The following is a 253671-nucleotide window of genomic DNA, read 5'->3' as shown; positions in this document are numbered from 1 at the left end:
CCATTTTCTGCTGCTTGTGATTCTCTGTGCCGCTCACCATTTGCAGTGTTTTCCCCAGAGACGTTTCCTCTGCTGGCATCACTGTTGTGCATCTTTTCAGTTAATAAAGTATATGAATCAACTCAGCATTGCCTACTGATTTTGGCAATGTGTTGCTTTCCCACCTTTTTTTTTTTTTTCAGGGAGGCAGCTTTGAAGTTATGAAGGGTGCCTCCCTGAAAACAAACAAAAAAACAAACGAGAAAGCGACATGTTGCCAAAATCAGCAGGCAACATTGAGATGATTCATGTACTTTATTCACTGAAAGGGCACCCAGCAGTGATGCCAGCAGAAGAAACATCCCTGGGGAAAACGCTGCAAATGGTGGCGGTACGGAGAATCACAAGCAGCAGAAAATAACAGGCGCAACAAAAACTAAAGTGAGAGCTCTCAGTTGGGCGGCAGGTAGGAAAAAAGAACTGTTTTCACCTGAAACGCTTTATTTTCCCACACTGTGCAGGAGGGAAAAAAAGCCAAAATGGTTCTTTTAAAAACATTTCCCAAATGTTTTCAGAACTTTGTGCAAAAATCATCTGTGACTGTTTCTTCATATGCAGATACACATTTCACCTCCTCCAGGCCTGACTTTGTTCTTGGACAGAGCCATTTCTTAACTATTAAGACCCACTACTGTAATATCTACAATTATTATGAAACATTATTGTTCCTTTTGTCATAGGTTTTGGTTCCCCCAGGCATGCCACTTCAGAACAACCCAGTGAGGATAAATTATCTTACAGTAGCCTGTAACTCCAAGCTGTCGCACAATATATTATGAGCAATATGCAGCACATATGGATTACCCTTCCTTCAGTTCCTGAAGCTAGGATTTACAGACACAGACATCACATAGTAGGGACAGGGGGCTAGAGTGAGGGATACATTAGACAAGAGAGAAGCAGCTGCTTATAATGTTGTAGAGGATCCTCAAGTCTCTTGTCTGGAATGAAGCCGGTGGAGGTGCATTTGGGCTTGCCCAGGCATAAGCCATAAGCTGGTATTTCCCAAATGATGTCTCAGAGCAGCCACAAGCAAGAATGGTGTTTTGACATGCAATCCTTTTTCCTCCTGCTCCAACATTTTAGTCTACCTCTTCTTCACCTCAGGGGATGAACACAAAACTATGCTGTGAATTGTTCATAGAATCATGCCATTTACTTCAATGTAGAAAGAACAGACAAACTTTTTTTAGCCTTGCCTTCCAATTTCCCCCAAGATGTCACAGAATATCAGAACTCTGCATATGTGTCATGGAAAAGAATGGGATAATTCAAGAATGAATGGCTCATAGAGGGATGACTAACACTTGTGAGGCCTAAGGGGAGTGGAGAGTTCCTATAGAGTTTACAGTTTAGGCTGCCTATAGGGAAAGGCCAAGAAGGATTCAGAAGTTATCAGATTGAAACCCTGGCCCTTTCCGCACAGGCCAAAAGCAACGATTTTTTGGGTTGCAGTAAAACACCGGGCTTTGTGGGGACTCTTTCGCGACAGGCGCTTTCACTGCCAAATCGGCTGCAGCGTGCTCTGTCTCACCGCCTTCAAACGGTAGCCAAACCTCGCCAGAGCCTGAGGTTTTTAGCAAACACCAGCTTCCATTTGCTGCCATGTGAACGGCACCTGGTGGAAGCCGGAGTTTCTCCCCTGGCCCTCCCAAATTTTGCTTACCTCTGGTCTCTTTTCGTCGTGTTGTGGAGGTCAGGAGACATGCCTCCTGGCCTCCGACTTGAGGGTTCTCGCTCTGGCCAGCGGAGCGTGTCCCCTGGCCTCCACAACACAACGGAAGGAGACGGAAGGTAAGCAACGTTTGGGAGCAGCGCAGCCTGTGCGAAGACTGTGCCGCAGGCGGTGCGCCCAGCGGGACCGTCCGTGTGAACGGTCCCACAGGGGTGCATCAGCATACTATGCCGATGCTCCCCCGCAAGCTGGCCTTGCGGAAAGGACCCCTGTGTTGACCAGTTGGAGCCTGGTAGTTTGTCCCCTATGTTCATTAGCTCTCACATGAGTGACTGGAGTGATCTGGGAGGCTTTGGTTAATCAATGGGGCTACTTGAGGGTGCATCTGATCAATGGAGAGTGGAAACAAGGAATGCATGCAGGGTTGGCTAATGCTTGGCTGCCTTTTGATCAGAATTGCCATTGCAACACTAGCTTCATTCCTGAGCAAGACTTAGAAACCAAACTTCCCATTAGGTTTCCCACATAGAGTTAGCCAATATACCAAACTAATTCAAGTGCTGCTTGGTGTGACTACTCCTCTGCCATCTCTCTGATGTTGCTATCGTGCTCATTATTGGAATTATACAATTATTCAGGAGCAGAAGGGATGACACAGCTTGTTAAATATGGAAATCTTGCTACAGATGTGTGTATGTTCAGGTGCCTTGACAAGCAGGAGCCAATGTTTGCCTAACTCCAGGAGGCATTGCATCTCATTGCATGGAAAAAGACTTTGAAGCAACATGCCTATTAAAGCTTGCATCAAACATGTGAAGCAAGATTCTTAAAAGAACAAGTGCTCCAGAACAAGTGCTTAGTTTCCAACAGCTCCCAAAGTAACACTTGCAGAATTTTTAACACCAATGAGCTATGCTCTTTTGAATCACCAGATTCAGATTGCCATAACACTTTTCTCCAATCCAATGTAAGCATTACAATTCAAGATTTCTTCTTTGGCTCAGATTATATTCTTCCGTTAGACCTACTCCACCATGTATTTTCCTAGCTGCTGCTGCAGGAGGCAGCCATTGACATGGTGGAAGAAAGGAGGTCTTCCTTTTCTATAGATGTACTTTTGGACATCTGTGTGGGCCCTTGCATATCATGGGCAATACAGTCAGATGACAAATCGTCGTTTAAGCCACAGTAACAGATTGCTGTGATGTGGAGATAGTGAATATATCACTAACTCGGGGGAGGGGGGAGATGGAAATATCCCAGTGTTGCTTTTTAAATTCAGAATAACTGCTGCTTTAAATATTTGCTATTACTCTGGCATGTGGTGACAACTTCTGACTAAACTGATTATGCAGCTACAAGTTCTGACAGTATTTCACGCGTGGAATGAGTGCTTATCTTTGCATATGTGAACAAGCATTTTGACATCCAGAATTTGAAAGGCTAGTCCCTGTGCGTTGTTGTTCATTGCTAACTCTACCCACCCTCTTTGTAGAGCTTTGAATCCCACTGTTGATTGTTTTTATCTTGTTTGTGCGTACCACTGCATCTATTAAATGACTGATGGATGCAAAGAAATATGGTGGTTTTGAATCACAAAGATGTCAGTAGTGTTGGAAGTAAAGGACTTTATGCTGTTTCGTGCCTCAGGGACAGAGGAGCACTTATCAGTGAGTCAGCTAGAGGGGGTCAAGACTCTGGATACCTTTCTCTATCACGCTGACACTATCCCTTGATGTGTAGATTGCTGCTCTCAGGGAACTTCCTTCCTTCCTGCTTCTCACACACCTAACATCTTGAACCATGTGTGCAGAGAGATGCAGACAGCCTCTCTCACCATCCAGCTAGATAAATTAGAATAGAGAACCTGTCTCTTCACTTTTCTATCGAGAATAGAGTGCTCTAATAAAGACTCCTCTTATTAGTTAGAAACTACGAATTGACCCTCACCGCTACAATTCCATCCCATACATACAAGCTCATGAGTCATGAAAGAAAAAAAACAAACCACTATTTTTATTTCTGAAATGACAGACCATATCAGAGCAGTAGGCTTGCAGCTTGCTTCCCCCCAAGTTTGAGTGCTGTTCTCCCACTGATGTTTGACAGGCTCTGGAGGCCTAATTGCCTCTTTTTAACCAATGCACTTCTCAGTATATCGACCTCCAGCTACAAAATCCTTGCTTTATAACTTTGATACATATTTTAATAAGCCTATTGCTTAAAAGCTTCCCTGTGCAGTGAAGTGCACTGACTCCTCAGCAGATAAAATATGGGCCTTTACAACAAAAACAGTGTCGTGTGGGAGTCATTAATAATCTTTTCCTCCATGATCTCATGAGTGCTAACCATCTACTCTTTTCATTACAGAGCCATGTGCATTTCCATGCATGGGTTTAATTATAATTTTTTTTTAATGACCACGGCATTGAAAGAAAGTTTTTAAACATGGCAAACCAGTTTGAGGCAGGAACCTAAACAGTCATCTGACTTGCTTATACTTACTTAATTGCACCTTGCTATGTCTTTCTGCTGGAGGAACTTTACATTGCAAAAGGCTGAATGCTCCTATACTCTGTTCCACAGAAAGGTGATAGTAGGGTTGTGGATTCCTCCGTCACAGAACAATGCATGCTGGGCCTTCTTTGTTGTAGAATGCTCCACCTGGGTTCTAGTGCCTACCTAGCTCTGCTCCCTCCATCTGTTCAAAGTTGTTCAATGAACTAGAAATGCTCTTGTATCAAAGTACCACATTCAGAAATGCACAAAATAATGGTTTTGACAAAGGCAGCGTGTAAAAATGAATGATAATACCCATATTAGTTTGGGACTATATTCTAATGTGGAAGCATACAATTTTCTTCACTTCTGCACCTCAACTGTCCATATTGTTATCTTTTTGTGGAACAGAGTATAGAACAGGCATTGTAATATCAGAATAATCACAAGTGCTATGATCAGCAATTTCATTTTATGGGAGGTGCCCCATTCAACTTAGCTCAGGTGCTTGAAGTAATGTACAGTCCTACAGTGCAATAGAACTATATGATTAAGATGCTTATTAGTGAAGTAAACCAAAGGCAAAGGGGCTGGAGGCAAGAGAGATGTTGCAGGAGGGAATTCTTCAGTAGCCTCCAGTGAAGGGGCTGGAGCATCCCCTGGAGAGACTTTACATGTGCAGATATTTTGTGCTGGGTGGAACCTGCTCTTCAGGAGGTGCTGCTTAGCTTGGAGGGTTTTCCCATGCTTCATGTGCTTCATTTGGAGCCAAAGCATCCACAGCAAAGATGCCAGCAGGCATATTCTGTTGTGGAGGGGATGCTATCTTCCACTTGTCTTCTAATCCAGGACTTTTTTTCCAAGGCTGGAGATGACTGGCAAGAAGTGGTAGGACCAAACAGCTGTTTTAATGGGATAGTGAATTAGAGGGAAAATTGGCTAGGGGAAAATGAGCCTTGAGATCCTGGACTAATTTTTCATATGTAACAACAACCCTAGTAAAGCTGATTTGTGCCCTCCAGGTTTTTTTCTAAGGTGGAATAATTGCTTGGCTCACTTTGGCTGGAAGCAAATAACTTCCTGTCCACACTGTTACTACACCCTTACAATACATTTTAAAGCAGCCACCATGTGGTTACTGGTTGTCTGTTTTCACACACACCCCTTCTGAAGTTCATTAGAAGTACGGTAGCTATGACTACTGAAGCCAAAGTTTTGAATTTGTAGGGCCAGAATTCTCAAACCTTCATATCTTAGGTGCCTGCAAATGTAATTAAGGGACTTATTCTGACATTAATGGGGAATGATGGACAGTGGGATGAGAGCTTCCTATATATTGTGTTCAATGTGATTTCAATTACCCAAACATAACTAGAGCCCAAAGGGATCCATTTATGTGGGGAGGGGAACAGAGGCTAGACCATTCTGATAACTTAAGAATGGACCAGATGTTCAGAAAGGCTGCGAAAGAGTAATCAAGCTTCTCATTAATGTACAAAGAGTTGAAGAAGAGGATTTATAGTTAAATGTGCGGTTTCCCCACATACATAGGTGAGTACATCCAGTGGTGGGATCCAAAATTTTAATAACAGGTTCTGATGGTGGTGGGATTCAAACAGTGGCACCGCCGCACACACGCACCTCCGGTCCCTATTGGGCAGGGAGGTTGTTTTAGTAACCCCTTCTCAGCACTCAGAAAAAATTAGTAACCACTTCTAGAGAAGTGGTGAGAACTGGTTGGATCCCACCTCTGAGTACATCCCATGAAGACCCCAGTACAGCACTATCCATGACCTAAGCACTGGAATGTTTGCATGCAGCCCATACGAGAGTAGATGTGTGTATAATGTTGTTCTGTCAGGCCCTTTCTGCGCATGCAGAATAATGCACTTTCAATCCACTTTCACAATTGTTTGCAAGTGGATTTTGCTATTTCGCACAGTAAAATCCAGCTGCAAAGTGCATTGAAAGTGGATTGAAAGTGCATTGTTCTGTATGTGTGGAAGGGGCCTCAGTGCAATCATAGATTCTTTTTCAAAATTCCCAGTGATGCATAGAGACTCTTACCAACATACATTTTTCCTTGTCTTTTGGGGATGCCCAACTTTCCCCTTGTAAAATAGATTAGGAAAAATTATATGGTATTTCTGTTGCTGATAGCAACTTTTATCCATACAATGGTCTGTTTTTTAAAAGGTTGTTTTTGTAATTAAAGAGCAGCACGGATTGGGGGGGGGGCATACACACCACTCTGAAGCTGTTTGTCATACCCCAGCTTATAATCTGAAACATGGAGAAGAGAGCTTTGCTTAACAATGATTCTCAAATGCTAATATGGCACACCACTAAGATTTGCTCCACATCTGAATAATGTTATAGCTGACTAGTATCAGTAGGTTCATCTGATGCTCTTGCATCAGTGTATAGAACATGTATACACTATGCTCAGTGGTTCAGGAGTGGTTTGCAAGGAATTTGTTTCTCTTATAAGGAATGGCATGGGCTTATGTTTGCAGCAAAACAACTGGTGATGAATTTCTTGATAGCAACCAGAAATTTTCTTACAGAACTAAGATACAATGGTGTTTGGTGCCATTATTGATACATCTTGGATCATATTAATTTTTCTTATAATTATGTTATTTTTGGGTTGTAACCGTTGTTATAGATTTCAGGTTGAGACAATTAAAACATATTCTGGTAAAAAGTTTTTTCTGGTTGTTTAGTACAACCCTGCAAATGTTTTAGATAAATTCATAGCCTGCTTCCGTGAAAACGAAGTAATTCTCACTGGCCACCTTTTTCCTGTTATAAAGCTATCCACAGGAATATCCTTCAAGGCTAGAAACTGGAAAGCATATTTGTTGAGAAATGTCTTATTATGGACAGAGAAAGCAGAATGTGGGGAAAAGGCCTGCCGGTATATCACAAGAGGTTAAAATCCAAACAGAAAGGTGATCCTTATCAACTTGAGACCAAATAGAATTTTATTTCTAAACAGTAGAGTACAGAATCAAAGATAACCCAGTTTCTTACAATCCTTTCATTAGAAGACTGTCTCTCATGCTGGGTGGAGAGCCATTAACAAAGCATTATGGGAAGGAAACAAGTGGACTTTTTTCCTGTATTTTTTAGCAGCTGAATCAAGAGTCCTTTATCCTCAGGGAGATCAGCCTGATACCTGTTGCTCATGTTAGTTTAATGAGAGAAAAAAAAAGAAAGTCACTACAGATAATGCACTTGTACAGTAAATGTACTTTTATTTTCTATGTCAATAATCTGTCCCTCTAAGCTGAAGCATATCTGGAAAATGGCCAGCTCTGAATCAAATGCTTAAACATTTTATAATCTATTTATCACAAACCTGTGAAATGGTGAGCTGGGAACCAAGAGGGCGCTGTTGAAGGGATCAAGCACAGCATCCTTACCTGTGTGTATCATGAGGTGAAGGCTTGACAGCTGGTCAGTGTTTCACAGAAATAATGCTGCTGACTGATCAATATGGCCACTGCTGACCTAGCAGCCCATATGCACCAACACTTCCTTGCCATGACTGTGGGTGAGTTTTTAGTCCCTCCTTTCTTTCAGTTGCTACTCACTGTTACCTCTGATTTCCTAAGGCAGTTTCCTAAGTGGGGAGCCGTGAGAATGGCAGCTTGTGGACCACAGGAGAGAAGGACCATGTGATGAACCAGCACATGCTTTGTTTTCTTTCCATTCAGTTGCAGGTTGATGAACCATCCAGCCAGACAGTGAGGGCAGCTGACAGTAGAGGTGAAGGCCCTTTCTGCTAGCAACAGGCCTGGGGAATATAAGGGGAACTGTGCAGCGCCCACCAGCCAGTTGTCTTCCTGGTTGAGCCTCTGATTTCCATTGAACCTATTCAACTGCAGGATCATGTCTTATAGACCTGGGACTTCTCTTTTTAGCTGCTAAAGCAGAAAATGTTCTCTGAAATTTGCCTGAGGGAAGCCTTCTCAGTTTCAGTTATTTGGAAACTAGTGATGTGGTCAGGGTGTCTGTCATTTCTGCTGCAAGATGCTGTGGATCTCACTTGTGGTCTTAGCTACTGAGCAAGCAGGACAGATGTTCCAGACTCCATGTTGGGGTGCCCAACCACCATGCAGCTGCCTTGGTTGCTGCTGCTTTCTCTGCTGCTGCTACAACCAACTCAGAAGGGAAAGAATTTGGTGCCCTCTCCCCCGCAACTACAGTGCAACTACGGTGCCCCTGCCCCTGGAGCATGGTGTCTCTGAGTCAAGGAGAATGGCAGAGGGAAATAGGGCACTGTATTGTGTGGTATTCTCCTGCTTGCTGGCTCACCAGTGGTACCAGTCCACCTCAACCAGGAAGATGACTGGCTGGTGGGCGCTGCACAGTTCCCCGTATATTCCCCAGGCCTGTTGCTAGCAGAAAGGGCCTTCACCTCTGCTGTCAGCTGCCCTCACTGTCTGGCTGGATGGTTCATCAGCCTGCAACTGAATGGAAAGAAAACAAAATATGTGCTGGTTCATCACATGGTCCTTCTCTCCTGTGGCCCACAAGCTGCCATCCTCACGGCTCCCCACTTAGGAAACTGCCTTAGGAAACAACTCACAGGTGACTGACACATGCAATGGTGTGAATAAGTGTGTGTGTGTGTGGGGGGGGGCAACCTTGCCTTCTGCCCAGGGTCTCAGAATCACTAAAACTGCCTCTCCTTGACCATGGCACAGTTTTGAATGCAGGGGGTGTTTGTTTTCAGACAGACAAGAATTCTCATAGTATATTCAAAAATCAAGAGCTACCATTTAAGGGACAAGATCCTTGTGCTCAAGATTTCTCAGTACAACACTGATATTGGCACTACAACAGCAATCCCTACTTTATTCATAAAGTCTCTGGTATGAGCATAAGTGGGAGAATGTGTGTTGACTTTGAAGAGAGGGCAGGTTTCCTCTGCCACATGTCATCTGCTGTTGTGCTCCAATGGAGAGAGGAGCTGCTTTGCAAAAGAAAGTTCTGGATGTATATCCCTTTCCCCTTTCAGCAGCAACATGAGGGAGGAGGCTTTTTCTATCTTCTCAGATGGGATTGCATACCGCTTCTCCCCTCTGGCTGTGCCACTGGGAAGTCAGATGAAAGAGCCAGAGGTATACAGTTCTCTTTATTGCAAGAAAGGAGGTGTGAAAAAAGAGAGCAAAGGAGAATTTAAAATGAGCCGCTGGCAAGTAATGTTGGGACAGGCTATTGCAGGGAAGGTAATTGCAAAGGTGCAGACAGATAACTCAAGACAGATGCAGAAAGGAGTGGAAACAGGCATAGTGACCAGCTGCCTCATTTCACAAATTACTCACAGTAGAAAGCAGAATTCTAATATTAAACTGGTCTATACATGCAGTACTTGTGTTGCAGTTCTGTCTGAAGCAAGTCACCACAAACAAGCATTTTTAATGGGGAAAACATGGAAGTGCAAAATGTTTTAGAGAGGCTTCAGCTCAGATTAAACATAATGCAAAGTCATGGTTTATTATTCATTTGCAAAACCAGGATTCAGGTCACTAAAATCCCAGTTTTTCTTGACAAATCCTGGGTTTTTCTTCATTCTTTGCCCTGACACTGCAGAGACCTACCATTGGTACCCCGCCCTGCAATGAAAGCAGTGCTTGGGAGGATTGTTATTTTATTACTTCCAGGTATTTGCATTTGTGAGTCAAATGAAACTGTTGACTAGTTGTGTTGATAAACCAACTTCAAAACATCAGTTTAGATCCTGGGTCGAAATATTCTTAACTAGTGACAGTTAGTGGAGTGCCCCTCATTTGGATGGTCATAGTTAAATTAAACCATTGTTCAACAGGCATTTTGAACCAAACCATCATGATGGGGGATGGGGTTGCCAGATTCAGATTGGGAAACTCCAGGAGATCTGAGGAAGTGAGCATGGATTTGTCTGGAACAGGGCCTGACACACAAACATCACTTCTTTCTTTGGTTGAATGACAAGGTTACTGGATTGTGGGGATGCCATCAATGTTTACCTGGATTTTAGTAAAGATCTTGGCAGGATTCCCCATCATGATGGGTAAACTGGAAAACTGCAGGACTGAGGACTGGACTCTAAGTTAGTAAGGGAGATAGGGAACTGGTTGGAGAACTGCATCTAAAGAATAGTTGTAAATGGCATTTCATCTGGTTGGAGGTAAGTGTCCAACTGGGTGTCACATGGCTTGGTACTTTTCAATATTTTTATACATGATCTGGATGAGGGAGTGGAGAAGCTACTCATTAAATCTGCAGATGACACCTGCATCTGCAAACTGGGAGGGGTAGCAAACCCGCTGAAAAGTAGAGATAGAATACAGTGAGAGCTGAACACGCTGGAAAGATATATGCATATGAACAAGATGCGTTCAACAAGGCTAAATGCAGACACCTACATGTGGGTAACCAAAATGAGACAAACGCATACTGAATAGGGGATACACTTCTGAGTAGCTGTGAACAAGATCTAGGGATATGAGTGAACCACAAGTTAAATATGAGCCACCAATGTGATGCAGTGGCAAAAAATCCTTATATAGTCTTGGGGTGTATGACCAGATGCATAATATCCAAATCGTAAGATGTCACAGTCCCGCTGTATACTGCATTGGTCAAGCTGCACTTGGAGTATTGTGTGTAGATCTAGAGACCTCACTTCAAACAGGATGTGGGCAGAATGGAGTGGGAGCAGAGAATAGCAATGAGGATGATCAAGGGCCTTTTAAAGTATTTGAAAGGCTGTCTCTAGTGGAGAGAGATAATGGGCTTATCATGTATGGAAAAGTACCAAGTATTAGGATTTTTTTTACAGTAAGAGTAGTTCAGCAGTGGAATCAGTTGTGCAGGAAGGTGATGAGCTCCCACTCCCCGCCCTGGTCTTGGAGAGCGGCAGGGGCTGCCAGGGAAGCTGAATGAAGGCACTGGCGCGCTGACATCTCCACTCAGCATTCTCCCCCCCCCCCCCACCTTAAATTTTTAATAAACATTTCATACCTGAATGTCTGCTTGTGCACATGCCTGTCTCTGGCCCTGCTGCCACACTTTGCTAGGGGGCCCTAAGCACTTCCAGTTCCTATTCCCATCCTTACGCTGTTTGCCTTCCCTTCTGGCCTCCCTGTACTCCCTGTACTCATGGCATTGTGGCCAGAGGTAAGGATGCACAGAATGAGAGAGGTGGAAATGCACACCACCTTGGGCATCCTCGACCATGAGCCACACAATATGCAGCAGCTAGCCACATGTGGCTCACAAGAAGCAGTTTGGCCACTCCTGCTTTAGGTTGATCCTGCTTTGTCGGGGAGTCGGATAAGATACCCTTCCAACTCTGTGATTCTATAAATCATTTTCAAAATTCCTCTAATTCAAACATTCCAATTTTCCACTGGAAAAATTGAAAAAAGGCCTTGGGAGAAAATATTTTTAAAGGTTTTTCTTGAATTTTCCTGCCCCCCCCCCCCGATGCTCACATCTCCATATGTATGACTGTATCATGTGCACATGTTCACTTGAATATTGGTAGAACACTATGTGAAAATAACTGTGCTAAAATCTGATCACAAAAATTTGCTTTTTGCAATGTTTTGTCAGTGTGCATTTGCCCAAGGGATGGGGGAAGATGACCTGAAGGAACTGAAAGGTGCAACAAAATTGTCCATGTCTCATACAGAATCCAGAAATAGCAACAATAATGGAAAGAACATTGATAGTTTTGGAAGCTTTCCTAAATTAATCTTTTAGATGTCACCAATTTTTGTAAATAATGGGCTCAAGCATTTAATGTCCTGTTTGTTCATTTTTCTCCTGAGTCACTCCCCCATAACGTTAATAACTGGCCATCTAAAATGGCATTATTTTGAGCTGATGTGCTGCTTCTGTCTCTCTGCAACTGGCAGCATCCTCTCACAGCCAGCTGGTAGATGCTGTTGGTGCATGTGCAGAACTTACTGGATTGTTGGCAGACACATGCACCCTGGGGGCAGGGCATGCTTCATTTGAACATACATATTTGTTGTTTATGTGCTGCTTTTGCATGTACACAGATGTCAGCATTTATCACTCATCATCAAACCGATAGCTGCTGCAGGCTCATGTTCAGAATTTATGAGATTGCAGGCAAAGTCATTCATGCCCCAAGGTTAGGGGTAGGACATGCTTTATTTAAACGTTTCCTAAGAATATGATGCCTGCAAAACATCAAATGTAATAATAATATGTGTTAATAAATATTAGCTTGTTCCACCTACCAGTCATGAGTCAAGCCACTACGCATCTGAAACAGAGCAAGTAGTGAGTGCACAATTGCTTAGGCGTTGCCATTTCTCCCCCACTATACAGCCACAGTTCACAAGTAGTGACACAAGAATGCACAGGCACAAAATATCTGTGATCAAGTTGAGAAAAGAAACTGCTCCACCATGCCAGTGGCAGCTCTGTGGACATTGTATGTATTTTACTGTTGTTTTTATGCTGGTATTTTGAACTGTTTTATTGCTCTAATTATCTATCTGTTGCCCCCCTCAGCTGCTTTTAATGGGAAGACGGAAATTGTTAAAATTGAGAAAGAGAATGTGCACCATAGTAGCTCCTACATTTTGAAATGTTTTGGCTATTGAGCCAAGCTCTTCAGTTTTATCGAGTTTTTTCAGACAGTTCAAAACTTTTTAAAAAAATTACTTGCTTTTGGTTGGTTCTGTGGTCCCATTAAACTTTAGCAAACATGCTGACACAGCTGTGACCTCAATGCGCACACTAGTATCCTTGCTGAAATTAAGCATTTCTGGACTTGGTCTGGATGCGATGGGAGACCTCCTGGGAATCCTAAACCAGCTGTCTTGAGCTTCATAACAGAAAAAAGGTAAGGTGAAAAATGTAAATCAAGAACACTAAATTAAGAGAGGGCAAGAGGTCATTACACATGTTGAGAGGATAAAAGTTCTAAGACTGAACCTTGACTTTGAAAATAGATTCTAGGCTTTGCACTGTTATAATTTGACTCCAATTAAGTTCAGCTAATAAGGTGGCTTGCCTGCATTGTTGCGAGTACTTTTATAACTATTTTTAATTTGTTAGTTCTGGTGCAAATGCAAGAAGGGACCAAGAAGGCTTTGTACCAGAATGGATCTGGAACATCAACTGCAGCTTTTCCTGTAGTTCCTGTAGTTAGTGATGTTAGAGCTTCTATTTATGCCTTGGTAAACTTATAGATAGGTAACTGAAATTTGCTCAATTGCAAACTTCCTAGAAGTCTCAAATAATATAGAATGGCTGAGTGGAGGAAATGTATAACATTGAGTTTGCTTGCTCACTTGAATTGATTCTTTCTGTGCTTCAACCAGATGGATGTGGACCTTTAAAAGCCACAGATACATCTGGCTTGATGTCCTGGAAGCAATACATGAAATTCCCCTTTCTAATTTGAGTTCATTTTATGTGGCACTGTAATCCATTCTCTTTCTGTGCTAGGTAGAATCCCTCCATGATTTTTTGGAGTGTGGAAAACTGGTGTTTATTTTGTCAATTTTTTTTTGCTACCCGGATGTCCTGCCTTATGGCTCAAACAACCTCCAAGATTGCTAACAATATAAACTCAATTAACAACTACAATTAAAGTAGCAAAATAGACAAAAATAGTAATTCAGTCCCCAAAACAATAATTAAACAGATGTTTTATTGGTGTAAGAATTTGTACTGGCTGCTGTTTCTCTCTGCTGTTTTACTGTAAATTAGAGGGTTTTGTAGTTTTAAACTGTTAGTTTTGATGCTTTAGTATGCAATCATTGTGAATGTAGGCTGCTTTTATTGAAAGGCAGGGTGCATATTTTAGAATGAATGATCGCAGGGATATTGACCTAAAGTTAAAAAAAACACTATTGCAGGCAGCATTTGGGAGATGGGAATTTTTAAAAAGAAACATTTCTTTTCTCTTGAAATGTACGCTAAGGAACCACTCCCTTTGTGCAGGTCTGGCTGTGATTCAATGTTCTTTTTCAAAGCAGTCATTGGATGGTTTGCAAGTCTCTTAGGTGTTGCTGGGGATCTAACTTGCCTTGGGAAGATGTTCTTGATTTTGAAACTGCTGGCTGGATGCCCAGGATATCAGTTGGGTGTGGCTGACTGGGTGGTGCTCATTGCCTCAGGGAGACTCTCTCATTCTTCCTGTCAAGCCAGGACCTGTGTCTTTTCTGCTTAGCAAAGGTAAAAATGTTTTTGCCTCTTCACTCTGGTTCCTCTAGATAAAAGCAGAGAAGTGTAGGCTGGATGTGTTTGTGTGTGCGTGTTTTTTTACACGCACACACCCCCGCCAGTCGGTTCTGTCCCCATACTGCTTTGATTTATTATTTGAGCCTCAAATCAAGAGCAGACAGGGAAAATTAAATCACCTGGGAACAGGCCAAGGCCTGGGGCCCCTGCAATGCTGGTTTCTAGCATTGCAGAATGACAGCCACTCAGCTCAGACCAGGTCAGCAGAGCTGATGATGGGTTTTGGCTCATTCATTGCCTCCAGAAGAGGTGTGGGAGGAGACAGCTGATGATCTGACACCAATTACTGGGTGGATCCAACTATCCTCTGAGGCTTCCTCCAACTTGTGGTTCTTCTTCCAATAAAAGAGCCATTTAAGCTGGTAGAAGGTTGCTCAGAGGATGGTTGGATCCTCCCACGTAATTGGTGTCAGGTCATCACTAGAGGAAAACCCTCTTAGACTGGAGAAAAGCTTCCAATGTGAGCTGAAGAAAAGATGGAGAACAAGTATTTATATAAACAAACTTTGCTCAGTGATGGCGTAAGATAAGGGTAGGATCCACCCCATTGTCACTGCTGAAGGGCCGGAAATGAACAACTCCTGCAGTACTGCTGGAGCAGATGTGGCTAGTGTCTGCTTTTTCCTGGATGCCCATGGCCCTGCATGTGTGGCTTTTCCAGTAAGTTAAATGGACAGTCTGCTTCTGCAGCAAATAAAATCCTACTGAATGATCATTAGCCATTTATCCCTAATGTGCTACAGGGCTTAAATACATGCTATATGATCCCTTTTCATCTGTATTCTGTGCTCCAATACAAGTGTCAGCTTCTCACAACCAGTGGCTGCCTTCAGAATGACTGCCTTCTGAAAAATAGTCCTTATGCTATCTTTATGAACTCCTGCACAATTATGTCTTTAAAAGTCCTATCCTTTCTTCAATGAGTTTAGGATGGTGTACAAGGTTCTCTCTTCCTCTATTTAATCTTCACAATACCCCCGTGAAGTAGGTTAGGCTGAGAAACAGTGACTAGTCCAAGGTAAGAGAGCTTTGCAAATGGGTAGGGATTTTCTGGCCTTACACTGGCTGTCTGACAAAGAGATAAATCAGGAAATGGTAGCATGAGTACTGTTTCATCTGAGCCATATAGTGCTGTCAGCAATTGCAAGAGAAAAATGGTACATGTATCACCAGTGGGAGAAGCAATCTAGATGGGATGCTGGGCTTTCATAAAGTAAGAATTCACTCTAAGAATTCCATGCTTCTCTCCCTCCCATAATTATAGAACTTGGGAGCATCTAATTAAATTGTTGGGAAACCGGTACACAACAAGCAAAGGGAAATACTTATTTAATTAATTTATTTAATAATTAAACTGTGGAATGTACTGCTAGGGGAGGCAGTGATTGCCATGGTGTCAAAGACCCATCCACCGAGCCTTTGGGGTGGTAGCAATGCAAAGCCCTGGTTTCTGAACAATAAAAAATGCAAAATTTTAACATGTTTTATTTAAAAGAAAGGTTGCAAAATAACAGCTTTTGAAAAATCGGCAATGAATATAAAGTCAAAGGTGCATAAACAGACACACAATAAAAAAATAAACTGCTGCAAAATTATAGACACTTCTGTGTCAGACTGAGAATCAGTATCTGTTTCAGATTGAGATTCAATGGTTGCTTCCTCATTAAGCTGTTTCATTATTATGCCCCCTTCAGGTTCAGTGTGATTACTTGAAGCCTGCTACTGTTGAGAGTGCATCTTTACAGCATTGACTTGCCCATGTTTAAACACAAGGTCACAACCAATAAAAAAACTCGTAGTCACAGTGATCATGTACCAGAATAGAAAGTTGACCCTCAAACTCATTGTGCTGCACATTAATCTGGAGAAGATCCATGAAAATATATTTGGCTTCAAAAGGTTGAATTTTCATCCTTCCCTTAGGAGCAAAAGATTAACTCAGCCAATGAATCTCTCCTAATGGAACTCAAATCCACCCCCACATCTTTGACACCCCAAATAGTTATCATCCTGTCAACAATCATGGGCTCATGGTGTAGCTTGTCGACTCAGAATCTTTGTTGTGTAGGAATTACATCGCTAATGTCAACAATATATTGCTGGTGGACTGCGGCTACTGTGCTGACTCTGGCTGGTCTCTCTCTGGTCTGGTTGTTTCCACTGTCTGCCAGCTGCCTCCTAGCCACCACATGCACTGGGTCTGCCATGGCTGATTGGCAGATTTATGCACAATGTTTACTGGGGAAACATCTGAAGAGGAGCTCTTGGCTTTCCAGTCCTCTGTCTACTGCTGCAAAATGCTATCTCTGGCAAAAAGCTGAATTTTGGCAGTGACTTTAGCTTGAAGCTTCATACAGTCCTTCTTAAGGCATCCTGGTTCTTTGCTATAGAAGCAGGCTGGCATAGGGGTTGAGCTGGCTGAAGGCTTTTCATCTCTGTAGGGCAGTTCCTTGTGCTGACTTGAATGGGTGGTCTCTTTAGGTGATTTTCCAGACCTCCTCTGTGGTCTGGTGCCCATAAATCTGCTCCCAGAAGATTTACTGAAGACCACCTTTTCTTAACTCTCAGGGTCATCACTTAATCTGTGAAAATAGTCATTTCATCCACATCCCTCAGATTCTTTGCTTGGACCAATTCACCAGTTCCGTCTGGCAGAGCTTGGTAAAACTGCTCTCTGGCTATTAAATCATATGAAGCTTCCAACATGTCAACTCTGGCCACTCTGGCCCATAAATCGGTTGTTCTTCTAACTCTGGACATGAAGGCAGTCAGGGTTTCTTTTGGTTTGAGAGATACTCTGCACAATCCTTGGTGCAGCTGATCTTCAGTTTTCCCAAAATGTCTCAAAGCAAGCCTTCTAAGAGTCCTATAATCTCTGTCTCTCCTTTGAGCAAGCTCACTTAACAAACTGGCTAATTCTCCAGACACTTGTGCCCACAGAATATGAATTTATGGAGAGTATGGAACATTATAGCTTTCACAGGCAATCTCAAACAAAGTTAGAAAAATGGGAACATTATCCCCTAAGGAATAATGAGGAAACTTTTTCTTTTCCCAAGACTTTTCCCAAGTTATTCTCCTGGAGCAGCAGTGGCGTAGGAGGTTAAGAGCTCGTGTATCTAATCTGGAGAAACTGGGTTTGATTCCCAACTCTGCTGCCTGAGCTGTGGAGGCTTATCTGGGGAATTCAGATTAGCCTGTACACTCCCACACATGCCAGCTGGGTGATCTTGGGCTAGTCACAGCTTCTCGGAGCTCTCTCAGCCCCACCTACCTCACAGGGTGTTTGTTTTGAGGGGGAAAGGCAAGGAGATTGTAAGCCCCTTTGAGTATCCTGCAGGAGAGAAAGGGGGGATATAAATCCAAACTCTTCTTCTTCTCTTGACACATGAGTGCAGACAGCTTTAAAAGGAGTTTAGATTCATGGAGGAGAAGTTTGTCAATGGCTACTAGCTATGATGACTAAAGAAAGCCTCTATATCCAAAGACATCAGACTTCCAACTACCTGTGCTGGAAGGCAGCTTGACCTCTATGCCCTGTTTATCTTTCCCACACCTTGGATGGCCACTGTGTGAAACAGGATTCTAAACTAGGAGGACCACTGGCTTTTCTTATGATCTTATGTTCTGACATTTTAAAGTATCTTTGATGTTCTGCTTACTGTTGCCCTTCCGTGAAAGGGTTTATCCTCTGTGCTTCTGCTATTTTTTGTAAACAAAATATACAATAAACAAACAAAACATAAAATATAAACATGGTAAAAGTAGGGGTTTTGTTTCTATCATAGTAGGAGCCTGGTTCTTTGATGCAGTGATTAGTGGGATGGTAGACATGAATAGTTGAGAAACATGGTCTAGAAGACTGTTGGAGAGATAGGTCCAGGTGCATTCCCCACTGCCATGTATTTTCTTGAAAGCAAGCTTTTGAATTTCCAAAATTCTTCATCAGGCTGGATGTTCAGTGCAAAAAAATAAAAGGTAAGAAAAGAGAAAAGTATTATTTCAGAGCATAATGAAGAAGCCCCTAGTCTGCAGTTTGTGGAGTCTTGGAATACAGGTGGATCATCCATCCTGATGAGAGCGCATTTTTGTTGACACAGACACCATTTGTGGAAACAGCCTGTCAAAACTATGATAAATGCATGAAAAATGCATTATGTGACTGGGTGTGTTAAGTGCATTTCAGTAGTTTGCTGGTTTTAAACAAAGCAATGCTTTGACTTTCTGGACTGTTTGATGTTTGGCAATAAACTCCTTTAAATTCCACCTACTCTTATGTACTGTTGAACTCTGAACACTATTATCTTTTTAGGGTAAGTTTCCATGAATATGGTCACTTGTATATTGTATATTGGGGCCAATGTGAACTACTGTGTACAAATATCTAACATGTGGTAGTGGTTTCTGATGCCATATTACAACTTATTTTTCAGGTATTTTTCCCATCTCCCAGTTTTGATATTAAAATGTCTTGTTTTGTTGCTGCTAAGGAATTATTCTTCCATAGTTAACTAGAAGTGGAACTGAGACTGTGATTGCACATGGCTGAATACAGCTAATATTCCTCATAAAAATCCATCACCATAAGCACACCCTAATATATTGCTGCCTTATTCAACAAACACCTCACTTCTCCCAGCCATTGTCCTTTAGTTCCCTTGTTTTCAACCGAATTAATTGCTGCCTGATAATTATCAGTTTTTGTTCCTTAGGGTGGAAATTGGGGAAGTATTGTTTTTCGCTTTGTGGTCATTTAAAGTCAATGTTCATAATTTATTTTATGTTTATGATAGTAATAGAATGAATATTTAAAAAGCTAATGAAATAAAATTAAGCAGTGGTTTTGGTTGGTTACAAAATGAAAACACTGCTTCACCTCCAACTACCTGAAAAGCAATTGATAATTTACAATTAATTAATTATTAGTCCAACATGAAAGAACAGGAAGTAATTAAGCTTGGAAGATAGAAAAATGTACAAGAATCAGAAGCCCTGAGAAATCCTTATAGTTCTTTGACTGTCCATACATTTCCTTCCTTGCATTTTTATGGGTGTTTCTGTGCCTCAGTTCATGCGCTCCCTTCCCCTATTAACTAAATGTCTGTTTGCTGGTCCTCATTTTTTTGAACACACACAAGAGCCTTCCACATTTTGCTCCCTTTTGCTTCGCCATTGCTTTCCCCCCATAAAGTATTGCTTGCTTTTAATAGCCAGGGAGTGGGCGCACTAAATTCCACGGATAGATATAGTCTCATATGTGACAGCAAGCTTGCAATGCTATCTTCTTAGCGTCATTCCCTACAGTGTCATTCATCCGTTGCAACTGAACTAAGGTGGAAAGATGCCTCTGCTGAAATTGAGGCTCCAAAAAATATGTCCGTACAAGAAATCCTGCTGTGGAGAAGACTGGCATCCACGACGCAGCAAAGATTTTGTGTGTAATTGGCCCACGAAAATCATAGTGTATCTCTGCTGGAGTCCCTGCTGGCTCAAGGCGGCTGATTGGGCTCCAGAGGCCAACTAAGAAGGGGTGCGCCAGCTCCAGAGGGGGATTCACACCCCCTGGATTGTGCTGCCCATATGACTCCTAGCCCCACAAGGACTGTTGTGGTAGCTGAAGTACAATTAAATATGATATTGAAATAGAACCAAATTAAAACAACGTAATTTAAGAACGCTAAAGTAGTCAAACTGCAGAAATAGAGGAGGAAGTAGTGACAGGTAATCACAGTCATTGACACTGTGTATGAAAGATGCCAAGTGAGTGGATCCAGTACGTTCCCTCTGTTTCACCAGAGAAGATCCTGGACCTTGAAGTCACTCACCTAACTTTGTTGGAGGAGGGTGTCATTCCGTGGAAGACCTTCCCTGACAATCTCTAGTAGGCCTAACTACACATTACACCAGAGGTCCCCAAACTTTTTGAGGTTGCGGTATTTCTAGAATTCTGATGTGCAGTGGTGGGATTCAGCCGGTTCACACTGGTTCATCCAAACTGGTAGCTAATTTTTCTTTAGTTCGCAGAACCAGCTGAATCCCACCACCCCAGGGTAGGGCGAACGAGAGGACTTTTAGAGCCCCAGAGCAGCCTGGCGCCTTGCCGCCAAGCTGCTCCAGAGCTCTAAAAGCCCCATTACTTTTCCTCCCTTGGAAGGGCGAGCGAGGTGGCGTTCTGCACTCTGGGGCTTTAAAAGCCCCGTTGCTCTCCCTCCCTTGGAAGCTTTCCGAGCTCTGGAGCGGCCTGGCGCTTTGCTGCTAGGCTGCTCCAGTGCTCTAAAAGCCCAGTCGCTTGCCCTCTGCACTGCTGGCCCAGAGGTGCGCAGCTCGCTTGTCGGCTGGATAGACCCCCATAGGGGCCTCCTGGCTAATGCCAGAAAAAGACCCCCTGGGCTTTTCAGCTGGCCCCCAGGCGTGCGGCCCATTCCAAGGCTGGCTGCCTCCCACAGCCGGCTGGTAAAAGGAGCCTGGCCCCTAGCGTGGTCGGGCTGCTGGCTTGGCAGCACACAGTCCAAGTTGCCGCTGCTGCCTTCCCTTAACTTCCTCCCACCCGGTGGCCCAACAATTGAAAAGGTGGGGAGGTGGAGGAAAAGACCCCGGCTGGGCCAGCCACATTTATCCGCAGCAGCCGGGTAAGTGGGTGGCAGAGGGGGGGCATGGCAAGGAGGAGAACCATTAGATAAATTAATAGAATCCCATTACTTCTGATATAGTATGATGGGTGCAGCCACAGAATGTTCGCAACAAAATGGCTGCTACAGGAGGTATAGCCAGCCACAGAATGGCTGCCACAGCTTTCTTTCAGTCACCCAGGAAAGATATCTGTGTTGTGGAGGCAGCTGTTGCCAAAGCAACATTTTAAAAAATCTGCACTATCAATCAAATCTCCAAAGGACAATCAGCCTCACCTGATTTCTGAAAACACTTGTTGGGCTCCAGGAAAAGTGTCAGTGGCCACCATGACACCCAGTGGAACTACACTGGAGACCCCTGCGTTAAACTCTCCTTGTGAATGTCCTTGAGTCAGCTCAAGCCACATGTTTTTGAGTCTCTTGCTTCTTGCCCAATTTGGATCAGGATGATAGCATGCAAGTCACAAAAACAGCGTAGAGGCAAGATCTGTTACTTAGATCTTGCCTCCACACAGTTTTTGTGACTTGAAATGGCCTCAGGGAGTTGCTCTCTGTGCTGTTGGGGAAATGTATTATTTCTTTATTCAGAGATTTTTTGATGTCACCTCTCTAGGAACCTGATTTGTGTCCATTTTGGATTTTATTATAGGGCAGCCAGTAATTTATGGATGAAACTTCTGCACAACGTACCTTTTCTTTGGGGAGATAAATTCTATATGGGGAGTTGCAGTCCAAACAAGAAGTCTCTTGTGGCATTCAAGATTAACCTTTAAACTGTGGCATTTCATAAACCAGAGCCTATTTTGTCAGATTCGTCCTGCTCATGTATGTTTATATCAGAGTAAATTCTCAAGTTTTCAGTCTGCCACAAGACTGTTAGTTCTGAATAAACAATTCACTGTCCCTTCAATTGGGTTATGAGTAAATCTGAAAATATAGGTGTTTGCCAGCCTTCTAAAGCTAGAGTACCTACACTTGGGTAAATTTATTTGTGAGATTATCTACACAGGTAATTCAAAGTGCCCTCTTGTGTCACCCATGTCACGAATCACGTACTGTTTCTTCAGAGAGCTGAGCTGAACTTGTACTCCCCAGCAAACCCTCACATGGGGTTCCCAACCTTTTTGGGGTTGGGGTTCCCAACCTTTTTGGGGTTGGGGGCAACTTTGGAATTCTGACACAGCTTGGTGGGCACAGCCGCAAAATGGCTGCTATAAAATGACTGGCACAGAAGGACAGCCAGCTGTAAAATGGCTGCTGCAGCTTACCTTGTCACACAGTGAAGATCTTTGTGCTGTGGTGTGAGCTGGTCCAAAGCACAGCCAATCAAACCTCCAATGGTCAATGAGAATCCATGCTGGGCAAGAGCCCAACATAACCATGTCCACTTTCTAAAAACCCTTGATGGGCACCTGGAAAAGTGGGGGACCCTCTCTGAGTCTCTTCCATTCACTGCTCTTGAAAGAGGTGGTTGCATAACCAATAAGGCATCCCTAGATGCCACTAGCCTAAACAATTACTGCTTGCTGCCAATATGTTTGGGCAAGGTACTAGGCCAGATTTTAGCCACATAGCTTTATGTGGTCTTGGAGGAGATGATTCTAGACCTGTTTCAATCTGAGTGACAGGAGGCATAATTCATTCATTCGATTTTTAACTTGCCCTTTTATGACTAGGTCTGACTTATTTTAAACTGCCTGGAATCTATTTTTATTGGGGGGTTGGGGGTGTGTGTTCACAATGCTGGATTTTAATTAATATCTCATAACATTTTGTTTTTATTATTTTTATTTTGTAAGCTATTATGGGAGGAGTAAACGCAACCTTTTACTAGTTTGTTCTTTTGATGTAATGCTGCTTATGCAAGTAGGCCATTTGCTTGAGCAGTTAAAGACTTAACAAGCTGAAGTCACTTTTACATGGACCGTGAATCAGTGTGCTTGATGACGGGGAAGACACCGTTTGGAAACAACCTGTCCTTAGGGCTCCAGAGACAGTAAGAAACAACATTGTCTTTTGATAGAATTAAATAAATTGAGTTCCCGTGGAAGGGTTTATTTTTAACCCAAAACATGTTGGGCTACAGCATTTCTTCATATTACTGTGTTTCCAGCACTTGCTGAGATCTTTCCTTTCCTCTTCCTAAAGGCAGCACCCTCAATTTTTATCCATCTTGAGCTCTAAATATAACGTTGAAAGCATAGTAGCATCTTGCTGCAGCCACACCCAGCCTTGGCAGGCAGGAAGAAACCTGTGCAGCAGGATTGAAATTGGGACACAAGTGGTCTATTTCCTAACAGCTATTTTTATTCAGAAAGTCATTTTCCTCTTATAGTTACTGTATGATTACAGCCAAAGGGAATGCTGTGTTTTGCCCTAGTTTAATACCGTTGGCTACTCGGCATAGGGGCTGCTGTTTTCTTCATTGGGGAACAGTTCTGTTTCTTTTTGGAAAAAAATTCTCTCTCCCTCTCTCATTTTAGGTGTTTACTTCCACATTTTGTTGTTTCCCCCTGCTTGGATTGTTATGCTGAACTATAGCTTACACAAATTGACTGGCTTATTTTTGTTTTATTAACAAGATTTTTTTAAAAAAAATATGTATGTCAAGCTGCTTTTGTTCATATTGTTCACAAACGAGACCAAAGAAGCTACAGGTGCAGGGTTTTGAAAATAATTCCTTGCTTCCTTTCAAAACACACAGAAATTTCAGGACAGGCTCTGGGAGGAGGGTCACGTCTCTGTCCAACTGCACAGATGGCCTGCACCAGCAAAGGAGTAAATGATGTCAAAAAAAAAAGGTGTACAAAGAATCTTCACATTTATAAACAATAGTTATTTGATGATGCCGACATGTTTAGCATCAAAATGTCTCGCATTAAGGGTTTGATCCTCAAGGGATTTGATTGTGAAAAACTGGCTGCTATTTGAGATACTTTTTGAGCTGTTGTTGAAAGCAAGGTTCGATTCCCTGAGGAGGTGTTTTGACACAAAAAGCGTCAGAGTTATCGACTAAATATTGTTTACATATTCGAAGTGTCTCTACACACACGCATCCAGAAAGTGGAACAGAACTCTGTGTTTAATAGCTTGTATAGATTCTTATCCAAAAAAGGTAAGTATGAAGTACTCTTTCATCCAGATGCATATTGAGAAGCACATCTTCACAATCTTATTCAACTCTTATGCAACTGATCATTTTTTTAATCTTCTGATGCAAATTTTACATCCAGGTTTGGAATTATGAATTGTTGTGTAGATCTGGAGTTGGACTGGAGACATATTGTATGAATGTGGATGTTTTCACCTGAAGCTGATGGCTAATTGTAATTTGGTCTACAACTCACAGGTGCTGACTTGCATTGTGATGACATACCCTCCTGGCAGCATGCTTGGGGGAAAGTTTAGGGGCAGACATAGTCCCCACACAACATTCTTATAATGCATGCCTGGCTAAGAAGGGATATTTGCAGGAGGTGCAAGTACTACTAAGTTTGCAAAGCACTGGAACTGAAACCTGGGAAAATCAGAACCAAGACATTTATTTTTTAATAACAATATCAATAAAAATAAAAAACCCAATACCAGACATAACGTTCTGAAAACAGCTTTCTACCTCATAATTTCACAGAAATTAGCTTGGAAATATTGTTTTGCCCTCCTCTCCTCTGATTCCTGCATCTTTTGTTTCTGATACACTAACCATAGCAGGTAGAAGATGAAAACAGAGGAAAATGAAACCTTGTCTACTTTCCAAGAATAGGAATTGGGTCAGAAGCAAGGGCTCAGCAGAAACAATAATGGAATTGGGGCTGGAGGGGAGAGGGCATGCCCTCCTAGCCATTCAGAAAGGCCTGATTTACATGTGAGGCTGACAAGGCAAGAGCTTGAGCATGTGACTCTGCTTGGGCTCAGCATCTCCTTTGAACTGTGGTGCAACTGGTGCAAAGCAGCCACACTTGCTTCATTAGCACTCCAGCATTGGTTCTGCAAGGGCTTCAGAACTCTTGCATCCAGACAGAGCACGCAGACTTTGCATGACGTTACAGCAAAGTTTACACAAAATTCTGAACCTCTGCAAAGTTACATGGGGAAACCACTTTGTCAGACTCATGCTTTAATCATTCCTACAACGGGCATGGGTGGGGACACAGCCTAAACATGTGCCTACCTTCTCCCATTTTCTCAGCTGAGTGAGTGGTAAGGAGCAGGCAGTAATAACTAGCTTCTGGTCCCCCAGTAACACTGTATTCATCAGAGGTTTTTTAATTCTTACTTTGCCCTTGCTGATGGTTAAGCTGAAACTCATCCTCTCTCCAGGGAGAACAGATCTCCTGATAGTCTTCCTCATTCTCTGATGCCACTTGATGTGGGGAGGAGATGTGCTGGGGATTCAGCCTAATGTGTTATTTCTGAAGCAAAACTTGGAGTGCTGCTATCACATTGTTGCAGTTTTGGGTAAATCCTACATCATTGCCCTGAGGTGATGACATCACTTCTTATTTCATACTGGAAGTGATGTTGCTTGTGAACACAATGCTAAACCTCTTCTCTCCCCCGTCCCTCCCACCCGGGTGCCAGCTGGCATCTCTTAACTCTCTCATTTTGTGACCATCTACCCATTCTTGTGCTACAGCTGAAATGAAGACTGTGGAATCCTGGGGCACTAGAGTTTCTTGACTCCTATATTCCTCTGAGAACAGCTGGGGCCACTCTCTCCCTTTTCAAGGGACTATACCTTTTATATCTATTCCTATCTTTGAACTCATTAAAGCAAAATGCTTTTCCAGTTATCTATTAGCCACATAAACAAGTAAGTATGGGTTGAGACTGTCTCTACCTAGGTGAGCCGTCACTGCATCAAACATAAAATCCAAAACTGGATTTGATGGATTGAAACCACTGTCTGATAATGCATCTTCTCAATTACTCTCAATTACTATTACTCTTCCTGAAAAATGCCCCCCTTAACATGTGAAGGTGCTGAAGCCCAGGCACCTAAGCAGTGAACATTAGTTCTCCTCTCACCTCAGGGCCAAAACCTAGAGATCATGGTATGCTCAGTTCAGACATAATGCAAAACAATTATTCAATTAAACTAGGTTAGTGAACACAGCCACTCCACTAACTACAGTTAGTTATTAGGATCTGTCAAAGCAGGATGTAAAACCACAGTTTGAAGCTGTTTTAGTCTTAACTGTAGTTTTTCATAATACATGCATATAGACATTGGGCTTAATGCTAGCTAGTTCCCCAATAATGCACCCCAACCACAGATCCTCGTGGTCAGAGCAAGGGTGGTGAAACCAGCATTCGATTTTCTATGCAGTGAATCATGGCTTCACAAATTAACCATTGGTGAAAAAAACCATGTTTTCACATGATGTCTGAAATGAGCCCATGAGGCAAGCACCATCATGACCTTTGTGTGTGTGTGTGTAAAGTGCCATCAAGCTGCAGTTGACTTATGGCAACCTGGTAAGGTTTTCAAGGCAAGAGACTAACAGAGGTGGTTTGCCATTGCCTTCCTCTGCTTAGTGACCCTGGTATTCCTTGGAGGTCTCCCATCCAAATATTGATCAGGGCCAACTCTGCTTAGCTTCTGAGATCTGATGAGATCTTTGCATCTGCATAAACTTGGGAGTAGCTGCCTCAGCTCCTTCCTGACTGGCAGTAACAATGGAGGGCTCACCCTGTTCTCCCTTTAGCAGGAATCCTGACCTTTCAGCACTACTGAGTTAATATTTGTAATTTCTGACTAAGAAAATTAGATCCCTTAAGAAAATTCACAAAAATCCCAAAGTAAACATGGTTGGTCTTGAATAGTTCCATAGAAATCCTCAGCTCCAACAGCCTTTGCACAGGCCTTAGATGCAGGGTCCAGAAGCACACCAGCAGCAGTGTGGAAATTGCACCAATACAGTATAGTACAGCCAAGGTGGCGGCTTCTCCCTCTTCACCTCCTCAGGAGGGCCAGGAGTAGAATTCGGCAGGAATGGTGCTTAGTCTTTGGATGTCTTTTTGTTGCGTGAATTCCACATGCCGCGTTTGGAATGGTAGTAATGGTAAAAGTTCCTGAGTCGCAAACGTTCCACTTCTAGTCCACTCTGCAACACTCTGGAACAAGGAAGACACACAAGAATGTGAAGGAAAGTGAGGAAAACACAGAGAAAACATTTAATTCCCACCGCCACCCCCGCACTAGTTAAATGTCAGCTGTAGACTGAAGGGTCAATTAGTCAAGATGCTTGAGATCCAAGATCACACCTTGCATCCCAGTGATTTTTTAAAATACCAGCTGAAGGTATAGTGTGAACTGGATCAGGCCCCAGTACTGGAAGATGGTGTTTTTAACCCTTGCCTCCTGTACTATTTTCTCTGTGTAAATATTTTCTGCCCAAAGCTGCTATTTGATCTCACCAAGAAAACATACAGAAATGTATTGTCAAAAGCGTTCATAGCTAGAATCAATTGGCTGTTGTGGATTTTTCGGGCTGAGTGACCATGGTCTGGCTGTTTTTGCCCCTAATGTTTCATCCACATATATGACTGGCATCTTCAGAACAATGTCACATTAAGATTGTTTCTCTCTGTAGAGCAGTGTGGAGTGATTTTGTGGTGGGATATACAATTGCAAATGTGATTGCAACTGCAATGAGCTCTATCTGGACACATACAAATGCACCTCACCCCCCATCCCACCTGTCAGGTGGACAAAATATATACCCCACTACACAATCATAGAGTTGGAAAAGACCACAAGGGCCATCCAGCCCAATCCCCTGCTATGAAGGAGCACCCAATCAAAGCACTCCAAACAGATGGCCATCTAGCTTCTGTTTAAAAACCTCCACAGAAGGAGATTCCACCACCCCCTGAGGCAGGGTTTCCACTGTCGAACAATGAAGTGTATATATTCCTTTACATTTACTTAGAGGTCACTTATCTTGTATGTTGGGGTTTTTTGTGCGGCAACCATTTGGTTTTGCTAGGTCCTTTACAATGCAACCATTTGGCCTCATTAAAGTTGCAAACTGTGTTTGTGTTTAGTTTAAGTAGTGTTTTTCTTTAGATAGCGGAATTGGTTTTTACAAGACCACATTCTAAAATGGATAGATAAGTCTTAATTGCCAATAATACTCAGGTGGTCATCTCCCTCATCAATTCTATTGACACCCAGTTGGTTAATTATTGATCAAATGTTCTAGATGAGCCAATTCTATAAAACCCCTGAAACCATTTTAGGTAGATTCATTCTACAGAAATTCATTCATAAAGTATTTTTCTTGAGATTTTCTCCTGGTGGTTCTTCTGCCTTAGGCTGAATAGCCTTGTACTGTACTGTTCTTATACTTGGAACTGTCTAGAGATGAAAGAGAACTGATTTGATTTTATCATTTCTTTTCCTTCCTTTTAAATAAAATTTCAAAATCTCAGTTGTTTGAGAGTATCTGGATAAAAAAAACCCAGGTTTCGGTACAGTACTGATAAGGTACCCAGCTTTGGGTAACCTTTTCACAAACAGCTCTTACCATCAGAAGTTTTTCCTAATATTTAGGTGGAAACTCTTTTCACGTAGTTTGAATCCATTGGCTTCTTGTCCTAGTCTCTGGAGCAGCAGAAAATGAGCTTGCTTCATCTTCAATATGACATCCCTTCAAATATTTAAACATGGCTCTATCATGTCATCCTTTAACCCTTTCTTCTCCAGACTAAACATACCCTGCTCCCTAAATCTCTTCTCATCAAGCATGGATTCCAGACATTTTACCCGGCCTCATATGGACATGCTCCAGCTTGTCAATATCCTTCTTGAATTGTGGTGCCCAGAAGTGGACACTGTGAGGTCCAGGTGATGTCTGACCAATGCAGAATAGAGTGGTACTATTACTTCCTTTGATCTAGACACTATTTCCTATTGATGCAACCCAGAATTGCACCAGCTTTCTTAGCTGGCATGTCACACTACTGACTCATGTTCATGTTTTCTTAGCTGCCATGTAATTACTGACTCATGTTGTGGTTTACTAAAACTCCCAGATCCCTTTCACCCGTATTGTTGTCAAACCAGGTAATGCCCATATTATACTTGTGCATTTTATTTTTTCTACCTAAGTGTAATACCTTACATCTTTCTGCGTTGAAATTCATTTTGTTAGTTTTGGCCCAACTCTCGAATCTGTCAAGGTTCTGACCCTAAATTCTGACCCTGTCCTACCCCTCCTAATTTGATGTCATCTGCAAATCTGATTAGTATGCCCTCTATTCCATCAACCAAGTCATTTATAAAAATACTGAGGCAACCCAATAGTCACTTCTCTCCAGGCTGAAGATGAGTCATTGGTGAGCAACTTTTGGGTTTGGTCAGTCAACCAATTGTAAATCTATCTAGTAGTAGTGTAGTCTATCCCACATTTTACTAGCTTGTTGGCAAGAATATGGGGAACCTTGTCAAAGGTCTTATTGAAATCAAGGTATGTTACATTCACAGCATTCCCTTCATCTCCACACTATACCATGGAGAGAAACACATCTTACTGTGACATGTCTCTGAAGATGCCAGTCATAGGTGCAGGCAAAACATTAGGAGCAAAAACTACTAAACCACAGCCACACAAGCTGGAAAACTCACAACAGCCAAACATATGGATACTGTTTTGGCTCAGACCACATTCATGTAGGCATTAGAAATGTATTGGGGTACTCTCAGTTGTTTGTGTCAATGTGAATCCTGATGATGCAGGACATAAAGCAAAAGAGAGATCAAATGTCAGTTTTAGCCAATGAAAATTAATAATTATGTAGTAATAAAAACAAACCTTAATTTGAGTACCATGTGTGAAAGTACCTGTTAAGAGACCTGCTTCTCTGTATACAACCACAAACTTATCACTGCATCAAAAACAAACAAATAAAGAACCTAGGAAGGTGCTATCATTGTTGACTATCCAAGATTTCTGGAATTCGTTGCAAAATTTGACAAAGCCTGACTCTGGCTATGTCACAGGACAAAGTAAAAGAAAGAAACCTTGGCTGAGTCCTGTGGCAGGGCAATATTAGGCATAGAGCCTTGCTAATTGATTCGTTTTGCTAAAGCAGCATAGTTTTGTTACAAAAGTAATTTTAACTGTTTGACAGCTTGGAAGGCACCATGCATGGCCGTGGTAATGGCAGAACAGCACACCTGACAACTAGGTAGAAATTGGCAATACACCCCAGTATAAGTCAGGAACAGAGACTTCTTAGGATTCCTACGGCAAAACCTCAGGAGTTGGGCTTTCACACAGTTAAGCAGAGGTTTAAATCCAGAGTGTTTATAGAATGCTGGTATTTTCTTCTGCAAATGGTGCAGACCTCTTGAAGAGAAAATCTTCAAGAGGACTGGCAGCCTTAGGGTATTTCTGCACAATTACAGCTGGTCCCAATCTCATTTCAGACTTTGCATGAAAGCTTCTTGCCTTTTCAATGTCTAACACACAACTTCCTGCCAGTGTATAACAGATGGAGGTAGACAGACTTGCAAAAGGTAGAGTGGAGAGCAATACTGATGTTTCCCCCTCTTTATTAAAAATAAAAGAGGCAGTCAGATATGTGCTGTGACACACTTGGAAGACATCAAAGAATCTAAATACAAAATTTTAAATGGCAGAGGATTATTGCTTCTGGGGAAAGAGTGTGAAGTTGAACTATAAAAATACGCTTACATTAGGGATATGCTGGACAATCTGCTCTGTTTGAACAACAAGGCCCTCTGCATATCTGGAAAACTGGACATGTGCTTGATTTGGACTGCGTGGTGCCTCCACTTCTTCCCTCAGCAACAGCCCTGATCAATGCTGTGTATGCTGAAGCCTGAACAAAACGCTCTGAGCATGCTTGTGCAGGGACATCTGTCATGTTTGCCACCTCGGGCCATCCACAAAAATATAACGAGCCTCAAGACATCTGTCTCCCAAACTGTTCCTAGCTCAACCTCCTGATTACTACAGCATCCTTTTCATTTCCCCAGCAGGAGAAGATCTGGATGCTTTAGATGATCGCAGTCAGCAACCTGACCTGTCCAGCAACTCCCAGTCTTCTCCACCCCAGCGGTCCCGGAACTCTTCTGTGTTCATTCCTCCAATACGATCGAAGTCAGACTTGTAGATCCCAAAGAGGCCAAAGCCATTCACTTCCCAGTAGCCTGAAAAAAGATGAACCAAGAATGATTCCTGGACTGGAAGAAGACAGGCCTGATCTCACTTTGCTATCTACAGAAGTAGGTCTGTCTTTTACTGGCAACAAAAGGCATTGTCTTCAGCTGACACTAAATAGTTTTGAAATAACTTTATGTAGTGAAAGATTACACAATTTCCATTAACTCAGAAATCGTTATGAAATTGATCCCTTGGGTTGCCTCCTGATTTCTCAGATTCAATTAGTTCTTCAGTAAGCACATATGCAGAATTTCACTCTTTTGTTAGCAAGCAAATTCAATATTGTTTGTCTCTGTTAGTGGGAATGTGCCGCAGAGCCCCTAGGAGATGGGGCGGTCTAGAAATCTGAAAATAAATAAATAAATAAAATAAAATGTTTCATTCATAATAATGTCATCTGTGGGCCTCTTAGATAAACATGGCCACCCCTGTTGACAAGATGTTGTACTAGGTGGAACTGGGGTTTGTGCCATTATCTTTCACCCATGCACCAATTCCTGACTTGAAGACATCAAGAGAAAGCAAAGAAGTTAGAATCTACAAAGAGGAATCTGCTATCCTTGCACTCTACCGTGAAGTAAATAAGAACTTCCTAAGATTTTAGAAGTTATATTTCTGCATTAAACAAGAGATTCAACACCAAGGGTCATCAGTAGTAGCAGAAGGAACAACGAAGTGTGAGAAACCCAGTGTGAGTAACCCAAAAGTTTATGTCAGCTAACTCACAACCATCCCAATTTTTTAAGGTAGCTCAGCAGATACTGACACCAAAATCTGAGCCTTCATTGTCTCAAGATACCTTGACCAGGTTTTGTGCTGATAAAATGTAGAGAATACTATGCTCTGACCTAAATGTCAGTTGTCATACCAGTAGATAGGACTAATACACAAGCTGGTTTGTTCATGGATCATTTTGCCCTAGTTTCCATGATGGATATCGATGAGATCCTGGGATCAGTGAAGGTCATTATTCTGGATCCTTGCCAATCCTGGATGCTAAAATAATGCAAGGACCACATCAACAAACCCTCAGTATCATTTATAAATTAATCACAAACTCAGGGAACTTTCCCTCAGTCACTCAAAGAGGCAGTTATCAATCCACTACTTAAAAAAAATTCCTTCAGAAAAATGATTTGGTCAATTATCACTCAGTCTCTAATCTGCTATTTCCTGGCAACATGATTGAGATCAGTAGTAGACCAATTTCAGGTTTTCTGGGATATGTATTGTCGAAGGATTTCACAGCCGGAATCACTGGGGTGCTGTGTGGTTTCCGGGCTGTATGGCCGAGTTCTAGCAGCATTCTCTCCTGACTTTTCGCCTGCATCTGTGGCTGGCATCTTCAGAGGATCTGATGTAGGAAAGGAAAGCAAGTGGAGTATATATTCTGTGAGATCAATAGGTGAGGCCATCTGAATAGAAGTAGCTTGGCATGTGAGTAAAAATGAAGTCTGTAGCCTGTGATAACTTTTTTCTGGGATAACTTGTGTGCTCTAAAACATAAAAATGTTCCACTGTCTTTAAAGAGAATTGCGGGTAATAGCAGGAAAGGATTTTGCATTTCTAAGAATGAGACAGACTTTCTTTAAGAGTGGTAGAACAGAAGCAGAGAACAATTGCAGCACCAGCAGTCTAGCTCCCCCTGATTCTGCAGCCTTACCGTTGGGTTCTCTCGGAGAGCTCCCACAGCCCAGCCGCATGACAATGGGTGCATAAGCCAGTTTTCCCTCCACACAATGCTTCCGGATGCTGTCTAAAATGTTGAGGGGGAAGTGAATGTGCAGGTCACACAGGAAAACAATGCTGCTTCCATCCTGAGGGATCAAAGAGAGTAGCACAGACAGACCATGACTGTGTGGCAAACCAGGTGCCAAGGAACTCTGGGAACAACCACTTTCGTTTCCTTCAGTTCTCACCTCTATGGAGTCCACTCCTGCCTGAAGTCCTGCAGAGCGTTCAAAGTTTCCTGTGCGCTTCAAGTATAGGTACCTGTGAACAAGAACAAGCAGGAAAAGGGTATGAAGATGACAGAGGATCAGAATGAACAAAAGTGGAGGATCTGGCCCAAAAGAAAGCCCTGTAGGAGTTACTTGGATGTAACTACTGGGGCTTCCAAACAGCCAGAAGGTAAAATTGTACGGACATAAAGCACCTGAAAGGCAGCATTAAACTACAATCAGCCAGGCTAGAGATGAACAAGAATTAGGGATACCCACCAATTACAGAATTTTAGTTGATTAATCATCTGCGTTTCCACTGAACATTATTCAGTTAGCTATAAGTAATTCTGCATATTGCCAGTAGCACAGATACATATGTTTTTGAGATGCTGAAAAAGTTGAGACAACTTGAAATTTAACATACATACTCTACTACTCATTTTTAGAAAGAAAGCCCATCATTGACATTTTCTTGATCACTGCTGATTACAGGAACACAACAGAAGCAAAACAAACACACAAAATAAACAACTGTGCCCTTAACCTGCAGCCTTTCTGGGTGATCACAACACCAATTTTAATGGAGGGCTTCCCCTGGAACAAATGGAGAATATACTTCCAAGTAAACATGCATGGGATCCCAGATGCAAAGCTTGTGATAGACAGATTCTCCAATTAAACCAATTAAAACTTTCCAGTTTAAGAATAATATTCACAGAAGATTGTCAGGGGGCATTTGGTATCAGCTTGTCAAGGAAGAATATCATCACTATGCAGACTTAGTGGAGAAGCAGCAGCTGTAGCCAGTTACACACCTTCTCCATACTTAATGAGAAGCTGTTTCAAGAGGGACTTTTCTGTTTTTGGCTAATCTTTTCACATACACATGCTGAGACATCTCCTCTGTTACCTTTTGCTATTCAAGCCTTACACACACCTGAAAAAAACTTGGCCAGCCACACATGACCTTGAAAAGGAAACCAGGTAGCGGATCTTATTTAAACAATCTCACTTTCCCCCCTAGTGGCCAGTTGCACCTTCTGCATTATGCAAAGTAATGTGCTTGGCAAATATTAGCACCTGCATTCAAAAAGCAGACAGCTGTTGGACTGCTTCAAGACTGAGCTGTACTGACATAGGAAGAATGGCCAGTGAGAAATGGGTTTGCATTACTGCTTGTATTACCTGGGCAGGTGAGCCTCCTGCAGTGCCTTCTCCACATCCATGTCATCACTATCAAAATCTACCAGGATAATGTTGAAGTTGGCATCCTTGGTGTTCAAGTATAGGTTGGCCATGTCAGAGATAAACTGCTGTACCCAACGTGCCTGGTTTTTCACTGCAAGAGATGAGTACAGGCCATTGGGATTTTATACAAAACACTAGTCATGGGGAAGCGGTTCTGTAATGAACGGTTCCCATCACAACATTTATACTGCCATGTCTCCACAGAGGGAGGAAAATAATACACTCAGCAAGTGTTCCCAGCCTAAACAAGAATTCAGAGATATTCAACCTTGACAATTCAATATTCTATTAACAGAGATAATTATAATGGAAGAGATTACAAAGACAGTGTTATTTTGTTCCCGTATCACCTACTGCTCAGTGCATATTTTGCATTTTCATATTCTCACCACAGAATATGATTTCTATATATGAAAATATATGTCATTTTCATAATTTAGGGCACAGAATGTGGCCTCTCGGTCTCTCTTTTTTTGTAGCAGTATGCTAAAAAAATGTGGTTATATTACATGGTATGTTAGTCACCAAGACTTTTACAGAGCAAGAAAGACACCATGTCCTTCTCATGACTTTGTACATGGAGAAGTCTCTCTGTAGTAGCCATGGCAAGAGTCTGATTCCTCACAACTGCTTCCCATGTAAAATGAAGAAATACTGCAAGAGGAGCACTTCTCCTGGGAGATTCCCAGACCAGAACCCCACCCCACCCCACCACACTGGGGCTGGTGCCCTGGACATGGACATTTCTGACATGATTTTCTCATTTCATACGTTACCAGAAAGGCATAGGATGCAATGATGGATTAGCATCAGCAGCAACTCCCATCACACACTTAATGAGGTCTCAAACAAAGCCTTTCTGGAACACAGAGAGATGCTTTTGTCCCAGAGACATGGAGGCAGTTTGAAAGAATGGGCACTGCCTGAACATCAGCAGCAACTCCCATCACACACTTAATGAGGTCTCAAACAAAGCCTTTCTGGAACACAGAGAGATGCTTTTGTCCCAGAGACATGGAGGCAGTTTGAAAGAATGGGCACTGCCTGCACATCTCTCAATTTTTTGTATTATTTCAAAAACATACAAAATGTGTCTGACCAGATACAGCAGTAGATACCAAAGACAGGTGTGCACTCTGGAAAAGCAAAGCTTCTCTCAAACCACTTTCAATTATTTTTGAAAAACTATAGTTTGTATCTAGCTTTGTCCAGGCCTCCCTCCTTCCCTTTTCGCTCAGGCTCACATCTCCCCATGGCACATCAACGTCCCCATTGGTGCTGGGATGCAGAAAGCACTCTCTCACCTGGCACCACAAAATGTACCATAACATCATGCCTCCAGTTAAGCTGCAGAGGCCTGCACAGGATGGGCTTTCCATACAGCAGGCTCCAGGCACTAGGTGGTGGCTGAGACTCAGTGGACATAGTTGCAGGCCCCTCAGGGTTGGCTTCAGTGCTGTCCTCTGACTTGCCCTGGTGTAGCAGGACATAGATGTACTCTGAGAGTCTTACAGTCCTCTGGCCCCTCTCCATCAACTCCAGCTCCACAAGATAGCGGTTGCCCCGGGCTGTGTCTCGCCGTTTCTCCACATTGATGATCCGCAAGAGGGTGTAGATGCTGTGGGTGGAAGAACGTGATGCTGACATGGTCTTAGGTCTGACCAAATCCCCTTTTCCCCACCTCTGACACCCTGCTACTTGTTTCAAACCTGGTGCAGGATCTTCAAACATGCTACTGTATGTCAAATGCCCCCCTCTGCCCCAGCAGCTGTTAAAAGTAGTGACGGCTGCTCTGCTGGGTAGGCCCTGAATCCTAATCCTCAGCCATTAAGCAGAGGCAATTAAATGATGAAAGCTGGACTTATACTATCCCACAAAGATTCCCATAAATGAAGAGGCCTCCTTCAAACTGTCAGAACTTTTTTTGCACCTCACTACTTATCTGACAGGAGAAACAGGGGTCTTATATTCAGGCAAGTCAGGGAGGACTTGATCAGACAACACTTGTGCTAAGGTTAGATAAAATGAACCTGCACTGAAGCTGGAAGGCTTGTAAGCTGATTTGCCTGAATCAAAGACATGCTGTTTTTGTGACAATTACCTCCGGATAGTAGCCAGCTGCCCCTTTGAGGTCTAAACTTAGTTACAGGCTGTGGTTACTCAGGGCAGAATACTTCCAGTTATATCTACTGAGTTACTCTTTGTTACTGCTTAGGAGAAAGGCTGCCAGCTATCCAAAAGTGAAGACAATTTTACAAACAGGAAATGTTTTATGTATGAATTCCTGAGTGGAAGAGTTGGTATACATTCATATCTCATCCCAGTTCCTACCCAGTAGGACAGTCAACATCCCCCTTCCTACCCGCCATTCTTCTCATTGAGTTTCTCCATATACTGGGCCACCACATCTACCACCTCGCTCTCAGTCAGCTGTAGGTTTCCTGACACATTGCACCGCAAATCATTCCAGTCTGAACGCAACAGCTCAAAGTCCACAGGGCTGACACTGAACGTCCTTTGCCAATTGATAGAGTCCTCTAGCCAGCTCTGTTGCAGATCAGAGTTCTCATAGCTGTAGTCAGACAATTCCTCCTCCACCTCCTCTTCCCTGGCCTTCTCTGGGCCCTCAGCCTCATCCTGCTGAGATTCTGTCATTTCTGACATCCTCAGGAATGATGTCACTCTCACCCCGTCAGAGAGCCCTGTCTCTGAGGAATTGTAATCCTGGGTCACCCTTGCTGGGGTAGAAACCTCAAAGTTTTCTTTGCTGAACAGTCCTTCGGCAGGCATGGTCAACACACTAGGCTGCACGTTATGTTTGATCTTAGTCTTAGAGGTCTCTTGATCATATAGCTGTTCCCATTTCCTGTTGGCTCGCTGGCTTTTCCTTTTGGAAGGATCTGTTTCCCTGGACATGTTCTCAGTGAGCCATGGTATCCTATGACCAGGGATACTGTGGAATTTGTTGGAGGGAGCAGACCAACGTTGAGGAGTCCTGGAGTGCAACTGCATCTTCCGTGGAGGCTTGGGATAGAGGAACACTCCAGGGAAAGTATTCTTTTGAGATGGGGCCTTCTTCTTGCTTGGTTGCAGCCGGGTCACATACACTTTCTCGGGGGGTTTCTTGTTCTCCTTTATGGGCTGTTTTTCCTCCTTAGGGCTCTGCTGTTTGGCCTTCCCAGCAAAGAAAGACACAGAAAGGTACGGGTGGAGGCTGAGAGAGCTGCCCTGCTTTGATGGGGGCAACATTCCCAGCTCACCTTTCTTCTGTCCATTCTCCTCATCCTCCTCGTTGTGTGCCCAGCTGAGAGACCGACTATGGATAACATCCTGTTCTCCTAAAGCTGCTGTTCTCTTATAGGCCTGGAAGTCCTTAGATGAAGTCACAGGACTCAGGCTGGGTCCGCTGTTTGTGCCTGTAGTGACTGGCTGCCCTGCCAAGGCTCCTTCCTCATTAAACTTCTTTTGCTTCTGATGGAAGGCGTAGTAGTCCATGTCATCCCCATATTCCTTTGTGATCAGGGTTCTCTCCTTTCTCTGGGTCCCAGGCAACATATGAGGATCCAGGGTATTTGGGCTCCCATCCTTGGTATCCGGAAGTGGATCAGTGGGCTCAGGACTGTCGGCTCCTTCTTCCTCCTCTTCAAGAAAATCTGAGAAAATAATGATCAGCAAAGCTTCAACAGTTGTGTATGTACAAAAATGAGAGCATTTTATGATGAGTAATGGTTTAGAGAATTACAGGAAAAGGAGAAAGACAAATGTGTAGAGGTTGGTGAGGAAAAGAGCTGGGGGGGGGGTATTGAAGCACAAAGGAATACAAGGTGAGTATGGAGCAGCATTAGGCAGCTTATATTAATTTCCTCAGCCTCATGGTTCTGGAAAAACATGCAAACAAGTACAGACGCTGACTATAAAAGGGATGATGTATTTACGGGAAAAGCTATTTTGGGCTCTGCCTGGTATAGATGCTTAAAGTAAACAGCAAAATATATACAAAATGTGGTGGAACAGAGGAATCAGCAAAAAATAAAAAGACCTACTATACAGATGGCTACAAGAAAATATATTAGATCATACACATAGATCAAGAAGAAGAGACAAAAAAAACCAACAATGCAACAACTAGTAGCAAAAAGAAGCAAAAATCATATACCAATACATGCTGAAAAGACCCGGGACATTCTGAGACTTCCCTGTTCTAATATATTTTCTTGTAACCATCTGTGTGTAGGTCTTTTATTTTTTGCTGATACAAATGCTTGTCATTTCCTCCTCACCTTGGTAATAATCTTTCTGCTTGCACATCCTTTTTGACCTTCATTTTACTTACCGTATATACTTGTGTATAAGCCGACCCGTGTATAAGCCGAGGCACCTAATTTTACTGCCCAAACCTGGGAAAACTTATTGACTCAGGTATAAGCTGAGGGTGGGAAGCCAGGAGGCAGAGGGAGGTCCTTATTTGGGCAGTGACATCAGGGGGAGTCACTGCCCAAATAAGGACCTCCCTCTGCCTGCCAGCTGGGTTTGACAAAGCCCAGCTAGCTGGCAGACAGAGGGAGGTCCTTATTTGGACAGTGACTCCCCCTGATGTCACTGCCCAAATAAGGACCTCCCTCTGCCTCCCGGTTTGAGGAAGCCCAGCCAGCCAGGGTGCCTTGGGGTTCCCCCCTCACCCTGGAGGAGGGCAGCAACAAGGGGCTTCTGGGCGGCAGGGAGGTTGTCCCACCCCGCCCCCAGCCTGCTTGCCATTGATAGAAAATGGTGACTCTTAGCATTATAAGCTTAGTGGGGGCTTTTCTCAATGCCTTTTAAACAGGGCTGAAACTAAACACGGCTTCTATACGCTGGAGTATATCTGGGGTATCTTTTCTCTTTCTTATCTATCTTTGCAAAAAATCTATGTAGGGTCAAAATTATACATGCAAACCAAATAACTTCATCCAAGGAAGAATAACTGAAAATTTTTCAGACTTTTCACAATTAATTTCAAATTCACAATTGGGCTGTCTTTGGGGCAGAACTAGAAGTTTAGTGGCGCGACCCTTTCCCAGTACTGCATGCCAAAGGAATGGTGAAAGTCTGAGATCTAATCTTCTCACTGCTACAAACATGGTTTAGAGTGAGGAAAGTATTGATTGCATTTTAGCACAATCAAAAAGTTGCTATCAGGACAAATAGGTATTGGGTAATGTGTCTTTGGACTGTAGAAGCCACATGCGTAAATGAACTTTGGAAACTTGTGGCAGAGATGCATTTGTAGGCAGAGATCATACCATGTTGCAAGGATGCAAAAATAATCCCCTATAAAATATAACAAGAAGCTAAATACTAAGTGGTTTTGACATTCTTCAGGGAGGTAGCCAGTAGCATATGCACAAACCATTGTCTATTTTACTTGGTATAATGAAAAAGAGTTCTCTGTACTTCCTTCTTTAAACAGGCACCAGTGAGGATGTCAGAGTTGTTAAAAGAAAGCATCCATCTAACTTACACAGAAATCACAGCCTGGGGCTGCAAATACCAAGTGATGATCCCTGATGGGGGAGTTGTGGATAAAAAGTAGAATATATAGGAATAAAGACAGGAGGTCACTCTGTATGCCATTGAGGAAGATGCATCCTCTGCTCTTGCAAGTGTCCAAGTAGAGTCATTTCTTCTCTCCAGTAGATACCCTTCCTTCCTTATCAAGCACTCTGTTGCACAGCCTTGACCAGAGACAAGCTTGCCAGAGCTGGGAATACAATCCCAGCAAGCATATGGGTCAGCAGATTTGCCTGTTGAAATACCAGTAGTACATGCAGAGCTAAAAATGTCCATAAAATGAATGGAAAGATCAAAGCAGTTCCCATCTTGATTTCTCAGGGACAACTTACTTTCAGGGTTCAGGAACAGAAAGGCTCTCTGGTGAAGATTCTCTTCCTCATCATCCATCTTCATGTACTTGTAAAAGCCAAATCTGGGAGGTGGGGGGAGAGGTGACAAAATCTCAGATGCAGGATGAACAGACACAATTATGTGCAGCTTAATGATGGCTTGTCAGTTTTAGCTTGGGGGGTGCTGGTATTGTAATTGGCTTCCAAACTACTTTGCACAGAGGCAGATCTGGTGGTCTCTTGCAAGTAAAAAAATAAAGAGTCCCACAGCATGCTACCCCCAAGCAGCCTGACTGTATGTTAGCTTGTATGGGTCAGAGTCTCTTTTATTACATCCATGAAATGGTATCCTAAATAGTTTATTAAATATATACAATATTCAGCTATTGATGGTTAGAGACTTTTGTTGAAATTGAGAGTCAGAGCCCTCAGGTAGAAGAAGAGGGCACTAAATAATATCTTGCTTGTTTACCAGATGGACCACAAGTGCAAGAGTGGCCACATGAACATAACATGGAGCAATATGGAGGCTGAGGAAAGAGGAACACAAAGTTGTCCTTGGCCGATGCTGTCACACTAATTACAAAAAGCCCCCTGCTACTTGGAAGGTACTATAAAATTTGGCTGGTGTTTTTCCCAGTGTCTGTATCAGAAACGACAAACTCAGTGACCACCACATTTTCTGTCAAATGCAGCAGACAATCAAGGGCCAAAGAACCTCTACAGTGCAGGGGGTTGAAACAAAGGGTATTACTGGATCCAAGAGTTGACCGCAGAGAAGCTGGGTTTGCCATCAGCAAGGAGATCCCTGATCACCTTAATACGTGTATGCAAACATGTATTTGTTACATTCATACTTTATATTTTAAGTGGACATTTAATTAACGAATTTATTTTAAATGATTATACACCACCTCTCAATAACCATTCTTAAAGTGGATTACAGAATTCTAAAAAGCCCAAGAGTACACTACATGAAAGTTTAAAACTTGCACTGTAAAACAAGAGAAAACAAGAATAAAACATGAATAGATACATTAAATATGCCCTCAGATCATAAAGCTGAAGCATTTAATTGTCAAATAGCAGAATACAATTATCAGTACCAGCTGCTTCTCCATTCCCAAACGCAGAACATCAGATGACTTTTCCAGAGGACTGAGCTCTTAGCACCATGGCAGCCAGCCTATTGTATTTTTTAAACTACTTCTGTTTTATACTTACTTTTCCAGATAAAGAGGAGACTCTCTGTAGAAGCATTTGTTCTCTGTCTCCATGTGCGTAAGCCGGGTGAAATCATTGGGGTAGACAAATGAGAGGTAGACCTGTGGGAGGGGCAACCTGGTGAGAAGAGTCACAGCAAGGTATGTATGTTTCCAGCTTCCACAGAAAGGAAGGTGGAGGAAGAGAAAGGGGAGAATTACATAGTCTAATACAAGGGTGTCCAACTCTGGGGCTTCAGATGTTCATGGACGACAGTTCCCATCAGCCCCTGCTGGCATGGCCAGACCTTGGACAGCCCTGTTCTAACAGAAAAAGTTATGGGGCAAACCTCTGGGGAGACAAAGACAGAAGGAATACTACCTGCCTGCACTGTGATGCAGATTCTACACTTGGCTGTCTTACTCAAAAACAAATTTCAGACAAGCTCTGTCCATTGGAAAGGAATCAAACTAGGATTTTCAGTGCTCAGATGGAGCCCAGGTAGTTCCCCTTCCATTCTGAACCACATAACCCTTCCTTCCTGGTTCACTGATACCAGTCCAGATGCTGCTAAAACATTTTGAACTCTACTAATACAAGTTTTGTTCACCCACACAAATCCAATGATGTTCCCTGGATTATGTTAGGTATCAATAAATACAGAAGTAGCGGTGCACAAGGGCAAGGGATGGCAAGAAGAATGGAGAAACATTCTAGGATACCTCCCCATAGACAGAGAATATGGATCTAGACCCTATGGGACACTTACAAATTGCAGGCCTTGGTAGCGGGCAATTGGGAAGTCCTTCACCACATACGTGGGGCTGTAAGCACAGGGTACCAGCACATTCTCCACATGGGATGGGTCGATCTGGGGAGCTGAGATACAGGCAGTTAACAAAAAAGAAGCCACAGCTTCAAGCTTTTCCATACAGGTTCTCCATACAGGTCATTCAGGTTTTTGAGCCCCAACCAAGCTTAAACCTCCCTAGGTTTTGTCTTCTACATTCAGAATAAACACCAGACAGCCTGGACTGGGTGTATATCCAGGGCCATGATTCTGCAAGAGAGGGATGGGGTGGGGTGGAGCAGGAAGATAACCTCTGCAGAATTCTGCTGTAAGAATTCCCCCCCCCCCAAAAAAGTTTCTAAGTTGTGCGCATAAACTAGAAAATGTGCATGCAGTGCTGCCAAAAATCCAGCAGGCAGAGGGATGGCTTAATAATATCTGGCTTTCACAAACAGAAGGCAACACGGCAAACCTCTTTTTGGACTGTACCATTTCAAACCACAGCAGAAACTTCACATGATGGAATATCACCTCAAAAATGTTTTTTTCCTATACAGGAGAATTCCGTGATTTGTGTCCTCACCTGCATCCTGAAGTAATATAGAAATACATTCCATCCAATCTTTTGTGTTTGAGGACTAGGCCTGTTTATCCAGAAAAACAGCACCATGGGGAGAGAAAGCACTCAAGAAAGCCAACCAGCTGCTATGCTGGTGTATCTTTGTGATACATTAGTGTATCTCTGAGATATGCTAGCATAACACTCAGCTCCTCTGTGAGTGGATTCTGCCACTCTGCTATGAGGCTGGTGTCTCACTGGTTCAAGCATGCTGATTCAGGCAGCCATCTGCCCAACAAGTCCACTCCACTCATAAGCATGTTGTGGTAGAGCATGCCTGATTCCATCTCTAATGCAACCCTATCTCTAGCCTGGAGCTGCCTGCAAAGGCTCAAGGGCCATACTGGATACCTTGTTACTATTTCTCAAAAGTCTAAAGTCATTGGGTGACAAGGCATTCCCTGGAATCATCAGTCACCTGTTCACTCATCTGAGTGGGTGAGCTTTGACTAAGAGAACTTCATTCTGGGATCAGTGTTGCCTTTCCTCCAGGTTCCACTGGTCCTCGATTTTGTTGAGCAACAAAATACAGCACAAGGCCAGTAGCACCCAAAGGACTAATCACATGCAGTTCACTTTGGGCATTCTTGCATTGCAGGCTATGGCAGACTGCAGTTCCCATGTCTTTGCTGGTGTTCAGCACTTTTGCTAGTTGAAGTATTGGTTAGGAACAGGCGAGTGGGCATGCTGTCCTTGTGGGTGACCTTCCCTTTTGGGGGGGAGGGGGAGCTCAAGCCATGTGCTTCGGTTGAGTTAGCCATGTAACTGTGTCTTTCTTCACTGTCCTCTGGCACTCCATGAGGGAGAAAGTGGTGGTGAGGGGCAGTGGCCATATTGGCAGCCAGTGTTGGCTGCACCTGCGTGTGCCACTCAAAGGGATGCCATCATGTGCGGCTGCCTGATTGCAAAGAGTCCTCACCAACACAGCTGCTGTGTCCTAAGCTCCACTGATCACCTCTGTGTGTGGGACAGGAGGACAAGATAAGGATAACTAGGAAGGGTCACTGGGCGAATCCCCACTGAAAATTAAATGCAGATACAACCAGGTTTCAAAAGAAACAGAACCTTTTCATCGAGGTTTCACCCTCCCCCCACTGCAGCATGTTTCTAGTGAAGACATTGATACCTATCACGGATTCAAACAATGTTACGCTCCCCACGAACAAGCGAGCAGCTCAGCGGGTCTATCCTGATTGGCTGTCATGCAGTGTTGGGGTGGGAACTTTAAAAAAAAAATTGTCGCGAGAATACGTGCTTACATAAGCACGTAGATGCAAACGCATAATCTCCCTGCCTATGCTGCTTTCTTTTGATTTGCTACTCGTGCCCACGTTTCAACAATTTCTGCTACTTGTGCCCATGTTTAAACAGCTTCTGCTCATTGTGCCCACGTTTAAACAATGCCATGTTGCCTCCGCTGGCACGAAAAAAAAGGGCTGCACGCGAATCGTGCACAGCTCACTGTGCTCTGATTGGCTTTGAGGCTCTGCGTCATTGCCAACGGCGGGAAATCAAATCTAAATTGAAACCCTGATCCTCCCCACTGATCTGGATCTGGTGCGTGTTTTTGGAAATGGTGCACATACATGCAGGTTCTGAAAAAACACGCGATTAGGGGGAGAGGGAGCGCCAGAATCGGGATGAATCCCTGTTCGGCGATCAGGCAGCGGGGATATTTCACGGGAGTATCACGCGATTAATCAGCAGTGGGGATTCCACCACTGTGATCAAGTTCTGGGCTCTGGTTCAGCCTGGTGCCACAAAAACACACACACACACACACACACAGTTGCAGAAGTTTCAAAAATGCCTTTTGACTCTCCTTTTCTTGCCACAGCTCCTAGTTCCCTTAATTTTCACACATGGTCCAACAACAAACAGGCAGTCTTTGCTAGAAGAAGCTCTCAACTTACTGAGGAAGAAAGTATCTCGTGGGTCAGGCTTGAGCATATCTGCTCCATGCTCATCTCTCTGTGTTCTCCAGAGGTAGCTGCCAGCATGGCTGGCAAGAGACTGAGGCACATGTTCCACCTCATTCATTTTCAGACTGGATTCATCTAAAGAAAGAAGGGAGGAGGGGGGAAAAGGGGGTTCAGAAGAAAAGAGGCAGCCTTGCATTTTCTAAATGTTGCTAAAATTTCCCACACCCACAGTCAAAGGCAAGTAAGCACCTCTTAGGAAGACTCTGAACATCTCTATGCCTTCCTCAAGCCAGCAGCTTATCTAGAACCAGAGTGAGCCAGCTATCCTTCTTCAACTGATTACTAGTAGCAGCCACCTCTCAACAGGCTTCCCACTTCCAGTGCTCTTCATAACTTCTTTCCCAGGCAGACACATTCCTTCTCAGCAGCCGTGACTTGGCCTGTGTGTCCGTGTGTGGCATGTGCCTGAGTCCCAGACCCATTTTAATTTGTCCAGTTCCTCAAGTTCCTTTGGGAACAAATATTAGCTACCAGGCACTTGGTTTCCTCCAGGAGTCAAGACTGTGGCCTGAATCATAACAACACTACTGAAGCAGAAAACAAATTGCCACTTTCCTGATAGATATTATTCACACATAAATCCTGCAGCAATAGGTTCCACTGTACTTCCTTCACTCCTCAAACAATTCTGCACCAGCTGCCTTCCTTATATGTCCCAAAAGTCCCTAACAGACCATAGCCATGGCGATACTACACTGGTCCAGGCAGGCCTAGAATTTTCCCTGCCTTGCAATACTTCTCACTTGGACTACCATTCGTCCACTGGTAAATCCTACACCAGGTTTATTCTGAAATCTTGACTCTCTGAGCAGAAAAAAACAAGCAAGTAATACTTTTTTCTGGGATGAAAGTGCTCAGAAAAGCAAAGCACAGCTCTGCCGCTCCCCAACTGCGAAACCGCTGCCAAGAACGACATCAGGAGTGTCTGGAGGAACAAAATGCCACATCAATTAAATACTGGCTGCCTCTAATGTCATGTTTATTAGATGAGGCTGTTTGCCTGGATCCTACTAGGTGACTGAAGCAAGGCAATCAGGAAGTGTTAGAAATTGGAAGTGCTGTTGTCTGTCGCTATCTGTTTATCTGGGTTCCCCTTAAATCCTAGCGAGCAGGGAGAAACACAGCCGCCACCTCTGTTGAGCTAGAGCAGTGGTGGCAAACCTATGGCACTCCAGATGTTCATGGACTACAATTCCCATCAGCCCCTGCCAGCATGGCCAATTGGAATTGTAGTTCATGAACATCTGGAGTGCCATAGGTTTGCCACCATGGAGCTAGAGCACAAAAAACACAAAGCAGCCAGCCAAAGACTCCACAGCTACATGAGTTATGGCACTCATGGGAAACCGCCTGTCAGCACTACAGTTACAGGAAAGGAGGCAGTTTTGTAGCTGTACAAAACTGTGCTCACAGCTTTAAGGCAGGAGAGCTTCACTCGGTTCTGAACTATCACAGATCTTCTGGAGAAGATGCTACAAACCAGTAACCCTAGCTGCCTATTGGAGCCAACCTGTGCCCTACTTAATCTGCTGAGCGAGACAGGAGCACCACTGTAAGTTAGGCTAATGAAGGCCAGAAAACTCGCTGTCAATTCAAACCATCATGATTTTTCTGACAGGATAACTAAAGAGGACTTGTCCAAATGCACAACTTTTCCACAGGGGTTATTTGTCCTGCATTTAACACTATTGGGGGAAAGGGTTCTTCTCCCAGCTTTTCTAAAGTATTGTGGATTTCCCTGGCTTTTCTCTGATCTTTACCAAACCTGCTTTACTGTGAAGTTTGAGGAAGGATCACATCAAGGCTTGGATGGTCGTTGTGTGAGTGTTTAAGTCCAGATTTCCCCACAACAATCATTTCCACCATGCAGCAATCATGACACACACACACACCCCGTTTTGTTATGTTATTTCAATTGGCAACTGAAAATCACATGTATTGTTAAAACATTGTAACTTCCCGTGTATCAGGTTCTCTGAATCCCCAGATTTAGATTTTAAACTAACTTGCCAATCCCCTTTCTTCTTATATCTCTACAATAAAAGGGGCTACATCCTGCAGACATGATGCTGTGCTCCTCCTGCGCTGGTGGGGCTCCCAGGGATTTCCCCTTCGAGCTCAAGAAAAACAAAGCATTTAAATAAATGAAAGCTGAGGATTCAGTGAACCTAATACTCAATATAATGACATTTAACTGCCAATTAAGAAAAAACCTGGAAAACTCATGGGTTGGGGAGGATGCTGCCCAGTGCAGTAAAAATACAGGGAAGCCTGCCAGGAGGAAGTCCCACTGTTAATGCACTGGATCAGCAGCGGCAACAGCAGCCATGGGGAATCCACATGAGCCAGTCCTCATGTGAAAAAGCCCAGGTCTTTGGGTACATTCAGACCCACATTTATTCTGCTCTTCCAGTACTAATGTGTATAAGTTTTTTATACATGTGATAATCCTCCTGAAATTGCAAGCTGTGCTCTGTTCATTTATTTTCCTCGCAAACAATGAAGTTGCACCGCACACAGCCAAGACTTGGGCTAGTTCTGCACAGGTTTTCCCCTGCATAGAGCCCAGGAAACTTCCAGACTGAAGGGGAATGTGCTCATTTTGAGTGTGACCGGTGGGTTTCTCAGGGCTTCTCCACAATCCCTTTACAATGTGCCTCCTCCACAATTCCTTTAAAAGGCTTCATTTGTTTGTTTTCCCTGGTGAGCTATGCTGCAGCATTCAGTGAAACAGAAAGGCATGGGGTGTGGGTGTATGTATGGGGGCAATATGATCACCAGGCTGAGACTGTGAACCGACAAGGTTTAGCTTCAGATAGAAATAACTAGTGGGAGACTCTATCAATGAGATTGTGATGATTGGTTGTAATGGCACAAATTACATACATATTTTAAAAGTGATTTTTATAAAGGAGGAAGAAGGGAACTATGGACGGGAGGATGAGCAGCCTGAGATTTATACCAAAGCCAACAGAGGGGAAGTCTTCCACCTCTTTCAGCCTCCCCTCATCAGATCTCAGAAACTAAGCAGGGTTGACCTTGTATTTGGATGGGAGACCTCCAAGCAATAACAAGGTTGTGATGCAGAGGCAGGCAATTGCAAACCACCTGAACATCTCTTTGCCTTGAAATCCCCACCAGAAGTCACCACAAATCAGACATGAATTAATGACAAAAGAACAAAGAAACAAAATGCAACTTTCTGGGAGGAAGAAACATTTCCTCAAAGCACAGGGCTAAACAGTGTCGGAGTACAGATGTGTACAGAGCTACTTCCTTGTGTGATCTTCTGAAGCAGATTCAATGGAAAACTGCTTCCCAAGTGACATCCCCCCTGCCACTGTAATTCATTAAAAGCAACTGATGCAGGTTTCAATGTGGCTGACCTGCCCAGCAAAGCCAAGTGTCAGTTTAACAATCTGGTTGCCTCTCCATTCACATGACAGAGGCTTGGAGATTCATAACTGGGGAAGGGAAAAGGGCAGGCAAGGTCCTCACTGCTTCAATCTGCGAAGCCAAAGCAGCACAAAGTTACTCAGTCATGCTGAACTTTATGGATTCTGGTCTGCTTCTCTCTTCAGGTAATAAATAAGCCAAGACTTTATAGCAAGAAAGGGAGAACTATACTATACACTGGGGAAGTTAATTGCACTGTGTATCATTCCACTGAAAGAGGAATGGCTTGCTAACACGACCTAGTTGCCAACAAGAAAAGAAGGGAATAGTGTTATTACGTCTCTCCTCTTATGTTAGCATTTCCCTTTGTGTGGGTCATTTTAAGTCTGCTGGAAGCCCAGCAGAGGTACCTGACACTAAAACTCCATAGTCATGCTCACTTGCCAGTAATTCTCAGGTGCCAAGATAGTTTATGTGTGTCACTCTGTTGAATGCCAATCAAGAAGGGTATGTGTGTGAATTTGTTACAAAGTAAATTAATAAAATGCTTAAAATAACGAAATAAGGGCAAATGTGGTTGTTCCAATTCACCTTTTTAGGTGAACAAAGCAAAAGTAAGAGGCAAAATACAAAACTCTGGAGGAAGCCTTGGGAGGCTCCTCTCTCAGCCTCCTCCATGTTACCTGGCTGAGAGGGACATATGTTTGCACAGTTGCATATGGCTGCAGTGGCACAACTCATGACTTCCCCCACCCCCACCACATCTTCCCATGCCCTCAGTCAGGCTGCACAGGTGCCAAGTCGAGTACTCATTCACTGTGAAGGGGCCTGTAAATGTCAAGGCCTCATCCCTTCACAACAATACCTGTATGGCAAGCTATGGCATGGCTGCTGAGGATGCTGACACGGTTGTGGTTACTGAAACCCACTTACTGGCTCTTTTTCCTGCTAGCTGCTGTGTAACCAAATCCTTTAGGGAGCAGAGTAGCAGGGCCAGTATAATGCCATGGCTGGCTGCAGCTGAGCAGGTACGCAAGAGAATTGCTCTGCCTCTATTATTTCCATTGATCATTTATTCAGTGCGTATGCACTGTGTGGTGCAACATCTTTATTATTCTTGCTACAATCTTGTCAAATAGGCTATGCCAATTCTCGTTTTAAAGACAGAAACTAGAAGCTGCTTCCTGTGCAGCATCTTGAATAGATTTTTTTAGAGCAATCACACTCCTGCTTTCGTGTGGGGCAAAAACATTCCTTCAGAAAGCAGAGACATTTCCCAAATGGATCCATGAACATGATCCTCAACCCTACATGGATGAGAAACTTCCATGTAGTATTTCCTTGTGGAGGTTGTTGCTGTAGCTGAATACTGAACATTGCCAGAAGAGGTCTCAGAGATTATGACGTGGTTAAGGAGACCCAGAATGTAGAAGTATTTGTATCTAGTATATGCAGCAAAGCTATTTTTTAAAAAACAAAATAGGAGAGATGTTCAATGTATTGTCGAAGGCTTTCACAGCTGGATTCAACTGGTTTTGGTGGGTTTTGTTCCTAATATTTCACCTGCATCTGTGGCTGGCATCTTCAGAGGTATATCACAGAGGGAAGTCTGTAACACACTGTGTCCAGGCAGCAGGACACAGTGTGTAACAGACTTCCCTCTGTGATACACCTCTGAAGATGCCAGCCACAGATGCAGGCGAAACGCTAGGAAAAAGATCCACCAGACCACGGCCACACAGCCCAGAAAACCCACCAGAACCAAAATAGGAGAGCATGGTAGACTGGGGAAAGTCAATCCCAACCTCATCTACAGAAGCCTGCCACCTGATCTCAGCCTGAATTCAATAGAATCAAAAGGGTTCTGCTGACTCAAATCCAAGTGACGATGTTACTTGAAGATTCCAAGATGATGTTTTAGAATAGAACATGGGACTCTTGTGGTTGGGTTGTCTGACTACCAAATGTGGGACAATGGAAAGACAATTCCAAGAGGCAAGGAGTTGGAGCCAACAGGGCCAAACTCTCTGGGTCAATCTGTGAATTCTCAGCATGTTTTGTCTCTTTCCACAAACTTTTAATTCTTTGTCAATACAGTTCCTAGAAAGCTAATAACAAGGCACCTGCAGGGCACTCCCGCCTTGGCAGCACAACAGCAAATCAGAAAAATCAACTAATCTTCATATTAAAGCAGAACACAAATTCTGTGAGCTTTTGAGTCTTGCTGTGATTAAAGCTTTCCTAACAGTGATTAGTGAAAAGATGCTTTTGACCCTATGAAAGCAACTCTAGTCTCTAATTCCCAAAATTGAAGGTTGAATATACCTCTAAAGCTCCAATGAATATACCTCTAAAGCTCCCACCCCACCCACCCCCATCCTTAGGTGGCTTATGATAAATAGGATTCAAATATAAACACACATTTGTTTTGGGTGCCTGACCCCAGGAGTCACACATACTTGGCAATGCAAAAAAAGAAGAAGGGTATGATATAAGAACTTTGAGGCTAAAATAAAACAGTGAAGCCTTCATGCTTTAAATCACTGAGCACACAACCCTAACCATCACCTCATTCTTATTTATAAAATGTGCCTCATGGATTTTCTGGTCACATCTGTTTAGCTCTCTGACAGTGCAAGTTTTCACCCTTGTCAACCCTCTGGAGTTGGTACAATACAGCAAGAAGCAGCCTTGCCAGCCACCTCTTTGTGTCAATAGCTCTGTGCTCACTCTAATACAGGCACTTCCCAGTGGGATGAAATGTGAGGGGAACTTGGGCTGCTTGAAATTCAAGACAAAAGTTCTCACCAGAAGTAATATTATAGAATTCCAATTTAGAAAAGGGATTGGGTGAAGGATTTGTTATGTACTAGAATGAATAAGTAACTTGCTGTTAAGTGGGCTTGGAAAGGTATAGCTTCCACAACCACTTCGCGATTGGAAAAATGACAGTCCTTAATTAAACTTGGAACAGGATATGATCTTAGGAAGATGTCAGAAGAACTAACATGTCAATTGAATCAGGCATGGGAAAATACATTGTTATTGCATTTGTCCTGAGAGGGCTGAGAACCACTGTATTTGCAAGTTATGTTGAATATATTCTACTGTTTTCTTATTGTTCTGTTTTATGTCACAAGCATGTATTATTTTTAGAACACTGAAAAAAATTAAAATAGTAATAAAAGAAGGACAAGGCCAAACTGGAGAGCTGCTAAGCAAAAAAAAAAGGCTATTTACTCTTAGTTGAGGCAAATTTGACTGCCACATTCCTTTTGTAGCTCTCTTTGGGCAATTTAAAAGTTTGGTTCATGTTTAGGTTCTCTGATCAGCAGAAAAGGCCCAATCTCTGGAAGCTTGCAGATGGTATGGTCCTTAAGAATGCTTAAAATAAGGGATCTGGAATTTAATGTTTTGGAAGGGAGGGAGGAAGATGCAGCTGCAAGGCAAAAATAAGAGTGGGACTATGGGTAGGTAGCACTAGGCAAGGAAATGCATGAGAGGACTGAGTGGGTGGACAGGAGTGGATGAGCAAGGCTGGGCATTAAGTTCTCACTGAGGTCACTACTTACTCCTGCAACCCACTGCTGACATGATTCCTGAAGCCATATGGTACCCATGCCTGCAATTGCACCAGCAATAGTGCAAGTCACTTGCTCAGGGTTCAAAGTTCAGTCATATTTGCTGCAGCTTAATAAAAGTGAACACCACTGTAGACTGCATGGGTTAGTTGAATACGCTGACATCAAACTGGACACATCTTCAGAACCCCTTTTGCAGAAATGCTATGATCTTTACAGTACCTAGGAACACTACGAGCTAAAACAGAATGTTCCAGTCTAGTCTATGCATAAAAGATGACATAGTTTTTGTAGCACTTATTTCAATTACTCCTGCATAATAACTGTCCCTCAGCACAGTAAAAAGCTGCAGGCAGAGAGTGAAATAACGAAAAGCATCACTTCTTGTGGGGTACAAGCTGCAGATCAGAGGGCAGAGGAGAAAACTCACAGTGACGGATGTAGCCAGAAGGCCAGATCCCCTCACACCATATCTTTCTTGCAGGCACTTCTGTCAATATCCCAATTGCCCCTATTCCTCTCATGCTAATCCAGTCCTTGTACTTTGGTGCTGAAGAGGCTGACTCACCCAGCCCCTCCACCTTATTTCCACCTTCTACAGGATGCTTAATTGCAAACACATTGTGTATTGAGTGCCAGGCAAGGATCTATTCATCAAACACCTCCAACTGTTAGGCCAGGTTATGAGGAAAGAAGCAGAAGATCTATGGATTTAATTAAACTCAATACTATCCATCCCTGTTTACAAGACAGGTGCTCATAACTCAACTTGGGGAACAGTGGCTGATGGGTGCTTGCCAGCGGTGCTTCTGTGCTGGACTCTTCCTTTTTTGTTTGAGACGAACGAAGGCTCAAAGTGAAAGGGCAGCAGCAGCAGCCTTTGAAGAAGAAGCAGGACCGCTTCTTCTGCAGCACACCCACAAGGTCTATCAAGTAACATAATACAGTTGAGCTTTCCATGCCTACGACTGTTGACTTTTTATGAAAGGCCATTACAAACTACATGGCTCTCTTGTTTGGTTTTCAGGAACTATTTTATCAAGACTTTTTTTTCACCTTGCAAACATGGAACATTCACTTTGCTTTCAGTAACATGAATATTGGGGACTAAACTGTTTCAGGTGGAAGATCTAATGCAGGTAGCATTAAATAACTTCAAGAGCATTTTCAGCTCAACAATTATTTTCTGAAACCATTCCCACTGAGTGGTAGCCTACCTTATGCTGGAGCAAGTTCCTTCAATTTAAGGGGCTCTTCTGTTGGAGTAATAGCCTCTTAAGTTGGAGGAAGGAACCTTTGGCTAGAGACATCTTCAGACTTTGCTGAGTGGAGTGCTTGGATTTAGGCCACTGACTTTAATGGGAACTAATCCCACAAAGGTGTGCACAGAATTTTGGTCTTAGCCTTCCTGGTTTAGTGGAAAAGTAAATACATATCCAAGTCAATCTGTGCCTGCCAAATTCTGGCCAGAAAACCAAACTTACCCCAATTAGAATCATAGGAATCACTCTGTGCTTACTGTTTTGCTTTTAACCTTATACTCTGTGACTTTAACAAGTTCAGGACCACAAGTCAACCAAGCACAACACGTCATATTTCCTCTGACTAATGGTTATCTGCTTGCACTTGGGGAACCATGCTATGGCAAGGTAACATCTCCAGAAGACTGGAAGTGGGCAGGGTGGCTTGCTTTGGTGAACATCTTACTTGAATCCAGCAGGCAATGAAGCCCACAGAAGGAAACAGGTTGCTGGTTGAAAGAAGCAACAAGCCGGCTAGGTAAGGAGCAACAAGAACTCAGAGGAGCTAAGCGGGCAGCTGATGGCATGGTCAGCAGAGAAAAATCACTGAAGGAGGAAAGCTTGAATATTTTTCTGGCTACTACTGCCTGGACTGATTGTTGCATAGGGAGTTTAACTGGATGCAGCACACCACCTCTTGTTTGTGAGGCTGATTGCATTGTTCTGAGGCAACGGATTATGAGTGTGTCTGTCCTTAGCAGCATTTGTATCCCTCTACTGGTAAAGTCCATCTCTCCATTCACTAGGCCAAAAAGTTGAGACTTATGCCATAATGCTTTTTTTAGGATAGAAAAAGGACTAAATATAGACAAGACTTTTTAACCATACAAAATTTTGCATACCATGCACATAAACTGCTCTTTATGCATGATATTTTTTTATGCAGGAATCCTTTGTGCGCATATGATGTTCATGCACTCATTGCAGTCTAATGTGCTGGGCTTCAAGAGGGCCTGTGTAACAAACTCAGATAGGGTCTTTACCTGTATACAGTGAGATGTAGGGAGAATCAACCACTTCAAACCTGAAGCTGGGAAGGAAAACTCGCCACTGAAAGAGACAGGAAAGTGAAAAAGTCCATTCACATTATGTGCAATTGAATGCTCATTAATATGATGATGAAGAGCTGGAACAATTACAGCAGGCAGGAATGGAAAGATGGAGGAATATGACAGGGTCCAGAATGTTGCTTGCCACAGTCCCAACTTGTGCACACAGCTGGTATTTTTGCCCCTTAGAGAACTTCTCCTGCTTTCAAAAACATATATGTTTATGTTGATCAGCAAGTGGGCTATGAATATTGTGTACAATCTGGCTGCGCTAGTGGATAGTTGCATAAGTACCTGGCTGCACAAGTATCCAGTGGATAGAACTTTTGCCATCACTACAATGAATGCCTTCCCTAACACCCAACTCATGTCATTTGGTGAATCTTTTTCAAAAAATCTAACTCCAGTTTTAAAAAAAACCACACCAGCATTTCCTACTGTAGTAGTTGTGCAGCGTACATAGATAGGCCTTTAAAAGGAAGCCAATTTAAGTGGCACACACCAATCTCTTCCCTACGCACCCGTAACACCAACAACACATAATTAAGCTGTTGGCTTTTCCCTATAATTGTGCTCTGCTTAAACTCTTTGCAGGCTGTGTACCTGTGTCTGTCTGGCAATAAAGCACAATCTCTTTTGCAGTAAACAAACTTCACCCTCCTCCCACAATATCACGTGGGGCATAATACTGTACCACCAGTAGTGAATTACCCACTGCAGGCGAGAGCTTTATTAGTGTTAATTCTGTTGCCTGAAGGCCCCCTGTAATGACTGACAAGCTTTTGGACATTGTGCAAAGTGGCAAAGGCATTAATGTGTCAATGTTCATCTGTCTAGATTACATACTTGCTTTTAGACAGGTCCATATGCTGTTCATCCTGCAATTTTAGTGTTTACACAGATGGGCTAAGTAGCTGATGAGCAGGGAGAACAACCTTGCATGCATATGTGTTTCTTCCTAGCTTGGAGCAACCAGACAATTGGTGCACATCATATAGAAGCAAAAATCATCCCATTTTTTCACTTGAAAGAAATGTGGCCTAGAATTATTTTTCACAGCAAGGGACAGCAGCCAGTGGAAGGAGAGAGAATTCGCACTGAACGGCTCTTCTTGCTTTTAATTTAGAAGTGGGATAAATGGAGCCTGTTTAAGAAGACTAATATTTCACTTCTAGCTGCCTGCAGTGTAGTGAAGGCTTCTGTAGAGGGAACACAGCTCCACTGGGAGGCATGAAAATAAGGCTGTTTTAACATTTCTGGGTGATGGGAGACATTTTATCTTGAGAATAAAAGAGTTTAAGAAATAACCAGCTAGGAAATCCATCCTCCACTCTCCCTGGTTTCTACTCAGGAGAGGGATACAATTAATTTGAAAAAGAAAAGACATTCTCATGTTCTAAAACAGGAGAGAAAAGGCTTTTCCTCCCTCTGCTTTATGATAAAACCAATTAAAGAAGCTAAGAAAACAACAACACATTTTTCTTTGCTTGGCTGCTTGGCACTGAATGGCTGGAACTGATTTCCTTGTAGTGTGATTTCATTTGTGCTTTGACGTACTCCAAGGCCAGATACCATTTCCTAACCTGTGATTGCAAACAAGGCCTGAATTCATTTTCAAACTGATAGAAATGTAAGTTTTGTTAAATATGCCTTTTTGAGTACTGATTATTGATGGACATGAAAGATTTATTTCCTATTAAGATTTTTATCGGGAGGCAAGAAGACAGAAGGCCAGAAGTGTGCCTGTTTTCCAGTCCATTTCTTAATTTTCCTAACAGTTAATTCTACCTCAAGGAGAAAGGGATTTACTCACACCAACTTCCACATGGTCTGATCCACGGTCATCCTGTTTGTGGAGGAGCTCGAAGTAGTAGTGCCTGGAGGAGAGGAGGCTGTGTAGGAAGCAAAAGGGATCATCAGAAAACAGGAGGTGTCTTCCCAATGTTACAAGACTACCATGCTTGTATGTTACCATGACGGAACCACCAAACTCTCGGATAATTTTCAGCTACAGCAGATGCAGGGGCCTATGAGGCAGAAGCATTACATTCAGGAATCTCACAGATAACACTGGCAAATCCAGTTTCCAACTGCCCTGTTTTGAATTGAATCTCTAATATTATGTGCACCTTTTGACACAGAAAGGCAGGCAGGTCAGTGATGTTATCTAGCTGTTCACTTAGCAGTTTCCTCACTGGGAAGTACTAAAAAGGATGCGTTATTGTAGAGAGCTTCAGTGTGATTTAGCTGGTACCAGAGCGATAAAAAGAAGTACCCTTTAGCCAAACCCTCTGAATTCCCAGCATCTCTCAATGTGTAATGACTCCCTTGGTCCACTACTGGTGAAACAGGAAAATGGCTGGCTCAAAAAGATCCTGTATTTTTCCTCCCTTCCATGATTCCACACAAAACATACCCAAATGAAGCATTCATGGAGTAAACTGTCCAGATGTGTGAAAGCTCACTTCATCCGCACAGTATATTCTCATGAAACATACACGTTTTCACAGAATTAGGAAACATCTGGCAATTTCTGATGTAAGATAGAACAAGAAGTAGTATAGTGGTTACACAGATAAAACTGGGAAGTCTGGACTTCAGATATAAACTCATTAAGAGTTCTTAGCCAAGCTGATATCTCCCATCCTTAGTTCCCACTAAGGTTGCCAACAAGCCTGAATAAAATTGTCCTGTTCTTTTAATCAAGGCTTAATGGGAAGTTATTTACCAGGGGATGTTCTTTGCCTCCATGTCATGAGAAGTTTCACCTGATAATCTCTATGCATTACACCTCTATTAAAAGGACAGGACTTGTTTCCCTAGGCCTGCTGCCAACCCTAGTTTCCGCCCATCCTATTCCATCTGAAATATAAGGATAATAATTAAATATATTTCTATGCAATTTCAAGCATTTGGAAAACAACCATCCATGCTGAAGAGGAAAGTGAACAAAGAAGAGAGCTAATGAAGGAAAAGGTGGTGGGCTATAAGGGGGTGCATAAATAAAACACTGAAATTGAGAGAATGCTGTTAGCCATTCCAGATATAACATATCCCTGCACTAGCTGACCAAGACTAGACATTGCAGCTCATGTCCTGCTGTTCTAACACTGTTGTCTGTCAGTCCTGATCACAGAAAGCAAAAAGCTACTGAAACCCTCCTCAGAAACATTCACCAGCTTGGTGTGTTGAATGCTACTGCCACCGTAACTACATCCATCTTTTGCAACATACAAAAGATGCTCACAGTCTGAAGCTTCCCAAGTCAACAGACATTTGGGATGCTGGGCTTTTTTCCACAGTGGCAGAAACTCTGTGAGCAGAGAGAACTTTGATGCTTCACATTTAAGAGGTTCTCAAGTGCTGGGAAGGAAATGAAGCCAAACACACTTGGAGAAGGGGAAGGTGATTACATAAGAACATAAGAACATAAGAACAAGCCAGCTGGATCAGACCAAAGTCCATCTAGTCCAGCTCTCTGCTACTCGCAGTGGCCCACCAGGTGCCTTTGGGAGCTCACATGTAGGATGTGAACGCAATGGCCTTCTGCGGCTGTTGCTCCCGATCACCTGGTCTGTTAAGGCATTTGCAATCTCAGATCAAGGAGGATCAAGATTGGTAGCCATAAATCGACTTCTCCTCCATAAATCTGTCCAAGCCCCTTTTAAAGCTATCCAGGTTAGTGGCCATTACCACCTCCTGTGGCAGCATATTCCAAACACCAATCACACGTTGCGTGAAGAAGTGTTTCCTTTTATTAGTCCTAATTCTTCCCCCCAGCATTTTCAATGAATGCTCCCTGGTTCTAGTATTGTGAGAAAGAGAGAAAAATTTCTCTCTGTCAACATTTTCTACCCCATGCATAATTTTGTAGACTTCAATCATATCCCCCCTCAGCCGCCTCCTCTCCAAACTGTTGCTGCTTGCTAATGCAACCTCATGGAGGGATCCAGCAGCTGTGGATTAAATAGAGTAATGCCTTTAAAGCCAAGGAGAGAAGAAGTTGCTGATCTATAAACACAAGGGCAAAGGCCATGTTGAATCTTGCTGGAAATATGAGCTCCTAGTGGCCTACAGCAAACACAATCCTTTAAATTTTTAGAGAGACTGCTTTAATCTCATCAGGAACTGAACACAGGACCACAGAAACCAGAAATCATCCCTGACTTTCAGCAACTGACTGTAAATCCCACATTATTAGATCTGTTAGTGTAGTACAGAGGGGGAGGGGTCTGGGGCAGCTGCAGGCGCGGCAGCCCAGTGCTGATCAGCTGATTGGAGGTGAGTGTGGGTCTTTAGGGCTTGGGAGAGGGTGGGTGGGGGAGGCTTCATATTTGGGGGGGTAGAAGATGGTGGGTGGGACAATAGTGGGCTTCTGACGGGCATTGGCGGCTTACCAGCAATGCCCTGTTGAGCTTGGCTTTATCTGGGGTGTGTGGGCGACAGTAGGTGGGGGAATGTGGATCAAGGGGAGGATGGTAGGGCAATGGGAAGGTTGCTGGTGGACCCAGTGGGGAAGGGAGCAGGAAGGTGGGCAGGAAACTGTTTGGAGTGTGAGTCCAACCAATGGGCATGCGGAGGACTTGCTTCATGAGTCCTCCACACCCACTGGTGGGAAGTGCATCATTGCCACACATTCTAATTCTTGGGTGATTATGTCTAAGGATGTCTGAGGTAGGGTGTCTAAAGCTAATTACTGCCAGTGCTTTTAGAGCAGAAAGCAGAAAGGCCAACACAATCTCTTTTAACAAACAATCCAACACTTAAAGACGCCAATACATACAATAGTCAACACAACCCCATCTGCAGAAACTTATATCTGTGGACTGGGGCCATGGAAACAGAAAGCAGATTTTGCTGCAAACTTGGAATACCACCCCCAAGTTTGCAGAAACATCTGAAAACTTTTACAAGATGGAGGTGATTAAAACCTCCTCAGCGGTGGAGTTCTCATACTGGCAACCCACCTCCATTTGCCTTGTTTCATTAATGTCTGGCTAGCAGCTGGGGGGCAGCAGAACTGTGGCAGGTCCAAGAATACTGTGAAACCAGGCCTATGTAACCATTTAGTATAATTTCACTGAGCAGTGAATTGGATCTCTCTCTCTAACTGTCCTTGTAAAAAATCTCCTGCCATTAGTGTGCATTGCTTTGTGAAACCAGGGCATGTAAACCAGAGCCGCCATGGTCAGCTCAGCTCAGCTGTAGTTCAGTTGGAAGAAAAAGGACTTCTAATTTTCCTTTGGAACTCTGGGACAAATACCAAGCTCTTGTTATCCCAGCTGGCTGGGCTCTGATCAACTGGTCCATGGAACTATGTGTGGAATTGCACTCAAAGTGCTCTTGCCATCAAAAACACTCTCCGCCCTTCCCTCTCACTTTCTTTCATTTGCTCTCTAATTAGATTACCCCAATGAATTGTCCACAACTAATCATCTACAAGGGAATCTGGAATTCATTAATACTCCACACTGAGTGCTTTTAAATAGTAGACTACAGGATGCCAGAAGTCTTGAAAGTCTTGGGTATGCTTTCTTTAGAAGTCATACAGAAGCAACGTCAGCTTCATGTGCATTTCCCCTTAACTTTGGTTAAGCATGAAGTCAGAATGTAGCCAAAGAAATAGCTCAGAGAGGTCTTTGTATTATAACAGCTATTGAGGAATCCCTTTCTTCAGGGCTGAGAACGTTGACAAGCAGGCTTCAGAAACATTCCTCTGCTGAATTTCAGCTGAGCTTGAGTGCAGCACATCTGAGGCCCCTTCCGCACATGCAGAATAATGCACTTTCAATCCACTTCCACAATTCTTTGCAAGTGGATTTTGCTATTCCGCACAGTAAAATCCACCTGCAAAGTGACCTGCGAAGTGCATTAGAAATGAATTGAAAGTGCATTATTCTGCATGTGCGGAAGGGGCCTGAGAGTTGCAAGTACCTTCAGATCTGACCAACTGACCCAGCTTTTCCAGCACTGAAGGAAGAATGCCACAGCTTCTCTATTTCAGTGCTGAGAAAGCTAAGGTGCAGCCAGTCAGCATAGCAGTAGCACATTTTCCTAGACCTTGGGAAACCCAAGTTTATTATACAGGCTGAGGCAAACTGCTCCTCTTTCTTTGCAGTGCAAGAAGGAACCAGACATTCCTGAAGAGAACAGCCTGGGGATTTGAAAGTAGCACATAGGATGCCAGTTGGCCATCACTTCTCTATCTGCATGGTCCTCCTCTATCACAGCAATGTCCCCACTCTCTTAGAAACATGCACTTAATTCCCTCTAGTCACTAAACTTTTGATGACCTTGGGGGGGAAAAGAGCAATGTCTGAAATTAATTGCATTCCCAGCATACATTTCTCTAACAGGCTTATCTATGCTCTGAATTAACAATCTTCTAAGATCAAACTGGGGAGACATGGATGAGTGTGTTTGTGTGAGTGTCCACAATTTAACAGAAAATGTCCCTTTACAGTGGAAGAAAACACCCAGAATGAATTGAATGAAATTCCCATTTAACAAATTAAATAACCTGCAAGCCATGAAGATACAGAGTGGTGCAGAGTTCTGCCTCTGAATCTGCTAGTGATGCTCTGAAATGAACTGTATAAGGCCCTCCCCTTTCTTCCACCTCACATCCCAATATCTGCCAAGGAAAATGATGATGCCAAACCCACTACGACTGTATTTTGATTACAAAAGAGCTCATGGATCCCTACTAGCCTTTAAAGGCAAATTACAGGCCACGTAGTCTCAATTTGGATTACGTCTTTTTGGGGAGTGTAGTTGGCGTGTAACCCTTCCCTCTTTGCAGTTTCAGAAACTGAGATCTCCTTTGCTGTTATGAACTCATTAAAGGAAAATGTTGAATCATCAAATCACAAAGTTGGAAGGAGTCATACAGACCAGCTACTCCAACCCCCTGAACAATGCAGGATCAATCTTCTAGAACAGTGGTTCTCAACCTGGGGGTTGGGACAGGGGTTGCCTAAGTCTCTCTGCATCAGTGTTCTCCATCTGTAAAATGGATAAATGTTAGGGTTGGGAGTCACCACAACATGAGGAACTGTATTAAAGGGTCACGGCATTAGGAAGGTTGAGAACCACTGTTCTAGAACATCCCTGATTAGTGTTCATCCAGCCGCTGCTTGAAGACTGCCAGTGAGGGGAAGCTCACCGCCACATTAGGCAGCTAATTCTACTGCTACTCTTACTATGAAACATTTCTTCCTAATTTCCAGCTGGTACATTTCCACCCATAAATTATACCCATTATTGTAAATCCTATTCTCTGCTGCCAACACGAACAGCTCCCTTCCCTCCTCTGAATGACAGCAGCTTATTACACACTGATGGTCTGCCAGGCGTTGAAGGGAGATTCTTTTTGGGGCAGAGCTTCTTCACGCAGCAGATCCCATAATATCCGCTGTTTGAGAGAGCAGGCAAAGAGTAACCTTTTCTCCTGATTTGCAGGGAAGATGAAAGAAATGCCCTGCATTATTCTTTGCTTTGGGTTTTTTGGCTCCGTTCCACCTCTCCTGCTGTACTTCTTTTCTCCCTAATGATTGGGAGGGCTTTGTAAGACTTTATTTCAACTTCAAGCATTTATACCATATTATCGAAATAATGATAGATCTAATATAGGAATATCAAAATATCCAGGAATACTGAAATAACAAGCCTCTCTCCTCCCATGGCAGCGGCAGGGGTGTGGCGGTGTGTGGGAATTGAGGGGGGGGGGGAGAGAACATTAGTTCTACGATATGGTCCCCTTCTTCATCAGAAGTTGGCCAAGCAATTGCTTTGTTTCTTTCTTTGGAGGTTATTTTTGGAAAGGGGCTTCAATATTGATAAAATTCCAAAAACAGCAAGATCAATATAACAGCAATTTAAAGGGCTTTAGCAAAGCCAGCAAATTTGCAACTGTGTGCCTTTAAGTGTGAGTTGATGAGCAGAGTTAAGAGAACCAGGAAAAGCAGAGACCCATGAGAGTTCAGCAGGCAAGCTGTTCAGTAGGCATTGGGGTACCTCCTCATGTATAAATGGAGAAACACAATGAGACCCACCACAACCCCACTGTACAGTGAAGAGCCCTGAGGTAAGCAGTGGCATAGTGCAAAGGGGATAGGGGGTGATGCACTGGGCATGTGTTGGTGCGGGGGGTGGCGTTTGGGGGCATGGTGGGGGTGCAGGGCACATACACGCCCCGGGCGCAGTTCCTTCTTGCTACGGCTCTGGAGGTAAGCATTCTGCATGGGCCAGCTTTTCTGATTCTTAAAGAGAGCAATCATGACTATCCATATTTTTTATTTAAAGGGTTAATACTGTGAGAGGTGGCAAATATTAAATCTCTCATTTTCTCCATGCAACTCCAACCTAAATGAGGATTCAGCAAAGCTGTAACTGAATTTAAAAGGCTGGGAAAATCTGATCGTATCTGATCATGGATCCTTCAGCCTCTCATTTGTTTTGATCCTCCATCCAATCCTGCCTCTAAATTGTTTGGGAACCTGCAACAAACATTTATGGCTGTTCAGTAGAACAAAGCAAGTGAGGTTTGACTGCATCAATTCCAACACACCACATTAGGCTTTTATGCTGCCAGATTTAAACAAACCTGCGTGAAAAATAGTTTAACTATAGGCTTTTGAGCGCTGAAATGGAAAATTACCTGCAGATTCAGCCTGGGTTGTAGTTTGCTGTTCTCCCTGACAGAATAGCAGAGAAGGGTAGATCTGGTCTGATTCCATTCTTATTTCAGCCTCTGTGGCTTCTTATTCATGTATGTTTCATGATCCACAGCATTAGCTTTTAAGGGGCTTCTAGGAGGAGGTGGGAACTGATCCTCCTCTGTGGGCATATAACTGGTAAGATCTAACCCTCTGGGTTTCTAACTGCTACAGAGGTGCATGGTATAGAACTGTTGGCTTTCTTTATTAAGCTGTTGAATATTTCTGCGGGAAAAAATCAACATTTCCCAGCATGTGCTGGTTGTTTTTTTTTACAGCCTCCTTCACTGGTTTAGCGGCATCCTCATACTGAAAGACTGTGAGAAAATAAAAACACATTCGTTATCTCTGCTTGGGCACAGGAATACTGGGAATCTGCCAGCATGTCCAGTAATCAGACTTGGTTTGGGTCTCTCCATTCTCCAGGCAGGTGTTTGTCCATTCATATTCCTTTCTGCATTTGGATGGCTTCCCTTACTTCTTTCTTTCAGCAGCTGGGGAAATCAATAAGTATTCAGAATGCATCTTCACTATTATTTCAGAACTCCATGTCCTGACCCCAGCAAGAAAGCTCTGCCGCGCCCTTGTTCTTCACATTTGTTCTTCTGCCAGACCAAGGGCACAGCACAGGATATATCACAGAGAGACATGAGGCTAAGCCACAAGGGGCATAAGTATAGTTATAAAGGACATCTGACAAGAGATAACGGTCAACCACCAGGAAGAAAGAGGTTCATAACCCTTGAGTGCCATTTGCCTGAGTACTACCATTATGAACTCAGCTTACAACATGTGCCAAATAAGTCCCCTTTGCTGGTAGAGGACAAAGGGTCTCTGTGTGTAAAAAGAGCACTGACCAAACACAGTCATTCACTGCACAGGAACAAAGTCCACAACGTATTACAGCTCCATAATACTGAATACAAAATTCACTGTAAAGACACGGAGAAAAAGAACACCTCTTTAAAGCACCAAGGAAAGTCCTACTTGACAGTGAACTGATGGAGCAGGCAACAACAGGCCCAGAAAAAAGCTGCCAGCTTCATCCATAGCTGTGTCAAAAAGAAAGCAAAACAGAGGAAGCAGGAACTGACAGGTTCCAGAGCTAGACAGAAAGTAGGTTTAAACTGACAAGGCTGGGAAAAAAGAAACAGAATGAGGATGAAATATTGGATGGAAAGTACAGAAAAGAGGCCAAAATGAGGAGAGGGGAAAATGCTAACAAAGGAGCAAAGTTGCACAGAATCAATAATCAATTTTCCCACCTTAGGAAATGTATTAAGAGACCCAAAGGATAACACTGACTTTGCATGGGGAAGATTCCAGAATTGACATCACTCTCTGCCATGAAGTAATTGCACGGTTCACAGTCTTTCAGCCTTAGTTATTAACCCCAAAATAGTAGCCTGTGTCAAAGAGTTTTTCTAACAGGCCACTCAATAAAGTTTCTAAAGTCTTTTGCAAATTAGCATAGTGCTATTAAGGAAACAGTGTCACATTGCGACTCTTCTGTATCCAAGAAGAATTTCTGGCTGCCTCATTTTTTGTAGTATTTCAGAAACTATTTTAATGATATGAGACATAGTGAAAGAGTTGGCACAGAAACTTATTGTTAGGTCTCAAGAGAAGGAGACCTGTGACTGGATCTACAATTTTTAAAAAAGTATTAAATTGTCACTATGTTGAAAGGGGGGCACCCTTCGATCAGGGTTGTGGTACACTTCCTCCCATGCTGTTTTCTCCTAGAAACTCATTTTATTTCACCCCTCCATTTACAGGTAAGGAAAAAAATGCAGGTATGCTTTTTTTCACCTGCGACTTGTAGTAGTTGGGGAGAAGAAGAAAGGAAATTCTATTGGAAAATGGCATAGGTGGGAAAAGGCAAATCTTCATGCTGTGTCCCTGCCCTTCTAGCTGCCCTTTACTATTGAAAGAATAACAATGGGATATAGGATCATGAACTGCCAGTGAAATTCTCTAAACAGATAAACAGTGGCGTATCGATAGAAAATGGAGCCTGGGGCAAGAACTGAGTTTGCCCCCCCCCCCAAAACCCAGTGGAGTAACATTGTTGAGAAACAATGGGATAGGAATGTGTTAAAGAAATAAAAATTACTCTGTTTCACGGCTGAAAACTGTTGCTGGGTTTCAGCTCCATACACAGTGCTAAGGAGGACAGCATCTGTTTTTCAGGGGGCCAGCTCCACTGCCTGCCACCGAAGGTGAGCAGCAGGCCTGAACGCCTGGCTCACCTTCTTCTCTGGAGCAAAGAACCGCCAGGTGCCGAGTCCCGCCCCATCCTCTCCCCAAGCAGGTGGGTGTCGCTGCCGGCGACAAGCCACACCAGGCCCTTTTCCAGACTGTAACAGCAGCTTGTAGCAGAAGGCCAAAGTTCCAGCATGCCAGGTGCTCCCTCAGGCTACCTGGTCCTTGGCTGGCTGCAGCGGCTCTGGGGGTTCTTGGCACACTTGGTGGCGCTGAGCATGACGGTGCTTCTGCTCTCCAGGCCTGGTGTGGGTGGCGCCAGGCAAGCAGCGATGAGCAGGGCAGCGGCTTGGGGGGTCTGGCCGCCAAGGAAGCTCCTCCTCTAGCTCTGCCTCGTCACTCCCACTCCAAAGATGCCGCCCTGCAGCAGCAGCAAATGCGGCAGCACGCCCAGAGGCATCTGGGACACCCAGGCAGAGGCCAGACAGGAGCCTTTCCCGGCTGGGCTGCTGCCACCATGGGCGAGGGGAAGCCGTCGGGGGAAAGGAGGAGGGGTGTGGGGTGATTTTCTGCCCCCCACATGACTAATTGGCCTCTGCCCAGGGACATTTGCCCCCACATGTCTTCGTGGGCAGTACATCCCTGCAGATAAAATGTTGTTAGACTAACTTGTGCAGGTTTAAGAGTGGGCAAGCCTTGTGTATTAAGGCAACTGCCTTACTTTTTAAATATCTCTTATAATGAAACATAACATTGTATGCAATTCTTTTTAAAATTCTTTGCGGAGCATAAAAATATGGCACTCTTTCTGGAGGTCAATCTAGTTCAGCACTGTTTCCAATGGTGACCAAACAGATGCCTCTGGAAGCTGAAAGTAAGAGTCCCCATCTCCACCCCTTAATTACTATCTCCGAACATAAAGTGTCTGGCCAATTATGCACAAGGTCTCTGTTGTGTGATGGGAGCAAATGTGTGTCATGGCAAGATTTCTTGTACCTTGAGCCCCACTTTCATTTTCCATTCTCTCCACAGCAAGTGAAAACACTTACAGTGTGTCTTATAATTTGCTTTGCTACCAGAGCGGGCAGATTTGCCAATGAGCACAGCTTTTACTTCCACCCTCGGCCAGTCTACTACCTCCACCCTTCCCACTCCCTCACCCTGCCTTCCATGCTTTCCCCTTCCATGTTGCCAGCTCCTTCCTGCTTCTCTAAATGCTCATACTGAGATATTGATATTTCGATATAATAATAACAGAGAGAGTATTTCCAAGGAACGGTGCAAGCAGGGTCTCTTTTTGGCTCCACCCTACCTCCCCTGCTCTACCTCTCCCCCCCCCCCCCCGATGATCAGGAGGATGTTTTAAAACTTTATTTCAAACACCCCTTTATTTTAAAAGATATACCAAACTCCTCCCTTCCTCCATGAATTGTCAAATCCCCTCTTAAAACCATCTAAGCTAGAAGCAGCTACATCTTATGGCAGTTATTTTCATAATTTAATTACGGAGGGGATGATGAGAAAGTATGAGCAGAAATTGGCTAAATCACTCCAATTATTTATTGTTCAAATATCTGACAACTGCATACTTAACATAAGAAATTTTCTTCCACAGTCAAATGCTGGAAGTTTTGTCCAAACATTTCCCAGTACTGTACTTGACAAGTTTCTTCATAAGCCATGCCTGCTATGGTATAAGAAAAACTGGAAAGGAAACAAGCTGAGTTGTCATAAAGAGTGGGATTACACAAGGGCAACACTTACTGAACAGGCTTGGAAACCTGTGAGCTGAATTTTGTGAACTCTCCTGGGGCAGTCCACTCAGAACCCATCTACAGGGGGGGAAAAAAGAAAGCATGCAAATGTGAGTGTCAAACTCGGCAGAAAGAAAATCCAAAATGGTGCTGCTCAGTGTTCATCAGAAAAGGATCATTTTGAGAATATAATCAGAGTTTTATTTTTATTTATTTATTAAGGATGGATATTGCATCTTCTCCAACGTTCTAAGTAGGTTGCAAAAGTCACATAAAAATATAGAAATTCAAGCACATAGGTAGAGCTTCAAATAACTACAATCAATCTAAAAAACAAGTTAAAGGAATCCTGATGCCTCATCAAAAGGCTTGGGAAGCATAAATGTTTTGCAAAGTCTGCAGAATATTAGCAACAAATTCCCTTCCTGCATGTTTTGACTGTGCATTCCTCAGCATTTGGACACTTACTGAAAAGGTAACTGCTCTTGCAGTAAATGTACACATTATGGAAACAGAGGTTACAAATAGCAAGGCTTGAGGAAGAGACTTAACTTGGTGTGTGAATCAATTGGAAGAGGCAGCCTTTCAGATGAGGAGGCCCCAGATTATGAAGAACTTTCTTGGTAAAAGCCAACTTGCTGAACTGAATCCAAAAAAACAAACTGGAAGCTAATGAGGTATAAAGTTCAATGTTTCACTAAATGAAACTTCCTTAAATTTGTCTTCAAGGGCAGCAAAACATGAAGAATTTTACATCAGGATGGATGTTACAGAAGCATGGATCAATATGGCTAAGTCAGGTTAATCTAGAGGGGAAGACAATCTGTAAATTTGATGTAAACAACAGATGACATTCTCAGCAGCTGTGCCAATCAGCTTCTCTCACAGTAAGACTGGGTCTTAGAATACTTCCAAACTCTTCACCTGACATCAAACATACTCCTTTCAGAACTGGTTGGTCAGTCCCATCCAGAACATCATCCTTCTACCTGTATCTTCTCTGTTCTTTATGGATTATTTTTTAGCTTGTTCATTTAGCTTGTGCATTCATTTGACCGCGGCACCCAGACAATGGTTCAGGACACAAAACGTACACCTGAGATATGTGATTTCATTAAGATATCATAAACATACCCATATACATAAAGTTTTCTTGGCTGAAGTACTGCTTTTTTCTCATAATGTTTTCCCTGTGGCTTGGGAGCATTTTATGATAATGCTGAGTGTGCAGGGGTGGCAGTAAATTAAAACATTAAGAACCAGTAATCTCTAGGGTCCAATAAGATGAAATGATTAGATGCAGGAAGATCTCATGAAATCAACAAGGACAAATTACCATTGTGAATCTCCAGAGGTAGAGTGTCCAGTGAGACTAAAGTGGTCTCTACCACATAACCAGGTCTGAAGCCAGTTTGCAATAGCTGAAGGAAAGAACTGTCACTAAAAAAATGCCTGATTGCTCATGCTTAGTATCTTGCCCAAAAATAAAGGTTGGAGACTGACCAATAATTAGCGAGATCCTTCTTTGTCCAGAGCAGTTTTTCAACAGTACCCTAAGCACTGCTTCCTTGACTGCCTGAGGGAAATTGTCTAACGGACATGTGCTAATTATTGTAGAAGGAGGTACTCTCAACTCTTCTTGACAAGATTTAATCAACCAAGGCAGGCAAAGATCTAATTTGCAAGTGGTGGCCTTTATAATCCCAAGCACCTTATCTACATCTATCAGACAGTAATTCAAAATGCTTCAAATCACCATGATGAACAGATGGTTTTGACGTTGCCAGAACATGATACGCATGCAACTTAGCATACAAAGGCAATCTACTGTGGAAGAAGGCTATTTTTCACTTTAAAAAACTATGAAGGCTATGATAGGCTTAGTGCACAACCAGCCTAAGGTCAAAGAGTGAGCTTCATCTTAAGCAAGGATCTGAACCAAGGTCTCCCTGGTCTGTATGTAACATCTGTACACCAATCTGACTTATTAGCAAAAGTCAAGCATTATTCCCTGTATATATGAACTGTGAAAAAGCCCTTAGCAGTAACAGCCACACTTACTTCTGAGGGTGAATAACTTCTGATACTATTTCTGGTTATCTTCACGTTACTTTGTAATCTTTGTTTCTCATCTTCCAATTTCTTCCAATTTCTAGCTTTTATACCTAGTACTACAAACTAATAACTGATGTTTCCTAATAATCTTATCAGCAGCTCGTATCAGTTTTGTAAGAAATGCTGCTACAACAAACCAGAATATGCTGAGAGATCCTCTAAAAATGAATTAATGAATATACACTTTGTCCTATAGTATGGTTACTGTGACTAGATAGCTGCAACTCTTTTCTGCTGTAAATGGAAAATATTCAGCAATAGCTAGATTTGAGGCAAGTAGCACTTTCCAAACCATCACGATTTGGAGAGTATAAGCTTTCAAGAGTCAAAGCTCCCTTCATCAGATTCTCAAAAGCTCATATCCCCCAAATCTTATTGTTCTCTAAGGTGCTATTAGAGTCAAATCTGGAGTAGAAGTCCTTGGAGGATCAGAACATCCTGCCCCCAGTCCCACTTTAGCAGATCCTTCCAGCGAGACAAACTCCCCCAAAGGGACCCTAGCCACCACTGGCATTGCCCCCTGAGCTATCAGGGCCCTCAGGTCCCAGCATGGACCCTCCCACAACCAGTCTCCTGAAACATCCTAAAAACACAGGGGGCAAAGAGCTGAGGCATGGACCAGAAGGGAGAATATGCTTGGCAGCTTGAGGCCTCCCTCTGCTAAAGAAATGCTTGGAAAGACAAGTCACCAAGGGATCGGGATTCCAGTACTCCTCATGAGTAGGGGAAGTAACTCAGTTTATGAGGAGAAGTCTAACGAGGGACCCAGCAACACCTGTAGGGAAACTGAAGGCTGAAGAAAGGCTTCAGTCAGTGTGGAAGCAACTGCCAGTTGCTTGCCTTGCTTAAAGCTCTTTGTCATGGGCTATGCTCCAGGTGTTGGTCAGTGGAGAAGGATCAGTTGCAAGACATGGTCAAACAGTCTGGTCAAGCCAAAGAAGCAGAGAGAGTCCAAGCCAGAGGGATTTCCAAGACAGTATGCATGCACCTGCACCTCCTTTCTAATGATGGGGGAATGTCTGGTGGACTGGAGACACCGGCTGGTTCTGAGGGTCCAGAGTCAAGAGGAGTTAGAGGCATCAGATCACCAAGTTCTGAGCTGCTTGTTTGTTTTGACCTGTCAGTGTCAATTTTGGTTCTACCAAGAGCAAGAGGGTCAGCAGCTGGCAACAATGGCTCATAAACAATGGCTCATCCTCTTCTTCTCCATCTGAGTCAGGAGCAGCTGCGACAGTGTCAGGGTTACAAGAAGTCATGACACTCTTGGAACCTCTCTGCCTAACCTCACAGCTGAGTTGGCTCATGGTTTGTACAGCTCCCAGTGGCAACACAACTGGTTGCATTTACATTTAACTATTCCAGCAAGAAACCTGGGAGATGGTGCCAGATGCTACTCCCTGTAAGAATGCTGAGAATAGAAATGCCTGGAAAGATACACATGGAGAGATGCTGTGGAAAGATGCTATGAAGCCATATGGGTTTTCCTTTTAGATCCAGAATGTCTAACATGAGTCAGAGGTTTGGTCACATAATATGTGGGGATGGGTTTCATTCTGCCCTGATGCATAATTTTCCTGACTTGGAAAAGGTACAAGGGGGCCAACTGCCCCTTTGTGCAGTCACACATAATTGAAGTCCCTCCTCCTAAACCAAATCAGTTCCCAGCATGCTTGGGAATATTTGTTCCCCCATGTCAAATCTGACTGTAAAAAAAGAATATAGTTGGGTCAAGGAAATCCTGGCCTGACTCATGTCTGATACCAAATCTAGTTTGGGTTTTTTATGGCATGACAATATCAGGAGTCAAGAAAAAATGAACATCAATGCCCACCTTGCCAACAAATGCCACCAGACGTGCATTGGCAGGACTGTCATCAGAGCTGAGCCAGAATTCAGAGTTATCATCTGAAGCTACAGAAAATTGGAAATCCCCTGCAAAATAAAATGAAATTGGTTAGGCAGACTGTAGTAGCAAGGGAAATTTAAGTGGGTGTAACATGTGCTTCCTAAGTTGACTGTGTTGGATGTGCCTATTAAAGTAACTCCATTGAATGTTCCAGATGCAACTGCTCTCAGACTCAGCTCTGATTACCTTAAAAAGGAAGGAAAGGAGACTGAAAGTGCAATCCTAACCAGAGTTACATCCTATCTTTGAAGTCAATGGGCTTAGAAGAGTGTAAGTCAAACCTGAGCTATGGATTTCCTTTATATAGCCAATCCAGACAGGGGAAGTCTATTGGAGTGCTTCTGAATGCAGATAGGTCTCTTGACATGGGGAGGGCAGTAAAGAGCAACATGTGCTATACAGACAGTTCGGGTAGAGGCAGGATCTCTCCACAGTTCCCTAACAACTCCTAATTTTGAGTGACTAGGGGAATGGGCATCCATACTGAATTTTCTGGAAAGGCATAGATGATTTCACCTGAGGAAAATAAAAGGAACTCCCACAAAGAATCATAGAGTTGGAAGAGACCCCAATGGCCATCAAGTCCAACACCCCCAGGAACACATAATCAAAGCACTCCTGACAGATGGCCATCCAGCCTCTCTTTAAGAACCTCCAAAGAAGGAGACTCCACCACGCTCCGAGGTAGTGCATTCCACTGTCGAACAGCTCTTGCTGTCAGGAAGTTTTTACCTTCCTTCCAGAAGTGCCAGGCAGGCATATAAGTCTGCTCTTAAAGCATAGTTTTTGTAGACAAGGTTGACGATGGTGGAAAGTGCCATCAAGACCTATTGTGAGTCAAGTCACAGCTGACTTACAGAGTAACCCCATAGGGGTTTCTAGACAAGGGGAGTTCAGAGGTGGTTTTTTATTTCCTGTGTAATGACCCTGGACTTTCTTGGTAGTCTCCCATCCAAATACCAACCAGGGCTGATGCTGCTCAGCTTGAGATCTGACCTGGGTCATCCAGAGCTGACCTGGGTCATTCCTCTCTCATGCGGACCTAGCCACTGTGATCCATGCAACGGTCACCTCCAGGCTAGACTATTGTAACTCGCTCTACGCAGGCCTTCCCTTGCGTCTGATCCGGAAGTTAAAACTGGTCCAACATGCGGCGGCTCGCCTGCTTACAGGGGGCACCTTTCGAGATCACATTCAGCCTGTGCTGCGCTGCCTGCATTGGCTTCCAGTTGAATTCCGAATCATTTTCAAGGTGTGGGTGTTGACCTTAAGGCCTTACACGGCCTGGGACCTTCATACCTTTGGGACCGCATTACCCCACATGTCCCTACTCGGCCTCTGCATTCGGCAGAGGCCAATCTACTGGAAGTCCCTGGCCCCTCGATGATGTGACTGGCCTCCACTCAGGCCAGGGCCTTTATGGCTCTGGCCCTGGCCTGGTGGAACACTCTCCCTCCAGCTGTCCAGGCCCCCCCGCGGGATCTTGGCGATTTCCGCAGGGCCTGTACGACTGAGTTGTTCCACCGAGCCTTTGGAGAGACCAGTCGCTGAATTGTGCCCCCCTCTGTTCTCCTGTGAGGGCCCCTTTACATTTCTGGGACCCACCATGCCCCCCTCTTCCCTTGCTAGGAGGATTTTTAAAGTAAGGTTTTCGCGGGACGCCAATTTAATGTAGCAATCGCTGTTTTAAATTAAATTAATATTTTAGAGTTCATGGGGTTGAGTTTTTCATGTTAGGTATTATTTATTGGTTGTTATTTACACGCTCCTCTTGTTATTGTATTTTATGTTGATGTTGTACACCACCCAGAGCCCTCCGGGGATGGGGCGGAATACCAAATTGAATTAACAACAACAACAACAACAACAACAACAACAACAACAACAGATCAGGGCAGACAAAGTTAGAGAGTGATAATTTTACTCACCATCTTTGAAGGGATGAATGTACCCAAATATACGTAGCCCATAATTCTTCCACTTGGGTGACACAGCCAGTTTCTTCACTGTTGTGCGTGTCTGCGGAACAGATAGAAGGGGGAGGAGTATTTGTGTATAACACTCCATTAATAAGGTCTTGAATGAAATATTACTCAAACATGTGCACACTCTGGAAAACAACAGAGCATTTATCTTCACCAAGCTTGATTATAAAAATTCTTCCTTTCCCTAAATTTCACTTAGAAGCTCCAGGCATAACATGAGCTTTCAACTGATGGGATCATTGCACCATTCAAGGCCATGCGAATATTTCCCTCAGCCTGCTGACTTTCTGCACGAGAGTATATTCCCCTGTCTGTTTCTGACTATGCAAGGTGATCCAGATTCAGTCTGTCCTAAGTCCAGGTAAAATTCTGTACACACAATTATGGAAGACCATAGCTTGACATATATCTGGTGAAATTCCAGTAGAATTGTGAACAAGCCAAATAACTTGGCAGGATGGACATTCAATGCAGTGTAGCTAAGAACGTTTACTACAAAGCCTCCTGCTTTTCTGGATTTTTTTTTTACAGGAACTGGCATTTTCATTTTTAGTGTATATGCTGCCTTTCTGCCTCAAAAATGGAACCAGGTTTACTCACAGAACAGTTTGTACTCACATGTGGATAGAGGGGGAAATGCAGATTCTTCCGTAGATGACCCACAGCCCCTCCACACCAGTCTTCAAATACATGAAGGTTTGCTTTCCCTTTGTACTGGAGAGTAAGAATACAAATTGCATTTAGGTTAGAGATAAGACCTCTGGGGTTATTCCTTTGCCATATATGTACAATGTACATGTGCAAGCATAAACAGCATAGGGTGCAATGCCATTCTTGTTTATGACAGATGCCCTTAAATACAACATCTCTTCCTCCCAGAAGTGCCAGGCAGGTATATAAACACCTCACCTAGAGACGAAGAAGCCCATTTACTTCACAAGGAGGAATCAAGTGAAGCTCTATATTCTCTGCAAGTATATCAGTGTCACATAGCTGTTCCCACAGCAAAGGTGTAAAGTGCATATGATTTAACATCATCTTTAATCCCCCCCCAACCCCCAACCCCCCGTATACATGCCTGAAAACATGGACTGTACTGGGGTACCCTCATATATTCATGAATATTTGTCTAAAGAAAAATGCACATCATCCATACTTCATCTATTTGCTTCAAGATTTGTTAGTTTCATACTGAAATATTTACAATAATTGTATCTGCTGTGTAAAGGACAGAGCCACCATGGAAAGGACAGGTCAGAATGTTAAAATCAGGGATAATGAAAATTTTCTAATGCTGCAAGAGTAAAGCTACAGGAGAAATTCCAAGGCTCCTTAAATAGGTATGAACCTTTCATTGCATCCTAAACCCCCAATGCAGGATCACAGGCACAAGATACTGGGTTCTCATCCATTTGTTCTCTCTCATAACTAGCTTTGTTGTTGCAAATGCTTTGAGAGTGCCAATTGGGGCTTCCATTGGCCATCAGATAGGGAATGAGTGACCACCTGAGTATCCCACCTGTTACAACATCGTTCAACATAAATTAAACCCATATGTACTTATGGCCTGCAGACAGATACTGCCCAGTATGATGAAGGATGTCAATGTCCCCGCTCCTATTAAGGCATGCAGTGATGTGATCTTACAATCATAGAGTTGGAAGAGATCACAAGGGACATCAAGTCCACCTCCACCTCCCCCAGCCACGCAGGAATACACAATCAAAAGCATCCTTGACAGATGGTCATCCAGCCTGTTTAAAAACCTCCAAAGGAGGAGACTCTACCATCTTCCAAGGCAGTGTATTCCACTGTCAAACAGCCCTTACTGTCAGAAAGTTCTTCCTGATGTCTAGGAGGAATCTCTTTTCCTGCACCTTGATTCAATTACTCCTAGTCCTAGTCTCTGGAGAAGCAGAAAACATGCTTGCTCCTTTGAACTCAGTGAGTCTTACATGAAAAATGGCGGATCTAGTCAGCATCAACAGCACGTTAAGCTTCTCTGACCGCAGTTTGGTATCTTTTTAATTATTTTCTTTTCTGAGTTTTAATGTTTTTTAAAGTTTTAAGGCGAGACTTATTACGCCTCTTTCTGTAGAACGTAGAGCTTGTTAGCTCCTTTAGCTTAATTGGCAGCATTACTCTTGGGTTTGACTGCCTTACACCTGTTTGTTGTCCACAACTTGTAAATAAGAGCGATCTGTTATCCTGTATTGCTACTTATCTGCTCTTATTCATGATGAAGAGCTCAAGGAAGTGGCACCTCTCTTCACCGTCTTCTTGTAGTCAGAAGCTATATAAACAGGCTAAGATTGATCAGTTTTTAGATGACAATTCCCTGGTGGAGAAACTACTTGATGGCTTAATTCTTTTGAATAGGTTACTCCTCTGTGGTTGAAGCTGTGCCTTTTAACCTCCTAGCTGTCCCAACTACTTGTTCAGCTGAATTGCCATTGAGAATGCAGGAGGCAGCAATGGCAAATGTGTGAAAACCTTCTCAAAATAATCAAGATATAGCAACTTATGACAATCAGCATACCTTAAATGAGCTTTTCTTTAATTAAGTGATTTTAATTTCTAAAACTCTAGATCTGCTTTTATCAAATTTTTGTAATTTGGGTGCCAAATTAGACCTGCTCATAAGTCAGGACAATCTCTTAAAGCTATCTACTTCTGAGTTGGCCTCAGACGTGCAAGTATTAAATCATGGATATGAAGTGCCATCCTCTCTTCCTCCTCATCCCTCTCAAGAGGCCCAAAGGTTCAGGCAGCAGAAAACCTCAGATGATTCAGCTTCATTACTTTTGCAAAAATCCCTAGTGGCAATCTATATTGGTGAATCCATGTTAAACTACAACAGATGGTCAAACCATGGGGCAATTAGGATTTCCTTGAGTCAGCTTGTGTCCCATGAATATCTCCCCTATATGGATCACTACAAAAGAATTGTTTTGACTTTTAGATCACCAAAAATTCCTTTAATGCTTTTGAGACGCCGTGCATAGGAGCAGCAGTGGCGTAGTGGTTAAGAGCAGGTATACTCTAATCTGGACGAACTCGGTTTGATTCCCCGCTCTGTTGCCTGTGGAAGCTTATCTGATTAGCCTGTACACTCCAACACACACCAGCTGGGTGACCTTGGGCAGTTCTTCTCTTCCTCCTCCTTCTCCTTCGCAGATGTGATATTAAAATAATGTGGATTTTCAAGAATGCTAAAATCTTCAAACTTTATGAAAATGCTAAGTTTCGCAAAGGCAATGTGATTATAACTAGGTCAAATAACTTGGGGTTTGCAAGAAATTTTAATAAAACCGGCCAAATTTTAAATCATATTGAAGGAATTAAGGAGATTGCTGATAAATGGAAGGTGGCAGTTAAAGTTATCCCTGAAGGAGATTCGTACCTCCCACCAACATATCTCTGAGGTGATTACAGATGATTTCCATTCTATCTCTGCTCAAACACTTAAGGAGACTTCAATTTGTCTGAGAAATAATTCTTCACCTGAATTACATTCCCCCTGATCTCAAAAGGAATGCAGTGTTAATGCATCAGGGTCTGCTAAAATTCCCCATCTCTCAACTTCTGGAGTTTGTGGTGTTTCATTAGATTTGGAGAATGCATTGGAAAAAGGGCTAGAACCGATTGAGATTAATTTAAGATCTACAAAAGTGCTGCACTGTGAAGCAACTAAAAAGGCCTTTGAGAAAACCTGGGCTCAAGAGCTTGCTGAGATTTCAATTTCAGAGGTCAATCCATGATTGTCACTGGACTATTGCACAGCAGACACCCAAAAGCCCTCAGTGGATTTGCCACCTTCCACAATATTAACCAACTCAGAAAGGTAGTACTTGATGACTTTAGGTCTTTGCCATTGCATGAGCAGAAAAAAAAATGTAGTTGATAGGCTGGAAGAAACGACATCAAAATGTATCAGCCTCATTAACTCTTCCCAATGGAGGCATCCAGTTAAAAAAGTGGCCAGTCACTTCAAATTTGTCTCTGGGCCCTTTAACTTGTGTTAAAGTTTAAGTGATCACCTTCCTTTAGTGTTTTTTGTGGTATGCCAATAGAAATGGGGATTACTCTATTGGTAATTTAATTACCCAAATAGTTGATTACTTTAAAACAAGGATCTTGCCAGCAGGGGGCAGTAAAAGGTCTAGCAACTCCTGGTCTGACAAGGAATGTATGGTAATTAATAATCATATTAGGTCATGGTATAGGAAATTCCACATTACTAATTCTGACCTTGATCTTGCTTGTCTGCAACGTAAAAAATTATCTTTAGCATCTGATATGGTACAAGAAACAATCTTTTGCAATACTTAAATAGAATCAGCTTCTTCATGCTACAGTAACAAATAACTCCAAACAATTTTGGTATTTGATTAATAGCTTGGGTAATTTGGGACCACCCCCAATCTCTACCAGTTCTCCTGCCAATAGGTTTCATTATTTTGCCAACCTTTTTTCAGTTAATGAGTCAAATAGTCTGGAATCAATGGCAAACCCAAGAGAACTGGCCCCCTGTAATGGCACAGGAAATTGTTGATCTGATCAATAGTTTAAAAAATGAGAAAGCTGCTGGGCCAGATATTATTGTTCCTGAGTTTTTGTAACTTGAGATGGATAGGGGGACTCCTTTATTGGCAGCTGTATTTACCATAAGAACACAGGCATTATACCAAATACATGGCGAACAGACCCCTCTAATTATCGCCCAATTAGTTTACTTTCAGTAATTGGTAAGCTCTATGCCAAATTTTTGCTCATTAGGTTTCAAAGCTGGTTAGATCATGCTAAGATTATTGGCCCTGAGCAAGTTGGTTTTCACAAAGATAGAACAACTTTAGACCATTGTTTCGTCTTATCTCACCTTGTGAACAAATATTCCGTTTCAGGGGCCTCCAAGTAATATATAGCTTTTATGGAGCTTAAAGGAGCCTTTGATTCAGTAACAAGAGATCTTCTTTGGCACAAGTTGAGAGTACTGAAAGTTCAACCAAGGGTTTTGTTTCTAGCGAGACAGCTATATACCAATACTACCTGTCAAATCAAATGTTCTTATAATTGTTGTCTAACTGGTAAAATTTGTATGCCTTGTGGAGTTAAGCAAGGATGTATACTGGCATCTACCCTCTTTAATATTTTTAAAAATGATTTAGGGCAAGTTTTATCTTTAGTTAATGGCCACAGTCCTAAGTTGCACTCACTTTCTACTACTTCTATATCCAGACAACACAGTACTATTGTCTTTATCTAGAGTTGGCTTAAACGTTTAATGTATTGTTTTGCTAACTACTGCAAAGAAAATATAATGGAAATCAACTATGCTAAATCCAAAGTCCTTGTTTTTGCAAAGAGTTGGAAGCCTCTTTCTTGGCAAATTAAGGGCCATAAGATTGAGCGAGTGAAGCTATTTAGATACCATGGCATCCTCTATAGCTACAACATGTCATAGTCTTCCCATTGTGTGGCAGCCATTTCCTCTCCACAATTAAATGCATCGGCGATACATTGGTTTTTTTTCTGCTGTAAGGGCAATCAGTATATCCCTGCTGCTCTGAACATGTTCAATGATAGGATCGCAGTTACTGTATGGGTCCACAATTTGGTTTTCTGCAATAAATAGATCATTAAAATATTTTCATTCTAAACTTCTTTGGAAATGAATGGGGCTCCCCAGATGCGTTCCTTATGCTGTTCTGTGCATAGAGACTGGACAAGCTACACTTGAAACAATGGCATGGATAAGGACTATACAATTTTGGCTGCGTATTCACTATCAACCAGGTTCTAATGACTATATTACATTACTCTTATCTGATTGTTACATTTCAAAATGGTATACTTTGATCCTCAAGAAGGTTTGCCTATTGATTCATTAGAACATAAGAACACAAGAAAGAGCCTGCTGGATCAGACCAGAGTCCATCTAGTTCAGCACTCTGCTACTCACAGTGGCCCACCAGGTGCCCTTGGGAGCTCACATGCAGGATGTGAAAGCAATGGCCTTCTGCTGCTGCTGTTCCCGAGCACCTGGTCTGCTAAGGCAATTGCAACCTCAGATCAAGAAGGATCAAGATTGGTAGCCATAAATTGACTTCTCCTCCATTAATCTGTCCAAGCCCCTTTTAAAGCTACCCAGGTTAGTGGCCATCACCACCTCCTGTGGCAGCATATTCCAAACACCAATCACATGTTGCATGAAGAAGTGTTTCCTTTTATTAGTCCTAATTCTTCCCCCCAGCAGTTTCAATGAATGCCCCCTGGTTCTAGTACTGTGAGAAAGAGAGAAAAATTTCTCTCTGTCAACATTTTCTATCCCATGAATAATTTTATAGACTTCAATCATATCCCCCCTCAGATGTCTTCTCTCTAAAGAGTCCCAAACGCTGCAGCCTCTCCTCATAAGGAAGGTGCTCCAGTCCCTCAATCATCCTTGTTGCCCTTCTCTGCACTTTTTCTATCTCTTCAATATCCTTTTTGAGATGTGGCGACCAGAACTGAACACAGTACTCCAAGTGCGGTCGCACCACGGCTTTATATAAGGGCATGACAATCTTTGTAGTTTTATTATCAATTCCTTTCCTAATTATCCCCAGCATAGAGTTTGCCTTTTTCACAGATGCCATGCATTGAGTTGACATTCCCATGGAACTATCAACTAAGACGCCCAAATCCCTTTCCTGGTCTGTGACTGATAGCACTGACCCCTGTAGCGTGTATGTGAAGTTTGGATTTTTTGCCCCTAGGTTTACATTTTGCTACATTGAACTGCATTTGCCATTTCTTAGCCCACTCACCTAATTTATCAAGGTCTGCTTGGAGCTCTTCGCAATCCTTTGCGGTTCTCATCACACTACATAATTTGGTATCATCTGCAAACTTGGCCACCACGCTACCCACCCCTACTTCCAGGTCATTTATGAATAGGTTAAAGAGCACTGGTCCCAAAACGGATCCTTGGGGGACACCACTCCCTACATCTCTCCACTGTGAGAATTTCCCATTTATACCCACTCTTTGCTTCCTGTTTCTCAACCAGTTTTTAATCCATAGGAGGACTTTGCCTCTTATTCCTTCATTGCTGAGTTTTCTCAATAGTCTCTGGTGAGGAACTTTGTCAAAAGCCTTTTGGAAATCCAAGTAGACAATGTCCACTGGTTCCCCCTTATCCACATGCCTGTTTACACCCTCAAAGTTTGTAAGACAGGATTTGCCTCTGCAAAAGCCAGGCTGACTCTTTCTCAGCAGGTCTTGCTTTTCTACATGTTTAATAATTTTATCTTTAATGATAGATTCTACTAATTTACCAGGAACAAATGTCAAACTGACTGGCCTGTAATTTCCTGGGTCCCCCCTAGATCCTTTCTTAAAGATTGGTGTGACATTGGCCATCTTCCAGTCTTCAGGGATGGAGCCTGATTTCAGGTTGCTTACTTATTTGGAAGCCTTTAAATCAGTCAAGAGTAGACTCCTGGATTTAGATTTTCAGAATCAGATGCTTGCTGCTAAAACAATGTGTTCTCCCACCACTATGCTAATCCCATGTGAGCAGGGTGTTATGGTGTTGTATCTCCATGTACTAGTCATCAATCCCAATCAGAGAAGAGCCTTGGCAATTGCAAGATGTAATGTACTGCCTTCGGCTTTATTGGAAAGGAGATATAAGAATGTGGACCATTTCAAACGATTCTGCTCCTGTAAAACAGCCTCTATTGAAACAATTATTCACTCTTTATTTGAGTGTTCCAAATATGATCAGATCAGGCTGAAATACAAGGATTCTATCTTATTGCACTGCCTACATTTACCAGATTGTTAAAAAAAATTCCATATAACAATCCTGAGGTATCATTCTGTGAAACAGTTGCTAATTTTCTTCTTGAAATTATGAATTGTTAATGTTTTTACTCTTTTTACTTTCTTTTCTTTCAACATGATATCCCATCGAATGTTTAACCATGGCTATCATGTTTGACCTAAACGTGGATATCTTGTCACCCCTTAATTTTCTCTTCTCCAGACTAAACGTAAGGCATGGAACCCAAACTTTTACCCATTTTGGTCGCTCTCCTCTGAACCCGTTCCAGTTTGTCAATATCCTTCTTGGATTGCAGTGTCCAGAACTGGACACAATAGGTGAGGTCTGACCAATGCAGAATAGAGTGGTACTATTACATCCCTTGATCTTGACACTATACTCCTATTGATACAGCCCAGCATGGGCTTTCTTGGCTACCGAATCACACCACTGGCTCATATTCAGTTTGTGATCTAAGACTCCCAGATCCTTTTCAAATGTACTGTTGTCAAGCCAGGTGTCACTCATCTTGTATCTGCGTATTTAATTTTTTTTCTGCCTAAGTATAGTATCTTATATTTATCTCTGTTGAAATTCATTTTGTTTGTTTTGGTCCAGCTCTCTAATCTGTCCAGGTCATTTTGAATTCTGACCCTGTCCTCTAGGGTTTAGCTACCCCTCCAAATTTGGTGTCATCTGCAAATTTGATTAGCATGCCCTTTATTTCATCATCCAAGTCATTGATAAAAATATTGAATAGCACTGGGCTTCAGACAGAACCCTACAGAACCCCACTAGTTACTTTGCTCCAGGATGAAGGTAAGTCATAGGTGAGTACCCTTTGGGAGTCAAACAATTACAAATACATCTAACACTAGCATTGTCTAGCCCACATTTCGCTAGGGCAGGGGTAGGGAACCTGCGGCTCTCCAGATGTTCAGGAACTACAATTCCCATCAGCCTCTATCAGCATGGCCAATTGGCCATGCTGATAGGGGCTGATGGGAATTGTAGTTCCTGAACATCTGGAGAGCCGCAGGTTCCCTACCCCTGCGCTAGGGGGACCTTGTCAAAGGCCTTACTGAAGTCAAGGTATGGTACATCCACAGCATTCTCATTTGCTATCAAACTTGTCAGTCTATCAAAAGAAGATATACCCCGTACTTATACTCATGTATAAGTCGACCCGCATATAAATCGAGGCACCTAATTTTACCACAAAAAACTGGGAAAACTTATTGACTCGCGTATAAGTCGAGGGTGGGAAATGTAGCAGCTACTGGTAAATTTCAAAAATAAAACTAGATACCAATAAAATTACATGAATTGAGGCATCAGTAGGTTAAATGTTTTTGAATATTTATTTCAAAGAAAAACAGCAAACTAGCTCTGTAAGTGGAAAAGAGGGTGAACAAGAACAATATGGTATCAACAATAACTTTAAAAGTACAAAAACCATAGCTTTTTTTGTAAGGAAGGGTTTTAAACATTGGATTTTACAATAAAAACTGGAATGAACATGCCTGTTCACTGTGACTCAAAACTACCCTGCTTTTTAAAAGAATAGTTCATTATTTTTAGTGTACATATTTTTAAAATTGCACATGGCAGGTGTCATTTTAGAAGGGACATTCACACAACCTGTCAGGGGAGGAATGTTTACGTTCGCAGTGCCATCATTTCAGAGTATCTTTAGGAGACCCTCCTGATGATACCAACCAGGTTTGGTGAAGTTTGGTTCAGGGGGTCCAAAGTTATGGACCCTCAAAAGGGTAGCCCCGTCTACTATTAGCTTCCATTGGAAACAATGGGGGATGAGAGCACCCACTTTGAGGATCTATAACTTTGAACTCCCTGAACCAAACATCACAAAACCTGGCTGGTATCAGCAAGAGGTTATCCTGATGATACTACCCAAGTTTAGTAAAGTTTGGTTCAAGGGGTCCAAAGTTATGGACCCTCAAAAGGGTAGCCCCATCTACTATTAGCTCCCATTGGAAACAATGGGGGATGGGGCACCCCCTTTGGGGGTCCATAACTTTGGACCCCCTGAACCAAACTTTACCAAACTTGGCAGGTATCATCAAGAGTGTCACCTGATGATACCCTGAAATTGTGGTGCTGCTAGCCTAAAAACTGTGCCTCCTGGAGGCCGACAAAGTAAAAACCCTAAAATATTTTTTTAAAATACAGCTGACTTGTGTACAAGTCGAAGGCGGCTTTTTCAGCACAAAAATGTGCTGAAAAACTCGACTTATACATGAGTATATATGGTAAGATTAGTCTGGCATGACTTGTCTTTGAGAGCCCCATGCAGTGGTGTACTGTTAATGGGGACATGGGTATCCCATGTCCCTGGGCGCACACCAATCTGTCACATGGGGGGAGTGCCGGCCAAGTCCCCATGTCCAGCCTCTCCTGCAGTGCAGTGACCCGGCCGGTGCCTAGCGGCTCCCCCCATACCATGGCACAGCTTGGTGACTGAGATGATTGCTATGGCCGCAGGCTGGCTCTCGCCCTTCAGGGATGCCGTGGAGCCCGGGACCTGGCCGTGGAGCCCGGGACCTGGCCCAGGACTATGGCACCTGCCGACCTATCTCCGTGGTGCCCGTGCTGGCTCCCATGGGGGGATGGGCAGGGAGGGGGGCATGGGGGGCCAGGAAGGGAGGGGGGGCATAAGGAGGTTGTCATGCCCCCAGGCCCAATTTAGCTCTGGCATGCCACTGACCCCATGCTGACTTTTACTGATTGCAGCATCCCCTTCTAAATGTTTACAGGCTCTAGAATCTGCTCTAGAATTTTTCATGGTCAGGCTCTAGAATCTGCTCTAGAATCTTTCATGGTCAAGCTGACTTGGTGGTAATTGCTTAGGTCTTCTTTTTTTCCATTTTTGAAGATGCAGAGAACATTAGTTTTCCTTCAGTCTGCTAAGACTTCACCTGTTCTCCAAGAATCCTTGAAGATTATTGCAAATGGTTCTGAGATAATTTCTGCCAGTTCTTTTAATACCCTGGGATGTAGTTCATCAGGCCCTGAAGATCTGGATTCATTTAAAGTAGCCATGTATTCCTGTACTACCTCTTTATTTATTCTGTGCTGAATTTCTCCTACTGTATCTTTTGTTCCATTTCCCCCCCAGGTGGCACACTGTTTTCCTTTTGGGAGAAGACTGAGGCAAAGAAGGGGTTGAGTAGTTCTGCCTTTTCTCCATCTCCTGTTAGCATTTTGCCATCTTCTCCATGCAGTGACATTCCAATTATGAGGCTCATCCCACCAAGGTTCAGTGATGCATATTATATCATATTTGCTTTGCTGTGTTAAGAGTTTGAGCTCCTCTTGTTTATTTCCCATGCTCTATGCATTAGTATAGAGATATCTAAGATCATAGTTCATTCCCCCTGGCTGTTTATTTAAGGTTCTTTCCTTCTGCTGTTGAGTGCCTCGGCTATTCACTCGGTTCTCTCTATAACCTTCAGACTATTATCTCTAGCACTCAATGAATTCTGCCCGCTTGAATACTGTCCCCCTCCCCCATATAACTCAGTTTAAAGCCGTCCTGATCAGGTTTGTAAGCCCCCTAGCAAAAATGTTCCTACCTACAGTTATGAGGTGCAACCCATTCCTTACAGATCACAGCCCAAGAAACCAAAATGTTCCTGGTGGCACCACCTGCAAAGCCAGTTGTTTACCTCCACTATTCTTCTTTCCCTCCCTGGGACATGTCCTTCAACTGGGAGTAGAAATGAAATGACAACCTGTGCATCCAGATCCTTCAGCTTCTTTTCCAGAGCCACAAAATCCCTTGTGATGTCCCAAAAGTTATGCCTTGCAGTGTCATTTGTTCCCATGTGGATCAAAAGGAAGGGATAAAGGTCAGTGGGCTTGACAAGTCTTGTCATCCTTGTGAAATCATGGGTTTTTGCCGCAGGAAGACAGCACACCTCTCAAGACATCTTGTCAGGCCTGCAAATCACTGTTTCTGTTCCCCTCAGTAGGAAGTCCCCTATCACCACCACTTGTAATCTCTGGGGTTTTGTAGGGGCCATTCCATGGGCTGAACCTTTTGCCATTTGCGCATTCTCCAATTCTGTTGCTCATGTGTTTGTTTATCCTCACTAACCAGGGAGAGAACTTCAAATCAATTCTGTGGTTCAAACTCACAAAATGCTTCCTGGCCCCTCTATTCTGTGTGTCACATTCCTCCAAATGCCCACCTCCTGTGATTGAGAGCTGCCCTCCTCCTCAGAAAATTCCCCATGTGTTCTCCACCCAGTACCATCTGCTCCACTCTGTTCAGGAAGCCCTCATTCTTCTTAATATGCTGAAGAGTAAATATTTGCTGCTCAAGCTGCTGCACCTGAGACATTCTTTGCTGTGTCCTTGCTTCTGACACAGTCAGCACAACAGAAGTTGACTCAAGGACATTGTAATGATGTTTGGTCATAATGGCCAGTGCCAAGGACGACAAGTGTAGCAAAGGCACTGGACTTGTTTCGTAGCCAGGTATAATATGAATTTTAAAAAATGAGAGAGGAAAAACTGCTTCCTAGCATTACTTTTTCTGGGCTTTAAACCTCTCAACCCTCAACTGATCAGAGCCAGGATTTCGGCTGGCACTGTGAATATTACTGGCTTCTTTCTACACATAAGAACTGTAATCTGACAATAGCCATGACTTGGCAACATCTGCACCAGGAGTATAATAAATCTGGCTTATGATGAGGCCACACCAGCTTTGCCAGACATGGCCTCGCTTGATGAATCGTAACGAATCCATACTACATTAGTGTGAAAATATATCTGCCCAGTCTCATCTAGGGCAGTCTGCAAAAACACTGCCCAGATAGAAAGGTGTCCTTCTCCCCAACATGACTCCTATCAACAATACCCATTCCATTTGAAACAGCATGCCCAACAAATGGTCCTCTCAAACCAGAAACAGCTACAGTAAAACATGCCTGCTTTAAATCTATTTAATTCGTGATGCTTTGTAGTTTTATGTTTTTGTGAATTATTAAGAAAATCTGAGTCATCTTACCCCAACTATCATTTCTAATGTTCCTTAGGGAGAAACCACGTCGCATTCATTGGTTTGTCTTTTTAATCAAGATATGTTCCAGTTTTAGCAGGTTCCTATATCTTCCTTTTAACTTTCCCCTTATTTAATTTTTCTCATTATTTCTTTTAGCCATCTAAGGTTTTTTATACTGCTTGAACATAATCATGTAATTAATTGACTTGATATATGAGATAAATTTATATTATTTCTGGCCACTATTTTAGCAGGACATAGTTCATGTAACATGAGAATGTAATGAAGGTTTGGACATATATTTATATCATACTAACAAGACTGCAGCCTCTTTTGAATGCAAAGATCTCCATTGTAGATACTAAACTTGTATCAACCCATGACTTAAAGTTGCCTGAAGTATCAATTGTAAGCACTTTCCTTTTCCTCCAGAACAAGTTATCACATTCTGTGCTGCTCTGCATTTCTGCATACTCACAAGCAACGAACAATACAAGTTCAATTAAGGAATATGAGATATAATTACTGATAAACAGCAGGAACAGCCATTTGTTCACAAATAAGTCTGCTACCAGGTGGTTGCTTCAGCATGAAACTGAAATCTGTAGGTAGGGTAGCTTATTCACAATTTAGGTAAGTTTGTGAGAAGACAACCCAGCTTGTTTACTAGAATTCAGAGCTGGAACACATACTTGAGAGTTCATCTACTTCTACACACAAGTCTTTTGCGCATTGACTGAACACACAGGAAGGGAGAGTGCACAGGTCCCATCCCCACCTACACTTGCAGTGGGGGCCCATGAACACACTTCTTCCTTGTGACTAGGGACACTGTTGTCCAGCCATGAGGAGGAAGCGTAGACACAGACAGAGCCAACATGCTTAGGCACCATGTTCATGAGCTGGCAATCCACAAAGCAGGGGTACAGCGGAGTTGTGTATACAAGGCTAATATATCAGAGAGAAGGCTAGCACTAGATTCTTTGTCTATGACATACTAGCTTTGACAGACAAGCATCTATAATCTGCCTCGCTTGTCCAAAGTAAGACTAAGGCTGCTTTCACATAAAGATTTCCCCTGTTCTGGTGAACTTCCACATGACATCATGCTCCTTCAAGCATGACTTGTGAGGCTACTGGAGCTTTCTCCAGTGAACCAGTCAGTAGGACACACCTTTCACAATGTCCCGCAGATGGCACCACAAGCTGGTATGGATGTCCCATCTCAAACTGTCTGGGAACCCATTGACAGAGGACAGAATCACCACCTAGCTCAGCCTTTGACGTAAGGTGGTTCATACACATTCAAACCCCTCTAATAGTTGAAACATCTAAAAATCCAAGTTTCTTTTTAAAAAACAAAACCAGTATCTCATAGGTCACAGCAAGGTCACAAATATTACCAGTACTCACAAAACAGCAACTCACTCTAACTAGTTGAGTCAGCTGCTTCAAATGCCAGTAGACCAGTTGTCGCTCCTATGGGGGGAGGTTCCAGCGGAAGGGTTTTTTTTAATCTTGTGGCAACCTGCTTTGCCTCTAATAAGTCTAATAAGTGTGAAAAAGGTTCTCTCCAGATAATTGGAGATGATATGGAGGGTCAATACAGTCCGCAGATATATTTCTTTAGGTATTCTGGTATCCAGGAAGTATTTACAGATGGCTGAAATTCAAGAGCTCCTTTCCAGCCTTAGTTCAGGCATAGGAAGAACTGCAGCTTATTACATACTCTTCCCTCTTAAGCACAAAGTTGCCAGTAATGGATGTTAAGAACTGTGGCCTGCCTAGATGAGAATCAAAAATTCTGGCACCTGTAGTTGAGTGTCAGATGCAAGAAGGAGCTTCAGTTAATAGTCTTTTCGTAACAAGATAACAGATGAACTGTCCTTCAGTGATTGTTGAATCTATATCCTTTCAAGATGCTGACAAGTGCCACTCTCTCCTTTCACAATCGCAATAGTATCAGTCAAAATAGAGATTAATGGTTTGCTCCATTTCCTGGCTGCAAGTCTGTAGACTACAACCTGGCACATCTTGGTTGCAATTCCCTAAACAGTACTGTGACACTTGGAATATAGGGCTGGTTCATCAGCTGGTGCAGATGGGTTTCTTCAGTGAACTCAATGGCGCTTAGCTAATTTGCAGGAGCTGGGAATAGCAGAAACTCTGGGAAGGATGTCAGAGCAAGAAAAAGCTATTTCCTCTGCAATGGACAAACTGCAAAGCCACTGTGAGACCCCATCCGTACAGACTGCACCAATATTGTGAAGTAAAAGACATTCTCAACAGCCCCCAGGGAATACTTCTTTCTTTGGAAACAGGTTAAATATCCAAAGACTGACACTTCAAATGTGTCACATGCATCAGGGCTCTGTTACTTTGAAAAAAGCAGTTGCAGAATGCTGACCAGCCTCCTGTGAAACCTGACACATAATGGGACTCTAAACACTTGACAAATCAAGGAACAAACCCATTATGCACCACAGCAAAACCCCGTCTATTTCTGCCATATTGCTGATGGCACTTACTGATCCATAGTTTTTGCTCATTTGTGATGCAGCTCCCAGATCTAAGTGACCGAAATGCACACTTTCCCCAAGGGATCATTCAGTCCTCCCCCCCCCCCACACCCCCTGGCAGCCCCTCCATGGTAATCTGAATATATTCTACTAACAGCCACTTCTCTGCCTCAGTTCTCCAGGGGCTTTCCTATGCTTATCACAGTGACAACCAAAATGCCAGCTGAATAATGTATGAGCTCATTAAACAGGCAGGTGCCTGAGCACAAGTCTCTGTGTATCTGAGGTAAAATAAAATAATAAAATAATATTCTGCTGGAGAATATGCAAAAACTGTCCAGAGATGATGGAACAGGGTGATTTAAATTTTTACTGGCCTCTGATCTGTCTTGGATGCTGGCTAAGAGTGTAGGTTTGTATGAAACCTTCTGCACCATAACTACTAAATCCAGCTGTTATGAGGCTCTGTGTGTGTGTTTAAGAAGGATTCAAAAGATTTACGAGGAAACTATTTGATTTGGTGGGGATATTTATTATCAGGTTTCATAAAACAATAGACATGAGTGCAAGGCAGCAAATCCAGCACTTACGGCATTTCTGGTAGGTGCCGGTCTACCCCTTGCACCTTTTAGGAAGACCTAGTAATACTGAAATCAAAGAGCAAGATCCACTGAGGTTTTTTTTTCTTTGAAAACACCACTGAAATGGGCGAGAATTCTGCAAGAGGACTACAGAGCTCTTGCACAGCTCTTACTTATTTCACTGCGGCTTATACAAGAAGATTTTCTGATGGATGGTTCCCAAAAACAAATGAATGACAGAACTCATTTCTCCTTTGGGTCAACCTGTAACTACACAACTTGTAATGAGTGATTTCTAACCTTTCTTTCTCCAAGCAACTTACCAACTCCAGATTATTTTAAAGTTCTTTTTACTTATCCTGCTTACCTGTTCATTCCATGGAAGAACATGTCTGGTTATGTTTGGCTTTGAATGTCTTCCAGCTCCATCAAATCCATGTCTTCTTGAGAACCACCCATCAACCCCAAGGTCTTCAATCTGTAAGGAGAAGTGGAAATGATAAATGATGGTCTTGGCAGGATGCCAAGAGAACAATACCTATATACAATTTCTATTATTAGCTTCAAAAGGTCTATTATTAGCCTTTGCTATTATCAGTCTTTGCCAGCACAACATGCTCTCCAGTTGACTCCCCACTATGTTTAATTGTTGAAATTCACTGAAGCCATCTCAGCAACGTGTACAGGAGCAGGACTCCCTCCTTGAAAAGGAAAGTGCCTCAGCAAATTAAAATCATCTTACTTAACACATGAAAAAATGGAAGGGTGGTCCATCTGGGGAAAAACAGTCTTTCTTTCAGGTAAATAAAACTAATACTAAAATACTCGTGGAATTAATTAATGAAGACTTCTGCCAGAGCAGGAGTTCAGATTAAAAATACCTTCTGAAATAAAAAGTCTTTAACTGGCCTAAAGAAGTCTGCAGTCAAGGTCAAGGCAGGTCATTCACTGGTTAAAAGGGAAGGCATTCCAAAGGATAGGAATGGTGGTGAAAATGAATGGTTGGTCTCAGATCTATGCTTATCCTATAACTACAAGTTGTACCAACGAATTATTTATCCTATATCTACAAGTTGTGCCAGCTGGAGCATCTGACCAATGGAGACCTTATGTAAATTCAAGACTTGTGAACATAATCTGGAATTCAAGTGGGATCTGGCAATTTTATCTGCAAAGTGCTTAGCATATTTTTCACAGTGAGCTTCTGAGATACCAGCTGTTTGCTCTTGGGGTTTATGAGGCTTGGAACACAGAACAATACTGCTAGATGACACTGTAAGGGTGGGTGGGTTGGTAGTGGGAAAGTATGCTATGTTTGCCATCATCATTGCCACAGAGTTCTGTAAGGTTGGACTTGGTCTAAGTTTTCCTTCACCCTCACTCTTGTAGTCATCCCAGTCGCACAGCAGCAATTAATTTTCTAGAAAATCAAAGTGCTTTATGATAGAGCACCCAGGAGAGAGCATCTAGGAACAACTGTTTTCACTACTTGCAGGGTTTCCTCACTCCATGGCACATTTGGATGGAACCCAGGTACACTGCCCTAAAGAAGTTACAACTGTCTGTACCCTAAAGCTGGCAACATATTTTATTGGGAGAGTGGCTTGGCTATGACCCTAAACTAGTTTTCTTGGAAGTGAGTTCTACTGAAGCCACTATGTTTAATTTCCCTTCCACCCTCCTGATTAAACTGTAAGGCTGTTCTCACTAATGATATTGAGGGTTTAAGAGTGATTTTCTGTAGCTATTTCCATACAGGCTATTTGCCCTATTCCAATAGGGTAAAGAAGATTTTTCTCCTTCTTTCCCACAGCATTGTGGTACATCTGTGCTCCTCCCAGAGTTTCTTTAGTTTTGCTATGATCTGTCCCAAACCTGCTTCTGAAGTTTTCAGAAAGATTGTAGCAAAGTCTAGATGGCTATTGTGTGGGTAGGAAAGTCTGGATTTTTCTGACTGCTAACATAGCAGATATTTCCTGTTACTGTCCCCACAGCAGCTATTATCACTCCAGCCCCCCAATTGGCCAGCTTTTAAAAAACCAAATCAGAAACTGAATATCACAGTATCAACTTAACATTATAGCCATACTCCCAGCTTTAATTTTTTTAAAGTAAGCATCTAGCCTCTTTCATGTAGAGATATGACTTTTCCTTTGTACCTCTCCCAAAAAAGAACTAGAGACTTACTGTGATCTAAAGTATGATTTAAATAGATTGGATTTAAATGAAATCTACCCTGATATTTAAAGCAAAGCAATTTTTTTCAATGGTGTACGAGTTATTCATGGATTACTAAAATTCATTTTTTAAAAATCACATGTATTCTGAAGTTTGCTTAATTAATCCTTTTTGGCTATTTGATTTGATTTCAGAGTTGACTTATTTCCCTTTTTCTTTTGGAACCTATTTTGTAGTGTGGTAGGCAGTCACTGCTGGGAGACTGGTGGATAGAAACTACCAGGAAACCTGCCATGTGAAGGCACCATTACTGTTGTGATGTCCTGGCAAATGCAGCAGCAACAAGAGTCTACACATGCTGTCTCTGTGTGAAAAACACCTGTGTTTCTCCTATGTCAAACAAAATGGCGGCATTTGCTACAGCATACAGTACACATTCCATTTAAAAATAATTTCTTTCATTTTTCATTGTACATTTAACAACACTTACATATAGCTATGCTGCAGACTCAAGTATGCTCATTGTGCTACTTCTGAAAACACCTTTTCTTGGAAGATTTTCCCCATTGTCTGAGGTAGGCTGTCTTCTGCCTAACTAGTTTGAACCACATCCATAATTGCTATTTTTGAGTTTCAAACTTCAAGGAAACATGTAGAGCTACAGCCAAAAATCCCAGGATGATTTTAGGAAAAAAGCAAATGGAACAAACAACTTGGCAGAATTGCTCACTGACAGCAAACAAGAGCTAAGAGCTCTCTGGAGCCAAGGGATAGCAAATGGGTGCATGTTTGGCATCTGTGTTTAGACAACATTATCATTCAAGAAACATTCATGAAATTGTCTGGAGAATGAGTGTGAAAAGTGTGTAAGAGATGAAAAAGACAACATAGGGTGTCCCTGTCTCTCTCAGACCTATTTGCGTCCACTCCTTCACATTGATGTCACTCCTGAAACTCTGAATTGGCTGACAGGAAATGACTCAGTCCCACCCCAATCACACTTTGCCATCCATTCCTCATTATACAGAGACAAATTGCCCAGGTGATTAGGGTACTTGAGGAAGGAAACAAAAAACTTTAGCGTGTGATAAATTACTCCTTGTCAAACTCGTCTGGCAGAATTAATTCCCAGCCAGCTGCAACTAGTGAAGGGGGGTGTTCAGGAGTTCAGCCTCAGCAGGGTACTATTAAACCTCCTCAGCACGATCCTATAGCTTTTAATAGCTTAAGGTAGAATCAAGGACTGTCCATGACCTTTTGGTGCCTAGGGTTGCATCACCTGGATATCTTCTGGAATTACAACTTGTCTCCAGGTACAATAGATTTTTAGAAAATCAACTTCCCCTGGGGAAAAAAAGGCTGTTTTGGAAGGTGACGTCTGTGGCATTATGCACTCCAAGGCAGCAGCAACCACCCCACCTTAAACACTACCTGTCCCAAGCTCTGCCCCCTCGCCCCCAAAATCTCCAGGAATTTCACCTTCCAGAGCTGCCAATTATATTGATACTCTAGGGAGAAAATTACATTGTCCAGGCCCCAAGTGTTTGGACTTCCCCAACCATCCCAGCCACTATACAAACCTCAGGGAGCCAGAGAATCAGGCAGAAAAAAAGGCTAGTTGGTGGCTGCCTGCTGTAAGGCCGGTCAACCACCAGCAGGGGCTCACTGGGGCACTACCCAGGTTGAGAATGTCTGAGAGCCGAGGTGATGGGAGCACCGTGGCTGAGGAGACAGGGAACCCTGGTCACGACACACTGTAGAACTGCACTGTCTGCACTCACCCTGCCTGCACTCCAAAAGGGTGTGCCATAGAGAAACTGCCATCCACTGTACTTGTCCAATCACTGGCAGGAGCAGCATCCAGTCTAAGCAAGCTGAAAAGAAGCAGTCCATGAGCAGGAGCTGCTACCAAGGTGGTGTATAGGATGTTGGAGGGAGGAGTGAATGGCAAAGAGGCAACTGTTGCTTGGCTTTGCAGTTGAGGGTGCTGCTGTCAACTTTTGCATGGTGTCTGTGGAATTCTGAGAAGTATAAAGATATGTGTGAGAGGCAGGAGGCTTAGAGTTGCCACTGATAAAGTCAACACTTCTTCCCAGGACCTTGCAGCACAGTCAGGATGCTGGTCTCATACTGATTTCTGTGGCAGCATCTCAGTTTGTACACTGTTTTAAAAAGGTGGAGCTTGAATTGCATGTGTTCTTGAGTTCTTTTTCATACACAAAGCCTGAGTTCTTTTTCATACACAAAAGCTAAACTATGCATGAAAAGTCAGGTACATGTAAAACTCTGGTTTTAATTTTTCTGGCATCAGCTCTTCTGCTTTCATTTCCTTGATAATAATAAAAAGATGCATTTGATTGTTTTCAACTTGACAAGTTATAACCACCTACATTCCCAAAGACTCTCTATGCTCATTATTCATGCAGGTTACAAAACACAGATGATTTTCCCCAAGGGCTTTATGTAGCGATTGAATAGCATAGAGCACAAAAACGATCCCTGGAGAACCCTGCAAGGCTAGTCAAACATTGATGATAACTGGTCTCCAACACCAACCCTCTCAGGCTGCCTATAAAGAACGATTTAAACCAGTTCAAAACACATACTTAAATTCCTTCTTCTACGTCCAAACCTCTTGACAAGAAGGCATTGCTCACAGTTTCAAAAACTGCCAATAAATTGACAAAGAACAATTATGAGACACAGCCCTCATCTATATTCAGAAAAAGGTCACCTAGTAAGTAAGTCTTGTCTCCATCCCATAACTGATCTGAAGCCAGACTGAAAAGGATCTACAGCACATTGGTCATCCAGGACAACCTGAAGTTGTTCTGCTACTGCTGTGTCATCTTGCCCAAGAAGGGCAAATTAGAGACCAGGCAAAAATTGCTCACTTCATTCTTCTTAACAAAGGTTTTTAAGACATGGGAAAGGTACCTTGTGTCAGTGATTGATATATAATGGACATCAGGGACTCCCTGTTGTGATTCTTACTTACAAGGCATAAAGTCTTGATCACAAGAGCCTTGTCCCCTATTACACTCTGACCATCTGCCAGCCTTCACAGGAGGTAGTTCCTTGGAATCCCCTGAGCAAACTGTTTTCCTTGCTTTGCTACTGAACACATCTTTTAACCAAAGATATCAGAGATTAAATCCAGAAAACATAGAGCCCAATGCTTTTCCACCAGCATCATCAAATGTGAGCAGTCCAGCATCATTTGGGAGGAACCCACGCTGCCTCTTCTCTCTGTGCCAGCATTACAGAGGTCAGCATTGCAGATGGAAGGAGCTGCAGGATGGGCTCCTCCCACATCTTTTCACATCACCTAGAGATGATGCAGGAAAGAGCAATGCTCCTGATGCTCCCAGGCCTCCAAGGTAACTCATGAATCTAAAGAAAGCGGCAGCCCTGCCTCAGCTGCATCCACACAGACCGGGAATAAGTAATGTGATTTTCTGCTCAGAGTAAGCTATGACAAAAAACTGATGGCCAGACTCTGCCATCTGGAAATTTGCCCTCCAAGAACCAAATGCGCTCCAGCGCTTGGTCTTATAAATACAAACTGGAGAGCAGGATGACATTCACAAGCTTGCTGTTCCACCAAATTTGCACTGATTTTGCTCAACCACTGGTTTATTGATTGGTTGGATGAAAATTGATAGCAGCTAGTAAAGGTCATTGGTAATTCGTCCATTCACCATTTCCCGTACCAGTGCACACAGCAGAAGTCTAATTATGTAGAAGCCCTTTGTTAAGATTCACCTTGTGATGTTGCTGCTGTCACTGGTATCATCTGGCTTGTTTCAGCAGCTGGCGCTGCCTCCGGAGATGCACCAAATGCTCTGAGCACATTAGGTCTTTTAGAGTCTCTATACTATGGATTTTTATTTGCCAATATATTCAGAACATGTAGCTGTACTCCTTGTAAGCCAGGATAATATTGATAACCCTAATTCACAAATGAGAAGAAACTTGGACTCAGTCAGGTTCAATAATTTATGCAAAGTCATATAGAGAATGTTTATAGGGGGGAAAATTTCATCGCTGAAATACAAACTAATATGTTTGCCCAACACATTAGCCCTATAGCTGGGTACTTTTTACACCCATTATCTTTAAAGGATAAAGTATTTCTTGCAGAGGTGCACCAGTGAAATGAAGAACTACATGACCCATATTGTAGTGAAATACAACCTTGGGAGAAAGCCAGTAATAGCAACCTGAGGGCAGCTTGCAGCTTAAATTACATACCATGGCATGAATCCATGTGAAAATTTCTATTGATAGAAAGGACTTGAGCTAATACTGCCCATCCTCCTTGTCCCCCTATTCCCGCTGCAGTCCAAAATAACCTGTGTAAAGTTAGGGGACCACCCCCTAAGAAATGCATAAGGGGGCTTGTAGTCAGCACTCTAGAACAAGAGAAGGGAATCCACAAAAATCCCTGTACTAAGGATCCATCCAACCCTATATATCTGTACACCTTTGGGCATCTATGTTTCCCAGTGCTACCTTGAAAGTCTAGATTCCTACACAGGGTTTGAGGAATGTGAATCATGCATTACAGATCTCTGTTATCACACTGATGGTGGTAATTATTATTTATTAGCTTTTGCCATTGTTTTTTGACACTTATCAAGCCTTTCGTACTGAATGTCGTTGTACTGTTTTAATTATATTGTTTTAATTGTTTTAATTTTGGATTGATACTGCTATTGTAATTATTTTAGTGAGTGTATAATTGATTTTATATTGTGACCCGTCCTGAGCCCTGTGGGGCTAGGGTGGGATATAAATCCAATGAATAAAATAAATAAAAATAAATCCTATTACCTATCTTAAAAGACATTAAAGAAATAATATAAGAAGGATTAATTATTGACTTTTTGCATTATTGAAGTGAAGGCATTGCCATTCTGCATTGTTATTGTCATGAGCCAGTCCCTGGACGATGAAGAGTCTGATGTAGAGCCTGAAGGCACCGTGGATCCAGAACTGACTCCTCAAAAAGAAATGCCGGCAACAGAGCCAGCTCTAAGTCCTTCCTGCCAGCCAATGCAGAGCCTGATGCCATGCAGCTAGGAGAGCCATCAGGAGCCTCAGATGAACATAGTAGTGAGCCAGCTGGACGACAGAAACAAGGACAGAGGCTGCAGTTACAGTGTAAAAGGAAAAGCACCCATTTTGCTGTTTGGTATGGTGAAGGCTCTGCAAGCTAGAGACATCTGAAGAGGACTAAGTCTCTACAGGAGCCTGGCCCCATTAGTCTGTCTCTGAACTCTGGCTCTCAGCCAGCCTGCCTCACCTCCTGCCTGTGCTTTGACTCTGGTCTGTCTGACTACACCTTTGCTTGCCACCTGATTTGACTCTGGACTGCCTGACCATGCCTTACCCAACACCTGCCAGTAGCACAGTTATTAATTGATTGTCAAGGCTTCTGGATAGGCTAGAACAGCATTATCTTCTAGATGAATCTGGTCTGACTTCTATTTTAATGTGTGTCTACCCACCTTCTGTGGTGTTGTTAAGTGGACTAATGTTACAAGCAAGTTCAGTAATCAATAACACCATGGCCATTTATGCATGCTGTGTGCTTCGCAGTGGGTTTTTCCTGCAGTGTTTTTTTTGTTTAAACAGCAGATTCTCCTGCTGAGAAGTATCCCCAATCAAGCTGATCTTCCATTTGTCCCAACCCCACTTCCTTGTTCTATCTGTGCAATCTCCAGCTGGGGAGGTTGCCTGCCACCATTTTGGGGGATGCTGTTTTTGGTCTAACATTAATTTGCTAGACAATTTAAGTTTTAGATCAATATCAACGGCCTATTGCTCAAGCAAAAGGCTCTCAGTGTTAATTAAAAAAACCCACAGCCCTTTGGATCCTTCTGAAGTGGTGGCCAGAAGAGCAGGAGGAACTGCTACTGTGGGCGCAGGAAAAACAAGGAGTGAGAAAACCTGAAAAATGCAAAAACACATGTTGATTCCTTTTGCCCTCCCTGTGATTTCAGAAATTGTGGAGATTCTCTGATCTGAGGTAGTTTGGGAGAGGAGGAAACACATGCATATCCAAGAACCCAACCTGAAGGGAATGAACGCTCAATCTGAAGGAGGCTTCAAGCACATAAATGACCTATGTGGTTTTTGGACTGGATTCTTGCAGCAGCTTGGGTTCTTAACTACACCATTTCCCACCCTTGCTTACACACAGTAACTTTGCTGGTCAGCATACGCATAGTTTTTCCTTTTCCAGACCACATTAAACACCTGGAAAAACACAAAACAAAACAAACCTGGCGATCTTGTTGCATTCCTTCCACAGCAGGTCTGATTTGGGGGGTAAAGGTCATAGACAACAGTTGAAATGTATTATGGAAATTTTCTTTTTTTTTTCACCATTATACTTCACCCGGAAATTACTCAGCCTAAATGCTTGAACAGATCATATGTATTATTTTTATTCATGTATTAAAACTTCCTTATGTTTTGAATGCTCCAAGCCTAATCTTTGGATACACACCATGTCTATCTTACTATCTGAACTATGGAAATGAAGAAGGGCAGAACATAATCCTGTCAACTCTGAAACATTATAGTTGGAAACTGGAAGTTGCAATAAATTTCCACACACTAGCTTATAGGAGTGAAGTGGACAGGTGCCATCACTAGGCAAAAATGACAATGCAGATACACTCTCAAAGTTACTGGTGTCAGCAGGAGTTACTCAATTTGTTTTGGCACCCTGGGAAACAAGAGAAAGGGACATCATCACCAGAGTCTTGGAATGGCTATGGGACCACCCTGAAAGTACATGAGGGGCTTGCAAGTCTGTTCCTTCATGATGACCATTCCTTGAAAAGTGTGATCTGGCCACAATGATCCATGCTCTGATTATATTTAAGTTGGATTACTGAAATGAGCTTTACATGAGGCTGCCTTTGAAAAAAAATCCATGGACTTCAGCTGGCCAACCAGGTGATTATGAGGTGCTGGGCTGGATACACAGATTTTATCACTCCAGTACTAAAATATATGCATTTGTTTCTGGACATAATTCAAAATGCCAGTTCTTACCTTTAAAGCTTAGTGCCAGGATAGTTGAAGGACTGCTGCTTCTCATATTTTCCAGCCCACCAGCTAAGATCTTCCTCACAAGCACTGCTTTCTGCCCCCACACATTTAAAGTCATCAGTGGTAACTAGAGACAAGGGCATTTCAGTAGTGATACCTTGCTTATGGAATGCTGTTCCAAGTTCACCTGGGACCTACACGGCTCTCGCTTTTAGGTGCCTGGCCAAAATGTTTCTGTTCATCCACATTTTTTTATTCAGGGGCTGATCTTTTAAACACCATTTTTATAGTGAGTTTTGTGACTGAAAGCTCTTAAATTCTTAGTGATTTGTTTTTAATGCTCTAGCTGAGTTTCTAATGATGAATTTTAATTAGCAATGTTTAATGTCTTTGTTACATTTTATTTTGTAAGCTGCCTTGGGCAGGTTCCTTGGTGAAGAAGCATAAAAATAAATAAATAAAACTGTACGATGTGCAAGTGAATGAGCCCTTGATGGTGCAGCCTTTATTCAGATAGAGTTCATCAACTGAGGCTTTCAGTTCAGTCTCTGTTCCACAGTCCAGTCTGAAGCCAAACTGAAAAGGGCAAATGGGTCAGCCAAGAAAACCTGGAGTTGATCTTCTACTGTCCTGCACTTTGCCCAAGAAAGGACAGATTAGAGGCTGGGTAATAATGGAACCATCATTTTTCTTTGAATGTAGAAAAAGTAAAATACAGTGACCTAAAGAAAAAAAAGGTCTAGTAAATTAAATATAAGATTGCGAAAGACAGTGGAACATGGTCTAGAGTGAAGCATCTTTCAATTGACTAGATGCAGCAAAAAGCTAGCATCTCATAAAACTCTACTATCTAGCCTAACCTTCATGGGGCAAATGTTCCCAAATATTAATTTACTAAAAAAGAATGAAACATTTAGGGAGGAAAAATGCTTTTCTGGGTTACCCTTTCTTTTAAAGGGGATTAAATAATATGATTCTAGGTTTTCTCTCATAATTTAAACTGATTAATCTTCAATTCACTTTTATGTAATATATTTGGGGAATATATTATTTCATTGTGCTGCTTGCAAAGTATGCTTAAATAATTTCTAAGCCTCTTCTGAGATAATAATAAAAAGGAAATAGTAAAAGCTTATTAACAACCCAAATTACAAATTAAGTCTGTGGGGCTTTTGTGGCAGACCCAGTCCCATTTCTCCAAAAGGACATAAAGACAAGCGCTCTCTTCAGACTCTTGTTCTAACATTTTCTAAGGTTAACACATCTCTCTCTTCACAGAATGAAATCTACAGCAGTTATGTTACCTGCCAGTAAATGTAATATGTAAAGCGATTACTGAGGTCAAGCCAAGAGGATGTTTTACAGGTGATGGCAACTCTCATCCTTCCTATATTTAGAACTGTTAAATATATAACAGGGTGATATGTAGGACTGTCTCATTCACACAGAAAAAGGTGCGGGTAAAATAGTTAATGCAAACAAGTCAAGGAGTACCTGGGGCCATTGTATGAATACTGCCACTACCAGATGCAGTGTGGGAAGGAATGAGAACATATCTCTGCACTCAAATATATTGTGACTTTCTGCGTCATTCTGAGGCAGGAGAGAAACATAAGTGAAAACACCAGTGACTGTTGTGTGCACATATTAAGAGGCTGGATGGAAGAAAGGTGCACTATTGTTTACTTCAGAAGGAAACAAATCCTGTTATAAAAGGCTAATATAGTACAGGGATTAGGACTAGGAAGACCCAGGTTCAAATCTCACATGAACCATCAAGCTTGCTGGGTGACCTTGAGCTACTCACTCTCTCTCAACCTAACCAGGTTTTGTCAAAGGCTTTCATGGCCGGAATCACTCTCTCACACACATAAAACCACACTGAAGCCAAGGAACTTCCTGTGACGGTACTTATTCTTATCTTCATATATGTATATATACTCCATTTGCTTTACTACCATCAGATCCTCTGAAGATGCCAGCCACAGATGCAGGAAAAAATGCTACTGGAACACGGCCATATACAGCCACAACACCCCACTAACCAGATTTTTCCCTGGGTTTTTCTGGGGACAAAATGGAGGAGGTAAGGACTACCTGCTACTCTGAGATTCTTAGAGGCAAGGCAGAATAAAAATATAATTAAGAGATAAGCAGTGGCGAAGCTACAAGGGAATGGGGAGTGCGCCATGCACCAGGCGCACGACTGGGGGGAGCAGAAAATCACACCAGGCCCCTCCCCCTTTCCCCCACCCCCCACAACGCCCCCCCTTCCCACACTTACTTTAGTTCCTTTCCTTTCTCTTGAACTTTTTCAGGCTGCAAAAGGCCTGTTTGAAGTAAAAACGGCTTGAGGAACTATAGTTCCCAGGAGACCTTGGGGCTCACAAGGTCTTTTGCAGCCTGAAAAAGGAGGGCATGGGGGCGGAAAATATAGAATGCACACTGGGCACAGTTTGGCCCAGCTATGCCTCTGGAGATAAGCCTTGCCCTTGTCAATATGCTAGTCATAGAAACAGAGTCACATGAGATAATACTGTATTTCACTTGGCATGTATGCATACTTTGAAGTTATTGTACAATTATATAATTTTAATTGTTCTGAAGACTTTAACAAATCAGCTAGCATGAGCACATCTCTGCCCTCTGCTGGTAGGAGGCAGATCTGTTTAGATATTTGCCACTGATTCTAGCACACCGTGTGTGATGTAAGTTACGCAACCATGGGTTATATAATTCCCACATGCTCATCAACATTTCTTCCTTATAGTTGTATTCAGTCCTTCTTCAAAAATGTCATCCCTAAAGTACACAGGTTTCCTTGGCAATGCTTTCTGAGTAAATGATGCATAGAACATTAATATTGCTGTAGGAGCAGATTCCACCTCGACTATGTCTTCATTTGTGAGCAATATGCTCAGGATTTGTATACCTAATAATGGTCCATTCTTATCCCACGTGTAAATATTAACAATTATTCCCTGCTAGTACAGGACCCTTTATACTTAATGGCTACAATGAACCATGTGCCTGGCCTTTATGTTGAACCTTCTAAGTTTTCAGCAAGAAATGACTGAAGCAAAGTGTCAGAGGTTGAGTCCTTTGTGCTGCCACCTTGTCTTTGATCTCCTCTCCTACTGCATACTTCTGCCCCTAATGCACTGGTTTGCTTGCAAATGGAACAAGCAGACCTAGATAGGTTTTTTTTAAAAATATTACATCAAGGCAGAAATAGGCCCAGTTTGAAAGCACATCATTTGATAATCAGAAATCTTAAGAGAAGCAGAAATGGTTCTTTTGTAGAAGTCCTGTCATTTTTGAACTCTGTGGGAAATAAGGCCTCCAAGGGACAAAGCAGCCCCATTTGGGGATGCAAAGATTTCTATTGATTTTTTATTTCAGAGAGGCACTGTACATCAAATGGCTATAGAAATGCTCTGGAGTGGAAGGAGCATAATTGTACAATCCAACACACAGCTATTTCTAAGTAAAAGCTTCATGAATTCCTACATCACCTTTCATCTGACACTGGCAGGATGTTCTGTACCATTAGTGGGCTAATCCAGCTCTGGCCCCAGGAGCCAGGGAAGAATGTATTGCCAACTGTTTGAACAGACAAGCAAAAAAGGGCTGGAATATTGTCACATAGTAAATGAACAGGTAAAAATAGGTATGGAAACCACAGTGCCTGAAAACTCACCAGTCTCTGCCTTCAATTTGCATGCCAAGCACCCAATCATGATAATACCAACTTGTCAGGGCTTACAGCATTTGCCTGACATTAAGACTAGCAGGAGCTTACTTTTGCTGTTAGAACATAAGAACATAAGAACAAGCCAGCTGGATCAGACCAGAGTCCATCTAGTCCAGCTTTCTGCTACTCGCAGTGGCCCACCAGGTGCCTTTGGGAGTTCACATGTAGGATGTGAAAGCAATGGCCTTCTGCGGCTGTTGCTCCCGAGCACCTGGACTGTTAAGGCATTTGCAATCTCAGATCAAAGAGGATCAAGATTGGTAGCCATAAATTGACTTCTCCTCCATAAATCTGTCCAAGCCCCTTTTAAAGCTATCCGGGTTAGTGGCCATCACCACCTCCTGTGGCAGCATATTCCAAACACCAATCACACGTTGCGTGAAGAAGTGTTTCCTTTTATTAGTTCTAATTCTTCCCCCCAGCATTTTCAATGAATGCCCCCTGGTTCTAGTATTGTGAGAAAGAGAGAAAAATTTCTCTCTGTCAACATTTTCTACCCCATGCATAATTTTATAGACTTCAATCATATCCCCCTCAGACGTCTCCAAACTAAAGAGTCCCAAACGCTGCAGCCTTTCCTCATAAGGAAGGTGCTCCAATCCTTCAATCATCCTCGTTGCCCTTTTCTGCACTTTTTTTCTATCTCTCTCGATATCCTTTTTGAGATATGGGGAACAGAACTGAACGCAGTGGTCCAAGTGTGGTCGCACGGCTCCGTTGTATAAGGGCATGACAATCTTTGCAGTTTTATTATCAATTCCTTTCCTGATTATCCCCAGCATAGAGTTTGCCTTTTTCACAGCTGCCATACATTGAGTTGACATTCCCATGGAACTATCAATTAAGACGCCCAAATCCCTTTCCTGGTCTGTGACTGATAGCACTGCCCCCTGTAGCGTGTATGTGAAGTTTGGATTTTTTGCCCCTATGTGCATCACTTTACATTTTGCTACACTGAACTGCATTTGCCATTTCTTAGCCCACTCACCTAATTTATCAAGGTCCGCTTGGACCTCCTCGCAATCCTTTGTGGTTCTCACCACCCTACATAATTTGGTATCATCTGCAAACTTGGCCACCACGCTACCCACCCCTACTTCCAGGTCATTTATGAATAGGTTAAAGAGCACTGGTCCCAATATGGATCCTTGGGGGACACCACTCCCCACATCTCTCCATTGTGAGAATTTCCCATTTACACCCACTCTTTGCTTCCTGTTTCTCAACCAGTTTTTAATCCATAGGAGGACTTCCCCTCTGATTCCTTCATTGCTGAGTTTTCTCAATAGTCTCTGGTGAGGAACTTTGTCAAAAGCCTTTGGAAATCCAAGTAGACAATGTCCACTGGTTCCCCCTTATCCACATGCCTATTTACATCCTCAAAGAACTCTAGTAAGTTTGTAAGACAGGATTTGCCTCTGCAAAAGCCATGCTGACTCTTTCTCAGCAGGTTTTGCTTTTGTACATGTTTTATAATTTTATCTTTAATGACAGATTCTACTAATTTACCAGGAACAGATGTCAAACTGACTGGCCTGTAATTTCCCGGGTCCCCCTAGATCCTTTCTTAAAGATTGGTGTGACATTGGCCATCTTCCAGTCTTCAGGGATGGAGCCTGATTTCAAGGATAAGTTGCATATTAAAGTGAGAACATCAGCAATTTCATGCTTGAGCTCTTTAAGAACTCTTGGGTGAATGCAATCTGGGCCAGGGGATTTGGTAGCATTTAGTTTATCAATGGCTGCCAGAACTTCTTCCTCGTCTACCACTATCTTCGTTAGTTCCTCGGATTCGCCTCCTAAGAAGCTTGGTTCAGGTGCAGGAATTTTCCTCACCTCCTCTTGGGTGAAGACAGATGCAAAGAATTCATTCAGCTTTTCTGCAATCTCCCTGTCATCTTTAGCACACCCTTTGTTCCTTTGTCATCTAACGGGCCTACCGCTTCCCTTGCTGGCTTCCTGCTTTTGATGTACTTGAAGAACTGTTTGTTGCTGGTTTTGATGTTCACAGCCATGCGTTCCTCATAATCCTTTTTTGCCTCCCTTACAGCTAACTTGCTTCTCTTTTGCCACCATTTGTGTTCTCTCTGGTATTCTTTATCAGTTAAGTTGGACTTCCATTTTCTAAAGACATCTTTTTTCCCCTAATAATTTCCTCAACGTCCCTTGTTAACCATGGTGGCTTTCTTTTGGACTGGGCGCTGCCTTTCCTAACCTGTGGAACACATTCCAGTTGAGCTTTTAAGACTGTGTTTTTAAATAACCTCCAAGCATCTTGGACATTTTTGACTCTCTTGATTTTCCCTTTCAGCTTCCTGCGCACTATCCCCCTCATCTTTGAGAAATTTCCCTTTCTGAAGGCGAATGTAACTACATTAGTAGTTGTCACTTGTTCGCATGCAGAGATACTGAATCTGACAGCATTGTGGTCGCTGTTCCCTATCGGCTCAACAACACTGACTTCCCGCACCAGGTCCTGGGTCCCACATAGAATTAGATCTAGGATCACATCTCCCCTGGTTGGTTCTACAACCATCTGCTCTAAGCCACAGTCAGTTATGTCATTCATGTTTCAAGAGAGGCTTTTATTGCAAATTTGCCGCAACTGTCTCAAGTGCAAAAGGATATTATGAACAGTTCAATTTCAACAATGGAATTAGTAGAAGCTATAAAACAAGTAAAGTTAAATAAAACTCCGGGACCAAATGGATTACCAGCATCTTACTGTAAAGTGTTTGCCTATATATTAATGGCACCACTCCTAGCAATGATGAATGAGATTTTTCAACAAGGGAAGTTACCAGATAGATGGAGAATGGCTAATATAACTCTGGTTGATTCCACACAGCATAATAATAAAGGGTTACAGTCGTTATTTTTTAATTTGGGTCTATTTTATTCTGTTTTTGTCCTTCACATGGGTGCCCGTTTTCCAGGAAGGAAATAATCCGTTTTCTTTCTACCCCTTTGCACAAACTCACTTTTTTTTTACAATGCAAATACGCAGGCATGGACATCTCTTTTTTCTGCGTTCTGATTGGCTGTTCCACCACCAGAGTCCCCCTTCTGCCTGTTCCCACCCTCTGCTAAGGAAATGCTTCCAATTGGTGGAGAATCTACAGCAACCCTGGAAGCAGGACCTCCCCATCCCATTTCTCCAGTGTGGGAAAAAAAGTTTTGGGCTTTAAAATCACAACACATGCAAACATGAAGCATGCAAACCCTCCCCCCCCCTTAACACTGTGATATACAAAATAATAAAGTCTGTCCGAAAAGGGAGCAAAGCAATAGGTTGCATCCACATCCAAAGGTGTGCATCTACATAGGTACATGCTCTGAGCACCCCAAAAAAAATAAAAATAAAAGGAAATGGGGTCGTTGCTCATAATGGCTTCATTTATTGTGAATCCGTTGCTGTACACTTTTGGGTAAAATGGTGCTCACAGTCACTGCCAAAGTGGGGAAATGTGCTTAGGGGGCGTTTCTGAAATGGTAGGCTATCAAACGGGTCGGCAGCTTGGCATAAATGAAACTGACATGACGTAAGGCAGGAGAACGGGCAGCAGGGCAGGAAAAATAAAGTGGTTTGGAATCCATGTTGTTCCCACAGAAGCAAGTTCAACTTGGAATTTTTAAATTGATTGCAAATTGGCATTTAAAAAAAAAGGGTTGAGGGAAATATCCCAGGTCAATCCTGCTTTGAGGAAGGGACCCATGCGAAGTTCTTGCCCAAACTGGGATATTTCTGTTCATCAACTAATTATACTTGTACTGTGCAGAAATGACTTTTGATTCCAAAAGAAGGTCAAGACTTAATAGAGGTTAAGAACTACAGACCAATTTCACTCTTGAATACTGACTACAAATTGTTTGTAATGATTTTGGCAAGAAAGTTAGAAGGCATCTAAAGAACTTTTATACATGAGGACCGGAGTGGCTTCTTGTCAAATTGGAAACTGAGAGAACTCAGAACAATTTTAGATGTAGTGGAGTATTATGAGAAACACAGTGACAAACAAGCAGCCTTGATTTTTCTGGATACGGAGAAGGCATTTGACAACGTCTCTTGGTTGTTTATACTAAGTGCATTAGAAAAAAGGAAATAATTTTTGGAAATAATTTTTTGAAAAGAATATAGGCAATCTATACTAAACAACATGCTAAAACAATTGTAAATGATGAAATGTCTGAAAAATATGAGATACAAAAGGGAACTAGACAAGGATGTCCTCTTTCACCATTGCTTTTCATACTGATTCTACAGATACTCAATAGAAATATAAGAAGTGATGACCAAACAAGGGGACTGAAAATCATACAAACTGAGGGGTTTTACAGATGATGTTGTGATTATACTGGAAGACTCAGTTCAAAATGTGGAAAGGCTGTTAAGTAAAATGAAAGAATTTGAAGATTTGGTGGGGTTTAAATTGAATAAAACTAAAATACTAGGTAAAAATATGAATTAAAAATCACAAATAAAACGAAGGTTTCTGGATTTATGGTGAAAGCCGCAGTGGTGTAGTGGTTAAGAGCAGGTTACTCTAATCTGGAGGAACCGGGTTTGATTCCCCGCTCTGCCGCTTGAGCTGTGGAGGCTTATCTGGGGAATTCAGATTAGCCTGTGTGCTCCAACACACGCCAGCTGGGTGACCTTGGGCTAGTCACAGTTCTTCTGAGCTCTCTCAGCCCCACCTACCTTTCAGGGGGGAGGGGGGGGAAGGGAAAGGAGATTGTCAGTTCCTTTGAGCCTCCTGACAGGAGAGAAAGGTGGGATATAAATCCAACTCTTCTAAAAAAAAATATCTGGGAGTGTGGTTGACCAACAAGAATTGTATGTTATACCAAAATAACTATGTTAAAGTGTGGAATGATGTGAGGGAGGATTTATTGAGATGGAATAGAATGAATTTATCTTTTGTGGGGAGAAGATTGGTGATAAAAATGAATGTATTGCCAAGAATGCCATTTTTGTACCAATAATCAGTTCTGCATTATGCTTTAAACAATGGCAAAAAGATATATGCAATTTTATTTGACAAGGTAAGAAACCAAGAATTAAATATAAAAATATTCTGGATGCAAAGCAAAGGGGGGGGGGGGGTTTGTTGCCAAATTTAACCAAATTTTGAAGCTGCCCCATTGGTATGGATTAGGGAATGGATGATGTTAAAGAACAGGAGGATTTGGGACCGAGAGGTTTTTGACAGAAAATTTGGATGGCATGGAAATTGCTGAATTTCCAAGATGACAAATGAGAACTTAAACCAATGAATGATTTAAAAGAAACAGTTAAAAACTGGTTCCATTACTATCAACTTTTAGATACATTGGAAGCTTTTACCACACAAATGACAGATTTTCAGTGTAGAAGTGTAACATGTACACTTGTGCCTAGCAATTACAGACCAATCTGGAGCAGCAATCAGGAATTGCCACCAAAAGAGGCAGGCAGAAAGTGCCCAACTCACCACAGGACATGGAAGGGTGGGAACCGCTCGCCTGCCCCCCCCCGCCCTTTGAAGAAGGATGCCAGGCTGGGGACCAGCCAACCAGAGGAAAGGGAGAGATGGCACCTCTAGCCACACACAGCCAGGTGGAGGAAGGGGAGCTCCAAAGCAGAGTTGAAAAAAACCCTACTAAAGATAGTTTTTGATTAAGATACATTATAGCTCACAAATATTGCATCATGGAATAGGGCTTATTAATTTGTGATAAGCATCGTTACAACATATCTCTGTATTGCTTAAGAAAAGGTTTGTCAGTGAGTTCCAGAGATTCATTCATTCTTCCGGGCTCAATTTCATGCTGTCTCAGAAGTGTCTATAAAAATTATTTAAATCAGTGGTCCCATTCCACAACGTGCCCCCCAGATGCTGCTTACCGGGTGCCCGCGTTGCCTTTCAAGATAGTAGATGGGGGACTTTGTAAAGGCAGGACCAGTGACATTCAATACAGATGAAGATGATGATTTTGGATTTATACCCCACCTTTCTCTCCTGTAAGGAGACTCAAGGTGGCTTACAAACTTCTTTCCCTTCCTGGTTCCACAACAGACACCTGATAAGGTCAGTGTGGCAGAGAAAATGCACTGAAACCCTGCCCTTGAATAATGGCAGCCTTTCTAGGTTCTGAGATTTTATCAGGTGTTGCATTTTCAAGTATCTCTTCAGCCATAATGACTATATAAGTATGCATCCTTTAAAAGCACCACCCCACCACCAAAAAAAACCCCTTCCCAGAACAGAACAGAATTAGGCAGCCAATGACTTTCCCCATCTCCATTATTATATTCATATTTATAAAATATATTTATTTTGCATGCACTCAGTGCTCAAAAACCATGGGGAGGATGGGTGTGTCTGTGTCTTTCTCTGTGTGTGTGTGTGTGCGCAGCCCGTGCATGATGTGAAAGCCACTGCTTTCATAAGCAACACACTATAATTGGTTAAAAAAAACCCAATATATACAGTGTTATCTTAATTTTAAATGTCAAAAAGTATTTGTGGCTCCACGTGTTTTCTTTTCCGTGGAAAACGGGTCCAAATGGCTCTTTGGGTGTTAAAGGTTGCTGACCCCTGGACTAGAAAGTAGGTCATAAAGTAGAAAGTAAGATCTGCCTGTTCAGGCTCATTTTCAAGAATAATCTGAAGCTGCTCTCTCTCTCTTTCCTTCTCCCTCTTAAACATCCTACATTCCTACAAAACCTGGAATGAACTTAGATCAAGGGCTGTCTAGCTCTGAATAGCTTCCTCTATGAGTCCAGGAAACAGGGAAAGTTCACTGTGTTTTAGAAACAAACTTTGGAACTCACTTCTGGGGTCCAAAACAAACACACCTTTCTTTAAACAAAAAAAGCAAAGAAAGAGATGGAAACTTTTACCCCGCTGCTGCTAAATCCTGTGAAGCATCCATTTGTGGAGGCCTCTGCATGGAACAACCTTGTAATAACTCTGGCGCAGAAACACTGCCTGGCTGCACCTCCTCCCGCTGAGCACACAAACTCTCCAGCTTCTCCTGGCAGCTGCAGAGAGGAAGCTTTTTTGCTAAAGAACACAGAAGCTTTTTAATCTGCCACTGCTTCAGGCACCCTAGAAAGGAGGTGGCAGGGTGGGGAGAGGGGGTGGGGGTGGGGAGTCCATTTATTCAGTTTCTACTCAGCCTGTGTTGTCCTCAGCAGTTTGAGACCCAGCTGCAAACTGCACATCAATTTGATTGTGAGAAGCAAGATTCTTAATGCCAGCTTGAAGCTGCTGTGCCTGGCCTTTTGGCATGGATCAGAACTGACCCTACGGGACGGGTGCAGCTGAAAGCTAGGCATGTGTAAGGCACTTAAGCCAACCCCTGCTACCACAGTGTTTTAACTAAATATGCAGCGCCCATGCCTCCCACTGCTCCTCTAGACCTTACAAATGCTACTAACACCAGTCCTCCTTCCTTCCTGCATTTTCAAAAGCAGTTGTGAGCTGCAATAAACTTGTTTCATAGTTAGGGCTAAAAATTCCAATGTCTCTTTAATAAGGCCTTCAGATGATATTGCATTCCTTTCCTCTGGGGCTTTAATTAGCTCAATTAGACAAAGTTGGCTAATTATTTCTTTAGTGCTTTGCATCCTAATGGGCTCCCTTTTGTTTACAGCATTCGTTATCAGTCTTCAGGTGGGTGCCTCAGAACAGCTCTTCTTATTGTTAGTGGCACTTGTTATACTGATCACCTTGACAATTAAGTAGTTTCTGTGGTTAGCATCACAGGTAGGCAAATTACCCTGTAAACAGGTCATTTAGATTCAAACCTTAGACACCAACAAGGTTTTCAGCATATGAGATTTCAAGAGTCAAGGTCTTTTCATCAGACTCTACACCACAACTTTCTTCACCAGGGAGATCTGACTCTCAAAAACTCATATCCAAAAAATCTTGTTAGACTGTAAGCTATTTCTGCATTTCATTCTAGTTGTTCTACTTTAAACCAACAAGTCTACCAACTGAAGCTATACAGTTCAGGTTATTTGTGGCAGAACACACAGCCAGTCACTCTGGGCTGCATTTCCACGTTATGAACCTTTCTTATTTATTTTTTTAAAAAACTGCCACCTCTTCAAAGCAGCATACAATTAAAACAACACAATATTTAAAAACAAGTAATCAAAAACAAGTCATTGGATATAAGTAAAAAAAACCCCTACCCATAAACCAGAAGCAGACTATGAAATAATACTAGTATGATAAAACCCCTAACTAAATGCCTGGATAAAAAGGATGAGTTTTGGCCTGGTGCCTAAAAGAAAGTAAAGTAGGGGCCAGACAAGTTTTGGAAAGGAAACTGTTTTGGAGGCAAGGTGTCACCACAGAAAATGCCCTGTCTCTAGGCATCACCTGCTTTTCCTCCGAAGGCAGGGGCACACAGAGAGGGGCCTCAGAAGTATATATTACCTAGCGGGCAGGATGGCATAGGACAAGATGGCACTTCAGGTACCCTAGGACATTTAGGGCTTTAAAGAGAGGAGCCAGCACTTTAAATTCTTTCTGGAACAAATGGGTAACCAGGGCAGATCTTTCAGCACAAGGGTGATGCTCTCCCTGTAACCAACCTCTGCCAACAGTCTTCTCTCCTCCTCCTGCCCCACAATACACGAACACACCAGTGAACACTAAAGGTTCTTTAAGGAATCACACATGAGTACATATAAATAGATCCATCCATTTTCCAAAAATAATTCAATCTCCCCGCACCTTCCCATTATGGAGACTGGGTTGGAGGGAAGAAAGCTGATGTCACAATTACTAGGTAATACACACCCATTTCAACTGAAAACACAACCAGCCCTGAAGGATAAATATATTTCTCCTGCAATTCAAGAGAAAACCAGCTTGGAAAACTGGAGAGCCTTTTTTCCCCCAGAGTTAGTACCAGGATGAAAAAAAAAGTAATTTGTGTTTGAGGCGCTATTAAACTGCATCCATCTACTACTATATCCAACTGCACCTCTTACTCAGGTCTATATTTTCACTGATGTGTTGAAAGAAAGTACTAAAACACAAAGCCATCCCTGCTTCTTGGCATCTGTGTGGGCCAATCAGTGCCTTTAACCGACTTTGGCTGCCCCACCAGCTATGGCCCTCTGAGTCAATGTGACGCCTTTCCAGAAATTTCAAATAGTTCAAAATGCAGCAGCCAGACGGCTGGCATAGATGATGAACATATGTCTTCAGTGCTTAAAGAATGGCACTGTCTGCCAATTCATTTTCAGGAGCTGGCCCTAAATGGTCTGAGACAGATATCTCAATCTGCCTCTGAAGTTTTTAACTAAGGGTACAAGGTAAGAAGATTTAAATAAGGACTCTCTTGACTAGGTCACAATGACTGATGCAAATATAAATTGCTTCTTCAGAACAACTACTAGTACAGTAGGGAACGTCACAGCAGAACAGAGGTTGTCCCATAACAGGATTAGCACCATTTCCACTAAATCATGCCTTTAAACAGTCACTCATCCATAACAAATAAGAATTACTTCTCATGTTCAGAGAAATTTACAAAAATGTGTTCTCTCCTTTTGGACCATAAATGGATGGGAAAGGAAGCTACTAAATATGCTTTCAGGCTAATAACTTTTGCATGTTTTGTTTTATTTTGGCAGGGCTATTTAACACTGGAAATTGAAGGAAATATACCGTAAGAGAATAAATCAGTGAGGAATGCAAGGCTTGTATCACTGAACTGGTCTGTGGGAAATCAATATAAGGATAATCAAAGTAGTGGTATGAGAAGTCGATTTATGGCTACCAATCTTGATCCTCTTTGATCTGAGATTGCAAATGCCTTAACAGTCCAGGTGCTCGAGAGCAAAAGCCGCAGAAGGCCATTGCTTTCACATCCTGCACGTGAGCTCCCAAAAGCACCTGGTGGGCCACTGCGAGTAGCAGAGAGCTGGACTAGATGGACTCTGGTCTGATCCAGCTGGCTTGTTCTTATGTTCTTATGTTCTTATGACTTATGGCTGTAGAGATAGCTGAATTTCCATGGGCAACAAACAACACAAAAGAATCTCGGTCTTTAAGCAAACTTACAGCTTGAACTTTAATTCATGACTTAGACCCATTCGTTGTAACAGTGTAATGTCAAACTAGCTCAAATTTATCAAAGACATTTCTTCATAAGAGTTTATCATATGTTTGTATATTCTTCAAAAATTATCGTCATACAATAGGGAAGCTTAGGCAATCTGACACTACTGAAGTTCTCCTTGAACTATGGGATTCAGTATTACTGGAAATATATATCGGAAGTCACAATATTATAATTTGTATTGCACAGGAATTCTGTTGTTCTACAGTGACTTGAGAGGGCAACAAAAATTATCTTGGGAAGGGATTTTTTTACATGAAGTCAATTATTATCTACCCCAAACATCTCTTTTGTCACCAGAAGACAAGCAGAGCTGAATCCACGTCCTTATGAAGTCACAGAATAATAAATGGAGCACAGCTGAGAAAATCTGCACAATCCCAATGATAAGCAGGTTGCAAATGTCCCTGTTCCCAGCAGCACACATCACTGGTATGGAAATGCGGATGGCAGTGAATACTTGTAGCTGTTACCATGCAGGTGTAGCAACTGACCACACAACTGGCTGGGAGCATGGATTCTGTAACAACTGCATCAGCTCTTTTATAGAGAGGAGAGCATGTTCAGGGATGCAGCCTCTAATTACACAGATGTCCCACACCTGGCATCTTTTGTTACTTCAGACCATGGCAGTCACTTGTCCAATTCTCAGTTTGTTTGCCAAGAGCAAAAACTGTTATCAGGCAGGGCACCACTCAATGTGCACTGAAAGTGTGCACAGCAGTGTGAAAAACTAATGCTGAATACTCAGCTAGTCAGATGGTCTATTCTGTGAGGGGGATGCCCTGATCTGGATAGTTCAGGCTAACTGGTCCCATCAGATCTCAGAAGCTAAGTAAGGTCAGCCCTGCTTAGCATTTGGATGGAAGACCACCAAGGAAGTCCAGGGTTGCTACGCAGAGGCAGGCAATGGCAAACCACCCCATAACATCTCTACCCTTGAAACGCCTACGGGGTTACCACAGCCAGCTGTGATGTGATGGCAACTTACACAGATGATGAGGATAGCACATTTTCTCAAGTACTCAAACCCCAATATAATAAATGATAATGATAATTAAAATGTGTAAGAGGCAGAAATAAAGGATACAGCAACTTTAGTCAATGTCAAAAGATTGGATTCTCCAGAAACCAATTGTCATCAATATTCCTGACTACCTGGCCAGTCTGTTAGATTTGGCAGCTTTATTTCTCAGTTTGTTTGTGTGCTACAGAAATACTGGTGGCAGTAAAATGAAAAAGAAGCAAAACAACAGTACTGATAGCAGTTTTGGAAATGTTCCAGTTGGCAGGGCTAGATAAGGTTCTCTCTACTCTTGAGCAAACAGAGAGTCAGAGAGAGAGAGAGAGAGAGAGAGAGAGAGAACATGTGTATGAGAGAGAAAAGATAAACAATTGTTATGAAAGGATGAGTACTGTGGAAAAATGCATTCCACTTGGGAGCTACAAAATGCCCATATTCAGTTTAAGATGTTTCTCCTTCTGCACAAGGACAGGAAACAGGAGAGAAGTTCTCAAGCACCCCCATCCCATTAATGGATCCCCCAAGCATCCAGTAAAGACTTGGTTATATAAATGCTTCCATTTAGCACAGAACAGTGAAAGGGTCATTTCACGTGCTGGTGGAATTATGACACCTTGGAAGGGAACAGAGATTGGGGGTGCCAAATGCCGGACAATATATTTTCCAAGGAGGAACAGGAAGAAAAGGACTCACCCTTAGGGGTGTGGGCAGACACAGGAAATAAATTTCTTGGATACAAGGGAAATGAGAGCCATTTCTGTGACAACCATTTCCATTAATTTCTTATGGAGGACGGTGTTCTTAGACCTGGGCTGACGCATCTTGCTGGCTGCCATTTTCACATGAAGCTAATAATGGACAGACAGCCCAGACAAAAGACTTCAAGGTAACAAGAAGTATTTAGAATGCTGAAATGTTTAAGTCTAAAGAGGCTGCCTTCAAAAAAGACCTTCTAGGGTTCAAGGACAAAGGAATGCATGTGTGCACTTTTAATATTTCTTGCTCGATCCATTGCTGCATAGACTATGTGTGTTCTGGAGTAGAAAGAGATGTAAGCACCAGATGAAGCCTGCAATATACTGTATATACTGTATAGAAAAGCAATATACTGTATAAACTGTATAGAACTGAAGCTAGGAGTTGCTGGTCCTTTGGGATTTACATGGATGTGAGAGAGTGGAGTGTCACTGGGCAGAGACTCAGGATGACCACTGTGTACCTGAATGCCTTGGAGGGCCAAAATGGAATGGGGCTCATGGGTCAGAGAGGCTATTTTGTGACAAGGACTACCACTTATAGTTGCTTTCCTCACTGCCATGTCATTGTCACTTGCTGCTTGGTGTGCTGTTCCCAGCTGCATGTACTCTCATTTCTTTTTAGTGAACTTTGGGAGCAGCAGTGTTTAAAGAACTAATTCATCATGCATTTGCTTTTCTTGCTGTGGCCTGCAACACAGGTGCAAGGGATTGAAGTATGTTTAACATACTACCTAACCACAAATGGCTTTCAACATCACATTCTGACCTTTTCTACATCCACCATAGATAGCTGCAGTGCTTCAACTGCTGCTCATCTGTACAGGAGGAGCTGGCAAAATCTTGCTGGCAGACAACAGGCCAATTGTTGAAGTCATATACGGCAGAAAGCAATTCTGTACTAAGAAGTTTGAAGAGCACTGGCTGACTGCAAATCACCAGGCTTACATTTGATAATGAACAAGGCCTGTGAGAAATGACCAGACAAGTCAAATGACAGCAGAAGGACATCTTGCCATTTACTCAGCAGAAGGAACCAAAACAAATTAACTTTGAATTATTTCCTGAAATGTTATTCAGCACCATGGCTTTAATATAGTTCTCAAACAATCCATATGGCTGCTATTTTGTTTTACAATTACTCTCCCTTGCACAAGAGTAGGCAATCTAATTGGAAAATGAAAGTACAATGTTTTTGTATAGATCTCCAGGAAATGGCTGATTAATTCACAGATCTCCTGTCATCTTTCAGTGAAAAAGAGTACCTGTTTCTGTGCCCTGCATCACTATGGTTACAACTGCATTGGAGACTGGGACATGGGGGGAAGTCAGATGACCCCGGGTGCAGGACATTTTGTTACGTGGGGGCGATTTAGCCCATCCTCCTCCCCCCAATCCATACACGCTCCCAACCACTCCCCAACTCAAGCCCCGCGGGCCACAGAGGGCCCAGAAACAGCCACCTCAGCCCTGCCCTGCCCTCTCCCACTCCCAAGCTCTCTGGGCCACAGAAGGAGAAAGCACGCCCATCCCAACTCAAGCTGTGCCATGGATAGCCCAGGAAGAGCTTCCTCGCTCCCCCTTCAAGCTCACTGGACTGCCGAGAGCCTGGGGAGAACTTCCCTGCCCCAGCGCCCGGGGAGCTTAAGGGGGGTGGGGTGGGAAAGCTCCCACCAGGCTCTCCACGGCTTGGGTTGGGTTGGGATGGAGGGTACTTTCTCCAGGTCTTCTGTTGTCCGGGAAGCTTGAAGGGGGTGGGGCAGCTCCTGCCAGGCTCGTTGAGAGCTTCCCCAGCTCTGCTCACCCTGAAGTTTGCCAGGCTGCCGAGAGCCTGGCAAGAGCTTCCCTGCCATGCAGCCCAGGAAGTTCGGGGTGAGTGAAGGTGGTGAAGCTCTTGCCTAGCCTGGTGGGAGCTGCCTCTCCAGGGAAGTGTCCCAGGCAGAAGCTGCCTGGTCTTTTCCTGGGCCATGGCAAGGCCCTGGGGAAGGCGCCCCAGTTGTCGACAGCCCCTGCAGCCTCATCAAGGGGCCAGAAGGGCCAGCATCTGAGGGGGCCAGTGATGGCCAGGGTGCTTCCCCCGGGGCCTTGCTGTGGTCTGGGAGAACACGGCCCCACTACTGGCCTCTCTGGGGAAGTGCCCCGAGCCGTGGTCATTTGGCTGCATTCTCCCAGGCTTCAGCAAGGCCCCGGGGGGAGGTGCCTCAGCAGTCGTTTGCCCTCACAGCTGCTGACCCTGCTGGCCTATCAACGAGACTGCGGGGGGCTGGTGATAGCCATGGCACCTCCCCCAGGGCCTTGCTGTGGCCAGGGAAAACACCAGACAGCTTCGGCCCAGCTACAAGGGGCACCCGACGGTGGGCCCACAGCAGGCTCCCAGCAAGCCCTCAGCAGGCCCCCAGCAGCCCTGTGGCAGGCTCCTGGCCCAACCAGAAGAAAATGGCACCCGAAGCCCGGCTTGCTCCAGCGTCCACCATGCCACCGCCCCCCCCCCCCCCAGTGGTTTTTGGCAGCAGTAAGTGGGGTGCGGGAAGGAGGGGCTCTGGTGCAGGTTGGGCCCCAGGCACCATTTTCTCCTGGTACGCCTCTGTCAGCTTCTCATACCAGCATCAGTCCTATCACTTTGTGGACTGTGCCATCCATATTCAGTTCAATTATTTCTTCCTTCTACATGGAAATGGAAAAAGTATGGCCATAGCTACATAGATACAGATGTTCTGTAGTTACAGAGTCTGGCTGCACAGAATCAAGTGCCTTCAGTCTATGAACATCTTCCTCTACAGATGAATCTGCAGTGTTCCCCTCCACCTTCTCCACTGTCCAAAAAAAAGAATGAAAACAAAATTCAAAGTTCTACAAAATGCAAATGATTTGTATACAAATACAGCTTAAATGTGGATGATTCACAATTGGGAAAAAAGTGTTTTCTTGATACAGAAATGAGACTTTTTGTTTCAGAATAAACAGCTGTAATGACATCTAAAATGTTTACAAATATTTGATGCTATTGCTAAGGAACAAACAAAACCCACTAGAATATTAATATAGCATAGTCAAGACAGTTTCTTCACTGCTTGTTCGCCTGTTCTCAACCTCCAATTTTTTGAGCAATAACAGTGGTGCCACCTGCATAGTACATAGGGCAGTTTCAAAAGAGAAGTTCAGAATGCACAGAAGTTTCATGCTGCCAGGCCTGGCTCCAATGTACATTAAAAAATCTTATGCTGCATCCACAATACAGATGAACACTGCCATCAATAAGCCAGAAGATAGTTCCTATGTCTGTAGCATCTCATAACAATCTCTAAAAAATGCAGGCTACAACAGTTAAAATGGGTTTGCTTTTGCCTGAACTAGTTCTGATCTTCCCTGGTTTCTAAGGACATGTAATCAACATATTACCAAATGTTAAGAGTTATTGCTTCTGCACAGGGCAACATTAGCATCTTGCAGGGATGTAGGTATAGATTTTTAATGGGGTGGGTTCTGGGGGTGGGGCCACGCTCCTACCTGCCCCTGGGGGCGTGGCCACACCTCCCCAAGTCCGGTCTCAGTGCTTATAAAAGCAGCTCTCTAAGGCCAGGGACAGCAGACTCCCCTGCCCCAACCAGCCCACCCTCACACCAGCTGTGCTCTCAACCGGCAGCCAGAAGTCCCCTCCAGGCAAAGGCATAGGTAGGGAAAATGGAGCCTGGTGCAAAATCTGAGTTTTGCGCGTACCCCCGCCCATGGGCGACCGGTGTGATGCTGGAATCAGATGGCCAGATATGAGCAGTGAAAACAGTACATAGGCAATAACTCGAGTGGAAGTGAAACACATACACACACATACACATGAGGGAGAGAGAAGGGAGTTATGGACCCTCAAAGGTGTAGCCCCCATCTCCTATTAGCTCCTATTGGAAACAATGGGGGATGGGGAACACCCTTTGGGAGTCCATAACTTTGGACCCCCTGAATCAAACTTCACCAAACCTGGGTGGTGTCATCAGTAGACTCTCCTGAAAAATTCCTGCAATTTTGGTGCCGCTAGCCTAAAAACTGCACCCCCTGCAGGTCACAAACTGGAAAAACACTTAAAAATACAAAAAGCCCACAAATGGGGGTGGAGTTTCGGAAATGTAATGGGGGGGTTAAACCCGGGAACCCCCTCCCCTTACCTACATCCTTGGCATCTTGGTGTGTATATGGGTATGCAACATACCACTATTTCCTCTGCTTATGCTAATTGCTGTGTACTGTTTCGAAGCTATCACTATTGATACTTTCTCCTGAAAATTCCAATGCCTCATATAACATTGATGACATTAGGTTCTCTTCCAAACTAAGGTACTCTTCTGCAATTATAACTTGCCTGAGGAAACTGATTGTGCTGGATATAGGCAGTGCTTTGTCATAAAGCCTTGAAGCAATGAACTACACAGGATGTGAATAACTTACTAACCAGCGCTATGGGGAGGCAGCGCTGCATCTGCAGCAGAGACATTGCAAATCTTCCCTTTGGACTACAAAGCAACGCGCTGTTGAATGAGTCATCGCTCAAAGAGCAATCACTTTCTGTGTCCTTTGCATTCACAAAATGGCATTTCCAAAAGGACACAACCTATCTGACCCTGTTGCTGATCACCATCAGAGATCTCTCTACACACCAGATATATCCATTCCCTGTTGTCATTATTGTTCTCATCTGTACTTTCACTATTTTAAAGAGAATTTATTGTAGCTCTTAACTGGAGCATACAAGAGAATTTCAGAAGCAAATCAGATTGTGTTTCATAGATCACAGCAAAGCTTTTCACTCTGTGGGTCATGAAAAGCTATAGTTGATTTTAAAACAAATTGGTGTACTTGTCCTTACACCCGGTCGTAGGGGTGCAGCACAGCTCAGCTAGCTTTTTGAGCCACAGGATTAAAGCAGGCTCACTGTCCCTGCTGCTTCATCCCTCCATGCACAGTCTTCTGAAGTCCCCACCCCCTTTTAGGCATTTCCTGGGCTGTTTGCCCCTAGGCTCGCCCCTCTGGGCCCCACAAGGAGCCCTGAGTCTCACTCCCCTCCTTCAGCTTCCTTCCTTCTCCACACTACTCCATCTTTCCCACTTCCACTCTCTGCCTTCTCTCTCTCTTTCACCTCCCCCTCCTCCTTCTGTTTCTCCTTTTTATTGCTTTTCCCATGTGCTCTTCACCTCCCCTCCACCAATCCCGGAGCAAGCTCCTGCCCTGGGCGGGGTTTGGGGCCCCACTGCTTGATTAGTGGGGCTGGAACTCTGAGCCATCTGCCCATGGCCCGGCTTCATCTTTCCCTGCCCCATCACTATTGGGGTGGGCAGTCTGCCCTCCCCACCCTGGGGAGGGTGGTAGAAGGGGACTGGCTGGCCGGGTCCCTTCGGGGTAGCTGCATCTTCCTCTGGTGGCTGGCTCCCATCTCGTGGTGGGGTCGCTCCCTAGTTCTCCCGGCGACAGAACCTCCCTGTTGGTGAGTTCAGGAGAGGGCTCCCTCCTTGCTGGGTCCCAGTGTGGAGAAAGTCAGGGGTCGTGAGTGGGGTTGGGTCTGTCCCGTCCAGCCCCGGACATGTCTCTCTCTCTCTCTCTCTCTCTCTCTCTCTCTCACACACACACACACACACACACACACACACACACACACACACCCACACACACCCACACACCCATCTCCTACATCTTCTCAAATGTCTTTGCCCTTTTCAATCCTCTCCATCAGTATTTAATCCGAGTGGTGTCTGTCTAAGTGTAAGTCATCTTGCATCATTAGGATAGAATGGATAAAAATTCAAAAATCCAAACAGTACAATAAATTGTCAAGGAAGAAAACACTGCTCATGTCACAAAGCATGAGCCACAAAGTCAATTAAAATATTTTCAAGGGTCCACAACTGCAATTTCTAGTTCATTATAGTTAGTGCATCTTTTAATGCAATTTTCAGTTCATTATGTGAATGCATCTTTCAATGTGAGAAATCATACATAGCCTCAAGGCCAGAGCACCGCTGTTTGTCCTGTGTCTGGATACTCTACTGCCATGTAAAATTGATTAGGGAATTCTTATTAAAATGTTTCTGAATGTCTTTAGATTGCTCCCCCAAATTTCAAACATTAGATGTCTTTAGATTGCTCCCCCAACATTAACCGCCACATACACTGAAGTACGTTAGAATCCCGTCTCCCTTAGTATGAATATTAATTACAAAACAGTAGCGGAGGTCTCTCTACTTCCAAACAGGAATTGTTATGAAACTATTTTCTAGTTAACAAAATACACAGAGAAAGCACGAAACCAAATGCAAGCAAGGTTACCATCTGCTCATCCTCCCGGCTCTCGCTGGAATCTTCAGCCTTCCTGTGAAAAGATGCCGCCTGGGCCCCAGCCACTCGTCTGCCAGGATCTGTCACCTCAGCCAGTCGTTCACCATCTAGGAAAGGGAAAATAAATACCCCAGAGGGCATGAGATGGCTTACATCAGCCCTCACTCCAAACCAGACAAAGGGAGCAACCCCGCAATTTCCTGAAATTCCACACTGGCATGAAATAAGGAAGTTAGGGCAGTTTTGGAGAAATTATTCCCAAAAAAGTCTTTCATGGTGAGTGATACTGGAGAAAAATGAGATCGTAAGTCAAAGTAAAAGGTAAACCACCAATTACTGACCCATGGAGTGACATTACATCACAATGTTTAAAAGACAAGAGTATTTTTACAGAGTGGTTTAGCATTGCCTTCCCAAGTCATCTACACTTTTTTATTTATTTTCAAATTTATATCCCACCCTATTCCCCACAGGGCTCAGGATGGGTCACAACCAAGTCAATAACAGTTCATTAAAAGCATTTAAAATAGCACCATACAAAAATTAAAACAATTAAAACAACAGGGCTATAAACGCCCAGCAACAGTTGTATAATGCTGTTACAGAAAACAGATGGCGGAGCATAATCCTCTCCAGATCATTGTATCTCCACCCCTCACCCCCCGGAGGTCGACTGCATTACCCAAATAATTGTGCCAGGCACGTGCTCACCGGGGCAAGTGAGGTGACACAGAAGTTCTTCTTTGCCTCCTTAATTGCCCTCTCGTAGGATTTCATAAGCGTCCTAAACAAGTATCTGGTCCTTTGTCATGAGTGCACCGCCATACTCGCTCTAGTTGTCTCAGGTCCCGTTTCATCCTCCTCAGACCCTCTGTATACCAGGGGGTTAATTTGGAACAGGGCAGAGAGGACATTTTGGAGCGACAATCTTGATTGGTTCAGAGAGTCTGGCACCCCAAGAGAGTTGTCAGCAGGTAGGGACTCCCGCACAGCATCCTGGAATCTATTCAGGTCCATCAGCCTGCACAGGCAGATCCAAATAAGTCCGTTGCCTAAGCAGGGGAGTGTAGCAGTCTCAATCCGAGCCTTAAGGATGAAGTGATCCGACCATGGCACTCTATCTATACTTTACCCCCAGCAAACTGGGTATTGATTTTACTGACCTCATAAAGTTGGAAGGCTGAGTCAACCTTAAGCATACTAAGACACCGTGGCAGATTCATATTCAACCAGTCCTGTTTACCCTTCCTGCTGATGTAGGTGCTACTTATGCCGGTGAGGTGGGCAAATGTATCGGTGCAGATTTGAGCCATTTCCATGCCGTGCTAAACCTGCCCATCGCTATCCAGGTTTTTAACGTATTTAATGTGTGAATTTTATTGTTGTTATATGATGGAAGTCTTTTTAAGCAGAAAAAGAGGAAGGCCAGCATGAGATGGACTGACTTATTCATGGATGTCATGGCCTTCAGTTTGCAAGACCTGAGCAAGATGTTTTGGAGATCATTAATTCATAGGATCACCTATGAAGAGACTTGATAGAACTTAACACACAGAGAAGCTCTTCAGCATCATTCTGTATGGGCCTGTGAAGTGCTGAATCCTATAAGCAAACGAGCCCAGCATGGAGGGCTCTATGGGATATGGAAGACGAGAAATCAGATGTAAGATTTACAAGTATTTGATGATACTACCGGTCACATTGTAATCAACACTCTTTGTATTCCCAGTAATTATGGAGAGTACCTCTTGCTCCTTCATACAGTACTATAAGAATCTGGGATTGTGGTGGTGGTGGTGGTGGGGGGGGATGACAGCTCCCTTCAGCAGCAATCCCTTCCCCTCACCTGACACTTTCATACTTTCTCTTTGGGAACTTAGGATAAGGTGCAGTACTCTCCTTTTTCCTGCCCTGGTGTAGATCTCACATTGTACCTATCTCAATGGCAGAATATATGAAATGTATTGGTAAAAGCCATCCTGGAACATCTAAAATGTGACTAGGATTCAGGTGCATAGAGAAAGAGAATATGTTCTTTAAAGTGGGCATGAGCCTGCAGAAGGGGTGCTCTGGGACTTGAAAACAGCTTCCAGATTGTTAGGATTGTTTTGTTTCCAAGAAAAGTGCATTGCTTTTTAAGAAAATGTCTCCTTCATTACAGTTACACTAAGAAGTTTGCTGTGGCTCATCAGTGTCATGTTTAATTACATTTACTGTAAATGTTATATGAGAACAAGGATAAACTCTGACCAGAGAAGGGACTGTTAAGAACTCTTTTCAACATATGGCCATAAGCACTCTGTGACAGAGTGCATCCTGCTGCAATCCTAAGAGTGTCTCATATCTCTTGACGTATTTATTAACTTTTCTCTTTTCTTACTGCGGCTTCCAGTGAATGCAAGCACTCCACTTTCAGATCTCCCACATAACAGTCAACTTTCCAAACAACATAGGCCTTAAGATTTATTTTGACTTCATGATTCAGTACAGAAAATTCTGTAACATTAAGTCCACCAGACCAAAACTTATGAAGAATAATGGATACTTTGGAGGTTTGTTGTGTTTTTACAATACAGTGATAAGGATTTAATGGAAAACACAGCGGATGACTCTCTCACACAACAGACAAAACTACTTCAGGATGGAATTGTGTGTCTTTCACTACCTAATTTTGCAGGTGATGAACAGTGATTTGAGTTATATTGCAAGTCTACTTATAGTGAAGTTTAAGGTAAAGGACTGGAATCAAGGATAATGTAAAGAGCGTTATTTCTAACTAGTGCAACTAAGTATGGAAACTGGAACCTTATCACACCATTGGTGCTAATAGCTCTGGCAGAATATCCAGTGAATAGGTCAGGCATCAGAGTTTTTTCTCAGGCCACAGACACCACTTTTTTCTGTGGTGCAGAAACCAACACACAAATAGTGGGGAGTCTCTAAGAATGTAAATTATAAGTACAGCACAGGACAGAATGAAGTATTGTCTCCATGGGAAACCTATCCCAGGGCAAGTCAAGCATAGGTTTCTTAAGGAGTAGAAGACTGCTTTCAATCAAAGCAAGATGGATGTAACCAAAAAAAATCTCTTAGGACACCTAGTCTTGGTTGGGCTGAAGAAGTCAGAGAGAGATTTTAATTGTTTATTGGCAGGAGACTTCTCTCCTGTGTAATATGAATCTCTCAGACAGAGAGCTCCCATCACTCACTTACATTTGCCTCAGCTTGAAAGGAAGGGTTCAATAAATTACTTCTGGGAGGAAGATGATGCAGATAGAACCCTTACTCAGCCTAAGTGGATGGACAAAACTTTTCCACTCTATGTATTGATCCTGACCTATGATATGACTCCAACAGGGTACTTCTGGCCTTGAAGGCCCAGAACACAAGTGAGAGCCTACAATTGGCACTGATGATCTGAACAAGCTTCAGATGGCAGCGTCCCATAGATATATCCTAAAATAGTTCAACCACACTCTCTCAATCACAAAAAAACCCCCAGTGAAAACCAGGTTTTCACATGAGCATATACAAGTTGTCTTACATTTCTCAGGCCAAAGAAAGAGGACCAAGTTCTACGAGAACGGTACTATATAATGATAATAGTTTGATTATATATGCATAGTACTTCCTTTTAAAATGTGAATTCAATGAAGTCATCAGGCTCACTAAAATGTTACATAACAACAGGATAAAACCAATTTCCATTTTAATTGAAAACACACAAGAAACACCATTAACACCATACAGCATTAAGAGTGGAATAACCTACTGAGCAGAATTAAGGCATAAAACCCAATACCTGTTTTCCCCACCCGGATTTCCTATTCAGCGTTGACCTGTGGACAGGAAGCTACTTGTTCTTAGAGGAACAAGTTTTTAAGCAGCCACGGGGAATTGAATTTTTTGTTCCAGACCCAGTAGCCAGTTCTGTCAGTTCTGAATGGCAGCAACAGTGGTTTCCTTGCCATAATTTTAGTTGTTCCAAAGAGATTTGCAGCTTCCTTTCCATTTTTGAAATCAACAGCTGATCTCCTTTCCCCTTGACTTTAAGCAAAGATCACAGCATTAGCATTCAGGCACCAGACAAACACCTCTTTGTGAGTCGGTCTACTTCCTCGGTAATTACCTTGATCTGCTTGAGAAAACAAGTATTCCTCCAACCGTTTTCTAGTAATTTTAATAATCAGTTTATTATATTGGTTTTTATATTGTGATTTGTTATGATCTATTTTGAACCGTTTTTCCAAAAACATAGTATAAATATTACCACTACAATAACCAGAGAAAAAAAGACTTGTAAAGATGATATTTTAAGCTATCTGATTCGAGCTATCTGATTCGAGCTATCTGATTCGAGGGGGTTTATGCAGCTTTTGCAATCATAATGAAACACCTCTGTATCTAACATATAGCTGGCTTAAAAATACAATTTTGGGAGTAACCCTCGCTCTAAAAAAAAGAACCTGAAAGTGGCATCTGCATATGTCCAGACATTAAGAACAACACAAAAAATTATGTGACATTTTGGCAGAGGAGGAGCTCCAACGGGGCAGCCTAGGGACAAATGTCCGGGGCGGCTGCCGTTCATTCACATGGGGTGAGGAGAAAATTGCTCCACACAAAGCAACACCCCCGCCCTGGGATAGCAATGCCTTGCCGCTGCTGCTCAGTGGCTCTAAAAGCCCTCCCCCACCCCCATAAAGAAATCTCGGCCTGTGGAGCAGCTCCACAGGCCCTCCCCTGCCTCCCCTACACCCCTGCAAAGAACTGCGGGGTCGCAGAGCAGCTCTGTGGGTCCTCTCCTGCCCCTCCTGCCCCCCGCAAAGAACAGTGGGCCCACAGAGCAGCTCCACAGGCCCTCCCCTGCCTCCCCCTGCCCCCACAAGGAAACCTGGACTCTGCCACCCCCACCCTAACCTACAGCTTCCCACCCTCCCTCCACCGAAGCCTCATTTTCTAACCTTCCCCCACCTTCACCCTCACTTTGCCTCCCTCCCCCACCCAATACTAACTCTCAACCCTCCCCACCATACTCATCTACTAAACCCCCAACCACTTTCCACCTTCCCCCCACCCCTAGTCATGCCTTCCAACCCTCTCCACCCCAAGCCTTCTAATGCTCCCTTCCCCCAAGCCTCACCTTGCCAACCCTCCCACCCCAGCCCTCACCTTGCCACTCTCCCCCACCTGCCAACCCTCCCCACCTCCATACTCATCTACCAACCCTACCCTCCCCTAGCCACACCTTCCAACCCTCCCTCCACCCAAAGCCTTACCTTACAAACCTTCCCCCACCCCAAACCTCACCTTGCCACCCTGCCCCACCCTAACACTAACCTGCTAACCCTACTCACCCTCATGTTCTCCTACAACCATCCCCTACCACTAGCCACACCTTCCACCCCCACCCCCCTAAGCTTTACCAGTCAACCCTCCCCCATGCCGCACCAGAATACTCACCTTCCTTGCAACTTGCAAAGTTGCTACGGCCCGCAACCCAGCGCCAGCTGCTGCCGCCGCCCCCCCTCCATCGGAGGTCATACCTGCCTCATGGGCCCAGACCCCAGCTTGCAAAGGTAAGGGGGGTGGAGTGGCATTTGGAGCAAGTGTTGCCCCGGGCACCATTTTCTACTGATATGCCGATGCTTCCTATCCCTGCCAGCCCGCAAAGAAGAGGAAACCCTTCAAGGTTCCTGCTCCACATGAGCTTCTACCGCACATCTTGAGATCCTCACCACACAACAGAGGGCACCCTGACTGGTGAAGGGAGAGGCTTTGACCGATCCTTCCCTAAGCTGGTTTGCTAGCTTTAAGCACCAGCCCCTACTGGCAAGTGAGGAAAGAGAGAGCAGTGTGGGGAAAAAACCTGTTAAGGATGAAACCCAACCAGCTTGCAACCAAAGAAAGGCTCAGAGTGTTTTTGATGCTAAAGAAAAGGCTGTCCTTGAGTCTCTCATTCTCTGTTTTCCTTCCACCTCATTTCACCTCTTCTCTATCACTCACACACCCAAACTTTGCTGAGCAAAACCAAAGATTCAATTGGAAAAGCATTTTTCTTATATCTGTGGTTAAAAGCGATAGCAAGAAAAGTGTGTGTGTGTGTGTGATGTGTGTGTGTGTGTGTGATGTGTGTGTGTGTGTGTGTGTGTGTGTTTGGGGGAGAATGTGTTACCAGCTGTGACGGACTGCTGAGTAAGGGTTAACTTTAAAGTGCAGTTCTGTCAGAGCAAGAGTTAACTCGGAGCTCCACCTGATTGGCTGGCTGGTACTGCAGATGTTTAAAAAACCAGAGGTGTTCAAGGGAGAGAAAGAAAAAGAGGGTGAGCTCCCAAAGGCACCTGGTGGGCCACTGCGAGTAGCAGAATGCTGGACTAGATGGACTCTGGTCTGATCCAGCAGGCTAGTTCTTATGTTCTTATGTTCTTAGGGTGAAGGGACAAAGCTGTCAGAACTGAGAGAGGGAGAGAGCTTTGGTTTTCAAGAGGCTGGATAGCCGGTTTTTAGTGAAGGACTAAAGGCCAGGCTGAATGGAAAACTTGAGCCAGGGTCTTAGGGCAGCCATTCTCAACGAGGGTTCCCTGGTACCCTGGGGTGACGTGACCATGTCCCAGGGGTACCACGGCAACACTACCGCCCCCCCTCATTTTTGTGGTGTCTTCCACCGGCGCCAGCAAGGACATAGAGCTGGCCCATGGGGCAGGGCCTGCCACAAGGTCAGCAGCCACCACCACCCCCAGAGGGGAAGGTGGGGTGTGTGGCAAGCAGGGGCAATGGAAGGGGAAGGTGGAGGGTGGCGGCAGGGATACCATGAGATATGAAGAGTGAGGTCAAGGGTACTCTGACCCCGAAAAGGTTGGGAAACACTGTCTTAGGGAAAAATCATCACAAAGGCAATACTTAAATCACACAGAGGGCTTGTATGTAGGTCTCTGAGGAGAAAGCACCTAGATATGGGACACTGAAGTCTCTGAGGGTGTGTATCATTTAATTAACAGAGTCGGGAGTGGGTTTCCAGGTGAAATAGCTCAGAGCCTGGTCTGGAAAGCCCAGTGTGCCTCTTTTTTAGCGAAAGTAGTTGGATTTTTAAGTACCTGCCAAATTCTGTGAAGGAAAGATTTTCCCTGTGAAAGAACTACAGTAGAAGGAAGTTTTGTAAAAATGGAGTCAGAGTATTGTCTGGAAACTATAATAGAATATCTAAAACAACAAAGGTGTTTATTAAGTATTCCTGCCAGAAAACAAGAACAGTTTAATTATTTCTGTAACTTATTTTCTTGTAAATCTGTAAACCAACATTTCATCTTTGTTTGCCTGTTAATAAGCCTCAAGAGTCATTCAAGGGTGCCCCAATCCAGCCTGGGAAGAGCAGTCAGTTTTGGAGGGAAAAGTAAAAATCCCATCACAGAGCTATCAGTATACCCAAGAGCTGGCAGTTAGAATAAGGCTGACAGGAACTCCTGAGGAGCCTTAGATGTGTGCCAGCTCGGTCTGTGCTAGCTACCATTACACCAGCCTTACATTAAAATGAAATTTCATCTCAAATATGCCCCCCCCACCTTCCCAGGAACTACCTCTTGTGATATTTGCGGGGGGAGGGAAGGAAGAGAGCAGAGTCAACCAGAATATACGTCCATCCGTCCGTCCGTCCGTCCTTCCTCTCTCCTTTTCTCCCTTCCTTCCTGTGATTTTTTTATTTGTTTCCTCTCCCTCCTATTGCTTCCTCTCTCCCTCCCTTCACTGCACATGGCGGGGGAGGGGGGAGAGAAGGAGGGGCTAGGCTATGTCACTTGTGTGTCCCTCCCAGGACAAAATCAATACAGAAATCAATGCTAGTGTCAAGTCATCGGCTTAAGACAGTATTATTTTGAAATGGAGTGCAAGGAAAATTACTAATGGGTTGTTTAGAGACTACAGTGTATTATGACAGCATGTGTAAGTAAGGCCTATGACAGTGTCAAGAGTATTATATACCTTGACCGGAGATCCCTTAGATTGTGAGGCCTTAGGCTTCATCCTGCCAAGCTGATAGGTAAATCTGGTACTAGAGAAGGGAGAAGCTGGAACAAGTGGAGACAAGCCAGTGACTAGAGGGGAGAAATGGGATTCCTTCTCCCCCATGAGTCCTTGGCGGTCACTTCCCATAACAATTATTCCTGATCCAGTATTTTTCTCCCAAGTCTGCACTGATCCTGACACTCTTCTAAACAAGTCAAGTTTATTTTTTTACTCCATACAGTGTTAAGATAATCTCTTCCTCCCGCCAAATGATATAGGTAATATTTTAAATATATTAGTTGCATACTTATGTGAACAATATATGTCTTTATCATGGAGTGTACTCCTAAAATCCTATGAAATGAGCAGAAAGGACATTGAACAAACCACAGCAGAACTGCAGGAGAAAAAACAAGGACTGCAGCTCCCCATTAATCAAAGACATCTCTATCTTGCGTTGATGAGTATGGAGAAGACAGAATAAAGCAGCATTTTTTCCTGTGAAAGGAGAGGAGGACAGGCCAAGAGAACCAACCATTTGGATGTTTTTTGCAGAGAGAAATCATATTGGTAAGGTACTTAAAAAGCAGCACTTGCTCATATAAAACTGAACTGGGTGCTACACTTTGTGAACATACCAAGCCGGAAAAAAAAGTAACCGACAATTTAATACTGAAACTATAGTAAGTGTCGTTTTAAACAAATTCAACTGGCAAATGGAAATTAACTATCAGGGAGGAATGGTCTTTTAAAAAGCTGCTGGATGATACCAGAATGATCTAATTGTCAGGTAGAAATTCCAGAAGGTGACCTATCAACGAAAGGATGAACAAAGGAGTCTTTATTTGTATAAAGGACTATATCGAAGACTGCACCTTATCTCATTTTTACATCCATACACAAGCAGACACTTCTCCCTCACCCACATACACAGTGTACCATCCTCATACTACCTTTGCTACTGCATAAAGCGCTTTTCTTAACAACCGACTATGTTATTATTTACTATTATGACATTCAAGTATCAGTTTACTAGACTGAAAAAGTATTTTCAGTTCCTAAGTGGCAGTATTACATTTTCAGATACAGTGGGATCAGATACTTGGATGCTAGCATAAAAAAAAGTTTCAGGTGCCCAGGTGTCTGGGATTTTTGAAGACTCAATTTGTTAACTTTTGAAACACAGTATCTTCTCAGGATTTGAAAGAACAATTTAAAGAAAAATGAGATAGATGGAATTAAGCTTATGGCAATTCATTTACCATCAAAGAGTTGGTAGCAGATACAAAATATAGTACTTGGTATGCAAGTGACATGAACGACTATTTTCCATAGATGTTTAAAAAGTCAAATTCCTGTCCCTGTTCACCTCATGAGATATACTCTCACTACAATTATTCAAAGGAACTCCATCTTTTGTACAGGAAGCTTTCTGCAGTGCCTTTTACAGGACTGTTTGTAACAGGATTGTTTGTAAAAATAACTGCCCATTCCCACAGCACTCTCTTTGGAAGCTACCAATCCATCCAAATGAACAACCTCAGGGGGAAAAAGTTCTTTTCATTCTACTAGCCAGATCTTCCAAATGAGAACGGGGATATCTGATGTATCTCTCTCTGACCGCATCAGTATTCCACAATAAAGCACACTAGAATCTTGTACACACTAATTATTGTATTTACCTAGTTCAATAATAATTTGTGATGTGTCACACTAGAAAGATTACTCAGACCAGCATTAGCTAGCTTCTGCTGGCTCTAGCAGTAAAGAGTCTACCTTGTATACTTTTAGTAACTATATCCTTTCCCACTGAAAGATCTAAGTACAGTCAGTACTTCTTTGGCAGAAGAGAGTTACATGCTTCTGGAGTAGTAAATAGTCCCTTGGTGTTTAGGGTGGGGGGAAGGTCAGAGGGGGCTTGGGAGGGTTGGTGTCAGACCTGACTTGGCTGCCGCTGCCCTATTGAGCCTGGCTTGGTGTTTGGGATGGGGGAAGGTTTGGAGGGGGAGAAAGTGGAGGCGGATGAATTCACAATTCTACTTATATCTTTTGGTGGGACAGTGTATAAAACATATAAAATAGTCCATTCCGGCATGCAGGATTTAAGGTGACTTCTGTTCTGGATGGTGTTGCACTTCCCCTGAAGAAACAGTTCTGGGAGCGCTCTTGGACCCAAGCCTGCTACTGGATGATACTACTGTAAGGTGTCTCCTTCCAGCACCTGGGGGAGGGGGATATGAACTTACCAGCAGCAAACTTAGACCTAATATCAGGATGTCCCTGCAGTCATCTATGACATGATGACATTGGTTCCAGAACACACTGGGAGTCACATCACCATCCTGTTGATGGCAGAGAACAAGGCTTAAATTTGCTGTCATTAAATTCTCCCACTAACTGGCTGAATGGCACTGTGGGGGAAGGGCTGCAAAACTGATTAGTCACCTACAGTCTTTCCCGGACAGAAAAGATCTGACAATTATGGTTGGTATGCACTAGTGTGGTGTAGTGGTTAAGAGCAGGTGGATTCTGATCTGGAGAACCGGATTTGATTCCCCACTCCTCCACCTGGGTGGCAGAGGCTTATCTGGTGAACTAGATGTGTTTCCGCATTCCTGCTGGGTGATCCTGGGCTATTCACAGTTCTTCGGAACTCTCTCAGCACCACCTACTTCCCAAGGTGTCTGTTGTGGAGAGAGGAAGGGAAAGGAGTTTGTAAGCCACCTTGAGTCTCCTTACAGGAGAGAAAGGTGGGGTATAAATCCAAACTCTTTTTTTCTTCTTCCTAATTACATCCTCGTTAGATTATTGAAACGCACTCTATGTGGGGTGGTTCTTGAAAAGCGTTTGGAAACTTCAGTTGGTATAGAACACTGTAGCCAGGTTGTTGAGTAGAGTGTGCCATGGGGCCCATATCACTCCAGACTTGACCCATCTACAGTGACTTCCAATTTGTTTCTGGGCATAATTCAAGGTGCTAGTCTTGACTTTCAATGCCCTGTACTGGTTGGGACCAACATACCTGAAGGACTGCCTAATCCTTCATGAACTCATCTGAGGAAGCCCGTTTTTTGGGCCCCTATCTTCTGAGATTAGGCGGGTGGCCACTCAAGAGAGGGCATTCTTATTTTAGTCATGACCACAAGGTTCTGGAACTCACTCCCCAGGGAGATTCATCTGTACCCTTCTGTTGTTATATTGTACCAACGGGTGAAGACATTTTTGTTTTGTTTGACATTTCGTCAAGGATTCCTCCTTCCTAACCAATGTTTTTATGGTTTGTACATATTTTAACTGCTTTGTATGTATTTTAACTCTGATTTTAATTTTTATAAATGTTGGTTTTATAATGTAGTAGGTTCCAGTTATAATGCTTTTATAATGTCATGTACTTTTAAATTGTTAGACACCCTGGCCACCCTTGTAAGGGCGGAAATAAAAACATAAATAACATAGCACCACTATATTTTATTTCCATATAAAGAAAGAGGGACAGCCACTGACAGTAACTATTTCTTTATCACATTCTATAAAACAAACATAAAAGGAAGATGCTTTGCTAAACAGGGGAGTATTAGTCTTGCCAGCATTTACACCATAAGAATTTCACCAGTGACCAGGATGCCTCTCTCCAGCAGTCTTGCCAGTTTTAGTCTTTGTGTGGCCATAACACTCAAAGTACCACAACAGTCACTGCAGGGACTACAAGACTCTATCTAATGAAGGAGGGTGGAGAAATATATTTCTCCAACCCTTCATGACAACACTTTATAGACTGCATAATGGGAAGATGCAACTTTCCTAAAACAGAAATATATGTATTGGGATCTGGATCCCCAGCAACAACCAAGTAACAGTTTCACATTGATAAAATGTTAAAGAAATAATCTGGAAAGGGTCCTCCATTTCAGTTTTGTGGTTGACTCAACTAGAAGCAATAAAAATAGCTATTTGAGGAGGAATAAGGCAGGGATGCAGAGAAAGAAAGCATTCTTTAACTCTGGGACATGTTGGTTATCTTGTCCCTGACACTGAAAACAAAAAGAAGATGAATGCTCTCATTAATAAAGCCCCTGCCCCACTTCTCTTCTAAGCAGCAGGAAGTACGCACCTCTCCCCGTTCTTCTGTGCTAGTCCACAGTGCTAAAACCATTAGTATTCTAGAAGCAACCTGCTCCATCCCCCCTTTCTCACTCCCCAACCCATCTCCTAGGAGACAGAAGCAGAAATATCATCCACACAAGGCCTGAATAACAGGAACAGGAAATTAAGTCCTAAAGTTCTCTTATCCTGTTCCTAGTCATTACAGAGCCTTGACAATCCGATTTCTTTTCTCATTTTTTGGCAACTATCAGTTTCACTCAATTCCCCACCAACTCCTCTCATTCTCCCTTTTAAAAATAACTTGTGGATCTACTTGAGATGAGGTACATGAGAAAATCTACAGGGTCTCAGGGTGAGGTAGGTACTGTAAAAAATAAAACAAATATCCATAAAGGCAAGGTCAATGCAATCAGGGCTCAAACCAGATTAACAGCCAACTGAAGTCCATCAGTTAGGGATGCCACAACACAGAGAAAAAAGGGCAAAGACTTAATATATGGAAATAGGCATTTGAAGGTTTGCATGTCACAGTGGAGAACATCATCATCTGCTAAATAATATCCCATTAAGCTTCTGTTAAAGGGGCTGGGCAGTTTTTCTCCAGGTTGTTGGCAACCTTATCTTCAGAAATGAGGCAGAAGAATAAGGGGGGCAGGAGACATATCAGAGCAAGCATCATAATGTTGCACATTCATTAACACATAATTCAGTAAACTTTCTGAAAACTCATACACAAAGTCAACGAAAGATGAATCCAAATCAATCTCTACATACTTTCAATTTTTTCTAGATGCAAATAGGGAAATACTTCTCTTCTTATACCGGCTATTACTATCTAAGCTGCCCTTAACCACAAATTGCTAAACTCTGTTATAGGCCTTTATTCTAAAGCACCCGGCTCTGCTTTAAAAGCCACAAGGATGTTTTTTTCTTTAGAAAAACATAATTCCACAAAAACATAATTGATGTACAATCTGTTACTATCAACAGTTTGACATAAGCGTTGCCAGCATGTGAAATGCCAGAATATGACCACATATTCGCACATTTATAAGCTTGTGTATTAGAGGCAAGACACATTTACCTACATTTCGGGGCCAAACTACACATTACAATGGATTTGACTGGCACTGCAATCCTAAACAGATGTATACCCTTCTAAATCCACTGGGCTTAGGACATGCAGTCTAAATTCAAAAAGCAGCCAACAGAGGGATGATATAGATTTGGGTTGAAACCCCCAGAAAAGCAGGAAGGTAACTGTTTTCTCTCATGCTCCCCACCTCCCAGCACACATGTACTTTTGCATGGGAAATAGACAGGCAGAGTCTCCTTATTGGGGTGAAAAGCAAGCTTGAGAAAATACTGTTCGGGAAACTACACCCCTTTTGGACTGCATCAGTCCTAATCCCTCTCTCCACCCCTACACAGCTGCTTTTCAAGGCTAACCAACACACCAGGGGATCAGATCAAGGACCCCCAACTGAACATTTGGTTTGATCCTCATTAATTTAACTCTTAGAGACTTTCAGAAGGACACTGAATCCTGAAAAATAACGATTCTAGCAGCACGCTAACAAAATTTTAACAAATATCTCAAAGGCAAAGACTGAGACAAAACAGGACAGTGTTTTACCAGGGTCAAGGATCAGTAAATGGGAACTATCTCAGTGAAGAACAATAGCTGGAGCATTGACAATCACCAGTTTGCCAGCGGTAAGCAGAAAGTTAATCCTGGCAATTGTGAGAGAAAGCCTCCAGGCAGGTCCCATCACAAGAGTAACACATTTTTCGAAAAACTGCCAGCAGAGTATGTCACTTTCAAAAACACAACCAAGCTGCTCTTGTGGTATTGTGGACTGGAACAGCAACAACAGCACACATGTACAAATCTCCTCTACCTCCCAGCCCCCTCCCTGATTAGGTACAAAAGGAATGCACATATGTTGCAGAGCAGGAAGCAAGAAAACTGAGCCTTGCTGGTTCCCAGAAACAATGTTTGGCTGCCAAGCAAATCCAAATTTTGTGGATCTCTGTTATTCATCACACTAAATTCCATTTGGGTAGGTCTCTTTTTATATTTCCTATTACACTGTGGAGTTTGTGGTATTTTTGATACCCTAAAATAAATCCTGAATTTCTGCAATTTCTCCTGTGTGACCACATAGGTCAACATTAAGGGGAGAAGACCCTAAAATAGGATTGTGTTCTAAAAAGAATTAGGAGACAAAAGGGAAAGCACAGTGAATGGTACTGTGGTGTAGTGGCATTCATTCAGAAGAAAGAAATCAAAGGAAAAAAGGCTCTTAAAATGAAGGTGCAGATGGGACAATCTGACAAATGATCCCAATCTGACAAAGAAACCTTCTGAATTGTCCAGAATGTCAGTGTTTTCAAAGAAAATGTTATGTCCAGTTTTGTTTAAGACATGTTCTGCAACTGCAGATTTTTCTGGATGGTTAAGCAGACAGTGTCTTTTGTGCTCCTTAATATGAGTTTGAATGTTGTGTTTTGTGGTTCCTAGGTAGACCTTTCCACAGCTGCAGGGTATGCGATAGACTCCTGCAGAAGTGAGGGGGTTTCTCTTGTCCTTTGCTGAGCGTAGCATCTGCTGTATTTTCCTGGTATGCTACGTCCACAGCATTCCCTTCCTCTACCAAGTTTGTCACTCTATCAAAAAAAGAGATAAGATTAGTCTGGCATGACTTGTTTTTCAGAAACACATGCTGACTTTTTGTGATCACAATATTCCCTTCTAAATGCTGGCAGACCGCCTATCTAATGATTTGCTCCAGAATCTTCCCTGGTATTGATGTCAGGCTGACTGGACGGTAATTATTAGGGTCCTCCTTTTTCCCCTTTTTGAAGATGGGGATAACATTAGCCCTCCTCCAGTCCACTGGGATTTCTCCTGTTCTCCAGGAATTTTCAAAGATTATAGCAAGTGGTTCTGAGATTACTTCTGCCAGTTCTTTAAATATCCTGAAATGTAGTTCATCAGGTCCTGGAGATTTGAATTTGTTTAACATAGCCCTATCTCTTTATTTATTTTGTGCTGAATTTCTCCTATTGTATCTTCTGTTTCATTTTCACCTGGATGAGAACCTTTTTGGGAAAAGACTGAGGCAAAAAAGGTGTTCTGCCTTTTCTCCATCCCCTGTTAGCATTTTGCCGTATTCTCCATGCAGTGATTCTCAGGCTGTCAACCCCACAGGATCAGTTCCCCCTTTCTTACTACCTATTGCTTGTTGCAAGTAGCACTTATACACCATTTGGCTGACAAACTCTACTTTTTTCTGACCTTTGCACATGTTTAGAAATTGATATCAATGTGGTAGGGCAGGAGTTACCACAAGAATAATGTTTTAAAGTCAGATTTATCTCCAAACGTTGTATTTCCTGAACCCTAAGTCATGGCTGTGACTCTTTTGCATAAGTTTGTCTATTTGCATAGGGCTAAGACCTGTCATGTTTCTCATACCAGGCTATAAACCTCTCTGAACCATTATAAAAGCCAGGTCTGTAAATATAAAAATAACAGGATGAAGACAGGTGTATTACTTTGTCAGAAATATGTTTGGATACTCCCCACAATTAAAAATCCTCTAGCATTACAGAAACAGCTGAAACTTACTCAGGTAACATTTTAATTCTCAAGGGGAAAACAATGACTGGATCTAAAGGCAAGAGAAGCATGAAGCAATATCTATTGCTACATTTTGATTCATGCTACAGTAAAAAAGAATGAGTTCAGACTACTTCAAACTCCCACTCAGAGACAGACACAAGACAACCAGCAATCCATATTACTGCTCATGGGAGCTTTTAAATCCACATATCTTTTAAGAGGATTTTTAAAAATCATACCAGTGCCACCAATAGTTTTCACGTAAACATGATGGACAGGGAGAGCTTTCTTTTCCTTGTAGTCTGGAAGAAAGTGATAAGCAATCCGTCACAGGCTGCTTCACTGACTTTCTAGGCTGGAAAGACAGGACTTTAGGGCTTCCTAACTAATGCAAAGAATTCCAGTTTATTACCAATTTAATAAAAGATCATCATGTGAGGATGTACTATTATCTCCAGGCGTGATCAGCTAGCATGGTCCTACAGGAACTATATTGTAAAGGTTATATGAGCATCTCTCACCAATGAATGCCTTGAACTGGATGGCCTAGACTAGAGCTGTTGCCCATCTGAGTGTTGGTTGGTTCTATAATGTATATAGTTCTGCATTATGTGAAACTGTGCTGACATTCTGTTAAATCCCAGAATTTCTCCTGTGCTGACATTCTGTTAGATCCAGTTCTAATAATCAGACTCTGGCATATTGCTCAGTAGCCTTTATTATGGATTCACAGATTGGGATACAGGTTCAAAGCCAGTTCTAAAGAACCTGGCTGACACTCATTTATCCCCACATAATCCCCCCCTCCCATTTTCCCAGTGCAGAACATCTGGCAGCAGTTATTTTCAGTTGTACCTGGTTATTCAGTTGTACAGGGTTATTGTATAAGTTATTCTTTCCCATGGTACTGGCATGTCAGAGGAGGCCTAGTTGTCTAGAAGCAGCAAGGAAGCCATGAACTCATGTCAAGACAGAGTACAGTGAACAAGGTTCAGACAGCAATGGTTACATATATTAAAAGGATATAGGATACGACCCTGATACATTCAACAACCCAGTGCTCACCTCCTAAATTATTTTTGGACTTCCTAATCCCATGATCCCATATATAAGCAAGACAAACAATAGGTCCCCAGAAGTGGCCTAGTACAGGCCAATGTTGGTGATCAGTCACAGCTTTTGGAAAAGTAGAAGACCAAATGGGGCAGGAAAGTGAGTTTCAAAAACACTGCGCTAGAGACAAGGTGAACTATGTCTTGATCTAGGAAGGGGTGAAAGTGAAGTTTCATAACTGGGAAAAATTCAAAAAGGTATGTCTTTTTAGAAGGGCAATCTACCCTTGATAACAAAGAAAGGCCACTCTTGCCCCTTTATAGTATAAAGAGACCTTAGTACACTGATTAAATGGAAGGAAAAAGTGATTGATAGAAAATGATGAACAACACTCCCAAGAGATAGTTTCAGGTGGATAGCTATGTTAACCTCTAGCAGTAGAATATGTGATGTTTTGTACTGGACAAAAAAAGCTATGATACCAGAAAACTTATACACTAGAAAATTGTGTTGATCTTTAAGGTGCTGTTGAACAGAAATGTTGTCCTAACACCCAAAGTGAAGATTTAGTGGATATCTTACTGTGCCTTCTCTGGGGCATCCAGTCTTTGAGGAGAAATTGTCAGGAACTTCTGATAACTCTGACATGGTACTACAGGGGAAACAAAACATCCACAGAGCTTAGAGTTTGAACAAAGAATACCCTGAACCCCAAGGCTCAGTTATTAATAACATTGGCTCTGTCAAAAAGATGCACAGAAGAGAAACTTTTCTGGCTGGCAGTTTATGTGCCCTCCTATTGGATTATATGTTTAATACCGGGCCGGGGGGGGGGGGGGTTGTAATGATTATCCAAGCACCCACTAATACTGGATAATGATGTTGACCATCTAAATGTTTGGTTTGGTTCTATAGTTCTGTTGGATGTTGACTGTGAGACTGTTTAAGATCTGTGCTGGACACTGTGTCTTAGACCTTTGAAAACCATTATTAGAGATTCACAAATTTATTGTGGTAGAACTTTTTGTGGACTACAGTTTACGTTATCATCACTCTGTACTTGAATAGTTTTTTTCAATACTAATAAATATTTTGTATAAAAAGTATGCTGTTTTAATAATGTGACTTCAATTTAAACGGGCATAGCAATTCTTATTAAATAATCATATCTGAGATCTAACAATATTGGTACAAAGGACAGGAACTACCACACACCTAGTCTTACCCTCTTTTTTGATAATGTAAAAAACAATATTGTTTCCCAAGATGGAGGATTGGGGAGGTGGTAGTTAAAAGAAACACAAATCAGCGTATTTTAAAGTGTTCTGATGAAGTTTGCATTTTAAAAGATTATGGATATTGTTTTGAGTGAGAATTATTTTACAAAACAAAATTAACATATTTCATAGGTTCTGTGATATTCTCTAGTCATTATTACTTTTAAAAAAATCTCCCAAATGATCAATGATTAGATATGCATCCAGTTAATTCCTGACTCCCAGGAGGCCCCTTTCACTGGAATGTTATGAAAAAGGTCAATTTTTTTGCACAGAAAGCAGTCAAGGCCCCTCCTCCACCACTGGCACTGCCTAGTTTGTAAGGGTTATGAAGCTAGTTCCCACTGGGGCCACCTGACATTCTGCTCCCTTGAATCAGAGCAGCCAGTCTCTTGCATGCCGAGCTTGATTGGATTTATGAACATGCAACAGCCTAGCCTCCGCTTCATCGGTGACTGACTGCTTTGTTGGCTCTAGGTTACACTTTGCCAACCGGTAATGAAGCAGACAGAGCATGCCTGATGAAGAAACAAATCTGTCTTATAGCCATAGCTCCAGCAGGATTTTGTAGTTCAGCAGCTGTTAAAAATATCTGCCAGAGCTCATAGTGCCCCAAAGGCCAGCTACCAGTCCTGTTTAGTGTTTCCTGAGGCATCAAAAGACAGCAAGCAGCAGCACAATATAAAACAAAAGCAGCAGAAGTGCTTACATAATTGACCACTCAGCCTGGAATCTTCCAATAGTTATGATTATGACATGAATATGTATGTAAATAGATTCTACAGAAGAAAGGTTACTATATTGCGGGGTAACACGTTCATACCCAACACAGTTACGTTTTATTCTCTATAGGCAGGACCTTTTCCAGGCAGGTTAACTGATTCCCTAAAAGAAGCATGACAGGCAGAAAACCTATAGGTAAAGCTTTTTCCAGCATGGGGATGTAGAGATGGGAAAAGCTTTGCCTACTGAACACCCATAAAATTGTTACAGAAGCACAATGGCTCTGCCAAAAAAAATGAAATGACAACAATCTTAGAATTTCTTAACAGCAAAAGCATACAACAGAATAGCACATCTGTATATAATACTTTATGGGGTCCTTCAGATCTCTAAGATCATAGCTGTGCGAATTTGTTATGAAGTCAGACTCCTACCCCAAGTACTAAAATGTCTAGCTATTTTATAATAAAGACCATATGCCAACCAGCTGCCTTTTCTTGTCTTTGTGCAGGAAGATCTTTCCCTTCTCACTACTATTCCCTTTCTATACTGGCTATCTGACTCTAATCACTGTACCTGCTTTTCCTTCCCCTGACTATGGCCACCACAGTCATTGCCAGACTTCCCCCCGAAGAGTTCTGTTCTTTCAGTCTTGCAAGTAGAATGAATAAAACAACATAAACGTGAGCATAATATATTCCAGCTCAGAATATGTCTTTCCTTGAGGGAGAACTGGAGTTTCTGATGAATAAGATACACAGCCCAGCTCACGGCATATGCCCCTGTTTTATAGATTTGTTATTCCATTTCTATCCTGCATCATATGTATTGCTATGAAGATGAATGTGAACACATTGTTCAGCAAGACACACCATTCTGCATGTGTTCAAGCACCCTAATGCACTGCATCTGCTGCATTCCTCCAAGCCATTCATTTAGCAATTCTGGTTAGATCAAGATATATCCAGCAGGCCTTATTTCTTCACAATCAGCTAACATATCCCTGCACTCAACAATTTGCTATGGTCAGTGTTAGGCAGATCCAGTCTTTTTCATACCAGAACAAAGATGGTTGCTGGCATAAATGTCCCAATACCCCCACCCTTTTAAAGCAATCCTGAGAGGATCAGCCACCCATAAAGTTCTTCTGAAGCCAGAATTATGTTAACTGAAATAATGCAGTTTCTACTTAACATTTCCATGCCAAGTGATTCATGTGAATGCTTATAAAATCTACCTGCAAACGCTAAGCATTATGCCATACATGTCTCAAAGTATGCTGAAGGCCCCATTCACATGGGAAGGCATAGCAAGTACGTAAAGTGTTCTCAAACAGAATCACAAGAATCAAAGTGCTGTGTCAAAGTGCAGAGTACCATGAAACTAGACACCAAGGAACACCACACAACAGACAGACATTAATTCTCAACACTGACAAATCTGCAGATACTTAAATCCAGACCAGAGACATGAACATACAAGACAAATCCTTTCTATAAACCTGAAAAAATGCTCCAAATTTTGAGAAAAATCTGAAACCAAAAAAAAAAAAGGATGGTAATCCCCACCATGATAGCAGTAAACCTGTAGCCTTAAAAAAGGAATGTCCTCATTGGTCACTGCACCTTATTTCCAGACTTCAAGCCTAGGTTTCTGTCAGTAAAAGGCAGGGACAGAGCTATTTTGACCTTTGCTCATTGGGGTCAGGTCTGGAAGCTACTAATGGATGTATTGTTGAAGGCTTTCACGGTCGGAATCACTAGGGTGCTGTGTGGTTTCCGGGCTGTATGGCCGTGTTCTAGCAGCATTCTCTCCTGACGTTTCACCTAAATCTGTGGCTGGCATCTTCAGAGGATCATCATCATCTTCAAAGGATCCTCTGAAGATGCCAGCCACAGATGCAGGCGAAACATCAGGAGAGAATGCTGCTAGAACACGGCCATGCAGCCCGGAAACCACACAGCACCCTACTAATGGATGACTTGTTACCAGGTAACTTTGATGACTTACCCAGGCATGGCTGCTGGCTGTTGTTCAACAGCAGCCACCCCCTGAAAGCAGTGTGGTACAGTTATCAGAATTTCAGACTAGAGTCTGGGAGACCCAGGTTTTAATCTTTATTCTGCTGTGGAAGCTCATTGAGTAACATTGGGTTAATTACATATTCTTAGCCTAACTTACCATACTGGGTTGTTGCAAGGATAAAATGGGGCAGAAAAGAATGATGTAAGACACTTTTTGGTCCCCACTGTGGAGAAAGGTGGGGTATAAATTAAATAATAAATACAGCTTTGCTTAAGAAGAAGAGTTTACATTTATATCCCCCACTTCTCTCCTGCAAGGAGATTCAAAGGGGCTTACAATCTCCTTTCCCTCCTCCCCCACAACAAACAACTTTTGAGGTGGGTGGGGCTGAGAGACCTCTGGAGAACTGTGACAAGCCCAAGATCACCCAGCTGGCATATGTTGGAGTGCACAAGCTAATCTGGTTTCCCAGATAAGCCTCCACAACTCAAGTGGCAGACCAGGGAATCAAACCCAGTTCTCCAGATTAGAGTGCACCTGCTCTTAACCACTACACCATGCTGGCTCTCTGGTGTCAGTTAAGAGGTAGGTTAGTTGGTGGGTGGGAAGAAGGAATCAGGGAAATGTGAGGATATGGTAGTTGCCAAGAGAAGAGGAGATAGTATGGGAAAGGCTGTACAGGGCATGAGAGGTGCTCCCCATCAATCCTTGTGAGTTTTTTGTGCAACTGGGACTAACCCAGTGGCCAGCATTGGGTAGAGACTGCTGTGGGATGGAAGGATGGAAAGCCAAAGAAAAGAGACAGATAAAGGTAGGTTGGCTGGTGGGTAGGAAAGAGTTAAAGAAGTAGGAAAGGGGGAAAGGCTGGGCACTACCTGGAGGAAAAGGAGGATAATATGTCCCCAAGTTCCACTTTAGCAGACTCTTCCTATGGAGCTGGGATGCCAGGGCCTTTCTGAAGGGACTCTGATCTAGTACCATCACCATTCTTGGAATTGGGATGGCCCTGCATGGACTTGCCCTGGAGGCCCCAGCATGGACTTGCCCATGAGCACAACATTCTCCTATGAGCAGAAGCTGTGAAGGGCTGGGGGTGAGGCATGGACCATGCGGAGAAGTGCATGACTGCAGCCTCCCCTCTGCTAAGGAAAGGCTAGAAGAGACAACTAAGTCTCCAGAGGATCTGGGCCCCAGTACTCCTCATGAGTAAAGCAGCTGACTCAGCTTGCAGGGTAGAGCCTATACCTTTTTCAGGATGAAGATGACACCAGATTTGAGAATTCATCCATCATTTTCTGGACTGTCTTTGATATAGAATGCTCTATTTGGGTCCTGGAGACTACCTAGTTCTGTCCCTCAGTAGTGCAAGAGAAAACACCGAAGCACTATGAATTTCCTGTGGATACTCCCCGCAAACAGTACTGTTGTAAGGAAGCCAAAGTGGAGCTAAACACAAATGTGGAAGCAACTCCAGTGGTTCTTTATTAGGCCCACTTACATGCATACCTAGAGGGATCCCTAGCAGCCTTGCAAATGCGGAACCACATTTAGACATTACGTACTTTAGTGCTCTGGCTGGATTTCAACAGCAAATTATTGTTTGGAGATTAAAAAAGAAAAATAATCAAAAGTAGCAGCAATAGTTGGTAGAAATTTGGGACTGTGTATGTCTAAAGCAATGGATCCTTATACATGGGTATAGGAAGAAGGTAAAAGCACACACACACACAGTTATCATCTATACCAGGGGTAGGGAACCTGCGGCTCTCCAGATGTTCAGGAACTACAATTCCCATCAGCCCCTACTAGCATGGCCAATTGGCCATGCTGACAGAGGCTGATGGGAATTGTAGTTCCTGAACATCTGGAGAGCCGCAGGTTCCCTACCCCTTCACCTATAATAGCAATTTCCTGGTATTTTCTCACATACTTCTTAATTGGGGGTGGGGGGCTGGTAAGTATTGATCACTGGCCTACAAAGTTTTAACTTGTTTGACAAGCAACAAAAATAATGAGAAAAAGTCACGTATTTAGAAGACAGATGATGCAGGTGACCAGAAACATCCCTAATGCCCACCATGGAGACAGAGACACTCCTGCAGCTGCCATACTGCTACCCCATGTTTATGAAGGCTATGGGATCTGTGACAACTGCACATGCAGTTATCTCATTCTCCCTTCCTGCCATCAAGAGATACTGGCTGTTTAGCAGAAAAACATGAAAAACAAACAAACAAAACCCTCCACATAGCATCCACAGCACTATCTGGTTTAATATATAGCTGAACTTACAACTACTTGTTCGTCAGGTAGGGACAGAATTCAGCATTTGGCCTTTTAACAAGGCTGACTGCCTTTTCTGTTTGTCCCATACCACAGTTCTAGGCCCCAACAGCCAACTGCGATGGCCACACAGACGTAAGGAAAGGTAACTGGTTGCAGCAGTATGTAATACAGGGGAAGAAGTGGCATGGGTGAAAGGAACAGTTATTTACAAGGCTACACAATAGAATGAACAAATGAAGAAGGGAGTAATCTGAGAGGGTGTGAGGGCAAGTCAGTCACTGCAGTCTAGCGAACTGTTAACTCAGCTGGGCAGCTGACAATTATTGAGAGAAGTTGAAAGCACCTTTTAGATGCAAGAAAGCAAGAACTCCAGTCTAAAAGCCAAGATGTAGAAAAACTTGGAAGCAATTTGGAAGCATCTGCAGACAAACTAGGAGTGATGTTTAAAGTAACATTAAGTCAGCTACACCACTCACAATAATTTCCAACCTCTAACTGGTGGCTGCAGATCTCATGCTATTTTGACTGATCTCCAGGTGACAGAGATAATTTCACCTGGAAAAAAATGGCCACTTTGGAAGATGGGCTCTATTCATTATAACTAACTGAAGTTCCTCCCCTCCCCAGATCCTGCCCTCTTTAGGCTCCACCTCCAAAATCTCCACGCATTTCCCAATTCAGAGCTGGAAACCATATTAATTAAGAGCTGGAAACTAAGTTCTCTCCTAAAACATCCCATATCACTCAGCCTCAACCTGAGCACAATTCTGTTGTACAAAAAACCCCCACAACCTCATAAGAATCACACTCCTGTAACGTACTCTACATAGCATCAATCTGTGGGATCTGTTTTGCTACAACCTCTCACAAAATGGTGCATCTGCACAGAAAACAGAATATGTAGGAAGTCTAATGTTCTTTGAGCACTGGAAGAGCTCTGGGCTACAGTATGAACCAAGCAGTAACGCTGACTCTGGGTGGAGGCATTTTAAGTAAACCTTAGACAACATATTCACAGAGAAAGGAAAACAACATATCAAATAAAAGAAAGCATTAAAAACACCATAAAAGACCTTATCACTAACTATGCAATAGGTAGTATACCAATATCATTTCATGCCATCTTACAAAAAACGGAATCCCCCCTAAAATTGAAGCAAACTAGGAGGTATTGTTATTATCACCTCAGTCTCCCCTTCTCCAAGTTTTCACTCTCTTTTTTGTCATGCAAGGCAATAAAAAATGATAACGAATGCATTCTCCCACCTCTTGTGTACATGTGTGTGTGAGATGGTGAGAAAGAGGGGGTAGGGAACAAGTGAGCAAGCAAGCGGGGGATGGGGTGGGGCAGAAAGTAGGCGACCATGAGGGGGAACAGATGGCTGCATGGTGATGACTAATCTTGACCTTGTAAATACATTTAATTAAGGGCTTGACAGGCAACCCCAATTAATAAAAGAGTCTAGCGCTTATCTGCAGTCAGCCCTGGATATTTATGTACAATAGCAGAACTCAATTCAGCCTCCACTTATCCCACATAACACACTGAAGACCAAGTAAACCTCATCCTGCATTAGTTTTAGGAAGAAAGCAGGACAAAAACAGAGCTATGAATCTACATCAAAGGGGAAAACATGGGAGAAAGATCAGGGAAAACAGCAATTAGGACAGAGAGCAGCCACACTTCTCGACTACCAAATTTCTAGTCTCCAGGTCAGAGATTCACAAGCATTCCTCCAGAGATCAAGAATTAACTACAAAGAGATGAAAACCTGCTCTGCTATCAGAACTTTTGTCTTTCATGTAGGGATAGAAGAGGATGTGCATAATGGAAAGAATAATGTTACGAAGGGTTTTGCATGACTGAAAGATGCAAACCCGTGATAAACAGAAAATGTCTAGCCCATTGTCAAGAGGCAACAGTGTCCACATACTAATCCTAATGGAAAGGGGAAGACAAGAAGGTATTCTTACTCTAGTCATTACCTTTCCGCAACAGAGACTTCAGTTCCTGTGTCTGAGAAAACAGACATCTTTCCAGGCAACCTCTTTTGGTAAGGATTGTGTTTACCTCCTGAAAAGAATGCAGCCACCTACCCTCTCCAGTTCTTGAAATACATCCAACCCAATGAGTTCCACAAGTGCGCTCTTGACAGAATCTTGCTATGAAGAACATCCTGATCTACATCCATAAGCTGTCAGGAATACCAAAGACTTAGAAACTAAATACTAATTACAGGAGGCATGTACAAAAAGGGGTTGCAGCCATATGCTTCTTTACTGGTGAAGATCCCACTAATCAATAGCCTGAAGGTCTGTCCCCCAAAGAAAACACTGGAAGGAGGGGAGGCTATTGTTTCTCTCTCATCACAGAGGAAGCCTGTGCCCTCATTAGGCAGTAATTATCCAAGTCTAGCCATGACAGGCCCCAGGAAGCTCACCATTTAGCTGCTGAGCCCTGGCTAATGGAGGAGAAGGGGGCTAAATAAAGAACTCAGGCCAGGAACTTAATTAGCAGCTGTTTAACACAATTGCAGCACTTTTTGTTGGATGCTTTGGAAGATTTAGAAAAGAGGTGACCAGTAAGGCTATCTTTCTGCTGGTAACCCCATCCTTTCCCGTTTCTAGTTCTCACTAAAATCCAGAACTCAAAACTGACCAAATGCTACAGCATTCTGCTTCTTTCTACCAGAAACATCTTAGCTTGGCTTTGAACCACTGCAACAAAATTCATAGACTAATTTCCTTTCATGCCAATAGTTTTTATACTAGGGGTCCTCGGAAGTTCATCAGAGATTCTTCTATGAGATCAATCATGACACAGACATTTTTCCTGAAAGGAATAGCTTACTCACAGGTATAGCAATATACATAGGTTCTGTGAAAGATGGATCAATGTGGAAAATGTTTTGCCTTGTACAGATCACAGCATAATTGACACAACTATGAACACATGAAGTTGCTGTATTGCAGTAGTAGTCCATCTAGCTCAGTATTGCCTAACTGATTGACAGCAGCTCTCCAAGGTCCCAGACAGACTCTCTTAGCACCTGCCACCTGAGATCCTGTCGCAGTTTTATTGCTTAAAAAAATAAGGTTCTCTTCTATGATGGGTTCATAATATCCTAATGGGCACATGACTATCACTAAGAAAATACAAGCCTTCATAGTGTTACTTGTTTTTGAGTGCCAAAATAAGAGACCAAAAGAATGAGGAGCTTTGATCTAAAGGGCAATAAATTCATGAAAGTACTTTCATCTAACTAAACTGCCAGTGTGAACACGTGACCATAGGGAAGGTCTTGAAATTAACACACTAGACAAATAGAGGAGAAAATCTTGAAATTATTAGTTCTACCACAACCAGAGACGAAGATACAAGGGGACCAGGGGTGTGTGCGTTGCACCGGGCACGCCTGGGGCACGCGCAAAAATTCAGGTTTGTGTTTTTGTATTTTTTAGTGGTTTTTTGGTTTTTGGCCTGCAGGAGGTGCAGTTTTTAGGCTAGCAGCACCAACACTTCAGGGTATCTTTAGAAGATTATCCTGATGATACCACCCAGGTTTGGTGAGGTTTGGTTCAGGGGGTCCAAAGTTACGGACTCCCAAAGGGGGTGCCCCATCCCCCATTGTTTCCAATGGGAGCTAATAGGAGATGGGGGCTACACTGTGTTGCCAGATTCTGCCTCAAAAGGAGCATGAAGGAAAGCTTGTCCAAATACAAGGGTCAAAGGGATCATCATCAGAGGATTGATCACCACCCCCATAATAAAATGCTTGGCAATTTCCACACAGTTTGCTATCTATGTGTCTCTCTAGGCCAGCGATTCCCAACCAGGGTTCTGTGGTACCCTGGGGTGCCGTGAGCATGACCCAGGGGTGCCGCGGCAACGCTACCAGCTCCCTTCACTTTTGTGGTGTCTCCCGCCAGCGCCAGCAAGGACATGGAGCTGGTCCAGGAGGCAGGGCCTGCCGCAAGGTCAGCAGCCAATCCCCCCCCCCCCCCGTGCTTCCTTTCACCCTGGGAGGGGACGGTGTGGGTGGTGGTGAAATAAGGTGCAGACAATACCAGGTTTTTTTCCCCTTGAGGGGTGCAATTCTGGGAGAAATGCTGAATTCCAGTGAATATAAAGCCAGTTTTTTAAAAAATATATATGGATGGCATAGGAGGAGAGACAGTGATTAATCAAGAGATCTGGGTATTTGCTTTATTCTAAGAGAGATGCTGATTAACAGTATAACCCTGCGGACCCCAACATTTTACCAAGTCTAGGTTTGGGTAATTTTGTATTGTCAAAGGCTTTCACAGCCGGAATCACTGGGGTGCTGTGTAGTTTCCAGGTTGTATGGCCGTGTTCTAGCAGCATTCTCTCCTGACATTTCTCCTGCATCTGTGGTCCTCTGAAGATCCTCTGAAGATGCCAGCCACAGATGCAGGCGAAACGTCAGGAGAGAATGCTGCTAGAACACGGCCATACAGCCCAGAAACCACACAGCACCCCAGTTGGGTAATTTTGTTCATTCATAATTTTGATTATATGCTTTCATATAATATTAAATATTACTGAACACAACTAAACATTATTTATTATAATACAATGGCATTAGTTAGGCAGATCATTCATTTCAGTAGATTGTGCCCCTCCCCCTTTTGGTTTAAATGAAAAATACATTTCTATCTGTAAAAATCGCTTCCTCCTCTCCCCAGTGCCAATGAAATTCCCAAAGATTATTCCCCTTGATAGCGGAGCCAGGAGAGAATCCCGCTCCTGGACTGTGTCTGTACTAAAAAGATTGAAAAAGTTATTGTGTTTTGTATTTATTAGGTAGAAACTGGTTTGTATTAGATAGAAGTAGGATTTGTAAGTTTCCCTGCATTTGTGATTGTCTGGAACCTCCTTGGCCCAAGGCAGAGAGCCATCTCTGCCTCACCCGGACCCATCCCATTCACGTGTAAAGTTACCGATGCACGCGGACAAAGGGAAGCCTCCGCCGAGGCGCCCTGCCCTGCCTAATCTCATCAGCAGGCAGATAAGGGGACACACGTCATCGCTCTCTGCTTCCTGACCCTGGACACCTGGAGAAAACCTTTGTGTTTCCCCCGTCAGTGAACACGTCATCGCCTCGCCCTGCTCTGGCGCGAAACTTGAGAAGGGGATGCCTATCGGACACTGATTGGTTCCTGCATGTTGCAATGTATGATTGGTTGTTTTGAATTTTGTTAATGAATGGTGGTGGGCTGTTTTTGGTTCTCCCGGTCCCCCGACGGGAGAAAGTGTACTTAAGGGGTTGCAAAGCTGCTAGGCGGCAGAGCTGTTGTGCGGAAGGGAGGTGCTGACACCTAGGTCAGCATCTCAATAAATCTCTTTTATTTATCTGAGCCTTGTCGGGTCTTGCTTGGGTTCCTGGGCGCTGCCGAGAGCGGGATACCTCTGAGTAAGGAAAGTGTTATCCTGAGCAGCGCGGTAACAGTTGGGGGCTCGTCCGGGATTTTCTGAACCTACGGGAGAACCGGTATTGCTCTCGAGGAACCGACCCGACTGGCGGAGTGCAGTTCCGAAGAACGGCAGTGGTTGCAGTGGTTCGGAGATCGGAGGTCTCGTTTGGTCGGAGGTTGTGGACGCCCTCTGCAGGACAGGTGAGACGGACCTGCGAAGGGAAAAGGGGACGGGAGATCACAGAGAGAGAGAGAGAATTTTCCGTGGGAGCCATAAAGAAGGAACGGAGGGCCTCGGTGTTAAGGGGTTAGTCCGGGAAGGACAAGAAAGAACCCAGGCCAGGTTTAAACCCAGCGTGTCCTTAGGCCCAGGAATTTGGCAAACGGGTTTTTGGTCCGGGAAGGACGGGAACAGAAGCCCAGGTCAGAAATTAGCGAGCAGAGTTGGTTAGAAAATGGGAGCCTGTGGGTCTAAGGATGGAAGCCCCAAGTCTCTCCCAGAATCCACCCCGTTGGCTTGCGTCCTGTATAACTGGAATAAGCTCAGTCGCAAGCCCCCGGTGTCTAAGAGAAAGTTGGAGTCGTGGTGCAGGGGCGAATGGACCAATTACAATTTGTCCGCCGGCTCCTGGGCAGTAACGGCTCGTTTAGCTGGCCAGTCCTCCAGAATTTGTATCAGGTCCCAAGGAGCACTGGGTTAAAGAAACAGGCTAAGGCACTGAGAGGACCTTTATGGAGGTTTGCAGAAACCCCAAGAGTTATGCCTGTGTTCAGGGAACCAAGATTATGTTAGTGGTGGAGCCAGGCGTCCACCGGGAGTCAGTAGTTTTAGGGGCCGCCCACATGGATATCCTGCCCCCTCCCCAGATGATCTATTAGATTTCCCAGTAGCGCAAGCATGGCCTCAACCCCCACCGAGTGTGGCTATAAACGGAAGCCCTCCAGCATTTGGACAGCAGGCCGCCAAGTTTCGAATGTGGCTGATAGCGCGCCTCCGAGGGTGGTGCCCTCCGCTCTCCTCAGATTGGGGATGGCCCCTCCTCTTTTGGCTCCAAAGCCCACGCGACTCAACCTTCCCCCGGAGGGGGTCCTGGCCCCTCATCCCCAATTCGGAATTCAGGCTCCTCCGGGACTTCCTCCCACGGGACCCCCAGCACACCGCATTTGGCTCAGATGCTGGACGACGTGGCCTCCCAAGTTCATAGTATGCAGTCTGCCCTCAGGAGTTCCCCGGGTCTCGCTCCAACCTGGTCTTCCCCACGGTCAGGTGCCTCCCTCTCCACCGAGATGGTCGAGACCCCGCTCTTTCCCGTCCACGCCGTCTACGAAGCTCAGAGAATGGCAGCCGCCACCCGGCTAGGGGAGCATGCCCTCCCGACCGCCTCCAGGTGGGGGTTACATCAAGGGTGCAGGCGGCATCAGCGGGTTTGTTTCCCATCCGTACTCAGATGGGAATGACCCCAACCGGCGAGCCCCGCTCCCTTTACGTCCATGTTCCTTTTACTGCCTCGGACCTGTATAATTGGAAGGAGAGGTCACTCCCGTACACCGCTGATCCCTTAGCTATGACCCAACTGGTAGAATCCATTTTTGCGACTCACTTGCCCACTTTTGCGGACATTCAACAACTGCTACGACTCCTTTTGACCGGGGAGGAGCGGGTTTTGGTTATGCAGGCAGCCAGAATCGAAGCCACCCAATATGTAGATGACCATCAGGAAGGAGCGCACCCCGCCACGTTGGCTGAGGTGTTCCCCGAGTTAGACCCAGGGTGGGATGTGAACAGAGAGGCAGACCGGGATAAATTGGGGAACTATCGGCGCTTTATAATCTCGGTTCTCCGAAATGGCCCCACGCCGCCATGATCTGTCCAAACTCCACCAGCTAGCTCAGAATAAGGATGAGTCACCACGCCTTTATGGAACGCATTCGCTCCGAAAGTCGTAAATGGACACGGGTGGATCCCGCTGACCCAGTCTACCGCCCCTAATCAATAAGCGTGTTCATCGGAGGGAGTGCCCCGGATATTAGAAAGAAGTTGGAATCGATCCCGGATAATACCCTTAAGGATCCGCTGATCTCCTGAAAACGGCCAATACTGTATATTTTGAGCGGGAAGAGACGGCACAGGATGCCGAGAAGGAGAAGGCGAAGGAGACTCTCGCCACCGCCAGCTAGTGGGGCCTTACAGGCAGCTGTGAGCACTAATCGAGACCCTGGTTTTGAATCGTCTTGCGGAATGGCCCAAGGACTCCCCGGCATGCTCCAGCGACTCGGCTTAGAACAGATTCAGCATTCATTGCAGGAGGTAGTGGAGCTCTTACGGGCCACCCCGGGTGGGAATCGGATTTTGGTGGGAGTTCGGGTTACCAAGGGCTCTCCCACGTAGCCCGCCGTCGGCTCCACGCAATGCCCCTTTGGATAGAGATCAGTGCAGTTATTGCCGCCAACATGGCCACTGGCGCCAAGAGTGAGCTGCCAAGTTGGCATCGGGGGGTCGTCACCCCCAGCCACGTGGCAACAGTTACCTGCCACCCGCAGCGCCGGTTTTTCAGGCCTCAGTCTCCGTACTTCGAACCCTCGATGCAAGCTCCCCAAACCTCCGCTAGACAGCCCGGGTCCTTTTCAGGCACGGGAACCCCCGTTTTGGAGTGGGTGCCCGGACCTGGAGACCGAGCAACAGGCAGGCTCTGGGATCTTTTGGGCTCGAACGAACTGCCGGCTCTCCCCCTTTTCGGGTTGACAGCGCTCCCGCACGCCTCGAAGCGTTCCCCTACGAAAGATCAGCAGCGGGCGGCTCAAGCAGAGTCTTGCCGCCTCACGCAAATCTTTACCCGGCCTGGCGCTGGGGGTGATCGCCAGCCCGTCCCTGAAGTCCCTGTTCCGGCTCCTGGAGCCACTGAGGTGATCGTTGGGACCATTCAGCCCTCACCAACCTCGGAGGCCGCCCCGGTTTCCAACGCACCTCTCTCCCACCCGAGGTGTTCCCCGCCGTCCATGGAATTAGCCCCCGTGTTTGGCGCCCCTCCGCAAGCTGCCTGGCCCTCCCCCAATGCCTCTGAACATGTGCAAGATATTCTTCCTGAGCCTGTTTCTCCCCTTGTCCCTGCGGAGGATTCATCCGCCCCGGTAGACCTGGCCGCAGACTCGATGCCTGTATCGGAGTTGATGCTAGACCCCTTTGCGGCCCTTCGGCCGGAGGGCGATTGCCTTGTGGCGCCCCTGATGGCCTCGTTCCCCCTATCCCCCTCTGACCCGATTTTCCCTGTTTTGGTGGGGGGCCTCTCTATTCCCATGTTGGTTGATACTGGGGCCTCCTGCTCTGTTCTGAATTCTACCGTCCCGTTCCCACGCACGGGGGAGGAGGTGCGTGTCATGGGTGCTAGTGGCGAGCTGCAGCTTGTTCCCCGCCTCGCTCCGACCCCCGTCTCCGTCGGCCCGGTGGCGGTCGAGCATTCCTTCCTCAACATGGAGGATTGCCCGGTCTCCCTTTTGGGCCGCGACCTACTCTCGAAATTGAACGCCTCCCTTTCATTTTCCCACTCTGGCTGCTCGTTGACTTTGGGACCTGAATTGGAGGGAAATTCGGCCCTCGTCGGCCCCGCTCTGATGGCCCCTATCACTGAATCAGTCCTTCGGGCTGCAGACCCGGCTCCCAGCCCCGATGTGCCCCCTTCTCGCGTTTGTCCAAGTGCCTACTTAGCGCGGCACGGACTGCGTTCCTCGACTCAAACGGTGCGCGGGAGTTTATGCCTGACCTCGCCAGCCCTTTGGGTTCGGGAATGATGTTGTATCCCTCCTTCTTGCGCCCCGTTTGGCTCCACTGCAAGGGGCGATGGCTGCCCGCTGTGTGCTTACAGCATGTAGAACGGTGGCGGCTGTGTGCGTGTGGGATTCCCGACCCGTTTTGACCACAACTCTGTCCCTCTCGCTGCCTTGGGCTGGCCCGGTCCCCGCTGTTACTGCTGGCCCCCTCTCTGACTCCACACCTGGGGCCGCCATGCCTCCCTGCTCTGCCCGGTGCTCCCGGGCCCCGTCTTCGTGTGAGCTGCGGGCAGCTAAGGGGGGAATTTTTAGAGCGGGACACGTGGCCCCTGTTGCCCCGGCCCCCGCTGCCCTCATTCTGGACATGCACTCGAGCCCTGTCCCCCTGCCGGCCTGGCGGCAGTTTTCCTTTTTCACCCTCATGGTTTGGGCCGACTTGCCGCCCTCCTCGGTCTGGCGTGTGCGGGCGGGTGGCCTGGTTTTTCGTTTCTTTTGTGCCTCCTTCGTGCCCCTTCGCCTCCCTAATTTTGTTGGGTCCCCTGGCTTTTTGGGATTTTTGCACGTCTTGGTTCGGTGGGTCTGGGTTTTGGTGTTGTTTCTGAGACATTGCCTCCAAAGGGGGGGTGAGAGAATCCAGACCACGCTTAAAATGGATGCAATGTCTCAGATCCAACCAGCCGGCTTTCAACCAGCCAGCTTTTTCTTCATTCGGCCCTTTAGAAACGCTGCAGTCTCAGAGCACACGCAGAATTTCAGTCCTGAGGCTCCGGACAAGGGATTAGTGGCTGTGAGTCCCCCACTGGGAGGCGATTTTCAGGCTGACACGTGCTCGGACTTGTCAAACCCCGACACCTCAGTTTTTAGCCAGAAAATGGAGCCTCTTTTGCCATGCGCAGTTGGGCTCACCAGATCCGAACAAAGCTCTGCTTGTCCGCAGCGCACTAGGAATATGGCCCCAACTACTGCCAAAAATCGTCTAAGGGGAAGGAGGGACTGGTTTCAGGGTATCACTAGGGTGAAAGGGGGGAGGGAGTTCACGTTTATGCTGTTCCTTTTGCTTGGGTGCATTTTTCTGTTCGCAAGGGTTAGGAAAACTGTACCAGCACTGGACGCATTTTGCCACATGGGCGCCCAGTTTTCTCCACTCTGTTTCTGGCTACTCTGTTTTGGCCCAGTTCTACAAGCTCTGTTTTCAGATTGGCCCTTTTCCACCATGACGGCACCATCCACAAGAAGGAAGGGGACCACACTGGCAGGTTGGGTTGGACCGTTGTGGTTCAGACCACTCGCTTGCGGGATTTTCCTCTCTGGGTTTCGTCTTTTCTTTTTACTACCAAAGGCGGGAGGACCTTAGCGGGGTCACTCCCTAGAACTATGTACAGGTGGCCTATTTACATATCGACATATTTACAGTTAAAAGAACCAGTCCTACTGTGCAATATGCTGCGCGAGGGCAGCATGCAGGACAATGACGGTTCCCAAGAAGACTGCATATGTCTAGCTTGGGAACTCCGAGTCTTTGCCCCCTCCTGTGAGCATATTCACAGACACGGTGGACACCATTAAAACCACAATTGGAAACCGGTTACGACATCGCCACTGGACACCCTCACGGCCCATGCCACCCTCCCGGCGGGAAACGGTCTGGGATCCGGGAAACCCTGTTGTGAATTCATCTTTTCGTCTGTAATTAGCTATGCATACCCATGATTCCTATAGCCCAGCCCTTGGTTGGTAGGCGGGTCCAGACACCATGGAGCCTGTTTACGCTACGTCATTGACGCTGCTCGCCTACGCTAGGCTTGCTCTCTTGCCCTAAGGGTTTCAGCCCCGTTCTGACACCCCCCTCCTTTCTCGGCTTACTTGCCGGCTTACCCCTATACCGTATGTTTCTCACCGAATGTTTAAGTGTTTTTCCTATGCAACGGTTGTTTAGCAAGTTACATGGGAGGTGTCCAGGCACTTTTCTATAAAATTATGGACTTTTGGCGGCCCGGTACTGGGACCCGGTCTAGGCAATAGATCTGGACAAGCCGAAGTTCGCTTCATGCCCCGCTGCGCTGGGATGTCCTCGGCGAGATCGCGACCTGGGATCGATGCCGCCGCTTCTGGTGACGCAGGGAGCCTGGCGGAAGATGCCATTGACTCTACTTCGTTGCTAAGATGTGAAGAGTGGTGCCATGCCAGTTGACAGCCACCCCGGCGTCAGAAGTATCAGCAAGGGTGATCCTGCATCCCCGAGCCGGCCTCCCCGGAGATGCCAAGGATTCTGCAGAGCGCAAGCCGGATTCCTGGACTGGAGCGTGTGTGTGTGCGCTTGGGTTTCAATGCCGAACTGTGATCACCAACTGTCTCTTGCGCGAGACCCGGCTGTGCTCAAACGGACCCTCGTTACTGGTCCTCACATCAAGACGCCCATCACAGGCCCAACGCTTTCTGCCTTCCGTGTTGTCTCAACTCAGCCCTTTGGGTCTCTCCGTTGCCGGGAATACCTATGCGCCCCCGCCTCGCTAATTTGGAAAGTTTCAGAAAGTGCCTGGACTACCCCTGTTGTTCCTTCTTTGATTGGGTTTACTTGGGTGATCTCCCTGATTTATGGGTGTACTTTGATGTTCTGTTTGTATATGTATGATATGTTCTTAAAGGTCCCAATGCTCCCCGCTGTCTGCCAAGAGCCTGTCGTGCTCCTCGCATCCCTGGACTACCCAGTGCAGCCAGGGCCCCTTTTTTTCCGGTACTCACAGGTTGCGAAGTTGTCTGGGCATTCACGCCATGATGCCAATGGCGTGAAAGCCCAGAAAGGGGGGAAATGATAGCGGAGCCAGGAGAGAATCCCGCTCCTGGACTGTGTCTGTACTAAAACGATTGAAAAAGTTATTGTGTTTTGTATTTATTAGGTAGAAACTGGTTTGTATTAGATAGAAGTAGGATTTGTAAGTTTCCCTGCATTTGTGATTGTCTGGAACCTCCTTGGCCCAAGGCAGAGAGCCATCTCTGCCTCACCCGGACCCATCCCATTCACGTGTGAAGTTACCGATGCACGCGGACAAAGGGAAGCCTCCGCCGAGGCGCCCTGCCCTGCCTAATCTCATCAGCAGGCAGATATAGGGGGACACACGCCATCGCTTCCTCTTCTGCTTCCCTTGGACTCCTGGACACTCTGGAGAAAACCTTTTAGTGTTTCCCCGTCCAGTGAACCACGTCATCGCCAGCCCTGCTCTGGCGCGAAACTTGAGAAGGGGATGCCTATCGGACACTGATTGGTTCCTGCATGTTGCAATGTATGATTGGTTGTTTTGAATTTTGTTAATGAATGGTGGTGGGCTGTTTTTGGTTCTCCCGGTCCCCCGACGGGAGAAAGTGTACTTAAGGGGTTGCAAAGCTGCTAGGGGGCAGAGCTGTTGTGCGGAAGGGAGGTGCTGACACCTAGGTCAGCATCTCAATAAATCTCTTTTATTTATCTGAGCCTTGTCGGGTCTTGCTTGGGTTCCTGGGCGCTGCCGAGAGCGGGATACCTCTGAGTAAGGAAAGTGTTATCCTGAGCAGCGCGGTAACACCCTCATCTAAACAAAACTCCCCCAAATTTCAGGCAGGCAGGAATATTCTTCCCATTCTAGAGGCACTGAAATACCAACATTTCCTCTGCCCCATCCAACAGGGATGAAGTTTTTAGGAATCATAGCCCTTGCCCAAAGGATTCTCCCTGCCAATAGGCAAAGAGAGCAGAGTAGACCTTGTTTTGCATTCTCCCAAAAAGGCATGGTGATGAGTTTTTTTAAAAACTACCCTTTTCAGCCACCAGGATCCTGATGGGGGAGTGGTATTCAGAAAGTGGAACATGTTTTTTCCAAATAAACAAGTAGACCCATATATTACAGTTTTAGTATAGGGAGAAGTGCGATAGCATACCCCCTGTGGGATTCTGACACTTCTGATAAACAGGAAGTGACATCATCATGCAGGAGATGCCAACAGTTCTCCTCCCCCTCCCTTTCCCCTGCTAACCAGCTGAGCGTCAGTAGGCAGTCCAACCACTCTGCAGGTAACTGTCCACCATTTCTGGGCAATTGTGAACTCTATTAAGATGCAAAGTGGATGGTGGCTGGAGATCTCCTGGACTTACAACTGATTACCAGCTCAAAGAGATCAATTCAACTGGCTCCTTTGGAAGATGGTCTCTGTGGCATTAAACCCCACTGAGTCCTTCCCTTCCCCTTCCCCTTTAAAATTTACTGCTATACTGCTCACTTCAACATTGGCAGGTGGGCATTAAAAAAACAGTGATGTGTGCCAAAACTAGTATCAGCTGGTTGTGGTGGGTTTTCCGGGCTGTGTGGCTGTGATCTGATAGATCTTGTTCCTAACATTTCGCCTGCATCTGTGGCTGGCATCTTCAGAGGTGTATCACAGAGAGAAGTCTGTTACACACTGTGTCTGTGAGAAGGGACTGTTTAGTGGGGTATATATTGTCCATGTTCCAGGGTGGGGAACCAATCAGTAAGTGTTTGGGTGGAACTTGCTATGCAAAGGTGTGGTTGAGTGCATTGTATTGTGGGTGGGTTTATCAGTCCATTTACATTTATAGTCGCATTTGCATTCCCTGCAGCAGCAGTATTGGTGAATGGAAATCCTGGGTCTGGGTGGAGTCCATTGTCCATGAACTTAGCATGCCCTTGGCCTTTGAATCTGGTGTTTTTAAGTACTGATAGCCAAGCTTTGTTAATTCTCAGAGTCTCTTCTTTCTTGCTGAAGTTGTCTTGGTGTTTGTGAATTTCAATGGCCTCTCTGTGCACACAGTAACCTTCCAAATTGTCCAGAATTTCAGTGTTTTCAAATAAAATGTTATGTCCAGTTTTGTTTAGGACATGTTCTGCTACTGCAGATTTTTCAGGATGGTTAAGCCAACAGTGTCTTTCGTGCTCCTTAATACGAGTCTGAATGCTGCATTTTGTGGCTCCTAGGTAGACCTTTCCACAGCTGCAGGGTATGCGATAGAGTCCTGCAGAAGTGAGGGGGTCTCTCTTGTCCTTTGCTGAGCATAGTATCTGCTGTATTTTCCTGGTAGGTTTGAAGATGGTTTGTAGGTTATGTTTTTTCATCAGTTTCCCTATTTGATCAGTTATTCCCTTGATGTATGGTAGACATATTTTTTCCTGTGGTGGGCTGTTTCTCCTCAGTCCTCTAGGTTTCTTTTGGTCTTAAAGCTCTTCTGATTTCTGTTGTGGAGTAGCCATTAGCCTGCAGAGTCCAGTCTAGATGATTGATTTCATCAGGGAGGAGGTGAGGTTCACAAATTCGTTTTGCACGATCTGTCAAGAGTTTTGATTATGTTCCTTTTTTGTTATGGATGGTGGTTGGAGTTTTTATGTAGATACTTGTCTGTGTGTGCTGGTTTTCTGTATACTGTGTGGCCCAATTGATGGTTGGGTCTGCGAAAGACCAAGACATCTAAAAAAGGCATTTTTCCTTCTTTTTCAGTTTCCATGGTAAATTGGATGTTTGGGTGGATGCTGTTAAGGTGGTCCAGAAAATTCAGCAGTTCCTCCTCGCCATGGCTCCAGATTGTAAAAGTGTCATCCACAAATTAGAACCAAGTTGTGAGTTTCCTGTGCTGATTTGAGGGTTTGTTTCTCAAAATGTTCCATGTAAAATTTGGCTATCACTGGGCTGAGGGGGCTTCCCATGGCTACCCCATCTGTCTGCTCATAGTAATCATTGACCCATTGGAAGTAGCTGGTTGTTAGGCAGTGTTGAAACAAATCTGTGATGACGTCTAGAAAAATCCGGCCAATGAGTGTGAATGTGTCTTTCACTGGAACGTTGGTGAACAGTGAGACAACATCAAAGCTGATAAGTCTGTCGCTAGGATTGAGATGGAGATTGCTAATCTTTTTCGATGAAATGGGCTGAGTATTTAACATAATGTGTTGTGTGTCCAATGTGGCTTTGTAACTGTGAAGTTAAGAATTTTACCAGTTCGTATGTGGGGGAACCAATCGCACTAACAATAGGTCTGAGCGGGATGGAGTCCTTGTGGCTTTTTGGGAGCCCATATAACTGGGGTGGAAGAGCTTCTGACTTGCAGAGTCGTTGGCGCGTGTCTGGTTGAATGGAGGAGTTCTTAATCAATGTGATGGCTTGGCGAGTGATTTTCTTGGTTGGGTCTTGTTTCAGTTTTCTGTATGTTGTGGAATCCAGGAGTTCTCTGATTTTTTCCTTATATTGTTCAGTCTTCATGATTACTGTGGCATTTCCCTTGTCTGCTGGAAGTATGATGATTTCTGGATCTGAGCTGAGAGGCTTAACGGGATTTCTTTCCTTTAGTGCAGGGGTAGGGAACCTGCGGCTCTCCAGATGTTCAGGAACTACAATTCCCATCAACCCCTACCAGCATGGCCAATTGGCCATGCTGACAGAGGCTGATGGGAATTGTAGTTCCTGAACATCTGGAGAGCCGCAGGTTCCCTACCCCTGCTTTAGTGTAATGTTGGCTGGAGGGAAGTTTTGCTAACAAGGTTGCTAATAAGCATGCAAATTTATTCTAACAACGAACAGAAATGAAACACAAGGATGAAAGTCCTATGTGAGAATCTGCTGCCAAAACACTAGTCTCACACCATCATTGCGCAAACTGCAAAAAAATGTTCAGAGAGTCCAATATGAAGGCAAGCCCAGTTCGTGGAAATCTTGTACACTTTGTCAGTGATGTAATTCAGTCTTGCCCATAATATTCTAGGATATAGCACTGAGCAGCTATCATCTTAGCCCAACTAGAGGGAACACATCAATGAAATTGGTTCTAGCATTTTATGGCATATAATATGATAGCGATCCCAAGATATTATAGGCAAGACTGAATTATGTCACTGATGAAGTGGACAAGATTTTCATGAACTGGACGTACACCAGGAAGCTTGCGTTCATATTGAACTCTCTGGATATTTTTTTGCTATTTGCACAATGATGGTGTGAGACCAGCATTTTGGAAGCAGAATCTCACATACCACTTTGATCCTTGCATTTAGTTTCTTTTCATTGTTAAAATAAATTTGCATGTTTGTTAGCAATCCTTTCTTATTTTTGTAGCCTGGGCATGATGACTTTGTTCTGGTTGTTGCTTGTGGGCAAACAACTGGTACTGTCAAGATCTAGCACTAATTATGACAACAGTGATATGAGGACCCCCCCCCCCCCCCGCAAGAATTTGAATTTCCCTCACTGGAGACTGGTGTTTTCAAAGTTAGTGCATACAAATTTATTGTACTGGTTTTAATGCAAAGCTTTCTTTTTCACTGCAAGAAGGGGAAAACCAGGTCAGCACAGAGTCTTTCAGGCTACAGATAAAACTAGGGACCAAAGATTTGGCTGGTTGATTCTGATATACACAGTACATACTTTTAAAAAAAAATCAAGCCCTTCTCCTTCCTTAGACTTCCATTCCTCTGTCCAACTTTTATACCAAGATCCAAAAGGCTGTCCTGTGTTCCATTTTTTCTAAGTGACCTTTATTTTTAAAATGTTAATGTAGGAACCCATAAGTGACCTTCATTTTTCAAATGTTCATGTAGGAACCCATACAGTGCTAGTGCCATAGGCAAAGCCATGGGAAAAGTGCAAGCCCTGTATGGCAAAATACAGACAGGGCATAAATCCACATTTAATCAAAAAGAGAGAGAGAAAAAGAGAGAGAGAGAGAGAAACAAGTAATAAACTCAATTAACAATATAATTAGAGTAATAAAACAGGGTAATCAAACGCTAAACAACAGGCCAATGAAGGGCTATAAAATTAAACTCATTAGTGATCTCTGAGTGGTTCTGTTATGGAATCTCTGCTGGAGAAAATGGCAAGCTACAGAACAGAACTGCAAACCTACATAAGGAAAGGTCAAAGTTTTATATGTATAAGAGGAGTAAACTCACACAAAATTAGTCCAGCCAGGGAACAGACTACAACTTTCACAACTGAACAGAAAAGGAATTGAGAAAGAAATAGCATATAAAGATTAAGAGGCCTTATCAAGCTCCAAAACCACACATCACTGATGTAGAGTCTTTCTCTGCTATTTCTGGGAAAGACAGAAAGGCAGTTATAAATGAACTTGCGTAGTGGTGCTGTGGAAAAGGGCAGTGGTATCTAACCTGGGCTTGATTCCCCACTCCTCCACATGAGCGATGAACTCTATTCTGGTGAACCAGATTTGTTACCCCACTCCTCCACATGAAGCCTGCTGGGTGACGTTGGACTAATCATATATCCTTTTCAACAAGAAAAACTAAGCAGAATTGTAACTTCATCCACATGTGCTGGACTGACTTTGTTTTAGAATGTTCCACTTGGGTCCTAGTTCTAGTTCTGTTAGGTAGCCACTAGGACCCAAGTGGAGCATTCTAAAACAAAGTCCGTCCAGCACATGGCAGATGTTACAATCTTTTTGTTGAAAAGGGTATAATCATAGTCATAGTTCTGTCAGAACTCTCAGCCCTGCCTACCTCACAAGGTGTCTGCTGTAAGAAGAGGAAGGGAAGGAGTTTGTAAACCACTTTGAGACTTTTTACTGTTCAAAAAAGTGGAGTATAAATCCATCTTCCTCCTTTTCCTCTTCTACCAGGTTTCCAAGATGGATTCATAATCAAAATTCATGCTCCCTGTGATATTGGTGTCAGATGAATTCTGTCTAAAACTCATTTTAGCCCTCCATACACAATTTCCTCCAAAAAGTGACAAGCATTTTTGGAGTGTATATTTTTCACACTGATAAAGCAAGCTTAATAACATATTGTCAAAGACTTTCACAGCCAGCAACAGCTGACTGTTAGGGCTTTCTGCGCTGTGTGGTCTGGTAGTTTTAGCTCTTAGCGTTTTGCCTGCACCTGTGGAAGGCATCTTCAGAGGCATGTCATGGTAAAATGTGTTTCTTTTGCCACTGAAAGAAACAAAAAGCTGAGTAAGCTTGTACATATTTGCTTGTGTTTCAGTTCAGTAAGTATGCAACAGTGAAACAGTACAAGTGATATTCTTAAAAAAGGGCTCTGAAGCAAACAGAAGTTTCCAATGTTGATGAAATTGCCTGAAATTGGCTCAAATATTCCCTTTGCGACATTTTAAGTACTGATTACTATGTGGCGGACAGAGTGGGGTCTAGGGGGTCAAGGGGGCAGGTGCCCTGTGCAGTGGGCTGAGAGGGGGTGGCAGAAAGTGGGGAAGGTTTAATTGCCAGGAAGAATTGGCTCAGTCTGCAGAATGCCCTACCCCATTCCTTTAATCAGGCTGCTGCTAGGTTGCTGGGGAAGGGACAGGGAGAACACAGAGGGAACCTCAGTCCTTGGTAATGAGAAAGCAATTCAGGAAAATGTTTTTTATTTTCTTATTATTAAAATAAACGATTGTACTGGAATAATATAGCTCAATCAAACTCTCAGACTGAATATAATACTGAAAAGAATTAAGACTTTTAATATAAAGGCTAGCAGCTTGAAAATCCAGTTAGAATTGAAAACTTCGGAATGATTATTTGTAGAAATAGCTAATTTAGATAACAATGTTAGTTAGGCTTGAGTAGTGTTATTCTTTCCCTGAAGAAGACCCTCATTCCCACTTTCTAGACACCTGGTCAAGAAGTGTTTCTGCCCCTGGAAGTAGGGGTGGGTAGCGTGGTGGCCAAGTTTGCGGATGATACCAAATTATGTAGGGTGGTGAGAACCGCAAAGGATTGCGAAGAGCTCCAAGCGGACCTTGATAAATTAGGTGAGTGGGCTAAGAAATGGCAAATGTAGTTCAATGTAGCAAAATGTAAAGTGATGCACATAGCGGCAAAAATCCAAACTTCACAAAAAATGCTAAAGGGGTCAGTTCTATCAGTCACAGACCAGGAAAGGGATTTGGGCGTCTTAGTTGATAGTTCCATGGGAATGTCAACTCAATGCATGGCAGTTGTGAAAAAGGGAAACTTTATACTGGGGATAATTAGGAAAGGAATTGATAATAAAACTGCAAAGATTGTCATGCCCTTTTATAAAGCAGTGGTGCGACCGCACTTGGAGTACTGTGTTGAGTTCTGGTCGCCACATCTCAAAAAGGATATCGAAGAGTTAGAAAAAGTGCAGAGAAGGGCAACGAGGATGATTGAGGGATTGGAGCCAGGGACCTAGGTATAGATTTTTTATGGGGGGTGGGGGTTCAGGGGTGGGGCCACATCCCCACCCGCTCCTAGGGCATGGCCACGCCTCCCCAAGCCCTGCTCCTGGCCTGGTGCTTATAAAAGCAGCTCTCAGAGGCCGGGACGGCAGATTCCCCTGCCCTGCCCCCCCTACCCCCACCAGCTGGGCTCCCAGCTGGCAGCCGGCAGTTCCTTCTGCCCTCCCCACTGGGCAGAGGCATAGAGGGAAAATGGAGCCTGGTGCAAAATCTGAGCCCCCACCCCACCCCGGCAGCCGCTGTGATGCTGGAATCCACCCCCAAACAGCATCACTTTCAATCGTGTTTAAACTAGAGAGCCCAAATTCTCCTTTTAAATCCACCTTAAAGGGAGAATCTGGGGTCCTTAGTTAAACAACATAGAAAGTGATGCTGTTTTGGGGTGGATTATCCCCCACCCTGAAACAGCATCACTTCCAATGTGGCATAGTGGTTAAGAGCAGGTGCATTCTAATCTGGAGGAACCGGGTTTGATTCCCTGCTCTGCTGCTTGAGCTGTGGAGGCTTATCTGGGGAATTCAGATTAGCCTGGGCACTCCCACACATGCCAGCTGGGTGACCTTGGGCTAGTCACAGTTCTTCTGAGCTCTCTCAGCCCCACCCACCTCACAGTGTTTGTTGTGAGGGAGCAAGGGCAAGAAGATTGTAAGCCCCTTTGAGTCTCCTACAGGAGAGAAAGGGGGGATATAAATCCAAACTCTTCTTCTTCTTCTAAACTGAGGACCTCAGATTCTCCCTTTAAATCCATTCCAAAGGGGGTGGATTTAAAAGGAGAATCTGGGGAAATTTTGGGGGTGCCTGCTGTTAGGGGTGCAATTGTTAAACTAGAAGCACCAAACTTTCGGGGTATTTTAGGAGACTCTCCTAATGATATCACCCACGTTTGATGAAGTTTGGTTCAGGGGATCCAAAGTTATGGACCCTCAAAAGTGTAGCCCCATCTCCTATTAGCTCCCTTTGGAAACAATGGGGGATGGGGCACCCCCTTTTGGAGTCCATAGCTTTGGACCCCCTGGACCACACTTCACAAAAAACTGGACGGTATCAGTAAGAGACTCTCCTGATGATACCTCCCAGGTTTGGTGAAGTTTGGTTCAGGGTGTCCAAAGTTATAGACCCTCAAAGGTGTAGCCCCCATCTTCTATTTCTATTAGCTCCCCTCGGAAACAATGGAGGATGGGGGCACCCCTTTTGGGAGTGCATAACTTTGGACCCCCTGAACCAAACCTCACCAAACCTGGATAGTATCATCAGGAGAGTCCCCCAAACAACCTCTGAAAGTTTGGTACTGCTAGCCCAAACAATGCGCCCCCTGCGGCCAAAAACCAAAAAAACACTAAAAATGTTTTAAAAACCCACAAATGGAGGGGCGGAGCTTCGGACATGAATGGGAGGGTTGAACCTGAGAAACCCCCCCTTACCTATGTCCTTGATTGGAGCACCTTCCTTCTGAGGAGAGGCTGCAGTGTTTGGGACTCTTTAGTTTGGAGAGGAGACGGCTGAGGGGGGATATGACTGAAGTCTATAAAATTATGCATGGGGTAGAAAATGTTGACAGAGAGAAAATTTCTCTTTTTCACAATACTAAAACCAGGGGGCATACACTGAAAATGCTGCAGGGAAGAATTAGGACTAATAAGAGGAAACATTTATTCATGCAACGCGTAATTGGTGTTTGGAATATGCTGTTACAGGGGGTGGTGATGGCCACTAACCTGAATAGCTTTAAAAGGGGCTTGGACAGATTTGTTGAGAAGTCTATCTATTGCTACCAATCTTGATCCTCCTTGATCTGAGACTGCAAATGCCTTAGCAGACCAGGTGCTCAGGAGCAGCAGCAGCAGCAGCAGCAGCAGCAGGCCATTGCTTTCACATCCTGCATATGAGCTCCCAAAGGTATCTGGTGGGCCACTGCAAGCAGCAGATTGCTGGACTAGATGGACTCCAGCAGGCTCGTTCTTACGTTCTTATTGCTTCTCAATAGAGAAGGTTTGAGCAAAACCTTAGCTCCAAGGGGGCAGGGGTGCGTGCAACGTGCATCCCTGCGGGGGTGTGGCAAGGGCATTCCAGGAGCGTGGTGGGGGCGTTTGGGGGCAAGAAGGGGGCATTCCAGGGCGGGACTGATGAGGGCATGGTAGGGGCGGAGGATGCACCAGTGTACCGGGCAATTTTCCCCCTTGCTCCATCCCTGGGTTTGAGGAATAAATTATGCTTTCCAAATGTCCAGTTGCAGGCAGAGGTGTAGCTGGGTCATACTGCGCCTGGAGCGCACTCTGCGTTTCTGCCCCCATCCCCACCCTCTTACCTTAGTTCAGTCTGAAAGTGCAGACTGAAAAAAGCAGACTGGCCTGGTGGGAACTACACTTTCTAGGAGACCTTGGGGCAATATCACATAGTGGTTAGTGTCTTTCCTAACTGGCTGTAAAATTGTTTGAATTTCATCAATAAAATGCACAATTGTGTGCTGAACTTCTATATTGAATTTCATTCCATTACCACCTCCTCCAGAGGAGGTTACATGAGGTAACCTCCAGAGGAGGTTACATCAAACAGTTACATGAGAACAATGGTATAAATTGTAGACAAAACCAAAAACATACAAAAATTCTTTAGAAACAAAAGGAAGGTGGATAAAGTGTGGTAAAGGGGATTTGTCCAGATCCAGGCAGGTTAGTATTACCTTTTGCACATATATATGTACACACAACAGAAAATGAGAAGTCTTCAGATCAAGGGATGACACGCCAATCTTTTGAGCTTGCTGCCACCTTTGGAATTCTGATACAGGGTGATGGGCGCCAAACATAAAATGGCTGCTGCAGGAGGCAGTGCCACCACAAAATGTCAAACAGTGAGGTTAAATATAATGGTAATAGTAAACCCTAAACATTTCAGGCAGAAACTCTGCCAGGATACCTTTTAAAACAGTCATATTGATTTACAGGTTGGGTTTTTTTAAATATACACAGCTTACCTTCAGTAACAAAGTGAAAATCCTTGTGTTGTGGTGGTAGCTGCTGAAGTAACTTAAAAAAATACAAACAGCAATGACATCTCCAAAGGCCAATCAGAAGCCCTGCTGGGCAAAAGCCCCATATGGCCATACCTGCTTTCTAAAAACACTTGTGTGCCAAAAAAAGGTGTCAGCAGGTGTCATGGCTGAAAGCCCCTGTGATATATTTTCTAGAAAAGGTTTACTAAAAGGGCCAAAGGAATGCTACATAACGAACAGAAGAAAATTAAATGCCTGCGCTGCAGCCCGCTGTAAGAACAAGGGTTTTTTTGAACTGGAAAAAGTGAGGGCAATCTTCTCTTCTCTCACCTTTTACCTTCTCAGTCCAAGAAATGAGACACGGCAAACAGCCACTTCACAAATAGAGTAGCTTCAGGCTTCCAAAATATGTTTTCCTCCAAACTTAAATTGGAAAGACAGAAGGTGAGAAAGGATCTATCCATCACTGCGTAGCAAAAACCCCAGTCCCATGGCACAATTGTCCAGATCACTAGTTTTATTACAGCTTCTACAACTGTGGTTTCCTGCAGTGCCTTCATTTCAGTGTTCAAATTATGTGGGAAGATAAAGGGGCCACAAGCTTCCCCCTACCTATATGATCCTCATATAACTTTCTAAAAACAGCAACAATTGGATTGCCACAAAAAGAGAGGGGCCAGGCCTCCTGTCATTTCAGCATAGGTGCCTTGCTGCCATCTCTGTTCAGACAGGGTGAAAGAAAAGAGGGACAGAACATGCTAGAAGACATTACTTCATGCTCATTCCTAATATTCCCAGGTTATACTGATATTTAATTCTCAAGCAAACAAGGAAAAAATCTGAATCATATTATTAACTATTTCTGACAGTTTTCTACTAAAACATCCCTCACATTGCTGTTCTGCAAGAGGGTACCGGCTTTTGATTCTGGTCTAATCATTTGCTCTAATGCAAAATCATCAGCAGATGCATAAGAGACAAACAACAACAAAAAGTTGATAAAATGTGCACGTGACAGATAGAACAGCCATATCTGCCTTTTCCAATTGAACAAGTTAATTCTTAAAATTTCTATGTGAACCGGAAAGAGAAAAAGAAGAAAAAGCCCAAATAATTAGATTTGTGGTATCTTATCTGGCCTTTCGGCATTCAGATCCTACTATTTGTTATCTTTCCTGCTGGTAAATATTTAGCAGCCACACTGCTTCCTTACTATTATCTTATCTAGTGTCCTAGAATGGCCCAAACAGCATGGGAAAGTATTACCATGTTTAAATACATGTGGTCTCATAAATTTTGGGCAATGAAAAGGTCTGCAGAGGTCTGGTATCCTTTAATTAAATATTAGAATTATCAGTATCCTAATTGTCATGTGAAAGAGGTGATGTTACGGTGTATCTATATGACAGTTAATTATATAATTACAGTTAGATAAGATAGGATTCAATAGTTACGATTTGATAGTAAACTGGAGTATGCTGATGTTTACCCTTTTTATATTCTGGTGATGTCACTGAACTTTGAAAACTCTATACTTATTCATTGTCCTTGTAAGCTGAGGTTTACTCTTTTAATTTTTTTGTAGAGGTTACATAAAGGCATTATTTCAATTATATTGGCTCATTTATCTGGACATGTAAAAGCGATCACAAGTAAATAAATCTGCTAAATTCTGTTTCCTCGTTATACAATGTAGATCAGTATATTTATATAATTGTTAAATTGAAAATAAAAAGATGGCTCACAAGAATCTGGGACAAGCAGAACAGGTAGGCACTTCCTTCACTTCATTTTTCTGGATGCTGTATTGTCCCAGTGTGTAAGGACACTTGCCAGCAGGAAGACAGAGACTTATGGGTTTAAGTGGGTATGGATTAAGAAGTTTATTATGGCATTATGAATACTGAATTATAGAAGAATAATAAATAAACAGGCTTTGCATTTTCTTGCCTTTCTTCATAAGTGGTTTTTCTAGTTCATTATTCCCAGTGCCTTAATAAACCATTTAATTTGTATCAGCTAAATCCTTTGAGTCAGTGCCTTGCGACTACTAGGAAGTGTCTTTGCTCACTATAGCCTGCTCACAAGGGAAGAAAAATGTAACCTGTTTACTCTGCCTTAGAACAGTGGAAAGTATAGGTGACACAAAGTTGGCTAAGAGATGACCATGTCAGGAAGGAGACATCCTTGGTCAAGAAGTCCAAGTAACACTGAACAATCCAGACAGATACAGTGGATGTATCCAAGTACAATTCCAGTCTCTTCCAGAAGCAATGGATGACTCTAAAATAAGCTAGCTGTGCCTGCATATGGCAGTAATTCATAGCAAAGCTGGGCAAATTCTGGTTAGTGAGCATGTTACAGTAATTATTCCCACATGAAGGCTGCCTTGGTTCATTGCTAATGATGCTCCATCACCTCCAAACCACACACACAGTTTACAGCCACACTATGATCATTCTAATATTTAATTAAATGAATTTCTCAAGGACAAGAGTGCCTTGCAGAGTATGCTGCTCACACACAACCTACCTATGCAAGTGCACAAAAATACAGAGATATGCACCTTCCTAGAACTATATTGCTTAGATGTGTCTCCGAGTTCAGAAAGTACAGTTTTCTAGTAATCTCAGGGTGCAGAGTTTAGACCCAAATTAAGATCTCTTTCATTCAAATCTAACAACACTTTTTCCTTATTAACTTCTAATGTACTTGAGAAAATGTTTGTTCTGTACCTCACATTCCTCCTTCAAGCTGTGATGAGACATGACAATCAAGGAAAGTGCCAAATGTTACCCAAACTCATAAATTTCTGGTAAAAGGCTTTGACAGCACAAGGGGGGGAGGACAAATCCTCCTGTGGGGGAAGAACAGGCTTAAGCTGGCAGATCTGCCCTCCCTGAGGCACTTACGCCAGCAGAGGAACAAACCCACCAGAACCCATCCCTGGGACACCTGGCTGTGGTGCTCAGCTCCCTGCTGGCGCCCCCTGGCTGCCCAGAACAGCACCAGCATCCCAGGGGCATTTCAGGGAGTGAGGCTGACCTTTGTCGGCCTCCAGAGTCTTCTCAGCCCCCATATGCTTGTGTGGTTGCTGGCGGAGTTATGCCACAATTTACAGTGTATTCTCCTCTATAGGGGAGTTTCAGGTTGGATTTTGTTTTTCACCTTTTTGGACGTCCCACTCCATGGGAAAGCCCTTTAGAGTGGGTGGAACAGCACTCAAGAGGCGGTGTTCCTGCCCGCCCGACAGCTCTGGATTGAGCTGTAAATCTTCTTGAGTGGACAGGGCAACAACCAGGTACTATCATCAGCACTTGCCCAGCTCCGCACTAAGCAAAGGAGGAAAACCTCCTATATCCAGATTCTTCTTACATGCAACTCAATCCAATTACTTCTAGCCCAATGCACATTTTCTCTCTGATCTACCATAGGGGGAAAGTAAATAAATGAAGGTTAATATCCCTGGCAAACTCACTTGATACACTGCATTGGTGGTGATGGCAGTGGAAATAGCAAACTTAATAAAGTATTTTCACACCACATAAACTCTATTTTATGCATGCTTGCCTCCTTGTACTACTGAGACTGAAGCAGTTCTCCAGGGTTTTCAGCAAAATGTCTCCATCAGAGGAGGAAGAGGCAGCATAACCAAGACTCAAGGCCAGAATATATTTTTCCTGCACCATCAAACTCTGACCGCTTCTTCTGTGCGTGGATGAACAAACGTGTGTGTGTGTGTGTGTGTGTGTGTGAGAGAGAGAGAGAGAGAGAGTGAGAGAGAGAGAGAGAGACAGAGACAGAGAGAAAGACAGAGAGACAGAGACAGAGACAGAGAGAGAGAGAGAGGCAGACCTGGATAGACTTGCTAAATATTCATGAACTCCAATGACGAAGACTTGTCATGATTCAGGCTGGCTTAAAGGGGAAAATATCATTCTTCCTTTTTCCTCACAACAGAGATAGAACTTCTCATCTCCCAGAAAACCACAATAAAGAGAGCATAGATTTATTGATTCCTTAATGTGATGGCTTGGTATGAATGACAACTGCTGTTATTTACTTTAAGCAGAGTTTCACACCATGAGAGATTCCTCTTAAAGAGCAGCAGGCACTTGTTAGGAAAGATTAACTTCTCCTTTAAATGTTTCTTTTGTTTTCAGGAGTTGTGTTTCACTAAAGGTCTCTTTTGTCAAAGACTTCAGGGTGCAATGGGTGAGAGATGCCTATGTTTTGCTCTCTGTAAAGAACAGATAGGAAACAACCATCTTGATTATTGCAGAATAGGATATGTCCAATTTTAGCTCAGATACATTGGAAGGGTGAATCAAACGTTCATGTATTTTATCTTTAGTTGGTAATACTTTTATTGCATTTTATGGGTTTTTTTAATATAGTAATGGCCTATGGCTTCACAATAAAGTCTTACTGTACTGTGTTTTTAATTACACCTCCTCATTTAGGAACCCAGTATGAAAGCCATTATAGTTCATTGCACAGAGAGCTGAAAAAGCTGGGTTTAAGTTCACCATTGTCATGTAGGCTGAATTATGATGTCACAATAAATTAGTCTACCCAAAGTAAGTAACAAATTCTAGTTTGTGCATGAACCCTGAGCTGTTTGCTACTTGTCTTCCCCTCCCTACCCCCGCCTCCCAGTAGGGAGGTCATGTTCACAGTACTGCTTTGCCTGTGGTTAGGCATCCTAAGTGATGAAGCTACTCAACAAATTGCACTTTGTTGTAGTATCTAAATTCATAAACCCCTCTTATGGTGGGGGAGTGGGAGCAGCAGGATTATGAATTCCCACTTTCATTCAACATCTGGTTTTATGCAGTTGCAGACTATCTTGCTAGAGCTTGGTTATGTGAAATAATGTATACCTCTGAGCATGAACAGAATGCCTTTTATTTACCAGTGAATAACCACTGTGAGGATAGTGGAAACCTGCCAACCCTCAGTATATTCATGCCTCCTCATCACAAAATTTCTAGCTGCTGTTCTGCACTTTGTATTCCGGATCCAACCTCTGGAGTTCATTCTAGTTTTGAGGGGTCCTTGGCAAGATGTCAACCATTAAGTATGCATTGAGAGGAGTGAGGACAGGATGTGCAGACCCTGTGCCCCACATGCTCACTGCTTTTGTCACAGCAGGGGTGCCATTTCACATCTCTGTGTGAATGCGGCCATAACTGCCAGGCATTTCCAGTCACTGTTGTTAGTTGGTGCAGTGGCTACCCAATTAACCATTGTGGCAAGACAGCTGAAATCCTGGTCTGTCTGAAGCTGATGGTTCTCTCTCATTTCTGGGAGTGAATTCTTCTTTTACCTTCAGATTAAGGTTGTCTTAAAAGAAGGAGAAGTTCCATCAATTGCATCAATTGCTCCAGGCAATACAGTTCTGTAATAGGACACATAACCAAGTTGCCTTGAGTCACCAACTAGGGTGAGAAAAGCAGGATAAAAATGTTTTAATATATACAATAAGAGCACATTCTAGTCCTCTTTTAAAGATATAGAATTAAAATTCTGGCTCTGGCAACTCTACCATATAGCCCATAGTACATGAAGGCAAAAGGAAGGGGATTAACATGCAAGGGCATAATTTAAGTTGCAGACACAATTTTAATGCCGGCAGGAGGCAATACTACTCTCAGTGCATAGCTGACAGAACAAAGCACGTCTGCTTAATTGCCAATGTGACTCCAAGACTCGCTGCCTTCCTTGTGCCACTGTTCATTAAAGACCTCGCCTGTATATTTCCACATATTATGCAAATACAATAACAGGCAGCTATTACGATCGCTACTTTAGTCAGTGAAAATCTCCAGTGCCTGTCACGTTTTCAGCACCTCTGGGAATAGCTTCATTTAGCAGAGCAAAAAAAAATCTTTTCACAGTTGGTAGCAAGGACAGATTATAATCTTACCTTATCTTATTTTAGCCTGACAACCAAAATATAACAACATATAAAAATACAAACAGATGCCATTCCTAACATTCTCAGACAGAATTTCTACAGTACCAATACCAATACCAAGAAGCCCAATCTTGAAAGTGACTGTTGAGTACGTGGCTACCTCATAAGCAAGTGTGATTCAGCCACCTCAGTGAATAAGGTCTTTACAAGAAGAATGTAACTTTTCATTTCTGTTGACTACAGACCATAGCAAAATTATCAAAACCAGATCTCCTTCTGACTGACCACTATGATAATTACATGTATACTGCTGAATATAAACTGAAAGTTAAATAATCCCATTAGAACCAACTGTATGGGTGTCAAAATCATGAAGCCGCAAGGCAACAGGAGCCAATTTTGCTGATGTCTCATCACAGTACTTTTAACACAGAGATCCTTTACTGAGAAGGCTGTTAAACTCTTGAGCCTGAAAGGAATGATGATTTCATATTAATGCCACCTTAAAATCACAGTAGAATTTCATAACACCTTATAAACTACTACATATCACTCACAACTCTCAGAACTTAATCACTAGCCTAAATTTTGATCCTGAACATAATCTATTTGTAGAACAGCCACCCAATTCATTGTACTTGCAAGAAGAATTATAGTCAAAACTTATTTGCTTGGAAGAAAGTTTCAGTTGAAAGCAAGGGAGTCACCCTCACCATAATCATAAGTACTTCCAAGTAAAGCTGGTGAAAATCAGGTAATAAAGATCACAATGTAACAAGTCAGTTGACATTTCAAAAGGCAAAACAAGAATGATTACTGCACCGATTTACAACTCAAGTTGGCACTGATGCTACAGATAAGATTCTGAATAAAGCCATAGCTTCTGGTAGATTTAGAAACATTTGTGGATCCAGGACCTTTTGTTTTCCATCAGGTTCCAGGATAATTCCAGAAGGGGGTCTTTCACTGAATATATACTTCCCACAGAACTGAAATTGAGCAACATGTGCTAAGCCATTAAATAAAAGGTGAGGGTGGCAATAGGGAAAAATACAGATCAGACAAGTGAAGGAATGGTAAAAGCAACTATTAGCCGAATCTCTAGAACTGCCTCATAAAATGAAGGGAGATGGTCTGAAATATTAATTGAAACATCTACCACCATTAACACTGTGTTAATTCAAACCATGACCTTAAACCACTGTGATAGATTTAATTTTGCAGAACCTGTCAAACTATGTCAAGAGACAGGTATAGCAGAACATATAAAAGGAATCCTGGATACTGAGATGGAGTATTTACTCCTTTTCCCAATTCAATTCCCCAAGTAACAATCAGGGCCAATGTGCTCTCTGGTGTTGCCACTGTCCTTCTCAAACAGACAACTGAAGTTAGACTGTGGATGATGCCTCACAAGCAAATGAGAAGCAATCTCTATACAGCATAACCATTACATACTGGATGGACACAGTGCATACTGGATGGACACAGTCCATACTGGATGGACACAGCCCATACTGGATGGGCTAGGTCTGAGAAACAGGGCAAGCAGGGGTTGCAGCAATTATGCTGGAGCAGCTCAAGGAAGTACGGGGTGAATGCTGAGCTTGTCCTGGATGAACCCAACATTCAGCTCCAGAGTACCTGCTGCCTTCAAGCCTATATGGATTTCGGAAGCACCACTGGCACAGAGCTGTATGCTGGGAGGGCAGGGCTGAGCCCAGCATTCAGCTCTGCATCACTGGTTGCCTCCAAGACCCAGTAGATAAGGAAGGAAGGGAGGGAGGGAGGGGAATAATTTTTTTAAAATGGCTGCGGGGTTGAAGCAGCCTGAACAATCCCCACAAAATACAGCATAATTCTAGACCCACTTTTCGGCTCCCTTAAATCACCACCATTTGGGGGGAATTAAAAACTCTCAAAATATTGATCAGGTATTTTTGGGAGTGGGTCAATTCGTCTTTGCAAATGCACACACCTAGTGCTTAATGCAACAGCCTGCTGTAATCATATTACATCACTATTACATTATCTGCATTGACTTCAAATTTGTTTCTGAGGAAGTATCAAAGAAGGAAACAAAAGATAAGCATGATCTCTGTAGGCAAGATGAGAAATTCAATAGCAGCAGAAAAGTCAGAACTACAGCCCACCCAAGTTACCTAATATCCAGAGCATCACTTTCACAACAGTCTATGGTACTACTCTACTTATACAAACACAGAACAAAACTGAGGCACAGAAAGCAGTTCCAGCCATTTCTCAAATCTCCACTGCCTCCCACTTTTTGCAACCTAGAGGAGTGTGTATTTAGAATTCTAATATGCTTCTGGCTTTGGAGAACTGGGAAAATAAATTAATGGGATATGTAACAATTGACGACCACAAATTTACCTGCAGCAATTGATGAGCTTTGTGATTTAATGACCATTCAAAGAGTTTCAAGATAAAAGGAAACCATATTATAAATATTATTTTTAAAAACAATAAGTAAACGGATATTGCTGAAATGATGTATAGAAATTATAAACAACCTTTATGATATATCATATACTAGATAGAAAAGAACCTTCAAAGGGATACAAATGATTAATCACGTTATAAAAATAATAAAACGTCAATATAACTTGTACTTAGAAATTTTTTTAAAGTTATAATAGAAATAATTTATCAGGTTTTTTTAACATATTTTGGATTATTAAAACTTATATTAATAACCAATACTGGTATTTTTATTTTTATATAATATTAGATATAATCTTGTTCCTTTTCCTTAGTCTCTAGAATGAACTGTAACTATGATTTGATTCCAGTTACTTTTCTTTTTTTCTGCATTGTTAATTTTTCTCTATAAAAAATAGAATTCTAATATGTAAGCAGGGACAAGAACAGACCGCCAGCCAAATAGCTTTGCAATGTGAAGAAAGTCACTGCCTACTGAAGGCCGCCAAGTCTTTCTCACTTGCAGGGACACAGCTTCCCCATGAGGACTTACAGGGCGGCTCTTTCTAGGGCAACTCCCTCCTCTAATAAGATGCTCTCACCCAGGCATGTTAATGAAGTGTTTCCAGTTGCTCTTCTTGCGGCTGTATCAGGGTGACAGCCAGAACATAGCGAATAACTAGTGACAGGCACCTTGGCAATAAAATAAGCGAAGAGCAAACATAAAAGGAAAGACAGCGCAAACTAAAGAAACACAGCAGAACCATCTGAAGAGGGCCTAGCAGCTATTTCTAGCTGGTCATCACTAGGTGGCTGTGCATGTCCCAACAGCACAAGACAGGTGGTGCTGTAGTAGCTATTGTTAGAGACACTCTCCTTTTGCTCTCCAGTTGCTCCCACAGTCAAGATCTCACTCAAACACATGACAGCCTCATCAGAGATCAAAAGAGTCATTGTGTTCAATGATCTGGAGTCAGAGGTGTTTAGAGAAGAGGCCTTTTGCCCCCCACCCCCACCCCACCCTTGCTGTAGCTTAGGAAGCCTCCTTATGCAGTATCAGTCCCTGTTCCTTTTTTGCCCCTGCTCTTATGAAGATTTTGGAGACTCTTTGCCCATCCACCTTTTGAAGGCTTTCCCTGCATTCTCAGATGTGATGAGAAAACTCTGGTTGCTATAAAAATCTCCCTTTGACATAATTCTTTAAGACAAGAGAGAGTGATTTTTCCTCAATTTCAGTCTAGGATTTGCAGCATTCTTCCGCCTCCTCACTTGTTGCTCTGCATTAACAGGTGCCAAAGATTACAATAAAGCAAAAGTTTGGCAGTGGGAAGACCACTACTAGCCTGGATTTTATGTAACTTATTAATGTCATGAGACATCAACCAGCTCCTTTGCTTGGATATAATAATCGCCTTCGGTATACAACAGACTTTCCAATTCCTGGATCTATTTATTAGTCCTTATGACAGCTCTATGGAGATAAATTAAATGATGAGATTATGCCTTCCCCCAGGCCAATGAGTGAATTTTCATGGCTGACCTAAAACCTGATCTAAATCCATATCCAAATCTAATACTCCTAGTTTCTGAACCACCTTATTAAACACTTAGCCTTTATCAGTTGGCAGCATTGGAAAGGGAGTACATAATCAGTATTTTGATAATAAAATATATTGATATGGGAATAAGTTCCATTAACAAACAGATAAGGAAGTCCTATTTATTTTACACTGAACATACTCCCAAGAGAAGCACTTATTATAAATACTGAAAGGTATTTTAAAGACAAATAATATCAGGTGTCTTTGTTCATTCAGTGTCTCTCACTGCAATTCAGCTGTAGGAACAAACTAATTCAAAATGTACGCCATTTCCCCTCTATGTGGTCTTCTCTGAGAGCTTAAAAAGAAAGGTGGGCATCTGTCCCGGATACATGACTGAACTACTCTACCTACATTTCCTGGTTTTTTCTCTGCTTTAAACTATTCTTACATTACTTCAGCATCATCTTCAAATACTGACATGTCAAACAAGCATTTGGAAATCAGAAGGGGAATAGAATTCAGTATACAAAGACTTACAACAGCCCCATCCAAGTGGGAAGTGGCGGGCCACAGCACTGCCCCACTGTTCATATAGAGGGTTACCAACGGCATGGGGAAACTTGCAAAGTGCAAAAGTCTCCCTGCTGCCGAGAAACCTCAATGATCCACAATAAACCTACACCACTCTAAAGGGTGGCTTAAGTCCAATCTGTGGCCCTCTGGAGTAATGCCAGCAAAGTCTGGGAGGGAGCCAACTCAGGTCAGCTCTTCTGGCCATGCTTCACCAGCAGCAGTGTTAGGGGCCCTGGGATGCTGGTGCAGCAATATTCAAGTACTGAGTTCCAGCACTGGGGGGGGGGGGAGTGGGAGCGGTGGTGCTCGCATGCTAGCCAGATCATCCCTCCACCAGGGTAAGTTCCCCAGGGAGGGTGAATCTGCCAGCACAGCAGCGCACTGCTCCCAAGAGCAGATTCACCCCTGCTTTTGGATGGATCTCTTAAGCAGGTAAAGTCAGTCATCGCTGCACCCTTTTGAGGAAAATGATACATTAGTTGTAACTAATTTAGCTATCACTGATTCCATTAGGAATCCAAGTGCAATTAGAGCAATCCAAGTGCCATTAGGTTCAATGGAGTTTACTTCTAAGCAACTGCACATTATTACAGCATTAGTTGTGACTAACTTCAGATAGACTAGGGGCTATTGTTGGTCAGACAAGACAAGTTTTGGCTTTCAGCATATAATATGTATTGCCATTTGTACTGGTCATTGACACCGTACTCAGAATTGTGTAAAGGACTTATAGAATGCTTTTCATCAACTCAACAATTCTGTGAAGAAGACTGCATTATTCCTCATTTCAAAGACTGAAAGTCTGAGACAATGTCATACTTGGCAACTGCAAGTACTGTGCAATTGAGAACAAATTTTAATTCCATGCATGATGATGCACATCCAGTTTCCTGGTCTATTGCTGCCCAGGAGCCCATAGTTAGGGATGCCAGGAAAGCCTGACAGACAACTGGCAGGAGATAGAAGAGGTCTGTACTTAGTGCAGGGGGAGGGAGCAATCTTCATCAGTGCATGATGATGTCACATCCAGCATGACCCAGAAGCACTGGCATCACACCAACGTGACACTCTAGCATTTACCCCCAAACTCTATGGCATTTCTGAGCAAGTGCTAGAGCATCACTGTGGTGCAATACAGGCACTTCTGGGAGATACCAGAAGTGACATTATTGTGCACCAATGAAGATTGCTGCCTCCTCCCCATTTTGAGGACCTGCTTCTGCCCACTGACCATATGAACATTTGTGGGTATTGACAATTACCAGGAGTTTGCTTGTCATTATCAGCCACGTGGTAAGTCTACCCATAGTACTCTTTAGTACTGCACAAACCAATTAAAAACATGGTACTTACAAACACTGCAGCAGTTTTAACTAAGCACCCAAATGAAAATGTTCTTTTCTATTACCTAAAATCTGTTTTAATGCAAAGACTTTAAGAGTTTTGGAATGCAGAGAACAGTACTTTCTGTTCTGGAAAGAGTTTGCCCCTTTCTCAAGCACTTCCAGATGTATGGAGTCCATATGCATTAGAAGTACAGCTTTAAGCTAATGACAACATTCCTCATTCCCAGCTTAGGCTGGAATCTATATCCTTATATTATTACACCACATTATAGTAGGGTGAGTTTGTGGGGAGGGGGGAGCAATATAACAGAGAGGGACACAGATTCCAAATATATTTTCAGTTGATTTATCATGTGCCACAACCCCCATCAACTGCTTCTGATGAAGGAGTTTACAAAACTCCATATTATGGATTAATTCTTCTGCAACCTGACATTTCAGAGCCAAACTTATTTGCAAGCATAAAGAAAACTTCACTAATAATTCTTCTTGCCCAGGCACACACTCCAGCTGCTTCAACAGACGTCGTCCTATCAGTAGTTTTTACATGTGACAGAGCTGAAAGTCACTTTGTTGCTTTTTCATGTTGCAGCCATGGCCCTTTATCATTTAAACCTGTAACTCTTCTAATCTTGCTTTATAACATTTTCCAATATGGAATGTGTCAGCTGTAGAGCTAATGTAGGTCAGGCAGCCCAAAAACAGAAGGGCTGGGATGTCAACCCACGGCAAAGCTGCCACAGATTTTTGATTTCAAACCCCACCCACATTTCTGAAGTGCATGACAGTCACAAGGAGACTGACAAGGAAGGTTCTTGGAGAGACATTGCCAAAGCACACTGAGATAATTATCATGAGGCATGAGAAAATCCAGGCATCACATCCAAACAAAGACCAAGGAATATTAATGTTCAAAATCTTCAAATCATTACTAACAGGAAGTCAGTTCTCCACAAGCACTCTCCACTAATCATAGTTTGGAAGCCAGAATTTTTATAGTGGGAAATTGACCCCCTCCCTTTTTTTTTTTTTTTTGGTAGGAGTATCAGGGAGTTGCCATTTCTTATGTCACCATCAGGCAGCTACAGAGAAGTTCAGAGTCTCCAAATATGGAAGAGACAAAAATCTAGTCAGATTTAAAACAGTAAATTATGAGAAAGGTTTAGATATGACAGAGATTGGAAACTGATCTTCTATAATAAAACTAGGTATAAACACACTGACCACATAATGCAGTGGTCCAAGCATGAGATATGAAATGTTCACACACCTCAACATATGCGTGCTATTGCTTGATCCTTTCGTATTATAAATCCAAATGTATAGAGGTAAGAAAAGTAAGAGTTAAGAGGTGGTAAATATCAAAAATCTTCACACTGTACACACAAACCACTCCCTGAATGTTCATTTGCCACTTCAGCTTCCATACACAGCTATAAAAAGACATTACATTAATGCCAGTTCAAGGTCCTTGAAAGAAAAAAACACTAATTATGTACCTTCTCTTGCGGTGGAGCAGATCAAACAAATACCTTGCAGCTGAAGCTAAGGATTTAGTTTCTTAGCAGCAGAAAGAAACCCATAAAGCTTCCACAATATGTAATTTTTAACTTAAATTGCATTTGATATTGAGAAAGCAAGGACAATGAAATGGCTTAACAAAAAGAGGGGTTGCTGTTGTATTTGCTACTTTTGGAATTGCTATCATCACTGCACAGCATGCCATCATGAGAGCATACAGCGACCATTTCTTTGGATGATATAAAAATGTCTTCACTTGTGCTTGTGAAAAGTCTCCCTGCTTGGCTAGAATTATGAGAGGTCACAGAGAGAAGGAGCAGCAGCTCAGTGGTGGCACTTATGTGCCTTGATTTGTATCACTTCTCTGCCCAGGAGACTAGAATGCCTGGTTCAAGTGTTGCAATGTATGGGGAACAATGGCTAGACTAAGTAAAAGGCAATTTTTGCTTGTACTGTGTTTATTTTTGTACTTGTTCCCACGTTAGCCAGGTTAATGGGGTTGCTGCTCTCACTTTCACCCCTCAAAACAGTGAAAAGCTTAATTAATTGCAGTGAAATGCAGTTAATCTTTTGTGTGTTGCTATACACATTTGTTTCACTTACAGTCTAGCATTTTTACTAGAGTTGTCAAGAAAAACAATAGAGGTGTCCCCAATTTGTGGGAGAAGAGTTTCAACCACAACATCTGGCCATGCCATTAGGGTACCAAACAGATCCCAAAATTTTAATTACACATTTCTTGTTACTCTGCAGCAGCAAAACCGGGTGTCTTATTTATTTATGGTGACACCAGATTCGCTTCATCAGATGCATTTGGTGAAGTGGGCTCCAATCCTTAAAAACTGATGTTACAATAAAGCAGTCTTCAAGATGCTACAAGACTCAGTTCTTCTTCCTTTCAGTGATCTTGAGGCTATCAAGATCTTACTCTCCATAATCACACCAGTCTACATCAGATCACAACATTTCTTCAGCTGGGTCATGCAACTTCATCATCAACTTATTGCAAACTAGATTAAGCCCTTCTGAAGAACCATGCATACACATAAAAGCTTATACCAAGAATAAAACTTTGTTGATCTTTAAGGTGCTACCGGACACAAGCCTTTTTCTAGATTAAGCCCTTGTACATGCTACAATCTCCAAGTGAGCTAAAAAGGGGAAGGGAGATAATTATTTGGCTATCACCTTCAGCTGACATTTATTAAAATCACTCACACTAGCCAGTTCTGATTGAGACACATTCAAAAAGTCCCAAAGACTTCAGAACAAACAGGTACTTTCTGGAATTAACGCCAATCACCAGAATGCAGAAATTTACCTCTTCTCTTATATTAATGAGACAGTAGTTTGTGAAGAACAGGGGAAACAGGGGAAACAGTACATACTACTCAAATTAAGCTTTCCACAGAAGCATATATGGTAGTGAACTGATGCTTCCACTTTTTAAGAACAGTATGTCCATTTTCAGAGGATCTGCAGCATGCATGTGCTACCAAGAAGCTTGTGGTTAATCTGTGCTGCCTGGCCAACAATGTTGTGGCTCCTCAACATAGTTTCTCACCTAAATAGATACAACCATTCTTTCCTTCATAACATCTTTCCTTCACCTGCCATCTTTTCCTTATTTCAGGTAGCCATTCCTTATTTCAGAGAAACTCCTGGAAAAAGTTGCATCATAACTGCAAAAAGCAACTTAAGCAATAGACAAAACCCTGAATTATTGTTTACAGAGGTGAAAGCAGATCACCTAAAGAGCATGAGTATACATCTCTGCCGTCAAATCAAAACAACACCCCCCCCCCATATAACACATTGTCAGTCTAATACTTTTTACCTGAAAGTTTGCAAAAAAGCAACAGGATCATTTTCTCAACACACAGATTATGCCAGAATATGTGCGCTTGGAGCTAGAAGCAACTTTCCTTTTCCAGACAGGTTTTTATAGGAAAAAAACAACAGAACGACCCATTGGATACTCACCTTGAAGGGGTCTTCTCCTTGGTGGTCGCAGGCCATCTGGTTGGGTTGTTCGCTGCCCTGTGGCGAGTAGGCAGGAAAAGGCTCTTTGGTGACTTCCTGTCAGGTGTCTGTGGTGGTGCCGCCCCAGTATCTGACTAGCCGGAGGAAGTAACAAGTACCTGACAAAGCGTAACAAAGAAGTACAATATACAGCACCTACGGCCCAACATACCACGCGAAGGAAGCAGGCAAATCCTATTTAAAAGGGACCAAAAGAGCCCAAACAAAGAGAACGAAGGCTGAACTTCGCTGGCACGATAAAAGCGATAAAAACTGTAAAGCTGGATATTTAGAGAACACATTATCGGTCAGCCAAAAAAAAAGCGAGATTTGGGCCCAGATAGCCTGCGACCACCAAAAGGAAGACCCCTTCACGGTGAAAGTATCCAATGGAGTGGATTCTCCCCTGGTGGTAGCTTGAAACCTCTGAGTTCCAGTATGTAGTAGTGCACTGCCCGACCCAGCAGTGCCGTGAGTAGAGCGTTGGGGCATGCGCCGGACCTGCGGCCTTGCGATGCGCCTCGCACCCCCCTCCTCATCCCCCGCGAGTCACGAGGTCATGAACTGTCTGACTCAATCACGGTAGGGACAATGGTCTTGCCCCAGGTGAGGATTAGGAAATCCAGGCTGCGTGCGGCTCCTCCGCCGTAGCCAGATGAGATCATGCATCACATGATGATCTCCCGACCTCCGCTCTCGAGGAACTCCCCGGTCCTCCCTCCTGCGCCCCAATGGGATAACAATAACGGTGCCAGGAACCGGCAGACGGGAGACTCGCTAGGAACACGGACCTCCGGTCTCCCGCTGCTGGCGATCTCCACCAGATGTTATCTCCGCGTCTCGTCTCGTTCTTACGCTGACCGCGTGGGTCGACTACAGTTGGGAACTTCCCAAGCAGTGCCCTGAGAAAAAGGGGGGGTTCGGTTACTCCCCGATAATGTGCTCTAGAATGGGCCTCCCAAAGGAAGCCTGCACGACATCAATGGATGCCAGTCTATAATGTTTAACGAATGAAGAGGGTAGAGCCCAAGTGGCTGCCCTACAAATCTGTTCAAGGGAGATGCGTTAAAGGAGAGCCGCATTGGCGGCCGTGCTCCTGGTGGAGTGGGCTGTAACTCCGGTCGGCATGGGGAATCCCCTGGCCTTATGGGCCTCAAGGATGCAGGCCTTAATAGTAGAGCTGATAGATGCAGCGCCATGGAAGGTTAGCCCAATCTGGCGGGCTGATGTTAGCAAGCAGAGCACTCGATTTCGCGGAGTTTGTTTAATGCGATATCAGAAAGGTCTTGAGAGAACGCCTCACATCCAGGTGATGCCAGCGTTCTCACCAGAGATTATTGGAGACCGGACAATTTTTTTTTTTTGTCCAGAACCACCTCCTGCTGCAAATGGAATTTAGATGCCACTTCGTCTAAAGCAGGGGATCAAGCTTTTAACACTAGTTTGTCTGGAAAAAGCATAAATTTGGATTAGTTGACATGGCTCTAATCTCTAATACCCTTCTAAGCGGAGGAGTTATAGCTGCACCAGGAACAAGCTTCATCCTAAGCCATTTTAAATGTATGTGTCGAGAACAAGGAAGGTTCAAGGGAGGGTTTGGTAGGTGCGTCTAGCACCCCATGGAAGATGCCAGGTAGAGAGCTGATGATGTACTGGCGGTTGGGACTAAAGAAACCCTTTGAGAATTTTAAGGTGTCTAGATTGCCTGGTGATAGGCATCCCCTTAAGTCCCAGGTAGAACTGTTGCGGTGGCAGCTACCTGGCGCCCTAGGGTGGAACTTCGCAAACTGAAGCTCAAGCCGTTCTGCAGGAATTCCAATATCATGCAGGCGGAAGCCTTCGATCTAAGGACCTTCTTTTTCTCACGGCACCACCGCTGCCAGCCTTCCAGGAGGTGTAAATTCTGGTTGGACTTTCTTCTAGCAGCTAAAATAGCCTTTATGACCCTTTTAGGATAACCCCGTTTTCTTGCGGTCTCAGCTCAAAGCCAGGCTGACTAGTCTGAGCTTGGCCTGGGCCGGGATGTAGTAGGGGGTCCTGGGAGAGCAGGTCTGGCAGTTGTGGTAGAACCAATGATGGTGTGACAGATAGCTGTTTGAGTACTGAGTACCAGGACCTCCTGGGACCCCCCAGTATGATTTCCCTCCGTTCCGACTGCATGCGGTGGAGTAGTCTATGAAAAACTTGGATCGGGGGAAAAACATAGAGGAACCCCTGCGGCCAGGGAGCTGAGGCGCATCGATTAAGCTGTGCAATGAATGGTGGTATCTGGTGAAGAATCACGCTGATCTGAGCATTGAGGGAGTGATGCAAAGAGGTCGATGCAGTAAGCCATCAGTGCGTTCCTGGATGGTCTGGAAAACCCTGTTGGGTTCAGCTTCACTTGGAGCTGGAAGCATTAGTCCCTGCTGAGCCAGTCGGCTTCCGTGTTTAGTGAGCCTCCGAATGTGTTTACGGCTCGCAGGGATGCAGATTCTGTTCGCCCATGAGATCACCGCGCAATGCTTCTCTGTGTAGGTCAGGCGACTTGGGTACTCCCTGATGATTGACATGGCGCCGAGATGTTGTGGTGAAGCCCTAGTGCTTCTGCAGAATAGGATTTGCTTGAATGATTACAGGGCCCATCATATAAGCTGACCTACTAGAATGTTGATCGGAGGCTAGCCTGCGCTTCGGATCAGGAGCCCTGAAGCCAGGTGGTGGCTCAGTTTGGCACCAGCGGACAGACTGGCATCCACAAGGATATGGATCTCTGTTGCGAAGAGGCGAAAAACTTACCTTGTAGAGGAGGTTGTGGTGGATGGTCCACCATTTTAGGCTGAGGAGCGGACTGCTGGGGAGGCTCAATGATGGAATCTGTCTTCAGGGTGATTTGCTTTGCATAAGGCCATTAGAGCGGCTTGTAGAACCTGGCGTGGGCTCATTACTGTATAAGTCATTGTGGACAGCAAAAGAGGGCCCAACAAGCTGGCAAGTTGTAGTAAAGTTGGAAGATTTTGCCCGCCAAGGTGCGAAGACCGGTCTCTTGGATTTTTCTGGACTTTTACCGGTACAAAGGGAAGTACAAATGAATGATGTCTATCAATGCCCCTAAGTGTTCCATCTGTTGGGAAGGGGCCAAGGGACTCTTGCTCATGTGATGACATATCCGATAAGACCAGTTGGCCTCTTTCCATGTCTCTGACAGCTTGTATTTCGATCAAGATCTGATGAGAGGTGAACAAGATGCGAATAGATATGCATCCCATGACTGCGGAGCAGGGAAATGGAGTGCAATCAAGATTTTCGTGAAAACTCAGGAGATGTTGCCAATCGACCGGCAGAGCTATGTACTTAAAATGGAGGTCTGCAGTATCATGGGGACGAAGGCGATGATGAGCCAGGTGTATGGGTATATGGAGGTATGCCTCCGTCAGAACCAAGAGGAGGTGATCATGTCCCTCTCCTGATGGCGCAACCCGTGGATCTGATGGTTTCCATCACGAAACCTGGGTGACCAGATGGCGATTGACATGTCTTAGCTGAGGATCGCCCTGGCGTCCCCATTCTTTTGGGAACAGTGTGAAAAGTGGGAGCCTCCCATCCCTTGTTGATATTTTTGGTACGGTACTATGGCTCTGATGGTAAGTAGATGTTTGACAGCCAGCTTTAGTCTGTTGGCTTCGTCTTCCTTGTCGGGGGGGCTACGAAAGGAAAGGCAAAGCGACTGGAACCCTGGCGTAGTCCGCGCCTTGTTGTTGTGTCGGCGTCGGTCCGAAATGCTCTAGTTGGAGCTCGCGAAATGGGTGTGTCTTACAGAAGGATGACTGGGGCTGCCAGCTAGTCTGCTTATATTCCGTGATTGGTGGAAGGGGGCCTTGAGGCAGGATTTGAGGCAGGTTTTACGCAGAAAACCTGGGCCTGTCTCTGACAGGACCGTGGCATAGCTTATTTTAGCAGTCCTTGGTCTCCACCAGGGTCTTATTTAACTCTGACGAAATGGGAGGAACCCTCCTCCAAAATCAAAACTAGCCACCGCTGTCTTAGATAGGGTGTCAGCCTGCCAGGGCTTAAGCCAGAGCAATCGTGAGACGATGCGAGAAGACATGGGTCTAAGGGAGATTAGAGTGCATCTAGGGTGGCATCAGCTACAGAAGGAGGTGGCCATGACACCCTCTCCACCCCTCTGAGTGCCTTGGCCTCGGGTGGAATGATGCTCAGAAGGCGTTGGAGCCAAGGAGAATGGGAGCTGTGGGGGCGGTGGCTGCCAGAACCAGGATTTTTTTTGCTGCCATGGTGGCACCATCATGAACTCTCAGGGCCATGTTCCACCTTCGATCCATGGGGTCTTTAACATCACCTCTCTCCCGTCGAAGCCAGACCCCCCTGAATGCAGTGAGGAGATGGGACCGCCAACTAGAGGGTTCTAATCATTCTCAAAAATTAGTCGGGCTGGGTAAAGCTATGGAGGAAACCCTCTGTTTGAAGCGGGAGTGACCCATTCTTTTCTGAACTGTGGGCAAAAGACTCTGGGAGGCTGAGGGGAAAAATGAGTAGCCTGATCCTCTAAGGAAAAGATGTAGGAGATCCCTTTAGGAGCTCCTAGTGGGCTTGGGCGTGGCAGGAGCATTAGGTCGCCCGCCTCCTCAGAGACCCTCCCAGTTCAAAGCCGACATTGTTTTGGCTAAGAGAGTGGATAATTGTTCCACCTTAAATATTCTGTGGCTTCGGTCTGCCTGATCTGGTGGTGAAGACTCTCCCCCAGAAAAGTGTCTGAGTCCAGGTCTACCTCCCCTTCACTCAAGTACTTGCATCATAATCAAGCAATCTGATTCTCCTGCGGGACCTGGAAGGGGATCTGCGTCTGCTTGTCTGAGGGGAGGCACGAGCATTTAAATGTCTACTAGCCGACTGGTCTATGGGGCCCTGTAGTAAGGAGACCAGTTGCTGCGGGGAGAAGGCGCTCCAGTCTGAAGGCAGAGATACTCCCAAGGCCGCCTCTCCCGTCATGGCACCCGCATGACTGACCTGCAGCGAAGTTCCCTCAGACGCTCTAACAAGAGCGGGGGTGGGGAAAAGGCTCGTGAAGCAGCAGACATCAAAGGCGGCGGAGGAAGGCGATGCCCTGGGCGCCGCCTGAACGGTCGCCGCGACGATCCATCTCCTGTCCGCGTTCGCGGTCGATCCGGCCCGCGCTTCCCCGTCCTTGTGAAGGGCCCTCGGAGTGCACGCGTCTTCCCGCGCGCAGGCCTGGGAAGTGCGAGCGAGCCCGCCGCCCAGCCCCACGGCTGTTGCGCAGCTCCTGAAGAGTCTCCTCACTATCAGCCCAGCGGCTGTGTGTGGGAGACTGTCGGGTCCGAGATGACCTGGACCTAGTGGTTTCTACCGCGATCGGTAGAAGGGCTCCCTTGGTGGAGAAAATGGCGCCGACGCCATAGCTCTTCCTTCCTCAAGCCAAGAAAAAGGCGGGAACACAAGGGAAGGAGAGAGCTCAGTCAGCACGCAGACAGAAGGAGTGGGAAAACAATCAAACGTACACTGCACACAAGGGAATCACAAAAAACAACAACACAAGGAAGAAAAGGTAGCTTTGTGAAATCCAGCCTAGGAGCCTGTGGATAGTGCTGCCTACTCTGACCGAGGCAGGAAGATACTGGGGCAGCACCACCACAGACACCTGACAGGAAGTCACCAAAGAGCCTTTTCCTGCCTACTCGCTGCAGGGCAGCGAACAACCCAACCAGATGGCCTGCTACCACCAGGAAGAAATGGAGTTTCCCATGGTAGAATTAATTTCAATTTCTAGCACTTGCTCTGCTTGCATCGAGGCAGTTTCTTCTCTTCTAAGTAGTTTTCTAAACATTACCAAATAACTGTTGGCAGAAGCTCAGAACTGGAGACCACCAGGAAAAGGCATTTATGGCCAGTCCATCTAGAATAGCTTCCTACTCTGCCCCATTTACTCTTGGCCAACACTAGGATGAAGTCATGCTGCAGGTATATATAAAGCCCTCATCAGCTCCTTGTGTTCTCCCAAAGGATGGTGTTCCCTGCCTCCCATATGCTATTTTTCTTTTATCTGCATGCCAAGCTGTAGTTTAGTGCACCTTGCAGAGGGCAAGCATGGGAACAGGTCATGCAGGAAACCTGAGCTAAATATAGATGTGTCCAGAGAAAAGAAACCTGTCAATTGGAAATCATTGGTCACAGCAGAGAAAATAAAGTCAGATGACATCTGGAAAGGAGGACAGAGATGAGAAGGGTTAAGTGTGCAACAAATAAAATAGCCTTGAAAAACCAGGGGGCAGATATAGCTGTCACTAACTGTCCAATATAACATAAAACCTCTTACAGGTAGAATACCTTCTTGTATATAGAGTTGTACTACAGTCACTACTGTTCTAGTCCAGGGGTCTGCAACCTGCAGCTCTCCAGATGTTCGTGGACTACAAATCCCATCAGCCCCTGCCCGCATGGGGTATCCAAACCTCATCCCAAACAAACCCCTGTTCTAGTCGCTGAGCTATTAGAAGTTTTATTCCCAGAGTGGTCTGCTGGGTATACATTTCTTCCAGTGCAACCTCACCCATGAGTACAGACATGTATTTCTGAGTACTCTAGCATATTCTACAGCATTTATTTAGCATGAAAACAACGTGAGTGGGGATAAGGGTGGGGAAGCACTTCAGAAAGACAACAAACTGAGCTGCAGGCTTAAATGACAAACTGAATCGTTAGCCCATACTGACTGTATACCATTAAAATGCCTTGGCAATCTGAAAGACTACAAGCTTACTTTAAAAGGTTTAAGTTGGTAATATTGATAACAACCATCCATACTGTAGAATCCAAAAACAGATCCAGAGACTTAAGAAACAACAAGAACTTTAAGGACTGCTTGATTATGAAGGATAATGAAGACAAAAATGACAAGAAACACCATGCTTTAAGAACACTTTGAATTTAGTCTGAATGAAGATGGGTGCAAAAATCCAAACCAAAACAAAAAACCCTACATGATTAAGAGAAGCTAACTGTACGATGGCATTCATGAGAATTGGGATAAATCTAACCTTCATATCTATACATGCTGCAGCAACATGCTTCCCATTGCCATGACAATCAGAGAGCACTAGATTAGGGGGGGGGGGGAGTAGCAAAAGATGATGCCATGTACTTGAAGCTGTCAGACAGCATGGTGTAGTGGTTAAGAGCGGTGGGTTCTAATCTGGAGAACCAGGTTTCCCCACTCCTCCACATGAAGCCTGCTGGGTGACCTTGGGCTAATCACAGGTCTCTCAGAATTCTCTCAGCCCCACCTACCTAACAAGGTGTCAGTTGTGGGGAGAGGAATGATGACTCTGTAGTAGAGATCTGCCATAAGAACTCTTCTTACGGTAATTCTTTATCTGGAGATGCCAGGGATTGTGCCTGGGGCCTTCCCCATGGAGTCCAGATGCTTGTGCATAGAATAAAGAGCCTACACCTGTAATAACCACTGTTCATCCTCCTTTCCCTCTATACACACATGTCATCATATTATTCACAAGCCACATTGGATTTCCTGTTATGTAGACTTTAAGTAAGCAGAGAGCTGGTTCAGTAAATGAAGCGTTTTCTGATCTAAAGATTTATTGTGGTGCACACAGTGTGTTCTTTCTGTTCTTGAAAAAAAGTCCTAGTCATCTCACAAAGAGTCAGCAGAAGACATTGATTGCTCATTCTATACGATCAGAGGTCCTGATCACAATCTGCAAACAGATAACATTTCTTCCCAGAGATTAAGCAAACTTGTTTCCAGTAAACCAGATATTTGCACACAGGAGATGATCAGCAATTTTTTTACATACTTGGGGATGAAGTTATGAATTCTTTAAAAAATAATTCTGGCACAAAAATAAAAGATATCCAAACCTCATCCCAAACAAATGCAAGACATTTTCCAAACAGGCCCCAATATATGAACACATACATATAGACTCAGGTCATTGTTTATCAAGGTCAGGACTACCTAATCTGATTAGGGCATTTCCCATACAAGTCACTTACTATGTATCTTGCCACCAAATGCTATTTTTTTCCTTTTAATTCCGAATGCTTTTTCTTTCATTTGGCTCTGGAAATGTTTTCCCTTCATTTTTCTTTCATTCTTTTCCCAAACACTGTTACCACACTGTTTTTTTCTGATCTATTTCCAAGCCAGCTTCCCTTGAGCATCCCATTATGCTAAAATGGTCTTTATTCCTCCACCTGGCCCTTATTCATGCCCCCAGTTAGTCGCCCAACCTCCCTTTCAACCTTTTTCTCCTTCCCTTTAGCCTCTGCTTTCAAAAGAATATTTTTGTCTTATTGAACTAGAGATGGAACATTCAGGCAGAGACACACAATCGCATGGTCAATTGAATCAGCTTTGTCAGTTTCATTTAGAACTTGCAATGGAATGTTCAGGCAGAGATACAAACAAGCAGGAAAAACTGGGGAGAGGCTATGATGTAACATTAGAGTAAAGGGATAAGTCAGGACCAATGTGTCAGCTTTGTCAATTTCCTCCAGAATTAGGGACCTAAGGTGAAGAAGTTGTGCCTGCAGGTAGGAGACAGTTGTGCCTGCAGGTAGGAGAAGTTGACAAATAACAAATAGAGCACCTAAACAGAATACAAAATATAAATATACATAATATAGGCTCCATTTACCCAAATTACTAAAAACCCATTAAGATACAGTGTTCCAAAATACAGTAATTATCGGTGTCCAACTTTAAACTTTAACTTTAAAAACCCTCCCAAGGGTGGGGGGAGACGGTGGGTCCCACTGATGCTAAGGGACCCCAGATTGAAGGAGGAGAATGAAAGGAGGAGGTGCACCACTCAGCGGCCGGCCTCCCCAAAAGTCCGGTGGAACAACTCACCAAGATCCCGCAGGGCCCAAACAGTTGGAGGAAGAGTGTTCCACTAGGCAGGGGCCAGGGCCGTAAAGGCCTTGGCCCGAGTGGAGGCCAGCTGCATCATCGAGGGGCCAGGGACTACCAGCAAGTTGGCCTCTGCTGAGCACAGAGGTCGAGTAGGGACATATGAGGAAAGACGGACACATATTGACTAGTGATATAACACTGAGACAAAGATACAAACTATCATGGTCAATTGGATCAGTGCTGTCAATTTCATATAGAACTACCAATGGAACATTAAGGCAGAGAGCAATTCTGAATCTGAAGGAGACTGAAAATAGTATTAGGAGTAACAGCTGCATGTAATCAGGGACTGATGCAGAAATGATCACATGTTACTGCAGATCAAATTTGTCTGGGAAATGTGGTTCTTTGTGCGGGGGGTGAGGGAGGCTACGTGTTTCTGTTGCTTACAGTAATGGCACATGACCGAGGAGTTGTTTTGACTTCCATTTTGGGTGGGTAGTTCTCAATAGTAGAAACTGAAATTTTGGAGACATTTTAATTACTGCTTCAAAATGTAATTGTGCAGTAAAGCAGAGGCACACACAAAAGAAAAAAAAAGGTTGTCCATCTGTGTCACAAATGACATCCCACCACCATCAGGAATCACATGTCTTCAGCAGTAGTGTGTAGAATAAATGCAACTGAACAGATCGGAGGGGGGAACCCTAAAACAGCAGGCAAGGGAAAGGAGGTGTGCAAACGATTTCACAAAAAACGTTTCCAAGATACAAGGTCTGACCAATGAGAAAATCTGTAGTAAGATGTTCATGCAGAAAAGGCTTTTTAAAATAGTTTTTAACCTGTGTAAGCCATCTAGAGGCACAGATATTAAATGTAGTATAAATGTTTATAAATAAATAAATAAATAGTACAGTTTATATTTTGCCTAGCTAGACCAATGCTGACAAGACTGACAACCACTACTCAATTCCAGTGAGCAACAGAGCCACTATAAAAAATGTGCCAACTACCCACTGGAGAAAGCACCTAACATCAGTGAAAGCGGACACTGCTGTCACTTATATAGTAAATGTGCACACAGAGGGCTCTAGGAGGAGGATGCAGTCTTACTCCCTTGTGAAGCTTAGGGTGCCCCTCCCCAGGCCCTGAGGAGCCCTTCCTCCAGCCTCAGACAGGGCTTCTGGGTGCTACTGCATTTCCCAGTCCTCTTCACGCAGTTAGAAGGTCCTGATTCAGGCCACAGCTGCATGGGTGCATCCTTCCCAGTCGTCCAGGCCCTCACCTCTTTTTTCCCTCTCTCCAGTGTGGGTTCCATCCCTAACCCTTCTCCTGGCTCTTCCCTCACAGCAAGCCCAACTGCTGTTCCCCTTCCATTCTGGGCTGGAGGGGCCCTGTCTCCTCCTTGTTAGTGCTTCAGGAGGTGGGAGGCCTTTGCAGAGCTTCCAGAACTGTGCCAGGTCCTTTCCAAAGGGCTCAGATTGCTGGCACAGTGCTAGGACAGCCCTGGGTGCAGCTCAACCTCTCTCAAGGCTGCATCATTGGGTGGCTGTTGTGCGATCTGGTGGTCACTGCCCACTGCTGTATTAGTTTATTGTGATATCATTGTATTATTATATATTGTGTTAAGAACCTCCCTGCGCTCAGAAGGGGAAGGGCAATGTATAAATCACATTGGGTAAAAAAATATATATTCACAAGAAAAAAACAATGCTAGTCAGAGATGATTCATAGGATGCATTGCAGACTCTCTCCCCGCCCTTGCATACATAGAATCAGCAAGTAGCTGCTGGTGAGAACACACCCCTATGCAGCTCCTCAGTTTGCCTGCCATCCAGAATACACCTTGAAGAGAGACGACTGCTCCCCTTAGAATTTGCAAGCCTCAGTCACACTATATTATACTGCACTCTGACAGGTACCTCCCTCCCAACATCTTCTTGCTCATCTGTTGCCAGGTCTCCCCTCCCTAAATCCATGCTGACAATCAGGACATCAGTATTCTGCAAGTGAACCTCTTAAAGCTGCTTTTTACAGCCCTTTACAAATAAAACCCATCTCCTGCTTGACTCCTGCAATAACCTAACGTGCTAAATCACTCCCTTCAGCAAGGTGCCTGCCAGAGAAATCTCCAGCTAGCTAAGGTCTGGCATCCCGCATTAAGAGTAATTTTTATTTTTTAACTGTATTTTTTACCTGGCATGTGTTACACTTTCCACATTGACTTAGTGTGGTTTCCAGCCTGGAGAGTCCCATAATGGCCTCATTACTTCAGCTGAGGAATTTCTGTGTTAAATTAGGCAGAGAAGGGTAATTATCTACTTGTAGGAAATAAGAAAGAGGTTCATTTTATCCAGAACATAATGCTATTTTGGTCAGGATCCAGCTCTCCAAATTGTTCAACGAAGAAGACAGCAGCCCACCATTTCCTGTGTGCATCATGTAGCAAAAGCTTACTCCTTGATGTGCAAAACAGACCAATGAACAGTTTAAACAAAGACCTTGCAATGCCCAGTAAAGGTAGTAGATTCTAAACCAGGGCTCCATGAAACTTCCCCCCTGTCCTGAAGTCAGAAGCTTCCTTTCCAGCTATCATAACCTTTTGAACATCAGCATTTCTGAAACAATTTGGTTGACAGAAGAAGATACAATACACACCCAAACCCTCAGACTATATAAAGTGCATCTGCTGAGAACTGGTTAATTTAACAAGCAATTAACCTTTCTGTACACCCTCTTCTTGGCTGATCTGAAATCAGCAAAGTGAGCCATAATCAGGGAAGAAATTGGACTGTGCCTCATTGAGGCATAAGCCCATCAGCCATTCTGGGTACACGCAAATGTGCACACATTGCACCTTCCAGGGATATCACTCAGACTTTGTTTTTGGCAAAATATCATATGATATTTGATAAGAGGAAGATTGCAGTTGTTTCTTACTGTGGCTTACTATAAATGCAGAAATTAGCCCTCCATCTCTCTATATCAGTGGACCCCCACCTTTTCAAGCCAACAAGTGCATTTAGAATTCTGATAAAGCATGGTGGACACAGTCCCAAAATGAGTGCCACAGATTAACTACAGCAGCACATTATGGATCCTTGTGCTGTGGTGTCAGCTACAACATTTTTTAAAAAATCTGCACAATCAAATCTACAATAGTCAATCAGAAACCTTGCTAGGCAAAAGTCCTACCCAGCCCCACTCATTTCCTAAAATACTTGGTGGGCACCAGAAAAGGCACCATTTTAGGGATCCTTACTCTTTATTAGAAGAACCATTTTCACTATTTGTAACTGGGAGATCTTCCACCAAGCTTCAGTGGCATCCTCCCTGAAGTACAGTATCTGCCCCATGACCAACTCTGAGAGATTCACAACACACTTATAGATTCAGAAAAACAGTAAAGCTCATCAAAGCAGACTGATGATGGCTGAGCACACGCACTGTCCTCCAAAGGCCACAGAATGTTAAGGCTAGTTCAGCATTGCTTGCTTTGGGGAGGGGGAAGCAAATGGCATAAAGTGGGCGTGAACTGGTTTAGCTCCTTAACAGTTGAAGCAGCTGTTAAATCCTGGAAGGTGGATTAGTGTTGGGAAATGCAAGCTGGGAAGCCACCCCTCCAGTCCAAGATGCTATTTGTTTATAATGGTCCTGAGCTCTTTGAAGCTAGTCAGGATGGGAGATTGAATATAATTGTAGGAGTAGCACCATCTGATCCTAATGCACCACACATCCATCAAGGACACTGTGAAGAGGAAGAGACCTATGGCATCTAAAAATATCCTGAACTGTGAGCAAAAAATAAGAATAAGAGTTGTTTTTTTATATTCCACTTTTCCAATTGAAAGTAGTCTCAAGGTGGCTTACAATCACCACTCCTCCCCATGCCCGACAACATATACTTTGTAAGGTAGGTGAGGCTACTTCTGAGAGAACTGTGACTAGCCCAAGGCCACCCAAAAGGCTGCATGTGGAGGAGTGGGGAATCAAACACAGTTCTCCAGATTACAGTCCACCACTCTTAACCACTACACCTGGCCCCAATTTTCCCCTAAAATACTGTATCTGTATCCCAGAAAGGGATGTAACACTTGAGGAAACCAGTCCCTGGAGGAATGTGGCTAGCAGGGCAGTCCAAAGAGGCAACATAGGTTGGGTTGAGAAGCTGTGGGGAGCCCAGGGTCAAAGCAGCCACTAGGCCAAGAATGCATACCATAGGTCAAGGGTGGATTGTAGCCTCAGAACCCCTAACAGGAGAGGGACTGCCATTGGACATGCACAGGCTACATTGGCCTGGTCAGAGAATGGGAATGAGGTTCCAAGGGCAGGGCGCATTGTTGGACTAAGCCTTAAAAAGAGCAATGAGGCACTCCAGGGGGGTGACCAATAAAGGAAGAAGAGTAGGATATATCATAACGTGACAGAAAACTGTAATTGTACCATCAGGCCACAAATAAAGTACTGTTGGTGAAAGCAAGCCCATGTGAGAGTGAGTCTGTCATGAGAATGGAAGGATGACCCTGACCTTAACTGCCTTCTGCAGCTGCCTTCTCTGAAAGCACCCAGGGAAGTGCCCACCCTGAGTGATACATATTCCCCAATCTGCACTGAAGCTCAGCAGTCGGAGGTATGAGGGCAACTGAACTACAGCCTTAGACTGCTGAGATTCAGGGGTTGGTGAACAGAAAGCTCTGAGGGAGAAGTTTCAAAATTAATTGTCTCCTACATACAAGAAACAAATTCTTCAGAGGGCCACAAAGTGAAGATAAAGAACTGATCTATCCCACCATCTGCTGTTGCTGGCAGCAGCTCTTCAAGTTCCCAAACAGAGATCTCTTTCAGTTCAGCTACCAGAGAATCCCTTTTCTCCCCGCCTCCTCTTAATTTTAAGCTGGAACTTCTTCATGAAAAGCATGGCTTTTCATTGTTGAGCTATGTACCTTTCCTGCATGGGTTAGACCAGGGGTCCCCAAACTACGGCCCGGGGGCCAAATCAGGCCCCCGGAAGACATTTATCCGGCCCGCTGGGCAGAAGCGGATCTCCCCCTTCTCTATCTCCTTTTCCCCAGGTTTACAAACAGCATTAAGCGCAGGCGACTTGCTGCTCATTCCAAGCGGCCGGAGGGGACCGTACCAATGCAGCAAGGGGGGGGGAGAGAGAAAGGCGGCAGAGCTTCAGGGCCGGATTGGAAGGGGACCGCGGGGGTGGGGGGCTCGGCCAGGGGCGGGTCGAGGGCGGATGGATGGCGCCCCCCCCCCGTGGGCGGCACTTGGTCCGGCCCCCGGCTGGGCTCTGGCCATGCGTGAACTGGCCCCCTGTTTAAAAAGTTTGGGGACCCCTGGGTTAGACCAATTATCTTCCTCTGATAGCAGCAGGAACACCAAGAGCTGTTCCCAAAAGGCTTCGTTTGTTCCACTGCAAAAGATGTACAACCTTCTATAGTGACACACCTGCTTTCAAACAGAGCCTGACCCAAACATATTTTTGAATATACACTGCTTTAACGAGCATTCATTCAGCCTCCCAATAAAAATATCAACCATTCCCTCCATTGCAAACTCTAAGTCTCTACATGGAATGGGACATTTTCTATTGTAGTTATTTTTATCCTGGGGCTGGAACTATCATTAAGTGCTAAGACAAGATTTTACCAACCTTCAAGTTTTGAACAATCTTTTACCGCAAACCCCAAAAGGATCTTAAAGATTCAACACAAGCTCCCTTATGGTCAAGGCAATATCAACAGGAATCCCACCATGGGAACAGCTTCTGAAGATCCAACATGGATGCAAATCTTCTTCCAATGATTCGGCTGGGGAGAATGGCCTTTTTTGTGTGCTTGAACAGAGACCAAGGTTTCACCATTCTGATTAGCTGGTCTTCCTGTCCCTCCTGAATCAACATTCCCTGACAGTTCATACCTGACTATGCACAGTATTCTCTCTTTAGGACATTAGTCTCACCCACCCACCTAGCCTTCAAGTCACAAGTTCCCACTGGCTCCCGTGACTTTTCACAGGATTTGGCAAAGAAAAACAGTCTGAAACCAACTTCTTTAGTTAGAAAAATTATTGTCTCTCATCTTAACCACAATATTTATGTGGATTTCATGTGTCGAAGATAACTACAATTCCTCATAAGGACTACACAGTATACAACATTGTTCTAGTTTATCATGCCTGTGAAGAACAAATTGATTTTATTGGGTTTTTTAAAACCGCACACTGTCTTGAGTCACTTCAATCAGAACAGTGGAAGTAGACTTGTAAATAACAAATCATCTGAGGATAAGAACTCTCTCTGAATGACTAGTCATGGAAACTTTAAACCAATTGGGGGCTGAATGGAGCCTTTGAAGTGGCACAGGTTGTGCTGACACTGGTGCCCGCTCCACTGGCATAAGGGGCAAATACATCAGCAGCAGGGCTGTTATGCTGGCAGTGAGGCACTGTGCAACTGTGTATTGTCGGAACCTGGAAGCTGCTGAGTGTGCCAATGCCCCTGTGCCACAGGATCCTGGGCCAGCATGGATGGGGATGTTCTGGGGACATTCCCAGGGGTGGCATTGATTTAGTCAGCTTCCAGTGCCCTTTCAGTCCAGAAATACCCACTTTTCCGGGCGCAGACATATGTCACCAAAGAAGGTGGCATAAACCCTTGCCCTCAATGGGGCTTTTCACTGGTCGACAGGTTTTCCTGTTTCTTTTTTTACCAGCTGTACCACTGAATGCGTCTTTGAGGTGCCTTGGTGGCACCATGCCCAGTCACTGCAGATCTATTTCCTCCCTCCCTTGGACTGGGCTGCCTAAGATATAGATTGGGCTGCTAAGCTAGTAACTGGTGGACATATTGTAAGGACAGCTTTTACAGTAAACACTTGACATGAGCTGGCTTTTCCTTAAAAAAATTAACCAGTAATAACTGCACATGCTTCTAGTGCCCAAGTATAACCTTTATGCTTCCACTTTCTACTGCAGTTTACCCAGCATTTCACGCATTAAGCCTCTCCACCATCACTCAGATCTCTGCAGGGAGAAAGATTCCAGCTGCTGTGACCACATACTGCAGTAAATAAGTTTATAACAGTGAAGTGAACAAAGAATTTACATGGGGAACTTTAAAATACTATGCTTTTGCCCATGAACCCCATCTAATAATGATGGATTAGCGAATAGAGGGAAGGCATCTGGAACAGTGCAGAAAACCCCCCTGACTGGTCAGTTACTTCAGCGCAAGGTCTGCAGAGGATAAATTGTGAGCCATATTGTAACCCAGTGACTCAGAATCTTTCCCACCCAGCCCCCCTCCACACCATTCCTCTCTCCTGAGATCTACTCATCCTTCCAGTCTATTAGTGCTAAATTAAATTTTTGTCCCCTTTACAACTCTAGCCAGCTGACAGTTGATTTCTCTCTGCCAGCTACAACTAAGCTACCTAGTTGGTGCAGCAGATGGTCATCAGCATTTCCCTCCATAACTGGAGGTCAGAGAAAGGTACAGAGGTACAGTGGTGGAGAACCTTTGGCACTCCAGATGTTATGGACTACAATTCCGATTGGCCATGCTGGCAGGGGCTGATGGGAATTGCAGTCCTTAACATCTGGAGTGCCAAAGGTTCGCCACCACGGGGTTAGCATATCACCATCAGGCAAAGCACAAGGTCAGCCACAGGCAAACAAGGAGAGAACCAGCAGCTCAGGGACTGCACTCCCACCTGGGCATATAGCATTCAAAATAACTCATGGCTTCAGACTGCCCATGGGAACACCAATGCAGATAGAAGACCTTGCAAATATTTAGGAGATTGTTATCCATCCCTAGATCTATTTATCGGTCCTCTCCCCTCAATGCCTCCAGGTGCTATGTGGTATCTAGCTCCTTGCTCACAAGCATTGTGCACATGTTCTATATTTTCTGATTGCAACCATAGAATTATACTGCATTTCAGGGTAAATCAATAATATTTGCCAATCTTTTCCCCTATCTTCCCACAAAGAAACAGCATGTGCATTCACTCATGCTCATTTGTACACACATGGTGAGCTGCATTTCCTCCAAAAAGCACAGTGCTATGGCAGCTGTCAATCTTATGTCTCTCTAGGATAGAAGCACACACAGTAACCATAGTTCTGCTTTGCATTTCACCTGTCATGTGAAACTAGGGCGGCTGCCAATCTAATTTATGTGTCTTCTGGCCTTAAAAGGTTATTAGACACTTTAGCCTTCAGTGTCTTAAAATGACAAGACAGTGCTACAACAAATTTTTATTTTAAGTTCTGTTCTGACAGCCAGCATGGCATAGTGGTTAAGAGACATGGACTCTAATCTGGAGAACCAGGTTTGATTCCCCACTCCTACACATGAAGCCTGATGAGTGACTTTGGGTTAGTCACAGTTCTCTCAGAACTCTCTCGGCTCCACCTACCTCACCAGGTGTCTGTTGTGGAAAGGGGAAGGTGACTGTAAGCTGTTTAAAGTAGACTCCTTAAAGTAGACAAAAGTGAGGTATAAATCCAAACTCTTCTTCTTCTCTTCTAAAGGGATGGGCAGGGTCTCAGAATAGTACTAGTACAGCGGTTCCAAAAAAGTGCTCCGTGGAACACTTGGTGCTTTGCAAAGCATCTCCAAGTGCTCCAAAAAGAGATTGGAATTAATAAGATGAGTTCTCAAAATTGTGAATTTGTGATGTTTTGAGAAAATGATATTTAAAGTTCCAACTTTTAATGGTTTTCAATGGGAAAAAATAAGTTTAGATCAAAATTTAAGCTATTTAGAATTAAAAAAAAATAATTCATGCTTTTGCTATATATATGATAAAATACCAACAACTTGAAGATAGAAAAAACAGCCAAGAATGCACATATGTTCCTTCGGCATAAGGGTGCTGATAGTGCTCTGTGATAGATTTCTCTGAATAGTGCTCTGCAACTCAAAAAGTTTGGGAATATCTGTGCTAGAACATTAAGTTGGCAGCAGGGGAGAGGGAAAGGAGTGGCAGGTGTACAGATTTTGTTGCTCAGTTGTTGTAATGTATACAACGTATACAGTTATATATGCAATTATGTACACAATTATGGTTGTTGTATATAAGAAGGCTCTAGGAGGCATGTTTCTGCTTTGCATGACTTCAGTTTTGGCCCTGCAAGGTTTCTGTATGGACGGTGGGTAATGAGGGAGCTAATGAACAGGCCAGCTAAGAGAAGGTGAAGCCAGACACAGAGAGCTAAATAAAAGCAATCTTTAAGTTGAACAAAATGTGTCCTGTTGTTCATGTACCACAATAGTCAATTGCAAAAGCAAGTCACACCTTGCTTGAAGGCAGCCATCGGTTTCAAGAAAGTCACAGTGTCAGAATCCCACACTGTTACACTTTGCTACACATCAGATTGGCTTGTTCAGCCTGGAGTTGGGTCAAACTGTGCTTCCAAAGACAGGATTAATTATAGAGGTTTCAGAAGTTTGTTTAGTTGGCACACTACCTTTGAATTTTAACAGTTCATTATATTTGTTTCAGTAGTTCCAGCTTAAGCTTTTACAAAACTGCTCCCTCAATTGTAGGACTTGAGACCAAAAGTACCAGTTATTTCAGTGGCAGCATCCCCAGGGAGCTACAATGGATGCCACTGACCCTGCCTGCAGAATCCTCATGACAGTCTTCACTTAAGAAAAGACATTTATACTTACACAAATCAAAATCCCTGGGGCGCCCTCCAGTTTACAACTCTGCCTCTGCTCCTTGATTCAGTACTTTCCCTCCCAACACAATGCATTTGATCTAAACCTCTTTCTCCCCCTCACTTCTTTCATCCACAACCATTCAATTTCTGTTTACAAAGCTAAAAATGTCTGGTTCAGCTCTTATCCCCACAGTGAAAGAAGGTGCTTTTTCCTGGATCTAAATCATACCAGAATTTTATTGTACCCCTCCTCACATCCTGATTTCTGAATATTAGAGTAGGATTGTTAACTTTATTTTCATTTTGTGAACAGCACTGGTTTCCATCATATTCATTATTAAACCTATTAATTTTCATTTTTCACTTATTTTCATTTTGATTGTTTCAATATGTTATCTTTTTTTGTTTTATAGTCAGTTAAAATCCTTCCTTGCACAGTTGGCCAAGAGACATTTGGCAGCCCTAGAAAGGCAGATAAAGATATGTTAGAAAAGTGGGCACACAAGTTTGTATTTCACAATTCAAGGAAGCAGGCAGGTTACAGAGTAGACTCAAGGATGTGTTCTGCACTCTTCATCAGGTAGGCAGAATTACACTGCAGTAGCCATTTTATTTGCAGGCCTTGAAAGAAACAGGCGGTGTTACAGAGAGGGCAGAGGTTGCCCTTATATTGTATTAAAGTACTTTTTTTTTCATTTATAATGTGCCTTAAAAGGTGGGATGCCCAAGACATGCTGGTAGCAGTAAATGCTGAGCAGACAATATAAAAGAGTGAGTGGGCAAAGTTGGCATTTTAGAATCTCCGCCAATACAAGCAGCAGCACAGAGTGAGAAGAGCTGACCCTCTCTCATACACTACACATAGGGAATAAATCACTTTCTTAGACACAGATCAGACAGAAGTGTAGTAGAAATGCTAATAGCAAAGCACCATGCAGAACTTGTAAGACAGTCTCTAATATTGCCACCTCCCAAGAAGGAACGTGAGAGAAATGCATATATAAAATCCAGCAAATCCACCTGAGCCATTGACCCAAAAGTAAGATTAGTGGGAAACATTATGAAAAAGAACATATTGAGAACTGGGGTCAGTTTTGGTTTACCTTTCTGAATTGGAAATTTCCATGTCAGTTTTCTTCCTCGTTCTTCATTAATTTCTAAGCTAGAGAGCCAGGTATCACAATCACACAATGGTTTGAATTTTACCAAATGGCAATGTTTTCCTTTTCCATACTACCTGTATGGCCCAGTCTACTTTCCCCATATCACAGAAGCAGGATCAGCTCTTTTTAGTACTTGGATGGGAGACTTCCAAGGAAATCCATGGTCTCTACACAGCGGCAACAATGGCAAACTACCTTTAAAAGTCTCTGGCCTTGAAACATTATGGGGAAGACAGCTGCTACTTGACAGCACTTTCCACTAACACCATAATAATACTATCAAGAGGAAGTCACTATTAAATTTTTTCACAGACAAGTGCACACAAACTGGTTTAGAGAAGAGGCAACAGACTCCACTTTCTTATAGTATCAGAAAAAGATACTATACTGCTTAAAAGCAAAGACACAAAAATGACACCCATAAAATCCTTCGTTTGGTTCCAGTGTACTATTCAAAACAGGAACTGGTCTTTACCTCCAGAAGTCCTGCTTCACAAATCAGAGTAAAGATAATAAAACAGGAGTCCAGAATCAAAGCGAGCTCTAATTCACAATAGCTTACGATGGAATTAAGTTTATTAATCTTAAAGGTGCCATCAGAGTCATGTTTTATTTTTAGAACCAGAAGGACTACGTCAGTAAAGAAAATAACAGGAGCTAATGTAGATGCTTTGTTAATGTCAGAAAGCTTCTTTCAGTTAAACCTCTAACTATAAATTATATAGTAACATTCTTCCTTCTTCTTCCTTCTTCTTCCTTCTTCTTCCTTCTTCCTTCTTCTTCTCCTCCTCCTCCTCCTCCTCCTCCTCCTCCCTCCCCCCGGAACTGGTTTCCTGCACGTAAAAGTCAGTTTTGTAACTGTCTCTTCCAAAGGTCACAATTTTGAGCGTCTTCTGGGGTAAGGTTCTTTGCCCGCAGGTCTTCATTGATTGTGTCTATCCACCGTTTTTTGGGTCTGCCACGGTAGTGGCATCCACCAGGTTCAAGGTGCAGGGCTGTCTTTGCTACGGATGTTTCTTCATGGCGAATGACGTGGCTATACCACCTTAGCCGTGCCTGCCTCATGTACTGGTCAATTGGTGTTATTTTAAGTCTTTGCCATATGTCATTGTTCGACCATGTGCTGAATGATGACATAGCAGAGTTACTCGAATCTAAGCCCATTAAAATGAACTGGTTTAGACTGGAATAACTCTCTTTAGGATTGCCCTGTTAGTGTTTCTTTGGATGAATTTTTGTTCTCAAGCCAATGATCAATCACCTCTTAGATGCTAAATCTGCTTTCCATCTTGTTTATCAATACCATGTTCAAGATCTCCAGGTGGTAAGGTATGGCATTCTTGGGCATTCAATTGTTGAGTTAACAGCCTTAAATCCCACACATTTTATAATTATTTGGTCATTTTCTTTTGTTAATCACTAAAACAAAAAAGAATCAAGGAAAATCTAACCATGTATAATCAAACTCCCAGATATAAATCATTTGGCATAGGATGGAGAAAAGGCTCATAAAACAAAACACAATGATTAGAGATGCACAAGATAAAGGGAGAACCCTTATTCCCACTCTTACAATAGCAGTTACTTCAGTGAACCATTTCAAAGTAGATGGACAACAATGCCATGGATCTTACAATATGTCACTGCAACTGGAACTTGTGATCCAGGATCTATTTGAATATATTCAGAGTCATCCCGTTTATTTTTCTGAATGTACTGTTTTAAGTGGAAGGAAGTAATATCTACTTATCTTTGAACTATGCTGTTCTACCTCTAATATCTAACCTATTTTATTTCTTTATTTGTCCAATGTATATTCTGTCCTTCCCCTTGCAGGCTCAGGGCATCTTCCAACATATAAAACACATAATTAAAACAGTATATCCCAATCCCATAAAAAACTCCAATGGCGATAGAACCACTTAATCCTTTAAAATGAAACACTCCCCTTACCTGAAAATATATACAGAAGAGGGGAAGTGGAGAGGGAAGCCATTAAGATGGAACAACCGTAGCTACCTCATCCGTAAGCCTTGTAGAATAGTTGTTACAAACCCTATAGAATTGAATCAAATCCTGCAGAACCCGTGTCTCACTGGACAGAGCATTCCACCAGTTAGGATGCATCAAGCGTCACACCAAGGCACTTGACAGTTGATGCTGGTATCACTCACCTTGAGATTTGGAGGAGTTCTTGGAATTGATTGGTGAAGCTCTTGGCAATAGAAATCAGAAGAAGGGGGAACAACCCCTCAATTGTGATTCCTCCTTGGTTCCCCTCTTGCATAACTAGGAGTGCAATCCAGATTCTGGAAGTGGCCAGGAATGGTGCTGCTACTGTACTGCCCTGCTGTCTCCAGAGGACTTTCAGGCAGTGGGAGGAGGCAGAACAAAAAGCCTCCCCAGTCACATGAAAGTCTTCCATAGGGTAAAATGAAGCTATACCATCCAAAAGGGTGGTGTCAGTCCATCCTCCCCGCTGCAGGCATTCCGAGGGCAAAAGCCTGGTGGGAGGCAACTAATGTTGGTTCCGTCTGCAGGAATGCCCCTGGAATGCTTCCAGTTGTGCCAGCCTGCAAGTTAGACTGATGAAACTCTGGGAGCTGCGGCCAGAGGTGAGTTGGGCACTGCAGAGCTCCATAGTGCCCACCCACCTCCCTGTTTGCACTCCTGGCCAGTATAAATGCCACTTATGCCGGCTGGAAGGGCAAACGCAGCAGCACGAGCCTATCTGGATTGGGCTGTTCAATGATAGCCAATTTGATTTTAACCTCTCAGTTCTTCAATACGTTAAAACAACCCAATCCCTAGTGGCAAGTCGGACAAACCCAATTAGTGGCAAGTGTGTGTGTGTGTGTGGGGAGGGTAGACAGAATTTTGAAATAGTAGAATAAGTCGTATCACATTAGGTCACAAATGGCAAAATACATTTTTAAACCCTCTCCTATTTTTTTAAACCAACAACTAGAAAGCTATAAGGAGAAGGTGTAAGATGAACTCTAATGTGGAAAACCAGGTTTGCTTCCTCACTCCTCCACATGAAACCTGCTGGGTGACCTTTGGCCAGTCAGTTTTCTCCACATTAGAATCAGTCTTGTTCCTGTGGTAGATTTTGTTTCAATTTAACAGGGAGGGTTCTTTTTATTTCAAATGTAAGAGAGCATACAAAATGGCATCTCCCATGAGTAATCTGAAGAGGCAGTCTACTACCTCATTCTGCTACATGTGTAATTGCAAGCCTTGGTGACTGTCCTATCCCAGTGGTGTAGCTACAATGGAGACATCCGGGGACATCTGCCCCAGGCGCCACCACTGTAGGTCACATGGGGGGCACAAAATGGTCCCCACATGGCCATGCCCCCCTGTCAGGCTGAGTGCAAGTGCTCCAGATTTTTACCTGTAATGTAGGGTTAACATGTTGTTGTTGCCCTGAGCCCTTCTGGGATGGGCAAGATATAAAACTAAAAATTAATTTAATTTTTTTTAAACAGCATACCCATCATGAGCCTTTGCTAAATATGCAAATTAACTAATCTGCATTATCTGCTGCTAACTTTATCATCTGCAAATAGCTGCACTGGAAGCCTGACTACTGTTCAACACAATGATATCAATACACAAATTTTGAATAATCCACAGCAAGTACAGTGGAACCTTGGTTTTCGCCGGTAATCCGTCTGGCGATGCTCGGTGAAAACCGAAACCAGCAAAAACTGAAGCTACGCCGTTTGCACATGTGCTACGCAAATGGTGTAGCAAATTTACGCAAAAAAACGTAAATTTACGCAAACAGCGTAGCCAAAACCAGAGGCGCCCGGTGAACACTGAGGCAAAAAAATGGCTGGGGGCGACCAGCAAAAACCGAAACCGGCAAAAACCGAAGGCGACGATTATCAAGGTTCCACTGTACCATATTTTCCTTGCCTCTCTCCATTTTATATACTTTTTTTTCCCTCAGAGTAATATTTTAAATGTGTCTATACATTTCATTTTAGCCTCAACTTCAATTCTGCCAAGATCATTTCAAACACTCTGCTCATCATCCAATGCATTTACAGAAACTCCTGGAGTTATGTTAGCTCCAAATTTCATCAACAGGTTGCTTGGTTGGGAGTTTTTTGGCATTATCACTGATCACCAAGGATTAGCTTTTGCAAAATCGCAGTGCAATCTTAGCTTTATGTAGTAAACCTATGCGACATAGAATGCAGTAAAATAATATTTGTGCTACATGCAGTTTTGAAATAATTGTTCTTTCCATCTTACGACTAAGCTGAATCACATGGTGGTAAGGTTCCCCCATCACTGTGGGTATCACTTTTAGTGAAATAGCTCATAACTTGCTAAATTGGGAAGACATTCACAGGATTAAACTAAATTAGGCTTGTTCTGAGAAACCCTGCCAGTAGTTTTCTCCAGCACCTTGCATGCATGAGAGCAGGATGTGTGGTGAGTTTGCGTATTCACTACGTGAGCTGATCACATCCTCTTCTATGCATCAGCAGATTTATAGTCAGCAACAAAACTGCAACAGTAGCTGAGTCCTTTTGATGTCTATGGCTCAGTCTACCAGAACTACCATCAATGATTTCATGCATCTCACAATTATTTTCAATAGATTCTCCATCTTGCTGCACAGATGAGGCTCCATAATTCCAGTCACACATTAAAAACAGTTCCCAAACTCTGGATTAAATCAAATTGTCATTCTTACCACTGAAACTAAATGGATTTGGCCCAGGGACTTGAAAAGTCACCTCCTACCATACTGTCCAGTCGACCAGTCTGCCTCACAAGCCTTGCTCTGTGTGCCCCCACCTTCAGAGATGGGGCTGGTGGCAACCAGAGAGGGGAGGGTTTTTCCCCCAGTAGCACCTCTTTCATGGAATGCCCTTTCCCTTGAAGCTCACCTGCCACCTAAGTTGCTTTCTTTTAGATGCCAGTCTAAAACCTTTCTGTTCAACCAGGAATTTAATTGAGGGATTGACCTTTTTAAATTGTATTTCACCCCAGAAACTGTTGTTTAAGCTGTCTGTGGTATGTGGTATATGTTAATGATAAGCACATGCTGTGGTATGTGTTGATGATGATGAGCACAAACTATGATGTTTTATGATGAATTGGGGCTTTTATTGTTTAATGATTTGTTTTTATTATTTTTATTTTGTAAAAACTGCATCAGGCAACAAAAATGTTCTAAATAAATAAATAAATCATATAATAGTACTGGGTTCTCTTTATAAAAGGTCCTCATTTTTTTAAAATTTTCACAGGCTCCAAGCCCTCCCCTCTTCACTTGCCCATACTGACCATGCAGCAAATAACCTGCTTTACCTCAGAACTGAAGGGAACTGGGTTATAATCCACTCATTCCTTCCTGATATTCTCTGCTCCTGCCTGCTGCAGATAGAGCATTTGCTCTTCAGGAGCCCTGCAGCCTCTTGATGTGCACATGGCAAACTATAGATTGCCCATAGATGTTCCCATTCATTTCCAAGTCCCAAGGTTCCCATGAGAAATAGGAGGCTGCAGTTGCTGCTATCTTAGACATTTCCACCTACCTCCACTGTCTATTACTGTCCTCCCTTCTGGTGAAGTACATGCTATAGGCAGATAAATCAGACATGACTTGCAGACCCTATGGTGTGCCTTTACAAGTTCCCAGTGGTCTGGAAAAGTCTGCAGAATATATTTCAACTTCATCCAGTCACACAGAAGTGATGATTCTTACTTAGAACACAAGTTAGAACACTGACACTTGAATATTTTCACTGACCATCATTAAATAAATAGTTCTAAAAGTTGTGTCACAGCTTCCTCTCTAGGATAAGATGAAAACTCCTCAAGCCCCAATTGCTCAGTGATCAGTGAGCTGAGCGAATGGCACTCAGTTCTCTCTGGATCAATTGGAAGCTCCACTCTTTGTGGTTTAGGCCTATGTTTTTAATTTAGCTTTTTGCTCATTTGAAGGCCACAGGATACATAAACAAGATGTAACAGAATATTCATAACAGATTAGACTGATAGCACTGGGTAGGCTTGCATGACAAACTCTTCTAGTCTGTCATGTACACTTGATCCAGAAGCTGAGAAGGCAGTTCACTCAGAAGACTGGAAAAATGTGCCCTTTCCAACTTCTTGCAAGCTGAATTTACTAATCTCCTCTTACTGCTAGTTGATGTAGCATCATACTGTGCTAGAGCACCACAAAACAAAACAATAAGGACAGCAGCGCACTGTATTGACACCAACACTACAAACTGTCTGAGCCATACAGATGAGCAGTAGTCCCACCAAGATCTACTACTGCCAGATGAAGCATCTGGATGACTGTAGAGCAACCTAAGACAACTTTCTTATTCAAAGTAAGTCGTTACCATGATACTTACTGGTGGTAGTTCCACCATACAAACATGTTTTCTACAGGATCACTCCTGTAGATTACTCCACTGCAGATATTTACTACTAGTTAATTAGTGAGTTTTTAAAAAAGAACTAAGCACCCCACAATACATCAGTAAAGTCTTACAGATGCTTAGAGGCTATGGCTGGTTGTTTGACAAAGAGTAGGCTGAAGTTAAATCCATCGAAGGCAGAGGTTCTGTGGGTGGGCCAATGAAATATGCCTAAGGGTTTTCAACTGCCACAATTTGATGGGGTGGCTTTAAGAACTGCATCCTCCATCAATAGCCTGAGTGTGATCATGGAGTCCTCCTTATCAATGGAAGCTGAGGTCACGCACCTGGCTAGAGTGGCAACTTTCCACTTTCGCCAGGCAAGCAGTTGACCTCACCCTCACCCCCACCCCCCTGTGCTGATCTAGCCACAGTGATCCATGCAACAGTCACCTCCAGGCTAAACTACAATAACTGACTGGACGCAGGCCTACCCTTAGGTCTGATCCAGAAATTAAAGCTTGTCCAACACACAGCAGCCAAACTCCTCACTGGAGTGTCAGTGAGGGAGCATATTACCCCTATCTTACATTGCTTGCACTGGTTACTAGTCAAATTTCAGGTCATGTTCAAGGTGTGAGTTTCCTCTTTTAAGGGCTTATGTGGTCTGGGATTCTCATATCTTAGGGACCGCTTATCCCCACATTGCCTATGAAGGTCACTTTGTTCTTTGGATGGGAACTTACTGGTGGGAACTTACCTTGGCCCTAGGAGCAGCAGGGTGGTCTTGAACAGAGCCAGTGATTTTTTGGCCCTGGCTCCAGCCTGGTGGAGCTCTCTGTCCACTAACACAAGGGCCTTGAAGGACCTTGTTCAATTTCATAGGGCCTGTAAGACAGAAATGTTCCACTGGGCCTTTGGTTGAGTCCATCCATCCATCCATCTATCCATCGGTACAACATCCATCACCGGTCTCCTAACCACTTATCACCAACCATCAGTTGGACCATTGCTGTAAACACTGGCTATTTAGCACATCCCCTTCTCAATTAATTTGGTATCCTGGTCTTCATTAAGATCCAGAAAGAATTTATAGGTTTATCAGCATTTTAATGATGATTTTATGTACTGGTTTTTAATTGAATGTAAGTTGCCCCGAGCCTGGCAGTGGCCAGGGGTGAGTGGGAAATCAATTTAATAAAATAAATAAAAGATACATGTTTCACAAGCATTCATTTACAATTTGGCTCAATGAGTGGTTTGTGAAGAATTTGCCATAATTCCTGTAACAATTTCATCTCCAGAATCACTGTGACTTCTGTTGTAAAATCCTCCTAGATACAATTGGGGGGGGGGGGGGAAGCAGTTTTGTGAATAGTTCATCCCATGCCCACACCCCACCATGCTTCACCAGAGGATAGAAAAAACAAACTGACTTAAATTAACATACATCGTTAGAAATGTAAGTTCCCCATTATTATTTCAAACACAACTATTTTATGATGGTCATAAATCAGCAACTGTCCTGCAGAGATAAGGCTTAATATTCAACACCAGTTCTCCAGAGAATCTATTTAAAAAATAAAAAGACCCAAGTTTGACATGGATGGCAATGGTATAATCTTGAAGCAACTCCATCAAGATTTAAAACGTAAACAAGGTGAAAGAAAAAGAACTCCAAATTATGACAGTTGGAAAAATCTTAGAGGCCACATTTCCTCCTTCAGTCTTCTTCTTATAAAGTCAATTAACTAATTTTAAAACAGGGCTGAATGAAACAGAAATAACAGCCCCTGCTGAAGTCTGAAATCTGTTTCCTATTGTACTATGTGGGGATGATTTCACTATTGTGCAAATAATGGTGAACCACACGTCTGCAGCATTTATTTTAAAAACTCAGGTGTTGGGAGTAAGTGTAATGACTCTGTTTTTCCACCACACATGAAACTAAATTCTACCTAGATAAGAAAGTCATCCTTCTACTAGTCATACAGTAACCCTGTACACAAAGACATTGTGGTTATCTTAAAGGCAGCAGAATTAGTCAGAGGCAGCAAAAACAATCAGGTTATGTTTAAAGACTAACAAATATCTGTTCTTTGAGCTCCTGACAAAGTAGACTGTAGCCCACAAAAACATATGCTAGAATAAACACTTATTAAGGTATTATTGCCACAACATACAGGCTTAATCTTGGTACAATTTCTAGGAGATAGAAGTCCACAGGAACACTAGCTTTGTATGTTACATTCAGCCTTTCAAGACTACCTGAAGTTAAAGAAAGTTTCTAGACCCCCTCAGCCTCACAGTTAGGCTTGAAAATGCAGTTGTAGGGGATATGAATTGGCCAGAAGATAAAAAGAACATAAAAGTAACTTTAAAAACTAAATTCAAACAATTCAAAAAGCTGGCACATACTTCTTTGTATTTGGTTCAACAACAACACAAACCCAACAACTTTCCTGGCTGTAGGTTAGCATAATTTCCTGGTTGTGCAAGAGATGTGCAAGTTACAATAACACATTTAACTGAAAATATGCAATCATGAGGTCCTTGATGCTCAACAAATCACCCATTCTATTCAAAAGATAAAAGACATTTTTCAGTTAAATGTAAGGCAACCCTCAAACCTTTCCATTAATTTTTGTCCTAGAACTATTTCTCACATGTGGTTTGACAGAAAACATTTCAGGTTAACCAAAATGGTCTGGCGAACAACCAGAACAGGAATGGATCTACCATCTTGCTTCCTTAATACGTACATGAGTGGAGCCTCCTTGATCACTCAAAAGATTCCAATGTATAAAGAACAGGTTGTTGCTATATATGACAACACTCTTTAACAAGGTTGTGAAAAACTCAGCAATTGACCCAGCTACAGAGCTGGATTTTCCATGTGCTGTGGAATTCTCTGCCCAACATACACAGTAGAGCTCTGTATGCTGGATTCAGAAATTATTACACTGCCCTGTTGTAAAGAAGTATTGAGTTCCTGCTACAAACACTTTGCCATAAAGACTAAAGACTTGGAGGGTTTGGACAGTTAGTTGGCAATAATAGCCAAGTGCCTGACCTGAGTTTTGAAACAAAACAAAAGCTCTTCTGTACATATCTGAACCCAAACTGTTAAAACTAAAAGGCTGCAATCCAATGCACATTTACTTGGATGTAAATACCATTGAGCTTAGTGGGTCTTCCTCCAGAGGAAAAATATACAGGACTGAATTGAACAGTATATATTCCTCAGCAGCAGAGAAAGGGATATTCTGAATAACTTGGACAATATCATTGGGGGATCAAGGATTTGTCAAAAACGTATCAACCTCAATTTAGTCCTTCCTGAAGAAAAATCAATTCTAACAACTTCGGACTATTTTTACAAATATTAGCATTTATATTCACTTCTTCAAAAGTGATAGAAGAAACATCAAAGCAGTTCCTGACTGACTAGGAATTAAAATGGGTTAACAGAACTTACAGTACAATCCTAAATGGAGCTACGGGCTTAGGAAATAAATTGGCTTAGGAAGGGTTAGGGTTAGGGTTAGGTGACTCCATTTAGGATTGCATTGTTAGTCTCCCAACTTTACAGATGTAGTGAATCTTAGTCCAGGATAGATTTTGCCACATGCGTAAAAAGTAAAACTGTTACCCTTCAGAGGTATCACAAGAACCTTTCCTTGTGTTTGATATAACATGTTGAGCAGCTATACTCCTTTGAGCATTTTAATGGGAATCATTACCCACAAATAACAGGCGTAAGGGATGGCATGATCTCCTCACATACCAAAGATTAGATCTGCAGCCCAAGCACAGATGAATTTGAGCAGTGATCATTTGTATATGGCTTCAATCCCAGAGGTTACAGTTTCTGAATTGTGAAGCATCAGAAAGAGGTTGTAGCCTATCAAAACTGCTCAGAATACTCCTTGGGGAAGAGGTGAAAATGGAGCATAAGGGAAAGTATGAGACTGCTTTCAGGAGGTGAAAACCATGATCCATGCACAAAGTAATCAAAGATTAAACAAGATAGGAGGAGAACCCCACCCCAATCCTAGGAGCACAAGCAACAGGGACTACATGCTTGGAATTGCTTATTGCAAATACATTATCCATTAGCACATTTTAACCAACTTGCTATATTTTCCCTCATTCTTCCCATATGCAACTGTGGGTGGCTTGGGATTTATACGAGGCTACTAAGTGTCATTCTAAAAACAGGGGTCGCAGTTATTCCATATTACTTACTTCAAAGCGAAAGAGCGTGAGCTTGTGCATGCTAAATAGCTGCTCAGACTCAAGGGGCAGATGGATGGCTAACAGGGTAAGAAAGAGGGGATGTTAGGATTGGAAACAAAGGGGGATCTCGCCTGGGACCAGCAACCCCCCCCCCCTCTTAATTCTGGAAAAAGAGAGAAGGTGGACAATCTGACTAGAGGTGCCTCAGGGGATTTGCGAGTCCGGTCACTGGCTTACCCCTGCCGTAGGCGAAGTGAAGGCGCAGCGCCTTGCCTTGGCGCACCTGGCTGATATGCAGGTAGGTGAACCACACGGCGAAGGTGAGCAGCACCAGGAGCAGCAGGAGCTTGAACTGCTTCCGGATCTTCTTCACCGGGAACCACAACATCCTCCAGGCAGCATTCCCGGGGGGGAGTTAACCTGCCCCGGGGGGTGATCAATGGACGCCCGTGCCGCCTCTCCCGCGGGAAGGCGACAGCAGAGGAGACAGTCGGCGCCTAACCCGGGCGGCCACTCGCCTCCCTGCTGCTCATCCCTGCGTCTCCGGGGCCGCTGTCCTCGGAGCGCCGCTCTCTCCCGGCGGGTCGGCCGCCACCTGCAGCGGCAGACACAACTTTGGCTGGTCCAGGCAGGCGCGCAAACTTCGTCCTACCCGGGAAGGGGGGAGGCGCGCGGAGAGGAGGACGCCGCCGCCCGCCCGACCTCCGACGACGACGACCAGGAGCAGCACCCGAGCGAAGTGCCCGCCAGCGAGGGAGGGGAGCGCTCCTAGTGCTGGGCCCGCGAAGGAGCCTCGCCGCCTCCTTCCAGCCCCCCGCGGGAAGGGACAAAGGCATGCAGGCAGCAGCGGGGATGCAGCGGGCAGACTCCCCGGCGGCACTGCAAGGGCAGGCACCGGTCTCCGTCTCCCCAGGGGCTCAGCGGAGGGCTCTGCGCCTGACTCTTTCGCCGACGCCCCCCTTTCCACGAGAACAATCGCAACAACAACAACAACAATAATAATCTTTCCTCTGCTGCAGGCGATGAATGGAGGGAGCGGAGCAGCCTGGAGCGCCTCCCTGTCCGCCTCGCGCCCGAGCCTGCGGACGGCTATTGCGTTACATGGGCTCCTCCGCTGCGCTTTGCACTATCCTCTGCCAGGGTGCAAAGCCCCAGCCGCGACTGCCATGTCCGCCGTCGGCACGCGGCTCACAGCGATGCTCTGTCGGCGGCACCATCGCCTCTTGGCCGTCGCTTGACTCAACCAGACCAGCATCCCAACGCTGCGGTGCAACCGAGCCTGAAACGAGGCAGCCTGATAGACAGGCTCGCCGGGCCCAATCGGAGCCTCGACTTCCTGCGACCACCCAATCCTCAGCTTCAGGAGGCGGCCACGCAGGCTAAGTTCGGCTGTGAGCAGCGTTCATCTCCACGCCAACGTGCAAACATCCACCTGGGGAACGGACCCAGTGGATGCTTCGCGGTGGGGTTGGCGTACAGATGCCGTTCGGCCTCCTGCAAAGGACAGATGCCCAGAATCTAGTGAGAATCATCTAGATGCACCTTGTATTGCAGTAGGAAGGGCGGTTGTCGGTTTTCTTCATCTTGGTCCTTGTTCCTTTGCAAGACCGACCCTAATGGCTTTAGGGACTCCCCTCCGTTTGGGATGGTACCTTCCCAACAGATGCAAGCTGATACTCGTAGGAGAAGTCATTGCAAGGATGCTCCAAGATGGTTAAGAGGGAGATATGTTTTCCTCAGAGGTGGCCACAGTTAGGATCGCAGAACTCTGCAATACTCGAGCTTGGGGAGTGGAGCTTAATTCTTGCATGTGCTCAAACAGAGACAAAGCTGAACTTTAAGCCTACTCTAATATGTTATTGTCGTTGTACGTTTTTGTCTAGTGTACCGTTGCACACTGCAGAATCTTCAGTTCTTTGTGACCCCAAAGCCCTTTTCACTCTGACATACAACGTAGAGCATGATACATATGTCCGTCTATCTACTTTTAAAAACCAAGGGTGACCAGATGAAAATGACATTAACAGTTTTGCAAAATGGGGTGTTTAGCAGATAGTGCTTGCCTGAAAGGGATAACATGTGCTGTTACACTTCTTTTTAATCTAAAGGACCCTATTTTGTGTCATTTCGGTTGGTCCTGTTAAAATGGTATTATGTCGCTTTAGTTTATAAGTCATCTCAGCAGTAAAGAAGCCATTTACTTACCTGTCCCCTTCTTCTTTTCTCTGTCTTTCTCTTGGTACTGAAATGATGGTAAGTCAAGTGTGATCTGCATTTGGAACATAAGCAATTTCTGTAGTGGATCAGAGAACTTATGGTGCCTTTTCAGGCCAAGCTCCAGTGGGAGATGAGTATGGGCTCAGGCTCCAGGATTTGCCTGCAAAAGTGCCTGCAAGTCCAAAGGAAAATTCTTTTTCTATTGCTCCTTGGAAATTTACTTACATTGTACAGTAAACAAATTCAAGACTGTTGCTCCATGTGTAGAGCCCCAAAAAAGGTTGTTTTAAAAGCTACATTTAAGAAATATTTCTTCTTCCAGTTTGCTCCAAAAGCTTCTAATGGTCTTGAAGATAATAATGTTAATATTGAATGTGTCCAAGTGTAAGTATGTAGATTTCTATTCTACTGCAAAGCTTACATTCATCAGAATGTATCTCAGTTTATTTTTTAAAAAATCCAGAGCTTGTCCCAGCATTCTTGTCTCCCGTCCAAAACAGTTCCCACAAAGTGAGGGAATTTCTTGTAGGAAATTATCTCCAGTTTTGCTGACATTGTTTATCTGCAAATGCTACTGAGTTTTAAAGATGTTGCGATCAACAACACCAGTTCCACTAGAGAACTTAGCCCCATGTGTGCAGAAGGGTCACTCAGCTGAATCAAAGGAGGACTCAAACTGGGTGGCTATTACATAAATGCCATCAAGCTGCAACTTATGGTGACCCCAGTAAATGACTTTCAGGGCAAGTGAGAAGCAGAGGTGGTTTGCCAGTGCCTTCCCCTATACAACCTTCTTTGATGGTTTCCCATCCAACCACTTGTACACATGTTTGTAGGCTGCAGTACCGTACCAACCTTGTTTAGCATCACAGATCTGATGAGATGGAACTATACTATGTTGCCTTCACTCTTGGGTGTTATTACAGAACATTAAAAACTTGACTACTTGGAGGAAGAATTATGTGGTCAAGATCTGATGCATGTCGGAGAGTGTTGATCCCTTTCAGGTCATTTCTTGCCCAATAAAATCATTCTCTGCAGAATGAAAGTTCCATTCCTCCACTCCTTCCTTCTGCTCCCTCATGTATATTTGATATTTTTAACTGTGTTATAGCATGAAAACTTCTACTCTTTCCTTTCAGGAAACATGTCTGGATGAAGCTTCTTCTATCTCCCTAACAAATTTATTTCCTTTGATCAAAATAGCCTCCCTCCCCACTGCTTCTATTTAAGGCTGTAGTTCCATGCAGTTATCTGAGAGTAAATCCCACTGAACTTTTCAGTAAATACATCTAGGTTCAGGCTGCATTGTTTTACCATCATCACAAAGTATGTTAAAGCAATCACCATGGCTAGAGCTTATCCATATGCTGCACTAGCTAACTTGTTTGATAAATCATTAAATGTTGGGAAACAAAAGGTCCTAGGTGAAATTAAAACAATATATACACATGTCCTTATTGCACCAAGCAGGAGCAACTGGAGACCTGCCATGTGGGAGGGGTGCTTTTTTCCTGGTCATGGAGGGATTACCAGGACCTGTAGCAGCAGCAGACAGGCACCTGGAGGATCTGCTGGATGTTACAAGAGACATCAAGCACAGTCAGGTGTGCACTGAGACAGGATGTACCAAAACAAATGACAAGATAGCTTGCTGGGAACTATGGGAGATACTGGAATTCCCAGTGGATATACTGGGAGCCAGGAATGCCAATTGCCTTGCATGGGCTCCATTGAAATATATTACTGCATACAACATTTACAATGAGGATTTAGAATCATGCTCTCTGGGCACATATAGACTGTGTTGGGACTGGAATTATAGTGCACAGAATGGAAGGATGGTCTTTCCAGTCCCAGAACACTTAGGCTCCATTGAGGAGGCTACTGAGGGATCTCTTGGTGGTACTGCTTCATGGCCTCACATGAACCCACTCCAGTGGTGCCCTTTCCTGCTTTGCTGCTCATGGGGGTGGCCCAGGGTGCTCTTGGCAACATGGCTGGGCTGCCAGGAGGAGCTCCTGTGGGTGAGCAGCAGAGACCTCAGGCTGGGTGCACTCTCCTTGTAATTTCCCCACACCTCTTTCTGGGTGATTGCAGCCTTTAGATCTTATGGACCGTGGAGCTACTTGGGGTTGCTACCAGTGGGAGGATGCTGGGTCTCTTGCCAACTCTGCCAGCTGCCCAGTTATTATCAGCCAGAGCACAGTTTCCTTAAGGGGGCAGGAGCTGCTGCAGAGAGGTGGCACCTCCATCCATGGTACTGCCCCTTCCTGTCCCTCCACTGTGACATACACAGGACTGAGTCCCCAAACCTGCTGGGCCCTAATTGGATTTCCCTGGCCTGTCTGTCACGGCCCAGTTGTCACAACACGTGGACAGGATGCTAGAGCATGGTTGCTGATTATGCTGATGTGATTGTGGCATTCAAAACCTAGGCTCATTCTGCACATGCAGAATAATGCACTTTCAAACTGCTTTCAGTGCTCTTTGAAGCTGTGCGGAATGGCAAAATCCACTTGCAAACAGTTGTGGAAGTGGTTTGAAAACACATTATTTTGAATGTGCGGAAGGGGCCCTAGATACAAACCGTATCTCTTGCTGGCTGCTCACTAATCAAACTTGCAGAGAGCAGACTAGTACCCCCACAGTTACACCAGCAGCTGGCTGCAACAGTACAGGCTGCCTTTAGGATTGCACTGCCCAGCCCACTTCTTCAGATGCTCCTTACAGACAGATCTTTTATGGAAGATGCATTAAAAAGTAACCAATAAATATCAGAATCACATAGTCAAAAGTAAAGTTACATTCAAGTCTAATAAAGAAAAATGCAGAGACTGTTCACTGATTTGACTCCAATTGCTAACATTTATAACAGATGGGGAATCTCAAATTTTGTGATTATACTTTGCTGCAAGTAAGGAATGCCACTTTTCTATTGTGACTTTTCTTACTGAGTTATCAAGTTACAGGGGAACCTTTCCATAGACTTAATAGAGATAATGCCATCTCAGTCTGGAGGGAAAGTGTTTGTAATTCCAAGTATGTATACAGTGTAATCTTGAATGAGCTAAGCTTCACTTTAGAACAAGCTTTAAAATAACCCCTCAATCATGACTCATTCAGATGGAAAGCCTGGGTAAAACATGCGAAGCTATATCTGGAATGCAGTGTTATCATTAACACAAGGAAGCATTTTTCCCTCCATCTTTGCATCAGTATATTACAGAGTCATAAATGAGATGACATTTTCATTCTAAGCTCCATTGCCAGTCAATTCTAGCATGCCTTTATCTACCCTATTTCCTGAAGCTGGCAAGAAGAGAAACAAGCTGGTAAAAAGATTCTAGTTGTGTTACTTTCTGAAAAACATAGACGATTTGATGAGATTTTGATCAGGACTGAAGGGGATTTGCTAGATGCAAGGAAAATTGAAAACATAACTGGAGTTTCGCTGCTAGTAAACAGCAAACAAGAAATCTGGCTTACAGTCTGATATGACATATACTTCTTAGCAACTATGATTTTAGGGCTAGAAACTGTTGCAGCCTTAAAATGTTACGTGCATGAAGCTTGTGAAAATTAGAAGAAGTGCATATACAGAGTTCTCCAAATGTCAGTTGGGTAAGAAAAGAGAGTTTTGGACCAAATGCCAGCTTCATGAATTTCTCTTGCTTCTGTTGGTTCCAAACAAAACATTTGTTTTGTTTCCTCCCCCAGGCATTGATCTAGCAATGCCTATCACCCCAGATGTTTTCCCTCAAGTGTCAGAGTCCTCCACATTTATTTACTTAATTCATTTACTGTGTTCATATCCCCTCTTTCTCTCCAGTGGAGACTTAAAGTGGCTTACATTGTTCTTCTTGTCTCCATTTTATCCAACCCAGTGAGGAAGGTTAGGCTGAGCCTGTGTGACTGGCCCAAGGCCATTCAGCTGGCTTTCATAGCACAAGTGGAGATTTGAGCCTGAAGTTCTCAGATCTAAGTCTGTCACTCTTACCACCACACCACAGTCGCACATTTACTGATGACTCAAGTTGCCACCTCCTGGGGCTATGGAAAGAGGGACTGAATCCTTCCTGGCATGGCATCTGTCTAAGTGAGGTAGAGTCACAGGTAGAACTTAGAAGGGCTGACTAGGCGTAATGCTTCTCTCCAGGAGGTAGGTTGAAACAGCAGATGCCACCTTCACCTGCAGAAAAGCAAAACAAGCACGTGCAGTAACAACAGGCAGTGAAGAGTGTCTTGCTGATTGCAGTCAAGTCTGTCTCAGTCTTCTAGGGACTATATTCCATGGTCTATAGGGCAGAATTCCATTGCAACCTTTCTTCAGTCACACACTGGTGCTATCTGAAGCATGTTCAACTACTGACTTGAATTTGGGGGACTGTGTGCTTTTCAGTACTGGGCTTTCCTTGGCCAGATCTAGTTTTAAACTGTGAGCTTGACCTAGTCAAGCTGAGCTCAGACTTATACTGCTGGCTCTATCTCCAGGCTCCTGTTAATCTATTGGGCAACTGTAGAGTATCCCACTTAGAGAGCACTTCTGTCCTTTTCTTTTGCCCTATGCCAGGCACTCTTGAACACATAGGATGGATAACCTCTGTATGCAAAATTAGTAATCAAATTTTGTCCCTCATGTTTAAAATGATCAAAGGAGGTGGGATTTCTTTTCAGTCTCTATAATTGTGAGTATGGCAAGCTATTTTTGAGGTTTCTAGGATGACATGAAAAATAACGAAGTGGAGGAGTGTTATCCACAGGTTTCTTATAGGGCTTAGAGGCAAATTGACCCAAGTTGTTGAGAAACATTATGGTATCCAAAAAAATAATGGAATCCTTATTGATATTAAAGGAAAACTTCCACTGAGAAAAATTATCAACCTGAGAGGGATAAGAAAAAAAAAAGAAAAATATAATCTATATATCTTTTGTACTGAAAAATGCTGGAAGAGAACGGATTGTTACTGGCATTGCAAATATATTTCTTCAAAAAAAAATGCCATGTATAAGTTGACAACAGAGGGGGCCAGGGAGCTACCCATAGCCACACCCATTTTTGAATAAAAATTGGGTCCCAAGTCAAAAATAAAATTAACCAACAAAGATAATAGAACCAGGGGGCATTCATTGAAAATGCTGGGGGGAAGAATTAGGACTAATAAAAGAAAACACTTCTTCACACAACGTGTGATTGGTGTTTGGAATATGCTGCCACAGGAGGTGGTGATGGCCACTAACCTGGATAGCTTTAAAAGGGGCTTGGACAGATTTATGGAGGAGAAGTCGATTTATGGCTACCAATCTTGATCCTCCATGATCTGAGATTGCAAATGCCTTAACAGTCCAGGTGCTCGGGAGCAATAGCCACAGAAGGCCATTGCTTTCACATCCTACATGTGAGCTCCCAAAGGCACCTGGTGGGCCACTGCGAGTAGCAGAGAGCTGGACTAGATGGACTTTGGTCTGATCCAGCTGGCTTGTTCTTATGTTCTTATGTTCTTATAGAACGTCTATTTACAAAATTACTAGAATAGATGTTACAGAGATAGTTTTATTTTTCTTAGGCAGGAATACACAGACAAATATTTTGTTGTTACAGACAATTCTTAGTTAATCGTCTTAGTTGTTAGAATGTTGACTCAGGTTAAATAAATGTTCCTTCACTAAATTACTTTCTTCGGGGAAAACCTTCCTTTCACAGATTTAGACAAATACTTAAACAACCTACTCTTTCCATTAAAGAGAGTCACACTGGGCTTCACAGAGCAGGCTCTGGGGTACCACCTGGAACTCATTCCTGACTCTGCCTATTAAATAACACACACCCTCAGAGACTCTATGGTCCCATATCTAGGTACTTTCTCCGCAGAGACCTATAACCAAGCCTTCCATGTGTTTTAACTATTGTTTCTGTGATTAGGTTTTTCCTAGGACCTAGGCTCATGTTTCATGCCGCTGGCCTTTCTCAGTCCTTCTCCAAAACTGGCTATCCAGTCTTCTATGAAGTAAAGTTCTCTTCCTCTTAGCTCTGAGGACTGTTTCTTTCTGACTCTCTGCCTTTCTCAATCTGTTCCCTATCTCTTCCCCATCTGTGCCCTACCTGCCTCAGAAGCACACACCCTCTGACTTTTATAGATAGCTGCAGCTGCAGCCATCCAATCAGGTGGAGCTCTGGGTTAACTCATTACATTCTTTTTCTGTGTTAGGACTATGCTTTGAAATTAACCCTTTTTCTGCAGTCCATCACACCAGGCAATAATTGGAATGACAGAAGCACAGGAGTTTTTTGAACCTCCTCAAGCAGACCATTCCACATGGTGGAGCCTACAACAAAGAATGCACATGTATTGACAGTAGTTGATCTTGCATGTTTGTATAGTAACACCTACAGAAGGCCCTGCTGAGATGAGAGAAACTGTCATGCATAAGAGGAGGGGCAATCCTACTGATATGAGGACCGGAGGCCATGAAGGGTTTTGTGTGTGATAGCCAGCACCTTGAACTGAATCAAGTAATTGGTGGTCAGCCAGTGGAATGACTAATGAATGGATGTAATGTGCAGGTTCCACCTAGCTCCTAGGTAATGACCTAGTTGCAACATCCTGTACCAGGTGGCTTCAAGGGCAGACCCACACAGAGTACACTATAATAGTGCACTCTTAATGTTACTATGACATGTATCCAAACGGCTAGATTGGCTAAGTCAAGGTAGAGGGCCTAAGACCCTAAGTGAAGATGGAAGAAAGTGTTTGGGGTTTTTTTTGGCAGTTGCATTCATTTGGTTCTTTTGCAATGATGCTGGATCCACTGTAATCCCAGAGCACTCAACTGAAGCATCAATGGACAGCTGAACTGCATCCAAAGGGGGGAGTACAATGTCTTTCCTAAATACCATTTCCTAAATACCATTAACTTCCACCTTGTTTCAGTTTATTCACTTTTAGACATTTAACTACAGCAGTCTCATCTACCTTACAAGATTAGAACACTACAAAGAACTGCATACATACTTAATGTTACTAAATCCATATATCTGTGTTGAAACTGACCAGTGATGCCCACAAAGACATCAAAAAACATCTAGCTAGGTAGGCACTCAGGGTGAAGTGAGAAGAGGATATCCATGTGTCTGGTATTAAGTGGAAAATAGAGACATTGACACAGAATGGAGTTTCAGATACTCTAGAAGAGATTGATTGAGGACCACTCAGAGAAAGAGGTAGAATTTGGATAATGATAGAAGAACAGGAAGGGAGGCAGAAATCAATATAAAATATTTGAAATGTGTACTTTTGTGCCAATTCTCTTATTCCTTCAGCCTTACCTATTTGGGCTATAAAACTGTCAGGATCCACCTCTTTTTGCTCATAGTTGTTGTTGCCTCGTCTAATCACTAAGATGTTGAGTGGAATCAAAAGCATAATTTTACAACAGGTAATTTTTTCTAGCATTATGCCTAGTATACCTGCCCCCATATAAAGGAAGGCAATATAACAAACCTTGATGATGATGGGATGAGATTGGTTTGTGTGTTTTTTAAATATTAGAGGCATATGTTTCAGTGTTGGAGGGACAGATTTCACAAAGTCCAACATGGAGGAGGAGGAGGAGGAGGAGGAAAGAGTGCAGGATGTAAAAAAAGCAAGAAAAGTCCTTTCAAAACTGGTGAGGGATTCAAAATACAGGCCAGTGAGTTGTGAGGTACATTGTGGTGCAGACAGTACTCAAAAAGTGCTTGTGGCTCCTGTCCAGGCTCCTGTTGCAGTCTAGTCCAATCACCATCTGCACAGGAAAATTCCCAAAGTTACTGAGCTTGGTGGGTCAAAGTTAGCAACTTGGACTACAATTTCTGGGCTACCAATCTGTAATTTTCTCACAGTTGCAGCTTTTACTTAGTTGATAGTATCTGAGTGATTCATTGAGGGCTGTACACTCTGTGAGATAAATCACTGAGTTTGGAAGAGCCCATTCCCCCCCCCCCCACATAAGCACAAAGTTTTACCTGAGAATCTGACCAGTTGTGTCATTTTAAAATATGCTCTGAATTTCACCACAGAGATTACTCGAGGCTTAAAATTGGATAAATGTTTCTTGGGTTGCAGTCTGCTAACAATTCCTTTATCAAACTTGAGTATTTATAATCAAAACATTAAAGTAGAGGAGGTAGAAAATCTTGTGCATGGACTCAGTTCAGTTTGCAAATGATGACACCAAAAAGAAAACATGACCTGACAATTTCTCTTAAGGAGTGACAGAACCTCAGTAATTGCCCTTCTTGAGAATTCTTATTACAGCAGAGTAGTGGTTCCTGTATATTTGTCCTTCGCAGAACTCCTGATACACATGTGCACGTCTGGGGACGAGTCCAGTTTTTTGACCCCTAGTGGAACACATTCATACTTTCTTCTCCTGCCAGGCTGGATTTTGGTTAGTTGGAACTAAGTAATCTTGCTGGCTACCATGTACCTTTTTTTATAACCAAAGTCACATTCCCATTAGTATACCTCTAGTAATACAAAACTCTGTTTTGCTCTTCTTGCTCTTTCTGTTTTTCCCTGTTTTTGATGTTTTTGATTAAATTAACAATGTGTGAGTGAAAGGTGCCAGTCTTTGCCTCCTGCAGGTTTCCTATCAGTATCCATACCCAGAAAAAAGGTGGCTGTGACTTCCTCTGTGTATTCTTTTGCATGATATAGTTACAATAGATTGAGATTATGTGTGCGGGGAGGGTATAGATGATTAATGTTTATCCTATAATAATTAGATGATTACTCAGCAGCAAAATTCACTTGCTGTGAGCTTGGGTTGGTCTTTAGGGGAAGGATGAGTTCAGGCTCTTGAAAGCTAGAGCACTGATGTAATAGATAAAACAAGCATCCGGTAAAAAAGGGGTCTGTACTGGATATGCAGAGTCAGTGATGGATGCTCTTGACCTGCTTCAGAGAACAATACCTGTGCTTCAGATTGGGGCTTTCAACTGCTATTTTTCCGCCACTATTAACCAAATGCCTGTGTCTCAGACTTCTACATGAACTCACTTGTCACTGTCTACTAAGACTGCATTCAACCAAGCAAAAACTGATCTCTCTGATCAGGTGACATTACTATAAACTGGCAGTTCTCTGCCTATAGAAATCAATACATTGGATGGATGCTGGGAACTATTTCTGCTTTCTTTTTGGTTGCTTTGCTTTTCTGTTGACATTTTAATCTGCTTATTTGATCAAGCAGCCATTTCTTCAGGGGCAAGTTATCTCACGCTACATGGTATGGATGTGCAGGGAAGCACCATTGATTTTCTTCCCTCAGGATGAATTCTTCTAATCAAATCCACCACTTTGGGTTGCATTGTGAAGCTACTCCCCGCTCTCACCCCAAGTTTTTCTACTATTTAAGCCTATGTTTTAGCTGCATGATGGAACATTGAGATGGTAGGATGTACTGTGGCACTGTGCCATGAAGTAACTTTTAAAAACCAGTGGAGGAAACCTTTCAGTAAGCCTTGGTAAAAGAGAGGCATCAGATCCAACTTGGCAGAAAGAAGTCATAGGATTCATCACCCTTTCCCTTTAGCTATGTAAATATGCTGCAATCACCTGCTATTATCTGCAGGGCCAGGACAAGATCTCAAAGCAGCCGTAAGGCAGAGTTCTACACTTTTATGCCCAGCCCAAATATATCTGCCTTGTTTTTGCACTTGGGACATCTCTAAATTGCTCATAAAGACATTTCTGAGAAGGAGAAGAGTCAGTGTGGTATAGTGGTTAGTGTCTGACTCAGATTTGAGAGAGTCAGGTTCACATCTCCCCTCTGTCATAAATGCTGGCTGGGTGACCTTGGAACAGTAACACACAGCCTATCTTGCGTTGCAGGTTGTTGTGAAGGTATAATTAGGAGAGGAGAATTATGTAAGCTGCTTTGGGTACCTATTGGATAAATGATAAATGAACAATATAAATTAAATACATAAATAAACTCATTGTGCATTAGGCATCAGAATACAGCATATAACTTGGCTCTTATATCTGGTTTTTCACCAATGGATCATTCATAACCATTGAGAAAAGGAAGAATTGGTTTTATACCTCACTTTTCTCTACCATAAAGAGTCTCAAAGCTGCTTACAGTTGCCCCCACTTACCCAACAGCCACCTTGTGAGGTAGGTGGGGCTGAGAGAGTTTGGAAAGGACTGTGATTAGCCCAAAGTAACCCAGCAGGCTTCATTTGGACGAATGGGAGATCAAACTTGGTTCTCCAGATTGGAGTCTGCCGTGTATGTGGAGGAGTGGGGAGCAAACCTGGGTTTCCAGATTAGAGCGCACTGCTCTTAACTATTGCACCATGCTGAATATGATACAAGTGACTAGTTAAGCCTATGAATATTAATACAATATTTTGGAAGGGGACTCTATCCAATTCTTAACAGTTACACCCTTCTAAATCAATGGATTTAGAGATAACTCTGCTTAGGGTTGCACCTCAAAAAAGTTAGATGTATTTAAATTGCTCCCCACCTCATTTCAAAGAGCAAATGCTATTCAACCCAATATTACTAACGGCTGCCACATACCCTTGAGTAAGCAGGTGCTCTATTATACATAATACAAACATAATATTGGTTACTACTAGCAGTTAATTTATACTCCTACAGTCTTCAAACTTGGGGGTAGGTTGGTGGGCTTCAGCATCTCTGGGCACTGTTCTGTGCAGGAAATAAATAAGATGCCAGAAAGAGAGTTCTTCTTGCCACTCTCATTTGCCAATCAATAAAAAGCAGGTGAAAGCTAAAAAATCTAATAATGGTCCAAAGTGATACTATTAAGCAGGCATTAATACTGCAGCAATAAAATACTCACCTATATACTAAATGAAGTCCCCTTTAAACTCAAGAAAAACAGTTTTCAAAAATGGGAAAACAATGCTGATAAGCTTTTTTGGCATATGCCCATAACTCCCCCCCCCCAAAAAAAGTTTAAAAATAAAGTACATCTAGAGATTCAAGAGGATAGTGTCATAGAAAAAAATGTATGTATGGGATATCATCTTTTCCTGTTGTTTTTACATGTGACTTCCTTCCCTTGGTGTGAGAGGCACATAGCTATTCCTCACCTTCTCCTGCATTCTCCCAGATGTATACACTTAGCTTTTACATAGACATAAATGTTTGACTGCTTGCAGACCAAATATATGAAGAATTGTTCCCAACAACGGGGGGGGGGGGGGGGGGGCATGTCATGCATGTATGTATGTGGGCATGTAGAATTACTCCACAAAATATCCCCTCTCCACAAGACAGAATCTAAAGTTTTCTTGAGCAGGTGGTGGAGACTGATAGGTGGGTTTTATATGCTGGAAGCCTTTATCTTACACAAAATCATGCTTTCTCTACTTAAACCTCTTTGCTGACCCCTACTGCTGAAATCTGAAATAACAGCCTTGCTGGCTTGTCTGATCGCGTCAGATCTCAGAAGCTAAGCAGCATCCACCTCAGCAAGTATTTCGATGGGAGACTTCCAAGAAGTACTAGGGACATGATATGGCACAGATGATGGCAAACCACCCCTGGCTGTCTCTTCCTTGAAAACCCCACCAGAGTCACCATAAGTCAGATGTGACTAGACATTGTTGCCCTTTTGTTGCAAGCAATATGACAATCTTCCCTTAAGGTTTTATTTTGGATGCTCAACATCAGTGTTGACTGGACTACTTTGAGTGCCCCAAAAAATTCAGTTCTTCTCCCAGCGAGCCTCTCCATGTTTAGTGTTGGGTAGAGGACAGTTGTGGTTCTACATAACCTTAAGTATTGCCTGGGACAAGCATAGGGATCCTCGTACTCCTGCCTTTTGGTGACAATTGGAATTCTTTAAGAGGCTTTAATGTAGTGATTCCCAAACTTTTTTGGGCTGCTTCCCTATTGGCTCCCAGGCCACATCCATAATGCCGCCCCCCCAGACACACACCTTTTTGTTGGTATTAGGTCTACTGCAAATTTTAAACAACAGTGAGTAGACTGCTGTTTTTCTTTAATGAAAATAGTGTGCCTTGCAAAGCCATGGTGATGGGACTCTTTGCCTTGGCTTCCCCCCACCCTCCCCCGGCTCCAAAGCAAAGAAAGTGCTGCACAGGGCACAAAAACAAAAAAACAAACAAATAAATAAATAACACTGAAGTCTCTTGCTCCAGTCAATGATGTGAGATGTATTTTTGATAAACCTGCCGCTATATTTTCAGTTGAAGATAACTATAATGAGGTGCTCACATACTTCTTTTCCAAATATATTGAAGGTGCAGCGGGTAGAGATCCTCAGTTTCCTAAAAGAATATGGAATCATCATGATTCCATGATTCCTGGAACTGTCACCAAAAAACTATAAACTGTTGTGAGGGATTTCACAATGCTTTTAATTCCACTGCCCTATTCCACTGCAGTCATCCCAGCGTGTGGTTTCTAGTTGATGGACTGCAGAGAGAACTGGCTTGCTAGCAATTAACACTGGCTAATGCATAGGTAGGTCACATCAAGGTGTAAAAGAGGATATGTGAAGCATCGCATTTTATGGTTGTCACTTTTGTGCAGCAATATGAGCAGGTGGAAGATAAACTTGCAGAGCTCCAGGAGGCTGGGGACATTGCCGCTGCCGTGTTGCCTCCAAATGGCATTCAGGTGTTGCCAGAAGGTGGCAAAAAGAAAAAAACCCAGCTGCCAGAGAATCCCTCATAGCCTTAAATGGATTTATGTTATTCAAAAGGGTCCAACTCTTCCAGTGGCAGGATATCCAGGCTGAAAGGTTGATGCCTCGGAATGCCCCCAGTCACACCAGAGTATTGTCCTGTGTTGGCAGGGCTGGGAAATGGCAGCCGCTTCCTGGGGTTTGGCACTATGGAGCCACACAGATCCTGGCTGCCCATGTATCTACCCCTCCACCCAGTGGTGGGATTCAAAACATTTAACAACCGGTTTCAGTGGTGAGATTCAAATAATTTAATAACTGGTTGTTTACAAGCACCATTTTAACAACCAGTTCTGCCGAAGTGGTGCGAACCTGCTGAATCCCACCACTGCCTCATCCTACGCATAAACCACTAGTGCTGGTGGCACTCATGTTGGGGCGAGGCTGCACCGGCTCCAAAGATGAGTTTGCCCCCTGCATCTGGATTGGTCTGAAAATTACTTAAAGAGATTGTCTAATTTGCAATAAATAATTATATTTCTTCGTGTGTGTGGGTTGGCAATTGTTGCAACTAGTTCATTATCAGTTTTTGTTTAGTGTAGTTCATTTGTCTCTGCTCTCTCCTCTCTCATTATGGAAAATATTTTTCAGCATTAAATCATTGCTGTTTTAATTATTAAGGTTAGGCGGTCCTTTGTTGTGATCACTGGGTCTTTTGTTTATATTATTCTTTTAAATTATATTATATTTTTAAATGTTCTATTATTATTGTTTTTCCTTCTGAATAGCTTTTTAAAATTATATTTAAATATTAATGGTCACTGGATCTTTTGTTTATATTATGTTGTTTATTTTATTCTTTTTAATTATATGATATTTTAAATTTTATATTATTTTAATTATGTTTAAGTATTAATTACATATGTGTGTATTTTTCCATGTGGGCAACTCTCCATGTGGGAATTTTTCTGTGTATACATTTTTCCTGTGAGAATTCATGCCAGTGGGGTGTTTTTTTCTGTGTGTTCCTTTTTCCTGTGGGATTTTTTCTGGTCACACTTTCAGCCCAGTCCTTCTTACTCAGAGTTACTAATATGGGCACAGGATTTCAGTTTTTCCCAGTTCTGAAAGTAATGGTGATAAATTTGCAGTCCCATCTAAACCTGGAGGCAGCAATATGTGGCACTACTGTGGAACTGCCCCATCACCTCCAATGGGGCTTTCCAGTGGTGCAGGGAGCAAAGGACATATGCCACCAAAAGGGTGGCATACATCCAAGGGCCAGTGCGCCGAGCAACTGGCCCTTAGCCCTGGAAAGGAGCTGGCTAATTTTGGTTTCAACCATGGGGATGCCCTGCCTCTTCCCCCCCCCCCCCCCCACAACATCTAAGTTGGACACCAGCACAGCCCTGCTGTGGCCTGAACTTCCAGGTTATGAGTCAGCAGGGCTGTGGAATGCATGACCACCAGTGTGTCTGCCACCTCCACTGGGGTTAAGTGTCCCACAGAGGGTAAATGAACTGGCTCAAGGCTATGCCACTCCCTCAAGCCCTTTCAGCCCCCTCTTTGGACGGGGCTGTTAGTTATGAGTAGAATGTTCCATTAGTATCCATGATCAACTTGCTGAATTGGAACCACTGCTCCCAATAATGGTTGTGTGTGGTGGTTTATAAATGGTGTTCACTAATGCTCAAAGGCAGCATTTTATGAGATAAAGAAACTACAGTGCAGCCAAAAGATATTTTACTTTCAGACAATAGGTTTTTTTGTTTTGTAGTGTGTGTGTGTGTGTGTGTGGGTGGGTGGGTGGATGGGATATTAGTGAGATACCCAACCAATCTCAGCAGACCCTTATTATTGGACTCCTGGCCATTTCTCTCCAGTCCTTCCTGTGGACCAGGACATTTCAGCTGCTTTAATATTAATGCCTGAACTGAATAATTATGGTTGAGGCATCTATGATACCATGGAAAAGAGCAACCCAGCAAGACAGAATGCTGAGAATGCTTATCAGTCAATCTAGATATGCAGTCATTAGTATTTTGCTTTCAGTCACTAAACAGATTTTTCTGGGAACCTCAGGAGAGTTCTCTCTCTTTCAACAGCCTTTCTATTGATTTATAGGGTGGAAAATCAAAAGTTGGCAAGTAGTAAGCAATCTAAATGGATTGTCTTCTGTCTTCTATAAAATTATGTGGGAATTTTTAATGACCTAAATTGTACTTCTCTCTTTCCATTAAATAGGAGGTGGGAAGCATCAGTACTGTGGCCTTCTTTTTTGGTGTAGGCACTAATCCATCAGTACAAATGAATAAAGTCCCAGGAATTCTGGATTTTCATTTCTGCCGCAGCTACAACTTTGGTTAGGAATATTTCATATGCTATTCTGCAAGCCAACTGAGTTTTTAAAACCAAATCTATATGTAAACAAGGGGAAGCAGCAATCCAGGTTTCTTAAAGATTGTACAGTCATGATATATGAATCAGTTGCAATGACATGTTACATCTATTGGTGTACTGCGTAGTGCAGGTGTCTTCCAGCTAACAGTCCGATCTTTCAAATATTACAGGTCAATTTATATTAGTGACCCATATTCAGATCCAATTTGCCATGAATTTTAACCTAAGATCCTGGGAGGAAGGGTGAGATAATGCACTAAGTACGGTAATTAATTGTTATTTATATGCACCAACCAATATGAGTTCTTTCTATTCAATGGATTAGTACATACTGAATGGAGCTTCTGAATGGCTCAATGTGAGTCTAGAACAGGGGTGTGCAACCTGCGGCTCTCCATATGTTCATGGACTACAATTCCCATCAGCCCCTGCCACCACGGTCAATTTGCCATGGTGGCAGGGGCTGATGGGAATTGTAGTCCATGAACATATGGAGAGCCGCAGACCCCTGGTCTAGAATGTAATTTAACATACCGGTATAATGTTCAACCTTTTTTGGAACATATTTCCAAGAATGTACCAAATCAATGTTTAAATCTCCACTGACCCATTTGCAGGAATAGCCCAATAGGAGCAAATATAGATGTACTCATATTTCTTCAACAGAGGGGGAAAAAAACAGTGTGAATTGGCCTAAGTACATTAAAACAACACTTGATCTTGTCACAATCCCCTAGCACTCAGCCTTCTGTCTGCTGCCTCTGGTCACTGCACTGGAGCTAAATCACAAGGAGACAGGATTCGTGGAGAAAAGTTTATCCAGTTTGGACTCTTTCAACCCATCTAGGGCAGAACTAGGCAACATGTCACCTCCAAAGATATTCTACTTAGCTAAAAAAAATTCAGTACAATACTTTTAGAGATCTTCTCTGGTCCACCTCAGCCAGGTGCGTACATGAGAGAAGAGCTCACCCTTCTCCAGGGGGGATCCCTCTCCCCCTCGCCCTTCTTTCTCAACTAGAGACAGAGCTGGCCTCCCAGGGGATGTCAGTGTTTTTACATGGTTTAGCATTCTATAGGTTTCTGTGGATTGGGCTGATTCCGCATGGGCCAAAAACAGCGGTGTGAAAATGGTGTGACAACAGTATAAACCCTTTTACACCGTTTTAAACCCTTTCACACTGTTTTCACACTGCTGTTTTTGGCCCATGCGGAATCAGCCTTGGAGTCATTTATGCAAGGATTCCACTCTTTCTCTAGGATCAAGCATTTAAAGAGCTCTAAACCACTACATTTTAAACCACAATTTGACCAGAAGAACAGATAGCTAGGAAAGGTTGTTTTTTTTTTTTACAGCAAAGGCAAATAGTGCAGGACTGGCAGCCCCACTCCTCTGAATAAGGCTATTGAGTCTCATTTATCTGATCAAATACTCGACTGAAAAAAGAGCACATGCCCAGACAGCGCCTCCCTCCCCTAGATCTCAGATTGAGCCTTAGAGTCTCCTTGTGTTTTGGACCATCTCCTTAGCAAAGAATGGGGGATGGGGCACCCACTTTGAGGGTCCATAACTTTGGACCCCCTAAACCAAACTGCACCAAACTCGGGGGGTCCCATCAGGATAGTTTCCGGATGATACCCTGAAATTTTGGTACCGATACATCAAAAAATGCACCCCTTGCAGGAACATCCCAGAAATTTGCCCAAGAATCTTTGTTCTGCATTGAGTTTTCTGTATTGCTGTCAATGGGGGTTGCAGGCTGGGGGGGCACATTTCTGAGGGCACAGTCTCAAAGCTTTCAGGGTCTCATCAGGAGACTGCCCCAATGATACCCCCCAGGTTTGGTGCAATTTGGTTCAGGGGGGCCAAAGTTATGGACCCTCAAAACTGTACCCCCATCTCCTTTTAGCTCTCATTGGAAACAATGGGGGATGGGGCACCCCCTTTTGGAGTTCATAACTTTGGACTCCTTGAACCAAACCTGGGGGGTAGCATAAGGACAGTCTCCTGGTGATATGCTGAAATTTTGGTGCTGATATGTCTAAAAATGCACCCCCTGCAGGCACCAATGTCCTGGTGCAAAAAAAGTTTGGTCGTGGTGGAGTGGCCGCCCATGGGGGGGCAGGGGCATCCAACTCAGGTTTTGCCCAGGGCTACAGTTTGCCTCGTTACGCCCCTGGTGTAACTCCCTCATGATTATTGAGGAGGGTAGTCTTGTTAGTCTTTTGTGCAAAAAAGGGAAAAGAAAAAAAGAAGTCCACTGAAGAGCACAATTTTTCTGCAGTTTTCTCTACAACTATTCCCAAAATTATTTTCTTCCAACATATTTAAAAAAATAAGTTCTGACTCTCAGAAGCTCATGCTGAAATAAATATTGTTAATTTATAAGGTGCCACTAGAGTTTTATTTTGTATAATTTCTCCAGTATCTAATTTGGATTAAAGTCTCAGGAAGTGTCCCTATCACCCAAGGGATATTCTTGACCAAGTTGTCAATTAATTGGGAGGGGGGGGGGGATCCCTGTTTTATTGACAAGCCTATAAAGGCTTCAAGATCTGTTTTTACAAAAATGATGGGAGTCTGAAACAGGTGACTTTCCATGTGCAGATTATCTGCTTTGTAAAAACTAGCCAACTGACCAGAGAAAAAGACAGTGTGGATTACTCCTGTGCCTTTAACAGCACCCTGAGCAGTCACAATTAAAAGGGGAAGTTCTTTTTCAAAGTTTGGAAATAAACATCATTGCCCCACTAACTGTTCAAATTAAACTGTTGTTAAATTATCACTACAGAGGCTTGTCCAAAAGATGGTGACAGCTAGCAAAGAATATTTGGTTTCTGTGTTCTGCATGCAGTGTGATGCATGTCCTGATAAGCATGTGTCTCTTTGACACAGACTAGTTTTTTTTTCATTTCCTGAACCTGCACAACTAACCAGTGCCTGCCACATCAGAGAACACTGTGCAACAAAAACAGATGAATTGTCAGTGTGATAAGGTCACCACGGTGTGCAGATAAGGATGAAGTCTCTGGTTTAAATGTCAGCTGTCATTGCTGCTATTTTGAAAATGGCCTGGAGTGCCCATGGTGGAATTACATTTCTAATACCTTTTAACCACTGTGTGAAGAAAGTACATCCATTCCTTTAAGTTTACACATTAGAGAGATCATTTATCTTGGATGGCAACCACTTGGTCTTGGGTCGTAAACAACACAACCTTTTGGCCCTCATTGAAGTTGTAAACTGTGTTTGTGTTTACATAAACTGAAATTGGATTTTAAAAAACCCTATCCTAACCCTGAAAGATAGGTTTTAATTACCAAGAATGATCTGGTGGGAATCATTTCTTTCTTCTGGGATCAGAGAAAAAATGCCATTAGAACCCTGACATGAGGCTAGAGATTTCAGACTTCAGACTTGCTACAAAGATTCATTCTAAGGCTCAATTCATGCCTTCAACTGTATTGCCTTTTTTTATATACTTGGAACTGTAGAGCTTAGAGAAACCTGATCTGTATTTTCCTTGGTTTTCTTTCCTTTTTATAATTTTTTTAAAAATGTAAAAGCTGCTTGAGAGAATCTGGATAAAGAATCTTGTTTCTTGGTACGTTACAGGAAAGAGGGCACTCGGTTCAGGGAAACCCCTCTTTTCCTTCACACACTGGAATTTGTTGAAGGATGCAGCTGGAGAATCACATTATTGGCTCCCTCTTCTTCCATTGGTTTTCAGGCTATGGTTTTTGCTCCAGACAGATAGCTGCACTGGCAACCTCCACCAGCGTCCAGTGGGAAACCCCACACCTCACCATTCCCTGTTCATGTGTATTCCCTGTCTCCCACAGTACTGAAAGGGCACTAAATCAATCAGGAAAAGGGAACATTAAAATGCAGAAAGAAATCCAGAACTGCCAAGACTTTTTCCTGGTGGAGTTAACGCTTTAAGGAGAGATTTAGCAGGTGAAGAGTTTGACCTTCAAAGTGTATTAAAAGCAGGAAATAGTCAGCCTACTGAATCTACTTACCATATCGTGGCTAAAGATTCAGTGGCACAAACCACTGTCCAGGCCTGATAAAACTAATCTCATGAAACCCCAAAGAAGTAGGTAGGGTTACATTACTGAGGTTTTTAAATATACAAGATCATTGTACAAAAAGCTCCAATTAGCTAGTTGTCAGATGAGGATTTTTTTTTTCTCACAGGTGTCAAATTTTCACTAGTGACATGTTCTTCAGCTTTCACTGTTGGGACACTGTCTTTGGGACTACAAATAAAGGCCATGCAACCAACCAACACCCTCAGTGGATTTGAAATGCTTGTAAATAATGTTTCTGTTAAGAGCAGTTAATACTGCTATAATCCTGCAAAAGATTTAAAGCTTCCCAATACGGTAGATGATAACTTTTCCATTTTTATTACTGTGAAAGAGATTTATTGGCCCCAAAACCTCCCAGTGATTGTACAGCTAAGAAAGAATCTCTATATGTCATTAAAAAGTAGCAGTGGTGAGACTCACTCCTGAATAAATATGATTAAGGTTAGACTTCATAGTTTTTAAAATAGTTTTTTCAACTTTGATTGCATTCTTACATAATTAGTCTGAGTGATGCCAGACACCACACAGCCCATGTAGAAGAGGCTGAGCCCAGTTTTGAGGTTTTGGTTATTTTATACTACATCATAAACTATTGTCATAAATGAGGCTATCATAGGGTAAGCACATTTTAAAAAATGCTTTGTAATCTTTGTGTCTTGTGAGTAGGGATTGCAACAAAATACTCAAAACATCAATACCTTCCCACTTGTGACTTGAGAATGCTGGTATAATGTAGGCATGTCATACATCTGCTGAACTTCTGATAAAGACAGACACGCAGTGCTAGCCTTAGATTTAGCTATGTGTATGCCTGTCAGTTTGTATCTCAGTTGTGCATGGCAGATAAGTTTGATAGCTATTAGCAAATTATTGTAACAATTATAAAAGTTCAGTTAATCTCTTATATGCTAAATAATAAACATCTCATATAATAATTATATTGCAACCGGAGGGAAGGCCTTGCTGGTTTACTTCGACAAGCCAAAAGCAGAACACGAAAAGGGAATTTTTAAAAATCTAAACTGGAGCTTTATGTTTTGTGCCCTCCATGTCATATGTACAGCCCATTGCCCATAAACATGAGGCACCAGAGAGCAAAGATAGCCAAAGATGATATGGATTGCCAAAGTGCAAGGGCCTTGCCTTTAAGTGATAACTACACCGGTCAATCAGTAGGCAAGGTGGTGCCTCTGCCTTGCCGCGACTGTTGGGTTTCCATTGCAACTACGAGGGAAAGTTGCTCAGGTGGGCATTTTTCAGTTTTTACTTCTTAAAATTTAAGTCTTTGATTCATAACTGGGATATTCTGGGACATTTCAATGTCAGCTGGGACAATTTGCTAACTGGATAGCATACCGGGACAGACCCTTCAAACCAGGACTGACTCAGCCAAACTGGGACTTATAGTAAGCCTACTTTGTAATGATAAAAACCATGAAATACAAACACTTCTAATCCTTGTTCCCTTTTTTCCCTCTGCATTTGACAGGCATGTAGAACTAATGCTAGGCCTTTTACTGAATAATATTTTAAAAAATAAAATCCAAGTTTTAAACCGTTCATCTTATTCATAATTGGATTTTAATGATGGGTGAGGCCTGAAAAACCTGTGTGCTGGCAGGGGGAAGGCACTTCGGCATTATGTGTTATGACTGAAAGCCTCAAGACCACTTGAAACCAATTCCCACCTTACCCCTAATAGGAGCATCTGGTCTTGAATGCTGATGTCTGTAGCTGCTATGAGGCCTTTCTGCTACCCCTTATTTTTCTAAGATGTGATTGGGAAATATATGACAATGCCACTGTGAAGGAGGAATTGTGAAATTGGTGGTAGGCATACTTCTAGGCTCCATCATGCTCATCACATCATCAGAAGTAACGGGGCTCTGTTAAAAATGGGATAAAAAACTATTTTTAAAGTCTTATTCCAAATATTTTGAAAAGCTGTGCTGCTTTTTCAAAATTTATGAAATGTTCTAAAGGGATGTCAGATAACTTTTTCTGCTAAAATATTGTATTTCTTGTAATATGTTGTTGAAGTTTACAACACAGTTTAAATCCCAGATATTAAGAATTGCTTCGGTTGAAGTGGATGAAGATGCACATTTAAATTATTTCACTAGAGGGCACCAGAGCATGGTCTAATTTCTTTGAACTCCCTAAACAGACTGGTAATAATGTATTGTCGAAGGAACCACAAAAAGCAGCATTCAGACCCTTATTAAGGAACACAAAAGACACTGTCGGCTTAACCATCCTGGAAAAATCTGCAGTTACAGAACATTTGTTAAACAAAACTGGACATAATATTTTATTTGAGAACACTGAAATTCTGGACAATTCAGAAGATTACTATGTCAGACTGCACATGGAGGCCATTGACATTCACAAACACCAGGACAACTTCAATAAGAAAGAAGAGACGTTAAAGATTAGCAAAGCCAGTACTTTAAAAATGGACTGATAACCCCACCCGCAATACAATGCACTCAACCACACCTCAACCAAACACTTAATGATTGGTTCCCCACCCTGAGACATGGACAATATACCACTCTAAACTATCCCTTCTCACTTAGACACAGTGTGAAACAGACTTTTCTCTATGATACACGTCTGAAGATGCCAGCCACAGATGCAGGCGAAACGTTAGGAACAAGATCCACCAGACCACAGTTACACAGCCCAGAAAACCCACCAGAACCAGACTGGTAATAAATTTATGATTCTGATTTATACAAAGGGAGAACAGCAACATTAGCCTGAAGCTGTTACACAGGCTGGGATCCAGAAAACAGTGAGAAAATCACACTATTTCTCTTGAATTTGTGGAGTTCTGGAAAGCTAATCTCATTTGCAGGCAAACATTTGGATTTGTCAGGCCAGCCAGTAAGGCTCCAGCCAGCCATTAAAACACCTTTCAGTGTTCTCAGAGGAGAAGTCTGAAAAAATTAGGTAACAAATCTCTGATCAATTATTGTATAGCAAGTGCAAACCTTTTAAAAACAGGTGCAATTTGAAACAAAGGGACATGGTGTATATGGTACACCTAGTGTTTTCTAACTCACGTAGCATCCTTTGGGGCTCTTAATCCTCCTTCCCCCATGTTGTTTTCCCAATCAAAAATTATTTTCACTCTTTGCCCTGTTGTAAAGCTGCATGTGCACCTGATACCAGTCTGCATGCAGTTTTGTAACAGTGCAAAAATGCTTAAAAGCCCTCTCCCTTAATGCTGGGTGCTCAAGCCATGTAACTCCCAGAATAGCACAGTGATTAACTTATAGTCACACATCCTCAATAACACGGCTAACATACAGTTAGCTTATTTGACTTTCAGGTCAGAAGTAAAATGTTCTCCCATTTGTTTTTGAATGTTCTCATTTGGGTACATATTTGATATATATTGCATCGGAGGCTCCGCAGATGACCACATTCTTGAAGTTAGATCCTGTAATAGTATTGTATGAAGGTCTATCTAAATGATATGTTTCCCTTATGTCTGTGCCTCCATCTCAGGTTCTGTTTGCTGGGGAATTTGGTTTCAAGCACAAGAATCCCAGTGCACGTCTACTTGATATCATGTAATTAATCTCATGAATGGAAACTGGAATGGAACTGACACCTACATTCATGTATGTATTAGTCTGTTCTTGCTGCTGGATCAATGTATTGCATTAGGAGGCTGACTTCGTGTGAGGTTGTGACTATAATCTAAGAATTAAAGAAGTGTGGTGGTCTAGAAAAAGCTATGTATCATTGATATGTTGGAAACAGTGGCATACCACCAGAAAATGGTGCCTGGGGTGCCCTCCCCAAAAATTGCACCCCCCTCCCAAATGAGGTGGTGCAGTGAGTGAGTGAGCAAGCGGCAAGCGAGCAGCGGGAGCAGCAGGAGAGCAGCAAGCAGTGGGAGAGGGAGCAGCACCAGATATCATTAGCTAGACAGGCCCAGCAATGTACGGGGTATTTCTCATCCGGCTGGTGTGGCTGGGATGGTCTCTCCATTGAACAAGGGGTAAGAGGGTAGAATAGTGACAAGAGGGTGGAAAGTTGTTTAATTTGCTGGATCTGAACCCACTCTGAGGATCAGAGTGAGGGGTTAGGTAATCCCTTCCAGCTTGCCTCGGCTGCTTCCCTTCATTTTCTCTGCCCTGCTCAAAGCCACCATGGTTGCCAAGAGCTTCTGGGCCTCAAGGAGCAGGAAGCAACGTGATTGACTTGAAGATATCTGCGGAGTCCCAGCCCATTGCCTGTGGGCAGGGAAAGAGGCTTGTCTGCTGGCTGCTTAGGCACCTGCCACCTTCCTTGTTCTTCAGAACGGGGCACTCCTTTCTTTCTTTCTTTCTTTCTTTCTTTCTTTCTTTCTTTCTTTCTTTCTTTCTTTCTTTCTTTCTTTCTTTCTTTCTTATATTTATATACCGCCCTCCCTGAAGGCTCAGGGCGGTGTCCATCAATAATAAACAATTTAAAACATCATAAAACATCCTAAAACATCAAAATACATAAAATACTAAAACTACAGATGGCTTCAACCCCTCCCCCTCTTTTATGTACCCACGGATGGCCAGGTGTTCTTATGGCGGAGTTGACATCATCCCGGCTGGCCAAACGCCTGGCGGAACAGGTCCGTTTTGCAGGCCCTGCGGAAACTTTGTAAGTCCCGCAGGGTCCTGATCTCACCTGGAAGCCTGTTCCACCAGGTAGGGGCCAGAGCCGTAAAAGCCCTGGCCCTTTCACCTTTGTACTTGGACCTGTGGGGGGAGAAGGGAGGGGGCAGGTGACCAAATGGATTCCCCACATGACCCAGGAAAGTGGCGCTTAAGTCATCTGTTCCCTCTGTTTTCCCCCTCCCCCCAACCTAGATATGCCATTGATTGGAAAGGTTTTGGATATATCAACTGGCCTTCAGTCTGTCTTCACTTTTGGGTCCACTGTTCTTAATTTTTCTCTGTATAGTTGGGTACATCAGCCAGCTAAGGGTGCATGGATTTCATGCATCTGATGAAGAAGGCCGCAAATTTGTGTACAACAATAAATAGTTTGTTCTTTTATGGTATCAAATAACTTCTTTTCTTTTCCTGTAAAGATCTTCGTTTCCTCACTCTCGCTCATTTCTGTAGTGGACAGCAATTAAATTTAAATGTTGTAAACCCAACCATATGGTAAGAGTTACTGAGCAAATTGATCTTAGATGGCTGGTACACTTCAGTGGGAGAGAGGTGTCTGCAGTGGAAGTATGTGTGTAGGAGGCCCTGATAAGCAAGAGGCAAGAGGTGCAAGAGAAGTACAGGTTATTCTTTAGCTAGGGGTGCTGCAATTTCAGAATGCCATGAAAATACAGGTTTCATTCTGTAATTATTATTTATTTATGTATTCATTCATTTATCTAAAGCAACAGGAATGTCCACAGACACTGGATCAGGTTTGTGAGGTTCCTGTGGTGCTGCTGATCAGCCTGGTGTACTTTCAGCAGCGTTTGCAAGAAATCTGCGAAGGCTTCTAGCCATCTTAGCTTATTGCTCCAGGTCTATCTTCCTCCTCTTCCTGCCTTATGCACCGGATTCTTTTTTTGTTTGTCATTGTGGCTGACACCCAAAGTAAAGAATCAGCATTACATTATGGTTTGGGTGTTAAAACAATGTGGAGCAGCAGTTAAGTTGCCCAACTAGGTGCAAGAAAATGAAGGTTCAAATCCCCATTCCGTTGACTAATCTACTTCAGAGGGTTGTTGTGAGGTTATAATGGCGGCAAATGATCTAAACCACTTGGATAAAGAAGTTTCTGCCCTATATTTGGGAAACTGCCTTGCTAAAAAGACACAAGCAAGAGGCAAAGCATGTCACACAAAAGTTGTGCAAGCTTGACAATGCGCGAGGCGACTGTTCCCAAGCAGTAACTCAAGGGAGAGGGAGTTAGCACATGTGCATCACGAGCTGCCCCCACCACTGCCCCATTGTGCATGCCACATGCAGGACAATGACACCATCTCCCACTTAGAGATGCAGTGAGCCAAATGAGCAAGCAATTAGGGGAGGAGTGAGGGAGCAGTGGCAGCTGCTGGTGGGATGGCTACCTGACATGCAGCATGCCTGGTGGGCAAGCAAGGATCCCCCCATGAGTCACACAGGCCCCCGTTTGTTTTTAAATGTTGTATTGTCCTTAAGAGTTAAAACCAGTCTTGTAGTTCACTCATTAAAGTTCAAGAACAAGGAGGAACGTTTCACACAGTTTTCTGAGATGTTTATAAAACAATTTATTAGCATAGAACTATCCAAATATTTGTATTCAAAAGAGGTCAACAGGTATTAATTTTACTACAGACAAATAGAAAAATATTAAAGAGAAAATCTGCTTCCCATTCTACAGGAACAGGACCTGGAAAATTATATTGCCGGGTCTTCTTAGAGGAATGTTATGTGCATCAATGTCAAAATTATGCGCCCCCCCCCCCCCACCATAGAGGAATCTTTTGAATTGGTTAAATTCAGTAGAAAAATAAAATTAACTGGTTACATTCAATAGAAACATATCATCTCTGGAGTGGAAGGGACCATTAGACTATAAGAAGTATAACAAAGCCAACTCTACAATGGTATACTTCTCAGCATGAAACCATCTCTTGAAATGAACAACTCCCTCATAGTAAACACAAAGCTTTTCTATGGACAATGTATATTCCTTAGAATCATATCCTAGACAACATACTCAAAAGGAAACAAGAGTTGGCTGAGTAGAAGCTGTGCATAAAGGAAACAAGGATTTGAAAGTGAAATCACTTCGCAACATGGTTCAATAGCCATCGTAGACTCCCCCAGGTATATTTCAAACAATGACCCCCGTAACAACCAGGATGATTACGATGACGACAGGGGAAAAGAGGCACAACGTCAAGGCCGCGATATTCAAGCACCTGGCAGTGGAACCATAGCTGCTTGCACCATTATGGTCACCAACCAATTTACGATCCCGTGCCTGATAGGGGTAAAAAGAGAAAGATTAGGTACTGAAGGAAAGCTAGGAAATACCAAAACAGTAATTTATAGAAGAGGAATTTCCCTGTGTTTTAGCAAAACCAGATCACTTGCCATAAAACTTATGGGGTGACTTAAGGCTAATCACTCTCTTAGTCTAACCTGCTTCTCAAGACTTTTTTGAGGATAAAAATGGTGGAGGAAAAGAAGGAATCCACAGATGCTGCTTGGAAAATTCAAAATAAATGGGCACTAAGCAGAAATGCAGAGTTGTATGTTGTCAATACAAACCATCACAGGAAGAGCTTCGCTAATGAGAAGTCCACTCCCCACATGCAGATAGGTGGTAGCAGTGGTGGGAGATTCAAATAATGTGCTAAACAACCGGCTCGATTGGTGGGATTCAAATAATTTAGCAACTGGTTTGGTATGCAAACAAGCACTATTTTTAACAACCCCGGTTCTGCGAGAAGTGTTGTGTGAACCTGCTGAATCCCACCACTGTGTGGTAGTGCATGCATGTGTAAATCAGCCCTAAGGGGAAGAAACCAGAAGAAAACGATTCCAAAGGGTCTGAGCATCCTACAGTCCACACTTATAATGTGTTCAAAACTTGCACCATTTACCTCATAAACTGCTACCAGTTTATGACATATGAACTACCTTTTCACTCAACAGTGGTACACCCAATGCAGCAAAGGCCACTGCAAGGACCACTTAGGTGCAGTGGTTAGGATGCCACACCAAGATCAGGGAGACCCAAGTTCTAAATTCTACCCACTCCTGTCATGTAAGGCCATTGGTTGATCTTGGGCAATGCATACACTTCAAGGGTTGTTGTGTGGATAAAATGAAAGTGATAAAATGATGCCCAGAACCCTATAACCGGAGACAGATTGGGATACAAAGCCAACAGCCAAATCAGCATTATTTCTCCCCCACATCTTTAGTGATGTTTGCAATACGTTTTTGAGTCTGCAAAGATAACATGCCCCTTCTTCTCAGAAAAAGTGTTATAAAATAAACATAAAGAGCTGAGAAAAAGACCTTAATCCCATTGTTCCTTTTACAAATCCTAATGTAATTGCCCAGAATCAAAGCCCCCCTTAAGATTAGCGAAGTTTCCTAAGAAAGTTCAACAATGAATACAAGATAATTTGCTGAAGTGGAGACTAGACTCATGCACAAGTTTACTGCTAAGTGTGAGGAGGGAGGAGCAAGCAGCAAAAATTAGCATGAAACCTTTTGATCACAAGTCATAGGATCTTTGTATGTATACCCTGAGGTTTATCTTATTATTCTCTCCCTGGGAAAAAAGATCTATAATGGCAGCAGGTTGGAAAAGAGACACAGTTTGGGAATATTATAATGAACTTTCTTTACATCTGGGTAACGCAAGCATGCATGCAGAACAGAAACAAAGAAATGCAAGACCTGGTGGCCCAAATAAAACTGGAAATAGTTCATTTTGTAATACATTCATAATTATCTATGTATTTCTAATACTATAACCAAATCAACAGATGTACTATAAGAAATGACTGATTGCCCATTGGAAACAATGGGGGAGGCAGGAAGGCCCATTTGAAATAATGGGAACCAGCATTGCCAATTGACTTGCATGAACGCCATTGAACTATGTTACAGCATAAAAAAGGTAGCAAGCAAAGAAAATGTGGAATGGATTTTAATGAAGGTCTCTAGGCCCATACAAACTACTCTGACAATGGAATGACAGGCCTCACACTGGGATGACAATCCCTGGGAATAGATTCTGTGCTCTGGGACTGGAATGACAGGTCCCACATCAAAATGGCAACCACAGGGAAAATAGTGTGATTTAAGTACATCCCACAAATCAGTAATTTTGATGTAATTGTAAAACTAATCCAAAGAGTTATTATTCTAAAAATGAAACTTTAATCTGGTTGTAAATGTTAAGATTATACTAGCAAATGAGTCTTTGTGTAAAAAACAATTATTTAAATAAAGCCTGGCTGACTAGTGATTTAAACTGATTTGATTTAAATCAAATCCAATCTGTCTGGATGGATGGAAATCAGGCCTGCCATTCATCTGTTCTCCTTATGTGCCTAAGTGTACAGAGATAGCAATGTTTTCACAGTATCAGAAAATGCCCACCTTGGGGGCCTTCTTTTCTCTCACTTGCTCAGTTTCTTACTTTAGAACTATCTTGCAGCACAGGAACTACCAGTCTATGTCTTTGAGCAGAACATTTCAGAGATGCTAATCCTGAATTCCCTATAAACCAATTAATTATTCCCTATAAACCAATTAATTCCCCAACACACATTCTACCACTGCAATAAAAGCCACACACATCCACACATGTTCAAGCACCCATGCTAGTGATAAAAGGGCAGCAGCAGAGCCAATATATGTAGGCTCAATATAAATAATCCCACCACCATTTTCTTCACTACTCAGCCAGGCTGTTGCCAACTAAAATAAAGATGTTGCCGGCTCCTGCAGTGTTCTCTCTCTCTCTCTCTCTCTCTCTCTACAGCAGAGACAGAGGAAGAAGGGGCTGCAACGCCACCCATAAATTACTCAAGATTTTTTTTACACATCCACTCTTCAGCCAATTCAAAGCAAGCTTTAGCAGCAGAACCTAGCCCACATTTCCACTCTTGGTGGAAAAAAGCATTTCCTTTCATCTTGAAAGTAACTATACTTAGCGGGACACAGAAAAACTATCAAATAACGGGCACCTTCCAGAGAAGACAAAGGGCGGGGGGGGGGGGGGGAAGAGTCTGTGGCAATAATGGGCTGTTCGGAACCTCCTTGTGAGCAAACATCACTCTGTAGCTCAGACTGTTAGAACGGTTAGCAGCGTAGACGGAGCTCCCCTCGGGAATCCCGATCTTTAAGATCCAAGCATTATTCGCATTCTCAGAAGAAAGAGAGGAAGGGGGAAACAAGTCGAGTTCCAAGGAAAGAAGGACCCGTTGCTTCTGCACGGACCGTGACGAGCCTCTCACCTTGACGGAAAATGCAAGGGCCATGGCCCCGAGGCAGCAAAAATTTAAGTAAATCGTGCTAAAGATCGACCAGACAATATGGTCACGTGCAGGTGAGACATAGACCTGTGGGCCCATGTGGACCACCGTGGTGGTGGCAACCGGAACTCTCGCCTGCATCAGCATTTGCTCTTGCTCTTCCTTCAGCTGCTCGTAACGTGGCAAGGGCGCACGGCCCGGGGAGGGGTCCTGGAGGTCGCCACTTGCCATCATCTAGGCTGGAACTCGCCGATCAACAGAAATCCGGCGCCGCCCCTCTCTTTGCTGCTTTCACCACGCTGCGTTTGCGGCGGGAAAAAGAAAAAAGTAATGGGCGGAGCATCTGGGCTTGAAGTGCATCCACCACATGAGTCACTTGGTGGAGTCTGTAGAGAGCGAGGCTGGGGGAGAGGCGCTCTAGTCACTTTTACGTGGAGGGATCTGGCTGTGAGATGTAGGGAGTAAATTCCAGTGCTTTCAAAAGGCAATATTCATAAGGCTATATTCAAATAGCATACACAAGAGTCCTCTTAATTCTTCTTGCAACACTACAAGACTCAAGGACATAAGCTGTCTGTAGCCATCAATCAGACATGGTCCGCAGTTTCGTTTCTAGGTTTCGTTCCTAGGTTTCGTTTCCTCTTCAGTGGATGGCAAAAAAAACCTTGAGTTGTTTAGGACTTAACCATCCATAAGACTTGTTGATGAGTTTGTATATTTGTATCACACAGGTGCACTTTATATCACATTATATGTATTAGCATTTGATATCAAAGTGTTTTGTATTGTTTGGTATACTTCTGTGAGCAGAAATAAGAAAAAAAGAATTTTCTGTCTTGTTAAAACCCCTGAAGACCCCTGAAGCCAGCAGCCATAAGCTGCTAATCGATCAACTTTTGTTATTCCTTCTTCGTGAATTACATACAGACACCCAGGCTAGGATTAGAGTTGGTATGATGGGTTCCCTAACAAACAAGATATCAATTAAACGAGGTGTAAAGCAAGGCTGTGTCCTAGCTCCACTACTTTTTAATCTCTATATAAACGATATAGTACAAAGGTTATCAGGACCAGAATACATAGCCCCCTCTATTAACCAACAGAAAATTTCCACCCTGTTGTACGCAGACGACATGGTCCTAATTTCTCAAACCCGATTGGGATTAAAGACTGCTAAAAAAAAAAAAAAAAAAAAAAAAAAAAAAAAAAAAAAAATAGCTTCAGGTGAGATATTTGCAAGGAGGAGGCTTGCTCTCCATCAATTATATCAAGAACAAAGGCTATTTAGGAAAAAACCGAAAAAACACTCCTGGACGATACAAGGAATTCCTATAGAGCAATGCAGCTCATTTAAATATCTAGGAATTAACTTTTGAGTGGAGGACCTTAAATTGGAAAAGTACACTTAGGAACTTTAAGAATCTCAGCTATAAAAATAATAGGGGCAATTATGAGATTCTATTACTCAAAAGGTGGTTGTCTTGTATGGTCCAGCTGTAAAACTGTTTTGAGAGAAATTAAAGTCATCTCACATACATGTTATATGGAATTGGCAGTGGAACCATAGCTGCTTGCACCATTATGGTCACCAACCAATTTACGATCCCGTGCCTGATAGGGGTAAAAAGAGAAAGATTAGGTACTGAAGGAAAGCTAGGAAATACCAAAACAGTAATTTATAGAAGAGGAATTTCCCTGTGTTTTAGCAAAACCCAGATCACTTGCCATAAAACTTATGGGGTGACTTAAGGCTAATCACTCTCTTAGTCTAACCTGCTTCTCAAGACTTTTTTGAGGATAAAATGGTGGAGGAAAAGAGAATCACAGATGCTGCTTGGAAAAATTCAAAATAAATGGGCACTAAGCAGAAATGCAGAGTTGTATGTTGTCAATACAAACCATCACAAACTTCAATGAAGTCCACTCACCACATGCAGATAGGTGGTAGCAGTGGTGGGATTCAAATAATTTAACAACCGGCTCCGGTGGTGGGATTCAAATAATTTAGCAACTGGTTGTATACAAGCACTATTTTAACAACCGGTTCTGCCGAAGTGTTGTGAACCTGCTGAATCCCACCACTGTGTGGTAGTGCATGCATGTGTAAATCAGCCCTAAGGGGAAGAAACCAGAAGAAAACGATTCCAAAGGGTCTGAGCATCCTACAGTCCACACTTATAATGTGTTCAAAACTTGCACCATTTACCTCATAAACTGCTACCAGTTTATGACATATGAACTACCTTTTCACTCAACAGTGGTACACCCAATGCAGCAAAGGCCACTGCAAGGACCACTTAGGTGCAGTGGTTAGGATGCCACACCAAGATCAGGGAGACCCAAGTTCAAATCTCCACTCTGTCATGGAAGTCCATTGGGTGATCTTGGGCAATGCATACACTTCAAGGGTTGTTGTGTGGATAAAATGAAAGTGATAAAATGATGCCCAGAACCCTATAACCGGAGACAGATTGGGATACAAAGCCAACAGCCAAATCAGCATTATTTCTCCCCCACATCTTTAGTGATGTTTGCAATACGTTTTTGAGTCTGCAAAGATAACATGCCCCTTCTTCTCAGAAAAAGTGTTATAAAATAAACATAAAGAGCTGAGAAAAAGACCTTAATCCCATTGTTCCTTTACAAATCTACGTACCCAGAATCAAAGCCCCCCCCCCCCCTTAAGTGCGAAGTTTCAAGAAGTTCAATGAATACAAGATAATTTGTAGTGGAATAGACCTGCACAAGTTGCTAAGTGTGAGGAGGGAGGAGCAAGCAGCAAAAATTAGCATGAAACCTTTTGATCACAAGTCATAGGATCTTTGTATGTATACCCTGAGGTTTATCTTATTATTCTCTCCCTGGGAAAAAAGATCTATAATGGCAGCAGGTTGGAAAAGAGACACAGTTTGGGAATATTATAATGAACTTTCTTTACATCTGGGTAACGCAAGCATGCATGCAGAACAGAAACAAAGAAATGCAAGACCTGGTGGCCCAAATAAAACTGGAAATAGTTCATTTTGTAATACATTCATAATTATCTATGTATTTCTAATACTATAACCAAATCAACAGATGTACTATAAGAAATGACTGATTGCCCATTGGAAACAATGGGGGAGGCAGGAAGGCCCATTTGAAATAATGGGAACCAGCATTGCCAATTGACTTGCATGAACGCCATTGAACTATGTTACAGCATAAAAAAGGTAGCAAGCAAAGAAAATGTGGAATGGATTTTAATGAAGGTCTCTAGGCCCATACAAACTACTCTGACAATGGAATGACAGGCCTCACACTGGAATGACAATCCCTGGGAATAGATTCTGTGCTCTGGGACTGGAATGACAGGTCCCACATCAAAATGGCAACCACAGGGAAAATAGTGTGATTTAAGTACATCCCACAAATCAGTAATTTTGATGTAATTGTAAAACTAATCCAAAGAGTTATTATTCTAAAAATGAAACTTTAATCTGGTTGTAAATGTTAAGATTATACTAGCAAATGAGTCTTTGTGTAAAAAACAATTATTTAAATAAAGCCTGGCTGACTAGTGATTTAAACTGATTTGATTTAAATCAAATCCAATCTGTCTGGATGGATGGAAATCAGGCCTGCCATTCATCTGTTCTCCTTATGTGCCTAAGTGTACAGAGATAGCAATGTTTTCACAGTATCAGAAAATGCCCACCTTGGGGGCCTTCTTTTCTCTCACTTGCTCAGTTTCTTACTTTAGAACTATCTTGCAGCACAGGAACTACCAGTCTATGTCTTTGAGCAGAACATTTCAGAGATGCCCTAATCACCTGAATTCTCCTATAAACTACCTGCTAATGGCCCCTATAAAACCAATTAATTCCCCAACACACATTCTACCACTGCAATAAAAGCCACACACATCCACACATGTTCAAGCACCCATGCTAGTGATAAAAGGGCAGCAGCAGAGCCAATATATGTAGGCTCAATATAAATAATCCCACCACCATTTTCTTCACTACTCAGCCAGGCTGTTGCCAACTAAAATAAAGATGTTGCCGGCTCCTGCAGTGTTCTCTCTCTCTCTCTCTCTCTCTCTCTACAGCAGAGACAGAGGAAGAAGGGGCTGCAACGCCACCCATAAATTACTCAAGATTTTTTTTACACATCCACTCTTCAGCCAATTCAAAGCAAGCTTTAGCAGCAGAACCTAGCCCACATTTCCACTCTTGGTGGAAAAAAGCATTTCCTTTCATCTCTTGAAAGTAACTTATAATTTAGGCGGGACACAGAAAAAACTATCAAATAACCGGGCACCTTCCAGAGCATGGTAAAGGGCGGGGGGAGGAAGAGTCTGTGGCAATAATGGGCTGTTCGGAACCTCCTTGTGAGCAAACATCACTCTGTAGCTCAGACTGTTAGAACGGTTAGCAGCGTAGACGGAGCTCCCCTCGGGAATCCCGATCTTTAAGATCCAAGCATTATTCGCATTCTCAGAAGAAAGAGAGGAAGGGGGAAACAAGTCGAGTTCCAAGGAAAGAAGGACCCGTTGCTTCTGCACGGACCGTGACGAGCCTCTCACCTTGACGGAAAATGCAAGGGCCATGGCCCCGAGGCAGCAAAAATTTAAGTAAATCGTGCTAAAGATCGACCAGACAATATGGTCACGTGCAGGTGAGACATAGACCTGTGGGCCCATGTGGACCACCGTGGTGGTGGCAACCGGAACTCTCGCCTGCATCAGCATTTGCTCTTGCTCTTCCTTCAGCTGCTCGTAACGTGGCAAGGGCGCACGGCCCGGGGAGGGGTCACCAAGGAGGTCGCCACTTGCCATCATCTAGGCTGGAACTCGCCGATCAACAGAAATCCGGCGCCGCCCCTCTCTTTGCTGCTTTCACCACGCTGCGTTTGCGGTGGCGGAGAAAAAAAAGAAAAAAAGTAATGGGCGGAGCATCCTGAGCTTGAAGTGCATCCACCACATGAGTCACTTGGTGGAGTCTGTAGAGAGCGAGGCTGGGGGAGAGGCGCTCTAGTCACTTTTACGTGGAGGGATCTGGCTGTGAGATGTAGGGAGTAAATTCCAGTGCTTTCAAAAGGCAATATTCATAAGGCTATATTCAAATAGCATACACAAGAGTCCTCTTAATTCTTCTTGCAACACTACAAGACTCAAGGACATAAGCTAGTCTAGAGCCATGCATCAATCCAGACATGGTCCCAAGCAGTTTCGCTTTCTCTAGGATTTCGGGTTCCTAGGTTTCGTTTCCTCTTCAGTGGATGGCAAAAAAAACCTTGAGTTGTTTAGGACTTAACCATCCATAAGACTTGTTGATGAGTTTGTATATTTGTATCCACACAGGTGCACTTTTTTATACTCACACATTATATGTATTAGCATTTGATATCAAAGTGTTTTTGTATTGTTTGGTATACTTCTGTGAGCGAGGAAAATAAGAAAAAAAGAATTTTCTGTCTTGTTGCAAAACCCTCAGCACCCTGAAGCCAGCAGCCATAAGCTGCTAATCGATCAACTTTTGTTATTCCTTCTTCGTGAATTACAGACAGACAATCTGTAGGCTAGGATTAGAGTTGGTATGATGGGTTCCCTAACAAACCAAGATATCAATGCTAAACGAGGTGTAAAAGCAAGGCTGTGGTCCTAGCTCCACTACTTTTTTTAATCTCTATATAAAGCGATATAGTACAAAGGTTATCAGGACCAGTAGAATACATAGCCCCTCCTATTAACCAACAGAAAATTTCCACACCCTGTTGTACTTGCACTAAGGCGACATGGTCCTAATTTCTCTAAACCCGGGATTGGGGATTAAAAAAGACTGCTCTAATAGCTTGGCAGTGAAGAGATATTGCAAGGAGGAAGCATTCCTCCATCAATTTATATCCAAAACAAAGGCTATTTAAGGAAAAAACCGAGAAAAACACTCCTGGAACGATACAAAGGAATTCCTATAGAGCAATGCAGCTCATTTAAATATCTAGGAATTAACTTTAGTGAAGAGACCTTAAATTGGAAAAGTACACTTAGGAACTTTAAGAACTCTCAGCTATAAAAAAATAATAGGGGCAATTATGCATCTTCTATTACTCTGCAAGGCATGGTTGTCTTGTAGATCCAGCTGTAAAACTGTTTGAAAGTAAAGTCATCTCACATATGTTATATATGGAATAAGCCAGGGCTGGAATGCCGACTCTTATACTCAAGACACTGGAAGCCTATTCAAGAACCTTTTACACGGCCAGTTCTGATGCTGCCAAAGGGAACACCCGGCTGCACTAATGAGGGCAGCGAGTTAGGTTTTACCATCAGATTGAATCAATGCTGCCCATCTTGGCAATCTTGGAAGGCCTGGAAAAAAAAACCAGCTCAGATAATAAAGGAAACCCTTTGGTCATCAAGTCTTTTACTCTCCTGGATGACAAAAAAAATAAAAGCTCGCTCTACCTTTACCCCGATCCTCGGTACACATTATTCCACATGATGATCTATTAAAAGAGTTTCAACATCCAATGCTGGCGAACTCCGAGACTGGGTGTACAGAGAAGATGCCAGAAGATAAACAGACAATTAATAGTTCAGACGAAAACTTTACTGCTCCATGGTATAGAAGCTATTTAAAAGAGATCATATTAGAGCTACATATCCTGACCACTACACCTAGCACAAGAAATCTAAGAATAGCTTATAATTCTATTAGATTTCCAATCAATGCCTTGCAGCAGTGCTTTTAGTGGCAGATACACCCACGAGTACACCATTTTTTCTCAGCTTTGTATCTGTATGGAAAACAAGGAGCCTGAGGGATCTCTTCCACTAAGCATACTCTCCTGTCCTTTATATTATCCTGGAAATAAGAGGAGAAAAGGTTTTTTAGAGCCAATACTACCTAGGACAGCTTTTTTACGATCCGATGATGAGAAACTGATTTTCTTATTATGGGATATTGATTCCTATGTTTCTTATAAAGATGGCTCTCTTTGTTCTGGCGTACTAGGGAAACCTCTGACAAAGTATTTTAAAGCTGTTTGAACTAAAATGTTGCTTAAAGTACTGAGAAGTGCTTAAGACTAGCTGAAGAAACTGCAAAAAACATCTGACGTATTTGATGGGCATTTTAATTTAGAGATTGTGAACACTAATAATTTATATTTTTTAATGTAAAACTAGAATTATTGTTTTTAATTTAAATTGTTTTTAACTAAGTTACTGTTTTAACTGCATGTATTTTTGTATTGTTATAGCCAATGGCTCAAACAATAAATACTTGACTGACATAAGCTGCTTCTTTGTGAGACCACGCGGCCCTTTGCACACTCCACCTCTGTCAGACCCTTTGTCCTAATGGAATTCATGGTCCTAGCAAAAGACCTCCTTTTGTCCTAGAAATCACACCTGCAAAAAAATGCCAAAGAATTTCAATGATAAAGAAAAACTCCTCTTCTTCCTTTCTTGGGAAATTCCTCTCCTGGCAATTCAAGAGTCTGATACAAACCAGGGAAGTGTCAGCAGTTAATTTATTTTGTTTAAATAAGCTCCGGCCATAAAGGCACATCCAGATAAGGTGATAGAAACATCCCCGAAAACAGGATGTCAATAGTGTGAATTATAGTAATACAAGTCAATAATGTATCTACATATCTGGATGTTTTGGGAACATTAAGAACATCTCCGGACACATTGACTGCTTGATTGTTTTAATTATGTTGTAACTCTTTTCCTATGTATCAGCTATTTCTCTTTGATGTACCTTGCTTGTACCCAATTTTGGTCAGTTGGCTGTGGCCCCGATGCTAGCATAGACCCTTGTTGGTTTGAATAAAATTATTTATTTAATTTTATTCTGTGGCTGCACTTATTGGTCTTGGATCTGTACGCATTCAGTGCTGACACTAGTAGGTTTCACCTCTCCATTTTTTGAGGTGTGAGATTTCACAACACCACCCGGCTTTTCTGCAAGGCACCTTTCCGGATCTGGGTGGGCGGACTCTGGCCTGCCTCTCGCTGCATGCATATTCCTCGCTGCATGCATATTTATGCTGTGCAGCAGGGTCCAAACCTACCAACTAGGGAAAGAACACCAAAGAAACTGCATGAAATTACTTCAGCAATATAATATCCTGAGCAAACTTATAACAAACTCCCCACAGGAAAGCATAAACTCATCAAGCTGATAACAGCATGGGTGTATCTTTTACAAATAACTATATATGATTATCATGGCAATAAAGCTTCCTCCAAAAATCAGGACATTATATTGGAGAAGTAATCTCATGCAGTTTCTTTGGAGCTTTTCCCCTAGTTGGTAGGTTTGGTTTTTGCACCAGTCCCAATAGATTTTGGTTCTGGCAGGGTCCAAGGCAATGAGCATCTAGTTTTTTTTTACCCTCCACTCATTCCTTTGCATTTCTCCCAAGCATTGTCAGAAATAATAGCCACTTTGGATTAATATCAAACCTGCCCAAATGAGCCACAGTACAAGGAAGCCTGAATTTCCATCTCTTCCTCTGAATGCCTATTTCACACTTGTATCTATAAAAACTCCAAACTTTGAGATGACCTGGTGCAAAAAAATGTTCTTTGGTTGTAGTGGGGGAGGGTGGCCTTTGGTCATGGTGGGGGAGGGTAGCTGCCCATGGGGGGACTCAGATTTTGCCCTGGGCTCTATTTTTCCCTAGCTACGCCTCCTTGAAAGTAAAATGTTCTTGGTTGAGAGGTTTAATTGTTGGAAACCAGAGGGTGAGAGTCAGCTGTAGGCAATTCAGTCAGTAAAATGAGTTAATTGTTTGGCAGTTCTCAGGAGTACATAGTTATATATCATAGAGCTGAGTCAAAACACCTATGAAGGAGAATTGTGATTGGCTTGGGTTGTAATAAGAAAGTTTTGGCTGTACTGGGTTTTCTGGATGGGGGGTGAGGACACTGCAGACTAGCTATAGGTGCAGCAGTCTAGACTGGAGACCTGGTTAAAGTTGATAACTAGCTATGTGGAAATTATAGGTGTTGCCTGCCTGAGAAGAGTATGCAGTTAGCACTCAAGTGAAGACCAGTTAGGTTTGCTTTGGTTTATTGACTGTATTTCCTGTTCTTGTGTTGCACTCTTGTTTAAGAGAAAAACATTTCAAGAAATAGTTTTGGGTTCTCTAGTAATTACCAGTTTGTAAGAACCCAGTATCACACTACCTACAAATCCCACATTACAGGGCTGGAGTAGTTAGAGATTTGAGTCCCATCTTTGTGACAAACCTCGAAGTTAGAAAGCAGAAATTCTGACAGCTGTGGGGAGCTTCATGATACCCACCTTCAAGTCCCCATCTTCAATGCTGCAAGATCATTTAATCTTGCTATCTTAAAGGGAAAGTCATGACTCAGCCCTCACTTTCTAATAGTAAATGTAAATAATTTTTCAGCCCTGCACGGGAATGGAAGATCATGGTGATAATGCTTAGAGTGAGGAAAAGGAAGAAATGTCACTCTGGGTTGCAATGTTTTTTTCCTGACAAGATTCCTACCTTTCAACAGTTATATTGTAGGCAGCAGTTCAGTGGGTGAAGGTATTGCCCTGCATGCTGATTCAAGTACAGCAATGGGATACACTCCCACTTGTTAAAGGTAGAATGAGCAAAGACTATTCCTATAGCAAAAAGAAATGAAAAGCCTTGATGGCTGATTGAGGAAACATTTTAACTTGCTGAGGATAGATGAGAAGCAAAAATTAAAGGTGATGAAAACAGAATCAAAAGTCTAAATGTAGCACTCCAGCAATTCGCATGTAGAGACAAAGAACAAATAGGTGAAAACAGAAAGTAAATAGCTAGTTGCTCACTTAGCAGAGTGGTTTCAGACAACCATTTTAAGACACCCCACTATGTGTTGTACTTCTCCTAAGCCCGTGACAGGATGATAAATTACCTATCAGAGAGGAACTTCAGGGATTTGTGCCATCTGTTTAGGGGCCCTAATGTTCTGCCAAATGGGTTTCCAAATTCTGCATTTAAACTCTGATCAGAAACGCCGACCAGCAAGAACCTGTTAAAACTCTTATTACTACTGGAATTTTTTTTTTGTATAGCTCTCAGTTTACTGAATGGTAATAAACTAATTGTGATGAGATATCATTCTGTATGCCTGGACTTCTTGTAAAGTCTGTGTGTTTCTCTAAGATTAAATATTTTCAGGTATGGAGCATGTTGGAAAAATTGCATATCCTTTGGACCGGAAAACCCCCCAGATGTTTGCAAGCTCTGAAATGGGCTTTTTTAATGGGGAAAAATACTGCAACTATTGTTAATTGGTCTGCATCTGGTTGGGCCTTGACAGATTTCCAGTTTGCAAGAAGGAACTTACAGCCATCATATAGGAATCAAACACTGGTTCTCCAGCATGTGTTTCTGCTTTGGGGCAATCACTGGCTAGCATTCAACCCACTAAGCCATGTTGTTTCTGATAAACTGTGACTCATGCTAGCAAATGGAACAAATCTGTCATTTTCATTGTGGGATATGTTTGTGCTTGTTGTATCTGAGCACTTATTGTGTTGTGTCCATAATATCGCTGAGATGGGAATAATGTTCTTCCTTGACTTCTAGTGTCATTTTGAGTAACCTACCCTTATTAACTTCCGTCCCTGTTTTTTCTCTTTGAGAAAGTAGGCACTGTCACTAGCATTGTCAGAGTTTGATCCTGCCTGGCTGGGCAGAAGGACTAACTTTTCCCCTCTTCTGTTAATGCAGCAGTCCTGTATAACTGGTTGTCAGTTCTGGAACCAGTGCCTGTAGCTGTCACTTTGACAGTAATTCAATCAGCAGCAATTAGCAGGTGATTATGTAGTGATGGGGACAAGCAACACAATTCAAGAATAAGAGACACTACCAGAAGCCTTTGCCTCTTGACCAAAGTTTCTTTAGTCT

General features: G+C 43.3%; 3 protein-coding genes across 3 annotated transcripts; all 3 read right to left on the bottom strand.

Annotated features, from left to right (window-relative positions):
* Window positions 1-24648: 24648 nt before the first annotated feature.
* On the bottom strand, window positions 24649-212681 carry B4GALNT4 (beta-1,4-N-acetyl-galactosaminyltransferase 4). The gene is made up of 20 exons (XM_048483594.1): window positions 211620-212681; window positions 120154-120269; window positions 89305-89415; window positions 73614-73709; window positions 72939-73029; window positions 70936-71036; window positions 67000-67067; window positions 56127-56205; window positions 54248-54314; window positions 44918-45061; window positions 42365-42474; window positions 41617-41717; window positions 40393-40475; window positions 36876-38166; window positions 35818-36131; window positions 34451-34604; window positions 33242-33314; window positions 32986-33139; window positions 31183-31309; window positions 24649-27243 (listed from the first exon to the last, which is right to left on the bottom strand). The coding sequence occupies exons 1-20, from the start codon at window positions 211768-211770 to the stop codon at window positions 27129-27131; spliced, it is 3546 nt and encodes a 1181-aa protein (XP_048339551.1). The 5' UTR covers window positions 211771-212681; the 3' UTR covers window positions 24649-27128.
* Window positions 212682-239077: 26396 nt separating this feature from the next.
* LOC125426905 (interferon-induced transmembrane protein 1-like) lies at window positions 239078-242991 on the bottom strand. Its single transcript, XM_048485756.1, has 2 exons — window positions 242743-242991; window positions 239078-239741 (listed from the first exon to the last, which is right to left on the bottom strand). The coding sequence occupies exons 1-2, from the start codon at window positions 242989-242991 to the stop codon at window positions 239592-239594; spliced, it is 399 nt and encodes a 132-aa protein (XP_048341713.1). The 3' UTR covers window positions 239078-239591.
* Window positions 242992-244299: 1308 nt separating this feature from the next.
* Window positions 244300-247579, bottom strand: LOC125426906 (interferon-induced transmembrane protein 3-like). Its single transcript, XM_048485757.1, has 2 exons — window positions 247328-247579; window positions 244300-244371 (listed from the first exon to the last, which is right to left on the bottom strand). Exons 1-2 carry the CDS (start codon window positions 247577-247579, stop codon window positions 244300-244302), a joined length of 324 nt encoding a protein of 107 aa, XP_048341714.1.
* Window positions 247580-253671: the final 6092 nt, after the last annotated feature.

This window comes from Sphaerodactylus townsendi, linkage group LG02 (assembly GCF_021028975.2).
Source record: "Sphaerodactylus townsendi isolate TG3544 linkage group LG02, MPM_Stown_v2.3, whole genome shotgun sequence".
Taxonomy (NCBI): domain Eukaryota; kingdom Metazoa; phylum Chordata; class Lepidosauria; order Squamata; family Sphaerodactylidae; genus Sphaerodactylus; species Sphaerodactylus townsendi.
The sequence above is the reverse complement of the archived record's forward strand: the minus strand, read 5'-3'. Positions and strand labels throughout refer to the sequence as shown.

Excerpts from the sequence above, each read along its gene's own strand:
- LOC125426906 (XM_048485757.1), bottom strand. The coding sequence starts at position 247,579 with ATGGCAAGTGGCGACCTCCTTGGTGACCCCTCCCCGGGCCGTGCGCCC. Across the intron at positions 244,372-247,327 it reads CCCTTGCATTTTCCGTCAAG|GCACGGGATCGTAAATTGGT; the intron begins GTGAGAGGCTCG and ends TACCCCTATCAG.
- LOC125426905 (XM_048485756.1), bottom strand. The coding sequence starts at position 242,991 with ATGGCAAGTGGCGACCTCCAGGACCCCTCCCCGGGCCGTGCGCCCTTG. Across the intron at positions 239,742-242,742 it reads CCCTTGCATTTTCCGTCAAG|GCACGGGATCGTAAATTGGT; the intron begins GTGAGAGGCTCG and ends TACCCCTATCAG.
- B4GALNT4 (XM_048483594.1), bottom strand. The coding sequence starts at position 211,770 with ATGTTGTGGTTCCCGGTGAAGAAGATCCGGAAGCAGTTCAAGCTCCTG. Across the intron at positions 56,206-66,999 it reads CAGGTTTCCAAGCCTGTTCA|CCTCCTCTCCTCCAGGCACT; the intron begins GTAAGTGTTGCC and ends CTTCCTACACAG. Across the intron at positions 31,310-32,985 it reads CTCTCCGAGAGAACCCAACG|GCTACTGGGAAGTGAATGGC; the intron begins GTAAGGCTGCAG and ends ATCTTTTTTCAG.